Source organism: Motacilla alba, chromosome Z (assembly GCF_015832195.1).
Source record: "Motacilla alba alba isolate MOTALB_02 chromosome Z, Motacilla_alba_V1.0_pri, whole genome shotgun sequence".
Lineage (NCBI taxonomy): Eukaryota > Metazoa > Chordata > Aves > Passeriformes > Motacillidae > Motacilla > Motacilla alba.
Window position 1 is genome coordinate 73,849,402 of NC_052046.1, and position 288,358 is coordinate 74,137,759.

Genomic DNA, 288,358 nt, shown 5'->3' on the forward strand with positions numbered 1-288,358 from the left:
ACACTTGATGGCTTATGTCAATGTTTCTTTTGTGGCAAAACCCTTCTCCACCTATTTTTACTCCATATTTCTTCAGCAGAGGGGAGAGCACTCGGCTATGAAAAACCATGAATAGAGTGTTTCATTTGGTAGCAGAACAAGCCACAATTGATGGTTAGGTATTATTTCTGCATTAAATGTAATGATGCAGACACGGCACTATCTGCACTGAGATAGTCGGTTTCCAGGACAGGATTTATCAGGAGAAGGTCCAGGCTTTCAGCAGCACTGGATGATGATGGCAAAGGCAATGATGTTTTCCTCCTGTGTTCTGATGCTGCCTTCTCTTCTGACTCAGTGTTTCTGCCTTGACTCCAGGGACAAGGGGCCAGACTGGGATGTTTTATGTTTCCACAGCTAATCCCCCCCAAAAGCTGTGTCAGGAAGCTGGTGGTTTTTGGTTCTGGCTGGTGTATGTGTCAGGCTGTGTCTCCAGGTCAGCCTGAAAGAGCAGCCTGCTTCCCACAGCTGGGTCTGGCTCCTCAGAGAACGGCTGCTTTGTGATTTTGGGGAGGAGTGGTCAGTGTGGGCAGGTCACCACCAAGGTCCTTCGCAGGGCTGATCTCTGTGAGGATCAAACGCAGCACAAGGCAAGAAAGGGGGAAAGAAACTAAAAAACTTATCAGTACAGGGTGGCCTGAGCCATAGTCAAGTGTTGTGCTAATCCGTGCTGTCCTGGGCTTCCTCTGATAAACTCCATCCTGGGCATGCATTATTTTTGTTTTGATAACTCCGTGGCTGCATCATAAACTTGAGTGCAGAAGTAATCCTGAATAATCAAATGTGGGTTTGTTCTCTTGCTGTTACCAAAAGAAATGAGTCTTTCATACTCTTTTTTTTTGTTGTTTTTTTTTATTTTTGTTTCTTTATGATACAAAGGTACCACCATTGTGTAAAGAATAAACTCGCTGGGTCTGGTTCCACACTGATAGGGCAAACTCTTGAAATGGATTAAGAGAGATTTTCTTAACTAATCTTCTCTTCCTGGGCCTTCTCATCCTTGGCTAAAGCAATAACAAACATTCACAATGTGATTAATCCAAAACCTACTGAAGTCACTGGAAAGATCCTGCTAACTCCACAAGTGTCAGTCAACAGTTTCTTCTCCTTGCCTGTGTGTGTGAAGGGGAAGCAAAGAAATGAAATAGATCAGGAACATCCTAAAAAGTGGAGGAAAGAGGGAGCTTCGGATTTTTCCTTGCCCCCCCCACCATTCAGGAAAATCTCTGCTTTTCTTTAGGGACTCCTTTTTGTTGATTGAAACAGAAAGGTGGAAACCTTGGCAGCTGTTAGCAGGCAGGGAAGGATGAAAATATCCATGTCTACCGGAAGAGTCATAGCCCACCTTGAGTAAAAAAGGGTAAATTTAGTTTGAAAGATCTGATCCTGTCCTGGCATCTCACAACCTTTGATTGGCTCTCAGACATGTCCAATACCTGTCATAACAGCATTTAAAACAAGCAAACAAACAAAATAATATATAAACAACAACAACAACAACAACAACAACAACAACAAAAGGGCTGGGGATGTCTGCAAATATGTCTTGGCACAGTTTATAAGACTCTTGGGGTAGCTGTAAGCATTTGCCCCCCAAGAAAACTTATCAGTTCCTATGAAGGAAATAGTACAGTTTTTTTGTTCAGTGGGGAAAGAATAGGCATGAAAGCAGAGAGAAAAATTCAGTCCCTCTCTGTTGAAAACTACTGACTTTGTTGAATATTCTCTGGTTTTTAATGACATTTTTTAGTTTTTTTGAAGGCCTCAGCTAAGGAAATGTAACATTCTTGAACCTTGTTTGAGTTCTACACAGAACATGAATTGTGGTGGGTGCAGAGAAAAGTTTGGAAAGAGGAAGTGACTTTACCCTGAAGACCTAAACACCAAATAAAAAAAATCAGAGACAGAAAAGAAAAAAAAAAAAAAAAAAAAAGTGATTTGCCAAATAATCGTACTGTTTGTGAAGAAGAGGTGCCCAGTGTTTTGGGAAGCCCAGTACTGTCAATGAGTGAGAACTGATTTGTGATGTACTCCAAGAGCTTCAAGCTCCCGTGTTCTCCCCACACCGTTCCCAAGTCTCTGCTATAACTCAGTCTTGGCTGCCATCAAGGGTTTCTTACCAAGTTTTGGTGGAGCACATGGATTTTATCCTCCGTCTGCTAAAGGAAGCATAAAAAGGAGTGTTTCCAGTATCCAGACATCCAGTGAAAGGTTTTCTCTGTTGCAAGTGGTGTCTCCCAGGATGAGGGAGAATGAGAACAATGTTAGCATTCATTGCATTGGCTGTAGGAGCTAAAAGATGCCCTTTTTAGTATAAAATCAGACAGAAATACCATAAACTTTGTGAGATTTACTTTTTCCAAACTAATGCAAATGGACCTACTCTTGCTGTGAGTGCAACAGAGGGGTTCTCCCATCACCTGGCTGAGCACAACCCTGCAGCACTACAGTCCCAGAAGCTTTGGACATTTCCATGCCCATGAGTGCTCAGAGAGCAGCCTCTGATATCTCTTTGGGGTGGTGAGTCTGCAAATGGGGCTGGTGATGAGCAGATAAGGGGCTCTCTTCTGGGGGCACGAGGTCTCCTCAAGACTTTTCAAAAGCTTCTCCACATGGAAGTTTTTTCATGGCTGCTGGTCCTTCCCAATGGTCCTATGAGCCAAGAAACCATAAATATGGATAACACAACCTGCCTGGTGTTTGATTTGGAGGAGTGAGAAGGGGTCCAGGTCTGCTCAGACGGAGAGGTGATGTATTTCTTCTTCTTTTCTTGCACAGCATATTACAGGAAGGAGCTGTTTGATCACCTTCTTATCTTTTTTCTTCCCCTGGTTCCCATGCACCAGGGATGGGGGAGGCGGTGGGGTTGAAATGTTTCTACTGGAACCAGTAGTAATGGTGCCCAGTTTCCCCTGTTTCACAGCTTCAGCACCACCAGCACTGCAGGACATCTCTTTTTTTTGGTGCCCAGTGAACAAACAGCTTTCCCATTTTAAGATGGTTATGACTGAGCTTCTACAACAAAGCTCTCTGAAGCACAACAACCTCCATCTTTCCATTCAGCAAGTTTTAGCACTGCAGACCCAGGACAGTCCAAGAAGAGAGAGGATCTCCCTGCCACTCTCCAGGGAAGCAGCTTGGGATGGGAGGGTCTTCCTTCTTCTATGTATGAAAGCAAAACTGGGAATTTGAGGAGCCTTTGGCACAGCAGAGAAAGGGAATGGACCTGGCAGAGGGAGCTGCCCAGGCAGAGGAAAAGGGAGTTGAGGAACAGCAAGATGCCATGAGAACATGGGGAAACCAGGAGACTCTACAGCTGAGGGAGGATGAGTGTCAAAACAAACTCCACAGAGCAACAAAAGGCAGGGGGAAAATAAGTGTTTATTTTTCTCCCTGTTTGCTTTTTAATGAAAGTAGGCAGGCGAGTGTTTGAGGGTTGTTAGCGTTTCTTGCTGACCTGCAGCTGGCGCATTTTTCACCCACTTCTGTCAGAATTTATTTGAGTTTGGTACTGAACGCTGATCAGACTTTGCCCCTTGCTTTACTTAGGCTCGGAATTGCTTATACAGCAAACACTCGCTGCTAGGGTTCTCATTAATCCACTCCTTTGTTGAGGTTTCCTAGAGGAATTCCTATTTGGTAAACCAAACAGAATTAAAAGGAATGCATCTGCACGGGGGATATCCATCTTGGGTCTCCGGGACCCATTGTCCCGGCTAAATTAGACTAGGAGGCCTCTCGTGTTTGCCCGGAGCCGTGATTCCCACTGGCACTTGATGAACCATTCATAGGCTGCGTTAGTCCGAGGTTTTGGCAGATTTGGGGCACCCCTGGCAGCGCGGAATGCGGGATGAGGGCTGTGGGATGCCGGGTGCGGGATGCGGGATGCAGGACGCGGGGTGCGGATGTGGGATGTGGGATGGAGGGTGTGGGATGTGGGATTAGGAATGGGGAGTGCAGGATGTGGGATGAGGGATGCGGGATGTGGGATGCAGGATGCGGGGTGTGGATGTGGGATGTGAGATGCAGGGTGTGGGGTGCGGATGTGGGACACAGGATGCAGGATGTGGGATGAGAGATGCGGAATGCGGGATATACGGGATGCAGGGTGTGGGACGTGGGATGCGAGATTCAGGATGCAGGATACGGAATGGGGGGTGCAGGATGCAGGGTGTGGGATGCGGGATGTGGGATTGGAGGATGTGGGATGTGGGATGCAGGATGCGAGGTTCGGGATGCAGGGTGCGGGATGCAGGGTGCAGGATTCGGGATGCGAGATTTGGGATGCAGGACGTGGGATGCAGGATTCGGAATGCGAGATTTGGGATGCGGAATGCAGGATGGGGGATGCAGGATGCGGGATGTGGGATGCCAGGTGCGGGATGCGGGATGCAGGGTGTGGAATGCGGGATGCGGGATGCGCTCCCGCAGCGGCGCGCTCCTTGCCACTAGGTGGCACTTCCCATCCTACAATTACAGTAATTAACGCACGTCTGCCGCCGCTAATGAACATCGCCCGCTCTGTTTGATCGGCCACAGGGCACGGAACCTGATGCACAATATTGTTTTTTAAAGGCGCGACTGACGGGTGAATATTCTCTGTCTCAGTTTCTTATCTTCTCCTCCCCACTCTTCCTTTTTTTCGTTTTTTTTTTTAAGATGCTCTGAGCCTCACAGTGATTTCTTTGCCTCTGTTAGAATTTGTTAGCCTCCTACACGTGTGTAAAGTTGTGTCCTTCCCTCTAGAGATAGTGCTTGTTACTGAAAACAGATGATATTTGGTCCCATATCATTCCCTCTTTGCTGCCTTGGTATCAAACTCCACCAATGTGATGCAAAAAAAAGACAGGAAAGCCAGTTTGGGTCTTCCAGCTACTCCTCTCACAGCAGCCACAGAGAAAGTCTAAAACTGAGTGAAAACGTCACAGTCCAGGCTAAGAAAATGTACGCTTTCTTTATTAAAAAAAAATAAAAAATAAATAGACCCAGGTTTTACTGTGGATTATGTGACACTTCACCTTGCACTTTAGGTTTCTATAAAGCCCAGTTTAGGTCAAACTGATTTTTTGGCAGAAAACCAGGCATAACTAAGAGCTTCATATAGTTTCCATCTGAAAACATAAATCAAGCAGCGGGCTCAAAGGACAGCCCAGCCAAGGTTTGCTGAACCCCACAGCCCCAGACAGTGAGGCTTTCAGTGGATGTAGTCTGATATGCAGTTTTGGCTATGATATGTAGATATGTAGTTTGTTTGTTTTGCAAAGCATCTGGGCGCGAGGAGGGGAGGAAAGATAAGTGAAATGTGGCTTTTTCCAGGCCCAGGAGCCGCCCCTGGCTCCCCAGTTGCTGGTGAACAGTGGGCTCTTTTACACAGCCCCGAGTGGCTCAGCGGAAGCATGTGGGATGCAAATGGGAAAAGGGCACAAGAGGGGATTTTTACTTTCCCCCCCCCTTTTTTTTTTAATCTAAAGTGTGCACCGCTGTGTTTATACTTTATCATCTGTGATGCAACCAGATAGCCACTCCTACCTGCGCACTCCTTTCACTTTTTATCCATCCATCTTTGCTAGCTTCAATTTTTTTTCTTTTTTTTTTTTTTTTTTTGGTGAAATTGTAGCTTTTGACTTTGCAACACTTGAATTTACCCAGTCTTGCATGCTTTTTTGTGCCCAGCCCTTTTCCTCCGTGTTTAGCTGTGTTAGATATTCTCGTGCTGTCTCATGAGGATTGAGACCTTTGTTTTCAGAGCAGGGTCTGCATGATTTTCTGTTGAGTGCCTCGAGATCCTCGGTTTCACAGAGATGTTTGTGTGTTTTTTTAAGTAAAAAAACGGAACGAGATAACTTCCCACTTGTGGAACCATTTAATAAATTCTCACAGGCTTAAAGCAACACAAAGAGAGGCTTGAAAAATTCCTCTCAGGCTTTGCTCATTTTGCTGCAATTTTGTTTTCCATGCTCTGAAAGTCTGAGTGGTTTCTAGCAAAACCCTCCACGCAGTGTAACCTCTGCTCCCTTGCAATCATTTCACTCCGATTCACAGAAGCTTGGATTGTTCCTGCCCCTGAGTATCCCCCAGGATTAATGCCTGTTAAAACTTCCTAACATATTCCAGCCCATTCTGCTGCTTTCAGCATCTCACTGAGGACTTTCACTGCGCCACTTTGTACTGCAGGTCCTGTGCCTTATTAGCAAACTCTAATTATGTCACAGGAGCCACACTCTGCAGTAATGGCCTTATATGCAACCCAGGTGGGCAAGAAATAAAAATAAAAAAATAAAAAAGAAGAATAAAAGCTTGGTGCAAAATGCTGGGTGGATAAAAGATGAGCGTGTTTTTATTCCCTACAATACTTGAAAGCTGGGGAGAAAAAGCGAGTTCTAGATTGTGAATATGGGGCTGAAACCAGGGCTCTAAGACTGCTGAGGTCCCTGGGAAGGGTTCTGGATCTGAAGACTTGGATTTGTTTGTGGTTGTGGTTGCTCCTGGGCAGGCAGTGGGGTGCTGGATGCCTGAGAGGGCTGTAGGGATGCAGAACTGCATCAGCAGACCCTCTGGAGAGGTGCTCTGGGGCCAGTGAAGGACCTGGAGCCCTGTCAGTCCCTGGAAAACCTGCTGCCCTTATCAGCAGCAGCTGTAGAAATCTCTCCGTGGAGCTTTGCTTCTCCTTGCAGAGTTTGCCCAGTCCCTTCTGTTCATACGCATCTTTCTTGAATGTGCAACACTCCTGCTTCCTGCCAGGGCCTCTCCCTCTCTGGGGCAAACACTCCTCCTATGTCGACTCAAAAGCTGAGAAAACCCTGGCTTTTGGGCAGCGTTTGAGGCCCCACACACACCAACCCCTGTGGTACCTCCAGGTGCTGATGGAGAGCAGGACCTGAGGTCTTGTCAACATCTTTTGGGGAGGTTCCCCAAATTCCCCAGGGGCTGATTGTGTCCAAGGGGCACTCAGCAGCACTGACCCTGCCTCTGGGATCATAATCCCTTCCATCAGCACGAGGGGCACTGACTCATGGGTGCTAACACCCCTGCTGGTGTCTGCTGCACAACCCTTGCTCCCCGTAATTGAATTTAGCAACAAAAATGAGGGGAGGATTGGGCAGGGCAAACAGAGGGAGGAGAGATTTGCAGTTTCGTTGCCTTGTGCTAAAAATGTTTGTTTTGACACAAGAACGGGGTTAATTCTGCCTCGGCAAAGAAAGCTAAGCACAATAAACCTCTTTTCTTAGGTAGAGGGTTGAGGAAGTCTTTAAACTGCTGCACAGATAATAAAGATAAATTTAGGAGATAGCTTAAAAATTCCCCCTAAGATATAAAGTAATAATAAGCTGTTCACTGCAGTTTGGGTCACAATTAAAATGCCTGTGGGATATATAAGTGTCATCCCTTGGAGCTGCTGTCCTGCTGTTGGAATGCATTCATTACCCAATGAATCCTTGCGTGCTGAAAAGCTATAGAGATACTCATTGACTTTTAGGACTGATAAGACAACCTTCATAACAGGGATAGAAATACCTTTCTTGAACACTTGGACAGAATTTTTGCAGAGCAGTTAATGGTTCGTGCAGAAAAGCGACAGCAAAGTTTTGAATCAAGAAAAAAAATTGATTATTTCTTATACTCCTCAGTATTCATTGGTTCATAGGAGGGTGCTCCCTCTACTACTGCCAAGGAGTCATCAAAGTCTTAACTTCAATTTTTCTCATTTCCCAAGAAGCCAAAAGGATTCCTAAGATTTAATTTGCAATTTTTTTGCTTGTGGGATGTGTATATGTAACCACACAGTTAAAACTTAGACTTTTACCACATTTTCATTGTTTTCATTGCTGTCATATTGGTTATTATTAGATTTTAGTATTAGACTTCAGTATTAGAACAGCCTAATTCTTTAAAAGAAGAAAACGTTGGAGGTATTTCTATCTCTTGTTTCTTTTTTAGAACATATATCTAGGTCTTAATCCAAAGCGTTTTGAATTTTCTCAGGAATCTTCCACTGACTTTGAAGAGCTTTATGCTCTGGTGTGTTCAGCAAAAAGGTCAGACAAAAGGAATATGTTGACTCTGCCCGGGCTTCTATAAAAGGAAACCTGAAAGCATTTTAAATAGAAAAATGCTATCTTTCTGCAACGCCTGTTCCCAAGGCCAGACGTTTAAGCCTCCCCAGAAGCCGGCAGTAAGCTCCTCGTTTAATGTCACAATTAATTTAACAGGGCTCAGCTAGGACAGGGGGTTTGTGTGAGTTCATGCACCCGTGCCCACGCAGGCGTTCACCACACACCGTGACATTACCCTCGGAAAAACAAAAAAAACCCAAAAAAACTGCATTAACATCCAGTCCAGGGGCTCAGTTCACAGCTCTGGGTTTGCCAGCTGAAAGCTGAGCCCCGCTCTGACTCGGCTGGCTTTGAAGGAGGCCGAGATAAGGCAGCATTAATCTAAGTGAGTGGTTCTTTTTGCCTGAAGGGAGGGAGCTGGAGCTCCTTTGGGAGGCCAGAGACCACCTGGGCATTCATCCTATCGGGCCACAAATCAGTGTGTTAATAGCTTGTGTACAATAGCCTGTTAGAACGAGCAGGAGGTACCTTTGCTGCTTCTACAAAATCTGATTTTTTTTTTTTTTCTGTCCCTGTGACAGGAAAAAGAGGTACTATTTTAAACACAGAAGAATACAGCCCTACTTAATAATTCCTTGATAATCCCAACAAGTTTTTGTGGTTAGGGTAGGTGTAGGTAGCCCTACAAACACACTTTTGTGCGTGCAGGTGAGATGTTTTTTGAGCGGAGGATTTATGGGGGGAAACTAACAGGAGTGCAGTTTTGTGGGAATTTTGCTGATGACTGACTCAGGAAAATGGTCAGTTTTGGACTGAAATCTTCACACTGGGACATGGGGCTGTGCACTGTCATCTGGAGCGATACCAGGAGTTTCCACAGACTCCAGCAAACGCCTGACACAGGTGGGATCAAAACTGAGAAGCCGTGACCACATCTCCTGCTGGTGTTCAGCATAAAGGAGCTTCAGTTCCACCTCAGATCACGTGGATTCAGGAGGATTTGATATTAGAGACCTTCTGCTCACGTATTGCCCATATATTGACATTTACACTGCTGTGCAGCAAGGCAGACAAGAATGTTTTTCATACTCCTGACTTCCAGAAGTGCTCCCACACACAGAGCACTTCCATTATTGGGTCCCAGATAGCAAATGAAGGCTCTTACAGAGGGGGGCTCACACAATGACCTATTCAGATTAGAACTTCTACATCCAGCCCTTTTTTCAGAGCAACAGACACTCTATCAGCAGCCAGACAAACGAAAAAAAGAGCAGATATTTTAATATTGCAGCTATTTCCTGGCTTGAGGCATCGTCCAATCAATCTTATCATTCATTCCCAAAAGCCTTTCCAGTTACCCACCCCTAACATACACCCACAGTGGCACTGAAAGGGTGACCCATCTCCAGTTACAAAACCTAAGCAGTAAATATTCAGTGTCTTGTGAAAACACCGAGGTGGATGTGGTACAAAACACACCTCACCTCACCATTCCAACACAAAGAAATCAAGACCACAACAACTGTACTTTAATTTCTCTAAACCTCTCAGACTGAGGAGTGAGAATGAAATGCAGAGCCAGTGGGAGCAGGGAGATGGGGAAGAAAACAGGGCTATGGCTCAGGTGTGTAGGGATGTGGCCAGGAGAGCCCAGGCACAGGTGGAACAGGACTTGGCAAGGGATGTGAAGAGTAACAAGGTGAGACTCTGTCAGTGCAGAGGTCAGAAAGAAAGGCCAAGGAGAGAGCAAAGCCCCTGCCACTGCTAGCAGAGAGTTTTGGGTGTCATTTGATGAAACTCAACAGTGACAACATCTCTGTGGCCTGGTGAGATGCGCCCCAGCACCCTGAGGGAGCTGGCTGGTGTTGCCAAGCCACCTTCCATTGATGCCTCATGTTTTAGCTTTTATATTTTTCAGATTCTGTGCTGCTTTAGTGTGTGAGCTTCACATGAGGGGATGGTGAGCTCTCTGCACAGGGCAGGGAGACAAAACAATTCCTTCTCTAGCTGGGGAACAAATGATCCAAATCTCAGTCCAAGAGCGCAAACAATGTGGGCTGAAGAGAGAAAAACAAGCAGGGTGGGACTGCATGGGATAAAGCTGGAATTGGACAATGAACTGCAAGGTGCAAATGGAGCAGAACTGATCAAAGGGAGAGACCCCGGGAGCGCTTGTGCATTTTGGGATCATTTTGGTTCATCTTGGGTGCAGCCCTGGCTGGGCTCTGGTGCTGCCCAAGGTGGATCCATAGAGGAGATGCTTTGAATAAATCCCTGCTTCATTCTTTAGCTCTGTCCAGCCTCTGCTCTAGGCCTGCCCTCACAAGGCATCATCATCAGATCTGAAAAGTCACAGCACTCAGGCAAAGCCTCCAGTGACTGGAAAATGGGAAACATCATCCTGCTTTTGAAAAGGGAGGAAAGGAAGACCTGGGGAGCTCCAGAGCAGTGATCCTCACCTCTGTGCCTGGGAAGGACACGGAAATATCCCCATGGAAGCAATGTTAAGGTACGTGCAAGGGAAGGAGGTGATTTGAGACAGCCAAGGTGGCTTCACCAAAGGTCCTATGTCCAGGGGAGTCCTCAGGGCTCTGCCTTGGCCCTCAACACCTGCAGCAAAGGAGATGAATGGAGCACACGCCCAGCAGTTTGCAGGTGACACCGAGCTGAGGGTGCAGTGACACCCCTGAGGGACAGCGTGGCATCCAGAGGGACTTGGACAAGCTCCACAAGTGACCCATGGGGGTCTCAGGAGGTGGAACCAGACCAGAACCTGGGGCAATCCCACACAGGAGCACAGCCTGGGGGAAGAATTCAATGAGGACAGAGAAACACTTGGGGGTTCCTGTGAGTGAAAAGCTGGATTTGAGCCAACTGTGTGTGCTCACAGCCCAGGAGGCCCAAAACATCCCGGCCCCCACCAAACCAGTGTGGGCAGAAGGCAAGGAGGCCTCTGCCTTCCTGGGATCCTCCTGCAGAGGAGCCCTGGGGGTGCTGTGGGCAGGGATGGGACCCCAAAAACCCTGTGCTGGGCTGAGCCAGAGCTCAGAGCCCTGTGCTGGGCTGAGCCAGAGCCCTGTGCTGGGCTGAGCCCAGCGTGGGCAGCAGGGCAGGGGGGATTCTGCCCCTCTGCCCCTCAGTCAGACCCCACCTGCAGAGCTGCCCCAGCCCTGGGCAGCCCAGGAAGGAGCTGGAGCTGCTGCAGCCGGGCCAGAGGAGGCTCCGGGATGGGCGCAGGCATGGAGCAGCTCTGCTGGCAGCAAAGGCTGGCACAGCTGGCATTGCTCACCTGGGCAGCAGAAGCTTCGGGCTGAGCTCAGCGTGGCCTTGCGGGGCCTGGAGGGGCTGCGGGAAAGATGGACACAGACAATTGCCAAGGGCTGCAGGGACAGCAGCCAGGGAATGGCTGCCAGTGCCAGAGGGCAGGGCTGGATGGCATCTTGGCAATGGGGAATTGTTCCCTGGCAGGGTGGGCAGGCCCTGGCACAGGGTGCCCGGAGCAGCTGGGGCTGCCCCTGGATCCCTGGCAGTGCCCAAGGCCAGGCTGGACACTGGGGCTGGGAGCAGCCTGGGACAGTGGGAGCTGTCCCTGAGATGGCACTGGATGGGCTCTAAGATCCTTTCTATCCCAGACGATTCCACGATTCCACAATTACCACTTTTCAAACAGCAGCATTTGGAGCTTGATGGAGCTCTGTGTCTGGTGAGAACTACATAATAAATGCTAAACCTTGTGGAGACGCCATTCCCACAGCATATCCTGGCAAAGAAGTGAAGAAGGCTGCCATGAGAAACATGAGGGAAATAGTTCAGATCCTGATGACCAAAGTCTCCCCTTAGCAACCCCATTTCTGCAGGCTTTGGGTGCTGAAACATCAGCACGCAGTACCTGCAATTTCTGTTCTCTTCCCTTATATCTCTGCTATTATGATTAGCCTCACACACACCACTTTATGGTCAAGAATTACATTCACGACCCTCATGTAGAATGTCAATGCAACAAAAAAAGACTTTAATGCACAGTGCTCACAGAAATGGTACTGCTGCCTCTTTAATGTGTATCATTTTCCACTGAGTTACTTGAAAATGCAAAGCAAATGGTTTTATTACATAAAACGCTGTAGCACTTTCAGTTGGTGAAGAGTCATTTTAAATTTGAAAATGTCAGACCCGGGCAGGGGGGGAACATTAGAAATGAACTTTTCAGTGTTCTCTTTTCAAACCTGCAGAGGAAAATAAGCTCAGGAACCATAAATTTCCCTTTTCTTTTTTTATCGTAGTTAGAAATTTCTCTGCCTACAGCCCAGTCAACAGCAATTCAGTCGTGATTCATGGGTTTAAAGCCTGAATTATGACAAAAGGAGCCATAAATTGCAGGAATTATTTTACTTTAAAGATGATGGAGTATCTACTCTGACCAGAAGACTTTTAATCCATTATATTTCTTAAATAAATATGCCTGGGCAGCTAATCACTTGCTATTAGCACTCTCCTATGATCACTTCAACTAACATAACAGTGTATCACTTAAATAAACTGGCGATGTGAACAGAGTAGATTTATGGGCTTTAATTTCTCAGCTCACACTTGTCTCTTGCATTTAAAACAAATACCAGAGTGTAGCTGTTGGCCGATGTTTGTAGAATCCATTTGTTCCATGTTTTGAAAGCGACTGTAGTGTTCATCGGCCAGTTTGGGACTGAGTTATTATGAAAAAAAAAAAACAAAACCAAAAAACAAAAAACCACCAAACCAAACCAAACAAACAAAAAAAAAAAAAAAAAAACCAAAACCAGAAAAAAAAAAAAAAAAAAAAAAACCAAAACCAAAACAAAAAACAAAACCCCAAGGAACTCCAAGCAAACCCAGCTAACTAACAAGTAACAAAAATACCTCTGGATTATATGGTAACATTGGAATTCTTTTTTTTTTCTTTTTTTTTAATATTCAGGATGACATATTTTTTCTCCAGTGGAAAAGGTATGGACAGAGGTCAAGTTCCAAAAATCTGATGTTTTGCCACCAAGAAGTGCCCGAGCAGGTCACATTTCACCTGATGCAACAAGCATGGCATATCCATCAGTTGGTGTTAGTCAATGCAAGTTATACTTCAGGATTTTGGGGAAAAAAAACCAAAAAGCAAACCTGTTTCAAATATAAAAGTAAAAGTAATAAAATAAAATTGTACTGTGAAAAAACTTATTAGAGGTGGAGGTGAAAGATCTAACTTTTAAGGCTATTTTTACTCAAGGGTGACCTCACCTCTGCAGCAGTTTTGGTGCTTCGCCTTTCCTAAATACATTCAGAAGTCCCCAAGGGCAGGAGAGTCAGGGAGGCTGGGGAGGATGGGGAAAAATCACCTTCTCCTCACTGCTCCATTTGGGTAAATCCCAGCACCTCCAGTGGCACTTCCCACCTGCCACCAGAGCTGAAGAAAGAGCACATCCTCAGGTTTCAAGTGGTGGTTTGAAACAAATGAAATAGAGAACAAATTAAAAAACAAGCAAAACAAAACAACAAAAACAACAACAAAATCTTCATTTCAGGCTGATCCAAATTCTGGCGTTTGTAGTCAACTCAAAAATTACTTTGGGATTAAGCAATATGTTCTCATTCCTAAAAGATGACTTTGCTTTGGATTCAGACTCTTAACTTAAAGGAAATGTGGAACAAAAATCCTGCCTAAATGGAAATCCCCAAAATAATCTGAAGTAATTCTTGGATTTCCATTTTTTTCCTGCTTCCAGCTTTTCCTGGACTTTCTGAGATTTTTCCATTTTTTAAAATTTTTTTTTTTGGTAAAACAAATGACTTGGCAGAAATTAAATTTGAGTTTCTACAATGCTACGATGTCACCACATCTCTGTGTTTCATAGAAAAAGTTTTTAGCCAGTTCTAACCAACTAATTCATGTCCTGTGGGCAGCAATAGTAAACACAGCTCAAGGGTTATTTTCCATTAATAATGGACCCAGAAGCTGGAATATAAAAAAACAATTTCCCTATTTGATTGTAGGGCAGCATCTTCTCCAATGCCCAAGATATCTGCCATTTATTAGCCTAATAACCCAAAAAAGAAGTTGGTTTGAATCCAGGTATTTGTTGCTGAGAAGGTGTTTGGGAAGGATCAAAATTTTTAAAAAAGCACTATTTTTATTGGCTGGAAAGGTATAGGTCAGCTCTATTTTATCAGTGATTTGAATTTCCACATATTAATTGCAGACATCACTAAATTAACTTCTGGTCTCTACAAGTGAAAAGCAGAATTGACTACAAGGGCAGCCATTTACACGCCCTCCCACACAATTGTCCTAACTATATATCAAAACTGATCTAAATCAAGCTGAAAAACCCCCTAACGCCTCCCAAAAAAAAATCAATAAAATCAGGATTAGTTCCGTGTTCGGTTTTCTTGCATGCATTTTTCAGTATTTCCAGACTACTGCTGTGCCACTAAGACTCTAAATTATTGAAGGCATTGAAATAGGAGCTTCCTACTCTGTGTGGGTCTGGGCTTGCTTCGTGAAGCCAGAGTTAGAATTTGTCTTTAGGAAGTCCTTGAACAGTCAGCAGCAGTCAGGGCATCTGCTCTGGGCTTGTTTGAGGAAGTAAAGTTGTCCACACAATAATGTTGGAGGGTATGGTGACTCACCCTGGAAATCCAGGGATCCCACACACCCCCCCCTTGCACCAACCCCCCAAAACTAAATTAATATTAAAGGATTTTCGCAGAATCTAAATGTTCTGTTTGCCCTGCCAGCATTTTTAGGGAAAGCTGCAAGTTTTCAGGTCAGTGGAATTCTTCCAACAGCTGCCTCCTCCTGCTCATCTCTGTCAGTAAAGTCAACTCTCTTCTGGTGGCTTGGGAGTGGGAGAATTCTGCAGCTCTGTGCCCTGTGAGGCAGGGGTGGGCTGTCCTGAGCCGAATGGACCAGGTGCCCTTTAAGGTCCCTTCCCACCTGGATCATTCTGTGAGTCTGTGGAAATTTAAATTTAATTTTGCTCGTTCCCCCCGGACCGACACAAACAGATCTCGCCGCGGTGAATGTAACAATCCCTTCATTCAGTCTCTCTGTGTCTGGCTTTCCTGCCACTCTCCTGAGCTCTGTTCCACCAGCACACAGAGAAGAATCCCCCTGGAACCATCTCCATCACCTCCTGCCCCCCAGAGCAGGCACACTTGTGTGATTTCACCCCAGCTTAAATTGCTCCTCACTCCTTTGGCGATCAGAGATTTTGTGTTTCACTACCTCCACATCCCTCAGGTCTCTCCCTAAAACCTCTGACTGAAGTGCTGCACCCCACCAAAAACCACAATTGAAGCAGAACACTAATATTCTGTGAGGAAAAGAAGCAGCTTACAGCATTTCCATGCTGCAGTCAGCCTTGCCTTTCCCACTCCATGAGAACAGCATCTCTGAAAGGCTGGATTCCTTCTTTTATTTGGCCATATGCTCTCACTGTAACTATGTTCTTTTCATAACAACCCTGCACTAACCATACATTATTAACCCCAGGAGACCCAAACTTCATTTTAACATTTTCCTGTAAGCACTGTTCAAGCCTAGGGTATAATACTAATGCCTTTTTTTTCACCCCCTCTGCTTACACTTTTAGTATAAGGAGAGGGTAAGTCAGTTAAAAAAAAAAAAAAAGAAGGAAAAAAAATAAATGAAAACTCATCCAGTGTGGAGCATCCAAATCCGAATTATTTTCTGGTAGGAAAGAGCGGGCAGGTGGTAAAACATCTGTTCTCTCTCTGGGCTTTAGGTATCCAGCATTGGCTTGTGCTTTGCAACTCCTCTCCCATATGTGTCTCTTACAGAAGGTTTAACACTTGTTGGAGTCTCTACAGCATTTTTAAAATCAAAACAGCAAAAAAAGCAGTAAATTACAATATCATTTCCCAGAGTTTCTGCAATGAAAACTTCCCTCAGAGTTAGGACTTTGTGTTGCACGAGGTTCTGTGACTTGTCTGGCACAGGAACCAGTGCCCTGCTGAGGTGTAACTCACTCAGGGGCTGACAAACCCAACAGCAATTTTGTTTGTCCTAAAGAACAAACAAAAATCCTCCTGCCCCTTGCTCCTGCACTTTGGGGGAAAAGGCTTCTGTCAAGGGATCTCAGGAAACCCTGTGATGTCTCTGGAGCCTCAAGCTGAGGCCTGTCAGGGTGTAATTAACAGATGCAGACAGACCCTATCTCGGCATGACTAAGCTAGTTTTACACTGGATAAAGCTGGAATTATATTTATTTTCATTTCACAACACGTTCATGATTTTAATGAACTCGTGTGAGATATGAAGAGGAGAGCAAGGAACCGTGACCAATCCTCCTCCCTGAGCCGCCGGGTCTGGAATGTCAGTGGAGCCAGAAAACTGCACTGCAAACTCCTTCCCCACTGATGGGACAACGGGGAGGAGGGGAGTGTCAGGAATGGGGTGGCAGCAGGAGCAGGGCAGAGACTGAACTCTGTGCTGAGGGACCTCCTCAAATCCTGGGGGACAGCTCTGGGCCCCTCACAGGGAATGGAGGGGCTGCAGCGTGGCCAGGGAAGGGAATGGGGCTGGGAAGGGGCTGGGAAAGGGCTCAGCCTGGAGCAAAGGAGGCTCAGGGGGGACCTTGTGGCTCTGCACAGCTCCTGCCAGGAGGGGACAGCCGGGGGGTCGGGCTGTGCTGCCAGGAACAGGGACAGGAGCAGAGGGAACGGCCTCAGGCCAGGCCAGGGCAGGCTCAGGGTGGGCACAGCAGGAATTTCCCCATGGAAAGGGGGCTCAGGAACTGCCCAGGGGGGTTTGGAGTGCCCAGCCCTGCAGGTGTCACCTGGAGGTGGCACTCAGAGCTCTGGGCTGGGGACAAGGTGGGCACTGGGCACGGCTGGGACTCCATGGCCTGGGAGGGATTTTCCAGCCTCTGTGATTCCAGGATTCTGAGAGGGAGCGGGCAGCTACTGAGGCTGATTCCCTGTGACCAGGTTTGTTATTACCCATCTATGATTACATCAACAGCCAAAATAACAAAGTCACAAGATCACTGCACTGCAGTCCAAAAGTATTGTATTTGTGGGGTGTCCCAATGAAGGCAGGAATGATGAATCTGACTCCATGTTCTCAGAAGGCTAATTTATTACTTTATAATAATGTATTATATTAAAGAATGCTATACTAAACTACAGTAAAGAATACAGAAAGGATACTCACAGAAGGCTAAAAGGATAATAATAAAAACTCGTGACTCTTTCCAGAGTCCTGACACAGCTTGGCACGATTGGCCAAAGAGTGAAAACAACTCACACCAGAATCCAATGGAACAATCACCTGTGGGTAAACAATCTCCAAACACATTCCAGACAAGCAAAAAAGAGGAGAAGCAAATGAGATAAGAATTGTTTTCCTTTTTCTCTGAGGTTTCTCAGCTTCCCAGGAGAAAAATCCTGGGTGATGGGATTTTTCAGAGAATGTGAATGCCACACAAAAGCACTTGGCCACACAAACCAAACACAGTTAGTGAAATGTGTCTCTCAGGCTGAAATACAAGAAATGGATTTTGCACCAGACAATGTGATGCTAATGTGTAAAAAGGTAAGCGGAGACCAAGATGTTTTACAAGACACGCTGGTAGACAAGAGGCTGTAACACAAGTTAGACCTTGTCCAGCTGTAGGACTGCAGCTCTTGGAATAAAAACCACATTTTTCCTCTGCTGACCAACAGCAAGAAGCCTAAGGATGCTCTCTGAACCCACACCTGTGGCTAACATCACTCTTCTTTGGGCTGAAACCTGCCCACGCTGCAGCTGCCCTGTTGCTGGCTTGTACAGCAAGGGCTCTTCTGCTGCAGTGGTGGGAAATACACACACACATTATTTGAAAAGGGATGATATGGTCTCCTGAAAATGTCACATTTAAGTATCAGAATACGAAGTTTTGTGGCTCTGTCTGGGGCACAACTCAATTTGTTGTGTCAAATCCCTTGTCAGAGCAGTGCTTTACCCTCTGGGCACTGAAGAGGAGATGATTTGGTGCAGGTCCACCCCCACCTCTGACCTCGATGGAAGGACACAGGAACCACATTCAGTGCTGCTGTTTGGCCCAGGGAGGGCTACAGAGGTGAGAGAAGGGCAGGGAGGAGATAACCACCCATAAATCCATAAACCCACCCAGCAGCATTCCCCAGGACCATCAAACACCAGCATGGGTAGGAATTCTCCACTTCTCCTGCAGCTGCTTTCCTCCCCAGGCAGGGCACACCTCTCAGTGATCTGTACTCACAGGGACAGCCACTGCCAGCTCACACCAGAAAAAAAGACAATAAATACAAATATTAATATAAATACTTCTTCCCCTGTGCTCTCCCAGACACTGCCAGCCACGGGGACCTCCCAGGCCATCACTTGGTGGCCCTTTTCCAGAGCTCTTGGCCCATTCCCTGTGGGAGCTGTGCGGGCTCTCAGCACCCGCTCTGTCCGCTGGCAGCGAGCCCAAGGGCTTGCACCAGGAGCTGCTTCCTGCTGTTTGTTTTGGTTTGTTTGTTTGTTTCTTCCCCTCCAGCTCTGCTTGAAGCATTCCCACTGCCTTTTGCTGCCTTCCAGGCCTGTTCTTTCCACGCCACAGCCCTCTCACACACCCCCCTGTGGATGGCCTGGGGGTACCAAAATGGGTCCAGGCATTTCTGCTGGTCATGATTTTGGAAAGTCACAGAATGATCCATCAAATGTCTTGGAGCAGAGGGAGTTTTTGGTGGGACGATGTGCAGGTCTTCAGCCAACCCCATGTTAAATGGAATTCGATGGAACTGAGAGGTGAGCTCAGCCCAGGCCTGTGTTTGCCACACCTGGGTAAGGTAGAGCATCCCTCAGCAATGAGATCAGGAGGGGAGGTGTTGGAATGCCAGGCTCTTTCTTGCTCCAAGGTCCGGGCAAATAATACTCAGGAGATGTTGTTTTTGAAGTCTCACTCTGAAGTTTATTATCCTTATCTATTACAAACTCATGAGATGTGAGCTCTCCCTAACAAGTTGAGAAAGTGCCCTAAAATGGTGACTGTTCAAGGTTATTTAAGTCCCAATTATCCAATAAACACTTGCCATGTACATTATTTATGCTTGTAACCCCATTATGATCGCCCAAAACCCACAACACAGACATCTTTCCTCCAGACAGAGAAAACCACCCAGGTCTGTAAAGAAGAAGGAAGAAGAAGGTGCAAAAAAGACATCTAACCCACACCCAAAATTCTCAATCTTGGCTCCCCTATATCACCATATTCTAAAACCCCAAATCTAAGTTTTTTCAGCCTGTGAGATCACACAATGCTATCCAAACCACACACACACACCGTTTCTGTGCTATCACTCAATTTTTGGAGCCTTTTCCAAGGTCTCCGCTCAAACGAGGCGTTTACTTGAGGGTTGGCACCCTTACATTCAGGAAGCTCCAAGTTTCCAGCCATCAGAGCTCCAACAGGGAGGGAGGATCTCCTGAACTGAGCCCATCTCAAGGCCTGCTACCACCTGTGGTACCACAGGCTGCAGCCTGGGCTCTTCCCCCCCATAAATAAAAACATCAGCCTCCTGTTTTTCAAGGATTACCCCACTCCTCCAAAGCACAGCCAAGGGAGATCCCTTTTCACACATCATCCTAAACATCAGAGCCCTCCTGTCCCTAAAGTCCCTCTAGGCACCTGCCTTCCTAATACAGCAAGAAAGCAGAACCTTGAGAGCAGTATTGCACGTTTTGATATATTTTTGATGACTATTTAATGTAAGAGCTTCTCTGTCTCCTCATTTCTTTGCTGCACAAAAGCTCTCCCAAGTGTCTTTGGAAAGGTGAACCACCTCACTGCCCTCCAGCCATGACAGCAGTGGCTGCCTGGTCATCACCCAACCACCCGAACCTGCCACTTTGACCAGTTTTGTGCACTTTAAAAGCGCCATTTCTTTTTCTTGAGCGAGCACACAGCTCACATCCTTTCTCCCCTAAAGTCAGCACAGGGTTTGGGGTTGACTGCAGAGTGGCGAGGGCTTGACTCACTCATCCCCCTCGCCAGCAAAACTCTCTCAAGTAATTTTGTGCCACAGTGGAAAGCAATTCATTACAAAAGGGCTACAGCAAAAATCTAGCTAGGCAAATAAGGAAAAAAACCACCCCTGTCAGTAGAATTTATAGAGACATTTTTCGAGGGCCTCAAAGGGATTTGATTTCGTGACAGTTTTCTATTCACATTGTAATTTCAGGGCTGGGTGTGGAGGCACTTGTTTGGCAACTCAGTCCTGGTGAGGGGCAGGGTGAGGGTGCCACACTCACAGGCAACAGGGGAACAAAGGGACTTGGGCCAGGCCTGTGAGGTGTGAACATCAATTTGAGAATTTCCCCCTGACCTAGAAAACAGAAATCAGCACAAAACAGTAAAAAGCTGGCCAGAATGTGCCCACCTCTGTCTCAGCCTGTTGTTTTTAGTATTTCCCTCCAGATCACTTCTGTACAGAGGAGAAACAGAAGGATATGAAGAACCTGTTGTGGTGTGGAACCTACATATATTTTTTGCATGCAAAGACTGCATCTTTAATTTTTTTGTGGTTTTGGTTGTCTGCTTTTTTTTGTTTTTTGATTTTTTTTAATTTTTTTTTTTTTTTTGCCCTGTGCATCCTCTTGTGCTGTTTAAGTTAAATTTTTCATTTTAGGGTCTTGAAATGGAGTAATAAAATCAGACAGGGCTGGCCTCAAACATCTCATTGTTTTCAGACCTTGCCAGTGTTTTTTTGTGCGCCAAACTTTGCTTTGGGCTGTCTCATTTGGGGAGTTTGACTTGAGCAGTTTCCCTCCTGCAGCAGTCCTGAGCAAGTCTGAAGATTCCATGGTGAGGACCCCGTGCTGCTCAGGAGGAGCACAGGTGCATGTATACCTCTGGTTAGGCTGAACTCAGCAAACACACCTCCTGAAAGATGAAAAAACCCTGACCTGAGGGCAGCTGAACCATCCACTGGGGCTGGTGACAGCAACAGGAGAGGCCCTTGCAGGAGCTCCATTTGGAGAAAATCCCCAGCCTGTTCCTCCACACAAAACTGAAAGCAAAATCAAGGTTTGAGAAGAAGAAGAAATAAAACCCCCGCACTGCAAAACAGCAGCTTATTTTGGGCTCACAGTGGCTCATCATGGAGCAGTTGCAATTAATCATCATCCAGCTTGGCCGTGGAGCTCAGCTGAAGTCAAAGTGGAAGACACAACATTCCTGGGAGCTGTCACGGGGAGCCCTGTCCCATCTTTCCAAGGCTTGCGTGAGCAGGAGCGAGACAAGCTGCAAGAGGCCAAGTGCTAGGCAGAAATTATTTCACTTCCTCCATGCCTCTGCAGCAAAAAAATATTTCTCACCCTAAATCAGCTCTGATTAATTTATGGCGGAGTTTTGGGTTAAAACGCCTCAATTGCTCTTTTGTTCCTGGGAGGACGCTCTTGTTTTTTATAGATATTTATTAGTGCAGCTCGTAGACAGCTGATTTCATTTCCCATCTCTCTGGGTTTTGGCTCTGAGGAGGGAAGGATGGAGTCATGGGGCTGAAGCAAGGCAGACACAGGGAGCAGCACTCAGGGTTTTGTCTCCTCCGGCACGAGGAGCTGCTCAGGACCAGACCCTGGGCCGCTCTTTCCCCACAGCCTGTGAAATAAAATAAATTGAAATAAATGTGGCTAGCCAGGCAAGCCTGGAACATCACCAGATGAATCAAAGCTGAGCTAAGACAGGCTGAAAAAAACAGAGTGCAGGGGTGCCTTCAACTCAGGGGCAGAAAGGATCCACAGCAAGGTGGATTTCAGCTTTTACTTCTCCTGGCTTTAGAATCACCCCCCCCCCCTGCAATTCCCTGGGCAGAGGAGCTGGGGATTTCCTGGCCTGAGCCAGGCTGGTGCTGCTGAGCTTTCTCCACTCTCATGTGAATAATTCATGGATAATTAATGGAAATAATTAATTCATTCATCCTCAGGGATATCAGGTGATGGTTTCTGCCTGACCAGGGCCTGCCAGGTACCAGGAAGGGTGAAGATAATTTTCTCCCCTCCCCAGAAACTGAAATTAACCCCAGGCTCACTGTGAGAAAATGCTGTCAGAGAGTGTTGTCAATACCTGCCTTCCCAATACAGCAAGAACGAAAAAGCTTGAGCACAGTATTGCACATTTTGATAAATTCTCAGTCACTATTTACTGTAAGAACTGCTGTGTTCCTCTCATTTATTTGCTGCATAAGAAAACCTCTCCCAGTGTCTTTATAGACTTGAGTTGAGCAGGCTGGTGAGTAGTCCTGTAAATATATTTTATTGCTTTTCTCTGTTTTCACATGGATGTGAGTCTGGAGGACAGACTTTTCTCCAGCCTTTTCTGCCTAGAACTCTGGCTTTTGGTTAAAATTGAGTTTTAACATCATCTTTCAACTACCTTGGAAGCCAAAGAGGACCTGGCAACATCTCAGAGAGAAAGGGCTACAAGAGGATATTGAGATTGGTGATTAAACTGATTAAACCCAGAGCTTAACCCTGGTCTCTCAACCAACAGAAATCAGAACCATGCATGAGAAATGAGATGCAGGGCTTCAAAGTCATGGTTAATTAAGCAGGAAAAGAAGGACAATATGGTATTACATCATTTACTCAGAGCAACATGGGTGCTACATGCTGTACTGATGATAATTAAATGAATTGTACAGTAATAGCTGCCTAAAAACAGATATTTAAACACTTCATGGCTTCATGCCCTTCACAGAGTGGATGTCTACCTCTGGACGTGAATTTTACCAGTAAATACTCCTCTCAGATCCTCTGCAATGAACAGCAGCTCTGTGTGTGAGAGGAAGATATCGAGGACAGCATTTTTCAGTTCAGTACTGAAGTGGTTTCATGTGTTTGTTTCCTGCCCAGGAAGGGTATTCCAGCAAGGAGCCACTGGTTGGATTCCCAAAAAAGCTAGGCTCACAAGAAAGCCTTTACAGAGATGATTTTCACAGTCCCTTTCCAAAGCCACCTGTCCAGTGAGGGTGCAGAATCTTCCTTGGTTAAATATTTCTGCACTAAGAAAATAGAGCCATAAAAAAACCAAAAAACTGAGTTTTGTTTCCTTCCCAAGAAGGAACCTCAAAGTGGAATGGTCATCCTTTTAATCTAGGGCTTGCACAAACACCAGTTTGGATGATATTAGAATTCAGGGAAAAAAAAAAAAAAAAAAAGAAAAAAAAAAGGAAAAAAAAAAGAAAACCAAAAAACCCAACCAAAAAAAAAAAAAAAGGCAAAAAAACCCCAACAACAACAAAAAGTGATTTCTGGTTGCTGTTGTCACATCTGCCCAGTGGGACAGCATGAAATTCAATACCACACAGTGCCAAACTTCCCAGATCCACATCTTCAAAGAGGTTTCACTGCAATTCTTACTTTTTATTCCAATGCCACTGGTGAAACAGCTCAGTGAGACTGACCCCCAAGACTCATCCCTAGGGATCTCCAGAAACAATCTTTGTCCAGCTCAGTGTTTTCCTTTCTAAAAATGTTGATCTTTAAAAATCTGGTTTCATTTTCCTAACAGCAGCAGATTAATCCTGAGGACATGCATGAATTAAATTGATTCTGGAGCATAATTTCAACAGCAGTGAAATTGTTTAATGGTCAGCAGAGGATGAAAATTCAGATTTGACCAACGTTACGAGGAAAAGAAAGAAGACGAGATGGAGGATGACAGATCACCAAAAGGGAGAAAGGTTTTGTGAGCAGGCAGACTTTGTGAAGGGAATTAGAATAAAATTAGACCAGGGAAATATTTAGTAGCACAGTGGTACTAGCCCTTGCTGAGGGGATTGATGGTTGATCCTCTCTCAGTGGGGTAACCAAATCCTGGGCATTTTTCTCAGTTAGGATTGCTCAGAAGAAGTTCAGATGTATCACCTTCTGTCTCTAAGCACCCTGGGCATGCTTTTATTGCCTTGTTTTCCTCCCATTTTGACTTCACCATTCCCATATTTTATTTTTCTCAGAAAAACAGGAAAAAAAGACAAAAAAAGCTTTGCCTGAAACATTTATCAGCACCTGGATCCCCAAGTGTAAAGAGTTTTTCTTCCCTCAAGCACCTCCAGGCTGTTGGATCAAACTGCAGGAGCTGTCAGAGCCAACTGTACCACACTAAATATTTCCAGAGAATCACATTTACCCACACAGTCATTTATACATCACAGGCACAAAGGGAGGGAGAATCTGAGGCACACACAGACACGCACACGAGTGTCTGCTTTGGGGAATAATAGTGAGAAGGGAGTTAAAATAGTGATACAGATTGTCAAAACATTATCTCAAAATCAAACTAGCATTATCATGCCAAAGGCAGTACTTTATGCAGCACTTCCTCAAGAATTGATGGGGTTTTTTTGGGTTTTTTTTTTTTTTTTTTTGGTCCAGAACTTTCCCTTTTTCTCTCTCGAAAATAAATATTTTTGAGCTGTGCTTTTCAAAATTTGTTGGATGAACTCAGACCTCAAATAACAAATTGTTTTGCATGACAATACGCATTCTGTTCAAGCAGTTACATTAAAGGTATAGAACTCTAGATGAGTCTTTAATGAAAACATGGGTTTTCCTTCTGCAAAACAACTGCATGTTATATCCTCCTCCAAAATAACAGTTTAAACTGGTGGGGGGAAATGACTTTGTAAATTGATTTGTATTGATTTGTAGATCAATGCCAAGGATGAATGTTAATAAAGAATCTTTGGAATTTGATTTGTCACTCCTAACTTTGGTTAAGCCTTGAAAAACCCATTTCTGGGCATTTTTCTCTGTTTTGTCTCCTGTAATTTGGGGTAGGGGAGAAGCAGTTGAGTGATGTGACATCCCAGTGGCACACCTGGAAAAAGTGGTCTTATAAACACTGAGTTAGAGAACCCTGTCCACAAAACAAAACAAGGCTAAGTTTGGTAAATCTGCTAAAGAGGAGGGTGAGTGGGGTGAGGATTAAATCCAGAGCTGCTCGTGCAGGGATGGCAAAGAGCTTGGCTTTTCTCAGAGACGACCAAGCAACACCAAGTATTAATTTAGTAAGTCTTAAAAAACCTACATTTCATGAGGCATTTCCACAGGGTTCCCTTCCCAAAGAACACGAGTGAATTTGGAATAGATTTCACCTGTCTAGGGGAATTGGACGTATCTCCATGCACAGCAGGACAAAGCAGAGATTCCCCACTTCTCTCACAGATGAATTCCTGAGGAATTTTCACTGATTTCCTACAGTTTTGGCAGGAAAAAGCTACCTCTGCTCTGACACAATGAACTGATTTGGAGATTGGTGCTTTTTTCCCTGTCGAAGTCGACTGGAAAATGGAAAGTTATGTAAAAAAAAACACAGTAGTTTGTCAAATAAATCTTCAGAAGGGAGGATTTCACCAGCACTTCCCACGAGGCTGAGGACACTGGCAGTGCCAGAAGAGGTGTCTGAGTGTGCAAACAGCCCCAGCTGGGTGGGAAAGGGCTCTGCACTCCCCAGGCAGCACAACTGAGCTCACGCACATCAAGGGGTGCATCTGTGTCCCCCACCACGTAATCCTCTGCTCAGCTCCTGGCCTGACACTGCAAAACTCAAAAAAACAAAACAAAACAAAAAACCAAACCTGAACAAAAAACAAATAAACAAACAAAAACACAAAAAAAACCCCAAAAAACCAAAACAAGACTCAAAAATAATAACAAAAAAGCACAAAAAACCCCCACACAAAAAAAAACCAACCAAAAAACAACCAAAAATAACCCCCAAAAAATGAAAAACAAAAAATCACTAAAAAACCCAAAAATACCCCAAAAAATCCAAACAAAACCAATTTAGAAAACCCCAAAATGGAAACCAAAACCCACAAAAAACAAGAACCAAAAACTAAAGAACCCAAAACCACACATACAAAAAAAGAAAAACTCAAAAAAAACCCCCAAAACCCAACAACAACAACAAAAAACACAACAACAAAAAAAAAAACACAAAAAACAAAAACAACAAAAAAACAAAAAAAAAGGGAGAGAAAAGAATAAACACCTTCATGGACTTTATGACACGTGCCAACGGTGTGTAACATTTCCTATTTGCAACAACAACATTTTACTATTAGAAACCCAACAGCTTCCTGAAAGAGGGGACTTTTGTGGATGTCCAGCTCCGTTTTCTGCTGCAGGCACCATCAAGCCAAGCTCTGGCACTCCGGGTTAAGTCATGGAACATTTTCACTTTAAAACTGAAACCATGTACAAGCTTTTGCTGAAAGCATTGTCAGATCAGCACTGGAAGATTTTAAATCAGGCTGTGCCTATGAACGGGTGCATGAATGGCTCTTTTGTGGCCCTGCCACTTCCCAAGCACAAAGCCTTTTTAGCAAGCAAAATATTTTGGCCATTCTTATTTTTGCCGTGTGATTTATAGCACTGTCCCAAAGCCCTTTGTGAATTTAAAACGCTGTGTCTGTGGTTGTTTTTCAGAGAGGAATGCTTAAATATAATATTCCCAGATCCCCATGTTCTTGTATGAAGCCTGCATGTACTGACAGGGATGCTTTTAATTGTGTACAGGATGGAATTCTGGCAGAATCAGACTCACTTCAGTAATATCAAGTATTTTACCAAAGAGGTTTGCAACCCACAGAGCACAGGAAGATTTCCAGGACTGACTTCAGTGGGATTCCTCCTGCAGAAAGAACTGGATCCTTCTGTCTTAAGCAAGGATGGATTCAGGTCCTGAAAATGCAAAGCAGAATCCTGAGGTCCACATTGAGCTCTTCATTTTGACCACTGAAGGTAAATGCATGTTAACTTTGTCTTTCTGGTGAAGATTTAAATCTAAATGAATGCATCAGTTTGGGGCAAGACAAGCTCAGGCATTAACACTCTTTGGTAACTACTACCTTCACTCACAATGTCTAACAAATAAAGACAAATCCGATTTATTTTTTTCAAACGCATTTTATTTTCTCTATTTTTTATTTTCTTTTAAGAAATTGCCATAAGGAAAAAGCTGAAGTATCAAAAAATCACAATTCTAGACGCTGTGGGTTTCTACAGAAAGTTAAAATAGAGTCAATATCAACTGTAGTGGCACTTTACTCCCAAAAGCTGGAACCCCTTACAATGCACAGTGCCACAGAGAACCCTCCAGTTAAAGGACATTTTGGCCTTGACTCAGAACAGACCATTCCAAAGTCACACCTGCACCTCAAATAAAGCTGATTTATCCTTTCCAAGCCGGGGCTGAGCTGGGAAAGGTTGAGCTCAGGGCAGCTCTGGCATCACCTCATGCCTGGGGGCTGGAAGTGGTTGATCCCAAGGATGCAAAAACACATCCACAGTGCCCTCCCTGCCCTCATGCAGGTGATGAAAGCTCCACACAGAGCCCAAACTCGACCTTCAGACCCCCACAAATGAGGTGCAGCAGGGCCAAGGGTCTGCAAGAAGTGTGGTGCAGGAGGGTTTGGAGCCTCACAGCAAAGGTTTTGGCTTTTCTCTGTAAAAAAAAAAAAACCCTTTTCGTTTAAAAGTTATCCCTGCTGGCAGCACCTGTGTCCCTCTGCCCAGCCCACAGGTGGCTACATGTCCTCGAAGAGGTTCTCTGGCTCGCAGGAGTTTTCCAGGGTGTCCAGATCCCAATCCGGGCAGCGCTGCCCCGAGGCTGCCGGCGAGGCCGGGGGAGCCCTGGGAACAAAGAGCAGAGGGTGTGAGACAAACCCCGAAACAAAAATGAGTAATTCCAACACACCTGGGGGCTCCTCCTAGGGAGGGAAGTGGTTTCTGTGAGACCTAATCACTCCCTGGGGTGGCAGTGGCAAAGCAGGCAGAGGAAATTCAGTTTATAAATGTAATAAATTTATAAACTTATATTTATATATTTATATATTTATATAAAATTCTATATTAAAAGTTTTAAAATATATATATGTAATTTATATGTAATATATATGTAATTTATATTTATATTTATATTTATATTTATATTTATAGTATATTTGTATTTATTACTATAGTTTATTTTTATATTTTATATAAAGATATAAAGAATATATTTTATGCATAACTATATATAAAAATATATTTATAGCATATATTTATATTTACAGTTTTATATTTATATAAAAATTATATTAAAATAGTTTATAAATATATATTTATATAAAGTATATATATTTATATTCATGATTATAGTTTATATTTATATTTTATATAAATATATAAATAATATATAAATATATAAATATATACATAGAATATATTTTTATATATAGTTTTTTATTTATATAAAAATTTATATTTTAAAAGAGTTTATAAATGCACTTTCAGAAGTTTTTCAAACACCCTGAGAATGACCATTTCTCCCACAATTTCCACATGGAGAGCTGGGAAGAGCAGCCCAGATGCACAAATCATGCTAAGACACCATGTTCCCTGTTTCTGCTCTCTCTCCAGGGCATGATTCCAGTAAATTCCTTGTGCCTTGGGAAGGTGAAAAAAAAAAAAAAAAAAACCAAAAAAAACCAAAAAAAAAACAAAAACCAAAAACCAAACCACCACAAAACAACTGAATCCTGCAGAGAAACCTTTTTTCCTGTGACTTAGAGGGGATTTATCAATCACAGGGCTGTGAGTTTCCAGAGACAAGGAATTCCAGGGACCGGCATCAGTCACTGCCGTGATCTCCTAAGCTGGGCTCGGGACCTGGCTGCAGCTTCACAGGGGTTGGTGCCCACGTTCATTGCACTGCTGCAATGCTGACAAAAAAAGGTGAAAAGTGAGAAATTCAGGTATTGCCCGGGATGGGAAGAGCCGGACAGAAGTGGTGGAGAGTTCCACGCTCCAGTGCTGCCCTGTGAGGACTGAGGGCAATGAGGCAGGCAGTGAAATCTCACTTTTCAGACTGGCTCAAGCATCTGCCCTCAGCTGCTCTGTGTGGCACAGCCAGCACTGCTGGTCAAATTCAGCAATCTTCTGAACCAAATTTTTCCCTAACTCCCACCTAGGAATCTCTGGGAAGCAGAAGCCTCTATAAAAAAATGGCAATTCCAAAGGGGAATGAGCTCTCTGAGACACCAGGCACTGCCTGGCTCCCTCTTCAAGCTGCTCAGGCCCTCGGAGGCTCAGAGCTCTGAGAGTTCTGTGTTTCCTGGAGCTCGGGAATGAATTTAATTCCATCCCTGTTGTGCTCCAGGGCAATCAGCAGAAGCCCTGTAAATGCTGAGTCTTGGATGCTGCCACTTCCTGAGAGCTCTCCAGAATCCAGAAGGGTTTCCTCAGCACTCTCCGCCACTCCAGTTCTGCAAACCCCTCTGAATTCAATATATTGCTATATTCAGAGTATGGTAATTACTTTCTCTGAAAGTCTAACGAGCTTTCTCTGAGAACTCTTCCAAAACACTCTTCGTCAGGCCTGAACAAAATTGTGCCAAGCGTCTTTTACATTCCTTTTGGCATGCAGTGACACTGAAATATATATTTGCCTCACCAAAAAGTCACTGGGATTAGCTGTGAAACAGAACTGGACCCTTCACCAATGACCTCAGAGCATCCCACGCTGTTCTGGTGGCTAGAAATCAATTTATTTAAAAATAAAATACAGGCATCAAGCCCCAACAGAGGGATTCCAGGTTCAGTCACTGAAGGTGTGCTGTCCTTTTGCCTCTGTGGGTCCATCTCCAGTGAACCACACCGTGTGGAGCCACCCACTGATCATTTAAATTAATTCTGAAAGGTCTCATTAGCAAATAAATTAGGCTGTGGAGGCCTTTGTGCCACCATGGGATATTTCAGGTATGGTTTGTTGGTTTGTTTTTTTTTTTTTTTTTTTGAGCATATGCTCATATATTATTCAGGCATAAAAGAATTAAAAGACCTCTGAGACCCCACATTTGTTGTCTGGGAGGTTTCAGCTGTTCCAGAGCTTTCTGATTTGGACCGGGAAGCCTGACAGGGCTTAAGCAACGTCAACAACCATTCCATCCTCATTGGCTAAAACAACAGTTTTCAACACCATCCATGAGAGCACATCTTTAAGCCAAGCCACTGCTGAGTTTTCACATTGCACAGTGAGAACTATTGAGCTTCTGTGTCCTTGTAACAACGTGGTCCTCATTTAATCTCCAAAAAGCTGCCTCTGAATAAACCCAACCCCGCTTGCAGGGCGGAGGGATTGGGCTCTTCACACAAAGCTCATCAGCAACCTAATTTTGGTTTTAGGACTTGGTGACTCCCACTTGCATGGCAGCTGCTCGCTGGATGCCAATGGCCTGCTTTGTGCTGTGAAATTATTTTGGATTTCTCAGGGAGGCTGTATTTCCATATCCTGACACACAACTGAGTTAATTTCTGTAAATTGCAGCGAGTTGCACAGCCCTCTCTTGCCAAGAAGCCTGTAAGTAAGGCATTCTTCCTCAAAGTTTATTCTTCTGCTGGATCTCTTTTTGAAGTCTTGCCTTTTGGTAAACTTAAACTCCATTAACACATCTGGAGAACTGCTGACTATAAGAGATCATTTCATATTTCCTGACATTTAGTTCATAAATTAAGACAGAAGGCCAGACCCACAGCTGGTGTGAATCACTGCAGCACTAATAATGTCACTGCAGCTCTGCTGACTTACACCAGCTGAGATGCTGGCCCCAGATGCGGAGGAAAGTGATTACATGAGTTGGTGCTTCTTTCCAGAGCTGAGCAGGAGTCCTGAGGAGCAAAAGACACACACAAGGCTCTCCTCACCCAACAGCCCAGGAGCCACTCAGGGCCATGGCTCTGCAGAAGCTGCACCAAAAACCACTTTATTTTCTGGAAAGAGGAAGTGTCCTTGCACTTTGATTTGCCTCCAGAGCCAGCCCAGCACACTGTGGTTATGATTCTACCCAAGCTTTTGTCCTGCAGAGAGAAAAACCCTCGCAGAACAACGTGGATGGAAAGGTTTCCTAAGAAACTTGAGCAATCCAGGATGGTGCCCCTGAACTACTGCATTATTTCCCTATTTTTTTTAGTAATTAAAATAATTGCTTCCAACCCTGAGCTGGCATTTTACCCAGTGAGGGCATCTCAGCTCTCACCATCTCAGCTCTCACCAGTGTGTTCATCTTTTCCCCAGCTTGGTTTAATGCTTCCCTGCTTCCTCTGGACATGAATCTTAATAAAGGCTTAATACCATGAGCAGATAATAACAGAGGATAAAACCTGATACACACTTCCTTCAGTATCACAAAAATAGGTGTCAGCAGCAGCTCATAGGCAGAGAATTATTACAACATTAATATCTCCAATATCTCGAATACATCAATTTTTTTAATCGATATCTTGAATTTTTGAGGCCCCTACTAAAGCTCGTGGCTGCTGCTGAAATCTTGGCCTTGGATAACCAATGCTCCATGGTGCTCTCAGTGCTCCTGGGAGAAATCCTGTCTGCCTGTGGTTACTGGGAAAAAAAGAGGAAAGTTAAGCATAAAAAGAAAAAAAAATGGTGTCATGGAGAAGGGGGGGGAAAGCCTCTCACATGAAGTGATGCCCTGAGAACACTCCGTGTAGAGAGAGCTCTTTAAAATGGAATATTAAAAATGTGGGTAGGCTAAATGGGAGCTAGATGTGATTAAAAACATGATGGTATTCCCCCTTAGAGATATGCTAGAGTCACTATAAGGTAAACTACAGAGGCATTTTTCTTTTTAATTCAACGTAGAATGGAAAAAGAAAATAAAATGGTTTACGTTTTGGCAGTAGCAAGAGTATTCAGCTTCCAGATATAGTTTTTGCTGGCATTTCTTCCTTGAAATGATATGAAAGCAGGCCCATATACTTCTAAATAATCCTGCAAAATGCAAATCCCGCCAAGTCCTGAAGAACTTGCTGGGTGCATTCAACTTCATGACTTGAAATTAGAGTTGAGGGACTTTTCCCTAAGTTAGTGAAGAAACTGAGGTTTTTTTTGGGTCCATCTGAAGAGAGCAGTGGTGTCAGACACTTTCAGAGCCCAATCTATGCCTGGCCCCAAGACAAATTCGTAGAGAAATTAGAGAAAGTAGAAAAAAGTAGAGAAAGTAGAGAAAAATACTCAGGAAATAGCTGAATAGAACAATCCCATCCTCCTAAGCTCAGTGTGTCGAGCAAGTCCAGTCTCCACTGAGGTCACCAGACAGACAATGATAGCAACACCAATAATAAAATAAAATAAAATAAATAAAATAAAATAAAATAAAATAAAATAAAATAAAATAAAATAAAATAAAATAATAATAATAATAAAATAATATTAGTATCATCTTGTTCAATCTCACAGTTAATGAAGAATATTTTCAATGCAGCAACCACAAAGTTAATGTTTCACCAGGGAATCAAATGTTCCTTCATAAGCTTCCACCTCTGGCTGGAGGCCAACCTGCACCTGCACCCATCACCACCTCTGCACTGTAGAGCAAGCCTGGAATTCCCTCAGTGAAACACAACTTAAAGCCAAACTTTAAAACCCAGGATGATTTTAAGTTTTGTCTTCAGCTCCTGTGAGCGACGCTCTTCCTCCTCTGGGACTAGAAATGGTCAAATGTGGGATGATTTTGTTTGATGCTTGTACAAGTTGTGTGGGTTTCTTTTTTTTTTTTTTTTTAGTCCACATATCCTTGGAATCCTCCAGAGGGAAGAAAGTGAACTTGGAATCCCTCAAATATCCTATAAATTGACACACTGATTGCAGCACGAGCAAACCAATCTTCTATATTGACAAGATGCTCATATTTATCTCTTAATGACATAACTTTTAATATCTGATATAATTTCAAATAATTGGTCTAGATCAGTTCTCAACACTTCTGTTCATCCACTGCATTTATTTAGTCCTACAAAGCAGAAACTTTTTTAGGGACTTCTATCCTGTGAGTTGCAAATTCCCAATTAACTTCAGCTGGCATTGGTGCAGGTCCTTATGTCAAGAGAACATTCTGGTTTAGCAACATAAATACAGCCTTGGATCTTCCCATATGATCAAACACGCTTACAGATGCTCACTAACAAAGATCTACTTAAAAATGTAATAATAGATGTCACTTACAAGGAAAAAAGCCTAAACCATGTTTGTTTTAGACAAGTGGCACACATTTCTGTGGCTCATTTCCACTTAAACTCCTTCCTGCTTAAATAAACTACACCACATGCACTTTGAGGAGCACACCAGCACCACTGCCTTCACTGGGGGAAAAAAACACAAACCTCTTAATCACAGCTACAAAAGCGCAGAGTAAAGGGGAAAATCTTTGGTTTGTTTAGGAATTTTGTCAAGGCCTTTCATAAATCCAGTGCGCTGGAAATCTCCTGGCAAATGCTGGGAGACATTTCTCATCATCATTAAGCACTATTTATCACATATACATCTATATAACACCAAATCTGGCTGAACTGTGCCGTAATCCTGCTCCAGGCTGCCAGATCCACCCTTTCCTACCCCTCAGGGTGACCACAGAGACCTCAGAGGGCAAATAAAAAAAACCTCCTGGTTTGATTTCTTGCATAGGGAATGTGTGTCCTGGTGATCCTCTGCCTGCATCCCTGAGGGGGTGGAGGTGGAGTGTGGAGGGATGGTGTTTTCCACCCCAAAATCTGGTGACTGCACATGGCAGCTACAAGTGAGAGCCACGCTAAAGCAAAGAACAAAAGAGTATTTAACTGGAGAAAAGCAGGAGTTGGTTTAAAGTTAAGTCTGAGCTTGCAGAGCCTCCTGAACCACAGACTCAGCCTGCAGCTCTCTGGGGCCCACCCTCTGCACTGCCTGCTGAAGGAGGAAACCACCCCCTCCACAAATTAACAACGTTTGAAGTATTCTGAGAGAAAAAAAAATGCACCAGTCCAGCATCTGTACGATGAAAATTTCTCCTCTCAGTACCAGACTGGGGTACTCTGATTTAGGAGTGCTGTGGTTTGATGTGGGCGGAATTTGGGGAAGTAATACAAAAGGTTTTTGTATAATTAATAGTTTGTGGAATTATTAAGAAATTGGATATGTTTTTGTGAAAGATATAAGTTAAAGATGGAAAAAAACCCCTTGTTTTTTGGTTTTTTTTGGTTGTTTTTTTTTTTTTTCTGGGGTGTTTCTTGGTTCTTTTACTGATTATTGGGTAAAAGAGGGAGAGTTGTGGGGTTGGTCTTGTTTTGGGAAATTTTAAAATTAAAGAAATCTTAAATTACCAAACCAAAACCACTAGAAGGAGAATCCATGGGCTCTTTTAAAAACTCCTACGACCGAAATGAAGCACATTCCCTCTCCCTGCTGAACAATTTGTGCACGTACACCTGGGCACCATCAGGAGCCCATTTCTGCCCACATCACCCATTATGCACAGATCTGCTCAGCAGGTTTGGGATCGCTCACTTTAATCGGCTTTTTGCAGAAAACCACTTCAGATCAGTGGAGCATGTGGATGTTTCACTCCTGTAGGTGTTTTCCAATGACAAGATGCACTCAGAAACACAGAGCAGCAGCGAGTTCCTAATAAATCTGGGAGCAGGATTCAATTTACAAGCTAAGGTAGAGCAGATGAAGTACAGCAAGGTTTTTACCCCCCCTCTAAGAGGTCTCTATTGAATATAAAATTGGTATTTTGGAACTCAGAACTGCTGCTTTCCTCTCTGCTGCCTCTTAACTCCCATTCAACCTCTCCCTGTGTTCCTGCTGACCCCTCCCCAGCCACGGATCTGAATTCATTCATACTTTTCTGAAATGAGATCAAAGCTTTGATAATTAAGATCAAACAATCGCCTGCAGTGACACCTGTGAGAGCTGAAACCTGTTCAAACACACAGGAAGGGAAAAATTAAAAAAAAACCAAAAAAACCCACCAAAAAACCAAAAAAAACAAAAACAAAAAGAAGGGGACAGAGTGTATTCAGACCAAACACACAAGTTCATTACTTGCTGGGTAAATGCTGCAAAGGAGTCTGGAGAATGAGATTTTTAAGAAAGGTTCCACCATCCCCAAATAAACAACAAAACCCCAGCTAAACAAAAGGATGGGAGTGGCCTTGTGTGTTTCCTTTGTGAAAATTACCATCAAATGAGGGCCTTTCTTCTCCATGAGTCACTCTGCTTTGTAAACAGTCAAAAATCACAGGAAGCAGTGACAGCCCAGCTGGGATGGCAATCACCCCCAAAGATGGAAAGAGGAGCCCAGAAGGGCCACCAGGCTCTGCATCAGCAAGCCACCCGTGCCCTTTTGGGAAAGGAACCAAGACAAGCCATGGAGCTATGAGACACAAACTAAAAAAGTGACATTTTAAACAGAAATTTCTGATTTCCACCTCTCCACAGATCAAGGCACAGCTTCAGGGAGCCCTCCTGTCCCCTCCACCAGATGCTCCTTCTCAGGCTCCAGGTTTTCAGAAGACACTGAAATCAGGACATAAAGAACAGGTCTGGGATAAAATCTAGGCATTTGAGGGTGAACTGTGAGGCTCCTCAGGAGCACTAACCCACACAGGAAGGTGTGACACTGGCCACTGTGCCCTTCCAGCCTGCTCAGCACCTGCATGGACACCTGCAGGTTCCATTTCACACTGGTGTTAGCTGGGAAAAAAAAAAAAAAACACTCAGCGATTTTGGGTCATGGTGGGGTGGAATCAGCACCTTCCTGTGAGGAGGAAAGAGGCTGTGTCAGGGTAAAAAAAAAAGGGATGACCCACCAGCTGTCCACTATGTAGGAACAGCTGTCCTTGGGCCAACTCAACTCTGCCCAGGTTGCTTTTGGTGTGTTCAGCACCTCCCAGGGAATTTCTCTTTCATGGCCCTGTGTCCTCTCAAGGTCAGGGAAACTTCCCAGAGTTTAGGAACTGTATAAGAACAGAATGAAATGTATAGGAACAGAAAAACCACAGCAGAAAGCACAGCATACCATGAAAACATGACAAAACTGATTAGATACCAGTGTACAGTAATTTTCTACACACAGCTGCCCCAACTCCAGCCCAAGCCAGATTTTTACCTTCAGCTCTGACATATTAGTACAAACCTAAAGTATGTCCAGAAAATTTTCTTGTGCTGCTCTGGTTCAAAGCAGCATCCAAACCACAAACATTACACAGTTTTAATCCACAGAGAGCCTTGAAAACGATCCCAGTGCTGCACCACCACTGAAAAATTTAGATAGTTTGCCTTTCTGTTGAGTTTCAGCACAGTGCTGTAAAGGAATTTTTCATCTTACATTAAAAGCATTAAGAGAAAAGGGAGCACCATGCAGCTGGGACTTTATTAGGAGAAGGCAGGTGTCAATCAGAGGAGAATAATCATGGTTCACATACTAAATAGGTGCTTCTGCCTGGGTAAAACAACCCAGAAATAGCACTGAAAATGGAGCTGCAGCTGGATCTTGAGGCAGGGGGAACAGGTCCTCTCAGTGGGAACCCACATGGTTTTTATCCACCCTGTGGTGCTGGGAAAAAGGGGAAGGATAATGCACATTTTTTCAAGTGCACCTCCTCACCTGATGTCTCAATTGTTTTCTTTCCAGAGGAAAAGAAATTAGAATCAATAGTCAGTCCATGGCCCAAAAGCACAGGGAAGACACTGTCTGCTGTTAATTAAGATTGTGACAGATTGAGCATTCTGAATCCTGATTCTGTCTGAAATGGGTGTCTTTAAAAAGGAGAGAGAGGAGAGGAAGGGGAAAGAGCAGGGCACAGGAATTCCCATCTAAAAGAGCAGATCACAAAATAAAATAAAATAAAATGAAAATCTGGGATAAAGTCTCATGTTCAGAATAGGCAGTTAAAATAGTACAGAATTATGCAAAAAATTTAAATACCTAGTTGTTCAAAGAGCCTTTTAAAATTTTATTTTAAAGCATTATTATAAATAAAAATGGTTGCTTGAAAAGTTTCCCAAGCAATCTGCCAGACCGAAGACATTCCTGGTATCATTAGAGGGGGAAAAAAAATTCAGGATTTAGTCTGAAGCACAGGTTTTCAGTTTGAGCTTAGCTTAACTTGTGAAATAACCAACATCACTTCTAAAAATAATTTACCAGACATATTTCCAACCCTTTCTACATTGCCATCCTCAGTATTGCTAATTGCAATAAAATATTCAAGCAAGAGTAACAGAAGCTCATTCTAAACCTGGAGGAACCCAACAAGAGCCATCACAGCCAGGGTTTGGTGCCCTCAAAATGTCGAGTTTCAAGCCTAACATAATTCTTTGGAGCCTCCACTTTCCCTGTCCCAGAAGGAGGAGAATAAGCTGTTTTCTGATGGGAATGCAAGGAAAACAGACCTTTTTAACTGCAGAACACCACAACACTCCATAGACTGCCAATAAAGTTATAAATGTGAAGAATAAGTTTGATATTACTGGTGAAAAAATACTGCAAGGGCCTCGAGGCCCTTGTTGGAGTGAGGGAAGTTTCAGTGGCGTTGTTTCTGAATTTTCTACCTACAGAAAAACTCAAACTGCTCAAACTTAAACTACTCCTGCCCTTCCCTCTCAAGAGTTTGATGATCAGGTGCATTTAAGTGATTCTTGATAACAGCAAGAGCTCAACAGGCAGGAGAAAGAGCTGGAAGACAAGTTAAAAAGAAAAAAAAAACAAAACCCAACTCTTATTTGATTGCTAAAGCTGTACAAAACCAGAGCAGCAAGCAATGCTCATGCTCCCAGGCAGAATGTGTGTAGTAAGGTGCTTCCCTTCCTCTAAGCATCCTAGACCTGATCCCAGCATCACAAAAAATCAGCAGATTCAGAAGGTTTGGAAGCGGACTGGGGGCTTATCAAAACCACACAGTTCTCCCCAGGGCTTTAAACAGCAGAAAATCATGAAAGGAAAATACCTCCTGTAAGGTTTCTCTATTGCTGCTTTCAAAAACGAGAGGGGATAAAACCAGCCGTCCCCCTTTTGCACAGGGGGATGAAAAATGGGATAGCATAAACATCCAGGACAATCCTTTTGAAGTTTGGATCAGAAACAAAAAACAAAAAGAAAAAAAGGAATGAAGCCTCGGGGGCAGGGGCAGGGGAAGGGAAGCTGCTGCTTTATCGCATTGAGTCATTCATCTTGAGCACTTCTGTGTGTCTATTACTTGTCAGAAATTGCAAATTAGGCAACGGGAGGGTGATAAAACCAGACATTCCTAGAAAACCTTCCTAGCAGATGATGCCTAATTCAAAGGAGTGAGTTTTTTCCTTCCAACAGTTGCCTGAAAAGACAAAAACTCCAGTGAAACTGTCTCTGGTGAGCAGTCCGGATCGATACGAGGCGAGCAGCTAGAATTAAATCAATAAAGGGAATAATGAACCTGAAGACACTTCTGCTCAAAGCAGAAAGCCCAGATGATTCAAATTCCCTCACAGACACCATCCTGCCTCACCAGGGCTGACTGTTCTCCACACAGCTCGAAGCTGAGGGGCCACTGTGCTGCTGAAAATGCCTTAATGATGATTAAATACCTGCAGAACGATCAAAAATTGAAGTTTTACAAAGCTGGGTGAGGAAGGCATGGGACTCCTGGGACCATGCAGAGCAACCCAAGTTTGGACAAAAATCCCATTTCTGGAGAGGCTGTTACTGGCAGGGTGAAGGGGGCAGCTGGAGAAGGGTGAGCAGGGGTCACACCACACCTCACAAAGTTGTTCCTTGCCTTGCTCACATTGCCCAGGTGTGCCTGGGCTCCCAAAACAGTGCCAAAAACACCCATCCTCCCACCGTGCCCCTCAGTGCATTTCATTTATTGTCCCACCCTCACTGTCTGACACATCTTGGTGGCAAACCCCAATTTCTGCATTGGCAGGAACAGCACCTCCCTGGCAGGACCCAGTGTGGTTCCAAACTGGGAGAAGCTGGAGCCCTGCCAGGTGTAGCACAGGCAGCTTTTGGGGCAGGAATGGGTTTTTTGAGAGGTTAGGTGCACTACACTGCAGCAGAACCTCCAGTGGGTGATGTATTGCTGCCCTTTCCAGAGGTGAACTCCCTTAATGGAGAAGTGAGCTCCAGAGGCACTGAGGGCTTTGCTGTGCTCACAAGTGCTTCTTTGTGCAACAGGAAACGAAGAGAATCTTCTCTGGGGGAAATAAAAAAAAGGAAAGAAAAAGGAAAAAATTCAACATGGAAATAAGAATGCTGTGGGTTGATCCTGGCTGGGTACCAAGTGCCCAGCAAGGCTGCCCTGCCACCCCAATCCTCAGCTGAGGAGGGCAAGGACATCACAGGAATGTAGCCATGATATTTTATGAAAAATCCTTTTACCATGATTTTCTTCTCCTGAGAAGCTGAGGGGGCCTCAGAAACAAATAAAAACAATGATTATCTGCTAGTGTGGAATGCAACAAGTGCACTGTTGATTGATCCATATCGAGCATTTCTACTTAATGACCAATCAAGGATGCAGCTGGGTCAGACTCTCTGGGAGTCACAGAATTTTGTTATTCATTCCATTCTATTCCTGTCTCACCTTCTGATGGTTCCTTTCTCTCTGTTCTTTTCATATAGTTTTAGTGTGGCACTTTTAATATAATATATATCATCATATAATAAACCAGCCTTCTGAAACATAGAATCAAAATTCCATCTCTCTTCATTTTTCCTGACTGCCCTAAATGCCACACAGGTGGGCTCTGCTCCTTCTTCTTCAGGGGCTGGACTCCTCGCATTCCTTCCCTGCCCCAGTGTGGGTCCCTTCCATGGGCTCAGTCCCTCAGGAATTCCCCCAGCGTGGGTCCCCCTCGAGCTCACAACATTCCCACCAAACCTGCTCCAGCCTGGGCTCCTCTCTCCCCACAGCTCCTGCCAGGACCCTCTTCCAGCCTGGGCTCCCCTTGGGGGTCACAGCCTCCCCCAGGGACCCCCTGGCCCACAGTGGGGTGCTGCAGTGGGATCTGAGCCCCCCAGCCCCCTCCTCCCCTGAGCTGGGGGCTGCAGGGCTGTGCCTCTCACTGTGCCCCTCCCCAGCTGCAGCTGCACAGGTTCTTCCCCCCTCATCTGCCACCCCAGAGGTGCCACCAGCAAGAAAAATCACTCAGAGAGTCCTGGTAAGGCTGCTGTTAATGCAAAAAGCACGAGGAAGTAAAGCATGACGTGTTAATGGCTGTTTTGCAAGGCCAGATTGCAACCCAGCCATCCAAGGGAAAATTAGGCAGCCTTAAAATACAGATTTGGAAACAGATTTTTTTTTTTTCCCCCCAACACGTCTTGAATTCAGTTTGCTAAGTGGCTGCCTGGCCACCCTTGCAGCCTGTGGGCTCAAGCACTCATCACATCCTGGAGTATCCCACCTCCACAAGAAATCCAAGGAAGTAACTGTGGCCCACAGACCCCCTGAACTTGTCCCTTAAATGACAGACATTCAGGGAGTTGTGTAGCACCAAAGGTGCTCCAGAGCCTGGCAATGTGATTTTATCTGAAAGTGGAGGCTACTGAGGAGGAAGAGGAGGAGGAGATGTTCTTGCCAATCCTCCTCGGAATAATGTCTGTGAAGCTCTGTACATAAATATATATATACAATTATGTACAGGCAGCAGGGGATCGCCTGGCTATGCTTTTCAGCCAAATCAAAGGCACACATTAAATATACATCCTCGTTAATTCTAAGAAACATTGGGAAACTGGGGCTTTGGGCACATAAAGCAATGACCTAATTACACTCATCCACATACAGCATTTTTCCTACTCCCAGCAGATAAAATGCTTAGCAACCCCCCCTGCCCTTCCTGAAATTTGTTGCACAATGTTCCTGTCACCAGTGCTGCTCTGGTCTGCCTTAGATGTGACTGTTTCACAGACTAAACCACACACATTGCCAGGGAGTCATCGGGTCTCCCTTGAACTTAAATCACACAGTTTTTGGGAAGAGACGTGAAAAGAAAAAAGGCTTGCAAAATGGAATGGTATGTCCAGCACATGCCTTACATCCAATATGAACGAATATTCATAAACTCATACATTGCAACACACTCCACTCCAAATTCAGATTATACTCCCCTTTGCACCTGAGTTTTTAAAGGTGTCCTCCCCGCCACAGAAAAACATATTTATATTTCCCTTTTAAAACACACCAGTTATACAGCTGGGGTTTGGGATTTGTCTAACACTTGATGGAAAGACAGGCATTTAGTTTGCATGTTTGCCAGGCAAAACAGACAGGTATTAAGCACCAATTTAAATTTGTTTTTGAAGAGCTTTTGTCAGCAAGGGGAACAGAAGAGTCCTGGGACAGGACAGTGTTTATTTCCAGCTTTTCCAGTTTCTGTCCCACAGATGAACTCCTGTTTCTGGGTGAATACACTAAAAACAGTCTAGGGATAAATATTAAACCAGTAACAGTGATGTGAAAAAAGAGCATTTTCTCAGACAATCCTTTTCTTTAAGATATTTGTTTCTGTACATTGATCACTTAGGCCTGAATTTCTGAATTTCTGAACAAAACCCACTAAAAGAATCCCTTAAAACCAAATGAGCAAACATGCCTTTCTCTCTATACCTGGGTGTCAAAGGGGTATTTAATGAATATTGATTCAGGCAAGTCCTCTGATCTGGACAGCCATGGCTTCAAGTTTAATGGAAATTTCCAACAGGTCTACAGTTACCTCCACAAAAGACATGGAAAAATAACTTCACATACATTTATCACAGCAATTCATGCTTACATGCTATTTTTCAACTCAAACAGTTAATTTTAGAACAGAAAGGAGTGTATCTTGCCTTCTGTCAAGATAAACACTTGTGACATACAGCGCACAGAAAATAATCCAAAATGACAGACTTGATTTTGGGAAACGACACTCACTAACACAGCTAATCATGAGTAATTCCAGGTTGGGATTTGCCAGATTTGATCTGAACCATAAGCTATTTCTTTGTCCACAGTTCTGTGGAATAATTCTTTAATGAGACTGTGGCAGATTTCCCCCACCAAAAAACCAAACACCCCCTACTCCCCCTGCCAAAAAAAATCACCCTCAAAACAAAAACAAACAAACAAACAAAACCCAAACAAACAAACAAAACCCCCCAAAAAACCCAACCCCCCCCAAAAAAAACCTAAAAAAAAAAAAAACAAAAACAAAACCAAAAATACCCCAAACCCCAAAAAAGATAAATAAACCCAAAAAACAACCCTTAATCCAACAACATAACTATTTCCTCAGAGCAGCCAGCAGAGTCTCACTGCATTGATGGCATGGTAATCAATGCCTGTTTTTAATTGAAGGAATTATCACTGAAATAAAGACAGATTGCCCTTGTGGCTTGGTTGGATTAGTTCATTTTCCATAAAGGCATCGCGATGGTTTTATTTCTTACAGCTTGATTTGTTGTTTTTTTTTTTTACCCAATTCCTGCCCACAGACAGCCCTGCACTCCTGCCTTCCCCCCCTGTCCTCCCCTTTGATGCTGCTTTCCACATCACAGCCCTGCTCTGTCTGTGCACAAACAGCTGAGCCAGGATTACAAACTCCAGACTCTGCCAAGAGTGTGAGAGCCCAGCATGAAGAAGCAGTTCAGGGATCCAAGTTCCTGTTGCCTAATCAGTCCTTTCACCCTGGCCAGGAGGCAGTCGTGCCTCTGCTGTGGTTTTGCAAAAAAAAAAAAAAAACCAACAAAAAACCAAAAAACCAAAAAAAAAAAACCCCAACAAAACCCATGAATTATATGGCAGCACAATGAACTATCAATTACTGACCCAATCTGCAATGCTGGGAATCAAATCCCAAAGAATCTACATGATCAAAGAGGAGTCGTAGGTTGCAAATTTTATTGCTGTGTTTTTACTGGAACACAGTTTATTCCTCCTAAAATCTTCTGCATTAACACAATACATAGTCTGAAGCTGTTTAAACAAGACCTCATTCCACAGTTCCACATTTCAGGGAAATTAGCCAAGTAATATGACAAAGCATTTTCTTTAGGGTATTACGAAAAAAAATTAGGAAAAGTTTTGAAAATTTAACTCCTGTCCCCAAAGCCTTAAACTCTGGAAGTCAACCATAGAGCATATATTTTCCTAGATAATGAAAAGTATTTGTAATGGATTTAACAATTAAATGAATGAAAGCTGCTGCAGGATCTGTTAGGGATTGTCAAACCGCTGTAAGGAATTCACTGCTACGTCAAACCCACCATTAAATTTCTCGTGCATTTAGCCGCAAGGCATTAGAGAAGAAACAACATTTCACACTGAAAGAACCCCACTCATTGGGAAGATAATGACTTAATTTAACTTCAAGAGTGAAACGTGAGGGCAATAAATCAGCCAAGGGGCTGCATGTGGCACAACGCACACGAGGCTCTGCAAGCAGCACTGGGGTTTCATTGCTGTTTTCCACCCTTCATCCCGTTGTTGATGCATTGTTAAAGGCACTGGAAGCAGAAAAGGCACAAACTTGTGCCTGTCTTGGCAGGAGTGATGCTGGAATGGATGAATTTATGGAATTTTGCTGCTGCCATCAGACACAGCTTTTTTTTTTTTTCCTCTCTTTCATAGAAGGCATTTCAGAAAGGAAGGAATCTTTGGGTGCTTTCCAGCAAAGCTAAGTCTCAGGAGGAACTTAGGCAAGACCAAACCATGGCTGTAAAGCAGCTTCCCCTGATAAGTCTGACAAGGCTGTGCCCTCCAGCATCTCACCAACAGGCTCCTGCCCTGTTGCTGGGGGGACGGATGGAAAAATACCTGTTCTGAGGAAACCAAAACAGAATATGAATCAGCAGCAACCCAGCTAGGTTTTTTTCCTTTGGCTTCTTTGGGTTTTTAAGTGGGGTTTTTTTGTTTTGTTTTGTTGTTTTGTTTGTGTTTTGTTTTTTTTTTTTTTTCTTTTCCTGTACTTTTCTGTCATGGAAAGACAAAATCTTTTCCTCTTTTTCTTCTATTTACTGTATTACTCTTGTGTGTTATCAGTGGGGTCCCCCACACTAACAGGTCTCCAGCTTCTGAGCCTTTTATTACAGCGCTTGCTTCAAGTCAAGACTTTTTCCCAGTAATTCTGCAAAACAGGAACTTGTGTATTAAAGAAAAAAAAATTTAAAAAAATTACTTTGGATGGAATCTCATTCTGCTAGTCCTGACTTGACTATCATAACCCTGCTGAAAGAAACAGTCCTGGTAGCAGGAACCCGTAGGTTCAAAGAGGTAAAAGCAGTGGGTGTAATACCATAAAGAGCTGCAAATCATGGGATATTTGGGGTAGGAAGGGATGTCTGGAGCTCCCCATTCCCCTGCCCAGGGGCACAGGAAGGTGTCCAGCTGGGGCTGGCATGGCTCCAGACAGGGACACTCCAGGCCCTCCCTGGGCAGCTGTTGCAGGGCTCTGCCCCTCCATGGACACAAGCTCTCCCTCCTGCCGGCCTGCCGCTCGCTGCCCTTTATTTGCCGGCCGCCGCTGCTGCCGCTGGCCCCGGCAGCACCGAGCAGAGCCCGGCCCGTGCTCCGGCAGCCCCTGGAGATGTTGGCACGGACGGATGGGATCCCCTCTCGGCGTTCCCTTCTGCAGCCTGCCCGGGCCCAGCTCCCGCAGGCTCTGCCCGGCCCACAGAGGCTGCAGAGCCCAAATGCTCTTATACAACACAGAGGAACTGGAAATCTGACCCCACAGCAGGTCACAGCCTCAGATATTGTTATAAATAAGAAGTTTGACTAGGCCAATATTCAAGCAGCAATCAATTTATTAATTAAGGTGGTAAAGTATGAGCAAAACAGCGCTGGGTACAGTGGGGGAAGTTTTCCCTCCAACTGCACAACGATGGTCGGGCCGTACAGATATTTATAGGGGCACACATAAGCTTTTTTCAGCAGTTTCTATTCCCAATTTTTATGTCACAATTCTATGCACTATTGTGAGTTAGTTTTTCTCAGGATGTACCCCAGAAAGGAGTATCCCCAGATGGTGGGGTCCGACTTCCGAAAGAAGAAAGAGGTCTCCCAGCTGGTGCGGTCCAGGCTCCAGATGTGGGCCCACCTTTTAATTGCAAAGACTATAAATCTCATAACAGTGATGTCCAGCTTCCCTTGGTCAAAGCTATCAATCCTTGGGTTGATGTTCATCTTCCTTTCTCAAGCTGCTTTTTACTGTTTTGCTAAGGTGTTGAGATAAGCATCTTTCCTTTACATATATTCTAAACTTATATTTTCAAAGTTCCTTACTACAAGCAATATTCTAAAATTATACTTCAAAAGGTTATTATTGCAAAGCTGTTTAATCCTTAGCTACGTGCAGAAAGTTCCTGTCCAGCAGCAACATCCTTAAAGCTTTAATTCAGATGTTATAGAAGTCAATTGCAAACAAAGGATAGGTTCAAAGGCCTTCTTCCATGCTTTACTCCTTCAGTTATTTTTTTTTTGGAATTCATCCTTTAATTGTCCCATGATCAGTTTCCACACATATCACAATCACAAGCACACATGCTGCCTGTATGTATCTGACACGAAACACAGCTTTGTATCTCACAATATGGCTAAAGATCTTAATAATTAATTAAACAGAATGCTCAAATTCAAAGAAATAAGCAGCCTTCCATGCAAAATACACTCGGCTGTGCTCTCCTACAGAGACGCTGTGGTTGAAACTGGAAAAGTCCTGTAGCACAAGCCATCCCTGCATGGGAGCTCTGCACTGGGAACACTGCAGAGCTCCTGCTCCACAGCCTAAAGATGAGCTCTCCCATCAGAGCAGGTCCCTCCAGCTGAAACTGCTCCTTAGCGTGGCTGGGGACATCACTCAGCAAAATAAGTATCCCCTGAACTGGTTGCCATGGTACCCTTAATGAAATCCCAACTTCCAGCACGTTCAGCTCATCTCAGAACATTACAGCCTGATTGCAAGAGGCATGGGGAAAATGAGGTGATGCCAGTGGAAAACATGCCTTTTATCCGTATAAATAACTCCTAAGAAAACAAAGTGCTCGACAAGGAGTCAGGATGCCCTGACAACTAAGAGCAATTTGTCATATTTCAGTGCTTGCACATCTATCTGTTCACAGAGCTAGGGCTGCACTGGCATTCCTGCATGCACAAAATAATTAATTTCCCTATTTACACTGGTTTTCCAGAGTACAGAATCAGATGAGGGGTCTTAATTTACCTTACAAAGGACTGTGAAGAGAAAGAAGCTCTGTGAAGTTTTTCAAACTGATCTATTTCCTCCAGAACTCTTCCTCATTATTTCTGCAGCACACTGTTAAATTCAGCCAGAGATGCTGCTTCATTTTTTCCTCTGGAAACACTATTTTTCAAGCCAATAAATATAACTGACAATTTCTTAATATATTGCCCAAAAGCTCCTTCTCATTTCAAGTCATCATCCCTAATCCCATTTCTCATATTACATTCTCTGCTCCGCGCTGATACTCTTCAAGCCTTATCAAATGTTTCCTTTGTTGTCCTGTAGCCAGCCTGTATGTATTTAACCTAAACCCATCCCTCATAAATCTGGGCTCCAAATTCCTTCCCCGTGCACGGAGTTCTTCCCTCCATCCCTCCAGCTGTCAATACCTCCCTGCTAACGAGACCTCAGCATCCCCAGCTAGAGGAGACCTCTGCTCATTGGACTAAAATTGAATTGCTCTTTATTGCTGTCAAATCAGTATTCCAGATTCATGCCTAATTTGCTGTCAGTTACTACTTTTTAAGTCCCTTTTGGCATTGCTGCTTTCCAAGGTTCCCCTCACCCGCAGGAATCCATGGCTCAGATTATTCTTCCCTTGATAGGCCAGTGCTAATTAATGTTTCCAAAATGCTTTTAAAGTGGAAAGCACTGCATAAATATTAAGTATCCTTATCTGTGATGGGGAAACGTGCCCCATTACTGTTGTCACATAAACTTCACATCAACACACTCTGTGCACAGCCCTTGGTCATGGGCACTTGATTTCCGACAAAGCCCTGCTGACTGGGTGCAATAATGGGAAATATTTATGTGTGGGCTGTGTACACACAAGAGCTGGGCACTGCAATGTGAGTGCTGCCCACACAAACCACGGCCCGAGCCACTCTGCTGTTTATGTATTGAATGCAAACAGAAACTCAGAACAGTTTGCAGCTTTGCCTGTGTATTTGACACCGATTTTTTGCTGTATAAACACTGTCTCGCTGAGTTATTGGCTGCCCAGCAAGGCCTGGTGCAGGGGGATTGTTCAATACTGAATGAAATGAAGTTTGGTGAGTTCAGGCAGCTTGGCTATTAATCATTCAGAAAAAACAAAACTAACAAAAAGGCCTTGTGTTTCCACCGCCTAGCATTTCCTACATTTGACTTTAGCGGGTGTCGTTTCCAAAATGCTCCGTTCCACAAAGGAGTGGAATATATTTCTGCACACTTCAACACCTTGACAGCAGGGCAGATGATGGTGTGCATCCTCCACTGCCAGCACAGGGCCCTCAGGGACTCACAGCTCATGGCTGGTGGCTTTATGTCACAGAGCACAAGCCCGAGGGCATGATGAGCACGGGGCACACAAAGGGAGGAAACCAACCCAGATAATTTGCTAAAGCAGGCATTAAATAGGTTGGCAAGGTTTATTCTTCCAAAAGGCTGCATTCTTGGATCTGGTCCAATAAATCACTCACCACAGAACTCTGAGGAGTCATACAGAGATTTGGAAGTTAAATCTGTGTTTACATATTTGTTTTTTTGTTGTGATCAGCACAATCAGCACCTACCAGGATTCACCTACCACTTAACCCAGTTGTTTGGTTTTTTTTTTTCAAATGTACCAATTTTTGACTGAGGAGATTCTGTAATAAATTTTCTGCAAGCATTGCCCCAGAGCAATGGGGATGGCAGATCTTCACTTCCACCTGCACTGTTTTCCAACAAGCCTTGGTTTACTATGAGTCAATCTCAATGATCTTAAAGGTCTCTTCCAACCTAGAAATTCTGTGATTCTGTGAGCCATTTTACCATTTAAAGAGGGAATATGTGAGTCATATTCCCTCTTTATCTGGAGTCCCTCTACAAACTTCAGACCAAAGCAGGAGATTAATCTCCTAAAGACCACAAAAAAAAGCCATCCCATCCAACCAGCTGATGCTTTGGCATGGCAGCTGCATTTGCTGAGCTCTCAGTGGGGATGCTGAGCTCCTGGTGCAAGGTGTGTTTCCAATCTCCCCTTCCACAGGTGGAGGAAGGCACACTCTGTAGCTTTCCCAAACCAAAAAGCCAGCAGGTTGTTGACTTTGGAGATTATTTGGGCAGCACAGCACACAGCCAAAGCACCCGTCATGCTACCACAAGACCAGGGGGAAAAAAAAAAAAAAAAGAAAAAAGTTGTGTTTGCCTCCCTTATAAAACAGAGAACAGAGCCCTTAACCTCGTATAAAATGTCTAGACTCTGGATAAACAGTCACCAGTGCTGGTGCTGCTGCTGGTTACTGAGTTACCACGGGGACAGAGCTGTAGATTGATGCCAGCCATGCTCAGGGATGAGGAACAGGTCTGAGGTAATCTCTGGGATAATCTTTTCCTGGGATCATCCGCATGGCTGCCCCGAGGATGCAGCCACAGGCCCCACTCCACCCTCACACCCAACCTGCAGGTGATCCTCAGCACAGAGTCCTTTGGGCATTTCTCACCCCTGAGGTGCAGCTGGAGCCCCGGGAGGATTTGCAATACCTCTGTCACTATTGCTGTTTTATCTGTGGTTTTTAACACCAGTCTCCTCGGCAGCAGGATACAAAGGCAATAACTCACAGAACACTGCCGGGATTTCAGGACAGAATTCCTGATTTCCTTCACAGAAACAAGGGAAACTCAGGTGAACCCACAAAATGTAAAGGGCGCATTTTCTAGATGCAGGCAGCCTATTTCAGGAGTGCAGTGTACTTTGTTGTAGTTCCACTCGATTGCCTTGATTGCACAAATTCAATTTGCTTCATTTTCTACACACTGATACAATGCTTGTCCTTGACTATTACCCTCCACGTGTTTGCTTCAGGTTTTGTTTCCTGGCGCTATATAGATAAACTAATACAGTGCTGCTTTGGAAAAAAAAATGTTTCCTGTATTCACATGATTACCCAAACAAAATAGCACTTTTTATTCGTATTACTATTCCTAATAAAACAGAACCAGGAAGACAAGAGGTTGGTGTGCAAGGGATTTTTTGTCAAAGACATGTTGGAGGTGACTCCAGCAAACAGGCGGGAAAGCTCACAGACATTTTAGAAAGGTGAAAATGCCACATAAAACAAATGTGCCTATCAGCAGTGATTACCTTCCCAGGTGTTTCAGTACTGGGGGAAATATTTCTTAAAAAAAAAAAAGAAATCCAGCTTTAACATGAAAGAACATCACCTGTTGCTATTTCCACAAGCAGCAGGTTTGAAAGACCTAGAAACTGGGACAGCCTCAAAGGAATTTTCCAGGATTTCATCCAGGAATGCCTCTTCTTTGGCTAAAAACCATCTGGACTCCTTGCTGAGCAATCTTTAATCAAATTGTCTGCGACAGAGAGAAATATTAAGAAGAAAATGAAGGAAAAAAAATATCAGGTTTATTTCCACCAGGGACCTAAGCAGTAGCCTGAACTGAGATTTAAAGAAAGAAAAACTGGACAAATGCACTATTTCAACCTCATATTCCAAGTTACAGAGGCACAAACAGATAAATGTGTCACTAAAATCAGCTTGCTTTTACTGCACAGTAAGCTCTTGTGAATAACCAACTTCTCCCCAACACATTTTTTAAAAGAATAATTTGTTCCTAGTCAAAAAGCCTGTGTGCCAAGTTTCAGCACAGAATAAAATCTTTACAGTGGAGTTATAAATTTTTTTGAAAAGTGGGTTCAGTGTACTCACATACACTTAACCATTACAAGGGCAGCAGGTGTCACTATAACAAATGATGTAAAGTTTAATTTAAACATCAGAGAACACACTGAAATACTTTGGAAATTGCCACAGGTCACTTAACATTTTATATGAAAAAAAAAAATTGAAAAACCCTAACTCCTCTCCCTAACATTTAATTTTTTTTTCCCCTACACAGCCAAGTAAAGAAAACACAGACATGGATTCTTTGTAATTAGCAGGACTGTGGTTTTACAGCCAAAGGTGGGCCAAGAAGTGAAAAGTTAACAAATCATTAGACAACATACATTGCTCTGTATGAGAACCGTGGCAATCTGCAGAATAGCTCAGGATACACGAGCATGAGATCAACTGTTTTCAGTAGATAATTGTTAAATACAAGCATCCTTGCCTCACAGACAAGGCATGCAACAACACACAGGGACTCCTGGCACTTCCAAAACAATTTTACTTGCCCACCACGTTGCCTAAACAAATACAGGAAGCATGGTCACTAATCACAGATATGATTTAAATATTAAGGAAAAAAAAAATTCTGTTTTCTTCCCTCCCCTCTCGCCATTCTTATGTGAATCATCAGTTTCCATGGCAACAACACTGTTTACACCACAATAGCCTCTTCCTCTTCTTGCCCAGGCTCCCTGATGTTACAAACCACTTCAACACCTACTTAACTTTAAAGCCGGGGGACCCCTGCAGCAGTGCTGGGGACCAGTGTGGGTGTTCTGCTCCATTCAGGGACAAAAAGAGAAGAGAACACAGAAGGAAAAGTAAAAAAAAAATGCAACATCTGTTCACTTAGGGACAGCCCTCCTTTCCCAGACTGTCCTTTTATTTCAATAAAAGGTTTGATTTTCAGTGTTTCCTGCAGGAATCCTGCTTCTCCTGAGCCAGACTCTGCTCAGGGCTGCACTCAGCTCCTACAAATATTGGTAGGATCCCTGTTTCACTCTACACCTGTCACCAAGGCCAGGCTGGACAGGGCTTGGAGCAACCTGGGGCACTGGAAAGGTGGCAGGTGGAATGGGATGAGCTTTGAGGTCCTTCCCAACCCAAACCAGCAAGGAATTCCATGAATAATTTACCACCACGGTGCTCTTGCTGCTGCTGGCATCACTAGCTGTCCACAACAACAACAAAAAAAAGCCTGAAAATCAGCAACTTTAACCCACAGGGCCAAACTTAATATGCAAAAAAAAAAATAAAATGTCTGTGAGAAGGTTTAAGTGGAAATTTTAGTTTTTAGTTTTCTCTTAAGAAAAACATGGTCTGTGGGGAGATGGGATGTGGGGATGGAAGAGGTCTGTGCTCCTTCCTCAGGACCCAGAGCCTTTTTTTTTTTTTTTTTTGCCTGAGGACCTCACTGTGGTGCCCAGCAGTAGCTGCTGCTCCTGGCAGCCTGACCTCCAGCAAACACTGCTGGGAGCATCAATCTCACCCCTGCAGCAGCAACCCAGAGCTGCCTGCCTCACCTGTGCCTGCAGATAACTGCAGCTCTTCCTTTTCTGCAAATGAACATTTTAATCCCAGGAATACAAATATTATCTGTTAGGCATTTTAAAAAAATTTTTAATTCTTTTTTTTTGTGGTGTGTGGTTTTGTTTTTTTTTTTTTTTCCTTTTTTCTCTCCCTTGCTTCAGCATAACAACTCTGGCCTCAGTTCAACAATGCACTTAAGCATGTGCTTAGTTTTAAGTAGATGAATAGGCCTGTTGAAAAAAATGCTCCAGTTAAGCATAAAATTAATAATGTGCCTCAGTGTTTTGGATTAGGCTTTAATTGCAGGAGAAGTTTAAAGCCATATTGTATAACACTTAAACATCCACCCATAACCAAGTTATGCTTTTTCTTAAAAAAAAACCAAAAAAACCAAACTGTAACAATGCTCCCTGCAACAACCAAAGTACAAGGCTAAACATCCCTAAGATAAAATCAGTACTATCCTGCAATGTGATAATAAAAACAAATTTGTGATTTTCATGCTAATCTTTGCTGTCACACACCAAGGAGATTTTTTTCATCAGTCTCCATAACCCAGATTATATAGTTTAAAAATACCAGTGCAGTTAGGTGTCTTTTTGGCTAATTTGGTTCTGTTTTCAAACTCCAAACACAGTAATTCAGGTAATCACAATTCCAGACCACACACATGCCAGCATCTCTTCACGCGCCTTACCGGGGATCTTTCTGGGTTGTATGGTGGGGTTTTTTTGGGTTTTTTTGTTTGTTTTTTGTTGTTGTTGTTGGTTGTTTGTTTGTTTGTTTGTTTTGTCTATTTGTTTGTTTTGTTGGTTTGGTTTGGTTTTGTTTTTTTTAAGTGAGAAATTGTAATTCCTGGTATCACTACCTTCTCCATCTACCTGCAACAAGAGAATTCTGTTTCAATTTTATGGTGAAATATCCCAAATAAACATTTTAAATGGCAAAGGAGCCAACATGAACATGGAATACACATGGATTTCTTCCCTCCTTATGAAGGAGGTGTCTATCAGGATGAATTTAGCCAGAAGTGAGATTTTTTTTTTTGGTCAAGGCTATCCCACCCAACCTTAACACCCATCACAGGGAATTTCATCTGTCCTTGTGAAGGGAGAAGTCTCCCATAAATCTGCAGCCAAAACTGGAAATCTGAAGAGTTTCATTTAGTGTATTGGTGATATCTGGTGCATAATATGAGACAGAGAGAGGTGCAGGATGGTCTGGAAAGAGGGGGACAGACAGGAAGGGAACCCATGGTGTGGAGCAGGGATAAATACAAACTGTTGACAACAGAGAATGAACTCTGGCACTACATATGAACTGGTCATGAATCAGTGAGCACTTGGCTGAAACCTGAGCACAGGAGGGACTGTGAAGTCCCTGAATTCAGCAGGAGGATTTGTTATTCAGCCCCAGCCCCCAGCTGCCTCAAAGGCACCAAATTTTGTGCCTCACTCTAATGAGGTCCCGCGCCAGGAGCATCCCCCGTGCCAGTTACAGCAAAATATTTATGGGGCAGTTGATAGGAAAAGCACAGAGCCAGAGGAAGGGATGAAAAGGCCACAAGACATTTCTCTCTGCAGCTGTCCGAAGGAGGCTGCACACTAGGAAAAAAAAAAAAAAAAAAACAAAAACCAAAAAAACCAAAAAAAAACCAAAAAAAAAAGGTCCAAGAAGTTTTTGCAGTGTTTTTCCCCCCCTCAAGAGACATGGATACAATGATACCTATTCAGCAGCCTGAGCCTCAGAAAAACAGAGAATTACACTTCTCTGCCTCCATGTGCAGTTCTCTGTTCACATACATTGTCCAACACCAAAGGAGACAGAGGGAGAATAAAGTTTCTGTAACAAAAAAAGAACCGTGTCCTTTGGGACCCTCGGCGTGTTGGAAACACCAAACTTTCATTCATACCATCCATGTAGCAAGGCTTCTCAAAAGATAAAGAAAAATATTTTATCAAACTGAATCAATACTGGACTTTCTCACCAAACACTGCAGTGCTTTATTCCTACAGGGTTGCCTGAGAGCTGTGGTTTGAAACCACCACCATCACAAAAATCATTTTTTTTTTTATTATTAATTGCGAGAATTTTCCTTGCAGCCGTCCTGGGAACAGTGCTCAGATATTGATCTCTCCTAAGGCAGCTCCAGAAGTAATGCAACCATCTTATTCTGCCATCTTCGCAAAGGAAGTCCCCAGAAGTTATTAAAAACCTCACTTCTACTGGGCTGTGCCTCTGACCCATCTGATTTCTGCCTCCTGTGTCACAAAGGACTTCTCAGAGACACTTCAGCAAGGGAGGCTGGAACTGGGGACAGTTTTCCTTTATTTAAACCAGCCCAGGGGATCCTTCCTGGCCAAACACTGCCCGGGGAAGAGAGCAGCAAACTCTGACAGCCAGTGCTAAAGAATCTTTTAAAAATGCAAAATGTAAAAATGTAAAATGTAAAAATGTATATTGTAAACGTAATTTTTTTTTAAATGTAAAAATGTATTTTTTGAAATCAAATAGAAGATACTGATGGTGAGGTGGTGGAGCAGCCTCATCCACTGACCATTTTAAAACTCGTACTTGTCCCTCCAAAATCAGATTGCACAGGACCAAAGATAACATGCAATCATCATTTGGAAAAAAAATAATCCAAGTAGGACAACTCAATACATTTCTGCTTGATGGTTTTTGTCCCTTTTGAACCCCCCATGGTTGGTACCACAGGTGATTGTGTCAGTGCCTTCCTCAGATGATGTGAAAACAATAAGTTAGTGCAGAAAAGCCATGAGGAAGAAATCCCTTTATTCCCTGCACTCATGAAGCAGTTCAGAAATAGCAAAGGTTTTGAAAAATGACAAATGATGGTTCATGAAATAAATAATAAGTGATAAATGAGATTAATAAATAAAATAAATGGTAAATGACAGTTCATTTGTGGGCTGAGATCTGAACCATGAACAGGTGGGAGAAGGTTGTCTCTGACACTGCTCCAGGCACTGCAGAACAAGAATGAGGATAAAACCAGAGAGTTTGGACAAAGGGAAGCACAATAAATTCCAGTGACACCATTAGTCACAGTCTTGTATCTCATTAATGTTTGGCCTTCATGGCTGAGTAATTTTCATGCAAATAGGAAGCACTAACATCTTAATTTCATCCCAATTGAAGTAATTGATTTATTATTTATTTAAAGTCACTGGTGTCCTTCCACCATGCCCTACAATAAACTGGGTGCACAGTCCTGGGGCAAAAAAAAAAAAAACCAAACAACTTTTATTACTGAAATCATGTGATATAGAACATTATTTTACCTGATTTAGGCCTAGCAGAGTGCACACAGCAAGGTTTGTGCATGCTAACCCTGAAAGCAACACGAGAGCAGCAGGAGTATTCAGCATAAACTGCAAAAAGCTGAGACATTTATATGCAGTTTCCTGCACTGCAAACAAAACACACCACTCTGATTTTAATAATATTATTAAAACTTGCTTCAAATTTCCCTTTTTCCCTCTACAGACAAATTGAAATAATAGATGCAGGAGCATAATAATGTTTGGCAATGGGTGAGAGTCTTGAAAATTGCTGTGCTTGAAGAGCAAATAGATTTCCATGTCTATGTATCAGCTGGATTGTATTAATGCAGTAAAACCTGTGCAAAATCATTTGCTTGTCTTTGGCCTTGACAGTGATTTCAGAATTTCACAGCAAAATGGCTTTTGGTGCACGATGCAACCTGCAAACTTCTCTTCAACAGCTTCTTTTTGTTAGCTAAGCGACAAAAATACAAAAAAAACCAAGCAAAAAAACCCAAGCCAAACTAAACAAACAAACAAAAAAAAAAAACCCAATATTTTTGCCACATAACCATTCTCAGCACACATGCAGGCAGGTCTAATTCAGTTTTTTTCCCTTTGGCAATACCTGAAATGACATGGAACGCATTTGAAAGATGGATGCCTTGAACTGAAAGGGTTTTAATGGAGCTGGAGTTTACTGGGGTGCCACAATAAGCTGAGTTTTCCCCACAGGACTGCAGTGATATAGAGATGTGAAAATGGGACACTGCATGGAATACAGAAAGATTGATGGGGTGTCTGTTTGGGGGTGAATTTCTCTTTTGTTAAAAATACCTTGCCATGGACACGTAAATGCAGCTTTGATTTTTCTCTTGTCTCTGGCTCTCCCACTTGTTTAATTTTCATAGCAAATAAACCAGATTTAGTTGCAACACTTCTGTGGCCAGGAAGGCAAGACTTCACCAAAACTTCCTTTTCCCCCCCACAAATTCATTACAGCACTTTTACTGAACAGCAGCTACACAAAACTGTGAGTTTCCAGCATAAGGGAACAAAGAGTTTTCTTGTATTTTGTCTTCTGATAAGAACAAAACCTGTAGGAACATGTTTTATAATTTGCTCACACCTAGTGGGAAAGTAGCATTAATATTATGGTAACAGATGGTGGATTTTTTATGTCCAGAACATGAATAATTGAGATATCTCCACTGAGTTAGGATGGTATCTTTCTGTAAAGTACTTGGCAGGATAGATCATAAACCATTTCAAATTCCAAAAGGCATAATTTTCTGTATTACACGAAACAAAAAACCCATCAAAATCCAAAACAGCCTTTCCTGCACACAATGAAATTCCTCCCTTATACTACCACCTAACTTTTCAAGATGTGAAGTGACTTAAAATGAAAAAAAACCACAGTTTCAAAAGGGGCAGTGTGACCTCCCTCATCCTTCTCTTTCCTGTGCTGTGGTCTGCACCTCTCTCCAAGCACCTCCTCAGTTCAAGACCCACTTTTGCAAATGCTCACTCCCAGGTGTAGCACTACCCCGAGAAGCTCCAGTGAAGCCTGAGGAGACCAAAAAAAGGAGTATCCCAGGAGACCAGTGCTGGCTCAGGAATGTAGACAGGGTGTTCAGAGGGTGCTGCACAGTGAATACAAAAAGAGTCTGATGTCTGTGTTGGGGTTGCACTGTCCTGACCAGCAGTGGCGGTGGATTTTATCAACCAAGAGAGGCAAAGTCAGTGTTGGTTCAAAATGCACCAGTCCCCCTTCACAAATACCAGTTCTGAAGAGTCAAACATAAATAAATGTTTCTGTTTTCCCACTAATTCCACTGCTGGCACACTCTTTAATACAGCTCTGTTCATTATTCAGCTGCTATTATATTAGTATTTGGAATAAACACTACATTTCTGAAGACGCCTATGGATAAAGGGGGATAATCCCACAGAATTTTAAGGCAGAGGCTTCATGAACAGCCAGCTTTGCAGTGTCCTGCAGCTCAGATTTCAGGTGGCTAGGTGAGAAAATACATGGGATTTATTTTCAAGCATTTAGCATCTGCAATAAACCCAGACTAACCAAAACAGCACCGTGACAGCAAAAAACTCCAGACCACATTTTCAGGTCTCTGTCATTATGGTCTCTAATGAGAATTGCTGCTGTTGACATTTCAGTGGATGACAAACTCCATAAAACAGGGGTTTGTTTACGAGCGCTGATGTTTTTAAGCAGCTGCCTGTGACTCTTCAGCACGGAAATTATTTTAGCAGCACATCTTCCACAACACCCACTACTCACTGTGACAGTCAGGAAACCAATGGCAGGGTGGGAACACATTTTAGGGGACAAAAAGGAAGAATCACCCCAAAGTCCTGCAGGAAGGGGTGGAAGAGGAAGGTTTGGGCATGGTGGGCGCTCAGAGGCAGCCAAGGCTCCCCACACAGACACTGATGCCTTTTTGGGACCACCTAAAAACAGAGGCCAGACAGAATAGAATAATAATAGAATAGAATAATAGAATAATAAGGGAATAGAAAGTGATTGATTATATTTACTGAAGGGCCTTCAGGTACATTTTGGGCAGGCAAAGCCCATCCAGAGGCTACACACAAAATGAACAATCGGTGACGAGTTTTTCATAATTTTATAAATTTGGTCCATTTGCATATTGGGGGTTAATCTAACAATTACAGCTTCAGCTAATGAAGGCATTTACCCCAAGTTTGCTGCCCAAACTCACTTTTATTTCCATTTCTGGGCCCTGGGGCTGTGAGGTGCCCTTGACTGCCAGGCCTGGAGAGGAATTGTTGTGTCTGCCCAAAATGGGACAGCAGCAGCTGACACTGGGGGGGAGTTTGGAGTTATGCACTCAAGAGCTGCAGGATCACAAATACATGAAAATTATAAAAGCTACAATCCCAAGGCATCAACACCTCTTTCTCCCCAAGGCTGTGCCACTGCTGGGGGGGACAGAGGCCCCTCAGGTGTCACACCCACCTGCACTCCCAGGAAAAACAACACAGCAAAGCACAGAAGTTGCAGCATTCTGGTAATGAAACAATTACCCACTTCAGAATAATGAAAAAAAACCCCACCTTCCATAAGGGAGTTTCTTTCCCTTCTTTTTTTTTTTTTTTTTCCCCTCCCCTCCCCCTGGAAATATGTGCAGTCCACACCCCTTTTATCCTTTCCATTGGTTATTTTAAGGGCTACAGATGATTCTGATGTAAAGCAAAATGAAAATAAGAGTATTTCACACAGTGTATCAGAGAACCCAGTTTAAAAATGCATAGCCTCATGCCTTGGGCCTCTAAAAACACTCTTAAAAATCAACCAATTCAATGCTTTTCATGTCAATCACACACAGAGGTCTCCAGTGACTCTGAATTTTATGAGCTGTCACTCATCCCAATCCCAGAGGTGCTCCTACTAAATACAAGCTTAATGACCCTAGAAAGCATGGTTGAATATTTTCATGCTACAAAAACGTAAATTAAAAGCACAATGGTAATTGAAATTAGAGATAAAAAACCCCCAAAAAAACCCCCCAAAACAAAACCCAAAACAAAACCAACAAAAAACAACACCACTGGCAATTTCCCCTTAAACAGCATTTTCATATTGGATATGGGCTTTGTTCACACTGAAATACACATTTTGGTCTCAGAGGGATGAAAATGATGCTCAAAAACATCTGCAGACAGTAAACATCATAACCCTGAGACAATGAAGATTACAAGGTAATAATTTCTTATAAACCATAATGTCACCAGATTATTTGTATTTCCACTCATATAAGAAACCAGAGAAATTTCTGTTGTCAGTCACAGTCACTGACCATACTGCTCACTTGAAATTTAAGTGCCATTTCCCCTTTATATTATCCCCAAAGATGGGGATAATCTACAAAATTTGGTGCACTGCCCCAAAATTCAGTGTGCACCTGAGCTGCCTCACTGATGGACAGCTACCGCTAAGAAGCCAAGTAATATCACAGATAATGAACACATAAATTGGAGAAATACAATTTTATTAATGTTTTGCAGGGTGATGATCACAGAAATAAAACAGTCCAGCAGAAAAAGAGAGGGAATTAATGCCTGTATCTGTTCTGTTGGTGAAAGCAACTGACCTGGCTGCCAGGTGTGTAATATTGTGAATAAGTTATTATAGAATTATGGAATGGTTTGTGTTGGAATGGAGTTTTATTCAGGTTATTCAGTCCAGTGCCCTGCCATGAGGGTCTCCATTTGCCACGTGTTAAAAAATAAAATAAAATGGCCTGGAAGTTGTGTTATCTGCTTCCCTCATTAGTGTATTTAAATTTTAAAAAATCATTTGAGAATTCAGGTTAAGGCATTCAGTTGATACCAATTAACATACTTGTCAGTTCCACTCATTAACATAAGCTGGAGTATCAGATCCAGCGAAATAAAACACTTTTTTTTTAATACATTTTAAGTCAAAATGTCCTGTGTTACCAACATGGCAACTCTGAAAATCCAATTACCTGTGCAGACTGACATGAATATTGTTAACACCTTCATTTCACCTTTTAAGGCACTCCATACTTCTCATCTTTCAGCATAAAAACACAAAATACTGGCATGAACCACCACTGTTACACTAATCCTTAACACTTTACATGTAAAGGCGTTGTTAGGAAAGTGCAAAGAATAGAATTTAAATTACTTTAAATTCTTATACACTCATGAAAAAGTTTTTATTGTGAAACTATGGAGTGACCTACTTTTGCAGACTTTTCAACTAATAAAACTATGATTAAAAAAAAGATATTAATGATGACAAAAGCAGAACTACAAGCTGCTGATAAGGCTCCTAATATTGATGGGAATACATTCCCTGATGTTGATATTACACCTGGCGAGTGGAAGGGCTGCAGCTGTGAAGAGTCCCTTCCCAGGAAGAACAGAAGAGGGAAATTTCTTGCCTTCTGAAAAGTGAAATAAAAAGTGCTAACCAAGAACCAAACTTCCACAAAAACAAGCTGCATTTAGAGGTCGGCCATGCTGACTATACATAAATTACATGTTGTAATTTAAATATTACAGACAGCCTTATTAATTGTTAATTATACAGTGAATGTGCAGAAAGCCCACCCTCTAATAAATCCACCAAGTGTACAAGCGTTATTGGTATTTATTTTTTAAAGTTTTAGATTGGACTAAGTCCTGCTGATTTCCTGATGAGTAAACAAAAAACCAAACCGAACAAAAATTTTTGCTCTTTTTATAGACTAGGAAAGCACGTTCTTCTTAACTTTTGGATGTGGAACTGGGGAACAACCCAGAGAATTGAGAGAAAGGTACTCATATAATAATAATATAATATTAATAGGGAGATTTTATGGTGATTTTATTGATGCCACCACAAAGAACAAGAATACCTCAAGTAAAACCTGTGCTCTCAGTTGCTAAGATAGGTTTTTCTCAGGGTGCTGTATTTATTTCACAAAATTTGGGAACACAACAATAGATGAACCAAGATATAAAGATCCTTATACCCACAAGAATAAAGATCCTTATCTTTACAGTTTGTGTCTTTCCTGGAAAGTATCAAAACACGACAGTAAGAGCAAAACCTAAGCTTGCCTAGATTCAGAAATATGAATTAAGCAGCACCCCCAGGTCCTTATTAACACACACAATCAACTCCTTGCCGACGTTTCGAGTTTTAAAAGTTTGCAATTAATTAATTCTCCAACATTGATCTTTGTGAGTTATTTCATAAATACTCAGTGTTTAAAAAAAACAGTAATTTTCCTCACCAGAACTGCTGCTGGGGTAACACCTTGGGACACTGAAACAAAAGCTATTTATAACATCCAGCAGTAACTCAATATCATCAGGCATTCAAATATATGCCTTCAGCTCCAGCATTTCCCTCAAACATTCAATCCTTTTAAAGACCCAGTTTTTGTGGCAGTGCTTAAAAAAATGTTCCTTCCACTTGATTAAGGGAACCATTTCATTCCCTAAAGGTATCAGATGTTACCTGTCAGGAACAGAGACAAGAATTGAGCCTTGTTTCACAGAAGAAATATTAAAAACACAGGACAAAATCAGTGTCACTGCAATGAGCTGGTGAATTATGGTGTTTGGAAAGCAGGGCTTTGGTTAAAAGCTGCTGGCTAAGGTTTAATCCAGGAAACAGCAAAACCAACACACACATACACATACAAAATAGAAAAAAAAAAGAAGAAAAAAAAAGAAGAAAAAAAAGGGGAAGGAAAAAAAAAGCAAGCTGCTTGGAAAGGCTTCTAGGAGTTGATAAAGGCTATCAGCAAGAGCTTGTGTTCTGTCATAGTGAAAGAAGGAGACAGAGCGGGAGTCACCCCTCCAAACAGAAGGATTCAGTGTTGATTTTTGTTTTAAATCCCTGCCACAAGGTGAGGGCGGCAGCAGCAGGGTTTGCTGTGCTCACTGCGGGAAGAAACAAATCTGTTTATAATTATTACTTTTATGGGACCAGTAATTCTAGGCCCAATAAGTAATGAAGAAATAAAACAAATAACAAAATAAAACAAGAAACAAATGAGGAATTCTGCCTCTCCTGTGCTGTAGGTCTGGGCTGTCTGAGGGGGTGAAGGATGAGTCAGGGTGACTCAAAGCCCCGTCACGCTGGCGCAAGGGGGAATTGAGAGGCACCTTCTGTTTTACCCTCAAAGTGGGTGATCTGGTCCCTGCACTGCTCCAGCATTAGTCATCCCATGGCAATCAACCCGTGGAACATTAAAAACTCTTTGCCATAGAGACAGAAAGCCAAAGAAACAAAAAAAAATTATATATATATATATATATATATATATATATATATGTCAATGAGTAAAGAAGGAGGAACAATGTGGATGTTCTTGCATGACACGAACCTTTTCAAAAGACTGCTTGGCCCCTGCACACAAAAACAGGGACAGGGGACACCTCCAAACCTGAGCACAGGCCTCGAGCCACACCTGGATCACCTGTCAGCCTGGTCTGGCTACACCAGACCTAAAACCCCACACTTTGTGCTAAACTCAGCATCGTCAGCTGGGTCCTGGTACCGATTCCAGACCACTGGGGGAAAAGCCTTGTCACTGCAGCATGGATATTGACTGATTTGAAAAATCAGACTGCTTCTGTGACTTCATGTCTTCGGGCAAGGTGAGAACTGCAGGAGGGTGGTGGGGGAACCATATTCCATCTCTGGAACAGAGCTCACTGGGAGCATGGCCAGAAATTCACACATTCACAGGAAAAAGACAGCGAAAAGGAGCACGGTTATAAAATGCCCCCTTGCAGCCCAAGGGCTGCTCTGCTGTGCATAATTTCAGGATTTTGGCAGGAGCACAGTTTAATTTGCCTCTGAAGAGCCTTGTTTACTTGCATTTCCCTCTCACCAACAACAAGCTGCCACTTCTGACCTTGTTCCAACACCCATACAAATCTGAGAGGGATTTGGCGTATGGCTGCTCCACAGTTCCCTCTTGATAATAATACATAACAAAAAGACTTTATAGATTATAAATATATCCTACATGGCACTACAGATTCAGAGCTATCTGCCTTAAAAAAAAAATTAAAAAGGGTTAGGAAAACAAGGAAACAATGAAATAAATTAAAAGCTTATAACTCTACACCATTACCATGAGAGGAAAATAGCCTTTATACCAGGGCTAAATCACACAAGTCAATTTTAGCCAGATGCAAATGGATTAGAACCTTGTCAGTTCTAGAGTTATTTGAAACATTGAAAAAAAAAAAAATCCCATGCTTCCAAGGAAAAAAAAAGAGTCCTGGAATGGGTATCTCAATGGGACAGGAAGACTGGAAACAAATGCACAGCTGCAGAGTGAAACTTACAAATTTAATTATGCATGATTGCTAACTATCAATTTTGTTGCTAAAGTAGTATCATCACCAGTAATAGGGAGAACAACAATTTATCTAATTTTATGGTGCTTGCAATTATGAAATTCTTTAATGCATGATATTAAGGACAATCTGAACAAAAAAAAAAATTATTCAATTGGAAAGAAAAAACATGTAGTTTCCAGAATGATTCTTGATTCTAGAAATGTATCCATTTGGAATTTTCTCTTTCTTCACCCCCCCCCCCCCCCCCCCCCCACACTTTTTTCTTAATCAACTGAGATTAAGAAAAAACTGAACTTTCTAACAGTCAAAAGAAATAAAAATAAATGCTTAATGGAACAAATGAAATTACGGAATATTCCATCCAGGATATACAAGACATTTCTGCCTAATTGTGTTAGTCAGGGAGGAAAAAACAGTGTGAGAAAACCTTTCATATTTTTTTTGTTTTAGAAAGGTAACCTTTGCATCCCACATGTATAAAAAACAAACAAACAAACAAACACAAAACCACAAGGAGAAAAAACCAACCAAACTAAACAAAATTAATCACCTGGAAAAGATAAAAAACATCAGGACTTCTACTGCCCACAATTTTAGACGAAATTCTATTGAGAGTGCTTAACCAGCAGAAGGAAAGGAAGGGCAATGCAAGAGCCGGAAAAAAGGAAATAGTCTGTTATCAAAGGACTATTAATTGCTCCCAAAGTAAGAGCAAGTGATGATCTTCTTCCTTTATTTACTCGGAGGTTCAGCTGTCTAATCAAAGAAACGTTGTGCTGGTTGGACTGAAAGAAAAGTGCACCTTTTGTTTTGGTGATTGCCCACTAGACCTTAAGGGCTTTCATTGGATCGGTTTTACAGCTCACTGCTGCACTTTAGGGAAGCAAAGGAGCAGCAGGCAGCTCCCAGCCTCCACTTGCACTGCCAGGAAACAGGAACAGGGCTCTGGAGCATCACCCACCTCGATTTTGTGGTTGTTGCTGCTTGGTTGGTCCTCCCTCCAAAGCTGCACTTTCTGGTTATACTCAATTTACTGCATTTGCAAATATGAATTTCTAATTATAAGTAGCTGGTAACATTCAAGCCAATAGATTAAAAAAAAAACCAAAAAAAAAACAAACAAACAAAAAAAAAAAAGGGCTAAAACAAAGCACCTTTCCGCAAAGAAGACAAAGGTTACAGGTTTTGAGTGGTTGCACTCCCTGCTCTCCTAGCAGAGCATTTTGCCACAAGCATTTTGTGAATTTTGAATTTGCCACAATTCCAGTGGCTCTCTTGCAGCTTGTAATAAAGTAAATTAATAATATAAAGAAGATTTTAATTTTCTTTCAGCCTTGCAGACCCTCAGAATGTTAGATTTTTGCCTTCAACTCTTCACATCTGCAAGAAAATATGGAAATGCACCTCTTCCTTTTATCCTCCCTGCATCCCCCACGCACAATCCATTACCAAAGCCATGAAAGTATAGAAGTGTCAGGTCCTCTTTCTCTTCAGAGCAGCAAGTTTTGTAATTTGCCTGCAGGCAGAATAGGAACAAGCAGCTTTTCAAGGTTTTTATGGCCTGAAAGAATTCTTACAATAGCAAAATTATTTTGGAAGACAATTCCTTAACTCCTGCCGGAGAGAGCAAAGATGTTCCAAACGATCTGTAAATGATATGCAATGTATGCTGACTTCCCCCCCCCCATCTAAATTTGCTCTATTCTGCCTTTTTAAGGACTTTTCTGTATTGAGAACAGAATATTTGTAATAATGGATACCATTACAGAATGTGTTTGCAGAGGCTGAAAACGACCACAGGCACATTTCTTGGGGCATGTAAGGCTTTATAGTCATTTCTGTGTGAGATGAGGCCTACAGGAGCGAAGAAAACCTTCACTCCTGATACTTAGCAACACAATTTTTTTTATTCAAGATGTTTACGACTCTGCAGATGTTACAGGTTTATTTCTTTCCTTCTAGGCTGAGTGAGCACAGCAAATCGTCCCCCCGGGAACTCACGAGCCAAGGCACACTCAACTATCCCAGAAAACATCTCCCTGCATCCACAGGAATAAAACACCATTAAAAACCCAGTCTTAAGGGGCTGGTGAACCTCCTGCCTTTACTGGTCCTGACCAGAATTCTGGCACATCTGTGAGACAAACAGAAAATGGGCAATTTATGGAAAAGCTTTCCGTGCAGCAGCCTCGGCTCCAGGTGGGACTCTGTTAATCCATGCCCCACCTGAGGAGAGGGGCAGTGAGATGAAAGAGGGGTAATCAGGCACACTAAAAGCTCTTGGCTGGCAGGGATAGGGCAGGATCAGTCAGGAAGCAACAACAACATGAGCCATTGTATCCCAAACCTGTTCCAACAAAGGCGGCTCTGTCGCTCTGTTTACTTTTCCCAGTTTGTCTTGCTTTATGCCTTTGATAAACTGTCAGGACTAGTTCCTCCAAGGACTATATTCCCCACAAAAACCTCTGTCTGCCAGCCTCACATATGGTACAGCTTCTTGTGCTGCAGCAGCCTGCAGTTCTCATAAGAGCTCTTCATGTTTTCCATAATAATTTCAATACTTTTCGCATTATTTTCCAGCTGTGCTGCGCACAGGCTGAGCAGCACCACAAATCCTGCCCTGTAATGTTGCTCACTTTCAGCTGCTGCTGCAATCCTGTGGGCTAAGCTGCAGAAATATTAAAAAGCACAGAATCAGATAGCTGAATGCCAAACATACTAACAGTTTACGCACAAAACAGATGAATTTGCTGATGTTACCCAGCCCCTGAAATAAAGCAAGGTTGAAATCGGATTGCTTTGGCTCCCAACGAGAAAAAGGATCAAGTTTCTCTGCTCCAGAGGCAATTTTTCTCAAAGCTGACCAGGCTGAACTACCCCCCAGAAATTAACAGTATTGGAAAGTTAATAGAGCAGGACATGTACTGGATAAAATAACATTTTTCTAAGGTCTTGAGACAGTCAGGACTTTTTTATTTTCAAACACACAGGACGAGCAATAGGAGAACAATTCCTCAGATGGAGACTCCTGTGCTAAGAGAGCGTCCACAGGGTCTGGGTTTGCCTCCTCTGGAGCTAGGTAGAGCTGGAGCAGAAAAAGGGATAATTGATGGAGTCAGAGTGTAATTCAGGAACTTGTGCAATACTATTGCCCTTTAAATTCACTGATTAAACAAATAGCTTATTTTGGAAAAAAATGCCTATGTAATCAAGCTTATAGCAAGGTCTAGAATACAAGAACTGTTAATACCAGGGTGACTAAGCCATCCACTTGCAAAAGCCAGACAAAAAGGGGATAAAATGCATGTCTGAGGACGGGAAATGTTTCACACTGAGAGCACAGAGTGGCCTTTTTCTGAAGAATGATTAGTGCTCTGCAGCTGCCCTGACCTCATTACATTCACTCTGCTGAAATTCAAACTTCCTATTCTGACAGTTTGTTCAGAAGGTGAAGGAAGAGGTTTTTTGTTGGGTTTTTTTTGTTTTGTTTTGTTTTGTTTTTTTTTTTAATTTGCCAGTCATGGGTGATTACACATCTTCCTTCCACTGATATCCAAGGGGAGATACAAGCCTGAACAGCACTTTTGCCCTCCAGAACCTCCCTGCTAGGAAGGCAGCTCCTAGCAAGCAGGTTTTGTGCTGAATAATTCCACCTGCCCATTTCTCCTCGCCATCCCTCTGAGCTCCAGCAGCCACAGCTCAGACTGAGAAATCACCTCTGGCAAGCCTGAAACAGATTAGTGAAAAATTGCTTCTCCTCCTATTAAGCAGTTTTCAGCACTTTATTCTGGTCAATTCAGCAGGTGACCATTCTCCCCAAGAGAGCACTGGGACCTGAGGGAGTGAGGATAAAAGCTTTTCCTCCCAAGATAAATGTGGTACATTTTCAATTCATTAAGACCCTCATTTAACTCCTCTAAAAACAATAGGCTGCTCACAATGCTTGTTTAATGGGAATTACAGTGGATTACCAGCGAGCACAAATTCAAAGATAATCCATATTTGAGAACTCAGTACTTCCTCACAGCTGCACCACAAGCATTGTCTGCCTGTCATCAGCATGTTTTGTGCATTTCTTGTATCATTCTGCTTCCACTAACCCAAGGCAACAATGCAAATATTTAAGCCCAATTTAGTTCCAGCTGGTGGGTTCAGCAGGGCATCACAGGGGTGCTGATGTCCTCACCGTGCACCATCTGATCCTCCTGCCCTGGATGTCACCACAACTGCTCCCATCCACACCAAAAACGCAGCCTGTGCTTCAATATTGTGCCATAAAAACCTTTCCCTTGGAAAGGAGACACGTTCCTGCCCAGATCAGCCTTCTGAGAAGGGGAGACAATGCTCAGAGACAAAAGCTGAACCATCCCTAGCTCCTTACAGTCCTACAGGGAGCCACAGAGATTCCCATCTTCCCTTGTTCCCACCCACCTGAAGGGATGCCATAGGCCAAAATCCAGATTAGGATGAATTTATGTTGCTGCCACTGCCACTTGGGTTGGCTTTAAGCTTTTGCAGACTGCCTCTTTACAAAGTTATCTTCTGATGCAAGTCCTGATCATTGCTGTGACCACAGGAAGGGAGATCAGTAATTCCATTTTCCATCATTATTCTTTCATGCTGGAGAAAAAAATGCCTTTTTTATTTCCTGAACAAAAAATTTCATGCTATTTAAAAGAAATACAGATGTAATTTTGCTTAGAATTTGAACAGGGGCAAAGGCAGCTCCAGGATTGTTTGGACAATGCCCTCAAGCACAAGGTGGGATTTCTGGGGGCAGGGGTTGGACTGGATGGTCCTGATGGGTCCCTTCCAGCTCAGGACATTCTGTGATTCCTAACCAAAGAAGATCTTTACAAAAACCCTGCAGGTTATCCAAGAACTGCAAATTTACAGTTTTGGTCGGATGTTTTCTTACACAGCACAGCCACCTGCCAAAAGTAAGCCCTGTGGAATGTACAATAAGAAATTGGAATTTCAACCCACAAAAGTGAAAATACAGCAGCTCCATGTACTTAAGGTGCTGCCCAACACCAGAGCTGCCTTCTGAAATATCAGGGAATTTAGCCTGCCACAATTAGTGTTTTTAGGCTCACCTGCCTTCTGACTGAAATCCTCAGGAAGCCACACACACAATGACACAGGGTGATTAAAAAGCAGGAAATTGGAGGCCCTGTGGAAGGACTCTGGCAGGTGAGACCTCTGCAGTAGCTCCTGACTGATGAGTGTATGAACAAACCATTCAAATGCTAAAAAAGCATCCCGCTTCCAAATGATTCTTGCAATTGATGAGACTAAGTGTGAAGGCTGGGCCCATACATCTGAAAATATTTATATCAGTAGATATCTATACTCATCCATTTAATCACACTATATTGATCATGTGTCCATTAAAAAGAGCTTTTTCCCTAATCCAAGTGATCCCCTTTCTACAGACCCATTCTCTTATGCTAAGAACTCTGTTAAGTATATATTTTATTCAGATAATGAGCTGCATGTGGTTATTTTTGGGTTGTTTTTTTTTTTTAAATACTAAAACATCAAATGGATGCACAAGAAATCTACTGGTTAAAGTTATAAAGACACCTTTAAAACAGCTTTCCATCATTTAATATCATGATTAGCTGTACAGAGTACTTGAATAGATGGTACAATAAAATCTAAGATATCTTCACTACCTTTCAGGGAAAATACCTGTGTTTTTCTGAATGCTTCTTAGTGCAGGCAGTTAACCTTCCATGTTGATTAATAAGTGTAGGGACTACATGTCATGCATGCAATATTTATTAATCTGCTCTTTTTATTTCAGAGGTAAGTGTATAAAATACCTGCAACACCACAGCTATTGTCAGACTGGGCTTCGGAGATTAAGTAGAAGGCAACCCCACTGATAGGAAAGAGACTATAAATAAAAACACACTAAAGATTTCATTGATCAAACGCCCTCTGAATGCATAATTCATCAAGGTGTTTGAGAACATTGAGATGCCTTGTTTGAACAGCAATCCACTTCTGTCAGTAATCTGAAATTTAAATTCTCACATTAGCTTCAGGGGGAAGCAGTGGGCGTACTCAGCAGGCTGGAGGTATGAGGAAGAAGAGATAAGGATTAAAATAGAAAATCAAGAAAAAAGTGTCTATTTCAAAGTGCACACTGTTAATTAATAGTCTATGAGCCAAAAAAGAAAATGCATAAATATTCCAGTGACAGCTTCACAGTTTAAAAAAAAAGTTTCATTCCGAATTAAGAAGTACTCTAGCAGACTTCTTTATTTTCAGTTGGATGGATGGAGGGTTTGGTAAAGGTAAAGACAGAAAAGATGGAGTGGATTATTTCCCTACAGTTCATAGAATCACACACTCCAGAATGGTCTGGGTAGGAAAGAACACTCAAACCCATGCAGTTCCTGCTGGGACGTGTGTTCCACAGGCAGGGACACCTTCCCCTGTCCCAGGCTGCTCCCAGCCCCAGTGTCCAGCCTGGCCTTGGGCACTGCCAGGGATCCAGGGGCAGCCCCAGCTGCTCTGGGCACCCTGTGCACAATTCCTAATTCCCAATATCCCATATCCCAACCAGCCCTGCCCTCTGGCAGTTTGAACCCATTCTCCCTGGTCCTGTCACTCTGGTTCCAGATGAAGAGTCCCCTCTCCATCTTTCCTGCAGCCCCTCCCGGTCCTGGAAGGGGCAGTGAGGGCTCCACACAAATTTGTCTTCTCCAGGCTGAACAGCCCCAACCTTCTCAGCCCAAAGTTGCCACTGACCCCCAAAATCATCCAAGCTGGAGCTGATCTGGCAAGCAGGGAGAAAATCAAGCCACAGCTCAGCTCAATCCTCATTCCTTGGTTTCTTTCACCCAGACAAAGCTCATCATCCTGCCCTCCAAAGAACTCCAGAGGACAGCCTGCAGCTGAGACAGAATAGTTTATACTGCCTGAAACAGCCAGGGAGAAAAAGGAATTCTGCTGGGATAAGGAGGCTGGGTGGATATTCCCACTCTCCTCACCAGAGAGCATGAGGTTGCACAAGGTGGACACCTCTCAAATTTTGTCACTAAAACAAATCACAATAGTTTTGTGACTTTGGAAACCTCCCAGTGAGGTGGAACATTGACAGCCTTGCTTCAGAAGGTGTGCCAGGAACTGGTGGGAACAGAAGGATGGAGAATAGTGGGAATAGAGGGATGGAGACTCCATCCTGAGCTCCAGGAAAGGAGCAGAAAATCATCAGGCTCCAAACCTTTTTCCTCCTGCCATTTTGCTTAATGCCATCTCTCAACAGACCAGGAATTTTTCTGTCCCCTGTCTATATCCATCCACTGCCTGTGTATAATTAAGTTTTCTTCTGAAGTGCTTTTTAATAAAACTGAAGCCGCTGCCTAAGCCCTTCTCACACATCTGCTCTATCCTCATGGTGTCAGTTCATCTATAATTAAACACCAGAAAGCTTTATCACCTATCAGTCATCATTCATCCATGAGCTTGTCTTATTTATCTAATTAAAAAGGTATTTATTGTCAACATATTACATTTTTTTTTCTTCAGTACGTGCCCAGTGGAGAAGCCTTGTACTATTTCATTTAATTTCTGTGCAATAACATCCACAGCAAAATGCTTGTGAAATCAAGGACTGCTAAAATAAAAAACAGTAGCTTCAGAGTTGGTATTATCAAGGAATTCTCCTGTAAGCTTAATATACAGATGGAATATAGAATTGCTACTGTCTACTTTAATATGGATTACTCCTCTGGTTTCCTTTTCAGGTTAATAAATAAATTTTATTATCATTTATCTGACAGCTTGGTTAGTGGAAGGAAAATTCATTTTGCTGAAAGATGGAAAATGAGAAAATATATATAGCACCCCATTGCAAACAAGGCAAAATAAGGAAAGACAAAAACCAGTATACATTAAAGTTTTCCTGCTGCTGAGAAGAAAAAGACAGAAGTCTACGGAGGTGTCTCACTTGTACATTTATAATAGAAGTTTAATTTTTCAATTATATCCCTGTAATATCCTGTCCTGCAGCACTGATTACTTCCTTGGTTCACTGAAAATTAATTTTGCATAGCGCAAAACTGCCTTTGGAAAACAAACCCCATCAAAACAAAACAAAACAAAACCCCACAATCCACCTTCTTATCTAAGACTTGCCAATCGTTCTCCATGAACAAATCCACAAAAACACAAATGAAGAATTGACATGTTAATAATGTCTGTAAGAAATTATTAAAGACTGAGGACCTTGACTTTGTCCTGTCACTCTCTTGTCCTTATTTAGCTTCTACTCTACAGAGTCTTTAAGTGGGAAGAGCACCAGGCTTTCAAGATCTTGTCATAGTTTATAAATAATCCCCACTATTCATTTGGAATTTTGCAGTTCAGTGCTGTTTTGGCACAACCAGCATTGAAGCCAATAACCTATAAATAAATGTCTGAAATTGTTGTGTCCTGCAGCACCCTGAGGTCGGTACCTCTGCCAGACCCAAACCTGGGGTGAGGGAATTACCTGAATTAGACACCACACAAGGATTCCAAAACCCATTCCAGGATCCTACTGCCAAGGCTATGAGCTGCCTCAAGGAAAAAAAAAATCCTACAGCTGTGGATCCTATGTTTCTGTTTCCATCAGCTAAATGCTTAGGTGAAATTGCTCAGAAGAAACAATCTGATTTTTCTTTTCTTCACCTACATTGAGGCAGTCACGTTTTTGCTCCAGGGGACAATGGAGACATTGTTACATGAGAAAACCTACTTTTGTGAGAACACACAATGGAAGAATAATATTTGGAGATGTCAGGTGATGGCAGGTAAACCTCCACACAGGTGCACCTATATGCAGGTAGCACCAGGCACTACCTGGACTCATTTTCTGAATTCCATCTCAAATTGGCTAAGTCTTAACAACTGGAAAGTTTTCAAGATGAAAAGCACTTGTCAACATGACTCAGCCAAGAAATATATGTAAAAGCAGAGAACTCAATTACATTTGGAATGTTGGTGCCCTGCTAAGGAACAGCAATTTCAGGTGTGACAGAAATTTTGAGGTTAATGATTTGGAAGGCCTAACTGAGACACAACTTTATGATGCCAAGGTAATGGCCTTTAAATAAATATCAAGCAAATGCTTAAAAATAAACACCAAATACTACTGAAGACAGGAATGCCTGGTTAAAAAAAAAGCGAAGATGAGAAAGAAAAATATGAATAGCCAGCTTATATTCAGGGTGATTCAAGCAATTTAAAAGGCTTGGAAAGGACATGCATACTCACCTGTGCAACAACATCCAAGCCTGTTTACTATCTGTCATCTCAGTAATGAACTTTACTAATACAGATTTCCCTCAAATTATTTTTTGTCTTTCACTTACATATTTCTCTTTGGAAAAGAAATGCATATTTTGGTTGATGCATCATGAAACTCCAGTGGTGTCTGAAAATTACGTGTCACCATATTCAGTGTGATCTACCCAACTGTGGGCTGTTTTATTTTGGTTTTTTGGTTGGTTTTTTTTTTGTTTGTTTTTCTGTGGCTTTTTGTTCGTTTGTTTGTTTTTGCAAAGGGACCTCAGAAAAGTCAGAAATAATGAATCTGTATTTTTAGCTTGGCGAAATGAGAACACATCAAGAAACAGGAGTTGGTGCAGATCTGGGAGTGGTGTGAACAAAACCATGAAGAAGGGGAGTGTCTGGATAACACTGCCTCAGGGTAGCACGAAAAACATTTTTTCTGTAAATCTAGCTCAAGGAAAGGTTATAACAGCATCAGGAGCATCTCAACCCTGCTAATCATTGCATGAGAGAAGCTGTGAAGGCAGGATTGTGGTCTCTGGCAGCATCCTGCACTCAGTCATGCTGAGCAAACAGCCTGACGAGCCTTCCTCCTCCTGCCCTCAGATGTGATGGCTGATTTGGTGTCAGTTAGAGCAGAAAAGGTGTAAATGCACACCAGGCATGCAGGGGGCCATCAGTTCTGTGCCTCTCAAGTGCTGTGCTGGAGGGCAGAAAGTGGCAAGACAAACAGGAGGCTGAGAGGTCTCACACCAAAGAGTGGATAAAGACTCACTCGGGCAGCACACATCCCTCTCAAACTGAATTTCATGTCACCCCAAACCCTCCAGCCTTTACAATCCCATCCCTGCTCATTCCAGTGCCTTCACATGATTTTCCCAAATCTCCTGCTGTGTTCCTACCTATGTTTAGCTCTCCCATGGGCAGAGCTTGGTGTCCCAAATGACCCCAGATGTTCACAGATTTGGGAAGGACAACACTCACCCCAAAGGGAAGTTGCACAAACCTCATGTGTCTGTAAAAAAATGCTTTGCTCTCCTGCCCTCCTGTTCCTCCCCTTGCTCACTCCCCATCACTGGCTGGGCGATACTGGTTTGGACATTTCATTTGGACATTTTGCTTGCACATTTTGCTCCAGGATGGTTCTCAGTGTCATCAATAAAAATTTGATGGTTTTGCCTCTCTTTAGAGCTTTGGAGCTCACAAAGTATTTTGAATCACTTAAAGAGTCAACAGGCAACTTAACACATCCTGACAATGTTTTATTTTTATTTGGACATCTTCTGGTTTGTGTTTTCAAATCTGTTTTTACTTTAACTGAAACACTTGCTCAGGTTCTGAGCAGTTTTATCAACACAACTGGGTATAATATTTTGGGTTTTTTTTCATTTAACATTTTTAGTCAATGCTGTGGGTACACAGATATACAACTAGAGAGGAGTTTTAATACCAAGATATTCTTTCCTATCCTGGTGTTCCAGAACAGTTTGACACTGACACAGCACTCGAACAGAAACATAATTTTGTATTTGTGATATACAGCAAATCCAGGAGGTTTAGTCCCTGGAGGAGTGAGTTTTAGCCTAAAGGATTTAAGGTGTTCTTTATAAAAGTATATATTTTTTCAGGGTAGCTTAATAAAAGTGGAGTTTTTGTTCAGGTAGTTCAGTAGTTACCCAAGGATCAGCTCCAGAGGGAATAAAGCAGAAACTCTTTGGATGGTTCACATCCCCAGTAGAAACCCAATGATTTATCACCACTTTACTCCAGTTTTACACTTGTGCAACCTCAAGGTTTAGCCAGGTGTGGCAGAACACTGAAGTGATGAGTAATGAACCATTTTCCTCTGTGAACAAAAAATAACCCCTGTGATAATATTTTATAGAGTTGCTCAGGAATCTGGGGAGGGGGGAAGATCACAATATGAACAACAGGCTGATGAAAGTTTATTCCTGTGGCCAAATCATAGTTCAGAACCTGGTGATTTTAGTTGCTATGTTGAGAACTTCTCAATAAGTAAAAAAAGCCAACAAAACCCCCCATTTTTCACACTCCTGCTAAATTCAGTGAACATTCTCTGTGTCCTGTGATGTCTTTAGAAAATCACATCTCTGTGAGCCCCTACAACATAAAACAAATTTCTTTCAACCTTCTTCTACAATTAGCACCTTTTTCAACAACTCTCTCATAAATTATTTTCTCGAGTTAAATACCTTCTTTATCTTTTCTAGATAAACACAAGGCCAGAGGTACCATTTTTTAACTTAACAGACAGGTCTCTTACTTTGATGTCAAATACTCCTTGAGGGATCTATATAAGTGGAATATAAAATATTTATTTCTATGCTCTTGAATAATTAACACCTTCTAAAGAAGCACATGAGAAATCTCATCTCTTTCTGGCATGAGATCTAGGATGAAACTCACCCCCACCAAACAGTGGAGTTTTCTTGCACATTTGTCCCATTTCCTCAGTTTCAGTCATTATTACTCTGCTCATTCTAAATGTACAGGATGAAACACTGATGCCAGTGGCTACACCACTGTTAGATTTTAATTCACCTCAGTACTTTGAATCATCAAAACAATTTTGAAAAGAGCCTTTCATTTTATCTCACTTCTGCTATTTAGGATTCATCACAACATTGACTCTGCTGCTGATCATTTTTGAATATTGACCATTTTCCCTCAGTTTTACACCCAGTCCACTTATAACAGCTGATATGCAGAAAACCATCTGAGGAAAACACAAGCATGTAATTAGCTTCCAAATTGCTGGTTGTATGTTCAAGCTTGAGTGATGCAACAGCTACATGACAATTGTTATGAATGGTTTGACAGATGAATAAAGTAAGGAATTATTTTAAGTGTTATTAAGCAATCAAGGGAGTGTGTCAGCAATATGCTGTGTTAACAAGGCTCATATTAATCTACTTCTGCACCTCCTGCAGCTTTTAATGAGGACATTTTTATTTATGCTCGAGAGTGAAAGGTAGTCACTTTCAAGAGAAGACCTGATTTGTGCATCTCTGTCTCTAATTCTCAAAGTTTTTGGACTGATGCATGAGCATGTGCTCTGTGCCCTGCCACAGATGGCAGAACTCATCAGGAAGGGGTCCTGATTAATGCCACAGGAATTCTGACACAGGCTGGCAGAAACAGATGAGTCCCCTCACCCAGCCATGGAAGTGCATTTGCTCAGGCCGTATGTATTAGTCACAGTGCATAAATTTATGAATATTTATCCCCTCTGGCCAGATCTGGGGATCCTCTAAATATCAGCAGAAATTCATTGCCATGGATGTCAAGGGCTTGATTTACTGCTTCTGGGCAGACACAGGTACTTGGTAAATGGGAAAACAAATGCACCATCAGTGCCTCTCACCACATTTCCTCTCCTCTCTGCTCACAGACGCGTCCAGTGCCACCTCTCACCCTTTTCTGTGCTCCAGACCTTCTCCTGCTCCTTCTCCAAGCCATTCTGAGGCAGGAACTGGATTAAAATAAATTCAGTACAAGCCCTTTCCCCTTTTACTCTGTTTTGCACCAGAATTCAAACATTCTGGAACAGAAAATCCATATCCTTTTCAGTTTCAGCAGCATCCTTATGCATCACACACAAGAGGTCTAGAAGGACACCCAAATCTGATAAAATATTTCTCATTGGCTGGACCTAGGTCTTTACAATCAACAGTAATCAGTAAAATTAGGTAGGTGAAGAAAAACAGACAATCTAGACACAGCCATCACTGCTTGAGGAATGAATTCACCACTGGAAAAATAATTCCCATGCATTTAGTTCTGTGGATTTTAAGCAGAGGATTAAGCACTTATTTTAGCATAAAGAAATTCAAGAAAGTCTTGCTTAATCTAAATGGTAGCTTTTTAGCCCTGCTTTGCTGAGGTGGGACATTTCTGGGAGAAAAAAAAAAAAAGGTAAAAAGTTAAGTAAAGAAAAAAGGATGAAGAGAAATAAAAATAGAAAGATTATTAGCTTAATGCAGTGAATCTGAATTTTGAAAAGTGCCCTGAACTGAGCAATCACCTCAGCAGAGCAAGCAGCATTTGCAAGAGTTTGTGAAATCCCTTCCCAGACCATGAGTTTTGGCGTATTTCTGTGCACCAGGGTTTTTCTCCAGCAGGTTTCCTGGGGTCCATTATGATTTAAGGGATTACTGGCCTTCCCAGACAGTTGTGCTACACAGAATACTCCAATTCAATGCAGTAAAGAAGACTTAACTTCATGTTCAGTCCAAAGAACAACAGAAACAGGTATTTGAGGCAGCTTTATGTCATTAACAGAGCCAAGCTTTCCTCTTATTCTCTGCCCTGCTGTTTTTGACACCAGGGCTGAGGTGCCAAGCAGGCTACTTGGGCTTTCCATCAGCCTAATCTCAATCTCCTGCCAACACATGACCAAAGTCTCAGGCCCCTACACTACCTGCTCCTTCCTATTACAAATAATGGGAAAATAATTCTGCCTGAAAAGCTGCTTTGGGAAATTGAGGTTTAATGGCACCATCAAGGGCCCTTTGCAGAATTGCTCACACAGAAGATGCACGTTTGCTCCTGCACCCTGATCACAAGGATGCACGTGGAATTTCAAATATTGCCTTCTTTGTTGCTTTTAACACAGTCTCCTTTTCATACCTTCCCACCCTTTACCCTCAAAGGCTGAAAATGTTGGAGCATGGTCTACTTCAAAAGCCAACAACTGTTCCAGCACTGCTGGTTACCTCAACCACATGCAATCTTCCCTCCTTCTCAGTGTAATTTACCTCTGAGGAGAAATTCTTTGGCCTCCCACATTAAAACACCCCATTGATGTTCTCAGTATTTAACAAAACTAATGCATAGTGTGATAAATTAAACTATTCCAACCCACAACCTATCTAAGATGGGCTTTAAAAGCTCAGGTAAAACACAACTCCAGTTAAAACTTTTGCTGAAAAGGGAAAAGCAGAAAAAAAAAGTTTACCAGAAAGGTAATGGAGGAAGAAGGTATTTCCATTTTTTTAAGATCTTCTCTTGTAATCTCACAGCCTGAAATATGAAATAAATTTTCTGGAAGCTTTTCAGTGAAATGCATTATAGATGAATCATTGGAGACACATACCTCACCAGATTTGTCACAGCAATAAAACCCTGACCTAAGGAACATGCCCTGAGACAGCAGAGGGTAGAGTCCTGTCAGTCTTACTGAGTAATAACTCCTCCATCAGCAGTCAATTATTGGGCTATTACCAGTGACAAAAACCCGTGAGATGTGCTCCAAACTGGAGAGCTGAGAGACTTTTCCCAGGAGAAATGGCAGCCTCTGAGGTCAGCAGAAAATGCTCATTTTTATCCTGCCCTGGGCCTTCAGCCTTCACATTATCCCACCCTTCCCTGGGGAGCTGGGAGAAATGGTGATGGTGGATCTCAGTTCCTTCCACTTCCCATGGAAATAAATCACCCGTTCCCACGTGGATGGTGGAAGCCTAATTATCTACTGCTCAGTTAAAGAAAGACACTGCACAGGTACCACCACCAGGAGAAAACCAGCTGTGCTTTGTTGCATTTATTCCTGCCTTATTCATTCAAGCTGAATGAAGAATTACTCTAGATTTTCTGCCACCACTCTTTTTTCCCCCAATGATTCATGTCTTACACAGTTTTTGCAATTTTATCATCAAAGGTGTAATATATTTTTTTTTTCCCTTTGGTGTGGCAGCCCCCCATTGTTGCACAGGTCACACAGCACAGCTCTCCTTCCCAGCCCAGCCCCTGGAACAGTGGCAGGTGAGTGTTCAGGTGATGAGGGTCACTTATCAAAGCTCCCCGTGGGCACAGAACATTTCTGATGTTGGCTCAGATGGGGAAAAAGTGTCTGGTGTGAGTGGTGGCACACTGCTGCTGCCAGTGCCATGGCAAAGGAGAGGAGAGAAGAGCAAAAATAGATGGAAAAAGGAGGAAGGGAAATGTCAGGGAAGTTAGGGGAAAGAAAAAAGAAAAGAAAAGAAAAGAAAAGAAAAGAAAAGAAAAGAAAAGAAAAGAAAAGAAAAGAAAAGAAAAGAAAAGAAAAGAAAAGAAAAGAAAAGAAAAGAAAAGAAAAGAAAAGAAAAGAAAAGAAAAGAAAAGAAGAAAAGAAAAGAGAAAGAAAAAGAAAAGAGAAAGAAAAAGAAAAGAGAAAGAAAAAGAAAAGAGAAAGAAAAAGAAAAGAAAGGAGATAATGCTAAGCATGCATGAATCACAAAGATGCCTTAACTCCTTATTTAAATTTTTTTGGTGTAATACTCACATTAAAGGCTCATACAACCCAACCATCCACTTCTAAGAGATTTCTTAACTTGTTTACATTTCAGCCTGAACGAGTAATCATCAAAAACTTTCTAAATATTGCCTTCCATAAATTTATGATGGCAGGAATGAGCTTCTCTCTGCTGTACACATTCACTGCACTGACTGACTGAAAGATCACAGTGATCACAGTGTTTGCCAAACCAGGGAAGTTCTCTCCCATTGTATTAAATAAATGCACTTAGGAGAATACAAAAGTGACAGGTTATCATGAGCTCTTAAGTACATCTTTCACTAAAAAAGGGAAAACTGTGGTGTGAACTTCATACTCCCTCTGGAAGGTTCTGGTGTCCTTTTCAGCAGAAAAATGACAATTTTTGCCTGGTTGAACTTTTAGGAGAAGAAAGAGTTGTGTGAGACAGAAAACCCAAAGTCTGGTTTGTCACCCTCTGAGAATGCCAGATTCCAGGACAGATCTGGGGTTCCTCCTACCTGAGTCACTGGTGGTGGCAGACCACACTTTAAATAAACTTTGCATTAGAGCTCCAAAAATGTGAACCGCAAGCAATGAATTAAAACAAATGCAGAGAGAGGATCCCCAGGGAGCCCTGGGCTCACCACAAGCTCCAAGTGCTTTTAAGGGGGTGGAAGTTTATCAAAAGAAAAGACAAGTCCAGCTTATTACAGTGTTGGGATACAATGCTAAAGGATTTCTTTCCAAATAAATTACATATACCTGCTAAGACTCCAAAAAAAAAAAAACCTTTTGAAGGGAGGAGAGCATGAACACTGGGCAAAAAAAAAAAAAAAATCCACATTTATCATTAACAAGTAAAAACCATGCAGCAGCTCATTCTACCCACAATTACACACATGACTAAGTTTAATCAGGCCCTGAAGTCAGGAACAAACAGCGAGAGTGAGCACCGTAACAATCGTGTTTAAAGTAAAAATTACATTCCCTGCTTGGCCTCTGATGGAGCAAGGCATGGCAAGGCAGGTGGCACAAGCCTCCCCCTGGCAACTCCTGGGACCTTCAAACATACTCTCAGAAACCTGACTACGTTTCTCTGGTTTGCTTGGGTGTTTCTGAGAGCTCGTAAAAATATGTTGAACCCTTTCAGAGCTCTCTGAAGAAGCAGGGTTCATGTGTAAAAAAAGGAAATAATTTAATTACTGGTGGCAAAAGTCCCATCAAATTGACCTACATCTTGAAATTTCAGCAAAGCCAAACGCAGTGAGGTAAGGTATCTCTTTCCTTCAATTTAAATTTAGGCCTGATTCTGACAGTTCCTCCATTTTATCACTCAAGCAAGAGGTACCAAGCCAGCAAAAGTCAAATTTCAATTTAAAGAAAAAAAAATAAAAAATAGGGCATTAATAGTGACATCAAATACACTGAACTAGACTTATGAAACTGAAATTTTTGGCACCCAGAACAACCAATAAGTCAGAGTCACAGTGCTTGGTGTAAATAGGGAATTCCTCATTAAAAAAAAAAAAAAAAAAGACGAGAAAAAATACATGTTATTTCCCAGTCAGCTGGATTAAGAGTATCTCTTAACACTTACTTCTCAGAATTACGAAACACTTCCTCTGTAAGAACTTTTTCAAAAATTATTTTTCTAGTCTTATTCTCAGGAGAATCCAGCATATTTGCATCCATAATAATGTTTTTCTTGTATTTAAGATGCCTTTCCCCAAACCACTTCTGTAATTGTACATCCACTCAACAGCAGGCATGCATTAAATAGCACAGAAATTATGAATACCCTCGAGCAGCAGGAATGGATTATATTTTGAAATCTACAGAATAACTTATAGATATTTTGAGCCTTATCCAGCAAAGCCTTTCTCCTAGGAAACACATGTGTGAATGAGGAGCATAAAAGATCCTTTATTAGCAAAAAATGAAAGAAAGAAATAAAAAGGTTTTCTTTCTCTTAACTCATTAAAAAAACCTCTTGATTTTGATAAATCAAAGTGGAAAGATGTAAGTTGCACTAGAAATGGAAGGGGTTTTTTCTGGTTTATTTTTATTTTAGTTACAGAGATTCCATCTCTGTAACACAGTAGACTCTGAGTGCAGATTTTGTTCAATGCATACGCCTCATTTTTAAAATTATAATAAACATTTTGCCATCCTCAATAGGTACTATCTGCTCTCAAGGAGGTTCCAGCACTTTTTAAGTGAAAATATTATAGAAACATCCAGTTATTTACAGGATTCAGGCTGACAGGCCATATAGCTAAGCCTCTATATTGAGTGCATATTCCACACAGCTAATAGTGCCATTCATATGCAGCCCCCAAAGAGATTTGGGTAATGCCTCAATAAGCATAACTTCTAACTGCGGATTGGGAATGCCCTTATTAATTTTTTTTTTCTCCTCCAATTACGAAATGCAAATTGTGAAAAGCAGAATTTGCATCTTAACTTGACTTATATATTATCTCTGCCTTGCACCTTAGGAAATTGCCAGATATTAAGTTACAGTTAAAGCTGCACCAAGACCATCACGGTGTGCTGGAATCAGAATAATTTTATTTTACTTCCTGGCTCAATTGTGTTTTGAAAAGTAAGATCTACTTTTTGTCTTTACATATTTTTAAAATGTGTGAATTAAGAGCCACAGGTTAGCTGTTATTAACTGAAAGTAACATCTGTCTGCCCAAAGAAGCATTTCCTTCCGCTGGATATCTCTGATTTAAAAACAACCTGCTAGAGAGCTGGATAAACCTCATTCTTGGCAGTTGGCTAACCCACTAATTATTCTAAATTTCTACTTTATCCTAAAGTACATCTTTATTTCAGCAAATAATTAAACAGTTCATTTAGAGACCTTGTTCCACAAATCCTAGCTCAGTTCCTTGCTGCTCTCATGGCTATTTTGACTAAGCTTAATATTATCCAAAGCACATTGCCAAGTTTCATTAAAAATGTTGATTTAGCCCTTGAATAAATTGCCACAGTAATACTAGATGTCTATATGGATAAATACAATTCATCTCCTTTTCCTGCCACTGCACCCACACACAAAGCATGAGAAAGGCAGCGCTCCTTTTGCTCTAATTTCTGTGTCAGATTTTTATTTGCATTCTTCTGCATATTTTTGGTCATATCCAAGAACATATTTTCATTCCAAGGAGCAGAGAATTGCCACACAACTAGCCTCAACTAAATAAATCTTAAAAATCATAAATCTAAAATATTAAATTTAAATCATAAATCTGAAATATCTGCAGAAATAGAATCTTTAGGGTCGGATGACTTAGTCTTTACTGTAGATGTTCTTGAATTTAGGATAAATGCTACTTCCTTAGCTTACTGTGAAGTCTTATGAGAAGTATATGAAAGTTAAGACATAACTTTTCTTAAAGGTTAAGACACAACTTTTATGTGATAACAATGGAAAACACTGTTTTTTTCAAAAACCAATCTGAAAGGCAAAGGGCAAATAAAACCTCGGGTGCTTTCCTTTGCTAAAGAGATATTTTTAAGTCTTTTTTTTTTTGGATCTTGCACCAAGGCACGCAGGATGCAGCAGCTTTAGGGCAGCGTCAGGCTGGAGGGGTTGGGTTTGTGGCAGCCTTTCCCTCTCCTGGAGAGCACTGCTGATGTCACCAGAAATTCCACATGGGAAATAACCTTAAATAAGCTCTATTTGATAAAGCAAGAACTGTGGGAGAAGGGTTTGTGTGACTTGGCCTCGAAGCATTTAGATTTGTGTTTGCATTAAGGAGCCAGCCCTGGCTGCAGGTCTGAGCAGGAGAGCCCAGGAAGGAGGGAGGACTCGGTGCATTTGCAGACGTGATCATGAAATCAGATCAAATCTGGCACTTGATCCCAGAACATGCTCCCCATCTCCCTGTTTGTGATGGAGCACTTCCAGAAGTGAAGGAATTTCCAAGTTGACTTCCCCCACTGCCACTGCTTTGCTTGGATAAATAAATTCTATTTTTTTTTTTTTTTTTTGCTCAGTGACACAATACTGGAAAACATTTTGGGCAGGACCCCAATGTGCTGTCAGCTTAAGATAAAGCCTTTTGCAGCACCAAGGATCTGGCATTCCATCAGCACAAATTACTGGAGTAATTACAAATTACTCCACAAAAAGAACACCTATATTTGTGAAGTGGATCACAGTGCTAATTCTCCATCTCCGCACTTTTGACAGGCTGAGGAGTACTGAAAATTATTAGCCAAGCAAATTGACTGAAAACTTGATTAGCAGCTGGCAAAAGACTTCAGGTGAAGCTCAAAAACTTCAATGACGTTGAGAAAAATAACCAGCAAAAGTGGAAATCATTTCATCTCAGCTTTTGTAATGTTTCAGGTAAATGGGATATTTCCTATCTTCCTATCTAATCCAAGAATTTCCACTGCCACATGAAGGGCAAGAAAGAATAATGGAGACAGAGACTGACAGAATGGATGTCCCATTTGCCCAGTATCAAAGTATAACTAATTATGTGTAGCCAATAAGAAGAGCCACTCTTTAGATTCAGCCCTGACTCAATCTGTAAGCAGAGTAGGAATTCTTTGCACATATGAAAATCCTAACACTGCTCTGTTTCTACTAAAATTTGCCTTATTTCAAAGAATTAAAGCAAAAATTTCATTATCTTCTTAGTTATTACCCTACACACAGGGCTCAGATATTCATAAACAATTACTCAGTCCAATATATTGGACTCTGTATATTTGCAATACTTTGCCTCCATAGGTTTTCCTTCAACAATCAGTATTAAATATAAATTAAAAAAATAAATAAATAAAAATGAACCTGAATTTCAGGCAAACACAGGCAGGTTGTCAAAATCAAACGGACCAAATACAATGGGGAAAGGGCATTTTCTATTGCAATGGACTGGGATGTAAAAAAAACAAAAGAGCAAGGTCTGACATATTTCTACACCATCCTAAAAAAATGCAATTTTTTAACCCAATAAAACAGGACTGTAAATTCAAACATTCCTAGCTGGCGTCAAACCACAATTTTTACGTCAAAATGAGATAGTTCTCCTGCTGATTTAAACAGAAATCTTTGCTAATCATGGGAAATGTCTTTGCAATCTACTTGTGTCCATGGGCTGTTTAAAAAGTTTGCAATCCATGGACTATTACAAATAAAAATTGAAAATATGTATTTTCAAATGTAATTTGCCATACATCCAGAAAAAGTAAATAGGTTTTTGATGCAAATACTACCAATCCCATCAGAGCTCTGAGGCAACCCTATGCATAGCTATAAGCTCCCAGATCATGTGGAAGTATTTCCACAAGTTGAAGTGGACGTAAGAAAAACACTTTTAAGTGTTACAAATCCTGATCCTTTTTGTGTTTTAAGAGTGAACTTTCTTTTCTGCCTGGAGACTCCGTGGTCAGAAAAAAAATCTATTAAAGATGGAATTGAGACCTGATTTCTTTGCACTGGAATCCCAAAGGCAGAATCTCAGGGTGGAACCTCCTCAACCAGAGACTGTCCCTGCCCAGCTGGGTTTGGAGTCCCACGACCCCGATGAGATCTGTGAACATAAAAACATTCCAATACATTTAAAACCTGCTTACTTTTCCTGGGCTGGCTGCTCTGCCTCGTAAGCAGCCACCTTAGCTCCTGTCCCTGCAGGTTTTGCTGTCCTTTGCCTTCGTTTTCTCCTGGGAGCAGGGTCCACGATGTCTGGGCTGCCCAGCAGGGAGGAATCCCTTCGTTCCGGAGCTGTCAAGAGGAAAAAAACAACCAAGGTCAAAAGAAATCCAACATTTGAAGAGTTTCAAGATAACCCTTAAAATATTTCTTGTCTGCGTCTTTCTAATGAAAATCTCTATAGTCCCAAAATGGCCTCAGAACTAGGAGAAGTTAGTGACGTAAAGGCAAGTACAAAAAGACTGAATTTAGACCAGAAAGATAATCTTCCCTCTGTACCTCTTTGTAACCAGTGGACAGAAAGACCAGCAACCTTAAACTGGACAATCTGTCAGGACTTTCACTGCCTCCTTTGCTGAAGCTGAGTGAAGCAGGCCCTGTCCATGTTCATCTACCTATTTAAATGACCATGTAAATTCATAAAGTATGCTTTATCTACGCCTAAACAATAAACCCCTCTCCACTTTGACAATTACCTACTCGAAACTCAAATGTCAAGACAAACAGATCCTTCCTTAAGCTAAAATCCTCCATAAAACAAGAAGCCCACTATTAATGCGTTCAGAAGTTATGCAGACATTTCAATTCCAGCTATCAACATCCTGCAGTGTATTTTCATTTGGTATGCCTGCTTTCAAAATGAAATCGTAAATTACCTATAATTTTCAAGACAACAATATCCAGAACAGCACAAATTTCAGCTGGAATATATTCAATAACAATGTGGTGACTGAGGCTGAAGCTGTTAGGGTAACTTCCCTGTTTATTACGTTTCTGTGCATTTTAGGGTGTTTTAATCCTCACATGGATGAAAGATGCCATAATTTGATATTCAGCACAAACGTTTTTCACAGAAAGTAAATAACGAGTCCTTTTTCCCCACTCCTTTCACAATTGTTATCCTCGTGCACCGAAAATGAAGCAGGAAGGTAACACAAAGCCCACAAGTGGCATTTTCACCATTTCTCAAATAAACATGTTGTTTCTGGCCAAGAACACTGATAAATTAATCAGAGGCTCCCTAGATCCTCTGCCCTCAGTGAGGCACAAGCTTAACATTTAGTAATATTAAATATTCACCAGCATGCACTACACCACATCACAGACTTGCAGATATTTGCAGGGTGACAATAGGTATTAGCTGACGTGTTTCCCAGGTAATTAACAAGCTCCAAAGTCCAGCACAGACAAGATACATTCCTACAATAACTGCTGAGAAGGGTTAAATGACATCCTAAGTCTCCATGTTAAACCTTAACCAGATATGCATACTTTTCCAGTGTTAAATGCTGAAAATATATTTATGACAGTTACTCTTTACCTGTCTGGGGCAGTGTGTCCAACATTAGAACAAACACTGTTTTATACATTTCAACATCAAAGTTGGCCTCTTCATAATGCACACACACAGAACAGTTAGCTGTCAAGAACCCAACAAACTGGAATAAATTTACTATCATATCTCCTATCCTCCCTTTTTGCTGTTCTCCTCCCACACCCTCTCTTTCAGCCAAAAAGTAGATCCAGAGGTGAACCTCATATACAAAATTTAAATTTTCCTAGCATAATAAAGAAACGTCTCTGTGTTTTCACCTGTGCAACGTGCAGTGGTGAACACAGCCCTTGTGCTCAGCAGTTTTTTGCTATTTAGATACAGAATTCTTCTGTGTCTAAAATTAATTTTAGAAGTACTTTATTTTCTTCTGCTTCTAAAAAAAACACTTTATTTTAAATTATTTTATTTTATTATATTTTATTATAGCAATATATAGTATTATATTTATTTTATTTATTTTCTTTTACCAAAAGAAATGCTTAAAGATATTGAATTCAAGCAGGCCAGAATTCAAGCTCACAAACAGCAGCAGACTGGCTCATGGGTGAGGGTTGATCACCACAGGCTTGGGGATTTTTGTTGCGTTTGTTTCTTTCCTCTAAGCTAAAACTCTCAGAATTGCTGAAGAAAAAATGGAATACACTTGACTCTCACAGTACTGTGCATCACCACTGGACTTTAAACACACACCAACTACTGCTACCCAAAAATAATTCCCACTAATGAATTCATTTATAGCACTTGACTAAAAGCCAAAGAAAGCTTCAGCAAAATATTATTCATTGCTCAATGTAAAAATCTTTTGGAAAAATGAGAGACAGTCTTAGGCACAAGCCTATCTTTTCATCCTGAAAATATTTTCTGTCCAAATTTAAGCAACGTTTTAAGGAAGGGAAGTTCCTTGACTCCTTGTGAAATTAAATTTCTTACTTTTATGTTATGTAATTCAATGTGAATGATTGTTATACCTTTGAGAGGAATGGTAGCAATTTAAACACAGACAACAGTACTGCTGGATGTAAAACAGTAATTAAACCTCCTACACCAAACATTGATTATGAAAAGAAAATATTCCCAATAGAAAACATACTTTCTACAGGTGACTAACTGAAAGAAATAAGATTGATAAGAGAGCAAGAAGGGGATCATGGTTCAAGTACTAGAAGAATGTTTGTGTCCAGGAGATAAGAGGCTTTAAATAAAAAACTCCTGCTGGTTGGAGGGGTTTTTTTTGTTCCTTGGGTTTGTTTTTTTTTTTATAATTTTGAAAAGTGGTATTATTTGGTGGGTTGATGGAGTTTTCCAAGAGGGTACTCTAGAAAACAACTGAAAACTAAAAATAGTTGTCATTGTTGGGAAGAGCCAGGATGAAATTAAATCAATGCAGCCCAACAATGCTGGGGACCTGGAAACAGAAGATGTCTTTAATAAAGAAAATTGTCAGGACTCATAAGATATTTGGAAGTACATCATAAGGATCTCTGAAACTACAGAAATTAACTTCTGCAGCCTAGTTGTAGGCAGGCAGTCCTGTCAGATTCTACAATACACTTTTGCATTTCTTTATTTTTATATACAGTTGTTTAAAAAGAAATACCTTCCAATCTGTCATATCCACCTTTCAGTGTGAATAAAACAACATCTCTGTGCATCTTCATTTGTGTACACCATCACCTCTCATGAAAAATCCTACAGCTTTGACTTGCCTAATTATGACAGTGTCACTGAGAAAACAGGATCCAGATCCTCTCAGTACAGCAATAAAGGGCTAAAATCAGCACCAAAACCTTAGTTTTGCCATAAAAAATATAAAGAGGGACCAAAGCAAGCAAAAAGCAGGCAGAAGTTTTCCAAACTTGAGGAATGTGTTTATCTACAATGACCTAACTTCACACAGACAGAATACACAGCTCTGATGCCCAGATAATGAATGATGGACCACAAGCAAGGAAAAAAAGCTGCAATTCATCTGATTTTACCTACAGGAAACTCAGTCACAGACATTACTTCTCACCTGGCCGTTACATAGTCAAGATATAACAAATGATTAAACAGATTCAGAGAACACTCACATTTTCAGCCTGCACCACTAAATGAAATTATTTAGTTTGATCAAAATAATGAACTGGTAGGTATTTAAAAAAAAAAAAAAGAAAAAAAAAGGGGGGGTTTTATAGAACAGGAAATATTTTTAAATGACACAGGAATTTACCCCGAAGAAAAGCCTTCATTCGAAATTATCTCCTGTCCTGGAGATTTCATCAACAGCAGCACAGAATTCTGACAATTTTTATTGATCTTCTGAATGAAAATTCAGCTTTTTCATCAGACTTAGGAGAACTTGTTCAGATTTTCAGATATTAACACTACTGTAGCTCCCCTAAATTCCTCCCAGAGCCCTCCTGTTAGCAGAGCAGGACTCCCTGGCTGAATTCTGCCTAACTCCAGGCAGCATGTGCTGCTCCATGGAATTAATCAATGCACTTCCACGTTCTGCTCCTTAATGAAGCTGCTGATTTAACCTAAAATCAGCACCAGTATTAGACAAAATGGGCTGAGAGGCACCTGGAGAGCACCAGGACTGCCTGTGAGAGCTGTCCTGCAAGCTTCCAAGGAAAGGAAAAAGCAGAGAGGGAGAAGAACTCATCACTTTAATCCCCGACTGTAACTCCAGCAATTCCCCGGTTTCTCAATCCCAGCATAATTCCCCAGGGATCACCGTGGCTGATGATAATTAGCAGCTCTTTGACAGTCTCAGCAGAGCCTTCTAAATGAATGGGTATGGAAATTAACACATCCCAGGGATGCAGAGGCAATATCTGCAAAGCAGGATTAAGTCATTCCTGACAGGCAGTTGAGGAAACACTATTCCTACCTACTCTGAAGTTACCCCGTGTGCACAGATCCTGGCATTCTCCATGAGAAATCGATTTATTTAGATCACTCAGAGATATTAAACACTGGTAATTACAGTCCATGCATCTGCTGCAGTGAAAGCAACAGGAATACGACACTACATTAATTTTAGGAAAACAGTGAAAGGCATTCCCTCTTCCCTTTGTCCTGCCCTGCTGTATATTTAATTCTTTATATAAATTTGAGTTTACTGTACCGTAATCCCCTGGGGCCAAGAGGCAGTTGAGACCAAAGTTCCACAAATTCTCTGTCAGCTGGTTATTAATGTTTATTTTTACAAAGAATATCTCCATGGGAAGTGTTTATGAAGACACATTTTAAAACAACTCCAGCAAGAAGTTTAGTTCTAGCTATAGAAAATTTATAAATTGTATTCAGCTCAGTAAGGAAGTTTACATTTCACCCTTCTAGGCTGTATTACCACTGAGTTTTCTACTTGCAAAGTCTATTCTTTTCCTGACATCACCCTTTTCTAAAATCTTTTTAAATACAACAGTTTTACTAAAAAAATAAAAACAAAAAACAAAAAAGAACAAACCAAACAAAAATCCCACACTAAGTACCCTTATTTCAAACCTGCAAACCTGCAGGGAAACCAATCAAGTTATGGTAAAATCTGCCATAAGGTTTCCTTCTCAGTGCTTATTTATTGGGGATAACTCAGATGCTCATCTGTTGCCATCTCACATTGTCTTGAAACTACATTGGGGAAAAAAAAAATAGGGTAAATTTGACACACAAATAATAAGTTTGGTCATGAAGCATGAAAAAGTCTCTTTCCATCTATCAAAATACATGAGGATAAAAAAAGAATGCATTTTACACACATCCAAGAGGCTCTGAGGGAGCTCATAAATTTTAATCATCAAAACCATGATCTGTATTAGAAATCCCTCTTTTACAAAACACCTTAAGAAGGGGAATTTCAATCAACCACATAATCAGATGAGAGATACTAATTTTCAATAATCCACATTAATGTGTTTTGCCAAAAATAATGCAGTAGTATTATAATTCAAAAAAAAAAAAAGTCCCTGCTTACAAGCATTGCTAAAGGTTCTGATTTTGCTTGAAAATACAACAAATAGTATTATTTGTGTGTCTCTAGTATTATTTAGAGTGTCTCTAGCCCCATGAAAGTCAGCACCTCCCTCAGAGCGCAAAGAGAAAGCTTTGGGATGTGCTCAGATCTTCCCTGGTGTGTATCAGGCGGGCAACTTTTTGCAATTTCAATTTGGACATCTAAAAATCTCCTAACAATCTCAAATTTCCTAAAAAAGTATCTCCTAACAATGTTCTCCCTGCTTTATGTTCCATGGGTGCTTGACAGAGGTGGCACCAAAGCTGGTGGCTCAGCTGCTGTGGTGCTTTTAGGATTGGCCAGGGGCTGTTTGGGGACAAATTTTAGGCTGCTCAGCAACAACTTTTCAACAATCCACTGCAATTCCTGATTTACTGCATGAACCTTTTCTCCCTCTCTGGCCCTCGAACCTCCTCAAACCTCTGAATTAAGGCTGATTTTCTGTGCACCACGGCAGGATGCAGTCATCCAGCACACAAGCACATCCAAACTCAGGCATCAGCACCAAAAAGGTCGTGGTTTGAAGAGGTTTGGATGAGCTCAGTGTGCCGGGTGTGACTGCTTGCTGGAGTCATCCTCTGGGCTCCCGGGATGTCCCGTTTGGATCATCTGTACCACCCAGGGTGGAGGTAGGAGGCTTCTGGACATAACTCCCAGGAGGCATGAAGCACCACGCAGGTCGAGTAAACAAAACAACAAAGCAGGCAGACACAAGAGTTGAAATCATAAGGCCGCTTTGGAAAAGATTTCTGGGCTGTGATGTCTCGATTCAACGTGAGGTAGTGGAGCCCAGAGTGATTTCTCACCAGGCTTGTAAAGCATAAACCTCGTGCCTGGAATTCCATCATTTTTTGCTCGTCTTGGATTTTCTGGTGTCTGAGCTGAGGTGGCTCAGCCCACCCAGCTGATCCAGGCCCTGGCACCAGCAGTGGTGGGGCTTCCAATGACCACCTCTAAAGTTACCCCACATGTCAGAAATCAAAATTATCCCTAACCCCTGGCTGTGTGGATGTGGAGCCCACGGTCATTATTTAACAATTTAACAATAATTCAACATTATTTACCGATTTCAAGCCAGAAAGTGATTATTTTGTTAACCTTTATGTAGTCATAAAACCACAGAATTGTGGAATGGTTTGGGTTGGAAGGGATCTTGAAGGTCATCCAGTCCCACCCCTGCCATGGGCAGGGACACCTTCCACTATCCCAGGGTGCTCCAAGCCCCATCCAACCTGGCCTGGGACACTTTTGGAGACCCTTATGGGGACCCCACAACCTCCGCAGGTAACAGTCACCTGTGCTGTTATTTGGAATGTGAAGATAAGTAACATATTTGTTCATGACCACTATTTAAAAAATAAATAGTGTCATGCTTCTGAATTAATAACAACAGTAAGTCTCAGTGTGACCTGGATGGAGAAATACTCAACAGCAACTACAAATTCTGTACACAATAAAGCCTTTTGACTTTATGTAGCTTTATTTTGACTTTCTGAGCCAGCAGTGTGCCCAAGAGGCCGATGGCCCCTGGGCTGTGCCAGCCGTGGGGTGGCAGCAGGAGCAGGGCAGTGCTGGCCCTGTGCTGGCCCTGCTGAGGCCACAGCTCCAGTGCTGGGTCACCTCTGGGCCCCTCACAGGGAATGGAGGGGCTGCAGCGTGGCCAGGGAAGGGAACGGGGCTGGGAAGGGGCTGGAGCCCCAGGAGAGGCTGAGGGAGCTGGGAAGGGGCTCAGCCTGGAGCAAAGGAGGCTCAGGGGGGACCTTGTGGCTCTGCACAGCTCCTGCCAGGAGGGGACAGCCGGGGGGTCGGGCTGTGCTGCCAGGAACAGGGACAGGAGCAGAGGGAACGGCCTGAGCTGGGCCAGGGCAGGCTCAGGGTGGGCACAGCAGGAATTTCCCCATGGAAAGGGGGCTCAGGAACTGCCCCAGGGGGGTTGAAGTGCCCAGCCCTGCAGGTGTCACCTGGAGGTGGCACTCAGAGCTCTGGGCTGGGGACAAGGTGGGCATTGGACACAGCTGGGACTCCATGGCCTGGGAGGGCTTTTCCAATCTGAATAAATGATTCTGTGATTCCACCACTAGTTAAATTTATTTTCTTATTCCTTTGGATAAAGCACTGGGTCGCCCTGGTGCTTGAGCAGTCTTTGCAATACCTGGTCTCCCTGATTAAAGCTGGTTTGGAGGATCACCATCCTGACACACAGTCCATTCCCTAAGAACCCCATGGGATTCCTAGGGAATGGACTGAGAGATTTCCCCCTGTGTAGCAAAGGCAGCCTTAAAAACCAAGGGTGAGCTGCACTTGGGACATCCCTCCCAGTGCCCTGGAGCTCAGACTCCTCTGCCACAAGAATGATTTCTTTCCCTATTAAACAACCTTTGAGGAAATCAATACAACTCAAGGGAGGCCATAACTCTGGAAAATGTATGTTTTCATAATGATGGCTTTTTGTGGTGAATAAGTTTGTAAGCTTTACCAATAATTTGATCATGTTGTACTTATAAGCCTAAGACTTTTTCATTTGTATTACACATTCCAGTTTTTTGCATTATAGGTATTTCTATTTTAGGTAGAGAAAACATTTGAGGTGGAAAAATCTAAAACAAAAACCTATTTAAACAGAAACTTTGGTTGCCTGTATTTCACTCTATATTTGTAGGGAAGCACAAAAACGTTTAAACAAATACTACATTCAGAACAGAAGGGATTTTGCTATTTAGTTATACAGCAACATAAATACATGGTGCTATTTTAGAGATAAAATAGCAACATAAATATGTGGCACTACATCTTTTAGAGGAAAAAAGACAGATTTAAAGCTTTAAAATAACCCATTTCAAAATCAGTCAGTGACACAAGACCTATGGCCCCTCCATAACAACACACAGGTTTAACCCTGGAACACAAACCAGCCACTTTAAAACTGTCCTTGCATGTGGAACACACAGAATTAATGACAGCACAGAGCCCAGTCACTCAAAATGTCATTGTCAGAGGACAAAATGTGAGATGAGTAAAAGGGGAGTGGTGATTCCTGGGGTGGGCAGGCACGAGGAGAAGGCCAGTGCTGTTGAGCGAAGCTCAGAAACAAGAAAATCTGTGATCTAAAGGCCCACGAGCCACTCTGATGGAAAGCGTGATTTTTCAGCATGCAAAAGATTATAAAGTGTGCCCATAATGCTTCAGTCAATGCTGAGAGTGAAAAGCCTAATTAATGCCCTAAAAAGAGCTTCTGACAGGACCAAAGGTGATCTCGACATTGTGACCTAATTAAGGAAGCAAATTTAGACATTAAATGTGATTTGGCCTTTTCAAAATTTTTATTTGAAGTTTTTTGAAGATTAAACCACTGCCCAAATATTCAATGTCTTGACAAATGAAGTGAAAAAAAATGAGAAGTTCGATATGACAACCTCAGGAAAGCCAAGATTTGCCCCAGCATCCTCCACACTTCAGTGATGATCATCAGAAATTTGGGGTGAAGCCTGTGAGATTTTGTACTGCCTTCTTTTATATCCATTCTCCTTTTCTTTCCCTGCCTTTAGCAAACTTTGAGACAAACTGAGGAGACTGTGGTGACTGGCAAAAGCAGATCATTGCCCAGAAAGTGACAGAATTATTTCAAACCCTTTCCTCCTCAAAGAATGTTCCATGAGAAGCTCGTGCCCTTTCCAAATAACCTTTCCTGCAGAAGTGATTCTTGATATATTTATACCGTGCTTTTTGTATGTATAGACATTCTTTTTTCCCCCCCAAATTTAACAAGCTCTAGATCTTTTATTTCTACTATGTATTTTTTAATTTTGTATTACCAGCTGATACAGTTCCAAACTCTGCCACGCATTTTCCTGTATTTCCTGTGAAATGAGCAAGCTGAACTGAAGTCTCACATGTCATTCACTAGCAACAAAGTTCTATTTACACTATTACCTTTCTGGACCCATTTATTTCTCTTGAAATCAATATAAAACCTCCACTAAATAAAAGACATACAATGAGTATTACCTACAAATTGCTGTCAGCTCTCTGCTTTTTTTTTTTTTTTGCCTTTTTTTTTTTTTTTTTTTTTGTCATACCATATTCCTAAAAGGCTTTTCATGCTGTGAATTTAAAGACAGCATTTAAGATGTCATTATAGCACATTATAGCACGTCTTTATATACAGCTGCCATTAAGGTCTTTGTAATGGATTCAGAAATGATGAACATGGAAGGTGCCTCAGTCAGACATGACATTAATGTTTTTATGGCAGATGCACTGGCACAATCTCAATCAACATCACGGGATAATTCTGCTTTGGAAAATGCTACAGGTAATTCTGGTTGCCCTAAGAGGCTCTGAGGGCATATTAAAGAATTTTAAAGATCTCAGTAAGTACTTTGAGAGCAGCAACACATTAATATTTATTACAACACTTACTGAAAAATGAACGTCAAGCCTGGGCGTTGATACACGACGAACAAAAAATTATCAATCACCAGGTCTCAATCAGAATTGAGAAGTTGCTTTAATCTGCAACAACTTCTATTTAGATGCTCTTAAACACTCACACAGACACATCCACAGCAACCATTTGCTATTCACTGTGAATGGATTGTGACACCTGTGACAGGAGCCCAGAGCTGTGTTTACACCCTGACCTGGCTGTTTTTCTTCACGGCAGGGCTCTCCTGGTCTGGCTGGGCTGTGACCATGAGCAAAGCTCAGCATGGACAGGGCACAGTCAGGAAGGAGCTCAGCTTCAGGAGATGCAACCCACACCACAAACACACCGGTGGTGCACAGGGAATGGACAAGCTGGGACATCCTCAGGGATTTTTCAGAGGGTAGAGGTGGAGATGAATGGCAGGAGACCATGGCAAACAAGTCAGTCAGACAGCAGAGCCAGGATGCAGGGTGAGGTCAGTGTGTGTGATGGCCAGACTCCTTACAGGACTGGCCCTGCTCCCCTGGGAACTACTAACTCTGGGATAGTCTTTCCATATGGCAAAAGCTGCAGCCCTCAGTGAGAAAAAACAGGATCACACCCTGGGCTGTGCTCATGCTCCACAGATCCTCCCCCAACCAACGTCCCAGTGAGCCTCCAGGGCCAGGAGGCACCAGGAAAATTATTTATTAAAATGGGAATGACAGGGGCCTGATCACCCAAACCCCCAAACCCACTTGGAGACACGAACCCCAAATATCCAAGCCCAGGAAACATGGTATTTTCTGCTGATAAAGAGTCTCCCGACTAAGTTTTGCTGATATTTGCAGAGTATGAGCTGCCTGAGGGATTAGTGAAGGGTGAAACACAGCCTGGACTGGCAAAGCTTGATGCAATTCCTCTAACTCTCCATCAATGTGCAGTGATTCTAAAAAAATATATATCTATATATAGGGATAATTTATGGTTGCTTAATATTTCATGCCAGCTCAAAATATCTACACGCAAGAAGAAAATGCTTTTCTATATTTAATGTATTTTTGTAATTTCATTATACTGGGCAATTCTCATGCCTCTTTACCATCAAAAATTCATTTAAATTATTAAGGCCCTGTGGAAATTTTAAACACTTCCTGACATTTCTCCAAAACAACAGTTACTGTAATGGTAAGGTTTGATTACAAAAAGTAATACAGTCTCCCTCTAACTAAATATAGCTTAGAGAAAATGGGATTTAAATACAAAGGGTGTGTAAACACACACTCCTTTTCCCACCACAACAAAACAGACTGGTTTAGACTGAAAAGAGTTTTTCCTCTGGCACCTTGCTTGAGAAAAAATATCAAGGGATGATCACTGTGATATAAACCACATGCTAAACCCTGGTGATGAAATACTATGAAAACACAATGTCGTCAAAGGAAGAATGTCAGCAGGCTGCTTCCAGAGAAATTTGCTGAAGATGTTGGAAAGCATGAATGTCTTTATGAATTTTTCCAGAGGACCAACAGAAAAAGGGTGTTGCAGGCTACAAAGACCGGAAGAATTAAGCTCACAAAGAGTAAAATCAGAATAAAGTCACTAGGTTAGGCAGGTGATGTGTGGGATGACATAAAGGCATAACAAGGTTCTATAAGCAGAAAATATTATATAATTTGATTTTTTTTTCACTCTTTCCAGGAAAAAAAGAGTAAAACAGAGACTCTTGATATCACATTTTCTCAAATTAAAGGTTCCATTTTAGAAGGACTCCAGCTGTCCTGAGTAGTGCTGTGTTTGACAGCCTGATTCTTAGAAAAAAAAAATTGATATTATTCAAAACTAAAATTTTTGCCTTTAATTGACATTGTTTCTAACCATCATAATACTCGTCTAAAAACATGTTTGAGAACATGCAATTTTCTTTTATTGGAATGGATTAATCATTATTATATCGGTATATCTAAATTTAAAAAAAAAAAAAAAGGGAGGGAGAAAAAGAAGAAATCAGAGTACCAAATCAGACATTTAAAAAAATATTTTCCTTGTGTGCTCCAGTTGGAGCTGGGAAGGCTCCACAGTGCTGCCCTCAGTCCCACAGTTGCTGGTACTGGGTGTTATTTTGGCACCCTGCCTCCCAGGAAGGCCAGTCTGGTCTGACTCCTCGTGGAGGAGAACACTGAGCAGAAGAGTGAAAAACGTCAGAACAGAGCTCAAAAGCAGAGAAAGATACATCTAATCTTTGCCCGTGCACACAACACCCTCTTTGTTGACCAACAAAAAACACATTAAAACCTCCAGGACTTGGCACAGAGTGCTGATGTGAATAGCGGCTGCTCAGATGAGTAACACTTTTATTACACGTTCAGAACTGAACACTTTGGGCCAGAATAAGCCAGAGCAGCCTCTCTGGAAGTTAATGGAACCATAATGAATCACAGCAATTGAGAATTCAGAGTATTATTCTGGGATAGAGCTTGCTGGTGAAATGCACAAAACAAAGCAAAAGGCTAATTGCATGCTGGGCATGAACGCAGTCACTTCAAATTGTATTTCCTAAAAAGGCAGCAGAGTAATGTCATTACCCAAAAAACACCTAGAATCCTTCTTGACCATTCCCTCTCGCACAAAACCTGCACATAGCAGTTTTGTTATTTTTTTCTACATTCTATGAAAGAGCTTAAGGTCCATTGCTGCTTTCTTTCCCCTGAAGTAGCAGGAAAAAAGCACTACCACGACTAAACCATCCATTTTTAAACTGCTAGCACACCAAACCTATCCTGGGATATGAAATTCTATTTGATACAAAAAAATCTTTCCCAGCCTTGGAAAAGCTGAAGGGAGCTCCATGGCCAGGGCAGTTTTGGGAGGACATTCCCAAGAGCTGTGATGGGCTCCCAGTCCCTGCAGCTTGCTGGCCCCTGGACTGCTGCTAGCCTGCATGCTCACGCATGAGAGCCTCTTGTTTTGGTGGTTTAAAAAAGGAAAATGCTCTGTGCCTTCATAATTTACCCTCAGGAACCCTCACTACAAAAATACCTGTTATTTCCTCTAACACTGTTTTCACTAATAACAACTATTCCAGCTGATAACAAGAACTGTGTTGATCTAGTTATCCAAGGATATCTAAGGAAAATAAAGCCACCTCCTGTCTGCCAGACAGGGATTTTAAAGTTCCTCGGGCCCATGAGCAACAAGGGGATGATTTGTTCTGAGAAGCAGACATGAATTAAAAATGTCAGTGTTGTTCTGAATGGGGACAGCAGCAGCCTGGGCCCCTGGGAGAAGCTCAGTTCTGAGACACCAGGCTGCTGCAAGGAAGGATTTGGGGGCTGTTTTCCCTTCCAGTTTCCTACCCCAGACAAAGGACATGGATACACAGCAGGGCTAATCCACTGCAGCCAGGATAAGGGTCACCACTGATTGAGCCACTGGCGGCTGTTAATAAATGTTACATCTCTCCTGCAGTAATTTCAGCGAGCCACAGTGAGGAGAATGAAGTGGGAAATAGCTTAATCCCACCAAAAATGCAGCGCCACTTCTTCCTGTCTGATGCCCCACTTCTCAAAAGATAAAGGAAAAAAATTAAATGAAAATGCATCTTGCTCTGTCCTTTACTGCTACTACTCATTGCTGCAGAAGGATGGAGCAGCACAGAGTGAAACAGACATAGTTCCCACCTTAGAGCTGCAAAACCCCTAATCTGTACCATGAATTTAACAGCTTTTCTCCCACCAGAAGACAGGAACTGTGGATTATATCCTCTTGTCCCACTAAGGCTCATCTCCTGTGCCCATTCCACTCCCTCCAGCTCAACAGGGGAAACACACCAGTGATTTATTCTAAGGCAACCTTCCATCATTCATGCAGTAGGCTACTGATACATCCTTAATGGGGCTGGGGCTTTAGGAAACTATTTAATGTCTTTTAACCATAAAATATAAGTATCTCCTGAAAGTGCTGGCTTATCTGGATGCCCAGTGCAGCTCTCCAGTGCCTGTGACACTTCAGGGACACAGCTGGCCTTTACCTGCACATAAAATACCTCTAGTGCACATAAAAGTGCCTACAATGACATGGCTGCATGTCTTCCATCCTTGGTTTATCCAAAATAAACCATGTCCTCTCCTTGGCTCTCCAAAACTCAAAGGTCCAGCATGGGGGTTGATCTCTTCTGCCCCCTGACAAGAGACAGGACAAGAGGAAATGGCCTCAGGTTGCACCAGGGGAGGATTAGTTTGAGAATTAGGAATAATTTATTCACACAAAGGGTTTTCAGGTGCTGGATGGGCTGCGTGGGGCAGTGGTGGAATCATCCTTGAAAGTGTTCAATAAATGTGTGTGCAGGTGGTGTTTGGGGATGTGGCAGTGCTGGCTTCACCATCTGACTCAATGATCTTTGATGTTTCACCCAATCTTAGTGAATCCATGAATCTTCAATTCTATGTTTCTGTGTGGTGGACAAGACTCTCCTTCTCTCAGGGTGCAGTGAGAATGATGCCTGTTTCCAGTGATTTTCTGCCTATTTTTTCCTCAGATTACCAAAATTCAGCTGTGCTAGGAAGCTAACCAGGAGGTTCTCAGACATTGAAAGAGTTTTTTGATGGTGATATGCCTAGAAAGAGAGTAGATTTTTTTCATTTGGCAGCTCCTGAACCAAGTGTTGCAACCAAGTAAAGCATAAAGCATCAGGAAGCAGCTCAGTAGCGTAGAAAGTGACATAATTCACTCAAAAACCAAAGGCTAATCACAGTTTTGACCTTGCTGATGATGCCTGCTGAAAATGACTGGCATCAATCCTATGATTCAAGTATCTTAAGGATAGCTTGAAAGCACTCACAGCCCTTAAAAATCCTCTGTTGGGAATCTTCTAATTCTTGCCCTGCCTCATGGGGGAGGCTCCCAAGATGTCAGGACTCATGGCAGAGATCTGATTTTACTCTTGGTGTGATGTGGTCAGTGTCATCAGCCTGCAATAATTGAGGGCAGCTGCTCATTCTGATGGCTACCTGTGCAACACCTTTCACTCTCTCTCAAAAAAAAAAAAAAAAAATCAGTTTAGGCAGAGGGAAGTGGGAAATTGAAGATCACATTTCCATCATTCACAGCCTGCCTCCGTTTCTGATCACAAGGAAAAGACAGATGCATTCATGTCACAAGTGCCAAAAATCTTCATCAAGTCCTTGGTGGGCAGAAGCACTTTTTTCATTTCCCTAAAAGCTATAAGACTCAATCATTTCTGGGAAGTTTAAACTACAATTTCCAGAAGGAAAATAGTTCTCAGTTCTCCACTTTGATGAAAAGTTAAGCTAAGTGCACAATAGGATCTTATCCCTCCTGGGCATGCAGAGAGGAGGTGTATTTAAATTTCTTTTGTGTCTTGATGGCATTTTGTGTTTGGTTAGCTTGGCTGTGATTTGTTAATGTCCTCAGCAGTTACAGAAACTTGGCAGAACATGTTCCTAAATTTCACTGGTTAATGAAACAGTTTTAGACATGGGAGAGACAGAAAAAACAGCAAGGTGAAGTAAAAATAGAGCACATCACATCAAAAATGAATGGCAGTATAGTGAAATGATTGAAAATCCATTTAACCTAAAAGTCCATCTGCATTTCACATCAATCTCCAAATTTTCTTTTCCTTTAGCAACCAAGGAAGGTGATGATATTGGAATTGACCTGTTTGCTCAGCAGAACTGAAATCAAATCAGGAGCAATTTACAAGCAGCTTCCACCAGAGCATCAACATGTTTTGAACCTGCTGCACAAAGGCTCGTTTTCCAGGCAGCAGCCACACAAACAGGCAGCAGTGTTCTGTGGGGAGGTTTGTTCAGCACACCTAGAGACACGGCTGGGAATTGTGACTCAGATTTGTTGTTGTCAAGGGAGGGAATCAGGGAACTCTGTCTTCAGGCAGGCTGCAAACAGTGCTGGGTAGAGCCAGGGCTGAGCGAGGGACAGACTTTGTGACAGACAGGTAATGAGCCCAGTGCTCCTAGGGCTAATTGAGCCAAGGAGCAGTGCTGGAATACGGATCAGGATTCACCTCTGGACACAGATGGAAGCTGATGGCAAGCAGTGTCTCACGGCAAATGGAGAGGAGCTGATCCTGATCTAAGGAAAGGCTTTGTTCAGCACGAGGACTAAACAAAAAATGAACTGCTTGTTACATGCTATGAAGAAATTCACACCAAAAAAAGCAGCCAAGTGAAAATCATGGGTGCTGTGAGGGTGTGAGGACCTGGCACAGGGTGCCCAGAGCAGCTGGGGCTGCCCCTGGATCCCTGGCAGTGCCCAAGGCCAGGCTGGACACTGGGGCTGGGAGCAGCCTGGGACAGTGACCCTGCCATGGCACTGGGTGATCCTCAAGGCCCCTTCCAGCCCAAACCACACAACCCTGTCTCATGGATTCTGTGGGACTTTTGCAGACTGGCCAAGAAAATTATTTATATATCAAATATCCTTGTCATTTTGTACATCCTATAGATCTTTTCCTTCCCACACCAAGGGGGCGTTCCTGCAAATCCCAACCAAAAAACACTGTGGGTCTTCCACACATGGAAAACAGGGGTCACTGGCAACCAAGGACAAAATGTTTTACCTAACAAGGGAAATTCAGGGGTTCACGACATGCAGCTGCTTTGGAAAAATCAGCATTTCCAGGAGATTTCCGCGAGGTTGCTTATTGCACCCGATGGGGATTTTAGGGGCTCTGTCAGGTAACACCCTGTGTGCTGTTTCCAACACAAACACACTGATTTTAGCACCTGCTTCATCCTCATTCCCCTCACTCACACACTGATCAATGATGCAAGAAGCCACTGCCTCACTTCACTGAGATGTGTCCCAAATCTGATCACATATTCCTTCCCTGGGCCACAGGGCAGCTCCATGGAGTGAAGTGACTGCTTTTTGCTTTCTTCTCCTCACCTCTAGAACAAAACAAAACAAAAACCAAACCCACCAGAAACAACAAAAGAAAATTTCACCTCCATCAAAATTCTCCAAGTCTTGCTAGAATTCAAAGACTGCACCCAAAGTGTTTTGATGCTTCCTGAAGAAGCAACAAGCTACACTAGTGAGCCATTTAGTTAATGATACTGTTCCCAAAGGAGACCAAATTTCATGCCTAACTAGAGAAGTTAATATTTGTTGAGGTGTAATGATGTAAACAATCAAGTAGGGAGTATACAACAGCTTTATTTTATATTTAGAATTTCTCTCTTTTTTTTTCTTTTTTTTTTTTAATATTACTTTGAAGATTTCAGCAGATGAGGTGCATTCACACCATGTGGAGATGGTGGGACAAACTTCAAATAACCCAGAATGCCAGCATCACCCCCTGAAAGAACCCCTGGGGATTACAGACAGGTTAACCAGGAAAGGTCTCAAGGAAATTGCTGGCAATCAGATACTCCTGACCTGACCCTCCTCTCCCAGGAACCCAGGTAATGAATATCCTTGTGAGAATCCAACACCTGGCTATAGATTAAAGAGCTGTTTTTCTCCTGACTGAGACAACAGCTCACAGTATGGCTAATCCCAAATAAACCCTGCTTTTCCTGTATGGAATTGGAGACAGTTGCAGGATCAGCAGAGGGAAATCTGGGGGCTGTGTAAGCTGGGACAGCATTGCAGCCAGGTGAGCACACCTGGAAGACCCAAAACCCTGCTCCAAGCTGTTCTCCTACAAGCTGAGTTTATTTCTCCACCTGAAACAACCAGGTTCATTACAGGGACAAAAATTAAGACTTTTGGCCTTGCCTGAACTGGTTACATCCAATTTCTTTCCAAGGAACTGATGGATTAACCCATTAAATCATGAAAATTACTTTGGTACTCTTGAAAGCTGAGATTTTTAACTATCAGCACAGTTACCAAAGAGTTGCCTATTCACTTTTGTGTTGAGGAAGTTTTAGATCCTTATTAAATACAAAAATCCAGAAATTCTGCTCTCAAACTGAACAAAGGAATGCCCTGGGATACATTTCACATAGGCATAGTAAACTGGTTTTCTGCCATGCGCATCAACACTGAACATTAATTTATGTTGATTGTGGCTTTCAAATGATTGAGGAAGTTACTTGGTTAATACAGGCTAAGAAAAACTATCATGGAATCAATGCCAATTTTTAGTTCTTATTATATTCTCAGTATTTTTAAAAGTACTGGTACATGCAAATGTATGATAATGTAACTTTTTGTTTCATTTTAATTACTCTGAATTTGGACACAACTGATATCTACCCAACAAGGTTTAAATTTTACCCCATATTCTATGAAAAAAAAAATAATTAAAGATGGTCACTCATTTTAATTTACATTTAGATATCCAGATTTCCAGAACAGTATGTTCTGAACTGCTCACAGAGCATCCAAATTTCTGTTTGCATCAAGAGTGATATTGTGCCTTTTTACACACTGACAGAATTGGTAATGAGTTATAAATGAGTTATTACTGACATTTTTGTAAGCTACAAGGGAAGAAGAGGTTTGCAGCTTGAGTACAGGAATACCTTCTCTGGAAAAAAATGAATTACTGGGTTTAAATTTGGGAAGAATTTCAAAGAGGGCCCAATTATTTCAGTGTGACTGGTCCCAGGAGATCACAATCACACCTATTAACCCACAGGAACAGGAGCAAAGGTAGGTGAAGACTTGTGAAATGGAGATGAAAACTGCAGGAAGATGAATCCATCTGTGAGCTTCTTTTTTATTTAAATCTACCTTTTTAAAACAAAAATTAGATATTTAGTTTCTAAGATATGGGTGTTATACTCGAGATGCCCAGAGTGGGTTTTGCACCTGTTTTTCTAAAATTAAATGTAAAGCTGTGAACCTCATGGATTTTACTCTCTCTGTAAGGTTAGCAAATGTCATGTTTTGTGTGTCCTAACAGAGTAAAACTAATCAGATATTAAAAAGAAAAAAAAAAAAGTAAATAAATGATGTATTTGTATGTCTAAGGAAATGCACACTCTCTGTGTTTCATGCATACTGGGTTCTCTCTGCACCTAATTAAAAAAAAACAAAAACTCAGACTTTACAAAAGTTTTGCTTTGGCATTATAGCCTTTATTACTTTTAATTTATATAGTAAGTAAAAAAAAAAACCAAACAACTAAACCAACTAATACGATGTTGCTGACAGCTCCAGATGTGAAAACATCTCCCCTCTATCAGATCCCACATGGGAAAGTTCTCTTTCAGAGTGTGTGATTTGGTGTTTGACCGGCCTGGACACAGGGTGTGTAACTGAGAGCTCCTTCACGAGGTCACCTGGCTGCTGCACACAAAGCAGTGAGTTCAGGTGAAGCTTCAAAACCAAGCAGAATGCAGCAAAACACACGACAAAATCCGGAATAATGACCACTGATGGCATTTGCCTATTGTGCCTGGATTATTTTGAAGCCATTTTTCCCCTTCCAAGTTTCGCCAGTTTCTAATATTCTGCATTAAATCTGTGCATGTGATGTATGCAGCGTCATGGATATTGAGGAAAAGGGTCCTTGAGAAGAGTCTTTCGTCCCAAAGATGAAAAGGAATTTCTCAATCTTTCAATACAATAACTGACCAAAAAAAAACCCAAAAACCAAACCAAACAAAAACAAAAACAAAAAAACCCAAACAAACAAACAAAAAAAAACACCCAAACAAAAAAAACAAAACCAAAAAAACCCAAAAAAACCCCTGCTTTCCAGGAAGTATGGCAACTTGCCAAGTGATTTGTGTGGAATTTGTGTATCAGTTTAGTGCCATCATTTATGGTTTCCATTGAATAAAGCAAATTTTTCTAGTACAATTTTATCACCTCACTCTCAATGTCTTTTAGATTGATCTATGTGCCACCTTAAAAATAAAAGCTTAAGGTAGGAAGGCGACTTTAGGAGAGTACCTTTTACTTGAGATGGACAGAAATAACAAAAATATCCAGTAAAATAAGCAGGACAGTAGAGAAGAGGAGGAGGGAATAAGAAAAAAAAAGTTTACAGGAGTATTACATTCATGATTTTTAGATGAAGCAAGGAGATTTCCTTCTTCTTACTCAGAGGTGTTTTGAAGCATTAAGATAAAACATTTTTTCTATTCCTGTTTTAGATAGTGTGATGACTTTGACATTTCCTGAGGTGTAAAATCTGTTTGCCATCAAGTTTCCACTGGGCTTAAAGACACAATAATGAGCCAAACGGGGAAACCAACTCTCAAATCCAGCCAAGACCCACTAGAGTCACAGGGTGCAGCCTGGCTGAGAAAACTTCCAGTTAAAAACTGGGATGTGTGTTTAACCTGGAAAAGCAATAAATCAAGGGAACAACCACAGGGCTTAGAGCAATCTTGAGCAACCCAGCTTTTAATCAACACAGGCTGTTTGCTGGGATGAGACACTGTAATGCAGCTGGGAAGTCATTAAGATAATTATGGCAGTGAGTGTTGCACAGGTGGCCAGAGCAAATGCCCCCAGAGTCCAACTAAAAAATAAACTGGTGCGTGCACCCAGCACTGGGGAACTGCCCACGGCCTGACTCCCCACCCAAAACACACAGGAAATGTGGAGTCTGAGAAGGCAGCCTGCAAAATACTCAACTCTGCATCACAAGAGCTGTTATAGGACCTGGAACAGCCACAGGTGACAGCAAACTGCTGGAATGTGCTGCTCCCTGGTGTGCCAGCACCTGCAGCATCCAGGCTTTGCTGGCTGGCACTGACAGGCAGCCCATTCCCCAGCTGAAAATAAGGGTTTTTATCCCAGTGTTCAGGATCACCACCCTTTCAGGAACCTTTCTTCCCCAAGAACCAATACTTCTTGTTAAAAGGATCCTTCTCCAAGAGCCAACAGTGCAAAACCAAATGTCATCGCTTCTGAAGTACAGACATGTTTCCAAGAAGGGAATGCAAAAGCACTGTGTGCACATCAATTATCTTGCTTTCAGTATATTATTAAATATTCCTAAATATTTTTGATGCTGTTTCTTCCTGTCTGAACTACAACTAGCAGAGGGCAGGGTCAGATGGGCTACTGGGAAGGAATTGTTCCCTGTGAGGGTGGGGAGGGGCTGGGATGGGATTCCCAGAGCAGCTGTGGCTGCCCCTGGATCCCTGGAAATGTCCAAGGCCAGGCTGGACACTGGGGCCTGGAGCAGCCTGGGGCAGCGGGAGGATAAAGTTGAAAATGAAATTGTGTGACAGAGGTTTCCTGGGCAGTCTTGCATTTCACTGTGCACCAAATTCAGTCATTCCTGTGGTCCATAATACAAGTATTGAAGAATAATTTGGTGTAATAAAAATAATCCCTGCCAGGTCCTTTAATTGCACCAGATCCCAAAAGGACATGACGCTGAGTGCTAAACAAATGCAGGGACTGTGGATTAAAGCAGAAACAGAAGCTGGAATGGGGATTGCCCCTGGCAGGCAGCTGATGGCTGGCAGGAGTTTCCTGCTCACCTGATAAGCAGTGGCTCTTCAGCTGTGGATTGGAGGAGGATGAGGCAGAGCAGGGCACAGCTCCAGCAGCTCTGATGTCGCAGTTTCACAACTGTTAAATTCTCTACCAACAGGTGTCAAAATAGGCTTGGGAAATGATTACACATGAAAGGAGATAAGGCACTGCTTCATTAATGGATTTAATTTTGACTTATTTACTTAAGAACTTTATGTCACTTATTCTCCTTTGCATGACCATATTAACCCCCTCCACCCAAAAATGAAATAATTCCACTCCTGTTCAAAGTGCACATTGCTGAACTGTTGAAGTTAACCTGGTTTTTCAGTTGAGAAGAGAAAAAATAACACTGGACTCATGGGTGTGCATCAAGCTTGCAATCAGCACCTTGGTCTGGAAATGATTCTAAAATAAGGCTCTTACAATTTAACTTAAATATACTAAAGGCAGTTAATTTGATGATTTATGCAGAAATTAAATAGCACTTGAAAACATTTTACAACTCACCAATGAAATAAAAGTTATTTCACGTGTAACCATTTAATAGTATGTGGATAATGCAACAACAAACATTTTTAAAATTTACATTAATCAACGTTGTTGCACCTAACTGTGCAGTGCGATCATTAGCTGCTCTAATTTTTCTGATCAATCACCAAACTTTCAACAGCCTTAACAAAGCATAAATCTGACTCTGTCAATTATAGAATTTCATTGAATAATGACTCATTTTGGGGAAACCACATTCAGCTGCATCACTTTAAATGCTGAAGCAGGAACAGAAAGAAGGTGTGTAGAGAATATGCAGAGATATAAGAATTTTTGATAATTTTCATAGGAAAATGTCATGGTAATATGTTGTAAATCCCTCTTAGTGCAACAGGATTTTTAAGGGGGCATGGAACATCCTGATACTTGTACTGTAGATGTATTTTCACCCTGACACTTGGTGTAACACAGAGGAAAACCAGTTTGGCCACCACAGGTACTTCAGAGGCCATCAGGTTATGGGGGAAAAATCAGTATCAAGTTTCAGGGAGAAGAAAAGAAAAGGTATCTACAGCTTTAAGAGAAAGGGAAATTAGATTATTCCTTAGGATGAACCATTTTCAATTACAGCCTGACAAAAAGAAATAATTTAAACTCGAGGTAAATTAAGATGGCTGAGTACTAAAACTCCTTAAAAACAGACTTTTAAAGAGAAGCCTCCACAGATGGAACTTTAACTGCACAGCACAGCCGGGTGCTGTTACAACAGGCTTTTTTTTATTATTATTAACTTTGATCAAAGCTTATTAACCAGCAGCACCAAGCCATCAGTGGATTGGACTACACAGGAGAGCTAATTAAATTTAAAGTGCCACAAAGTCCTGAGGGCATAACACACAATCCCCAAGGCAGAAGCTTGAATGGAGGGGGCGAGAACATTTGCATGGTGAGGCACTGGGAGGTGGCAAGGTGCTTGCTCTTATTTACAGTGGGCTCTGCAGAGATTTTAATACAACCAATTCTGAACCTGTCCCCATCATCAAACATGCAGAAAAGTGTGGGCACTGAATGTCTGGGGAAATATGGAATATTTCCACACACCTCGGCAAGAAACACAGATCATAAAATTTTATTTGATCCAACAGGGCAGATCATGACATCCCTCCTTACCCTAAGGAGAGGTAACTTCTCCCAATTATAATGTGAAATATAACTAAAGAACTAACTCAGGGACAGGAGAAAATAAAACAGGATGAAAGCTGACTGTAAATTGGTGCACAGCAGCCTTGTTTTGTCCAGAGGCAGACACATATAATAGCATTTATAAATGAAAATCACAACAATAAATTAAAAAACAATTTCTTCCATTGCCTACATCCCACCTGCTATGTTATCTTTCATATCTACAATATATTGCAATAATTAAATATTTCCCTGTAGTTTTGTCATATATCTGGGAGGAGGAATAATAGTCTCTTTTCTGGTCACTTTCCAGACACTGTGAAGAGTAAACAGTTACCCTTCATCTCCCTTTCAAGCTCCCCGGAAGGCAGCAGAGAGGGGGAACATTTAATCCATCCTCGCTCATGTTTTAAAAGCCTCCTGACACGTGGACCACTAAAACATTTTTCAGTTAGTAGAAGGAGTTGATTTGCAGGACAAAGCCATTATTCACAACCATGATATCCAATTATGATTTATCAGTCTGATATTGTCATTTCAGGATCCCTATGAGGAAGGGCTCAGTAAACAAAACCAGTACAATTCTTTCTTTCCCTCAGTGCAGAGGGGAAGAAAGAGGAATCTGTAACAACTGGGCTGTCCTTAACCAGAATAAGTGTTTCTGTATCCTAAAATGACAGAAATATCTTGCATCAGAGTGTGGTGGCATCATGCTGAGTTCACTCACTCACTCCTGTGGGCTAACAGGAACACAGGCTGGTGATTTCTGGGGTTTGTGGTTTGGTTTTTTCTCCTTAAAGAACAATTGTGTCCAGTTGGCACCAGCACACAAAGGGAACCACAGCCTTACTCCACTCCACAACTTCTGAGATATTTCCAGCTCTGCTCCAGATGGGGGAACTTTGTTGAAGCACCAGTAGAGAAAACAACAACTACACCTAGGTTTGGTAACTCTGAGAATCTCACCAACCCTGGAGCAAAACCTCAACCAGCCAAAGCAAAACCAACCCTGTCCTGCTCCCAAGAAATATTCCTGACACTCCATCCATGAAGAACAGCAGCAGGATTTCCTTCATCTCTTCCTTCCTCTATCAAGCAGGATCTCACGGGCATTTCAAGGACCTGACACATCATCTGTAGCTGCTGCTTCAGAATTTATTAAACTGCAGTGAGAGCTGGAGCTCTGTGCCTTTCTTGACCTCACTTGCACAGCCCTAAACAAGATTTCAAATAAGTTCCCCCCGTGCTCATGGCACGGCAGGCAAAGCTTTGTGTAGAATCACACACAGCATTATTTATACATTTATTATTTATAAACATTGTGCTATTTCTAAGGGGTGTAATTCTCATCAGCTGCTTTTCTGAGGGCTTTAAAATACTTACTAATTCAATTTTAATTTCTCCCTTTACAATATAAAGCATTAACTACATAAGTGTGTAGGCAAGACAAAAACTACCATGTTTCAGTCGATCTTTTCTTTAAGCTATGAAGCAGATATTGTTGTGAGAAAGCAAACCATAAATCAAACCTACAAATAGCACTGAAAATGCCAAAAAAGAAGAAATTCTAGGTAAACTTTTAGGTTCCATATTCTGCCCCTTTACAAAGATTGCAATTAATCATTCTTACTAATTTTCTTAATATTTTTCTTCATTGGGTGTTGTTACAATATTTGCATCAGATCAACACCAGACTGATAACTAAATAAGTCACTCAATTTTCTTTTAATAAACATCAGCAGGTTTTTCCTCCATATCCACTGAAATATCCTGGCATTTGAGTGCACCAGAAATGCAGGGAGAATAACTACTGATGACTAAGAAAAACCTTCAGACAGAGTCTTAAACTCTGCAGTTCAACAAATCCTGATATTTTTTTTCTGATTTTGCAAATGATGATGGTTTTGAAAATTATTTTGTCTGGATTTCATGTTCTGTGTAACATCCCCATGAGCTGCTAGAATAGAATTATCTTGTGATGGAACCACCACAAGCTTTTCCCTTCCAACACAAACCCAATCACCTGCTGAGCACTGCTGCCTTTTCAATTAATAGTGAATTATTTAGACATGAACATATACAAATGCACTTTTACTGTGCATCTATATGGGCATACACACACCTGCCTTCACCTTCCTTTTAAGAAGTTTTATAATTATGATCTTCTCTCTTGATTGTGGGTTTCACCAATATCTACTAAATCTACCTCAATAATCTTCTAATTCTCATTGACTCCTGCAATGACATTTCAAGTCCAAAAGGGAAAGAAATACAATGATGGACTAGGATATCAGAAAACTAAGGTAAACAGAAAGGAACCCCAAATATTACCTGTCTTATCTTTTATATCTTACAGTCCTTGATGCTTCATGCAGCTTTGAGCTTCATTATCCACTCATTCCACTCATCCCTGAATCACTATTTTCTCCATAAAAACATGGTCTGCCTCTTTTTGAGTGTGAAAATTCTAGGACAGACTTCAGATATTCAGCACCCAGCTGTGCTTTCCCATTGTTCACTGACAGAGAAAGCTGTGCCCACACGAAGAGCACCATCTGACCTCAGGGATATCCATTGTGAGGCCTCAGCAGTGCCATTGCCTTGAAAAACTCAAGTGTGTTACCCAGAGCATTAACTTTATGTTCTTCATGTTATCTGCAAATTTTGCATCTGAACTCTTCTGGTCAGGACCAAAACCCTGAGGACTGCATCCCTCAAAGACAAAAGAAAGTACATTTTTTGTTTGCAAAAAATAAAAGCGCTGGTGTATTTTCCAGTCCAGTCCCCTGTGATTGCCTGAGCAGGGCAGTGGGTGTTGTTTTCATTATTAAACACATATCTCTGTCTCAGAACTCTCACTGAGCTAGTTAGGCCCTACTGAATTTAGAAGAATGCTCCACGCACCTTCCACTTTTCCTTGCCTTTTCACAAATTTCTCATCATGTTACCTGAACTGACCAATTACCACCTGACAGCAAAGACTTCTGGAGTGCAGCATTAAATTATTTACTTCTGTGATCACAATTTCCTCCACTTGTCTGAAGCTCTGCCTACTTTATATAAAGCCAGAAATTCCTCAGCAAACAGGCCCATGTGAGTGACCAAGCTGCTTGCCACTGGCACCAGGGTCCTGAACACTTCCAGTTCCCAATGTTCACAGAAAATTCCTGTTTTACAGGAAAACATTGTCGTCTGGATTAGCTTTACCTGTGGTAGAAATAAAAAGCTCCAGTGAGAGAACCCATAGCAGCCTTTGCAGACTTGAAGGGAAGTTTAAGTATCTATTTTTTTACACATATGTGTATATATCTATACATATATATAAACCATATTACTGTTTTGAAATGCAGTTTTGAAACTTTGATAGCATTTGCCCAGGGTATTCCCACTAGTTTATCACAAACATGCCAAAATTCTGATTCACAGTTAAATATTTTGTACTGTATAATGGGCCATCACTGCATCCCACACACTTTACAAGGTTCTAGTCCTGGAAAAATTCATCAGATTAAGTTTCATGAGCATCTTCACAAGGCCAAAAATTCTCTGACAAATTAAAGTGGATTCTGCTATAAATACACTTTCATTCCATTTATGCACACAGCTCTTTTTATAGCTGTTAAACCTCCTCTCTTTCCCCTTTTTAAACACTATTGAAACTGTCAGGAGCTACCTTTTACACTTTATCAATCACGGCACACACATCATGATTCCTAGAATTTAAAATGGAATTGTTGATGGTTCAGATACTGTTAGACTGTCATTAGCTCTGCAAAGTGTGTAATTTGTCACTTTGCAAGAAATGACAGTGCCTTCACTCGTGCAACATGCTTTTAAACCTCCCCTCTCTAATTTGAAAATGCCAGTATTGTACTCTGCTCCAGGAGAGGTATTTTTAAGGCTTGCTGGCTGGCTTGTCACAGAGCAATCTGTCAGGTAGTATTTTGCCTTCCTTAAGGTTTATTCACACAAAGCCTGTCTGTGATATAACACAAAGACAATGCTTTCTGTCTTACCTGATGGCAACGAGGCCCGTGCTGGATTTTCACTTTCCTCATCAGTGCTGGCATCATAGTTGTTTTCTCTCTTTACAACCATCTGAGTAGTAGCTATACTATCCCTAAAAACATCAAAAGAAAGGGAAAGAAATTAAGGTATTTTTGTTTCTCAAAGGAATTCAATAATTCAGGGAGAATATGTATGAAATCACCACCTATGGAAAGGGCAGGGACATGATCTTACTGGAAAATCAATTGCAGCCCAGCAGAAAGCAGGACAGATCCATCAAACACTCACTTCTTGGCTACAGCACCCACAGCAATATGCTGCTGCTTGCAGGGATGCCAGAAAGCATCCTCCTCTTCCATGACTTCCAGGATTGGTTTGGATAACCCAGCACTCAGCCAGGAAGAACTGTCACTCACTGTCAGGGCCAACGAAATGGAAACTGAACTAAGCTAAACTCAAATATGCACCACACCAAGAAACCCAGGGAAATTAAATACCTTGCACACTTGGCATCCACTGCGGATTCTTTAGCTTCACTCAACAGCTTCTGCAAGTTTCTTATCTTTGCCTTCTTTTCATTCAGCACCAAAACAAACCTGCTGTAAAGGTCTGCCTCCAGCTCCTCTTTAGCTTCCGCGCATTTTTCCAGCCTGCAGCACAAAATTAACTGTTACACCAATTCCTCTGTTTCCTAGAAGACAACTCTGTCCTGAGGCCAGCCAGGAATCCCCACTCCAAACCACGCACGACTGGTCCAGACCCTTGTGTCTGAAACAGGCCAGAATAAGATTTTTTTTGTTGTTGTTTTTCCACAGGGAAGTGCAATGAACTCTGCCTCCAAAAGGGAAAAGTTTCCAGATGTGAACCTTTCTTTTCATGCCCCCCCGCCTTTTTTTTCTTTTGTATGCTCTTGCACACCTCCACCTGAAACAACTAAAATTTAAACAGGCAAATGTTCTTTATTTTCAATGCTGAATCACAACAGTGGGCATACCTTAGGAGGATACACATCATGAGATTATAAACAGATATGAGTCACCTAGACAGGTTTCAAATCTGGACTACACATTGGTGTGAAATATATTTGAAGAGGAAAAGAAAACTTCAAAATATAAAAATGCCTAGAAACACTTAATATCTTCAGAGGAAAATATACTTCAGGTTTTAAAAAAATTTTAGTATTGATATATGTGGGTAGATGAATATCAATAAAAGGAAGCACAATGGGAGTATTAAATTAAGAATATGGGTGTATGAAGTCTCACAAGCAAAACTGGAATACAAGCAAATCAAGTGATTAGTGGCAAATGTAATTCTGTATTTAATTCTTGTATTTCATAATCTTTCAGTCCTCGGGTTGAACCAAAAACATTTTATTAGCTGTGTACATAAGAAGCAAATAAACATCTTGATAATCTTACTGATCATGGTAAGTATAGTTAAATAGTCATAAGTTAAAAACATATTTTTCACCAGCCTGTGCAAGGCTGTAAAAAAGTTTACAAGGCTTATTACGCTATTAAACCCAGACACATAACAGACTTTAAAAATATTAATTTATAAGGCAAGAGATTTCAACAGACTTCCTACATAAATACTAATTATTTTGTTTTCAGATCAAAACCATATATTATGTAGGAAGCAAGACAATAGCAAAAAAAAAACCAACCCTCACGATTTTTATTTTGTGGTGAAATGTGTGAAATCTCATGAAGTATTAAGCCTACTGTTCAATGCTTTAGGGATATGCTCAATAGTTGATAAATAATTCATCTAATTTAAATGCAAATAGCAGAACATCATTACCATACAGATCAGTTCAATAATTCCTAAATGAAAGATCATAGGTACTAATCAACTACCAGGAGACTTCCCACCTACAAAAGGGAAGTTAACTGTTTAGTGGGGAATAAATAGACAATTCACAAAGAACCATAAACCCTAACACAGGGCCCAGAAGATGCTGGACATGCCTGACACTAATTATTTCTGTATTTGTAAAAATTGAGGCAAAAAGGATTTTGTCTAAAATATGCTCATATTGTCTGTATCAAATCCTGTAGAATAATCCCCTCTCCCACATATAACCCAGGGAAAGTGGTTGCTCTCTGCCTCCACTTTGACAAGGCACTGGTTTATGTTGGAGCAGTTGAGGCTGGTCCAAATGTTGAGAAATGTGGGTGACTTGGCCAAAAAAGTGCCATTTAAGATAACTTCGGTGAGGTCCTTGAGTGCTGCAAAGACATCCCTGGATGAAAACTCACACAAATGGAAACTTCCAGTGAAGTGAAGCTGATGCTGCCTGGACTGTGAGTAGTACAGTGGAGAAACCAACTGCAAGACAAGCCAATTTCTTATGTCTCTGGAGAAAAAAATTAGCATCTTGAATATTAGAATTAGAATATTAACTTTTCCCTCTGGGCAGAACCAATTAGTAGCATGCCATCAGTTAATCTTATATGATTGTTTTCATTTACATGAACACCTTTTTTTTTTATTTTTCCCCATTATTCAAAGCTATCCACACCCAAATAAATTCTCCAGACACAGAATGGCATTAATTTGGCACAACACTGAATATGACAAGATCATCACGTTATTGCAACTTATGAGCTTTTCAAACCCACTACTAGATGGCAAATCTGATAGTTTAGCAGAGACTGGAAAAAGGCAGTGGTCTTGGGGACAGAGATGCATTAATTGTGCAGGTGGGGTGGCTCTGTGGAACCTTCTGGATTCATTGAGGTATTCACCACCTGAGCACAGAGCAGAGCTGGCTGGGTTTCATTCCAATACCTCAGTGGCTGCAAACACAAACTTCAATTGCCATTCCTCACGTGGTGCTGCCTGAGTGTGCCCTGTGCCCCTCAAACACCATCTCCCCAGGCCAAATGGAGGAGCTGCTCATCTCACAGACAGCTCCCAGCACGATCAACCCAAATGGGGGTTAATTGCTGGAGTGGTGCCTCCCAGTTTGTGCATCCTCATGTCTCTCTGCAATGCTCTGCATGTGCCAAAATGCACCCGAGGTGGCAGGCATCAAAAACCCTGCACAGCCCACTGAAACCAGCCACTGTTAGGCACTATGACAAACAATAAACTGAGAAATTAATTATAAAAAACAAGATTTCAGGTGCTGACCCAACACAGAGCAATCACATGTGCTCTACAGAGGTGAACGTGAGCTATGAAACTTAATGGCTTTTCTTTTTAGTGGCAACTTTCACAATCCAACACTATGAAGGAAATAATTCAGCATCTCTGGTATTCATCCCTGTTCCCAGTACTCTAAAATAATTCCTGGATCCCACGGCACTGCTCCCTTGCATTTCAGATTCACCCTTCCCCAAGCACTGGCAATGGTATGGAATGTTGATGAGCTAATGCTGAAGACTCAGTTTCAAGGCCAAAGTACCTAGCTTGCATTTTTATAATCTGCTTGTGGTTTAAGTATACTGTCACTGCAGATGACCACAACAGAAATTGGCAGTTATTTTGAATCTGGCTTGTCCACAAATTTGGGACGTCCAAAAACAAAATACATACCCCGTGTCCAAACCAGAAATTGGATTTTTATGGTTCAATGAATTATTTTGTTACAGGTTATTATAACTTAAAATTTGCCACCTCCATTATCATGGAATCACAGACTGGTTTGGGTTGGAGAGGCCCTAAATCTCAGCCAGTCCCACCCTCTGTCATGGGCAGGGACACCTTCCACTGTCCCAAGGTTGCTCCAAGCCCCAGTGTCCAACTTGGCCTGGAACAAACTGACCTTGAATTTTCTATAAGAAATAAAGAAAACAGCTATTCTGCTCTGATATTTTAACTCATCCATCCCTGAGGTGTGCACACACAAGACACACACACTCCAGCCTAGGCAGCCACTTGCTCACCAAAACCTCCATGATGGTCAACAAAATTCAAACAGGGAGATGGAAATGGGATTATTGAATAATTCCACCCAGTGCCCCAAGACTAAAGGGCACAAGAGCAGCTCCCAGAAGCCTGCCTGCTATGTTTTAATTCTAATCAAGTCCTGAGGAGAGAGGCTGTGAGCAGAGGGAGCTGCAGAGGCTGTGGGGCTGGCGTGCCCTGGCTGCAGTGCTGCACACCACGTGCTCCGTATTTGATGTTCCAGCACTCAGCACGTGAGTGGTGCAGGAGGTAAATCCTGAATTCCTGCCTCCTGAACAAAGACAGGCACAGCTTTGTTCAGCTCGAGGCAATTCGCAGCGTTTGGAACCGAAACAGCAAAGGGTAGAACTGGGCTGTGGCAAAAAGTATTTGAAAAAAAAACAAAAACAAAACAACACCACACCAAACCGAATTAAAAAAAAAAAAACAAAACCAAAAACAACGAAAAAAAACCCAAAAAATAGAACCAAAAAATACAAGAAAAACCTCAAAAACCCCCCAAACAAAACAGAAAAAAAACCCTCCCCAAATCCCCCAAAAAAACCAAACAAAAAAAAAAAAAAACCAAACCAAAAAAGCCCAATACTCCTTGAATGAAAATGATTTTGAATTATTTTTATTCTGCATTTAACAGACATGGCCAAAGACTGGTGACCATAAAACCTTCAGTGCATATTCTGGAAAACCATTTTTCATCTACTCAAGACTATAAACATGCTGAAGAAATCCACCAGCTTGCACTGAGAACAAAGTCACACAACTCTGATTTTTTTTTTTCCTTTTTCCTCCTTTTCTTTGGGGTTACTCTGTAGAAGTGCCACCCCACCATGGAAATTGATACAAGCACTAATGCCTCTAACACATCAGCGTGTAATGCAGTACAGAACACGGGTTATACAATACACTATTGTTCAATTACACTGTTAAGCAGTAAAACACTACTTAGGGAGGCCCTCTGCTTGTCAGGGAGACTGTCAGGAGAAACTGTTACTCATTTTAATGAGAGGGAAACAAAACTAACTCCTCCCAAAAGTTGGCTCTCTTGTTCAAGGTAAATTAACACAAATTAGCTGCATTCTTTCATCAATCTTCCTAGATTGTGTGTTTTTTCAGGTAAAGCTAGAGAAAAGCAATACAAAGCTCTGACTGCTCTGTGCTTAGAGTTCTATGCTTACTGAAACAAGAACAGATTATTTCACTACAGAATGATAGACAACTCAGATTGTAAATGCAATAGCAATTACAAAAATCTCTTGAAAAATAATGGTACTTTTTCCTATAATACTGCACTCATTTTTCAATTCTGCCTTCTTCAACAAAGATAATAGAAAGAAACAGCAATTTATTCCCCACTCAAAAATGTAAATAATTTACACTGCCAGTCCTAAGAATCACAGTAAATAATATTAATGGAAAGGCTTCCTAAAGAAAGTGAAGCTAATTCCACAGATTTTGAGGTATTTGAGGCTTTTTCCTGACTCATAAGCTAACACCACCTTTAATTGGAAACTTTTAGTATCAGTTGCATATTTATCAAAGGGAGGAGATCTACAAGCACATGGGCTGTGGTGAATGAATATGAAATTGATGGATGAATAATGAATTAATTAAATGAAAAATGAATAAAAAATTCTGTCCACTGCTGCTGAGCTTTTCAGGTATCACCTGTGAATCCACCTGGGAGCTCACCTCTTCTCCACGTCGTTCCAGTTGCTGAAAAGCCTTTCATTTTCCCTCTGCAGATGCTCAGTTTTGGCCTGCAGCTTCCCCAGGCTGTCCAGGCAGTAACCAATGAGTTCTCTGATCACTTCTGCTGGGTTTGGGACATCCTGCAGCTTCAGAGATCCAAGTCTGAACTGAGACACAAGGAAAGAACGAGTTATTTCAACTGCACAAAAAAAACTTCACTGAGGCTTTGCCCCAATAAACTTAAATATATCTTTAACAAGCATAATTAATACCTAATAATACTCCTCCAGTTTAAAGGGAGATAATAATTTTGTCATGTGGAGAATGGGGTAATATGTGGAATAATTTACATGATAATTATTTCCAGAGGGCCACAATGATGAGAAGGACTCTGCAGCCTCTGTGGGCCGGGCAGAGCCTGCGGGAGCTGGGCCCGGGCAGGCTGCAGAAGGGAACGCCGAGAGGGGATCCCATCCGTCCGTGCCAACATCTCCAGGGGCTGCCGGAGCACGGGCCGGGCTCTGCTCGGTGCTGCCGGGGCCAGCGGCAGCAGCGGCGGCCGGCAAATAAAGGGCAGCGAGTGGCAGGCCGGCAGGAGGGAGAGCTTGTGTCCATGGAGGGGCAGAGCCCTGCAACAGCTGCCCAGGGAGGGCCTGGAGTGTCCCTGTCTGGAGCCATGCCAGCCCCAGCTGGACACCTTCCTGTGCCCCTGAGCAGGGGAATGGGACTCTCCAGACATCCCTTCCTGCCCCAAACACCCTGGGATGCTATGAATCTGTGATTTATGCAGCTAATATGAAAGATCTAGCCAGTAAGTTGTGACCTCCAGGGGTCAGACAGCAAGCTCTTAGTCTTAAAAGGACTCCTCCAATTAAACAGGCAGCCTCATCAAGCCAGTGAGGTTAAAGGATCTGTAATGAACCACTGTGTTTCTGCAGCAGTGGGGATGCTGTAGAGGACATACAGGAGGTCTGAACACATTTGTTTTGCCTGGTCTGGGATAAACAACAGACAACTGTTATTTTAGTCATGTTAAAGGAGGAATAGCTCAGCCATACAAACAAACCAGTGCCAGCTGAGCTATAACCATGCAAGCCTGGGTGAAGACACAATAATTTCCAACACAATAGTTTGAGGGACTGGAAGAAGAAGAAGGGGTTGTCTCTCTCATCTTGTGATCTTCAAGAAGACTGACATAGATTTTGTGGCATTTCCCTATGGAGAGAAGTATTACCCATCTTTCCAACTTGCATACACATCTATAACATCTTAAAAAAGGCGTGTTAAGTGGTGCACACTAGGGAAGAGTTCACTCTGTGTCATGTTAAAAATCTGTGTCCTATTAAAAACAGAAATGCAGTTTGATTTGGTTTTCCCCCATTTTACTTGGGAGGACATAGAAAATTACATAAAAGACACCTATTAAAAAGATGCCTATTGCTTGTTACCTTTTTAAAATGCAAGTTTCACTAATGCCATGCACATGTTTTGGCTGAAAAAGGCTTGGTAAGAACTGCTCACAAAGCTATCAAAGACATTGTTTGAAACAAGGAACAGTCCTTCCACGTGGACCTTTTATCTGTGGAAGTCTCTGCCCCAACACATGATACCATCCTGACCTCCTTCAGCAAGGTCAGTCTATCAGAAAACGTGGAAAACCCGAAGGTTTAATTTCCAATTAGCCACCAAATTCACATGTGCTGTCTCTAAAGCACTGTTGTCTTTAGCAGGCGGGCATCTGATGGCTACAGATGAAAAGATGCTTTTAATTTATTTTTGGAAATTAGATTACACTATCAGTAGCCCGCAGATTGGCGTGCACCCCCTGAATATCACACTTGCTGTCTGACAGCAGCAACAAAGATGGACGTTTATGTAAAGGAAACTGTTTTTCATCACTTGCAAGCCACCACCATGCTATTTGGATAAAGAATGCACAGAGATAGAGAGGCACAGTAGCACAGATAAATAGCATCACAACCTTTTACCATGAAGGAAATAGCAAGGGGAGCACATCATCTTTGTTTTCTGCCTTAATATATTCAACTGAGATCAGGTATAGGCAAATATATTCAATCGGGACAAACAAATTACAGTTTTCACTGCACAAAAAGAATAAAAAATTCATAATCCTAAAACAGGTTGAAGTGAGTAGCAGTAGAATTATTCTGAAAGCCTGGTACCACTGCGCAACCAAAATCACACCAGACACACAGCAGACACTCCAAATGCAATTGTAATTATAAAAAAGAAAAAAACAAACCAGCACTGCTACAGGGACACAGAATATGGGTCTATCTTTGCAGGTATTGAAGTCAAACACTGACTTTAACTTGACTTTGACTGGCTTTAACTTTTAAATCTTTAATTTAGCCTTTAGCTCAGGCTTTATGTGAAGCAACTGACTATCACCTACTTTCTCACAATAAAATTCACTGTCCTGCTTCTGTATTTTACACACTGAAAACTGTGGACCATTTCTAGGAGGCCCACAAAGGTGAGCAGAGCAAGCCCATCACCAGGAGACCTAAATTTATCATGCAGGAGCTGACAAATCAACTAAAAAAGGAAAAAAACAGTAAGGTTTTCTGCAAAACACGCGTTCTTCTCTATTTACCCTCCTCCGGCAGCCGTCTAATCCTAATTTAGGATAGCTGTGGGGAGTACATTATCCAGCTACCTCCAGGAAAATACAGAATGTTTGGATACAGCCCTAATTAAAACAAAACTAATGTGACAGCCTGGAATTGTGGAAGGCATCCCTGCTCATGGAGAGGAGCGGAATGAGATGGGCTTTAAGGTCCTCTCCATCCCAAAGCACCCAGCGATTCCGTGACCCCGCATTTTGTGGTTGTGCTCAGCCTACCTCACACAGCACAAATTTACACAAAGAGCACCAAATTCCCTTCCCTGAGGCTGTTCCTCCAGGACGGAATTGTTTTACACAACCTATTTAACACAGAGAGACGTCAGCACTAACAATAGCATCGCTGCTATCTCGGCAAATTACAGCTGAGTGGTGTTTGCCCCACCAGGAGCCCGGTGCTGAGAGGCTGATAAGCCAAAAAGGCCCACTGAATTCCCAAAACAGGACTGAAACAAGGCAAAGAAAAAAGAAATCTCAAGGCAGTTCTGCTCTGCAGTCCGGCTGGCATCCCGAAGTGGAAAGTGGAAAGAAGAGAAGATGACAAAATAACACAATTTTACATCCAAGGATTCTGAATTTGGGACAGGCGTGTAAATTGCAGACATAACTCTAATAAAATTAAGTGTTGTGGGGGAAAAAGTGTATCGTTGAAAAGGAGATGTTAGTTTTCCCCACACACTGCTAAGATTTTCCCCTGCAACTAAAGCAAGAAACAGTCCAGTTACTCGTCCTTCATCGCCAAAGCCTCAGTAGGGAAACTGCAAACAGTTCCAGGGAGATGCAGTGGAAGTGGTTAAAGATCAGGATATCACAACAAACAGTTAACCGGGTGGGATATCAAGATAAACAGCTCTTGCTTACTGCAGGAGTGAAAGAAAACATCATTAACACCTCACTAAGCTAATTTGACAAGCAACACGTCTTTGGTTTGGATCACGTTTCCGAGGTGATTTTCTAAATTTGTAATAGTGAATTTTGATTTTTTTTTTTTGTGTTGGCTTTGTAAATTCCTGCACTTTGGCGCTCCCCAGATGAATTTAAATTTCTCACCATCCTTACAGCTGCTGTAGCTCTCTGGCTCTGCATCATCTGCAGATGTAACTAATGTGCTTTCTACTTCCCCTTTCAGATCATCCAAGAAAACATTATGTAAAACACTGAAGCACTAAACACTTCATTTATACAGAGATGGAGCAGACCTGGAAGAGGTCCCAGGGGACAACAGACTGACTGTGACTGATACACTGCTGCCCTTCAGTATCTGTTTTACTGTTTGTTGGGATTTTATTTTTTTAAATTTTTCTTTTTTTAAAGGCGCAGGAAGATGAACACAGGAGCATTTGGAAAACTGTGATCCCTTAAACAGAAATTACAATCATCATGTACCCACCAGGTCTGTATTCTGAGCTTAAGAAATAAAAAAAAGAATTAGAAGCTTATGACAAAAATGTCATTTTCCCCTAACCTCTCACCCTGCCCACTGTTTGTCTTCTAGGGATGAAGAAAGAAGTGATCTTCATCATAAGACACAAAATATTTCAGAAATAACTGGAAAGTTTCTCAGTTTTTCTTCTAGATGCTTCTGGTTATGGGAAGATGTGCTTCACATAAGAAAATAACTAGTATTAAAAAATGATACAACACATTTTTCACACAAGATTCCAAAACTGAAAGTTACTTAATTGTATAGAGACAGCAAATTTTAATTTTGCATTAAGTAACATATATCTGCTATTTAATCTTTGCATTACTTCACCCCACTAAATATGAGAGTTATCATACCTAAGGCAATAATTTTCAGAGGTTATGCACTGAAAGGAGACATTCACAAAGCTATGCCTCTCTTCTGAGTCAGAATCTGAAACTAAACACTAACATTGAGTTTATTTCAAATAACAACAATTTTTCACTGTGTCTATATGAAAAAAGAAATCATGCCAGAAACTCTCATTACATCTCCTTTGCTGGTTGTGATTTCTCTCTGTATTAGTAAAATATTCTAACAACCCTTTCTAACAATATTTTTTACCCGCAATATATTTAAGGAATGTTATACTACCACACAATTAGATAGATAAAAAATAGATACCTGTCCTTACTGTCCTGGCAGGGTATAGCATATATACAGATGTATAGATATATAGATGTATAGGTGTATATATATATATATATATATATAGATAGATAGATAGATAGATAGATAGATGTATCTGTAGATATAAATGTTGTGTGTATTTGTGAGCCTCTCTCCTATTAAATCTTAACCCACAGTATTTCCATTTTTCCTTCTCTGTTTTGAAAACTAATTAACAAATAATCTTTGGAGAGAGCACACTTCACAGACACTTAAGTCTGATTTTGAAAGGAAAATATTCCCAGCGTGTGAACTGAATGACAGAGGTTTAATCACACGGGTCAGCCTTGTACAGCCTGTTACAGGCTCTAACTCAGCTCACTCAGCTTCCACTTCTCCAGCCCCTGAGTGAGATACAGAGAACTTCTCCTACCCTGGGTGAGACACAGAGATCACTGTGCTCTGCCCCTAAAACAGCATTTCAGACTGAGCTAGCACACTCACAAACACCGACATCCTCGCAGACAGATGCAAGGTATTGCCCAAGCAATGTCCTTTCACCAGGGAAATATCAAAGAAGAATTTGTGGGGGAAAAAAATAAATTCCAGAGCAGCCCACCAGCACGGAGCAGCTGTGCAGTCTCTGTCTGGCTTCTTGGAGTCTGTGAAAGCAGCTGTGACCCCTGTGCTGGAGCAGGAAAGCCCTGCAGATCCACACAACAACAAATCCTTTTGTCACTGCCCTGTTCCGAGCACAGAATCACAGAATCAGAGAATGTGACTGGTTGGAAGGGACCCTAAATCTCATCCAGTGCCACCCCTGCCACAGCAGGGTCACCTTCTACTATCCCAGCCTGCTCCAAGACCCATCCAAATTGGCCTTTGACACTGCCAGGGATCCAGGGACGGACACAGCTTCTCTGGGAACCTGTACCAGGGCCTCCCCACCCTCTCAGGGAAGAATTTCTTCCTAGTATCTCACCTAAATTTGCCCTCTTTACATTTCTACCCATTCCCCCTTGCCCTGTCCCTCCAGTTCCCGATGTAGAGTCCTTTCCCCGCAGCCCCTTTCACATCCTGGAACGTGCTCTGAGGTCTCCACACAATCTGCTCCTTCACAGGGTGAAAAAAAAAAAAAAAAACAATTTTCTGAGCCTGTTTTTGTAGCAGAGGTGCCCCAGTCCTTCTTACCAGCTCTGTGGCCACCTAGAAAAGTCCTGCTAGGAGAAGCTGTTAAAAGCTGTACAGGTGAGCTACCTTGAAGTCCCCTACCCATGCCTTTGTCTACTACTGGTGCTGAAAGCAAATTCTTTACTACAGAGTCTGAATGTCTTAACTAAAACTAATTAAACTGGAATTAATTGAATTCCAGAGGAATTGTTAGAAAAGGAAGTTGTGCCTTGCATGTGAGATGCAGCAGCTTTCTTCTTCTCAGTTGAGAACTGGAGCTCTTGCAAGACAGACAGACTGTAAATTCCCTGTTAAATATCAGGTACCTCTCCTACTCCACAGACTCTGAAATAAGGTAGAATCAACACTTGGATAAAAATAAGCTTTCACTGTGAAAATAGCTAAGAATTTAAAAGAGAAAAATGTTAATGAAAATTCATGTACAGGGTTAAAGAATATGACCTACAAATGAATGATGCTGACACTTACACAAAGAAAGTATTGTTACAAGCTTGAATCTGGAAAGCATTATACCATTTTTATTTCTTAAGTCAATCAGTGAGTGGTCTTGATTTTTTAAAGCTGTGCCACTATTATCTCGAGGGAAATCATTCAGCAGTAACTATGACATCCCTGGGTGTGGTAATAAAACGAGTACACTAGACTTGCACAATACAGTGATGACAACGTGAAAGCAGAAGTTGCTTTTGTAACAGCAGACTCTAGGAAGCTAGAAAAAATTACACAGCACCGTGGAAGCCAAGAAATCTGTCAGGTTACATCAGACGGTGTAAAAATATGATCACCAACTCCAAAAAACAAGTTTAACACAAAAACCCTGGCTGCAACAAACGTGCCCCCTGACGAAGGCATTGCATCTACTGTAGAGCAAAACAGCTGACGTGATTGAGATTTCTCTCAGGTTTTTACCACACGCTGCAGCAACCTTCAGAATTGCCATCCTATTAGCTCCATGTCCACCGGAAATTAAATTCCTTCTGGATTCACTATTTTGCATGGGAGCAGCTCCCAAGTATTTTTTGGAGAGTGTTCCACTGTTCCTCACACGCTCAACCCCACACATTCATGGCACTGTGGGCCCTGTAAGGATTGGGGTGCAAGGAGAAAAACCACAGAGAAATTGGGAGCATCACCAGCTGCTAAAACACACTGATCCCCATCCCCAGAAGGACAAGGAAGGCTCTGTTATTCCTTCCACCCCTCATCCAGCCCGGGCAGCAGGCTGGGCAGCAGGCTCTGATCCTGAAAGCTCTTGATGGAGTTACTGACTGGGAAGGAGCTCTGGATGTCTGAACATCATTTTTGTGGGACCTGCACCTCTGTGCAATCACAAGAAACAGTGCCACATAAACCCCCTCATACAGGAATTTAACTTTTCACATGATTTTCTTCATCTCTTTAGTGTAGCTGAGTTATTTTTTCCTAATTTGTCTCCTAAACACACACACACATGCCCAGTTTGTATCCATTTGTTCTAGGACATACTCTATTCCCTGGCTTAGAGTGTTCCTTTCCCTCTGTCATGTTCAGACTCCATACTTTATAGATAAATAAATTTCTCAGCCAGTATTTTTTTCTGTTGGACTAAAGCTCCATGTAGCTTTGGCTACATACACATTACTTTCTCTGTCCCTCACACCACACAACCTTCCTCTCATTTTCAGCTTGCATTTCTTGACTGTGAATGACCAGGACTGTACATTTAATTTCAAATATAAACCATGTTGAAGTAGACAGTGAAAATCCACAGAAAACATACACAGATTTTTAATACTGATATTATTCAAATATCAATTTGCATGTTTAATTTCTTTCCTTTAACCCTGTCACATGTACCCTGTGTAAGAATCACCAGGACACAGGAATTATCTACATTTTAGGATGCCTGGTTCTCCAGATAGTTTTGGAATTAAAAATGGTAAATGAAAATAGTAAGAACACCAGATAATTCTTAAATATTCTCTCTCCAATAAAAAAGAAAGCCATGTACATAGGTTAGAGTACCAAAAACACCTACTGAGCAAGTAACTACTGGATTTCTTTCATAAAAGCCATTATATCTATATGTCTTTCCTTAAAGCCTTTGGAAAACTTCCTTGTTTAATCTCTATACTCCTCAGAAACACCATATTTCACATATCTCTACCATCAGCTACTTCTGTGAAGCTTAATCCCACCCAGGCTGAAAGGGTCTTTAGCTACTGAATTTTGACAGCTGTGGCATGGTCTGGTCAGGATCTACCCAGGCTGTGATTCCACTGCCTCAAAGTGCTCTGTAACCATTTTTTTCAGTCTTACTCTAAAAAATATTGCTCATGAGAGCACTTCCTCCTAACCAACCTTACGCCTATACACACACACACAGATATATATACACATATACACAGATATATACATATATATATAGATATATAGATATAGATATATAGATACATAGATATATAGATACATAGATATATAGATATATAGATATATAGATATATAGATATATAGATATATAGATAGATATATAGATATATGCAAGACCCAAATCATATCTTCGTAAAAAGTGAAATGCATTTCCAAAAAAGGCATGAACTGAACAAAGCTGCAGAGCATTTGCACCACAGAAATGCTCATCTCTCAAGGTGCTAAGCCACAGAAAGCTGCCCCTAATCTCCCCCCACCCCACCCACCCATTTTTTTGACCACTGTGCAACTGAATATCTTAAAATTAGAAATACACTGAATACTGAAATGAACTGTAGTGGTAATACTCAGCACTTGTAACAACAGGTATTTCTTCCACTTTTTTCCTTTTTTTTTCCCCTAATGGTAATCACATAAATTGTTTCACTCCACCAAGGAAAAAAAAAATTGGAGTAAAAAAGCCAAAGGCAAAATCTATAAAAATCAGGTGCAGAAGTTACTTTTTAGAACAATAAATATGGAACGGGCAACTATACCTTACAATTCCACAAACAGTGATAACATGATTATGTGAAGAAACAACAATTCAAGCACTTTGTTGGATTTGGCATGAAATTACTGTTTCACCACGCAAAAACTGTCAGGTTTGCACTTTATGCATGCACCCGAAATGCTTTATTCCTCTTGTATGCTTCCCCTCTCTTTATCATTCCCTTCTGTACTTCAGGCAACATTGTACACTCAGCTCCCTGCTACCCCTCTGCCTCTGAAGGGAGCTAACAAAGAGGAGTGAAGCAGGATACCCTTAAAGGACCTTTATTTTTTATTTTTTTTTCACCTTTTCCCTCATTAATTCCGAGGCTCCAGGCAGGATCAGATGTGTTCCCACCTCGCAGAGCAGGAGCAACGTCTGTGAGCAATGGAACTACTGAAGGCTGGTTTCCTATGGCTATGACTCTTGTGCTGGATCCCCTAATGTCTAAAAAGGTGAGAAATCCAGTCAAAGCTTTTCCCTTATTTAATGCATTCATAACTCCTCTCTCCCATGAGGATTTGCTAGTGTCTAATAATACAGTTGATCTCATTCCACAGCTTTTTCCAAAGCAGGCACATGAATAGGGTCTCTTTTTCTCCATCCAGGCACCTATTTCCATGAAACTAGTAGGAACCTGATATCTCTGAGACCTTTACTCCTGTCAAATCTGTTTGAAATTGTCCAGGAGTTTCAGAAGTTATTGGGGGGAAAGGGAGGAGGTAAGAGGCTGGCAGTCAGCAGAGGCACACAGCATGACCACATAAGCTTTGTTTCCTTAGGAAGCAGGGTAAAACACTTGCACTTTTTATTATTTTTAAAACCTGCCCTAAATGAATTAGGAAATCAGCTTTACTTGGAGATCTAAACTTGTTTTCTTCCTTGTTTTTCATGTAATTTATAGTATGGTAATAATACAATAGACTCTAGACAGAACATCTGGATTCAGGTCTCAGGGCTTAAATGCATGAACAGTTCACAACTGTGTTAATTTAGATTTCAGAGGGAAAGCCCTATGAGATAGCTGAAATCAGAATTTATTTCCTAGAGGCTAAGAACAGAACATAGGCCCATTACCATAAAGCAGCTGCCACACAAACTTATCACACAGCACTTGAGGCTTGAGCCCCCCTGAAAGTATGAAAGGATGCCTGCCAAGATTTTTAATTTATTCTGATGCCTTTTTTGGGGGGTTTTGTTTGTTTGTTTGTTTAATATTCTTCATTTGTGTTCAGGTTTCCATCTCAAAAATTATTCCAGAAAAAAAGCCCACAATTTATTTAAGTAAAATGGTTAAAGGAGCAGAGTGAAGCTCTTTTTCTGAACAGTCACAAAGCATACGTAGCATGAACATGAAACACTGAAAAAAGCACCATGCAAGCCTTTAAAAACCTCCAGAGAAGTTTCTACAAACATTATGAAAGGTAGACCCATATAAATGTGCTTTCAGCCAAAAATCTCCAAAATAAAAGCAAGACTTGCAGGAGTGCTGGTGATATTACTGTCAGTAAAGGTTCCAAGGTAACAAAATATAAATGATTAATACTTCCAAGATTAAAAAAAACACCACCACATTACGTGCTGCATAATAGGAGTATTTTAATTCTACCTGTCAACTGATCCTATTCCTACATGTGAAGCCCAGACTGCAGCTTTCCTTTAAAAAATATAATAAAGCACAACTGAAATGTCTGGAGTAATAACTGTCAGATATGAAGACAACCCGTCTTGGGAGCTGCTTCCCTTCAAACACTTGACCTTTAGGCTTTGGGAAGTAATGGAAACTATAATGTGCTGGGTGAATACACCCTTGGAGCTGACGTGCCAACGTTTTGCAGTAATCTGGGTCTGATTCCCCCCGAATATGCTGGCAGTAAACAGCTCCAGGACTGCACATGACTTTTTTTTCTTTCTCCCCACCTCTTTGGAAAGTAAATGTATAACCACGTGAGTAAGCATGAGATAATGCCTAGACCGAGGCAAAATATAAAAGTGTTCCCAGCTAAGCACTACAAACAATTTTCCAGTGTGAGTAATAACACTGCACTCATTTAGAACAACCATTGACTATTTTCAGGATGGTATTTTACCCTTTGTTTGAAAAAAAAGAAATCCCTTCAGAATGTTGACAGCCACTTGCTGAAGCCTTCAATATCCAAACACCTAACTATTAATAAAATCATCATTGAATGGAATTATTCTATCCCACTTAAAAAAAAAAAAAAGCAACAGATTGAAGACTGTGCACCTAATCTGAGCAATCTGAACATCTGTGTATGCTGTGCCCCACCCACAGATGTGGAAATAACTCAATGCATCATGAGATATATGTACTGAGTATGAAAAAATTCCAGTAAAGCCAAAATTCCAAGCAGTGCTGAGTTCATAGAAGGACATAAACACTTTTATAAATTGTCAAGACGTGAATAGAACATTTCTTTCCATCCAAGAGCCTAAAGAAACCAACAAAAAACAAACAAACAAACAAGGCCAAAATCTTATTTTTATACAAAAATCAAATCTTATTTTCATTAATTTCTTATTTTCATAGAAAGAAGTCAGTGAAAGTTCAGGTTCAGGAATGCAATGCAGGTGAAAATAAGTTTACTGATTTCTCTCTCCCTATAGTCACATCCCAATTCTTATTGTTCAATTTCATCAGCAGAAAAAGATCTCCCCCACCCCTTAGGGTACTCTTTAAGTAAGCTTTAAGAAAAATAAGAATGAAAGGAGTATTTTTAAAAATCAAGGAGTACTTCACTTTGTTTCACTGTCAGAGGGGTAGAAATTTGACAACCAACATTTGTTCCAGTCTACACACTCTGGTAATAGCAGTATGGGTACTTTTGCTGCTAACAGAGATTCTCACTTGGTTTGAGGTGGGTTGAGGGGTGCATTTTCCCCCTTCTTGTGTCACAAGAATAACCTCTTCAACAACAGTGAAGTGTTTGTGACCACAGTGGTCCCAACACGGAGCCACGAGGGGAACCCAGCTCCCACATGGAATTGATGACACAGGGGGGCAGCTCAAACTTGAACCATTCCCAGGTTCAGCAGGAGCAGAAGCACATCTTGAAGTCCAAACCGACGGTCCATGGGGCCATTTTACCCAAAAATGTCTGGAGGAACCATTGTGTGACTCCAGTCAGAACTACACGTTCTATCATGTAAGAATAATTAAAATACAACATTTTTATTCCATAGGTAAAGGCTGTTTCAGAGCATTAACTCATCATAGGTCATTCCTGAGTGATCAAATGTCACTTCATACTGAATATGATTATTAAGTTCTATGTCAGATCCATTCATGGACACTACAAATTCAACTCCAGCAACTAACTCTTCTATATGGATTATTATAGTGATAAAAGGCATCAAAATCTTTGCATTCAAGAAACCCGTATTAAGTTCTGATAATAGTTCCAATAAAAATAGATTTTCTGAAAATTCAAATCACCTGAATCTGTCTGAAGACAAAAAAATTTCCCTATCTTAAATCTCTTAAATCTCTTACCTAATGCTTAAAATTAACACAATTATAATACGTCTTCTCACAATGGAAGTTTCTACTCAGATGAAAAGTTGGAATGGATTCAATTAGAAAATATTTTTCCCTGAAATGTTATAAATTCTCATCTGCAAAAGAAATATAGTTCATAGATAAAAAAGTTAGACTAAACTGGTTGCTAGCAACACAAACAAAACATTTACTTTCTTTTCTGCATAATACCGTTTTCAAAAGTTTTCCTGACGAAGTATTTAGAGAATTAATGTTTTCCTAAGCCAAGCCAGCCTTGGATGAGGGAAAGCATTTTTTCCCCTCACCATTAGGATCCTATAGAGCACAACTGGAGACTTCATGGGATCATGTTTTAGAACATGAGGTGCTCAGACAAGGCACCATAAAGTCACATCAGGGCATTTTATTTGCAGAAGAAAACAGAGGCAAAAAATTCCAAGGAATCAAATGAAACAAGTTAAGTCTCCTTAATTTTGCAGTCTCCCGGCACAGAGGCAGGGACAGGCTTCCTCTGGATGGCCCCAGGAGTTTGTCAGAGGCCAAGAGCAGAACAATTACTGCAGAGATGGCTCAATGTGGCAAAGAACCTTGGAATTTAATTTCATCTTTGCAGTAATTTCAGTGGAGGGAGAACATAATTGTTCAGGTCTGCTGTGTTTTATTTTCTTAATTTTTATTTGCCAGCAAACCAGCCCAAAAGGGAGAATCTGTGGATTTTCTGAAACCTATAGCAGTAGAACTAAAGGTTTCTTACTAACTAGAAAATGCTGGGATATTGTGGTTTTGTTTGGCTTTGGTTTTTCTTTGCGCTTGTTTGATTTTTAAACACTCATATTATCTTATTAGAATAATAAGATAATAATAAGATACTAATATTGCTATCTTATTTACTACAGAATAATAAAATACCAGCAGTGTGATCACCTTAAAGAACATCTGGTTGAGCTAGTGCTGTTTAACACAATTGATAAGGAAAAAAAAAACCACAAACCAACCAAAAAAACCAACCCAAAAACCAAACAAACAACCCAACAAACAAACAAACAAAAACCACCAAAGAACCAACAACCAGAGAACAATGCATACACTGAAGTGATAAAAAGGGCAAAACTCAATAAACATGTATTTCAGTCAGCAACAAGCTGGAAAAGAAGATACACAGCAGCAAATGCAAGCTGAAGATAGAGAAGTAACTTTTCCTTTAAAGCACAAAATGTCTCAGTGCCACATGTCAACCATCAATTATCAGCATTAAAAAAAAAATCACTACTCTAAAATTATGGGCAAAATAAGATCTAAAGGGATGTGTCTGTCAGGAACCCATTTTGAAGGGCAGGTTCTGGTTCTGGTGACTTGGGCAAGCCCTGCTGAGGAAGCTCTGATGCAACATCTGACTGCAAGACCACCCTACACAGAGCCCTGCACACAGAGAGAGTGGTAAGAAGTTTAATTTTACCATTTTTGTGATTTTTATATCAATATTTCACTGTCAAAAGGACAGTGCTTGGTGAGACAACGGCATGTCCAGAGCTAAACAGGCCTAACATGTTTGTGTAGGTTCTTTTTTGACGAGGATATAACAAGTACTTGCATGGTCTGAGCTGTCCTCAGGCAAGCAGTTATCTGCACTTTGCTAAATATAACTTCACTGAGGTTCTCAGCAGCCTCCTGCACGGCATGCTCAGCCACAGACCTGCGAAAACCTGGCCCCAGATAACATCTAAAACTGTCCCTGCCTGAGGAAACAGGAGAGACCCACCACCATTTCTGAAACTACAGAACTGATCACCAAACTTGCTTCCCACCAGAGCAACACGAGGGTTTCCTTAGGGACGTACCAGGAAAATGCTCCTGTGAGCAAATCCCACCTTGTGCACGCAAAGCACACGGAAACACACGAGGAGGCTTTTGAAAAGAAGCCATTCCACGCTCCAGGACAGCTGGTTTAAACACATGAGATGTGATTATTTATCCTGGGTTGAAAGCTGGGGGAAAGTGGTGCTTTCAAGCCCCACGCAGCTGAATGCAATGACGCTGGCAGTGTGAAACAGCCCAGGCTGGGAAGCAGAACTGTGCTAGTGACCACACCAGCCCACACAAACAGGGGCCAGAGATGAACCAGAGCAGCAGCACAGCACCCTGGAATAGGCTCTTTGCTGCCAAATCCCCAAAGTATAGAAACTCATTGAAAAAAATCAACAGGAGATATCCCTATGCTGCGCCTGACTTGGAGAATTGAGAATATTATTTCATGTTTTGCAAGACCAGAGTCCTGCAGCCAGTAGCCAACACCACTCAGACCAACCTCAGAGCTCACTGGAAATTTTTTTTTTGGCTTTGTTAACATTTAAACAATCACTAAAATAAATGAAAGTTAAGTAAGGATGCTCAACGTTGCTAAATAATTTCTTTCCCCTTACTCTGAGCCATTGGGAAGTGGTGATGGTAATCACAGCAAATGTTGGTTGAAAATAGTACCAAGGAACAAAAGAAAATAGGTAACTGCTATGCAAATTTCTGTTAACATTATGTCAGAGCACACTGAAACTTGCAAAAGCAGCATGTTTATTGTCTCTACATTTTGCTTTTATCTACTGGAGTGCAGCAATTCAAATATGCTGGAAATTAAAACAAAAATGAGGCCACACTAACTGAATGTGGGGATGAAATTTCCAAGAAGCAAAAGAGATGTGACAATTATTTCATCACCATTATGTGTTGAAATCTATCTGAAACACAGCCTTCCATAGCAGATGCAGGCAGCTCCATTGTTAAGCCTTTAAAAATACATCGGAAATACTTGGGTCTTCAAAATCCAGAAGTTTAACTTTAAAAACAAGTGTAATTTGTCCACTATCTGCCCAACCCAACTTCCAGCAAACTGGGGTTGCTCAGAGATATTGAGTGGACTAACCCAAAACACAAAATTTCTGCACCAAGAACTACAGATCAGCTACCTCCAAAACACATGGAATGGAGAAGGGTGTTAAAAACTTACTAGAAACTGAATAAAAATGCAAAATGGACGTTGCCTCTGCAAGTTTTCACACTCTTACCAGAAAGGCTGTATCTCACACATCTGAGCACTTACATTTGGAAGATCATAAGGGAAAACAAGACAAAGAACAGCAAATGAATCTATTTCACCTCTCTCTAAATAAATTTGAGCAGAATCTTATGAGACAGAAGGTATACCAGGTACCTCAAGAACCAACATTTGTGTGCATAGAATCATCTACTGTGTGCGGAATTAAGTAGATACAACTCACAGCAATCGTGATTTCTCTTTCTTAAACCTAAAGTCAGAGGAAGTTTACCACAAAATATCACAGTCATGACCACCTGTGTGCTGTCTGAATGAGATTCAGAGAGCCCCTTCCAGAAAAGAAGATGCACAACCAAGTGAATAAATCCTCTGTGGGTCTAGAGATTACAGAATATAAGAAACATGTCCAGGAAATCAGGCTTCTGTTTTCATCTTAATAAAGTGTAAGGAATTGACTGTTATCTTACCTTCATACAAATTTCATAGAGTAATAATTTAGGGCAGTATTCTACAACAATAAGTAACTGATATCTTACTTCCATATAAGTTTCACAGATTAGTAATTTAGGGTAGCATTCTATACAAATAATAGGACTGCAGCTAAAAAACTGTGTAATTGCAAAACTGTTTTTAGGGACATTATTCTCTTCCCCCCACACACAGTGAAGTAGATCTCATCAATGGAGAACAAAACACTTTTGTCATACCACTCCCAAGAGGAAGGACAGCTCTCTGCAGAGCTGCAAGATAATTCACGTCAAAATGAGGAGGAATCCTAACTACTATGAAAACAAATACTGTATTTCAAAACCCACTGGGAGGAGCCCATTGTGCAAGAGGCCGGGATACTTAGTGCTCCTCTACTTCAGCTCATTAATTGTAGCTAAGGATGGATTTATTTATAAATAGAAGTTGTCTTATCATGCCATGATTATTGCCTCTCTTCTCTAAACCAGTAATTTAAGTCTTATATACAAGCTCCCTTCTCCTTTCCACTGGTTCTCAAGTTAAAAAATAGCAACTGAAAAGCAAAATCCAAACAGGATGACTCCTCTCACTTTTCTCCTTGATAAATTTGGAGCAACATTTAAATATAACATTATATTTAAATAAGCTGTAAGTAAAACAAACAATAACACAAATCAGCTGTGATGGCTGACTTGTCCAGAAAGCAGCCACTTCCTGGCAGAAAAGTTGGGAAGTTGCAGTGTTGGAGGAGTCCATGAAACAATCTCTCCTAGCATGATAACTTCTGCCTAGTGAAGAATAAAACACCTCTGAGTTCAGGGGAAGATTTTCTACCTCTGCAGTTCTAAACTGGGTTCATACTATTTCACACAAAGGACACTTGGACGGGGTGGTGCCTGGAGAGCTGAAAGGTGGAATCTCACTGGGTAATCAGCAACAGCTAAACCTGTTCTGAACAGAGAGGGAACCTTCCACGCACCCTTCAGGGTGAAATCAGACGTTGGACGGATTGTGGAGGTCTGGAGAACTCAGCACAAGAAAAACAAGGAGCTGCTGGAGCAGATCCAGGGCTGGAGCTCCTCTGCTCTGGAGCCAGGCTGGGAGAGCTGTGGGGGCTCACCTGGGGAAGGGAAGGCTCCAGGGAGAGCTCAGAGTCCCTTGCAGGGCCTAAAGGGACTCCAGGAGAGCTGGAGAGGGACTGGGGACAAGGCATGGAGGGACAGCAGCCAGGGAATGGCTGCCAGTGCCAGAGGGCAGGGCTGGATGGCATCTTGGCAATGGGGAATTGTTCCCTGGCAGGGTGGGCAGGCCCTGGCACAGGGTGCCCAGAGCAGCTGGGGCTGCCCCTGGATCCCTGGCAGTGCCCAAGGCCAGGCTGGACACTGGGGCTGGGAGCAGCCTGGGACAGTGGGAGCTGTCCCTGCCATGGCAGGGGATGGCACTTTAGGGTGAGGTTTAGGGTCCCTTCCAGCCAAAACCATTCCACAATTTCATGACTTTGAAGTGATTCAATCAAGCAGTAAAAACTGTACAAAACCAATGATACAAACATCTCAGAGCAATTTAATCCCCCAGAGTGATGAAACTAACATGTTCTGGCCCTACTCAATTTGTAAGAATGGAAGGGGATTACAGTTTTTTAGCATTAATATTTTCAGCCATGGCAACACCGTGATTTCAGGAAAGGTAACTTACAACTCTTATGGCATTATGTGATAATTATTCCATTATCACACCAAGGTTCTCTGTCACTCTCTCATCTTGGAGAATGCTGAGGCAACAAACCCTTCCATCCCAAAACCAGCAAAAATAACTCAAACCAAACTAAACAAAAAAAAAGCACCCCAAATTCCCCCCCACAGCAAAAAACCCACCAAAACAAACAAAAAACCCCCAAAAACCTACAAACAAACAAATAAAAACCAGCCCAACAAACAAAGAAAACTCAAATAAACAATTAATGCAAGTTTGTTTACCATTAATCATCTTCCAGAGCATAATGGGTTTAGAGTTCCATTTTCCACAGCATGAATGAGTTTGTAGTTTTGATAGAATCAGCCCTCTTTCAGAACAAATGCGTGTTTACAAAGACTTACAATAATATGCCAGCCATGGAGGAGTTTTTGATGTCAAGGACTCCATTATATGTTTGGGTGGAAGTTCAACAACAGCTGCTCCAGATTTAATGAAGGTAGTACTCAAGGGACCGACATTTCCTGGATTTATTTATGGGAGCTTACAGAAAATGTTCAATATGTACCAAAATATACATTGTTCAGAGACTTTCATGCTTGAGAGTGAAACTCTCAATGTTTGATTCATAATGGCTATTTCACAAGGGCTTACAGGAAATAAAACTGTTTATTTTAATTGCATACAGCAAAAATGTTAGAAAAGAAAGATTTATGTTCTCTAGTGACAGTGAATGTTTTGGGTTAATTTGTCATGGTTACCATGGACAGAAAATAAAGGAATACTATTCAAGCACTACTCCAGTTCAAGCACTACTCCAATTCATAGACAACTTAAAGTATCAGCAAATACTCAAGTCCTGTGGGCTCTCTTTTTAATCATTCATGTAAGCTTGCAGCACCTTTTAAATACAGCATAGCTACCTGTGCAAACCCAGCATTTTACCTTTGTTTTTCTTTCCCATTAACAGAGCTGTTTTTTTCATATTTCCTGTTAATGGAAAATAAAAAATAAACTTTGAATTTAAAAAAAAAAATTAACAGCAATTACACAACACTCAGAAGACTACATAGTACTGATCTCCAATTATGTCAAGGTGGTTTTCCACTCCAGGTCAGGGTTTCCATTCTTGTTTGACAGTAACGTGACAATTTCTTTAAAACAAACAAAAAAAGTGTTTTCCCTTTCTACTTGCACATTGTCCGACAGAAAAGACTATGAAGAAACAGATGAAAAACTATGCATCTGCCTATGTTTATTGAAAGGTCAGGGAAACTAGTAGTATGAGGAGAATTTTGATAAAGATGAACACTGGAAATTTGATTACAATGTGTCCTCAGAAAATAAAAATAAAGCACAAATAAAAAGAAAAAATCTGCATTTTACCTTTTCTTTTCTTTGAATAGTTCAATATCTGTATTGGCCAATGCTTTGAAGAGCAGAACCACTGCCCACAGGTTCACACCTAGTCTGTCAAAATTTTAGCTTTTCACTGTTTTGTCATTGTTTTCCTGAATTTGTGACCAGACAATGGTCTGGTCACACACTGCCAGTTGTTACTGTGTTTTCTTACACTGCTTCAGCTATTAGGGTGTTAACTGGTAAGATGACAGAGCAGAAATTAATGTCAGAGCATTACAAATGCATTTTGCCTGCCTGTTGAAATATTTCATTTCCAGCATCATTGCACCTTTCCCAAAACCTTCTCCTCCAGTATTCTGAGCTGCCAACTCTGTCTTCAGCAAAAAGAAAACAGAAAACAGCAAATGAAAAATTCAAGCACAATTTCAATGGGTTTAATTATCTTGTAATACATAAAACTCTCATCCTTCAGAAATTTCTTAGGCCTCACAAAGCATTAGAAAACTCAAATACCCTTCTCCAAGTGTGAGCTTCTTTGTGCCTTTTTGCTACAAATCACTTTTACTGTGAACTGAGACAAGAATGAGGAGTTTGCCTTCTGTTTTTCTTTCCACTGTTCCACTGTTTTTCTCCTTTCCTTCAAAACTCGACTCATTTTGCCACAGACTATTTCCCTTCCATCCATTTTTCATCAATTTTTTTTTTGTTTAACAGTACAGATGAATGTCCAATGTTGAGAGTAGTTGTTTTAACTCAGATTACTTGTTTGAACCTGAAGCCACTTCACTGTTTTTAAAGAAAAATTAACGGAGAAACAGAATTTAATAAAAAGCCAAGTGCAATTCTCAGCTTCTGTTTGTTCTTTTCTAACACCTGCATTAAAAAAGTGACAATACACAAGAACAAATCTATTTCAGCCTGAAGCTAAACAGTTTTTTGCAGTATACAGTTGAGTGACAAATCAGTTATTTACACCACTTCCTTTCCAGAGCTACAGAAATCATCATTATTTAACCTAAAAGTTAAATCTCCTGAGTACAGATGGCCCACGATTCACCCGCCTTCAAATTTTCCTCCAATAACACAAAATTGGATTAGACAATCTCAGCCACTGCTGAAAAGGGATATTAACAAAGCACAGCACCCACTTCTCCTTGCCTTTAGCTAATGAGCACTTCTCCATCTTTTACTCACATTCTCCACAGGTTGGACTCCAAAGTCCTCAACCTCTTTTCCTAAGGATTTGTCGTTAAGATTTGTCCTTTCCAATTTAAACATTTCAAATTGTTGTCATTCAGAAAGAAATGTAAAGGAAGGGGTCAGTAATGGCACAAGGAGAAGAAATACTTGTTTGCTTTTGTCAAGTTAAACTCCAACTCTAATGACCCATCCAAAAAGAAATCATTAGATTTTTCACTGTCCCAAAATCATAATACAGGGTTAAAATATATTAACTCTTATCTTTTGTTCCATAGGGTTTTTGATATTTACAAGCTTTTAAACCATGCATTTTTAAGCTTCTCCCCTAATATTCACAATGGGGACTGCCAAAACTTGAGTGAAAGCTAAAATTCTTATTCAGCTAGGCTACTGTGGCAGGCAGACTGCAAATAAATAATAATTTTTTAAAACTCAGTGAAATGTATCCATTTAGCCTTCAAATCTTCTATATTACTGTTTAGTTTGGATGTTTCCCATACCAGTACTTTTTCTTTAAGACATGACCTAAAGGGGTCTAGATGCAACTGATATATACAGAAACTCTATGCAAAAAATGTGAAATTTAATTAAAATTATATTTGATGAACAAATACAGGAAGTAGCCTATAACCTTAAGGAAGCGCAGAACCTACAATTAGCATTATTTTTCACAGTTTTCTCCTTCTCTGTAGCATTTAATTCCAGAACAATTTTTCTCACCAAAAAGCATATGCTAGCCCAGTAAAGCAGACATCATCCCCTCAGTCCTTAGAACAGCCTGAAACCTATTTTTCATGTATAATAATCCAGTTACCAACATCAGAAAGCTCGTCCTAAGTCCATTAATTGCCTTTCCATCACAATATGGTGGCAGTGAGAAGCTTTAATCCAATTTGTAAATAACATCGGCAAAAAGAAAATTAATTAATTTTTCCTCAACATTGCTCCTCAGCCTGCATTATTCTCTGCATTTAGTAGGGCTGAATGAAAAGTAAGAGCTATTAACAGCTTTCTTTTGAGTAGCAATTAGCTAATTAATGGCCTTTTATGGGGCTGGCTCCTGTCATCACCTGCTCTAGCTCTGACTCAGGTCACCAGGCAGCGCCAGTGAATCACTGGATTTATAAAAGTGGAACTTTTATGATGCAGCTGAGACCTTCCCCTCAGCTTTTTCTGCCCCTCCCAGTGGGTCAGCTCCTCCCTGACAGGCAGAATCACTCTTCTCAGAAATTATCTCCTGCTCAGCAGGGTTGTGGAAAAAGCCTCACCAAGTCCAGACTTGTAATTATTCAGAAGGTATCTCTTATTTTTACCTCACCTTTCCCATTGCCTACAGATATTGAGATTGCTCTCCTTCAAAGGCTGAGCTGGAAAACAATTGTTAACCTAAAATTTGAGGCACTTGTAAAAAACCCATCAACTTTTCAGTCTCAACCAGCACACCTGAAGTGAGCTTGGGGGATGTGCATTTCTGCAAGCAAGCCATATACAGCCATCACTTTGATGTTTCTCCTTACCAAAATGGTGCTCCTGTGTGTGGAGTTTCTTTGGTCGCTGTTTCAAAATTGATGTAAATACACAATACTTCCATTGTTCACTCAGAACTAGCAATTGCTTTATACTGGACTTGTTATTTACAGCAGTCGGGTTTCAGGAGTTACACCCCATTTCAGCCCCACTGAGGCTCAGAGCACAGTCCTGTCTCTGTGGTTCTCCAGTCGAGCCAAGAAAGAAATAAAATGTAAGTTTATATGAGCCTTAGTACCAGAGTCAAAAGAAACTTCTTTCAAGGGAAGACTGGAAGTTTTATTCACTCAGACTGCCAACCTGAAACTGAAACAGCTGGAGGGCAAGGCCTTAAAGCAATTCCAATCTGGACCAACTACATAAAGATTTTTACTATTTAAAACAGTTGCCTTCCCACAGGTCATAAGATTGTGCACTTGTCATACAATTCAAGAGAGAGAAAACAGTCTGGGTATGGAGCTGAGACTAATTTTTAATTAATTCAGTGACCCAATACTCCTAAATAACTGCATGCTTACAGCAAGGGGCTCGAGAGGGTTACCACATCTGGGACTTTATAGGATCATGGAATACCCTGAGATTGATGATCCTGATGGATCCCTTCCAAGTCCAGGTTCTGGCCCTGCACAGAACAGCCCCAACAATCCAACCCTGTGCCTGGGAGTGCTGAGGAAACACCACATCTGACACCTACTGCACAGGGCTGTCACAGGTGTTGCTGTGTTTTTATTCATAAATAAATAAAGCTGGTGCAGATACGACCCAAGGAGTGCTCAACGTTTTTCTTTTCATTACCCAGATCAGCAGCAACAGACCCACGAAGGTTAATGAAAATGGCAAGGATATCACCAATCTGTAACCAATTATAAAAAGTTATATTTAACCTCTTAATCAACTTATGTGGCCTTTTTTGAAGGAACAAAAAAAGAAATGAAGTGACTACACACATTCACTTCTCTTTTTGAGAAGCGAATGTAATTTTTACTTTATATAAAACAAGGTGCCAACAAAAAAATTATCATGAAATTATATTGATCTAATAGTCTTGATTCCATGATAAAATTCAACAAGTTACAAACTTAAGTGTGCTCATCTTTGTAATATCTTCCTTAGTAACTAATGGACTGTCTTTGTGATACAAATATTTTTGCTTTTCAGATTCAGAGGAGGAAATGGAACAGTCTCAGCTGTCTAAAGATTTGCTAGAAGACTTAAAAACACCAAGGAAATTATTTTAAAGATTGGCACAGAGTATTTCCAAAGCAGTCTGCATTAGACCACTGCAGTAACTGCAACCCACCAATGCGAGATCGGAAAGACGCTTCCAAAAACAAATGAGATACAATAAAAGCGATGGCCTGCAACCAGGGCTGAGCAGAAGCCCTTCATAACTCAGGAACTTGGTGAAAAGAGCAGTGCTGCAAGCTTTTCCAGCATATTGTCCAGTGGGTGAGTAACCAGCAGGAACCACCCTGTCCTGGACCGGCGCTGCCTCCTCGCCTGCCAGCTCAGGCTCCACAGCAGCTCCAAAATCCACTGCTAAGGTACCTCGGCAGGGACTAAAGACTGAGCCTAACTCCTTTTGTTTGCTTGTTTGTGAACCTGGAGTGATGTCTGGAGGGGAAAAACAAATGAACAAAAATGAAACAAGACACCATTCTCTGTTCAGTTTCTAAGACCATCAGAGCCAACCTTGTGCTGCGTTCTTCTTTAATTATGCAATCATCCTAAATATTCACACAGTATTTCTTAGCTTTATTGAAATATAAACTTGTAGGGATAAAAAGCAGGCTGAGAAACATCAGACAAGTTATACAGATACTCAGTGTCGCTACAATGTGGTAATCACACGCTACAGAAGAGAATCTTGTTAAATGAACTAAGTGCTCGCACACTGTGAATTTAAGGGAGATTGTCTCTTTTTTCACTTGTTTATTGTCTGGTTGCCACAGCAATACACTGCCTGTTTGTTTTGAACATGACATGGAGAGCACATTTGTTGAAGGCATTTTTCTTTTCTCAGCTTTATACTGTACGTGCACTGATGGTCTCGGGCCAAAGGAGACGCAGGACTCCGAATGCACAAAACCCGAAAGGATCCAAAATGAACTTAAGCCAATCCCAGTTTTAGAGCACCAAAATGTCAAGCTACAGCTGTTCTGCCTTAATGAAGACGTGTATTGCCCAGCTTAACCCGGTCCTTCTCCCCATCTCCCCCTGAGGGAGGCTAATGACCCCGTGTCACTTGATCTCACCAAATGTATGTATCTCACCCAGAGGTTTCCTGCTTTGCGTGTCCTTCTTTTCTCACCCCCATCTCCATCCTCCATCCAGGCACAAACCACTTCACAAAAAAACAATGCTTCACACGATTTTACAACCCCACAACTACTCTTAGTCATTCAGAGAACTGCCACCACCAAGAGTCTACAGGGAGAAAACGGTAATTTGCTTTTCCCAGTATCAAAAAGCACTAAATTCAAGACATTAAATATACCCATTTCACTTCTAGTGTCTAAGTTTTGACCTTTGCTCAAGTCTCTCCAATATGGAAAATTGCTGGCAAAAGCTACAAGCCTAAACTCCCCTCAAACCCTTTCAAGAGGGCTCCTCTGAACAAAGTTTAAAAAATTTCTCCAATTTCCAACAAATCTTTCTGCTAAATTCCAGGTTCTAAGGTTGCGCGCATGATTTGGTTTGAAGAGATCACATCTTTCAACTCACTGTTATTATAAAAATCAAGAAACTGCCTAGTTTCCTCATGATAACCATTTCCACCACTTGGAAAATGCACTCAGACACTTATTTTTTGCTCTCCATCTCAAAGTGACACCTCCTTTCTTCACTCTGCAGATGATAAGCCCAAAAACAGATATACGAGTCAGGAGCCACACCACTGCCCTGGCACTTCTGAAAATCTTTGGTTTCTGACACAACTTTCATTCCTGGATTTTATTCTGCCTTACATAATTCACCAAAACTGGGGAATGAAATGCAGAACTTGCATGGCAGATTCTCATTTCAAAGCAATGCAAGGATCAAGACAAAGAGTAACACAAGTCATGTAAAACTAATGTGGGAATTCATTGACATTTTATTCTTGGAACACATGAAAACAAATGTGTTGAAACACCTCAAGGACACAACCTGCAGGGATGAAATCCTCAGATTTCATGGAGACTTTCTATCTACAGTAGATGTGAAACATGTAGCACATATATTTTAGGCTTGAACAACAGTACAGATGTAAGAACCACAGCCATTACTTATTTCACTGAGTCTCAAATCCTCAGGCATTTCAATAGAAATAATTAAATCCAGCTTTTGTGTAGAATATGGAAACCTCTGCAGCACTACCTCAAAAAAATCTGTGATATTCTTCATCCACAGATTTCCTTAGCAATCTTTTTTTTTTTTTTCCCACTTTTAGGTCAATCTAAGTGATCTTGTCATTCTCTTCTTTGGACATGAGTAACTATAGGGATGTAAACCTTGATCCTGTCCTGCAGAGGGATTTTTTTTGTAAAGGAAATTTACCAGCCAGAATTACATTTTGATTCTGTAATCCCTTTAGTATTTTAGCAGACTTGCCTATTACTTTAATTCCAGACTGACTACAGCACAGGCAGCTTCAGATTTCAACACCAACAAGTGGGATAGGATACCCACAGCACGCTGACAGAACAGTAGCACATTTTCAAGTCTTCCATAACTTCCCATGGATTTAGCATTAAAACCAGACTTGAGCAAGCCAGAAATCAGTTCAGCCAATTCTTTTTGCTCTCTTGGACATCATTTATTTGAGGAGAATGGTAATTTAAATGTTTTCATCTATGTAATATCTTCCCTAGTAACTAATGGATTGTCTTTGTGACACACAAATATTTTTGCTTCTCAGATTCAGAGGAGAAATACTAATGGAACATCTTGGTCTGCTCTAAAGTGATGGCAACTTCTTACAGCATTATTCAGAAACCCAATAAGCCTAACAAGAATATAAGCCTAGCACAATTCACAGAATATTTTTCAAAAAGAAAGCATTTCTTCTCTTAATTCTATCAGTTGCAGGTTTTTTCATTATATTATTCTGATTATCTTCTGTAAACTCACTTTTTTCTATCTAGTCTTTTGTACTTTGACACTCCCACTTAAGCAGGAAAAGCATAATCTAAATGTGCTTTCTTAAGCAAGAAACAGTGAGACTTTTGATCCTTTAAATGTTTTAGACCTTGTTGATATAGATCTATGTACTTGATTCAACCATCTGTATGGTCTTTATTACTTTTTCTAAAGGCAAGGCAGCATAAAGCAAATTAATCAAACAAGAATCAATCACCCTTTATATCTGTGTATAGGAAATCCACCATAATCTGCACATAGAGAATACACAGTTAAAGAAATGAAATCAAATATATTGGCTTTGTTATTAAAAAAAACCCCCAAAAATCAAACAAACCCCAAACCTGCATTCCCATTATTAACTCACAGCATTATTAATTCCATCTCATGTTTCTGTAATATTTTAATACCTCACTTCAGGGCAGCCATGAAGAATTTTCATAACTTCCAGAGTGATGGGAAGAGAGATATGAGGTTAGCTCTGAACTCCAAAAACTCCCATGCAGCAGCCCAGGCTGCTGCCAAAAGACCACAGATGGATGCCATATGAGCAGCTGAGACCAGGATGCTGAAGGGGAGCCATGGAAATTCTTTGCTTGTAATGTACTCGTGCAGTTCCAAGGTGTAACATGCACCAAACTCAGTGTTTTAGCAGTTTTAATCTTCATCTTGATAATTTTATAGCTGTGCTTAGCAATAAGCTTCAGGGAAGAAGCAAGGTGACAGAAAATTAAAGTGAAAACATGGATGAAAAAAAGATGAGTGTTACAAACAGACCACGAGAGACAGAATCAGTTTTGAGATTTTTTTAAGCTAATTTTTCATGCTAACAGAATTTAGTGCAAAAATGTAATTATGTTTTCCTTTACATATCCAGACACTGATTTTATCACAGTGACTTTTTTTTTTTTTTAAGGAAAGGAACAGGCTTTCACTTCTGTTCAGAATGAAGTCTCCAAGTTACAAGCTATCTGTGAATTAAGTCCTTTTGTCATTTGATAATCAAGAACTGTCTGCAGAGAGAGCCCAGAAACAGCTTCTCTAATACTCCTAAATTGCATATGACTAATCCAGGGGAGTGGGGTGGAAAAGGGGGATGGAAATCTGCCTGGGCTGAGTCACTGTGAAGGCACAGTAAAGAATGACTGCTGTACAAGTCCAAAGCTATTGAGACATAAATTGGCTGACCTAGTAGCCAGTTTTTAAGGCTTAGCACAAATATGAGAGCTGAGCCCTCCCTTGACATCTCACACTTCCCTTTTCAACAAATGAAATTTCTGAGTTGCACTGAGAAATAATTTTCAACTTGCGAGGACGCCACATAGCTGAAATGATCAAAATCTAGAAGCTTCAAACTGAAAAGCTGCTGCTTCAGCTGTGTTTGATTGTTTGCTCCAACAGGATCCAGCTAATGGACTGAACAATAAATAGTATTTCTGAAACCCAAACTCACTTGTAATTGTGTTTGACAAATAAGTTAAAAGTTCCAGGTTCTTTTTCTTGGCTATCTGTTGTACTGCTGACTTAAGTGCTGCACATCACTCTCTCTCAGCCCTGAGAACTTCCTCGTGTAACACTTGGAAAAGGTAAAACAACAGAAAAGACAGGCTGAAATTCTTCATGGAATACGTACACAAAACCTGCCCAAGTATGAGAAGGCCAACAGGCAGATAGATCAGCTTTTAAAGTCACCACAGAGAGGGGACTATGAAAAACTGATTTCAGGAAAAAAACAGCATTTTCATGGAGTTAATCCCAGTGGAACCTTCAGCAAAAAGGTTTTTTTTTTTTGGACAGAAGTGTCCAAACTGAAATACCTACAACACCACTACTATAAAACTACCTAAGTGTCCATGCCATTGCCTGTAACTGCTGCCACTCCCACCAATTACAGCAGGGCACACAGTAAAATAAAAAGAATCCTATGACCTAAAATGCTCTGAAACAACAATTTGAAGGCTTTATCTACAGAATGTTTTAAAATTAGCTTCCATGCCCATGGGAAAGACCTGATGGAAACTCAAGATCTTGCCTATCTTCCATAGGTGTCAAGTTGATAATGAATGGAAAATTTAGGACCTGCTAAACAGCTGGGCATCTACTGCAACCAAAAGATAATCCTTGGAAAACAAACAGTGAAGGAAACCAGATCCTATCTCTCAAACAACCCTCCTTAGCCCATGGCTATGAATACTCACTCTTCTTCACTGAGGAGAGCAGCTGGGACCTGTAAGAGGATGAGCTCCCAGTTAAACGCCCAACTTCAGGGCAAACCAAGAGTCCATTCAGACATCACTTGGGAAATCCTTAATTACTGAAAAAAGAAAAAAGCTCTACGGGGCTCAACTACATCTCAGCTACAACTTGAGGTATGATTGGCATCTTCTTTTTCTAAAGTAAAAATGCATGTTCACTTCTCAAAAGGCACGTTCCTTCAAGAAAGGCCACGTAAGTCAATTACCAGGTTAAATGTACTTTTTCAAAACTTGCTGTAAGTTTCCAGTGGGGTTTCTGTAGAAATACCAGAACATTTCAGCTCATAAGGTCATTGTGCAATCCAAGCTGTGTTAATGTAAGAGACAGGGTTAGTTCCTAAACTACCAAAGTTCTGTAGCTTGGGTGTTAGCAGCAGCCAATCTATGCTATTTGTCAGCAATAAGCTGGTTTTGAGCACTACCCAAAAACTCTAAGAACAAATACAGTCTCCATCTTGTCACACAGTACTCGGAAAATAGTAATTACACAACACTCATGATGGATTCAAGTGAATATCACAGACTGACACCACATAAATGTTACCTCTGCACTATAAATTTACTTTTCGAATTCTTAGAAATAATAAAAAATGCTTTCCTACCTTTTCCCCTGCATTTCCCACAGCACATCCCAATGTTCAAAAACCAATTTCAGAATATTTTTTCCTTAGTTGTTGCTTTAGCCTTAGAGCAATATGCAGATTTCCTTCTCAAATCAATGCACACCCCCCTCATCTAAGGCTACAGAGAGCTCAATATAGCCTGGAGAACCTGAGGTTGCCATCATACACCAACAAGTTGTAACATTGCATCTCTGGTTTTAAAAAGAGTGCCTATGATAAAGACCACTCTCCCCTGATTGCCATTTTCTCTTCAAAGGCACTAAAACAATAAGCACAGAGGGTTTTTGTCACCCACCAGACTACTGAGGTATTAACAGCTTTCTGGAGAAACCCACTCGAATTCTTCAACAAAAATTACTACATTTCTTTTACCACATGGAAATATATTTCTTTCCAATGTCATGGTCTGGATCAGGTTTAAAGTTGCAGCTGAAAGGAAAACACTCCTGTGTCATGGAATTGATGTTATTTTCCTAAACCATGTGACCTGACATGCAGGGACTTTAATTTCTTTTTTAATTAAAGTAGCTGCCATTTGTTGCATGACATCATTTTCCATGCTCAAGTACATAAAATACCCAGTTTTGTAACTGTCACTGAGAAAAACCTTCAGAGTCACTCACACACCATGAAATACAAGAGTTTCTTCAGGTAAAAGCAACAGAGAACTAAAAATTAATTGCCTAAAATCCAACACGGGCAGATAATTGAGAAATGTTTCAGTGCACCCAGTTTTGATGAATCAAAACCAAGTATATCAGATGTGGTACATTAAACAAAAAGCAGTTGCAGAATTTTGTTGACCTCTGAATTAGGTGTGCAATCACACAGAGAGCCTCCACTACAAAATGATGGTGTCATGAAATTTTAACCTATGAAAGACAGACAGACGCGTCACTGACTCAGTAGTTTTAAGCTTCTCTTTTTCAGTAAGGAAACTCTGAAGAAGCAGTATGATAAACTCTGAGTCTAGACAGATTTTGTCCAAATCTAGTTAAAGCCTTAAAATTGCAATTAAGAAAAATTTACAGATAAAATTTTAACTACAAAAATCTTTTATAAGAAAAAAATAGGTTTGAGAAGGGAAAAAAGGTCCAGCATGGTTGTCTTACCAGCTCTAGGGATACTGGGATTAACTAGCTCAGCTTTATCAAGCTCTGCAGCACTGTCAGAAAAGAGACATTTCCTCCTACCGCACTACTGACTTTCATAGGAAAAAGAAACCACAAGCAAACCCACAACAAAACATTAAGCTGTCAAGAGAAGACAAGTTATTGTTAAAGCAAAACACCTTTAATAATTGCCATTAAAAATTTACAAGAAGCTTTAAGGTCTTTAAGGTCTACACCAGCCCTAATTATTCTATTATTTATTTTCCAAGAAATGGAAAAGACAAAATTGAGTGTATATTTATGAATATATATCATTATACACACATGATTTATAAGTAAATCATTTAAATATCATGACCATCATCTCTGAACACACACACACATTCTCAGAACACTGCCAGGCACACTTCACCTCCTGGCTCTTACCAGGGGAATTATCACCATCTCAAACACATTTGCGTTCTCTGAGAGTTCTTTCAGGACCCAGCAAAAAGTACTAGCAAGAAGTTATGGGAGCTTTAACACAATGAAGAAATTGTTCAGAAAAATATGTGGAACAAAAAGCTCACGCTTTTGTAATATGAAGAAAGGAGCACAACAGATGTGAAATGGTTTAGTGGATGTTTCTGTTTGGACAGACCTGGAAAATGGAGTCTCCTAACAAATAAAAGATAGCAGGCAATTCCTACAGGCTTAACAATTCTCCACGATGACTCTTGATTTGTTATTATTACCACGAAGCTCTTTAAACAACTTGGACTCTGAATAATATACACAGAAGTATGAGAGATTATGGATAAAGGTACTAATTCCAGAGAAGTGGCACCCTCTGGAAGCTTGTTAGCCCGAGCTGACGTGGTAGGGTTAGGCAGAACGCACGTGTAACTCTAATTTTGGCATCCTGCTGATTATGTATACTGCTCCTGCTAGCCTCTCCACAATAGTGGTCTTGATTAAAGAGCATTGTTCAGGAAGGGGAGCACATGCTTTTGCAGATGGCATAAACATGCTGCAGTGACTAAACAATGTTTGATGAGCACATGCAGCCCTGGCAGAGCCCCAGCTTGTGTTCTGCAAGCCCTGCCTGACAAACTTGAGATAAAACACACAGCTCGGCCACGAGGGGCAAAGGCAGCAGCTCCCCACTCCCAGGGCTAAAAACAGTTGGTAAAAAAGGTGTGTAAATAGATGTCATGCTCCTCTGTTTTAGGTATTAGCCTGTCCCACAGAAGTTAAACCCAAAATTAAGTATCTGGGGTCTTTCATCTCGTGTTTGGGTTTTTCATTGTGGGAGTGCTGAGTTTTTACCAAAAAAATACTACTCTTATTCTCTCCACATTTCATCTGCCCTGATTATTTCCCACAAATGAAGACCCTCAGTGATAGTGGATAAGGTCAGTCTTATCCTGTGTAAGTCTACATCTTGGTATTCAACAAAGAAAATAGTTGTTTTAGAAAAACTGATTAAAAAAAGCTCTTGAGGACCACATTCAAAAAGGAAAAATTAAAGGATTGGTACTTGCACTTTCTTTTCCAGAGAAAGAATGTTCTTTCTGCAGTCATGCTGGTTTTATCCCCAGATTACATCACTGAAAAAAGAACTGCTAGAGTCTAATAATGTCAGGTAACTAATAGAGATAACATCCCCCCTTCCACTGGTTAGCACAGCACTTCTGTTACCACATGCCCACATAAGGGCCCTATTAAAATCCCTTTCCCAAACATCTTCAGTGATTTACCCATGGCCTGCAAGGATTTTTGGGAACAAAACATCTTAGTTATGTAGTTTACAGGCTTTTCAAGCTGGCACACCCACATAAGAGCAGGCTGGTTATTTCTCTGATCTCCTGAAAAAGAGACAACTCATATTTAGTTATTTACAGTCAAGGAAAACATGGGGGTTTGCTCCTCATCACAGCTGACAAAACCTTCAGGTGGTCTCAGACATGTAACAGTTTTCTTGCATACAAATCAGTGCATATAAAACCAAAATAAATACTCTCTCTATATAAATGCAATTCTTATTTTAATTCCTCAGACCCATGTCCTAGGCAATGTCTCACTAGTTCTTAATGAGATGAAAACTACATTGCTCAATATGTTTCAGTCCACCAAATCAGTAACACTGGCAATATCAAAATTGCAGTGGTGAATAGCTGATTTAGAAAATCCCAGCAGGTCACAGAACTACAATCTTAACTCCTTTGTGAGCCCAGGGAAGTAAAAGATGACAGTGAATTCTTCTGTTTTCAATTATTAGCCAAAAAAACCTCACCAAAATTGGAAATAAAACAGTGCTTGTAAAGGCTAGACAAGAACACATTTTTTCATAACTATGTATCTTGCCCACATCACCTCAGGCTTAGACCTCTCACCTAAATCAGAACTTGCTAGTCTCTAAAACCTACATTAGATAAATCCTTTTCTTTTCTTTTTTTTTTTTTTTTTTTTTCCTTTCCTGAGAATGACTCAGCTGAGAGAAGAAAAAGACTGACTCAGGATAGACTGAAAGAGTACAGTCAGGTTTATTCCAACTAAATAGCAAAATTCATCCCTGATGTTCCTGGGAGAGGTTAGCTATATAGAACAACAAATTCTCGTTCCAGATGGAATTGAACGGGTAGGAAACACAACTGCAAGGCAACAAGTTCAGTGTAAATTAAAGGAAATAAATCTCCCATTGTTTAGCAAGATGTACAGCCATCAATTAAATGAGCAAAAGAACTAGTATAAAAAAACCTGACTGCTTCCAAATCCCAGTTTTTGGCACCTCTGCAGCCCCTAGGAGTATTGACAATGTTCTGTTACAAATCTGTGTTAAGCTAATAACCTACAGGTATTATTCACACACTGAAAAGACAATGTGCTTTTATGAACAGAACAAAAAACAGTACCTCAAACTCTTAAAAAACTCCAAAGCTTAGGACTTATCTGAGAAAAACACATGCAGAAAGCCTAGGATTTGGGTTCCAAAAATAAGAAAAAAGCCAGTTACACTTTGTACCCAACAAAGCAGTTGACATCTAATTTTTAATGAAATGTCAAGCATTATTTGCAGAGGTACCTGAGAGGAACAAGAAGAAAAGAGGATGAAACATAAAATCTTCTATGGAAGAGCTTTTTCCTGGAATGATACTACCCAGAAACCTACTCTTGAAATTGTGTGATGTACCTGCCTTTCTAGGAAATACATTTTTGCAAGAGAACCACATTTTCCAGTGAGACTAAAATATTTCAGAACAATTCTAAATTGAATCTTTTACTCACCAGCTCCAAATCCATGTACAATCTGGCTTCAAATTTTAAAACTCAAAGACACTTAGGCTTTGTCCTCGTGATAAAAAACACTAAAAAACACTCATTCCACACACTGACATGTAACAGGCAGTAATTAGAATTTTGTCAGATCCTATGGGCAGGCACAACACCTCACAGGGTTTTTAGGGAACCAGCAAACTTATGGTAGTGCTATTCCACCAGAAAAAGAGCTTGCTCTCCTCACTGGACACAGAAATGAGGGACTTGTCTTCATTGTTCAAAGAAAATTTTGGTTTCATGTGTGGACTACTAATACAGACTGACTTCACAGTGGAAAACCAAAGATACATTAAAATATTTTAAATCACTGCATCTAAAGGAAAGAAATCAACAGGAAGTGTAATACTTTTCCTCCTTGTACATTCTGCAGCTCCCCTATTTCTTCATCCCATCACCCCATAACATTTCCATATTTGTCACTTTTTTAAAAATGCAGGTCATCCTGAATTTGCCCTTTTCTTACATTTCAAGACATCTTCTGTAACTGCAGCAGAAGTAATAGAGGTGTTGCAGTTGCTCTGAGAGTTCAGACATATCCATTCAATATTCTATACTGGAAAAGGTGCTATTTTAGTGAACCTAAGAGTGAACATGAGGTTGAGAGCTCTCCTGTCCCTTTGCAGGTAGAAAGATGAATGCTTCCTCTGGAGCTGTGAGAGGTGAGAGAGTTTCTGAAGAGAAACCACTGGTGAGATTCTCATTGGTTTCCAGGCCCTGGCTGCTGCTCATCCTCACAGAAAATACAGGACTGGGGTCTTGCAGGGAAGGTTTAGAGCCCACACACAGTAATCTCTTTTCCAGAGCACCTACTGTCCCCTGTAATTTGTGTTTGGGAAACTAAAGCTTGCCAATATGCCATGATTTAAAGATTTCTTCCTCCTAAAAGGAAAGCATTTGTACTCTGTTCTGCAAATGAAAGCAAGCCTTGATGTCCACACAGGGATTTGAAATGCTCAGCAGGTATTCCAAAAAGGAAAAATCTGAAAAAATCGAGAGAAGAAGAAAGGAGGGGAAGGGAGACAACACAATAACACTAAGAGAGAGTAAAATAACTGACAATTTTCCTTGCACAAATCCAAATCTGTTATTTTTTGAACGGGTTACGTATACTTGAAATATGTTTAGACTCTCATTGTACTCAAGAAATACCAAGATGCCCTTTATAGTGTAATTTACAGTAGGCCTTAAAGCAACTAAACTACCATTTTTGTCCAAATGGATATGTCTAGTGAAATACACAGATCCTAACAGGATGAGAAAAAATGAGAATTTATTCATCATAGTGTCTGATTCCTCCTTTTTCAACCATAGCAGTTTTAAAGGCATAAATTACCAGTATTTTAAATTACTTTCTCTGAACTACTGCTTATCAGAAGCAGCAATCAAATACATAATCTAGTAGCTAAGCAAGGAAAATTGCAGAGCTTAATTAATTCACCAGGACTTCTGTCACACCTTGTACAGATACACCTTGTAGATGAATTGTACACCTACTAATATGGTAGGGAACCACTTCTAGAAATGTTTTTTCTTACCTCAGGGCTACAGAAGTGATGCACTGCATTTCCACTGTACCTGAAACACCTGAAGGTACACCCGAGGTGAGATGGGGAAAATCATGTGGCACTCAGAACCCTGAGATTACTCACAAGATAACACTTAATGGTCCTATTACTTAAGGCACATTAGAAGCCAGCTATTTCTAAAATGGGCTTCCAAGAAATCCATTCAAGTGTCCACTCACAGGTCCTGAAGTACACAGACATTAAATGATATAAGTGATAGGAGAGTCATTACTTTCACACTGACCTCAGGATTAATCATTTCATCTTCCTCTCTCCTCAGCTGGTGGAATTGCCTGGGAAACAACCTGAACTCTCAGTGACCTTTGCTAACCAAACAACACATCCTCAGTGGTTTGGAGCAAAGTAACTACTCAGACCTTGAACCAAGATAGTTTGGACAGCACAAAGAGCTCTACCAACTGCATTTCTCTCAGTTAGCATGCTGTGAAAAGTTTCGGTTAGCACAAGCTTCTCCAGCTTTTTTTTCAACTTTTAGTAAACTTATAATGAACTCACAGGCCCGACCAGGGAAAAGCAGCCACAGGAAATGGGGGAGACAAATAACAGCATCTCCTCCATCATCCTAATTAGCAACAGTGCTGCATCTAAGGTGGGATTTGTTAAGCTCTTACCCTCCCTGTTTACAAACTTAAGCAAAAGGCAAGGGGAAAAAAAAAACAAAATAGAGCCTGTCACATTACTGTAAAAAAAGAGACTGCTAGCACTCAAATAATTGTTTATCAAAGGCTATTTAGTCTATTTAATTGCCAGCCCCAAAGAAAAGAAAAAAAAGAAAGAGCTTGCCGGATTTCCATTATTTATTATATGTGGAGTGACTCGCTGAAGCACTTGGAAAGATTTACTTCCCAGTGGTCACCTACTTAGATCAAGCACTAAATCACTGCCTCTGTGGCTGGTGTTTGTTTAGGTGGCAGCAGTTGAGCTGGACCAGCCTCCCTGGCCCCTCGCCGAGGTCTCCGTGTGTGTGGCCCGTCCAGGGCTGCAGCTGGATCCGCACACAATTCCCACTGTGCTCCACAGACATTGTTATTCCACGGTCCTTCCCGACACCCCAGGCACCCCAGACACGGCTCCCAAAGGCAGAGCCACCTGTCCTGGGGGAGGTAAATCACAAACAAGCCGGGATTTTCACCAAATGCGTCGGAATTTGCACAAAAACACACCGGGATTTTCACTGAACCCATCGGGATTTTCACCAAGGGCCGTGGGGATTTTTAAAGGCACAGCTTCTTAGGCTCAGCTGCACATCCTGAGGCACAGCCAGAACCAGTGTTTCTAAAGCTCAGGCATCACTACCTCTCCCCACCAACATTTCAAGATAAATAAGTAGTAAAACCCTTATGAACATTCCTTAAGTTGGATTTTTTTTCCTTATTCTGTCACTTCTAAGAATTACAGGCAGCCAGGGCACTACGAAACAAATATGTTACACTGTGCTCCCTCTAAACCAGACAGCAATTCTTCCTGACTTAGGGAAGTTTTCCATCCATTCAAATCCCAAAGCGTGAGCACTCACCTATTACATAAACCTTACACACATATCATTATTATATAGTGACGATTATAAACACTTTTTAAGTTATATGAAGGTACAGGTTTGGTTTCATTCCATCAAAGCAGTGCAGGAGAAGGTGTAAGGTGCAGGAGAAGGTGTAACATCCTTTTACAGTTCATGGAAGGAACCTATTTGCTCATTAACTGAACAACAGGTGAATCAAACACCTTGTTAAGTCATCAAATGTACTACACTGGCAATGCAGATAATTACAATGCATTTTTCATTCCAGTCCCTTTCAAAGCAAGGGGCACAATGGGGCTGCCACCACTTCCTCCAGAAAACACCTGGGCAGTAAAATTTCCATATCAGAAAGCATTTCCCAGTAATATGCCTGTGTTTTCCTTTGCTTAACATCACCCCACTATTTTTATTTGCACTCCCACAGACCACCCAACACAGTTTTGGCACATAATTAGGCTTTATGGAAGCGAGCTTTAGCAAGATGCTGCAAAGAAGGTAAAACTTATTTCAAATACCACGGCTTGGTACAGCCATGAAAACAATAAATCAGGATCTAGCTCAGAGATTTCCCAGTCATTAGTCCCGTGTGGGATGGAGAACTACAACAGAGCTCAGCTCTGGAAATTACTGGGCAGAGGTGACTGCTGGTGATCAGCATCATGTTCTAGGCAGGTCCCATTAAAAATAATTAAAATAATCGGATTTGTTTATATAAGCATGCACTTATTTCTAAAAAATAAGGCAAGGCACATTATTGATTTTTTAAGACTACAAAATTTACTCTCAGGCACCCATACACCAATTTCATGAAAAGATTTTGCAAACTTTTACTTGCATGGATTAATGACCATTTTATAGCTCAAAGTGTAACAATGCATTTCAGAAGTTTTTGCTTTTTTTTTTTTTTTACTAAAAACTGTTAATTATTAAACTAAATTATAATAGATATGCACGGAGTTTAAGTCATGTTTAAGCTGCAGAGTCGTTTCTCTAGGCTTCCTCTGCACTAAATTTGCATTTAGCTGAATATCAGCCCCCTGGATGTACAGAGCCCAGGAAGACTAATTTCCTAATGTGGTGCTGAAAGAGAGAGATCACAAATACTTCCACAGAGAGTGTGAAAAACGTTTGGAACACATTCTATTACACGCCTGAAAGCTATTTCTAATACCTATTATTTAATTCTACATAATTGCTTTCACAATTTTATTTGTAGGCATTACTTTAGCACAGAAGAAGAAAAAAAAAGGTACATTTTCACTACAGAAATACTATCTTTTCTAAAAATATTCTTTCAACACACAAAGTTTAAACCATACAGAGGAATCAAGGTTCTCTGTATTTTCAATTTCTTTGGCGAGATTATTATTCTCCCAAATTGACATAAAGTTGTTTTCATACAAGTTAAATTTCAAATTTCTCATAAGCCTTAATTGACGGAAACATGTATTAGGTGACCCCACAAACACCAGGATGTTTTCACTTAATAAAAATACAGAATGCATTTAATCCGGCCTGCATTTAGAACATGTGTGACACAGAGCAGAAACAAAAAAAATAAAAGGATTCTTAACCTTACTGCTCTCAATTTCTGAGTACAGTTTGGTCCTAAACTTTCAACATCTTTGTGAACAATCAAACAGCTCACAAGGTTTAGGCTCAGTATGGCCTTGGGTAAGTTCACAGAAACACTTATAATGCAGACTGGTAGACTTACATGCCCTAACTTTTGGCTCCTCAAGAGCCAAACTCGGCTGGAATTACCTATACTGCACAAGGAAAAGGGAATGTAAAAGAATAAAAAAAAGAAAAAAAAAAAAAAACAGAAGTACAAACTGGGATATTCACCTAATTCAAAGTTAGCTTCTTCTTCAGAAAAGGTTTAACACAGCAAAGCACAACCTGAAATATCCAGAAGTGTCTACAGATACAGATAATACTGGTTTCTTTCCTGTTTTAAGAGGGTCCTTTCCTTTGCAGCCAAGCAAGCAGCATGGAACCACTTTCCTATTTGCAATTCAATGCAACAATTTCAGCCTTAGCTTCCAAAATATCTAAAGTAGTTGAAAAGTTAATTTTACAACTGTGTTTTAGCATTTGAAAATAATCTTGCCTGAATTTTATTTTTTTTTTCTAATTAAGGTGAGTAGTACAGAGAGAGGATAAAGAAGCAAGAAAAACAAAAGTGCACAGGAGGCTACAATTTCAAAGGGGCAGCATCCATCCCAAAACACCCACTTTCTTTCTAGCTTGGCCCACGCAAGAGCTCAAAACACTCACTCAATCTGGAGTGGGTATCACACATCTGATTTTAAAGACCATAATAAAATACAGAAATGTATTTCATTCTCATGGTTTAAGTTGAATTTAAACATTTATCTACTTACAGAGCCGTCTTTCAGGTTCCTTTCATAGGAGAAGTGGCAGGCCTTATTCTGCTCATCTCTTGAAATCACGAAGTTGTATTTGCCAGCTGACTCCTCTCCAGCTATCAGTGCTCTCCTCAGCTCTTCCACATATTTTTCTCTATCCATTTCTATGTCAGCAGCCTCCCTAGAAATGTCTGATTCAGACACTACCAGAAAAAGACATGTGAGGAATAAATATTCATAGGTGTGGGAACAAGTATGTGCATTATACATTACATACAAAGCATCTATTAATTTACATTTATATATATAAAATACTGTGTTTATATATTTGCTATATATATAAATAGTGCATATTATATATATATATATATATATATAATTTTAAAATATATTTTTATATATATATATATATATGCACACACACAGACAAACACTGACTAGATGACCTTTAAGGCCCCTTCCAACCCAAGGCATTCTCTAATTCTGTGATTCAATGGAATATATGGAGATTATTCTTCCCTTGAACACACACTGGTGTGTTGTTTCCACTTGTGGAAATGTAGCAGGAATACAGGGGTTTTCAGAAGTTCTGTCTCCTTTTTTTGCCTGTCTGAAAATGGCTTATTTCCTTGCTACTACTGATCCCTAATTCTAGTTGCCTAAAGTCACCCAAAACAGTCCAGAGTGAAATGTGGAATCCCTTGCAGCGTGAGGCAAAGAGGAGTAGAAAAAGGTAAGTTTGAAATACTTGCAAAGGAAGTGCTTGTGTGGAACAGTGATTTCAATACTGAGAAGATAAACTTTTAATAACAGTGAGAAAGTCATGAAAAGAAAGACACTAAAATACTGCAATAGAGCATTGTGGGTTTGCTGTGTTTTGGTTTTTTCTCCCCTGTATATGCTGCATGTTCCTTTATGATTTAAAACCAGTAGAACTGGTCAATCATTAGGGAAATATGATATGCATAAATCCTCATAGATGTAGTTCTTAAACCCAATACCAAGGTTACACACACTGATTACATCGCACATTTGTGTGCTTCTCCTCCCCTTCAACATTCACTGTTTTCCCTCTCTCCCTAAACAGGACTCCGACTCCTAACACATTTCATCATCACATTAAACATACAAAACCCATAAAAGACAACTCCATCAGCAACTCTCACTCTCTCCCTGGTAGGTCTTGCCAAGGAAAATAACCCACAGCATGAGAAACCCAAAAGGGATTTCCCACAGCAAGAATATTCTGACCGTTGCTTTCCCTCCCTCCAGGTTTTGAATTTAAAATGGAAGCAGTATCAAAAATGATGTAACAACTTTAGAAAGTGACCAAAATACTTCGTTGAATGAAAACACAGATCAATGCAGTAGGAAAGCCTCATGCACAACAACATCAGCCCCCCATGAAATTATTCAAGGGACTAGAAATTCAGTGAGAATTTCTTAGAAAGGGATCAGATTCTTCCAGAACAGAAAAAAGCTTTCCTTTGGATGAGTACCCAATGGTCTCAGCAGAACTATTGCGGGTTTCTTTCTTTCCTTGTTAATGGAGTGAGGTCATCCTGCTTTCACTGCCTCTCTGTTTTGGGAAATCATTATCCTCCATTCTACCAGATGCAGGAACTCAGCAAAATGAGAACTGTGTCTACCTACTTTTCCTATACACTACCAGCTAAAGTGGCACAGCCTTCACTTGCAAAAATGAGAATCATCTTTTTGTGAATTCTAAACTGGGGATTTTGAAGTCACCTAAGAATGAGAAGAATCTTCAAACAGAAAAAACAGTATTTGTCAGTGTTAACACTCTTTTTGGTTTTTTTTTGTTTTAAAAGTACCTTGACTTTACTCTTGTCAAGCCAAGAAAGAAGAACCTTTCATTACCAGGAGTCAGGACTGGAATACATGTATTTGCTTTGTGCAGGGAGCCTGATCAATGCAACGTTTGAAATGTTAAAAGGAATATGGAAGAGCAGATTTAAGTTATGTGTTGATGTAATTTACATTTATCTAATCTCAGACCTATATGAAAGCTTGGTTTGTGTAGGAACTGAGGAGGAACAACATCCACTGGGCAGGGAGAAGGAAGAAAGGAATTACAAAGATACTTCTTAGCATTCTGGCAGAGTCCAGAAAATGGTTTTGTCTACAATTTGCTGAAAATACATAATTCTCTCCTCCCTTTGAAATATTTTTGTTACTGAGAGAAGGGCTTTTGATCAAGTATTTGACACTTCTCAAGGAACACACAAATCTAACCTTTTTTCACTGGGCATGAATGAGAGAATCATGCACATATGCAAAGACCCATCCTCTTACTGAGTTTTCAGAGGGGGAAAAAAATCCCACAGGATAAGTTTTTCCTACTGATAATTTATTGTTTCTTTTCCTTCCCAAAAATTCACTTTACTACAAAATACAGCTAACTTTGGCTATTTAAATGTCACAGAAAACATTTAAAAAGCATCTGCAATTAAAGGCTTTATGGACTCCAATTTGCAAATAGAAGTTGCGTACACATTTGTTTGAGAATCTGAAGACACAGAAGTGTTTCTTCAGCATCACTCCAAGAAATTATACATTCTTGAGAAAGAACAAAACATTGCATATCCATGTGCTCAATGAATTAGTTTTAGCTTTGACACACTCTCTCCAGATTTCAAAGTTCTCTGGCCACATCCCAGAAGATGATGAACCCCAGCTCCTCCATCACGGGGGACAAAATGCCCATGGAATTTCCATGCAAGCTGCGGGACACAGCTCAAAAAGCGTTTTAAAAGGAGCAATTAAGAGCAGCAATAATTTAAATTAATGCATTTTTCTTTCCATTACCTGTCCCAGTCCAAGCACACTGACAATCACTAAGAAGTAAACCAAAGCCAATGCCTAAATCCTTTTCCCATGACACCTGTAGAAAATAGGTTGCTTCTGGATCAGAAACTGGATGAATTCTGTTCAAAGTCTTCTCCATCTTCTTCTCCTACCTGTTTAAAAAGCAAGATAATCTTGTTATAACCACCGGGGTGATTAACAGCTTTCCATAACTAGCTTGGGGGTTGTATGTGTGGGGAATATACAAATACAAGCATGCTTGTAATTTTATTCTACCTCTCTCCCCAAATTCACTTTGTCAGAGAATGGTGATACTTGCAAAGAGGAAACTGGATTATAATAAGTGAGGTTTCAGTGCCAACAATTAAACATATTTGAATAGTCTCAAATTAAGAAGCTGTCAGGAAGCTGGGGGACAGGAAATTACTCCAGTCAAGCTCTTCCCCATGGCTCTGCTTTTAACTCACTGTCTGCTATCACCCAAAGTACAGAATATTTAACATAATTCAAAATAATCAATATTCATCTGGAAGACTGCCACGTGAAAGCTGCTACCAAGCTTCACAGCAAAGCAGAGGGTGTAGCAAATGCCAGCAACCCAAAGGAAATACCTTAAGCACTGGATTCTGCAGAGAACAAAATATACAATGTTACAGGGAATATTTTTGCTCTATGGCAAAGCAACTTGGCAACCTGTGCTTGACCCAAGATCTTCTTAAGAATCCCACGTATTTATACACAACCTAGGTGAAGTGACTGAGAAAAGGCTACATGTTCACTCACAGGCTAAAAATAGTGTGTAAAAGGAGGAAAAACCCAGATGAGGCATTTAAATTTAATCAACATTCACTGACTACAGTGGTGCTTGGGCAGGGATCAAATGCTCTGTGGAGGTTTCAATCTAAAGTGCAGCAGTAAATAATGATGACCAGGATCAGTTCAGGCCCTGAAGGGACTCTGCTCTCCAAGCAGGAGCAGAAGGAAGCTTTTTCTTTGCTCCTCAGCATTGAGAAATAAATTTAGGTACAGATTTAACTACCTTGGCTTCCCCAGAAACTGGCATTTTCAGGTTAGGAGGAGCAGCTTTAACTGCAGTTGACTGAACTGTTCCTAATCCTTGCTCAACTCTGCACCCAATAACATTTCAAAATGCCTCTCCCTTGCCCAGACAAGTGGACAGCATCCAAAAGCAGCAAAATATATGAATTTAAGCATTGGTTTTCAAACATAAAGCTTTAGTATTTACATCTCTAAACCACAACAGCATTTACTATTCCAGATATCATACTCCACCTTTCTATTCCCTGAAAATGCAACAGAAACTAAAACGTTACCAAAACATAAATTGAAAAATTAATCTCAGTTAAAAAAGAAAAGGGAAAAAAAATGTTTCTAGTTCCATCACTAACCAGCTGACCATTTCAGAAAATCTACAGTGTGTCTGTGCACCTGTAAGCAAGAACAAAAAAATTAAATAATTGGGGGTGGACAGCTAGAACAATGCCTTTGCAATCAGTGACTCCAGAAATTAAGGCATTTTAAATATTTGTGGGGCACTAACTGCCTGGCCATGGGTCAGTAACGAGCACGGGGTAGGAAACACAAGCATCCTCAAGCACACATGCATCCACTCTCTTTTGCCTGCCAGATTCCCTTTTGCTTCTTGTAAATTATGGCAAAATATACTCTCTCGTGGAATATTTTCATAGAAATCCTCCTCTGAAAGACAATGTTTTAAAAAATATTTCAATTAAAGACTGTAAAGCAGTTGCAGAAAACCCAGGCAGACAGCACATAGGGTACTGATGCATATATGTGTAGTTCAACAGGAAAGTTTTGCTTATTTTATGTGATTTTTATCACAAAGTACACCAGCATTCAGTGACAAATACCTGCACTAGAGGCTTTCTTATCAACCCAGACTTTTTATAACAAAAAAACAAAGCAAAAGAATTACATTTTCTATTTATATAACGATAAATTGAATGAAGTGTCAGTCAGAAAAAGTGAGGTCAAGGGTAGCAGAGGAAAGAAGCCTGTTTATTTATTTAAAGATGCACTAACAAGGTCTCTGAGGCCTGAGACTAAATCCATTTGATACAGTGATACTGGTTTCCCATGCACACATCAGCATTTCATTACAGTGATGTAGCACAGCTAAAAATGAAAGCTCTGTTTAGACAACACTATTGGTACCCCTGTGGTGAAACACAACCTCAACAGAATGAAGAGATCCAATCAAGAATAATACCATGAACTTCAAAACAAATGGAAAACACAGTTATCCTGCTTTTCCTCATTTTATTGTGCAGCTCTGAAAAAAAGCATTTTCGAAGAAAGCATAAAATGAAGATACTTTTTCTCCCAGCTTTCATCTCCTCCACAGTGCTCACTGGCCTTTTGAAAGGAGTATATTACTTATTAGTCCACGTTTAGGATCTGCCTCTGTAAGCAGAGCTCAGCCAGACCCCATCTCCAAAGCACTCAACCCTTCCAACCCATCAGCAAAAGCTCAAGGACTCCTGACTGTATACAATGCCCATTATATACTTCTCTTCAAGAGGAGGGGAAAACCACCTTCATGAAAATTAGTCTGACCTACACAGCACAAAAAAACATCACTGCAAACAGTAATATTGTACCTTACTGCTTTTTTGAAAGCAAAACAATTACAACAACAACAAACTAAAAATCCAAATCCCTTTTCCCTTTATTCCTGTTTATGTCCTGAGAATAAAGAGTTGACTGCAGTGTTCAGTAAATGGATAAACCACACACAGTTCAAGCTTGAATACAGCAAAAAGACCAAAGGAGTTACCTACTTATTTAACAACTACCAGTTACCACTAAAGAAATTAAAAATACAGACAATAAATGAAGGCATATTCCTTATTAATTCCCTATAGGGTGACTGCACGCACTTCATTCGTTCTAAATCTTAATAACAAATCTTAATAACAGATGTACAGCACTGTAGTTCCAAAAAATGATGTATTGCTCTGTATTTCAAGAGATGAAATAAAACAATCTCCTCAAGCTAACCTGCCCCAATGCAACCACCTACTCACTAAACTCATCACCCCATCAGCTACCTAAGTGTCAAGCTTAGGTGACCCCTCACAGATCAAATACTTTCTCCAGGTAAAAATTTCATTATGAGAGAAAGACAAAACTATAAAGGAGACATGAAACCTTGAGACTTATTTTCTCCTTCACATCTTTGGGGTGAAATGGTAGGAACTATGGTAATGCTCAGAAAGGTTAAAACAGCCCCCAGGATTTTTGCAGTGTCCCTATTTAACAGTCCAGCTGCTGCTGAAGCTTGTTAAAAACAAAGTAAAATACAATCATTCTGTTAAAGTAGACTGTATTTTTATTGCTACCCAAATTACTGGAACGAGCCTCTCATTATGGCAGCCTAAAAAGCCCCTCTGAGTCCATCAGAGCAGAGGAGCACCCTCAAGTGCCATTCAGCATCCAGCCCCCGTGGGCTCTTCCCATTCACCACCTCCACAAAATGAGAGCAGTCGGCTCTTTCTTCCTTCCCTGGTTATGACAAAGCAAAGCTGCAGAGAAGTTTTGGGCCTGGGGCCACAGAAAGGCAGTGTTCCATCCCTGGGGGCCACAGCACCAGCCCCTCCCCACACCAGGGCCCCAGGGCCAGCCTGCAGGTGGGGACAGCAGGGTCCCACCCCAAATGTGTAAATCAGAGGCTTTATTGAGGCCTTTGAACAGTCGAGGATTGAGCTGTTTATCTTTAGCACTTTGTCCCCGTGGTCTTTGGCTCCTGTGATCACCATTAGGCAATGTTTCCCTCTGAGGAGGAATCAGCTGTTGGCTGGTGCCTCTGCCCTCGGAACAAACAGCGCACACAGGCCCTTGTGAATGAACAAGACACTCTTAAAATGGGCCCACAAAGAATTTTATATGATGTTTTGGATAGCACCAGGCATAGACCAAAAGCCAAATCTTTCAGGCTGCTCCAACACAGCATCATTGATAATATTCTGAACTTCAGCACTTCATTTTTTTTCTTTTTTTTCCCCCATGCAGACTAATGGCTTTTTTCTTTTTCCCCCCAAACTGGTTGGGCTGCAGGTGTTCCAAACCTCAGCAGCTATGCTTGGAAGGCTACTTAGAAACCAGAAAGAGCTGCTATGTCTTTGAAATGGAGCAATTACCCTAAGTGCTTTCTTGCTGAGGAAAAATGGGAGCTATCCACAGGGAGCTCAGAAAAGAAGACCACACACTGCTATTAAAGTCTGCAGTTTGGTTCCTTCTGACACTGCCCAAACTACAGACCATAACCTAATAATCAGAAGAAAGTTAATAGTAAATTCATAATCAGAGAAGAGGTACTATTCAGGAGATGCTACATGCACTCGTAAGTGGGTAATTGGAGATTTAAACCAGTCAAGAAAAGCTCAAAATTGCTTTTAAAGATTAAAACTAGCTATTACCACATTTTCTAACAGAAGGAAATAAGATAATGCCTATATTTAGGCATATTTCCAGTGATATATTTCGTACAAATTGATATTCTCTCGTGTTAATTTAAAATTCCATTAACTCCAATACTTCAGGAGTAAGAACATTAAAATACCTGACAAAAACCTCAACTGTCACTCCATTTATCTTAGAACTAATACTGATCCAAGAGAGACTTCCTCTTTTCTCGTTTCTTTTTGCAGGAACATGACTGGGCCAACAAACATGCAGACAAATAACACAGCATCTTTCCTGTCCCATCTCACAATAATCCTCCCACTCCTCTGGCCACAATACTTGTTTGACATTGAAGAATGATTCAATAATAACCTTCACGAGGAACTTACAGATAAATCTGACAGCCAAAGAAGAGAAAAAAATTACAAAGAGCTTTGTTCCCTAATGCAATTTAGGGGGCTAAGACATATTTGTATTACATGCGCCCTGAGTAATACTTAGTTGCTCTTTTGTTTAACTTTACTCTGTATTAAAAGCACACGGGTTACAATTTCACCAATAATGCAACTTTGTCTTGGAGATAAATGAACCAAAAATTAGCACTTGGATATGAAAAAGAGACTGAATGATTTCCTAACATCCTAGAGAGGGGTAAGTGGGCCATTTAAGAAATTCAGTGCCCCATGGCAACATTCAATCAGGAGATCATGGGCCCAACTGCAGAGGACAGGCTCACATGGCTCCCATTTGCACTGCTGCCTTCCCACTGCTTCATGGCAGCCACAGAACGATTGGAAACATGCACATGCTTCTTGTGCAATTGTGTGTGTCCCCCCCCCCCCCAAAAAAAAAAAAAAAAAAAAGAGAAACCCCCAAACCAAAAAAAACCAAAAACAAATTAGTTCTGAGCTCGTCAGGCTCCATGGGACAATAGGGTATGGAAGATTTGCCACAGAAGATCTGGAATCCACGATAAGGAACAACCCTTGTCAGGCTTATTTACTACAGTCACCAGCTGAAAAATGAGGAGAAACAGAAGGAAGCAGACAGTCAACAATCTTTATAGTAGGAATCTTACTAACAAGCCTTGATCTTAATTGTAGCCTGGAGGCAAAGCCCACCCTGGTGTCTTTCATCCCCTTGAAGTCTCAGGCCTAACCCACTACCCACTGCAGGCATCCAGCTTTGCCAAGCTCACTTACAACCATCTACATTAAGCTATAATAAGGTTAAAAAAAAAGGCCTTGAGTGTATTAAAACAAACACCAAAGTGGGCAATTATACCAGTATATACTAGCAAGTAAAGGAGTATGCAAACAGATCTATAAAAGGGGCAGACCCTTCTTTCTCACCCTTTTTGTAACAATTCTTCCCAAAACTAACAGCAAATCCTCACTTTCCAAGATGCATGTATGAAAAGACAGCTTACACCAACTGAACGTCACAAACCTGCAAAAAAATAAAATAAAAAAAAATTAACTCATGCAACCATCATGTTTCCTGTTGAAAAAGTGAATTTTAGTAGTGAAGTTTTACTAAAAAGTGCATGTGGAAGGCAGCAAAGATCAAAGGCAACAACCAGCCCAGCCTGCAGAGTATGGATCTGGGATGAAAAGTCAGCAAGGCGTGTCTCAGAGACCCAGACTCCCTTCCTCTGCTGCTTCTGGAAGATGCAAGCCCCAACAAATACTTTATAACTCTAACTTGGCAGCAGGCCACCCTGGCTTTCCAAGGTCCTACCAAAGCCGGTGGTGGCACAGTGCCTTCACTTGAAAACCACAGGACACTTTTTAAGAAAAAATAAATTCACTTCCTCCTCAAAAAAAAATTTATAAAAAAGCACACATTACAAATATATATAATTTTCCACATAATTTCTCTGAAAAGACAGCACTAAAATTGCTGTATGTTTTGCAGATAAAAAACAGAAAAAGGAAGTTGTGCCAGACACAACCTTTGAGCCCAATGTATACAGTCAGTAAGAACAAAGATTTGGAAATTCCAAGTCTCTTAGTCATATTTTCAAAAGCATCTCTGGAGTTTTCAGTATCTTAATAGCATTCATTTGAGGATAGTAAAGTTGAGGAAATTTTTGGGTGGAGGAAAAACAAAAAAAAACCAGCATGTTTTAATTACCCTTCGTCCATCCAAAAATACCCCAATACATATGTGTTTTTGATGTATATTTGGATAACAACGTAGTCTGGCTGAGGTATCATCTGTTTTCCAAAACACTGCCTTCTTTAGGATTAAATATTATCAGGATATTCAATACAAATCTGTCGCACAGATTTCCTTTGTTTTCTATTTTTCAGTCCCCATACAGACCTATACAATTCCACTCAGTCTGATGTGTTTCTATAAAAGTCTGACTTAACATCACTGAGCATCAGATTCCACTAAAATAATTTTTTTTGCTCTTTTTTCCCTTTTTTCTTCTTTTTAAAGTCAAATAAATTTAGTACTGTCAAATCCACAAGAGATCCACAAGGCAAGTGCACCCAGCCTGAAGCAAAGATAAATGAAACAAAGAAATCAGTGCCAGGTAGATACAGATGGATGTAATTCTGTATGTAGGATTTTCTGAGGAGTTTTGAAAAATTGAGCCCAGAAAGCTGGAAAAACAAGTTTCACCAAATGTTGCCACTTCAGTGGGACAAGGTATAAATAAGAAGGTTTACATATCTTTCTCTCCTCCCACCTCTACATCCAAGACTTTTCAAAGAGATGGATTATTTTAATTTCCCGTCCCTGTCAAATTAATAATAAAAAATAGGCCTAGGCTCCAAATTGCTTTATCTTACTAAACAGTTTCCTCGGGCATTTTCTTTGAAGAAAATTCCTGCATTACCCAGTCTTCACTTAACCAAAGTTTTATTATGTTTTTTCTTTCCATCTGCTATTTATCTATTAGAAAATGCAACACTAAACTCCCCGAAAACAAAGAGCTCACATGGCTTAAATTTATTAATTTGAAAATTGTAATGAATTTTGCTTTGCCTGCCCTTCACAGAAAAATAATTCACAAGACAACAACAATTCATAAGGAACTGAGACATTCACTTTCAATGCAGCTAAATTTCAATTCTGCTGCTCTTTATCCAGCTATGTTTACTCACTTGGCATTGAACATTAATTACTCTGCGGAAGGATTAGGCTGAGTTTGAAGATAAAGCAAAAAGACATATATTGAGCACCAATTTCAGCTGTTTCCACACATGGGCACAGGTTCAGCATGGGTTTAGCTCAGGCTTTGTGATAATCCACATTTGACAAACCAGAGCAGGGCAGAAGCACCAGTCCTTATCACATGTGGCAAGATTTTAACAAGGAGGGGACATGGGACACAAATTCCACAACCTCAATAGCTCTGAGCAAACAAGTAGATTTGTTAAAAAAAAAAGAAAAAAAAAAAAGAGATAAAATAAATAACACAGTTCCACCCAAAATTCAGAAGCCACTCACTCTACACCCTCAGCCAGCACTTACAAATCTACTGGTTTGTGCAACAAACCACATTTGCAAAGGGAAAAGGGCACAAAGAGCTTCACAGGAGTCACTCTTACTTTCAGCACCACAAGTTTTGTACATTAAAAAAAAAACAATAATAAAGCCTCTCAAGACTCATCAGCTCACTGCTTTTCTAAGCAATTTTCATTACTCTTTCACTCTTTCATTTATTTGGGGTTTTTTGGGCTTTTTTTTTTTTTTGATTCTTACTGTGGACTGGGGAAAAAAAAAACAAAACAAAACCCAAAACAACAAAACTCTACTCAAAACTTTAACCCTTAGCCAAGACACTTGATGCCAAGCAGGGGGTCTACTCGAGGAAAGCAGCTTTTCAATATTGGTGTTCCCTTACAGCTCCTGAGGAATGCTTGCACAGGCGTGAAAAGAAACCTGCAGGCTGAGATGAGGGCACAGCAGGGGCACACCAGTGCAAAAATGCCACTGGGACTTGAGCTGAGAGGGCAATTAAGTACTCATTAGTAAAACACAGCACAAAACTGCTTTGGCACTGAACCAGTCCGACACAAGTTGTAGATCTTAACACTCAAATTACAACAAAGCAGAGACGTGAAGCACCACAGAGGTCTCGGGGTGCCGTGTTAAGGATGTAAGTTGTTGCCTTCCCAGGTAAATTAATGACAACATAAAACATGGGGAGTGGGGCACACAAACAGCACAGAATATTTTAAATATTATTAAAACAGGTCTCAGTTTCTGTTGGGGGGCACTTCACCTTCGTGTTTCTGGCTCCCAACTGCAGCTGCATATCAGTACCTGAAACACAACAGTGGGCAAACACAGTGGCCCTGAAGTAATGCAGGTACATGAGCATAAAAAAAACAGCCTTTGAACACAGGAGTCCACCTCCACACCTCCAACAACCTGTTCCAGTGCAGTTTTAGATAAAGAACCTGCCACTGCATCTTCCTCTCTTTCAGTGCTACAAATGCCCTTATTTGTTTTGCGCCCTCAAAGTATCAAACTGAAAACATTAATCTCAACTTAAGACTACATACTACAAAATTCCTCCTCTACCTCTTTACCTAAAGAAAAGGAAAAAAAAAATGGTTTTAGGACAGTCAGGGCTGATAAAACAAATCCCTGCAACAGACAAGAGTAAAAAATTTTTAAAATATAAAGCACACTTTTCATCTATAGACCAAGGCACAGGGAAAAAAGCTCTTCTCTCTAATACTGCTTTCAGATCACAAAACATTACTCAAGTACTGTATTTCCAAGACACACAAGAATGCTAGTTCCCTGCCTCTTGCTTCCTAAAAAACACTTATCCTCCATGTCAGCTTTCAGAGAAATTAACATTCCTGCCCCATCTCCTGATCTGTGCCTGCTGCGTGCTGGACTCTGAAAATTAAGGTTAATTTTCTCAGCTGGAGTAATTTAATATAAGTCTGCACACCAGAGTCTGATGCTTCCCTGCTTGGCTCAGCCAGCACAAATCTCTCTCCAGGATTTTGTGAGGTTTCACCCCAAGCCCAACACAGCTGACAGCGTTTGGAAAGCCCCAGGCTCTCTCTATCCTGTCCAGCTTCTATACTGAAAAGGGTGGCCTCTAAGACCCCTTTGTAGACCTGTAAACAAACAATCCCTTTCATAATTATTTGAATCATTTATTAAAAAAAAAAAATCAAAAACACACACAAAAAAACCCACCAACAAATGCAGCCTGTGATAGGATATACAGCCTCACTCTTCCTCTAGTTCCATTAATTTTTCTGTCCCCAGATAGCAAGCACTTTGGCTGATGTCTAGATCAAGGGCACAAAAGTTCTCAGTCTCTGCACTCTTAAAAGTCACATCTGATCAGTCTCCCTTTTTTTCTGCTTATTTTACAATCTGTGCTCTAGCTGCCTGCTCTGCTGGAGGACATCCCTTCCCAGAAAAGCCACCTAACAGTCTGCAGAGCAGATGCAGAAATATTCCAATGCTTTTTCAAGCTTTGTAAATTTGGACAATTTAATCAAAATATGTTTTGTGCCCTCACCAGTACACCTTAGAAAGCAGTAGCAAAAGAGGCCCTTGCTCAAGGCACAGATTTAATGGTTTTGGGTTTTTTTTTTTCCCAATTGGAACCTTTCCTGTAAGACATGCTCTTTGGTGTTGATCAGATTCGACTGTGTTAGATTAGCAAACAACAGTAATTTGTTTAGTAATTATCTCCTAAATTTCACATTAGCTTATGTCAACATGGCACCATACATAATTCAGTGAGTCTTCTGTACCTTGACATATCTTGGACAGCAGTCCTTACCATGGACACTATCTGATACTATGATCCATGAATAATATTCAAATTCAGGAGGTTTTTGCCACCTTTCCCTTTTTTCCATCTCATATACAGAGAAAAAGGACGTGGGGAAGACTGAAATCCACAAGACATTGATTACAAAGAACAGGAGATGAAGACCATTGTTTCCTAACCCGGGAAAGGGACAAAGCTCAAGTCGGGGATACAACTAGAGAAAATATTCATTTTGGTAGAAAAATAAGTGATTTCAAGAACCATTTAATGTTATTTTGCAACAGCTGTCTAAATTGGAATCTTAGTGGTGTTGGTTCAGAATTTATGCACGATTTTATGCATTCCCCACAACATCAGCAAGCACTGCATTACATTTCTGCCAAATGTAACAGTGAAGAAATCACAGCTGCATCCTACTAACCTTGAAGAATCAGATAATGGTTTTGAGTCCTTGAAAATCTGACCCTCAGCTCTGGGTGGTTCCACTCACTCAAGGACGTGTGCTGCTTTTTCATCTGGGGCTCCCAACTAACTAACATAACCCCTGAAGAACATTCTCCACCTCCTGCTAAGCCCTAGGTGACAAGAGTTAGGGATTAAAATTTCTCATCCTCAAGTGGCACTGCAAGATAACGAGGACATCAGAAACAGGCATTGAGACAAAACAGCAAGTGACCCTGCAAGGCCCACGGCACACACACGAGCACATAGCACAAATATTTGCTATAGTGCTTAAATGAAGCCAACACGCAGCACAGAAAACCACCTGAATTATGTCATCTGTACAGAAATGGATGGGTTTTGGTCAAAACAGAGCACTGCCAGACATCTACTGTTGCTGCACACCAGCAGCAGGGACTGTCTGTGTCAGAAAGGCACTGAGGTCACCCGGGTCAGGCACAGCATCACTGTTTCTGCAGCAAGGCCACCTCGAGTGTTTTTACACTCTGGAGTACCTTGCTAAGCGATGGCATACCCTGTGCATCAGCCCATCGGCTGTATACGCATGAAATCTGCCTCAAAAAGCAGAAATTTTAAGGCGCAAGAATCCCCAGCGCAGTAGGAACACTCCCCACCACACATCACCCTGCGCAGTAACTTTGTGTTAAATGTATGGTTAAAATACCAGGCGAAAGCACCCCTGACATGAGAAAATGAGATTTATTCCTGCTCAGAACAGCTGCAAACTCCAAGCCTTTCACAGCTATTGTGATCCATCCTACCACAGCGAATATCATGTGCACTCCTGGTAGGTGACAGGCAGAGGCAGAGAGATGAAGAGAAAGAAGAGCCAAACCTAAACGTAGATGGGGATTGTTTTTTGGTTGCTGGGTTGTTTTTTTGGGTTTGTTTTTTTTTTTTTTTCATTCAAAATTGTGTTAGCAAACAAAATACCACGCTCTAATTACTACTGCCAGCACACAGAACACCACCTGCCCACGACAGGTTTGCCTGCAAAATGCACACCCCTCGTGTTACACCGCCTCTTTGCTCCAGACTGAGAGCAGAGAAAATCTGTAGCAGAAGCAAAAATGCAAATAAGTTTATAAGCATTCATGCCCTGTGTTTGAAGACCCTGGGAATAACAGATGTGGGCACCACGTAGAAGCCAAAGAAAAGAAAAGAAAAGCAGTATCAGCTTTTTGCCAGTCACTCAAACCAGCATTTCTCAAAAAAAACCAAAAAACAACCCAGCTGACTGCATTTATAGCTTATTTTCAGATGGTTTTTCCACCTCATATACACACATGGATGTGTTAAGGACAGAAACTTGTTTCTGTGGATGTACCTGTCATGTCAGTGACCCACCTGTGGTATTTTTAAAACCATTTCCTCCAGTCCTCCTCCTGATGAAAGGTAAAACACACGGAAGATAAAAACCAAAGCTTCCACATGCAACTGTCATTGTTTTGTGGAAATTCTTCCTGCATCTGAGAACAGCCTGGAAGTTAAACCTTTTTTACCTTTCATTATAGACACAAATTCCTTGGTGTGCTCTACTACTCAACTGAACATTATGTAAGCCTTTCACCACTAAAATATTTCTCAACACCAGGAAACACAGCCACGACCATGAACACTGCTCTTAAGAGACCAAACAACAACAAAAAACCCCCAGAATTCATCCTAAGTTTTTATTTAAATATCTGAATACTGCTATATAGGTCAATCTGGTTGTTTAAAATTATGATTTATTTTTTGATTTTCCAGAAAAGTGTGCCCGCCCAGCCCCTTCCTGCAGACAACACCAACCAAGCTGTTCCAGCTCCTTGGAGCTGCTTTTCCATGACAAGATATTAATTAGGAGGGGGAAAAAAGTACAAGGGAAACTGGAACAACATCATCTGAAAGCTGATATTCCAGTCAATATCCCATACCTATCAAAGCTGTATCCCAGTAGGAGCACCAATATTTTAAATTATGCCACCAAGGGTGCCACAAAATCTTTAAATGGCATTTTCCCCACCACAGCAAATTGCCCACCTGAAATCACTGTAATACAGCACGTGACCAGTAAAAGTTCCCCTTTGAGCAGCTGAGACTGTTGGAAACCTCACTTGGAAATTAGATGTCTAGGGTAAACAAAGAGCATTTTTTTTGCAAAAATCTCCAATGGGTTTCATGTGGGAGCCCGCCAGAAACTATCAAAGTAGAAAAAAATTTAATAAATCTATCATAAAAGGGCATGTTTGCAAAAAAAACCTGTACTTGAGGAAGCTAGATGACCACCTGAAAGCAGGCTTGGCTATGGTGTGAGCAAGAACTGACAGCTGGAGTCTCCCTGGACCTGACAGAGTATCTTCAATTTGAGTTTCTAATTCACGCTGAGCATCCAGAAGTGACTCCAAGCAGGCAAAACAACCCCGTGTTTGCTTTATATCTCTGGCATGCATAAAAGAAAGTTCAAAAGTATTACTGCCTTCAAAGTCTTCAGTCATGCTGACCATCAGAGGCTCTACTGGTCAGTGATTACACTAACAACTTATTTCTTTTCACATACTTCACTGTGGCATCGTTCAAGCACTTCAAAGTGAAGCTATCCTAGGTAATAAGGCTATTTTTAGAATTGTCTTTATGCTCTTAATGATTTTTTTTTTTAATCCAAAACATTAACATGTGACAGAAAGAAACCAGTCCAGTGAATTCAACTCAGTAACAGGAATAAGATGTATGGACATGTTGTGAGAAAATGAGCACACAGCAAGATGCTGACTACCTGTCAGACAGATGGATAAATCCGCAATTGAACGAACCTTTGCAGCCACTAAACAATCTAAAGAAAAATCAGAACAAATCCAGAGTCAACACAGTGCCCAAAGTCCACAGGACAGAAAAAAGTCACACGAGAGAACCCACCTCAAACTCTACACCTGCTCGTGCTGGTAACATCTCAGGTAAATTCTGGTGATTACTAATCTGAAACCACGATTTCACAGAGATGTGTCAATTTACAGTGACCAAATCTACTACTGCTAAGGAAGCTGCTCTGTAGAAGACATAAACAGAATTTTAAGTGGGCTCACTCAGCTTAAAATCCTCTGCTTCAGTAAATCACTGCCTCAATTCCATGAGATAAATGCATTTCATACACGTACATCAACCCCCAACTTCCCACAGCAGCTGCACAAGGCATGTCAAATTTTACCTCAAAGCATCATTTTAGAGAGAGAAAAAAAAAAATCTGTTTACCCTCACCAAAGGAAAAAGCAAAAACTGTCACACACTCAGCAGACCAGCAAGAATTTGGTGCCAAAACACAGAGAATGACACAGACCCCAAAACCAAGCCACCACCTTGGGAAGGGGGTGATGCTTTATAAACCACATTTATAAGGAAGACCAGGTTCCTCGTAACCCTTCAGGTGTTTGTTGTAACAGCAACACTCGGGCACCTAAACACAAAGTTATCACTGTGAAGTTCTTCTACAGTGACGACTTCTTCATTTTACTGAGCTCTCACAGCATCAAAGGTTGTTCCATAAAAAAAGAAATGCACAAACAAAACAAAACAAAACAAAACCTCCTTGGGGAAAAAAAAAAAATTGGAAATTCTTGGGCAGGTGCAGCTACAGAAAAGATAATTAAAAGCTTCAAGAGAAATAAAAGTCAACACCAAACAGCCAAAATAAAATAGACCAGGGAAAGATAATCTGGATTCTCCCCAGACAAGACTACAGTAAGAAGGCCCTAATTAAGAAATAGCCTCATTAAGGCATTCTTTATATTATTAAGGCTTCAACAGCCAGTGGCTCATGTCTGCAGGGAAGCACAAAACAACGAACAACCAAAAACAAACCAAAAAACACACCAAAAGGACCAATTGTAGCGGGAGTTTCCGTATGGTTTTGTTTGTTTGTCGGGTCTTTTCTCGGTTTTCGGTTTTTTGGGTTTTCTTGTTGTTGTTGTTTTGGTTTTTGGGTTCTGGAGGGTTTTGTGGAGTCTCACTAAAGACACGCGGCCCCCACGGCTCGGTGCAGGGTCAGTGAAGGGCTGACTCCGGTAATCCCGGCTGTCCCCACACCGGGACACGATCAGGGCTCCCCTCGCTCCCCTCAGTCCCGCTGCGGGGCCCGTGCAGGGCTGATCCCGCCTATCCCGGCTATCCCGGTGATCCCGGCTGTCCCCACACGGGACCCGGCCCCTCCCCCCCCCCCGGCGCTCCCCTCAGTCCCGCCCGCGCCAGCGCGCGCGCGGGGCGGGCCGCCCGACCTACCTCCCGCGCCGCCACTTCCGCCTGCGCCGCTCCAGCCAATCAGCGCCGCGTCCGCCCCTCCGTCCCGCCCCGCGCCGGCAGCGGCGACCAATCGCGGCGCCCCGCGGCGCCGCCAGCCAATGGCGGCCGTGCCCGCGCCCCCGCGCGCTGAGGGCGCGCGGTGCGCGCTTCCGCCCGTGGCGGCGGCCGGAAGGTGATGTGGCGGAGCGCGGCGCGATGGTAAGCGCGGCCCGGCGCCGGGCCCTCCCCGCTCCCCTGCCTCTCCGCGGCCCTGCACGGTGCCCAGCCGCGCCTCCCGGCCTGGGCGGCGCTCACAGAGGTTGCTAACCGTGTAAGCCGGCGGCCCGCGGGAGCGGAGCCGCCTCAAGGCTTTGCTGGGAGTAGCGCGGGGCGGGTTTGCATTTGGCTTTGGTGACAGAAAAAAAAAAACCGGTTTGTGTCTGTGCAGGGCATCAGCGGCCGCTGCGAGGTCGGTCAGGTGCTGTGCGTGTCTCTCACGGCTTCCTGACGTCATTTTTGTGTTAATGACGTCATTTTTATGCTGAGTGACGTCATGATGCGTTGTGTGGCGTGATGATCATGGTGCAGTGCGCTGAGCCGCGTCATTGGCTGCTTTTCTTGGGTGTCATCAGAGGCCCGGGTCCATGTACTCGTGAAAACTCAGGATTATATCTAAAACTATATATATAATATATATATATATATATATTATATATGTACAAATACATATATACACATATGGGTATGTATATGTATGTATACATATATGTATATATAAACTTATATGTGTGTGTATGTCTATAATTCTATATATATATGTACATATATAAAATTATATATCTGTGTACATGTATTTCCTTTTTTTTCTGTATTTTTAGAAAGTCATACGTTCACAAGATGCGTAATTTTTAAGAATATGGAAGTTTATGTCATATAACTTACATTATAAACACGTGTTTTTAAGTTTATTTATAGTTTTGTAAACGCCTAGAAGACAGGTTAATACGTTTGTAATAGAATATCTGTGCCTATATATGAGTTTATTATGTGTTTATAATTCCATATATATTTACATATATATGCATTACATATATAATTGCATATATAAATACATATATTACTAATATGTGTAGATATAAAGGTACTTATACATATATTTATGGGTGTATGCAAATGTGTAATTGAATATTTTAATAATTATGTATTATATATTGAAAATATAGCTTTTTGTATAAATCACACACATAAAGAGAGTGGTTTTATATAAAGATATAGATATATATATATGTGTGTGTATGTATAAATATATATATAATATATAAGTACATACATTCTTTATGTAGACTTAGAGGCAAATTGGTTGGTGGTTTGTTTTTTTTTCCTTTCTCCCCATTTTTCCAGTCTCTGTGCAGGTAACATAAAGAAAGATTTTGCTTTTCTGTCGCAGTTAAAGCTGAGCAGTGAAATACTTTTCCTTAGTCGCAGTTTGTACATTAAATATTTATACATTAACAGCGTTTATATGAGCAGGGCAGACACATGAACTTATATTTAAAAGGAAAACCAGAGGAATAACGGAATTAACATGAGTTTTTCCTGTGCAAAGAACGTGTTTGTCCATAAGTTCAGCACGGAGTTTGTTTTAAGAAGGGATTTTTTAGCTTTTCCCAATAATCCAAACGTGGTTTGGGCTGAAAGGGACGTTTAAGTATCACCTGGCTCCCCTTCCATGAGCATGGGTAGTTCATCCATCATTGCAGGGTTGCCGTGCAGTTTAATGGAATATTGCTGTGTTTCCTGTGTGTTCACAGAAAATATCAATATCACCTGAAGCTCCTTACGGCTCAGTTCAGAAAAGGCCACAGATCTTGTCACCAGCAGGAAATCGCTGGGAGTTGCTCACCTGAGCATTCCTTGGCAGATCTTTCCGATGAACCTGCTCCAGTCTGGGGCTCCAAGCAGAAAAAAAAAGGAGATTTTTTTATGATGAGAAGCATAAATTATCTCAGGAGATCTAAAGCACACGTGCAGAAAGCAAGAGACCTCTAATCAGTGCCGTGGAAAGGTGAATATGGAGAATTACAGCAGCACCTCACTGCTCTTTATTGCACTTAAAAGGGTTTGAGGTGATAGAAAAAGGTGAGGGAACTTGGTGGGACATTGGTGTTGCTCAGTGTAATGGTTAGATACCACAAATTATTTAATATTATATTACTATGTAATTATATTTTATGTATTTTCCTAGTGATATGTAAGAAATACATAACAGTAACTTAAAAACAAATCTAAGAAGATGATGGCAAATGTATGAGATTCTGGTAGGAATATCTTCTCCACTTGCCCCTGGTCCTTACTCTGGGACCCTGAAGCAAGAAACTCTTGTAAGGATGGTTTGCTTGTGATTTAATGTTGAAAATGAGGTGAAAATAAGTTTCTTTCAGCCTTACTGTGATGTTTGAGTTTCTTCAAGAGAGCAGCAGCCCCCCAGGACTTTGGGTCCTCCATGATGCCACCTCTGGTGTCAGGGCACTTTAGAGGAAAAAAAAAAAGGATAATTTTTGAGCTCACATTTCAGTGTGAGAGAGGAAAGAGCTGCTGTCTGTGTGTCATGGAATGGAAGAGATTAGAGCTACATCTCCAATTTATTCTCCTTGTCCAAAGAGTAAGAGCTGCAGTTCTGGCTAGCTAGCAGCACTCTGAATATTCTGCATTCTGTACTGTTCTGAAGCATGATTTCCAAAGAACTTTATCCCTTAGAAACTTCTCATCCCGTTGTTTTCCAGGCTTCCTTACCTGGCTAAACAGATGAGAACAGAAAAAAAAATAATTTCTTATTTATTTATTTATTTATTTATTTATTTATTTTTATTTATTTATATGTAAGCTGACTTTTACCTGTCTTTTTTTTTATGTGAAAGCAGAAATTGTGGGATATTTTTTTTTCCTCTTCCCTGCCAGTGAGAACTCACCATTGTGACTTAGAGCAAAACCCTCACTATTTTCGCTTCAAGCAGCCATGGAAGCCAGTAGAAGCTTCTCAGTGGATTCCAGACTTGCTGGGAATGGAAAGGATGCAACAGGGATGCACGGCTCCCTCGTTTATTTAGGAGCAGAATGTATATTGTTTGCTGATTTCCACAAGTCAGTTTGTCCTGCCAGCTTTCAGGATTTTACATCTGAAAGCTCAGTGGAAGTTTTCCTGGTGGGCTTGAAAAGTTTGCCACGTGCATGAATGGAAGGAGGGAAGAAGCCAAAGGTAACATTAAAGTTAATGAGGAGCTCCTCACCTCCTGAGGGTGGTCTTCACTTTCCTTCATAGCAGAAATGTGAAGTTTCACTCAGACAGAATTTGGTGATGGAGAAAATTTAAAAGAAGTGCAGAAAACTTGACAAAAATGGCTTCTTCCCTGTCACCCTCTGTTTGGGGCTGATCCCGGCCCCACATTACTGCACAAAAATTGATTTGGGAACTTTCCACGAGGACAAACATTTCTGTCACAGTCTTTGTTGCTCTCTTAGTGTGGTGTTTATAGAAGGAAGGGGAGTTGCTCATAGAGCCAATTGTAAAAACATTCATTAGTAAATATTATTTCAAACCAAGCTGTCGGATATAAACACAGCAGAACCCAAGACACTGCTCTGAGAAAAGAGCTTTCAGGAGTCTTCAAGTACAAAGACTTTTGGTTTGTCTTATTCCGAATTACAAGAATGAATCAATCCTCATTCAGATTTGCTCGCAGCTTTGTTTTTTATCATGACCTAAAGGTAGATAGGTTTGAAAATGTCTTGTAGGTCATATTGTAGTCTTAAAGTGTCTTTGTATTGTGAATTTATTGCACCTGAAGCATTTAGTGTAGATACTCTGTCATCTTAGAGGGCAGTGTGAAAATACATTGTCAGTGTTTTATTTCTGTGATTATTCAACTGAGGAAATTACTCTGTCAAGGTAAGATTGTCTCTTTTTGGAAGAGTAGTATGCAGTGAGACTACTTCAACAGATTTACGCAGAATGACACTGGTTGTGAGAAACCATTTCTTTGCTGAGTGGCATAAAAAAGTGAACGTCACAATTACATTTTTTGGTTGCCTGTGGCGTTAGACACCACACACATTCATTGTAGCAGCTGTAGCACTGAATATGTTTTCCTGCTAATGCACAGAGCCAGGCGTTCAAACTCAACAAAAGATTGTGATTTTCAGCCTGGTGACTGTGGAAACAAGGTGGGAACAGCTGTGAAAAATATTACCTGTCTTCCAGATGCTAAATACTCAAACCATGCACCTGAACCTGTGCCAAATAAGAGACCTGCAGAGGTGCTGTGGACCTGGGCCAAGGGACGTGACAGGCTTAGCAGAACTTGTCACTGTTTCTTAACTAAGTATATTTTTGCCTGGTATTTGTTCTTCGTGTTTGAAAGAGATGGTTTGACTATGAATGAACAGGAAAAAAATTGGTAAATAGTATACATAAAATATTTACAGTTCTCTTTTCTACTGTTAGGTAAATTACAATATATCTTCCTTTTTGAGAAGTTAGACTTGTTCCCATGGCCGTGTTCACATTCCTGTAGCATTTCTGTTCCAAACTCTTTATTTTTGCATGCTGCTTTTATTACAGTAAGGATGTCACCTGATTCAAAGTGTACTTTAGTATGGCTCTTACCTCTTCCATTCACACACAAAGGTTTTACTCTTTTTTTCCATTTCAGTACTAAATTTGTGGTGAACTAAACAGTGTGATATGCAACTTCAGATGGGAGAGGTACTTTAAAAAAAAAGGGGTTATTTCAAATATTGCTTTTATTTATTGGGGTAAGACAGCAGAGGAAAAATATCTCTGTAAAATTTAAGACTGTATAATGTACTGAGAAGACCTGGGGGAAAAGGAATTGTAAGATTTTACTGACATATCCACCATTATTCTTTGATTGTTTAGTAAATACGTGGGCATACACTCCTTTGTGCTACAGTGACCCCAGTAAAAGAATTTAATAGTCACTTTGTTTTTCATAGTAAGATACTTTGGTGAAATGCTGCATCTGCTGGCTGCTTGCAGCAAAAGTTCAGTTTTCAAACTAGATATTGGGGCAAAGGGGGAGGAATTCAAGCAAGTGTGAAATTTCAGCATCGTTGTCTTGAGGTGTCTTTTCACTGCTGGCCTGTGGATTTAAATTACAGTAAAAATCCTAAATGTGCTAAAGTCAAATGAGCTTTTTATAGGGGAGGGCAGCTGTGTCCATATGTTTAATTAAGTGTTTAATTGTTTGAGGAGATGGGTTATGTTTTAATTAGATGTATTAGTCTTCAGTTGACTGGGAAGCAAACCTGTTAGTTGCACTTGCCATTTAAACTTGACAATGTGCTTCTCCAGGAAATTACTGGGAAAAAAATTCCCTATTTCTCTAATCAAGCCTTAGCTAACGTTCCATGAGTGCAAAAAATACATCTTTCAAATAGAAATCTGAATGAACATTAAATATAGTACTTAAATTCTTTATAAACAAAATACTGAGGAGAACATGCTGTAAATCCAAAGTAAAAAGCCATATTTATGCTGGAGCAACTGCATCTGGCTGGTATTTGGATACTTACTAACACCCCTTGCTTAGTTTTGTTGCGTACTTTTGCCAACAATTGCTTCAAACTTGACTAATTTGCACTTTTTGTAATTTTTTTATGATGCTAATTAGCATGCCTCTTTTACAAATGCTTGTTTTCCATTTGTTTGGATCAGATTGCGTTTGGCAGCAGTGGGAAAAATAATTATTTTTTAAATATATTGTAAAATAATACAATTAGATGCATTTTAAATTAGTTTTTAGCAGTTGCTTTGGCTTTCAGGTTGGGAGTAGTAGGACATGATTTATATCCTATTATTTTTCTCATTATTATATTTTGAAAGATTTTATTTTACTGACAAAATAAGAATTGTAGGGCCTAATGGAACCCCTAGATAATAAGCATTTTCTCTTTCAGTTTTGTAAGGACCTCTTCGTTAAAATTTCATGGCTTGATTTAACTTTTCTGTGATGAAATTTTTATCAGCTCTTCCTTAACTAAAGTTTAACTGCAGTATGTATGCTCTTGCTCATATCCCAGTATGAGAAAGGAAGATGGATGATTTGGTATCCGTATTTGACTACAGAAAATATAATTATTCATCAATTTTATTATACTGGGGAGGAAAAAAAATAAAACCATTCTAGAAAGACTGAATATTCTGAAGCGTATTACACAGAGATTATACTGTAAAATATTCCAGTTATTTATCTGTGTTTGCCCACATAAATTGGTTGTTATAATTGTAACCACGGGGCAAAGTTTTGCAACTTGCTGGCACTACAATGGCCTCTGCTTTTATAGCACAGATGGATGAAATCATCATGGTCACGCTGCAATCAGAGATAAAATAATCATTTTGTAAATACTTTAGGTCTAGGGAAGGTTAAGCTTTGGTTTCAGTGCTAAGTCTGCTGAGATAAACTCAGAGAGCTTTTGTGTTAGGCTTTCTACCAACCCAAAAGGGCAACAGCACAGGGTTTGTGTTCTTCTCCTGCATGTTTCATTTCCCCTGGAACCATGAGACTGGGTGGTTTATTTTAAACAAAAGTCTGTGAGACAAGGGGAAAATCAGCAGGTCCTTCATGACCTGTTCCACAGACAGTTTCATCAAAACCTAGGGTGTGATTTATTACTGTGCTACCCAGGGCTTGCATCAGTGGGTAGTTTTTGAGTGTGGTGCTGCCTGCAGGACAGGGAGCAAAAACCATGTCTGAAGCAGAGAATATTGAGGCTGATGGAGTGAGTGAAGACTGCAGAGATGGATAAATTACAATGTCTTGTCTGTGGGTGTTGTCAGTGCAAGAAAGTGCTTAGAATTAGTGCATTCCTTATGGTTATTTCTGCATATTGAATTGAATTCTCCTGCAAAGTGCAAGAACTGTTGGTAACCACAACTCTGAGCTGCTGCTTTTTATCCTCTTCTTCTGCCCAAATGTAGTAAATCTAATGCTGAGGGACAGCTTTGTCTGTGATGAGGTTGGCAGGAGCTGTGCAATTGTCATGATTCCCTGTCAGATCCACACAGGTAACTTCTAACTTTCAATCAACACTTACTAAAGTACATTAAACCTCAGTTTGTACTCAGATGAGAGTACATTCAGACAACTCTAGCTGTACCACTTGATTTCCAACTACTGTATATTCCCATGAGTATTTATTTTAATACAAGCCACTGCTGTTAATCCCAACACAATAAAACTTTCAGGAGTACTAATTCTTTATGGTTTATTATATGGAGTTTTTACTGAGATATGTTATGATCAGGAAATAATATTGAGGCTTTTTTTAAAGGCCTGGTTTTGGAAAGGATTTAAAACAGCCTTTGGGCATGTAGCTCTCAAAGCTGAAGTCCATAGTCTTGAATTTCCAAAGACATTGGAAAAAATTTGTCTCGTGCAAGTTCAGGTGAATACAGTAACTCATTGGTGCTGCAGGTGATGTGGTGCTCCACACAGGAGGGGGCACAGGGGGAATGAGACAGAATGGAGCAACTGAGATTTTCCCACTGTGTCAGAAATGCACCAAATGCAGATGTAGAAAATTTCAGCCTGTGGAATTAAAGCTTGCACTGTCTAAAAGCAGAATAAAATGCCAGTGCTGGTTCTTTCTGGCATTGCAGCATGAGTCTTAGGAAGTTAGTTGTCATTTCACCCTCATGGGGACACAGTCTAAGAGAGAGCGCCAGTTTCTCCATGTGCTGAGATCTCTTTGTAGTGGGAGTGAGGCTCACAGGATTTACCATAAGCCAGTCAACACAGGTCAAAAATTGCAATTAATACATTTTCATCAGAGCAACCCAGTCTAAACAAATGAACAGCAACACATCTGCGTTGTCCAAGTAGCTTGGTATGTAAATGCAATTTTTTAAAAGGTTTCTCAGCAATGTATAACTCTTGCAGCAGCTTTTAATTACAACAGTTGGAGCAGCCAGATGTAGGTTGGTGCTCTCTGTGAATTCAGCTGGGCCATGAGAATTACTTCAGATGTGAAGAGTGAAGCCGTCTAATTCAGGAATAAATTCTCATTTCCAGAAATCATAAGCAAATTTTGGAACACTCACATCTGCCCTTTCAAAGCGGCTGTGCAGATAAACGTGTCATTCAGGGCACGTTTCTGTGGAAGGGCAGATGGGATTACAGCCACGCATATCTGAGGAAACACGTGAAGACCCCAACAAAGAACAATTATATGCGATTATATACTGCCCCAGTTGGCTGATGATAGCACATTTCATGAGTATACATTTACAGCCCCTGCTTAAGAGGAAGCAAGTGTGCCCTTCTGCCATTTTGCAGTGCCGGAGCGCCCGGTGCCGCCTCGGGAAGCAGCTGCAGGAATTCATGGGAACGCAGGGCTGTGAGCTGTCGGGGCAGCTGTCTGTCTGTCCCGCAGGACTGATCGAGTTAATCAGTTGATAGGCAGTATCTGGCTGTGCTGAGAGCAGCCGCTCCTGGATCCGGCCCCGCCGCGTTCCTAGACCCGCAGGAGCCAGGGGGAATTGAGACTTCCCTGGTTTCTGGAGCTGGCAGAAACTTCTGCTGAGCACAAAGGCTCCAGAGGCTGGGGATGGCAGCGTGTGTTGTCCTTTGTGAAGTGCCTGTCCATTATTTATGACACGATGGGGCAGAAGAGGTGCCTGGTTGGGCTGAAATGCTGAATTAAATATGATTTAGGAAAGGCTGTGATACGAGAGGATACCAAGCAGCCTCATGGTTGGGACAGGAGGGCAGGCTTTGGGTGTGGGATCTCTGCCCCCTCATCACAGAAAGGGTGGGTTTCAGGGATGCTGAAATCTCTCCTATACAGGGTGCAGAGTCAGAGCATCTCTGATGATGCTTCTTAACAGAGTGGCCTGTTGAACCCCATTAAGTTAAAATGCTGAAACTGCTTTAGATGGCTAACCCTGCCTAAAGCATGTATTCAGCCTGGAGTTCATATGATCCATGGAGACTTCTGAATAAGATGAAGTTTTTTGTTCTGTTTCGCTGTTGTTGGTTTTGGTGGGTTTTGATCACCAGGTTTTTGATCTCAGTATTGGAACACTTGTGTGTGTTCCAATGGCTGTCCCTCTACTAGAACTTCTAATTTTTCTCTCCTAATTTCCTGCCAGTGCCATACTGAACTAGAATAGCATGGTTTTCCTTTATAATTCTCATTAGCTAGATAGATTTGACATCAGAGATTCAAAACATTATGATTTTGTGACATAGGAAGAAAGCATGTGCTCATCAGCAGTGATGTGCCTCAGGCTGTGTGGAAATGAAGGCTCTGATGTGCCCTAAAATATGCTTGGAGAAGGAAATGCCAATGTATTATCCTTTCCTAAGTGCTAAATGTTTACCTTTAATTAAATACCACTACTCGGCCAGCTGGGTTGAGCAGTATGAACACAGGAGACAGAAGTTCATCAGAATTCCAGAACAAAGAGTGAATTTATTGCATTTGCCTTGACTTTTTTTTTTTTTAGCTCACACTAAATCAGATTTGCAAACGAGCGTAGCAGAGTGAAGGTAAAATAAAGCTTTTTGAAATAAGCAGTTGCCTCTTACACCACCTGGTGCTGTTACATTGACCACAATGTCAGTTGAGACACTTAAGAGAAACCCCAAAACCTTAAAAGTAAAAAAGAAAGAAAGGTTAAAAAGAAAGGTTTATGGGTTGCACTTTCTGCGTTTTCCTGGTACTTCACGCTTCAGCAAATTGCCAGATATTGCAGCAGGTTCTCAAGAATTGTCTCTTCTTACTGCCACTAGGCTGATCAGTGTTTGCTGTCAACAACAGAACTTTACTTCTCAATCCTAAGAGATTAATCAGTTAAATAATTTCATCAATTTCTTCAGGATTTACCACGTAACTAGCACTTCTGAGAGTGTATTTATAATAATGATGTTTTTAATTTGCAATCAGAACGTTATTTGAAAATAAAAGAAATCAGTTATCATAGTTCAGGTGGGCTTAACTGTATATTTTCTACAAATCTGTTAAATTTGACCTGCAGCCTTTAAAAAGTGGTATTTTAACAAACCTGCTGTACATTCTGAGTTCTTTTTTGTCTTGGCTACTGCTGGTTTCCTTGCCAGTCAGTCATCACCTCTACTTTCACTACCACCACTATATTCCATGGATGGAAAGGTTTTCTGGCTCATTGTAGGTTTCATTTTTGGTGTTGTTTAAGGGGTCACCCATTTTTTCCAGAACTTTCACTTCGAGAGGAGTTCTGCACTGCAGAGATGTAATTCTTTTGTTTTCCTGATTCTCTTCCATAGTCTGCCATCTTCAACTTCCAGAGTCTGCTGACTGTGATCCTGCTGCTCATATGTACCTGTGCCTACATCAGATCCTTGGCTCCCAGCTTACTGGACAAAAATAAATCCGGGTATGTGGCCTGATCATTTCAAACATCCACAAGCTGTGTGGGTTCAACTGCAGCCTTTCAGCATCTCCTGATGAGGTCTGTGATAATGCAGATCCTGCTTTGAACATTTTCTCTCTTTAAAGATAAAAATCTTAATTTTCTACCTCACAATAGAGTGCAATAAGGTATTGGCAAGCACTTAGTTGCAATTTTATTGAAAGAATTTATTAGCTCGCTAACCTTGCTAATACTGCATTATTAATCTTCTAGATTTGTAGTTTTGTTGTTAGATGCTTATTAGAGATACAGAGATGAGAGACAGAAATAAAACATTCTTCTACATGTGGCTGTTGTTGCAGTGATTTATTTTTGATTCCTAGGGTGGGTAAGAAAACAGCAGAAACTGGCTTTTTGCTTGTTTTCAAGATAGGTGTTTTGCAGATAGAAGTTTGAAACACAACTTTAGCAATAATCTGTAACCAAAAGACAACTAAAAATATTTTATAAAATAAGCAATGCGACCCTCTTGTGTGGTCTATTCAAATCATGGTTTTGTATCCTCTAAGGTGAGGGAGTTTTTGAAAACTTCTACAAACCTAACTTTTTGGGTTTTAATCATATGGATGCTAGCTGTGATCAGCAGAACTGTGATTTACGTGTGGTGGGTTTCAAGTAACCATTGGGCAGTTGTGACACAGAAACGTCTGGGGCTGTCCACAGAACTTCAGCAATGCTGCCACCTCAGGTTAGTGCAAAGGAGATGATATTTGTAGAAGCAGGAGGTAATTCTGGGTGGAAAAACAGACAGGCTTTTGGATGCTGAGTGTTTGACTTCTCCACTTTTGCCATTACATCATTTCCTGTTAAATAAAATTTTCTTCTTCCCTAAGTGTCCTCCATCGCTTTGGCATTTAAGTTCAGAAGTGTCCAGTTTTAAATAAGTGTTGTGACCAAGAACCTCGAGTGTTTGTCTTCCAAAAACCTTCGTTGTAATTAACCTCTGGGGTTGCTGGTTTATTATCCAGGTTTTTTTTTTTTTAATTTTAGCAGTGTAAGATATCCAAATTACGCCAGCTTTTTTTTTTCTTTATTTGGAATTCTAATATGAAAACAGTTGTTTCCTTTTATATGAGGCCATGAAATTGTCACTGACATGAGAGGTTTCTTTGGATGGAAGTAAAGATGGAAGAAAGGATGACTTCATGAAGGACAGGGAGTGGGGGGATGAGGGGAGTTTGGGTGTCTGCTGGTGGAAGATAACACAATAGTCAATGAGGTACACACAGTAAGAAGTAAGAATGTTTATTTTACTGATTAAAATTTTAGTGCTGTTCTTGGCAAGGAGTATTTCCTTTAATCTGGAGCTACTCTGTTTATTCTTGAGGCAAATCTGTCTGGAGTACAATAGAACTCTCTTCATAAAACATTTCCAAGGGGTGCTGACACTGTGGAGGAGTTGGGCGTTTGATGTGTAGGTTTGTATTTATGTAGATGTAGGACATACCCATTTTGTTTTATAATATATATTTGTAGACTACTTTGTACTGGAGAATAAAACCTTGGCCTGGAAGCAATGAAAGTTGTTTCCTGTATGGTAGATGTTTACATGGAGCTCATATGGTGCTAAACCCCTTTCCCTCTCTTCTAACGTACTCCATGCTCCAGTGGAAATGTCTGGACATGTGGGATAAAACAAATTCTAGTGATACTTCAGTTTGCCACAGAGATGCTCTTAACTCATCATTCCTGCTCCAAATAAAAGCCATAAAAAGGTAGCAATAAAATACGATGGAGAGGAGGAATGTTGATAGTTATGCACTGTATTTCTGAGTGAGTGGTAACTTTGCTGAGGATTTAGGTCTGTAGATAATAAGTGAAGAAACATATTTCTGTTGGTTGAGAGACACAGTTGCACAGTGATGTCATCCATCCTTATAACCCTGTTTTTCCTCCCCCTCATTTCTGCCAAAGTGTGTCTTTTCCTACCAAGCCAACCAGAACCTTAAACCTTCATTTTCCCTGAATGTTTCCATGTGCTGGATCCTGAGCAATAGTGTTAAAGGCTGGGAAAGCAAGTGGAGATTTACTGTTTCATGCTAACTAGAGGAGAATGTACACCACAATGTAATTCTCTCCTCCCTGCTAACCAGAAAGATGTGTTAGCTCATGTGCAGCAGAGATCCCCTTTGATTTTCCATCAGCATTGCAGTGGGGATGTCTCACACTCCCTCCTGCAGTGGCACTGGGCTTCTCCTGGTGAACACATGGCTCTTTGCAGCACACCCAGCCATAGCAGTTGTTGTCTAAGGCTTCACCAACTCCTCCTCAGCTTAAGAGGTTTCATTTATTTGGGTTTTCTGTCCTCCAGGTAACCACATCCACTTTTCACAATGAGTGCTTTTAGCATTTAGCACTGAGAGCCAGGAATCTGCAGCAGTTTGTGCACTTTTGGGCTATGGCTGCAAGAAAGAGCAGGGATCCCAGCCAGATCCACACCTTCACCTGCATCCAAACAAGGATGGAGCAGAACACAAAGGGTGGAGGAGGAATAGTGCAGTTACACCAAGGAGTTGCTGCAGGAGGAATTGTTGTGGAGCAGAGTTATTCAAGGCTGCATCACTTCTGTAATAAGCAGGTTTTGACTTCAAGAGGTTCTTGTGTACCTGGGATGAGCACTAATGGAAAAACCAGGGGAGCAGGAGGTTTGCACAGGCTTTTCCTGCAGTGGGAGCTCCCCAGTTCTTCCAGAGGATACATTATCAGAAGGTCCAGAATTCAGTCTGCTTCTGCTCAGCATCAGGTTGTGTGGACAGAGGTAATGAGCTGTTCCAGTAGCACAAAAGCCTCTTAAGATGTTCTGGTGTCATCGTGGGAAGGCTGATCAGTCCTCGTGTCAGTGGCTTCAGGTTCATAAACTGTTAATTACAGTTGTTAAGGGCAGCTGGTGAAACCCATCCTCTGTTTTATACCTGGCAGGTATAAAAGTAGGTAGGGAAAGTCAGGTAGGGAAATTTCTGTTTTCACCAGGGGGGCTTTGTAGGGCGGTGTGCAGTAGTGGCTTCACGTTAGTCAAGAAATCCCCGAGAAGACAAAAAAATACCCTTGCTGAGATGGTGAGGCAAATTCAGTAGACTTCCAGGCTGCCTGAAGGGGTTAATATTCTTTTTCCCATGCAAGATTCTTCAAAAGTATATAAACAGAATGGTAGTGTTTTATTTCTTTGAGCTCCTGGGCAAGCTTTTGAGAGATGGCAATATGAGAAGCAGGGCTGTGGAAGTTTTCCTGTTGGTTTTGCAGCATGCAATCTGTAAATTGTAATTTTACAGAGAGTGAACAACAGTTTTGAGAACCTGAGGTGCTATCAGTGGAGCACTTCAGATTTACACATGAATGCCTTTCTACCTGCACGCATCTTCAAAAAGTGCTTAAATGTCTCCAGGTTACTTTATTGTATGACCTCTTAGCCTGGAAAAGTGTGGTGGTCTATATGCAGGGATCATTACTTCTGCTTGTGGAGCTGCACAAAAGCAGGAAAAAAAAGAGCTTCGGTTGTACAGAAATACAGTCAACCCCAAATATGTATGTGTGTATATATATTTTGCTTGAGGTAAAGCTAAAATCTAAAGCACAGATGAAAATGCCTGTTTTTGAAAATGGAAATAAATGCTCTTCATGATGAACTGGTCAGCAAGGGGCACGTAAGTCAATTTCACTTTGAATTTGAACACCTCAGTCACTTGCTGCCGCCCTTGGTCTTCACCTGCCCAGCACTGAATCTTTGTCTCAGAAATAGAGGAGGCTGCTAAATGGACAGAGAGATGCTGAAGTAAACCACGACCATAAAGGAGGACATAAAATGGAAGTAGCAGAGAAGTAAAAGCTATGTTGGCTGCTCGAGCATGTAGGAGCAAGTGGCCCAAGCCTGCCTGTCTGCATTTAAACATGTTAGAAGTCAGAAACTCTCAGAGCCCAAAAAAGGGCAGAGACAAACAATCAAACCTTTGTGGGTGTGAGTTCAGAACATTATTTGTGGGGTTGTATTTATTTGATGGCAGTTCTCCAGAGTGCTTCCCCACAATGTTCTGTGCCATACTGTGAAGGAAACCTTCCTGCAGACAAGCTTTGAAGGGCTGAAATGTGTCTGCTTACACAGGACACCTCAGTATTGTTCCCCTTATCTTCCTCAGATCCTAAAGCAGTCCCCTCTCCTCTGGAGCTGTCAGTATGAGATTATTTTAGTTACACAGAGAAACTGTAGGTTTGTGACATCCCTTTGGGTGTTCCCTGCATTGAAATCTGCTTTTCTCTGTTGGTGTTTCACTTGTGAGAGGTAAAGTCCTGGGCACGCAGCACAGGAGAGACATGAGCAACGTAAATGTTGTTAAAGGAGTAAGAAAAAAACAGAAGAATTGGGAAGATGTTTTTCTTCACAAAATTTTCTCTCTGGGGTACTGTAGATAAATATGGGGTTCTGATGAAATCTTTAGATCTGGAACACAGAATGAGTTAAATGTATCTTTGCATGCAAAAAGACCCCTGCTAGACTTAGCGCGTTGTCACTTCTGTAATTCATATTCTGTACCCTTATGTGCAGGTATCTGCTGTTTTCTGGTGTTCAGAAGGGAATCCAGTTGACAAATTACTGTCCGTTCAGATTACTTTAACATACAGAAAATCATTTGACTTGGATGTATTAAACCAAGAGCCTGATGATTTTTTTTTTCTTTACAGACTGTTGGGGATATTCTGGAAATGCGCCAGGATTGGTAATTGGTTTTTTATTTTTTTCCTTCAAAATCTTTAAGATCAGTCCTATTTCTACCATAATTTATTAGGATTATGTTGCCATGTAGCAATGAAAACCATACACATCCTTTGTCTTCAAAAATGCAGGTTTTAACCTCCATGAAATAAGGGGGCAGGATATTGCTTTCTTAGATTAGCATCATGGAAATCCTGCATCTTCTCATGTCAGTTCATGTATTTAGTGTTACAATTTCAAAAGTCTTTTGCATTTCTTGCCACGTGAAACAACCAAGTTTGCATTTCTAACAGGCAAAGAAATCAGTGGTTTCTTATAAACTGCAGTCTGTTTGAAATTGCAATGGACTGTTGAAAAAAAGCCAGATATTTACCTTATAGCAATAAAACAACACGGAGTTCATAATGCATTAAGGTTCCGTTAAAGCATAAATGTGGTTTTTTTCCTTTCCCTTCTTTGCTCAGCTTCTGTGCACTTTTGAATTACACAAAGCTGTTCGTGTCAAGTGACATCTGCACACAGGCTGATCAGCTCTATCTGATTCTTGACATTTTCCCATAACATTGGTTTTATATTTATTTTAATCCTTATCCTGAATTTATTTTGAGAAGGAAATTGGAATATGCAACAGAAGTTTAGTCTTAACATTAAGGTATAGCCACAGTTTAAGGAAAAAAAAAACAACTACTAACCCATCATCAGTGTTCAAATTGCATTGTTAATTCAGAGCAGAAACTTTGAACTTGTAATTCTAGATCTTCCTACTTGTCACTGAACCTAAAGAAAGCCTTTATGATTCCCTTTCTGCATTCCCAGGCAGAACATTTTACGGGATGTCAAAAAAGCATTGACACAAAAAGCAGGGTTTTGGTGAAGACCGGTTGTTAAAATGATTGCAGATATTGTCCTATTTAGATAATAGACATAGCAGAACCAATTTTAGTGCTGTAATTGAAAGATGCTGGGAAGGTGGCAGCTGTCAGAAATGAATTTCAGGCTATACCAGTGAAAACAAATGTAAAATGTAAAAATTCAGCATAAGGGTTTGTTCAAAGCTGAAGAGAGCACCTCACCTTACCTTGCCATCTTCTTTGTAGTTAATTAAGTGCAAGGATATTTTTTTTCAATTAGCTGTTTCTTTTGCAACTTGCATCTAGAGTGGACCACTTTGACTTCCTTTTAGATTAAGAAGTGGAAATGAGCTTTGGAGAAGATTCCTATCCTTTTATGTGTGTTAATCACAAAGCCAAGTAGAAAGTGTAGGTTTTAAAAATGAAAATGTCTATGGGCTTCCTTTACATTTCACATCCCTGGTATGTTTAAACAACCTTTTCACATGTACATAAGATCTTAATCACCAGCAAGTGGTTACATATTTACAAAGTTGTGCAAAATAATGTTTAATCCTGCCACATGGTGATTTCTCTTTTAAGAAAATTAAGAGCAGAAAAGCATAACCCATATGAAAATTGTAATACCCTGAACCGTAGGAGTTGGACTTCCTCAAAATTTATTTTAAACAGATGTGAAACTGCAGACATTAATTCGTTCAGTTATTTGAAGTTTAATTAAATATATGCCAGATCATGACAGAATCTTGTAATGTCACTGGGACGTCAATCCTGTGTATGGGAGGTGTCACTGCAAGTATTTTATTTTTCTTTTACTGTGGAAAGTTTGTTCTCTCTGTGTTTAAGGGTTCTGCTGGTAAAAGAGAAGACTTTTTTTCATAAAAAGTGCACCATGCTAGACTTGGGAGCCTTGGTGGTTTTTTCCTTTAATGTTTCTCTGAAAACTGTGTTTCTGATAAGGTGGTTTGTAAAGACAGAAGACCTCCCACAGCAAAGGGAAATTGAACTTTGCTTAAAGCAAACAGCCCCCAGCTCTGTCTTTATACTCCTGGGTGTGTAAAAACAGGGATCTTCTCACTTGAAAGACACACTTCAGTATTAACGCTCCCTGGCAGTTCTGTAGGCTGGAGGTCTCTCCAGGCAGAATTCAGTGGAACCATGAAGCATAAAGTTTAAGTGTAAAAACATCTTGGTAATTAATGGACAAAATGCTCTGTGTAAGTAGGTACCAGTCTGATAACATTACTGATGTTCCCCTAGTTGTGTTACAGTTTCCCACCTGAGAATCTTTTTTTTCTTGGTGAAAAACAGACTTCTGTAACATTCTGTCCTGGACCAAATGGCTGGGAAAAGATCTCTCAGGATTGCTTTGGCCACCAGATAAAAGTCTATTAATGGAGTAAACTTAACTCTCTTCCACAGTTTGCCCTGGGAAACTATGACACCAGTTTGAAAGAGTCAGAAAATAGAGTTGTCTGTGCAGCTTCTGTGATCTGCTGACCATTTTTATCATGGAAATCTGTGGACCAGACCCTCTCCACATGCATACAGTGCTGTGTCTTTTTAGCAAAGCGAAAAAAGGCATCTGGCTCTGTCTGGGCAGCTGTGAGCTCACAGCTCTGGCTGCTGCATGACACCCTGCACAGAAGATTCACACTGCAGGTGGCAGGTACCAGGACCAGACAGCACCAGCTGCACCTCAGCTGACACAGAACAGCTCCTGAGCAGCCATAGAGGGGCAGAACCAGCAAAAATGGGGTGTCCTGGGCAACTTTATACTGCCTGCCCCCTGACTTTGGCACTTGGAGGTAGCAGCAGCATAAAACTGCACCTCAGAAAAGGTGGTTTGAGATGGAAGCCCTTACATGGGCCTTTCACAGATACCCAGAATCAGCCAGTGTCACCCCTGCCATGGCAGGGACACCTTCCACTGTCCCAGGCTGCTCCCAGCCCCCGTGTCCAGCCTGGCCTTGGGCACTGCCAGGGATCCAGGGGCAGCCCCAGCTGCTCTCAGGGCCTGCCCACCCTGCCAGGGAACAATTCCCCATTGCCAAGATCCCATCCAGCCCTGCCCTCCTTCAGCCTGAGGCCATTCCCTCTAGTCCTGTCACTCCCTGCCATGTTTACAAGTCCCTCTCTTAAGGCAAAGAGTCCCAACTCTGTTTTTATGTATCAAAACAATGTGTCCTACATCCAAGTTTACCCACTGCCTGTGCATGTTCTTTGTGAATACACAGCTGTACTTCTGCCTGCCTTTCTCCAGCTAGAAATGTTGAATACCAGCTCGCACGTGCCGTGGCAGAGTTACACTAGGCTAGGAGCTGGTGGGTCTGTTTAACCCTGCCTGAACTTCTGTTTGTTCTGGGCTCTCTCCCCTCCTGCCAGGTGAGCGGAAGAGCCCCTATGTGGCCGTGTGCTGTGTGGTGATGGCCTTCAGCATCCTGTTCATGCAGTAGCAGCTGGAGAGTGTCCCTGAGTACCCAACAGCAGATCCTGTGTCAAGAAAGGATGGGAAGCCTCAGCAAGTCTCCTCTCACGCGATGGATAACCTGTCTCCCGGTGGACACCCCTGCAGATGTACCAGCATTAGTGATCATAACCCAGATGAGATGTGCTTGTTAATGCCAGCTCAGCACTGACACTCCTGCTGTAACTCGTGGAAGGGTGTCAGGTGTGTGTCTGAGCTTCAGGGGAGCTCTTTTTGTTTGTTTTTTTTTAAACACCATGCAGTTGAAAAGGCTTGCTGTTTCTAATTCTTTAAAATTTCTTGTCCAGTAGACCTGTTGAATGAAACGGTAAAATGGTAAATCAGCCACAGCAATAAGACCACCCTTTGAAGAATAAAGAGTGTTTTGACTCTAGGGGATATTTATCAAAGTATTTTTAGTTCTTGCTGCCTAAACAATTCCTTATGATTTGTAAGTGATGGCTCCACTCTCATCCTAAAAATATGACCTCTTACCTAAGTTACACTCAGCTGTTTTGTTTCTAAACTTGTAATTTCTCAATCTCTCAATATTTCTGTTGTTAAGAAAAGGTGTGAAATAAAGGCAGGGACCATAATTGTGATGTAGTGATGTCTGATTAGCTGCTGAGAAGGCAGAGATGGGGGATCTGAGACACCTGGATTGTTCTCTGTAAAAAAACACACGTATTCATTTTTAGAGGTTCCAAAATGTTGAGAAAAGGATTAAAAAGGCTCTGCTGCTGCTGTTGCATGCATGGAAAGATTTCTAAGTTATCAGAATGAACAGTTAGCTGCAGATAAGGAAGTTGCATGTCATAGTATAAAGGTTGAAGCAACTAAATTACACTCACCAGTAGTAAAGATTAGATTACTTTTAATGATACCTCCCGTTATTTCTTAATTTTGCACACTTCCAGTAACATAGTGACTTCTTCAATAATGCCTGATAGGTGTGTTATATCAGACACCTGTGTGACTTCATACTGGCTGCATTTGGGAGAGTTGTCTGTTTGCAGTATTTGTTGTTCTGGAAAGGCTTGTGATCAGAAGGAACAAAGCTAAAAAGTAAAACACACTTTAAGGTATGTTAACAGTTGTCATTCTTGTTTGAAAACCTTATTTTCATCAATCCAAATTATCTTGCAACTAGAAAAAAAAAAGCAACTTTGAGTTATGACCTTTGTGTTGTCTCATGTGTACCTGCGAATCTAAAGCATCAGAAGCAGCAATCCAGACTTTTGTATCCTGGTCTTAGGGAAAAAAAAAAGATTTCTCCAATTTGGGCCAAATAAATACTCCTGGCAGTGCAGAGCTGTAGGACTGGAACCATGCTGTGCACACACAGAAGCCTGGGACTGGGCAGGGGATGTGGGGAGTGCAAAATCTGCTCTGTAACTTTAAACCTGGATGCTGCTCCGAACAGGGCATCAAAGGAACTCAGGTTTGGATTTCAAAGGAGCTGTTCCTCCACAAGGGGAAGGGAGATTCCTAAAAAGTCTTGGGTTCTGACTGTCAGGTGTATACATGTTCAAAATATGCAGAGAATCATCTGGTTCCTTTTTATGTTGAGCACATATATTCTGGTTATTATTTATTTTAATGAACAATGGCATTTTTATGATATTCACACAGTTCCTAGTCATACAAGATGTTCTAATTACCAGATGAATTCTTAATAATCCCTGGGGTTTAGCTGCAAGTAGGAATACCAGTGAAAGAACCCAATGAATTTTTTTGCTCTGAGTGTCTGAAAACTACTGATATGGAGGAACTGTGTTGCAAAAACCTTCTCTGTTAAGGTTGTATCACCCAAGAAGCTCAGACAGGCCTCTTCCTGGCTGTTATTTGTTCTTCAGACTTTATTTGTTATATAGCAGCTCATCCTTTTGGCCTAAATGCAGGTGATGGATGCTTCTTAGTTGGGATTTTTTTTTTTATTTTCCCCCTAAATGACATTTTCAGCCTGTTCATTAGGTGCTAGCTGCATGGCTGCGCAACAAAACGTCTGGAAACAAGATCTTTAAACTGGCAAACTGCAGTTGTGCTGGAATTGCTGCTTCAGGCAGGTGTTTGCCTCAGGAGTAAGTCTTTGGTTTTCAAGTTTTTTAGCTTTGAAGAGATTGATACCTCATGTATTTTAGTAAGATACAGAGTAAATACTGGTTTCCAAGGTTAGAATCTTAAAGCCATTTTGCTTTCTTGGGTGTTTTTTTTTGTCATTCAAAAGAGTTTGCACCCACAGCATGTCTGTACTCCTTTCCCTGTGCAAAAGGAACAGTGATTAAATGTGACTGAAGCTGTAGTTGTGCCTGCTACTGTGGAAAAGTATTTCCACACTGAGACTTTCATCCTTTTTTCCTAAACAGCATCATGGATGTTGTTGATGCCCAAACATCTGAAACACAACGTGTTGCTCTTGGAACACACAAAGTATTTAATACCCTTGCATGTACTTGGTATGGATTAATACTACATTAATTTCCATCCACATCTGCACTTTAAATGGCCTCAAGTTCAAAGCAGGGCTTTAGGAAGGCTGAATGGAACAGCAGTAATTGCCATGTTGGGAAATGAGTAAAGCATGAGTAAGAGATGGGATCACGGTGAAGGTCTGATGTTCTGGAGGGACTGATAAGCAGCTGGGCAGACGTGGCTGGTGGAGGAGGAAAGACAAAGTGGAGTCCAAGGATGACAGGAAGATTTCCTGTTCTTGGAACAATGTCCCTGTTCTGCGAATGCCTTTTCTACCTCCGTAACCGCAGCAGTGAGCAGTGGAAATACAGTGTCACCAAGAGGTGAAGCTGCACTGTGATGGACGAATAAATGCTCTGTTAGTGCTCTGCGGCTTTTACTATTCCAGTTTGTCTCCAGTTCTGTCCCACTGGCATCTGGGGCAGAGCCCACTCTCTAATGCCTAGAAAGGCTCATCATGATTGATTCCTTCCCCCCTTCTCCCTTTGATTATCATCTTCTAGAGAAAAGAAAACAAAACCACCACCTTCCTAATGATTTAAAATGCTGAACGTGGTGAAACCCACCAGAAGCCAGGAAAGTGTGATGTAAACCTGCCTCTCAGGCAGCAACTTTACATTATCTAGTCCAAACATTCCCAGCAAAGAAAAGTTTTCCAGCCAGGTTTCTTTTCCCTCCCTTTTCTCTTGTTTTACCTATGCATTATTACTCATTCCAGACACATTGGGGAATGCTCCCAGCATCCATCACAAAGCTTCACATGTGTTTGTTGGCACTTGGCTGCCTGCAGAAGCAGTTTTCCCTTAGCTCCTGTACTGCAGTGTAATCAGCATGCCAGGCATGGCAGATCCACACTGAAAAATAGGTTTTGAGCATGATGCCTGAATTGTTGACCTGGCTGTTTTATAAATAGCACCTCTTTTCATGACACCTCTGGGCCATAAGGAAAAGGTGTGGAGGAATAGGAAAATGCTCCCTGGCTGCAGCATGACCCGTGTCCCACAGCTAACCTGTACTCCGTGGTAAATTTTTTGACTCCATTTCCAGCCTGAGGGGCTCGCATGGCCAAAGGCACACATGTATTTTTCAGTCAATCAGGATATCATCCATGTCCAGGGGTTTTGCCTAAATTCCATGAGCTGTTCCCTGTCTCATGTAGCACAGGGACTCAAGCATGACCTGTCTCCTCACAGGGCACCCTTCCCTTTGGCTCCTCTGATGGAGCATCAGCCAAGCTCAAGCTTCAGAGACCTCAGAAGTAAAACCACCTTTGGCACTGTAGCTGCCTTATCTCTTCCTGCTTCACCAGCAGCTGCAGGAGGGCTGTCCAACACTTCCTTAATCTGAATGAAAAAGACCTTGAGGAGAGTGATACTAACTCGTGTAATCCTCACTGGTGTGGGAGGGAATGCCAACATTTCCTCAAGGACCTGGGTATAAACATTTCCAGGGAAACAGCTGCTGCTTCCAGCTCCTGGGATATCAGTAGGGGAGATAATTAATTAATTAAGGAGTGAGGATGTTCCTTGCTGGTCTGTCATGTTCAGAACTCTCTATGAGAGCATCTCATCATCATTTATGTTGTTTGAAAGGGGTTCTTTGGAAGCTGTGCCACGAGACAAGAGGTTTTCCCTCCAGCCCAGCTCTCAGTGAGTGAGAAGCAGGCAATGCCCATCACAGCTGCCACAACATTTCAATGAATGGCCGTGTTTGTGCAGACTGGTTCAGCTGAGGACCAACCCTCCAGTTTGTGCAGGCCCAATTAGCCTCTATCATTTCTTTTTCAAAATAGCACAAACACAACATCTAAACACACTGGGCTCCCTGATACCCTCTGCTATCACCCATTTAGATCGTCAGAGAAGCCTATCACATCATTCCCACCACATACCAACACTTACCTTTGACAAACTCAATGGTTAAAGTACTGTATTTTCCCCCAAAGGAAGACTAGGAGGTTTTAAAAGAGTAAAATTATATATGGCTTCATTTATTCCAGGGAAGAAAAAAAAAAAGAAAAGAAAAAGAGGAGACTTGCTTTAAAACACAAAAGATTTGTTCTAAAGAGAAGTCAAGTCAGGTCAAAGTATAGAAATACCCTTTTCAATTCTAAAATCTCCACAGCTGGCCATTCCCACATGCAAAAACTTAAATAACCTTTCAGATCTGTAGTAGGGCTAACAAAAACTCCAACCAAATGATAGATGTATTTGGACATTTGGATGTATAAATGTCACACCCAGTGGAATTAAGAGGAAATAAATAGTAATTTGACAGCATTGGCAAGCTGTGTTTTTGACTGTGTAGCACCACCAGCATATTTTACAAGTGTATCACAGTCATGAATAAGCCAGTCCAGACACACATTCACAGACCAGTTTTGATTTCCTATTAAGCTACATGCTCATTTTCTTTCCCCCACCCTTTCCAGCTAATAAAGAGCCAAGGGAACGCACTGATCCTTGTCTCTTTGGAACAAATTACCTCCAAATTCTCACAATTGATTCAGACAACTTGGATCATTGGATTGGTAAAATTCCAGGAGACAAGGAAAAAAAAAAAAAAAAAACAACCTTCCCAGTGATAAGGCATTCTTGACATTTGAATTGCTTGTCATTTACTAAGGACATAAAACCCTGATACCAAAGATGGCACTTGAAATTATCGTCATCACTGGAGACCTGCCTGGGGCTGGGGCTCCCTGCTCTAGAGGGGTTTTTGAGCACACTCAAAGACTCGGTGAGTTCTCCCCCCACCTCCGCCCTGCAGAAAACATGCTTCTGCCTGCCCAGGGACATTCTGGCATCAGTCTGATCACTTAATGATACCCCTCCTGCACAGACCGGAGGCATGGAAAAGATTTTAATCTCTGAGTTCACCATGGCTTCTGGAAGCAATAAAAACTGTTTCCTCCTCTTCTTCTCACAAGGAAGAGCAAATCCTTTGAAATTCAGTTGCTTTCAGGTCATAGCTTGGTTGGTTGGTTTGACCACCTTCACATTCATATAATCACAGGCTGGTTTGGGCTGGAAGGGACCTTAAAGCCCACCCAGTGTCAGCAGGGACACCCTCCAACTGTCCCAGGCTGCTCCCACTGTCCCAGTGTCCAGCCTGGCCTTGGGCACTGCCAGGGATCCAGGGGCAGCCCCAGCTGTGCCAGGGCCTGCCCACCCTGCCAGGGAACAATTCCCCATTGCCAAGATGCCATCCAGCCCTGCCCTCTGGCACTGGCAGCCATTCCCTGGCTGCTGTCCCTGCAGCCCTTGGCAATTGTCTGTGTCCATCTTTCCCGCAGCCCCTCCAGGCCCTGGAAGTAAAGTATTGATTATACACCTCCCAGTCTCCTCAGGGAAAGCAGCAGGCTGCCATCCCTTTTCCACCCAAATTCTCTCTGGGATAGTTTCACCCCGAACACTGGATGAGGCACAGGACACGTGAGGAAATTCCTGTTTTAGCACCGTGCCTGTGCCAGGCAGCAGCACAGGCCATCACCCGCCAGGGCTGGAGAAGCTGCCCTGGCCACGGGGAGAGTGAAATCCAGCACAGACACACAGCAGCAAGCTCCAGAGCTTAGCAGCAGTTGTACCTGGACTTTCCTTTTATCCCTCCAAATCCAGCTCCAGAAGCTGCATTAGAGCATCTGATCCTTGCAAGTGTCTGAGCAATTTCTATTGCACTCCCTCCTGTGTTTAAACAGATTACAGGTTTTTACTTCTCAAAAAGGAAGATATATTCTAATTTACCTAAAAATAGAAAAGAGATCTGTAAATATTGTATGTATACTATTTACGAATTTTTTTTTTGTTCATTCATAGTCAAACCATCTATTTCAAACACGAAGAACAAATACAAGGAAAAAATATACTTAGTCAAGATGTAATGGTAAGTTCTGCTAAGTCTGTCACGTCCCTTTTTTAGATTAGTTCTCAGAGCCAGTAAGTCTAATTTATGCCCTCACCAATGGATATACAGAAACACAGAGCATTTTGAGGATAGAATTATTCAGTTTAAAAACACTCCTGGTTAGAGCATACCATGCTGTTGATGGGGAAATCGACAGAGAGAAAGTTAGAGACCTCATCAAAGCAAGTGGAGATTTCAACAGATGGGTTTGCTGTTGAGCAATTCCACAGCCCCATTAGGAATCCTGAGGCATCTTTACTTGAAGCTTTTAGGACTCAGAGAAAAACCTTCACCGAGTTATGTGTGATCTCTACTTCATTTTAGGAGGTTGCCTGAGTTCTTTTGCAGCACTGAATTCATGCAGGATTCAAGCAGACCGTGTCTGTTTTCCAGGGAACCTGCTGTGCTTCCAGCCAGAGCATCCCCCTCACCTGTGCCCTGGTGCCTGCAGGAGTTTGGGCAGTTCAGCTGCTCATTAATGGAGCTGTGGACATGGCCTAGATGAGGACACAGACCTTTTCTCATTCCACCACATCAGAACACCCAGCAGCTTTACAGGGAGCAGCACTCAGCACATGAAAAAGAGCTCAGGGCAGGAAAAGAAAACCTTACCCTGTTTGTGCTCTGAGAGAACCAAGACTATTGATGAACTATTAATTATCACTAAATAAGGTGAAGGATGTTCCCCAAATTGTGTGTAGAGGCAGAAAGAGTGAGACCTACTCAGACTTTAAATCAGCCAAGTGAATTAAACTGTAATCCAGATCTCAGTCATGCAAACAACTATGACTTCAACATCTCTAAGAAGACGTTTCATCAATTTATCACAAATTATAACTGAAATTCTCAGGCCTCTGCTATTCTGCTGTGATGCTGATACAGATTTTGGCCATTTCCACCTTCCAAACTCTTATTTCTCTATTGCATGCCCACCTGGAACACAGTCACTTGGGATGACTAAATAAGCTTTACTTCCAAAAACCCCTGTTCCAACAGACTGCTGTTTTATTCTCTTGAAAGCTTTATTCTTAGAAATGAGACCCTTATCAAAACTTTCTATCTCAGAAAAGACATTATTAGCCCCCATTTCAACATTAAATGTTCTTGTTTTAGAGGGAAAATAAAGATTTCTATGTAAATGTAAAGAATAAGGCCTCAAAATGTCTACAAAATTTATAGCTCACTAATGTGTATGATGCTACCAGATGATACTCATAGGGAATGACAATAGATGTGTGTCCAACTGGGTATTATCCCTGTTCCAAAAGTGCAGACTAATCTCAGCTGTCTTTGTGATTTACAGCATCACTAATGGAAGCAGTTTAGCAACATTTTCTGGCAAGCAAGAGCATGTGCACCAGGAAGAGGGAGAAATATCCCACACTGGAGGGAGAGGATGTGTTTGCTGAAGGGGAGAAGGATCCTGTCAATGTAAAACACACAAACAGAATTAAAACATTCTGGGTTTTCCTCCGTGTTTCTTTATATCCATTGGTGAGTGCATAAATTAAACTTACTGGCACTGACAACTAATCTAAAAAATGTCAATAATATCAAAACCCAAACAGGGCAAAAATTATTTAAACTCATATCTTGGTTGTTTCCAACTGATCCAAAATTGTCCCAATGTCATTCATGTGAGGCAAAGATGCCTCCAGAACCCATTTAGCCCCATTTCTGCTATTTTGTGACAACAGTGCCCTATTTTGTGATAGTAATTCTCCGTTGTGTTTATGCTTGGAAGCCTCTCTTCCCTCACAATTTATTTTTCACTTACAATTCCCTTTTCCTCAGGCACTGGATTATCACCCCTTTGCTCCTGCAGGATAGCTCACATGACACTATTTCTGCTAAGTCTAACAGAAATAACACCACACCTGGAATTGTCACACCTGCCAGGTGATTTGCCCAGTATTTTCCTCCCTTTCTGAGAAAAAAAACCCAAAAAACAGTCAGCTGTTGAAATGTACAAAGTAGATAGATACTGACCCTCTTGGGTTCTCTGGAGAAAGAACAATGGTTCTGTTTTCTCAAGGATTAGTTTTTCTTGTCCATTGTTTCTTGTTCTTCTGGCTCCTGCTTGGTGGCTCCTTCCCACAGGCAGCCTGGGAGAAAGAGTCCAGGGAAGCTGTGGGGCCACCAGGGAAATCAAATGGCATCATTGCAAGCGACACAAAGCAGTAAATGAAAGTCTCCCCTTCCTCAGGCTGTTTACATTTCTAAAGGCTTGGGTGATTGAAGTGCTAGGATTAATTAAATCTAGCACCAGTCAATTCTGCAGAAGTTAAGTAGATCTGTTTCGTAGTGGTAAGAAAAGTGAAGAGACTAGGAACAGGAGGATATTTCTATTTTCTACCACATCTGGTTGAAAAAGAGTATGTTTTTCTAGGCAAGCATGAAAATGGAGATGAAAGAGGAGTTCTCCACTCAAAAAAAACCAAAAAAAAAAAAAAAACCAAACAAAACCAGCTGGTTGATTATGATTATGGAAGTGGTAGGGAATGAATCAAACCAGGAAAAGCTGCTGCCAACCTGCACAAATGTTATGGCTGATTGTCAAAATTCAATCACGCAGCAGAAGAAACACCAGGCTGTTTGTCTCTAATCAGAGTCTGACAGGGCCACACTCATCTGGCTGGAGTGAGCAGCTCCCCCTTCACTGTGGGGGGACCTGTGATCCACAGAACCATGGAATCATCAGGGTGGGAAAAGATTTCCAGGGTCATCAAGCTCGAACATGAGCACAGCACTGCCAAGTCTAGCACTAAACTGTGTCCCCAAGTGCCACCTCTGCACATCTTCCTTGCCCATGCACAGGACAAAAAACATCAGATTTTTGTCAGTTAAGGCAGCAAAATTTAAGAGGCACAGCCATTTTCCTGGGAAAAATATTTCATTTCTGCTGCTCTCTCTGCTTTAATGCCACTTAGAGAGAGGGAATGTGGCTCGCCCTGGTTCTCCAGCCCCGGGCTCTTTTCAAAGAGCAAACTGGCTGCCACATTGTGCACAACCAGGACAGAAATGTTAGATTTGCTCTCCATACAAAAGCCACCTTGCTTTTGTTTGCCATGCGTCCTTTTGTTGCCAGAAGCTTTCATCACCTGCACCTGGAATAAGGAAGGACGTGGAAATGGTGGTGTAGCCTCACCAGTCTATTCCCATGGAAAGCTCAAAAGGCAAGCCCGCAGGGAAAGACACAAATTATCATTTTAGAGATGCCTCAATCCTCACATTTTTTAAGTTAAAACGTTCCTTGACATTTTCCAGTCCAGGTAGGATGGGGCTTGGAGCACCCCGGGGCAGTGGAAAGTGTCCCTGCCCATGGCAAGGGGTGGCACTGGATGATCTTCAAGGTCCTTTCCAACCCAAACCATTGGGTTCTATGACTGATATCACATTTACTTGTAATAGGCATTTTTGTGGATGTCTGGGCATGAGGACAAACAATTTCAGAGATGAGAATTCATACAGATTTCCAAACTACACAGTTCTTAAACCATTAGGTCTTCATTGGGTATAATTATACCCAAACTTTGGATTAAGTGTCTTTGCAGACTGTAAACCAAAAAACCCAGCATTTTCACCAAACTACCACAGCTAAAGCAGGACTCTGCCCTCCTTTAGGGTTTCTCACCCTGCAAAACTGGCATAAGCCTGCCATAAATTTTGTAGCTAGGAAATATTTTAAACGTAAAACTTTTCCAGCAGAATTGCTAATGCTGGATTCTACAGAGAAACATTCCCGTCCCTGGAAGTGCCCAAGGCCAGGTTGCAGCTGCCCAGGATAGTGGAAATGCTAAAGAATCTTTAGAAAATGCTAGTTAGACCAGCCAGGAAATACAGATCAATATAAACTGCAAAAGATATAAAGTCTTCAGCAGAAGAGGTTTCCATGGAAGGGCAGCAATTAATCCCACTGCCACTTAATAAACCTGGGGCAATACATGGAATTTGGGTAACACAAGCCACACAAGGTGTCTCAAACCAGGGCAGGTGCTGATAAATCACTATTTATGGTTAAGGTGACAAGAGCTACATTTCTTCCTTTTCCTGTCGAAAAAGTTGCATTCTAAAGTGTATTTTGTTCTGAAGCAGAACAACAGTTTGGGGGAAAGATAGAAATAATGAAAGTTCAAAAATACCTTTTTATGATAGAATTTTTGGTTTATTGGAATAATCTGAAAAAAAAAAAAAAACCAAAAATCTGAGCAGCTGAAGAGACAGACAAAGCCAGAGACCTAGAAATCTTGGGTGGAGAATGGATAATCATGGGGAAGTGTCACAGACTCAATGTTTCATGGGGGGAAACAGAATTTTAGTGGAAAAGCCACCTATGTTTCAGTGAGGTAGCAGTCACCAAAAATAATCCCACTGAAATTAAACCTTAGTTTCACCTTGATTACCCAAGGCAGAGTGCCTGGAAGAGGAAAGTGGTGAGGAATGAGGTGCAAGTCCTCAGCAGAAGAGGAGGAACAGCAGGAAGACACACCTGTGCTTTGTCTTGGTGCATAATGAAGCCTGAAAGAACTTCCAGAAAATTCATGAGGGACCCTCAGACACCTTTCACACTTTTGAGAGCAATTTTTCATAAATGCCATTGCCCAAAGTCTGGGTGACCGCAGGAAAATCAAAGCCAGACTTTTTGCCCCAGCTGCAAAGTACAGACCTGTGCCTGGGGAAGGAAAACAACAGGAAGGACAGTGACAGGTAAAATTCCAGGTTTTCTTGGGACAGCAGATCCATACAGGAGCACAAACAAAGCTGCTCTGACTTGTGCTGCTGACATAAAAGACTCCCCACCTAAGAGTGCCTAACAGCCCCTTTCCTCCCTGCAGCACAGAGCTGGCAGGAAATTCCAGATATCCATGGAGCTGAGCTCCTGAAATGAAAGCTGCCATTCAGAACCAGCCTGAGCAAGGCAGCAGCACTGAAATTTAGCATCTGAGCCATACCTGCATTGTAAAAACTTTCCAGATTTTTTTTTTTTTGAGTTTTATCATGGTGGGATTTTGCCACAGGACAGCCAAAGTTCAGCCCTGAGCTGCTGACGTATTAAATCTAAACATACCAATAATTGTGGTGTGAAACCACAGTTTTGATTCCAATTTCAATTCTGTTGTGTCTAGGAGAAGCATTTCTCATGCAAGGAATAAAGGTAGGATTGGGATCACGCTGCAGTTGAAGAAAAAAGAAAATTCCAGAATACTTTGTGCTTTTTTTCTTTCCTTTTTTTTTTTTTAAAGCCAGACTTCCCATGATAAGACACCTGTTGTAAAGATTTATGGACATCCACACAGCAGGACTGGGAAAAAAACCCTTGTGTAACAAACCCTCAGATAATCCCAAAGAGTAGAATTTAAGATTGTTCTATTGCCAGCACTTTCATGGCCATTTTTATAGCAGTGGGTTGTTTTCTCAATTATTTTCCTACAGTGAATCCCATTCCAAACAATAGGCAGGGAAAAGCATTCTGGAGTGTAAATCACTACAGCAAGCTTCAGGATATGGAGCTTTAGAGTCAACCCACCACAGAACTGCTGGCTGGGGAAAAGTCTGAAGAGACGTTTTCTTATGAGTTAAAGTGAAAAATTGTGTGAAGCCACCGTTAGGACACATTACCAGAGGTTTATGTGTCCAAAATATTTCTTTTTTCCTTTTTTTAAGCTTTCCCAAAATAATGTACGTTCGTGCCAATGGTAATGTCAGATGACAAAGGTGTCAGTCTCATATACCAGCACTGAAAGTCCATTTACAGTGCAGATGAACCTTTATTCACACACTCAACTTCACTATTTAGTTGTTCCTATCAGAAAAACCACATGTACCTACTCTTTTTTACCCTTGTCAAGCTCATCAGCCCCCTTAAAACCACAAAAAAAGGCTTCTGTTCTTTTTCATTCTTACTCCAGGCTCTCATTAAAACTGCAACCTACCTCTACTTTCTTGCTGCCTCTATCTGCCTTGTTAAAGCGTTTGACCTAAAAAATAAAGTGGGAGAAATGTACAAAGCAATGAATCAGATGTAAACAAAGGTATCCGCAGACTGAACCTGCTTTATGATGTTCTTGGGCTGTCTGTTATGAAGCATATTTCCTGGTGAAGAAAACAGATAACCCCTCTATCTAAAAGACAATTTGGGAGCAGGGACAGGGAGTTTAATCATGATTTCTGCAGCCTGCATTCAATGGAACCTCTTAGCATGTGCACAGTGATCCTCTGAGTCAGTGAATAAACTGATTTTTAATATATTTTTAGCTGGCATGAGATGGAAAAAAATACTTTGGAGAATTTAATGTATAAATTATTTAAATTTTCTGGCCTAAACTACTACGGTCTGCAGTCAAATGTTTATGGCAGGAGTTAAGGCTTTGGCTCGTGAGATAATTCTTGGCTCTCTCAGCAGTGACACAGCTTTCTCAGTCATGTATTGAACATTTATTAATTAATGACAAGGTGTTAGTGGAAACAATTAGCTCCAAACTCCTCACTGTTTTCCAAGCAATAGACAGATTTTTTTTTTAGCATCCCATCAGAGAAGGGTGTCTCACAACTTGCATTATTGTTGTGTCAACTGGACTGGTCTCATGAGAGGGTTTGAGAAAAGACCATACCAGGCCTAAGTCAGAGTCTAATCCAGGTCCAGGTCTTACCTTTTTCTAGGCAAGACCTAAAACATTCCCTTAAATCAAACTGTTAAAGGGAAAAAAAAGGATATTTTATGAAGATTTGTTCTCTTAACTCAGACACCCACGGTGTCACACTGGCACTCACAATTGCATGTCTTCCCTCACTTAAAAAACGTGACCCAGCCTTAGACTTTAAAAAATGTCTGAAATTAAGTAATGCTGTGCCAGGATTTGCCTTAAACAGCAAATTGAAACAGCCCTTAAAACATGCCAATATTCCAAACATAACATAACAGCGAGGAAAAAAAACTCTGTCTTTAAAGGCGAAACTCGTTTTTTTGTGTACAGGAAAAGTCCTAAAGGAGTTTTAAATGGGATTTTTTTTTTTTTGACTGTCAGAAGCTCTTTCACAGGATCCCTCATAAGAGGCTGCTGATAAGACCCCCGTGGGCACGAGGGGAAGGGCACAGCAGGGCCACGGGTCAGGGGTGGAGACGCGCGAGCATCCGCAGGCACCAGCGATAAAGACTGACAGGGTCAGTTCCCCCGGTGCTACCAGAGTCAGCCAGGAGATAAAATACACAGATTTACCACACTTAGAACCACTGGTGTGCCTGCAGGAGAGTTCAGGAGGACCAAGTGCACGAGCAGTAAAAGGTGTGCAGGGAGGCGTGACCTGAGCTGCTCGCCAGAAAGCTCAGAGATAGAGGAGGTTTAGCCCCTCCAGAGCTTCCTTTGCCACAGGAAATACATCCACATCATCCATCCTTCCCTCACTCCTGAGCTCCTAAAAGGTACCAAACCCTACAGGTGAACTTTGGCATGCACGTGGCAAAAGAAGTTAAATTTTGGCTGTCAATTTGTGGTACACTTGGAGAATCCCAGGCAGCTCTGACTTGATTCTCACCCAGCAGTAAAAGGTATTTATATCTTCCTTTTCTCAGCCTAAATAACTTGCTTGTTTGGGCCAGTTATTTTTCCTGTTCTTGGCTCCAGCCTTCCCATTAGTGAGTATTATAATGTTCAGGAAAAGAAATCCAGCTGGTGGAGTGAAGGCTCCACACAAATTAACTGGGAAGCTTGCAGCATGCCTGTTTTTCATCTAAACACTACGTGCATTTAAGTCAGGGTTACAAAAGCTGCTGTGCCTTCAAAATTTCATTTATAGGTACATCTCAGAAAAGACAGTGAAAAAATCTTAATGAATCCTCATCTATTTTATCTCAATGTAGCCTAAAGAAATATAAGTTTAAAACTATCACCTTCTCTTCATCATCAGCGATACTTTACAGTAGAGGCCAAGCCTCCTGCACTTAGGAAATTTCTTTCCCCAAAACAAGTCCCACAAGTCCACTTTGGATCTTCAAGCAGTTTATGGCCATGAAAGAATCACAGAATCCCAGACTGGTTTGGATTGGAAGGGACCTTAAATCCCACCCGGTGCCACCCCTTTGGGCAGGGACACCTTCCACTGCCCCAGGCTGCTCCCAGCCCCAGTGTCCAGCCTGGCCTCGGGCACTGCCAGGGATCCAGGGGCAGCCCCAGCTGTGCCAGGGCCTGCCCACCCTGCCAGGGAACAATTTCCCATTGCCAAGATCCAGCCCTGCCCTCTGGCAGTTTAAACTTGTCCTAACCCCAAAAAAAGATGACCATTTTGCCCATTTTCACCACCTTTGCTCAAGAAAGTTCCTCCTCACGGGCCAGACATGCAAGAAATATTTCACCTGTGAGCTTCTTAATATTTTGTGCAATATGTAATACCCAAGTAGTAATTTCTAAAAATTATTCCCTGAACAGAAACTTCATTTCATCTTTTATCAAGGTTTTATATTACATATAAAAGCAATTTCTTGAGTTGTTTTTTTTTTCTTCTTCTTTCTTTGTCTTCTTTTTGTTCCTTAGCATTATAATGCTTGACAAGAAATCTAGAGACAAAACTAAAATTACATTATAACTTCTTTATCTCCATTTTGTATTGTACTGGAATAGTGCAGAGCACTACAAAGTGTCTTCAAATCAGGTTTCAGAAAGTTAAAAATAAATGATCGTGATGGAATTGGAAGACTCCCACAGAAATTTCACAGGAAATAGTGCCAGTCACACAGACATTGTGTGCTCGGAAAATCCCTGCCTCCTCATCAAGTTGTACTGAACAACTTCTTGTCATTAAAATACAGTATAAAAATGAAGAGGTATGATGTGCAGGAGACCAGCTTCGATCCCAGCTGCTTCTGAAGATTAACTGCTTTTTGTAAAACTCCCTTGATTTTGGAGTTGCACTCATGGATTTTGGAGATTCTTTCCGGTGCCACAATCCAAAACCCAAATTCTGCTCAGTGCCACTCCTGGTGGGTGAAGCCCTTATTGGTAGATGGTCACCATGAGTCAAGATAAACAAATTAAATTTCTTTCTCATCCATGGTTATTCCCCACAACACCCCTTTTATTCACCATTTTACCTGATCCTGAGCAGAAATTCACTTGAACACTCAAAAATGAAGTCATCATTATTCCTAAAGTGTAAAATCCTGGACTGGGAGAAGGAGAGGCATTTTCATGGAAAGAACCAGGGTTTCACCCAAAGTTTGTGATACTTTTCAGAAGGTATGAACTGTTTGGAATTTTTTATGACATTCCTTCCTCCCTTCCAGCTGCCCACAGGGATTCCCATCATCTCACAGCCCTTGGTGGTAGATGGGCCTGCTGTGAGTTAATTGTGATCAGTGAGTTTGCACATGAGGAATTTTGTTCTGATTCAGTCAGCATGAAAACGCTCTGTGGCACAGGTTTTACTGACAGTGAGAGTGGGAATTTTATGTTCTGTTAATCCTCTGTTGGTGAATTTTGGACTGGGCAATGCAAGGATAAATGGGATAGTAGCACGATTGGAACAAAGCAACTAAAACTGAGCAAAAATGAGTCAGCTTTCATCTGACCTTTCTCTTACAAGGGTTGAGGTTTTCATATTGTATATATTGTATTGTTTTATTCACGTTTGTTAATATGAATAGGCTCAGCTTGGCCACAAAGCATTTCATTGTTTCCATTAAACCTTCATGGCTTGACAGGCATTACTTCCACAGGTATCAGCCACACACTGGTGTCCTCCCCAGGCTTCTAGACAAACCCCAGCTAATTTAATCCAGGGACAATTCTTAATTTCTCACAGGTCCAGATGGTCACTGAAAGGGGAGACACCTCATTTCGGGTCTCAGTGCTACTCCTGAGCTCCTCAGCACCAATGCATTTCCCAGTTCTGGGAACATCTAACACGTGTTATGTGACAAGAAGTTACCTTGGCAACTCACTCCCGTTTCCCAACACCATCCATCCCTGAGCCCTGGGGTTCTGGGAAGACTTGGGAGTGGGAAAGGCTGGCTGGGCAAGGGAGGCTGTCAAGAGAGGAGGTGGAAAAACTGGGAAAGCTTGAGGTAGATGAGCTAATCACCAGGCAGAGGAAGAAAATATTCCAGGATAAATATCAGGTCCTTTGTGCCAAAGAAAACTTCTTGCTCAGAGTCAGACAGTCTTTCCCAACATCAGATAAGATCTTGGCGGGAGGAAGCTCCAAGCACCTAAAGGACATCAATTCTGAACAGTTTAGAAATTCAGTCTGTGTGCAGAGCAAGGCTGATAATGTCTGCAAAAAAGCCAAAAATATTTTTTTAAAAAATCTCATATACGAGAAATCTCCCTGACTTAAAAAAAAAAAAAAAAAAAAAAAAAGAAAAAAGAAAAGAAAAAAAAAGTGCAAATCCATTTAGGAAGAGCACATTAGTATTACGTAGATTTTCTATTTACCCTATTTATTTGAGAAGTAGCAGAGAGAGGAGGAATCAGTGCTTTCCTTCTTACAGGGAGCATTGATACTCGTTAGAGTGATTGTTCTCATTAGAGACTCACTCATTAAGCAGAATAGAGGAAAGCTGTGTGTGTCATCTTTCCCATTCCCAGCTGTTGGTGGTAAAGAGACCCAGCTCTGGAAGGAGGGAGAGCTGCAAATGTTAACTGCTACACTGACATTCATAGCCGTGTAATTTCTGCAGGATATAGGAAATCCTAACTTATTTTTATTCCAGGCTTATCACAGAAAATTGATTCTTTCCTCAGTTTATCCAGAATGGGATACGGACAAAGGCGCGCATTCGCTAAGAAAATAAAGAAATAAATTAACGTGCTTTTTGTTTCGTTTTTGGAGGAACTAAAACAAGGATTTCCCTGTTGCAGGCAGCGATGTCATGTGCAATAATCTGGCCATTGTAAACCCATATCTGGTCCTAATTCCCAGCCCAGCACCAGATGTTCCCAAGGCGTGTTCCCTTGCAAGGCTGGAGAACAATAACGCCAGGATTTCGGCTCCCGTGTTTCAGCACCTCATCACGGCTGTTAGGGGATGGGCAGAGGCATTTCAGGGCTGTCACCCTGCCAGGGAGGCTCTGCTGACCCAGAGGGGGATTTATGGGGGGGGCTGGGGTGGTGGCTGCAAGCTCAGCCTGACCCAGGGTCAGCATCCCAGGAAGGGCTGGCACCCCTCCAGCCAGCGGCCGGCCACTCTCACATGGATCAGGTTTTGGGACACTCGTGCCTGCGGCCAAGCCCTGCTAATTTGGAGGGGCTGGATGCTCCATGGGACTGAGGGTGTGAGGGTTACAAGGGATGCTCTGTGCTGGGGATCAGCCCCTGCCTCCTGGGGCTCCAACAGGTGCCAGCAGCCGCTGGGACACAGCCCCCATCATGCCTCAGGCTTTCAGCTTTTAGATTTTTCAAATCCTGTGCTGCTTTAGGGCATAACTATAAACTACACATGAAGTGTTATTGACTGTCTTCACAGACAAAACAATCCCTCTGGGCCTGTGGTCCAAGGACACCCCACAGCCTCAGGCCCCGAAAGGATAAACAAAAGTGAATTTTGGGGAGCAAACTGGGGGTAAATGACTTCATTACCCGAAGCTGGAATTGGAGAATTAACCCCTGAAATGCAAATGGACCAAACTTATAATTGTCTGAAAAACTTGTGACCATTGTGCATTTTTGAGTGTAAGCCTGTGGAAGTCTTGTCTGCCCTTAGTGTACCTGAAGGCCCTTCGTTAAATATATCCATTTTTATTCTCTTAATTCTGTCTGGCATCTGTTTTTAGGTAAGCCCAAAAAAGGCCTCACCTAGGAGAACTCCAGGCTGACTGCAGGCCTGAGGTTCTCCAGACCTTGCTTCTGGCTGGGTCAGTGTGTCCCGTGTCACACCAGGGGCGCCACTCTCCTCCCCTGTCACAACTCTTCTCCTTTATTTTATTCCCAGCTTTGCTGATCACCCCATCTTCCAGCACCCACTCAGCATTTGGGGCTCTACTGCCCCAAAAGTGACCCCCCAACCCCCTCCACAGAAATGAGAGTGAGGGGATGTTTCCCCAAAAAAAGGAAAAATTCACAAATCCGCAGGTTTTTGCCACAAAACCTTTGGGCATTGGGATGGTCATGTCAAGCCCCTGAAGAGGGGTGCAGATAAGATATCTTCTGTTGTCTTTGCTTCCCATACACCTGTGGGGTGCATTAGGTGTGAATTAGGATGGATCCTCCTGAGCATATTTTCCTCTATAAGGACAGTAATTCCCACCAAATAAGTGACATCTCCCCCTGCAACGACTGGGGTGTATAGTTTGATTTGGTGACCTTAAATGTCTTTTCCAACCTTAATTCTGTGATGGTAGAATACTGTTCTTTAGCCTATATGTTATATTTAAGTTCCTGTACTGCTTCAGCTAAACAAATTACTTTCAAAACTCATGTAAAATGGTGATGTGAGTAAAGGAAGACTCTGGCATAAAAGTAAATTGTTTCTTATCACATTTTACACAGGAAGGAACCCAACTGCTGATGAGTTATTTGCATTATGAAGTCTCCAGAATAGAAAGATAGCAATGCTGAAATGCATATGGCTTTTTTTAACAGACAGAAGAAATTTATACATATCCCTGGAGATATGAATTTCAGGGCTGTAAAGTAGATGAAGGAAGTTGCAAAAATGGGCAATTACACTTGTGATGGTACACGCCATGAAGATGTGTGTCCTGTGCACAAAAACTTTTCATTTTCAAAGGTCTTGGTTGTGACATAAAGTCTCAGGCATGAAAAGTGGGGGATTCACCTGAGATTTAGCAGTTCTACAAGAAATAAGGTTTGCTCTGCCTCGTTTCCAGAATGAAATGAGCTTGTTTGCTCAGGAGAATTTCTGGGTGAAATAGAGGTATTGCCCCACTTGCAGTCACAAGGGTTTTTTATTGCAACAGGATGGATGTGGCCAATCCCTGCCTTGAGGGAAGAGGCATTTCCACAGTGATGTTGCTGTTCAAAACCAAGAACACAGGGAAAGCATGGACAATTTACTTAAAATTTGTTAGCTTCTGAACAAAATCTTTATAGGTACAAGAAAGAGAGTAAGTGAACTTATTGTCCAATTGTCATCTGTCATTAAAGCTAAATGCTAAAACTTGTCTCTCTTTGTTTTGGTTTTCATTGGGGATTTTTTTTTTGTGGGTTTTTAGTTTTTTTTATTGTTTGGTTGGTTTTGATTGTTTTTGTATTTGGTTGGTTAGTTTGTTTGGGTTTGGTTTTTCGGGGATTTTTGGGGGGGGTTGTTGGTTTTCAAGTTTTGTTTGGTTTTTTTTAATTGTTTGGGGTTTTTTGTGGGTTGTTTGGTTTTTTTTGGTTTTTTGGTTTTTGTTTGTTTTGGCTTGGTTAGGTTTTTTCTAAAAAACCTTTGAGTCCCACCTGGGTCAGGCTGGATTTTACTAAGCATAGTAAAAGCAGTAGGACACCACCCTACTGAGCTGTTACAGAAAACATTGTCAAGGAGCAGGAAATAACACCTGGAGGAGCTAACAATGACAATCTAAAGGAATTGAAGAATCATGGAAAGGTTTGGGCTGGAAGAGACCTTAAAGCCCAGCTCTATCAAACCTTCCTACCATGGCAGGGACAGCTCCCACTGCCCCAGTGTCCAGCCTGGCCTTGGGCAGTGCCCGGGATCCAGGGGCAGCCCCAGCTGCTCTGGGCACCCTGTGCCAGGGCCTGCCCACCCTGCCAGGGAACAATTCCCCCTTGCCAAGATGCCATCCAGCCCTGCCCTCTGGCACTGGCAGCCATTCCCTGGCTGCTGTCCCTGCAGCCCTTGGCAATTGTCTGTGTCCATCTTTCCCGCAGCCCCTCCAGGCCCCGCAAGGCCACGCTGAGCTCAGCCCAAAGCTCCTGCTGCCCAGGTGAGCAATGCCAGCTGTGCCAGCCTTTGCTGCCAGCAGAGCTGCTCCATCCCTGCGCCCATCCCAGAGCCTCCTCTGGCCCGGCTGCAGCAGCTCCAGCTCCTTCCTGGGCTGCCCAGGGCTGGGGCAGCTCTGCAGCTGGGGTCTGACTGAGGGGCAGAGGGGCAGAATCCCCCCTGCCCTGCTGCCCATGCTGGGCTCAGCCCAGCACAGGGCTCTGGGCTCTGGCTCAGCCCAGCACAGGGTTTGGGGTCCCAGCACACAATGCCAGCTTATTCTGAGGGGTTTTTTTCAGCATAAAGATTTGCAAACCCTCCTGTCTGACTCTAGGTCTGTCCCCTCATTAGGCTGACATTTGAGAGGTTCCCCTTTAGACCACTCAGAACTTCACCTCAGGTTCTGACCTTGCTCACACAGATACAATAATTTGTCAGTAACTGCGAGATTCGAGCAACAGAAACCTTCTGCAAAAGCTGAAATTCACATAAAATGGTCTGACAGATGAGATTTTTCATATAAATAATTTCTCATAAAGTTTAAACTGTTTTTCTGTGCTGCTGGTCACTAATGGATTCAGTTCTTGTTTTTCCTTTAGGATCAGTTACTGGGGAGGAGGTTAGAAGGAAAAAAAACTTCAAGCAAAAAAAAAGCAGGTGAATTGTCAAAAGAAATAAAGGGAATCACAGTGGGCCAGTGAAAGATACATAGTTCTGCCTGCAGGAATCACAGCCTCTAATCCAGGACCTAAACTGATCCTGGTACCTTCTCAGCATCCAAAATCCCTGATGACGGGCTGGGCACACACAGGCACAAGCCTTGGGGGACTTCTGTTGCTACAAACTTCTTTGAGAATGTGGCTCTGTTTTCCTTGTCTTCTGCTACTCCATCCCCCTTTTTCCCTCCCTTTTGCACCCTTTTCCATGGATGATCTGCCTTGAGTTGCTCCTATCCCATTCAGGATGCCACACGGGTGTGCCAAAGGCCTCCCCCTTGGGTGTGGGATGAAATTTGTAACACAAACCTCTTCATTTGGTGGGCAAGCAAAGCTGTTTCCTAGCCTTGCTGTGCCCTTGCAGCCCAGCCTCTGCAGCTCCTTCAGCTTTTATGGCAGTTGCCTGCTCTGCCCTGGTTGTTTTCCTGCCCCTCTAATCAACGCTGTGGAGTGAACAACTCCTGCCCTTCGAGCTCCTGGGCTCTGTCATGGCACTCAGGCAGCTCCTTGTCAGCAGAGAGCCCTGAAGGCATTAACTCATTAATCCTCACACCCCCCTGATGATATGGGCAGCTATTATTATCCCCCTTTTTCGGGGCTAGGAGGGAGAGAGGAAACTCTCTGAGATTAAACATCTCAACCCAAGGTCACCGGAGAAGCAGGGCCAGGCTGGTCTCTTCTTCTCCTGCCTCCAGGTCCTCCTGGAGGAGCTGCAAAGCCTCTTCACAGCTGGGAAAAGCTTTGATAGTCAGGGCTTACACCCACACAGAAGGAAGCAGGAGCATTGAAATTATTTGAGAAAAATTGGGGCATTCATGGAGGGCACCCAACAGCGCGCAGGAACGCCTTTGGGTCAAAAGGCAAAATCACGAGGTCTCAGCAGGCTAAAGCTGGGCAAATGGTTTATTTTGGCTCATTGCTTGCATTGCCAGTGGCGTTCACCATCAGTGGAAAAGCCAGAGTGTGTTGGGATGGCTGGGATGAGTCCTTGGAATGTCCTTGGAAGGGAAGGGAGCAGCCCAGGATGTACCTTGGGTATCCCACAGCCCTCCCCTTCTCCTGCTCAACCACTTGCTACCCCAAATCACTCCAAATTAAACCACCCCAGGAGAAACCATACCTGTAACCACATCACAGAGCAGAAATGTGAGAAAGTGCAATTCTGAGGGCAGCAGGATAATGATCAGACCCTCTTCATTCACAGAAATCAAACTGCTCAATGTCTTTCTGCCCCTGTTTTTGCCATCACAATGGTGACACGAGTTTTTTGCAGACCTGCTTTTCTACAAGACGATATTCAAGATTAGAATTCATTCCTCCTCAAAGTGAAAATGAAATATTGAAACCTCTTCTTTATGTTGTTGCCAAACCAAATCTGTGTTTTATAGCCGTGTCCAAAAATGGGTAACCTAAGTTTTCAGACTAATTGGAAACATGAAATTAAGGCACCTTTGAACAACTGTATTTGAAAAATACAGGCAGAGATTTAATCTTACATGAAAGACTTCAGCAGAGGCTTTTGCCCCCTCCACCCAGATAGTTTGATGCTGTCCAGATGTTTTGCTGTGTGATGGGTGTGTAGCTTGTGTCTCTGATGAAGAAACCAGTCCAGACATCCCTGGGCTCCTTTCTTTTTACAGCTTAAGAGGATTTAAACCTGTTTTGTCCTAGATTGTCTACTCACATTATCATTAGGGATGGCAAATCACAATGGGAAGGAAAGGCTGGCTTAGGTCAGGACTGAAAGTTTTGTTGCCTAGGCAAACTCAGCCAAAATACTCATAAATTCAAAGGGGTTTAGCCTGCAAGGATATAGCAAATCCATAGCTTTTAATTTCTGGGTTTGCAAAAAAAAAAAAAAAAATCAGAGATCAACTTTTCTTACATGATTAGTCTATTTTTATTCTGGATAAGAAGGCTAGAGGTAATGTGACAGCAATGACAAAGAAATTATTCTGTGGATTTATTACAATTCCATCATTATGTTAAATCCACTGCATGGCTGCATAAATCAAGAATTTGTATTTGAATGAAGAGGAACAATATTTATGTCACCAAACCCACCCTGCATATTGAAAATGGTAGAATGATAAGAAAAAAACCCAAACTTTCCAATTCAGCTACAAATTGGCATTGGTAATTGCAGTTTCTCTTTCAGACCGATGGTGGCTTCTGGGTTTGATCAAAACAGAGGAAATAACAAAAATAAAGAAGAAAATCTCTGAGTTTAAATTAGATTTTTCCTACATTCTGGGCTAGTTATGCAGTACAAAGCTTACTGGTGTGTAGTGGCAAATCCAGAAGGATGCATAATGTTAAAGCTACCAAAATCATTAGTAATAATCTTATTGTCACTGCTAATACCATCAGCTGTGGGGGTAAGAACCTGCAGAAATTAGTGCAAAACCAGACAAGCCTTCAAGTCTCATTTTTATAACTAAGAAACCATTCACGTGGGAAAGGAGGAAGAGCAAAAACAATGAATAAATTACTTGCTTGAGCCTGTAGAATTCCAGAGTGACTGGATTATCACACATATGAGCAAGATAAGGAAATAAACCAGAGCGGGGTAGACAAATTTATTCCTGGTGCCACTCAACACTCTTGAAATACAGAGTTTAATGATGGATAAGTGCAGGCGCTTTGGCTGTATTGTGGAACATAAAGACCAACCCCTCCCTGTATTAATTCCTGTGTTATCCCTTCACTGGTGAAGGGGGGAGCTGGAGAAGGGATGGGTAACAGCACATTCGTGCCAGCCAGTGCCCTCATAAGGCTGCTCTCTGTCACGTTTGAGAGCTCCTGGAAACTCAGAGAGACCCCTCTTGAGTGGAGAAATATTGCACCCATCTCCAGAAGAGACCAGAAGGACTTTCTGGGAAGTTACAGGATCAGAATTATTGAGGCTGGAAAATCCCTCCCAGGCCATGGAGTCCCAGCCGTGCCCAATGCCCACCTTGTCCCCAGCCCAGAGCTCTGAGTGCCACCTCCAGGTGACACCTGCAGGGCTGGGCACTCCAAACCCCCCTGGGCAGTTCCTGAGCCCCCTTTCCATGGGGAAATTCCTGCTGTGCCCACCCTGAGCCTGCCCTGGCCCAGCCTGAGGCCGTTCCCTCTGCTCCTGTCCCTGTTCCTGGCAGCACAGCCCGACCCCCCGGCTGTCCCCTCCTGGCAGGAGCTGAGCAGAGCCACAGGGTCCCCCCTGAGCCTCCTTTGCTCCAGGCTGAGCCCCTTCCCAGCTCCCTCAGCCTCTCCTGGGGCTCCAAGTCCCTTCCCTGTGGATGCAGCCCCCCACTGGAATGGGCCCTCTGGAGCATCCATGTTACCTCCAGCTGTGGAACCTGTCTGCCAAAATCCTGGGGAAAGCTAGTACAGCCTCAGGGCTGGCCCGGAGGTCACTTCCTACCTGAAAATTTTGATTCTCTGAATTTTCCAGCCCTCTCCAGAGGATTGGCTTCCCCACAGAGCCACAGGTCCTGCAGCAGCAAGGTTTTCTGTGGAGAAGCAGGTGTAGCAGAATCTCACCTTAAGTGTATTTAAAGACCTCAGTCAGCGAGGAATAGCTCAGAAGAGATCACTGAGAGGATCCCAGCTCAACTTTTTTAAAATTAACAGCCATTGCACAAAGGAAATGGAACAGCTGCACCACTCTTCCGTCCCTAATTTCTGTCTGAAAGGTTTCGAGCACAGGTGAAGTATGTGTTGTCCTGGCTGAACTGCATTATGAATAAACAACTTGAAATAGGAAGATTATCCCCTTATATCTATCATCATAATAATATTGGCCATTGAAGAGAACATGGGAAATTAATTTTAAAAGGGAAAATGCTCAATTTCACTGCGCAACTGAGTGGAACAGGTAATAGAAAATAATGATAGAATTACTGAGACCTCCAAGACCAACTTTCAACCAAAAATGAAGGGGGAAAATTTAGAGTCATATCTTCTGCCGGGCCCAGATATTGGCTAAAACGTGGAAGACATTAAATATATGGAGCTTCATCCCAAGCTCCCTGTTTTTTGGGGCTCTGTGGATGCTGAAAGGTTCATTTCCAGAGTGTTCTGGCCAAATTCCTGCTGAAATCCCCTCCTGTTGGCTCCATCCTGACCATCCCCACAGCTCTGGGCAGGTGTGTGGGGTCTGCGTGTGTGAGAAGGGGGGGACACAAAAACCCCTGAGCAGCAGCTGGGCTCTGTTCACTGCAGGGGAATCCCCATCCAGCTGCTTCCATCCTCTTCCCATTGGCAATGGCCAGAAAAAACAGAGCAGGGGCCAGGATATATTAAAGTGTTAACTGCAGGCTGTTATCTGTGCTCTGTAATTATGAGTGTGATAGAAACTTGGTGCTTTTCCCCCGTTGCACTGCTGCTCTCCCATGCCAACATGAACACAGCAGATTTCTGTATTTTAATCTTGAGCATGTCATTGCTTACTTGCTGTCTTGAAAGTCAGCTGCCAGGGTGGGAAACTAAGACAACCAGATGTTTTGCTTTTTCATGCTGAGGAAGTGAAATTAGAGATCATCTTCCTCAAGATTTTTATGGAAGAAAGTTCAGAAATATAAGAGAAGCTATACTTTAATCCTGTGCAGTTTAAGCGTCAAACCCAGTTGGTCTGATCACTGGTTTTAAAAAAGTAATTAAAAAAAAAGAAAAAGAAAAAAAGTTAGAGTAACATGGAGGGAGGGGTAGAAAACAGGAATAAGAAAATGGAGTAAATATGACCCTTTGTTCTTAGTTATGGCTTGAAAGCTAATTATCTCCTTAATGAGGGGCAGGTAAATCTCTACCACTTAAAAACTACCAGTTTAAAAGTCCAACAATGTTTATATTTAGAAAAAATATTTTTATTTCTGCCCTTCACAATCTGATACTTCAAGGCACCCACTGCTGAAAGAGATGCAGAACCCTCAATGCAAATTGCCCACATGTTGTGGCTGGCATCCTAAATACACGGAAATGCAAAAAGCCCAGAATTTTTTCTTGGAGGCCCTTTTTTCCAAGGCGTATCTGACAGTTTTCAAGAGGGCTGTTGCCATGTCAAGGCAGAGGGGTAGGAGGTTTTTAGGGAAGGAGGCTGCAGTGGGAAGGTTTCATGCACTGCCAGCTCCTGGCAATCAGTGCTGTGTGAAGGAACATTCATGGCACAGCCCTGTTCAGCTCCTCGGTGTTATCACAAATGGGAAATTAAACATTTTGTCTCACGACAGAATACACTGGCTGGCTTGCACCCACATCCCTTTAATTTCATTTGTGCTAGCTGCAGATCTGTTTCTCATTCAGCTGCAGCTTCTTTCTCACTTTTGTGTGTGTGTGTTTTGTATTGAAAGTGAATTTGTATTTAGAGGTGAACCCTGCCTCCAACCACAACTCCAAATTCCAGCCCCATTCAACTCTGTGACTGTTTAGATTTAAACTTTAGCCCAGATCTAATGTTTTTCAGTTGACTTCTTGCCTTTGATACAGCCCAAATGGAATCCCTGGAGCTGAAGACCTTTGGAATATCGCAGGGCTGAAATATGAATCCATATCAAATCCACAGCTTGAGCTCATTTCTTGGGGGCACTGGCGAGGTCCACACATGAAACCTTGCTCATGCTTCCTGTCACCCTTTGCTTATGTCTTCGGCATTAATTCACCCATCACCTTTCCAGGTGGGATTTTGCATATTCAGGCCTCCCAGTCCAAGTCCTGCCCAAAGATGCTCCAAAAAGAAAAAAAAAAAGAAAAGAAAAGAATCCAAACCCTACATTAAAACCTACATTTAAAAAAAAAAAAAAAAAATCAGTGTCATTTGAACCTCCCACTGAAATGCAAGGCTCAGATATTGAACAATGCAGCCACTCTGGGCCTGCTCTTAAATCTTCACAGGAGAGGTCCTGAGCTCTTGGAGGGGAACATTTTTATGCACAGCAGGAATGGGAGCATCTTTGACCAAACTGGAACCAAAATCAGGGCAAGCAGAGGGCAGATTTCCCCATCTCCCAATTCACTGCTCATGGGAGAAAACTTAAATTTTTCTTCTCCAAAACAGCACAACAATAAGTGTTACAACCCCCATGTATCAGGAAGATAATAACATATGGATTCTTCTGTGTGTTTTACTTTTTAAACACTTCCTGCCTCTTTTTCTAAAAAACACAGTGTATTTTCAACCTTAATAGCAGTAACATACTGCTATTAAAAAAAACAAAAAACAAAAAAAACAAACACCAACAAAGACATAAAAACAAACAAATTTTAAAAAGCTTGTGAGGCTGTTTTTCCCCCCAGTGATGTAGTTATGCAACATCAGCCCAAGGAAAAATTGTCAAAGGGAATGACAGAAAAGAAATAATCTTTGGACCCCAGGGAAATGCAGGAAATTTTAACACCAAATGAAGGCATCTCTCATTTTCTTCATTAAAGAAAACTTCCACTTACATTATTGCAAAAGCCAACCTTTACCCAGGAATATCTATTCACTGAGTATCACTCAAAACCCAAAAATTGTTTCGTCTGAGCACTTTTTAAAAAAGACAAGCAAGCATGGGTTTCTTGAAGTTTGCATGAGAATTTATTTATTTAAGATTGCAGGGAAAATACTGGAATATTTTAAATTTATTTTTCTAGAAACATGGGGGAAAAAAGGAATCTCTACTCTCCTTCTGTAGTGGGCAGGGAGCAAGCAAAGAACTGGAATATTTCCAGGTACCAACTCTTGCTAAACATGAATTGCAGTTGTTTTTCAGGCAGCTCTCTTGTGGAAAAAGTGCCCATAAGTTTGAACATAAGATGTCACTACAGAAAATTCCCATTTTCTCTGCCCAAATCATGATTTGCTTTACCTAAGCACAGGCTGTTGTACGAGTAAGGGGTCTCTGGAGCTAAAAACCATCACAGACAGGAAAACTGGCTGGAACCTTGATTTCTTTGCATCTCCTCATGTTCTGATTCTTTTTTGTTTGACAAGAAATGCAATCTCAGTTATAGCCATTAGCCCAGTTTCATTTCTTTTTAGAAAAGCAGTGTGTCCAAAGTATTGCAAAGTGAAATTCACCAAAAAAAAAAAAGTGATTTCCTTTCCCATTTCACTGAATTATTTGGGAATGACAACGATGGACATACAACATTTTAATACTGACTTTGTAATGGGAGAGCTTGGCATGTCTCATTGTTTTTAATAAAGTCCCAATGGAAGGAAAAGCTGGAAAGCAAGATTAAATGTTTATAAGCTACAGAATGAATTCTGGGATAGCTCAAAACTGATTCTTTCAAAGTGGATTGTTACGTCCTCAAAATGTTACTTAAACTGACAACTACATGGAGGGCTCCTTGCAGAAACAATTACCATGCAAAAAGCTTTATTAAAACCTAGAAATCATCTGTATGAGCTGCTAATCTAGCAGTTAATGCTAATTTTGCTGCTAATCTAGCAATTAATGCTAATTGCATAATATTGTTTATATATATATATATACAATTTTAGTTTACTATAATATTTTTAATGTTAATGTATTAAATATATAGCATTAATATTAATATATCAAATAATATTATTATATTATTATTATTTAAGATATTATTTAATATTATAGCTGTTAAGATGGGAAAATACCTCTAAGATCTTTGAGTGCACAATTGTGAACCCAGCACTGCTGTGTTCACCAGCAAACTGTGACATTTAAGGATGAGCATCTAAAGATGTGCTGTAATTTTTTACCTTTAAAATCCCTGGGAAAGAAGTGTTTGCTGAGGGACATGTCACACATGTAAGTCGTAAGAGAGGTCACCTAGGGAATCTATCAGGGAAAAAAATGTAAAACTTCTCAGAAGAGCTAAAAAAAAAACCAAAAAAACAAACACAATGACAAGATTTTTTTGTCTGCTCTGGTTTTGTCACACAGCGTTATATTTGTGGTACTGACTGCCACAGGCTGTCACAGAGACCAAGAGCAGGAGCAGTTTTAGGAAGGATTAGAGGGGATTGGTGGGGCTGAGCCCATCAGTGGTAATTAGGGTATCTGCTCAAAATAACATTCGCACCGCAAATCCGTGCCTTGTCTGCAGCAGCCTTTCTATAGAGATATTCCCTGGTGTGGGAATGGGAATGGAGTGACCTCCAGGCAGCTCCAGCAGAGCAGGGATCCAGGGCTGGACCCTGAGCTGCTCTCAGCTGGGCAGGTGACTTGGTGTGCAAAGCCAGGTGTCTGCTAAGGAAGGCAGGAGCCTCCCCTGAAATGGAAAATGGAAACAGCCTCCCTGTGAATTATTGCAATTTTGAAATTAAGGGGCTCTCAGGCAAAGAAATGGGAATAGGAATAACAGTTCTTCAGTGGGAAAATTAAAAATACAAATGCAATAGTACAAACAAACCCTGCCAGAGTCAGAGCAGGAGCTGGCCCCCCATGGGTGAGGGTGGTGGCAGCAGTGCCATTCCATGGTGGCTCAGCCCTCCTGCAGTGCCAGCTGTGCTTCTGCTGGAGCAGGGATCCTGGACAAGGCTGGAGTTTTCCTCTGAAACTCCAGGGCTGCTGGAGATGGGCCTGCTCTCCCTCTGGGAATGCAGGGGAGAAGAAAGCTGCTCCTCAGGGAATGCAGGGCAGGAGAAAGCTGCTCCTCTGGGAATGCAGGGGGCAGAGGCTGCTGTGCTGTTCCCAAAGCTCAGATTGTATCCAGGTAGGAATGCTTGGCTCCTGCCCTGGGCAGAGCATCTCCCATGGGATGATGGAATTTGATCAGCCATGCAGGGACACTCCCTGGCCATGGACAGAAGATAATTAATAATTAATGGCCCATTAACAGCAGAGATCTCCTGGAGGGAGGATTGGCTGTGGGAGAGATGAAGAAAAAACTGCCCAATGCACAGCAGAGAACTGCCCCAGCTCTGAGAGGTGGGAATGGAACACACACTCCAGCTAAATCTTTGACCCCAACACAGCAGGTTCACAAAGACATGTCTGTAAAGCGCCACCAGCATGTTCCTATCCTAAAACTTAGTAAACTGCTTTTTTTATTTTTGTTTTATTTTTGACAGAGATCAGACCCTGTCTCTGGTGTCCCAGCTGACATCCACACACAGCAAAGGCAGCACGTGGAGCTCTCACCCACCTCCCCCCTGACCTTTCCAGCATCAGTGTCCACGTGAGACTTGACTCTCCTTGGGAAAACGTCCTGCTCTGCTGCTCTGTGAGTTGGCTCCAGGTGAGCCAACATGCTCTGCCTGCACTAAACCCCTCCAGAATAATTTTGGATGAGCTTTAGTACCATTTCTTACAATAATTGCACTCTAGTATACATTTTGGGAAAAAAAAAAAACAAACAAACAACCAAACTCTAACAACAAAACAACAACCATCAAAAAAAAAATAAAAAAAACCAAAACAAGCCAAACTAAAACAAACTAAACAAACCAAGAAAACCCTCACTGTTTTTCCTGTGGTTTTTTTTTTTCAAATATGTGAGTACACATTCTGTCCTTTTCACAGATTTTAAAATGAAAATGTGTTGCAGGAGGGAAACTGCTGGGCCCTGAACACCCCATCTGTGATGTATTCCCCTTGGCAAACCCAAAATAAGTTTAAACCCATAGGAGAGGAATTCTGCAAGTCAGAGTGACCAAAATGGTGCAGTCCCACGAGACATTGGGTAATTTTACTGATATTTGTGGAATGGGAGGTCCCTTCACCCATCACTGGCTTTTGTCTCTCTGAAAATAACTATCCTGAAGTTCTTCATTCAAAGGAAACAGTTTGGTACTAAAAGTTTTGATTATTATGCTACCAATAGGACAAAAAAAAATCAATTTTACTGTGAAATTTATCCCTTATGCCATTCCATCCACCACAAGCATAAACTTACTTGCAAGGCTGTGCTGAGCTAATCAAAGGGTTTATAAAACCATTGAATAAATTACTGATTTACTGCGTATCTTCATTATTGATTGAGGCAGGGAATAGTCATGAGTGTATCAAAATACACATATTAAAAATACATAAATGTGTAAAAAATAAATTCTTCCTCTTAAATGTGTGTCTCTAAAATCACAAATGCAAATTCCTCTTGCAAAATTGGTGTCATGAGGGGCACCAGGTTCAGTCCTGATGACTTCAAGGAAGATATTCACACGCAGATCAGGGGGAAGAGTTGGATGTGGATTTGAGAGTGTTTTACCTCTCCCTGCACACTGGTTATAACAATAACCACAGAACAATTCGGTGTAAAAATTTCCTGCCAGAGGTTACAAAACAATGAAGATTAAACCCCACAAACAGCTGTAAGATCTCCAGAAGAATCAGTTAGATAGAGTGAATTTATAATAAACACAACCCTGTGAAAATCTTTATGGCTGGACCTACGAAATGGCTTTTTTTAGGATGGCTTTTTGATCCAAACTGGATCCTCTGATGCCACGACTATCCCATGGATCCCATGGATCCTCCAGCCCTGCAGACAACCATTCCTTTTTGTTACCTCCTTTTATTACTTTACTTTATTTACTTATGTTATTACTTTACTTTCTTTATTACTTCCTTTCATTACTCCCAACCATCCAAAGTCGTGGTCTGCAGCAGGAGCACCCCAAGCCTTTCAGGGCTCAGGAATTCCCCTGTATCCAACCCCAGCGAGCCCCCTCAGACAGGGACTTCTCTGGGCTCACCTACCTCCACCATAAATCAGCTTTTCCCAAAGTCCACGCTACTTCCAGCTGAGCATTCTCCCACGTTACCACTGCTCTGGGAATGAAATTCCTGCATTTGAGGAGGGCTGTGCCAGCTGAGGGTGAAAACAGGAATACTGCACAGCGCCTCCTCATCAGTCTTTGCAACCAGATGAAAAACACCTTAAACATAAACTCAGAATTGTGCAAACAGCACGGATGTCACAGAACTGTGCCTTTTTAACCCAAATACAGCAGAGCAGAGGGCATCATTCCATAGAGGAGGGACAGAATAGAGCCCTCTTCCTTTCCAGGTTCAACATCAAATTCTGTTTGGACATAAAATGCTAGGAAACCTTCTCAGGATCTTTTCAGTTCCAGCACAGCTTGTGCCAAGCTACCAGACCAAATTAAAGCCGGGCAGATGCTGGGTGCCACTCAGCTGAGATAAATGAGGCTTGGACAAATAGGGACCACAAACATTAGCAATATAAAGTGCTTATACAATTCCTCATTAATCTCAGAGTGACCAAAAATTTCACTGTCAGGCTCCTGAGGCCCAGGGAATACCTTGAAATTAAAGACATGCAATAGGACCCGAGATGTGGCATTTAAGAGCCTCCAGACAAAGCTCTAACCAGATAAATATTACCCAGCACTAAGCCCAAACAGCTCAGAGTATCAGAACAGGAAGCTCTTAAAGTTTATTGGGACTAACGTGGGAGGGAGTGAAAGTAACTCCTCTCTGCATGTGATTCAAGGGAAAATAAAACAAAATATTTCCAGAGTTGCAGTTATTCCAGTGGGCTCTGTCACTCGTTTCACCACAGCCCATAAGAATTTAAAACATATAAAAATCATCGTTAATGCTAGACTTTGAGTGCTGTTCTGTGTGAAAAGTGAATTAATTTCAAATTCTCTCGGTAGGCAGCACTGGTTTTTATTGAATAATGTAGCAAATAAAAATTGTTGGTTTATTTCTCTTTTTTAAAATTTATTTCCTTTTTTTGGTAAAGACAAAATTCAAAATTAAAGCATTTGAAATATTTTAATTTACTTATTAATACTTTGCTTGCAGTGCTTTTCTCCAGAAAGTTGCCTGAAGGCCAAGTTTTTCCTCCTTATGCTTTTCAGGTAATGCACATTAAGACCAATGTTGAGCACCCAAGACACCCTGAAAAAGGCCTCCTTTATAATGCATTGTTTGGATCTATTATTGTGTATAAATAATATTGAGAGGATATAATATTTATAGGATAAAATATAAGATAAAGATATTATAATATAGGATATAACATTATATTATTATTATAGGATATAATTGTGTCATATATAATATTATTATATATAATATTACATTATATTGTAATGTATATAGTCTGTTATAATCTATGGGATAAAATATAATGATGATGATGATAATGATAATGATAATGATAATGATAATGATAATGATAATGATAATAATAATAATAATAATAATAATAATAATAATAATGTATAGGATAAAATATAGGATAAATAATAGGGTTTTGATGGTGTAAAATTGCTTTAGGGACACTAATGTTACTCCTAGCATTTTGTATATTATTGTAGAGCCTCCAAAACTCAACTTAATGGTTTTATGATTAAGGAATGTGTGAAACCAAAATCTTGCTGCAGGTAATCAGAGTTGTGGGATTTCCAAACAAGCCACTTATCTGATGGAAATATGTAGCAACGAGAGAGGCCTGGTTTTATAAGGAAAAAAAAAATTGTTCACATTTATGCATTAGGACACTGCAGTAAAGGCTTACATGTCGTGGAGAGGTTGTTACCACTCCGTGATTTAAATGCTGAAATAATTAACTCGTCTGACCAAAAAAAAAAAATATTTAAAAAAAATACAAAGGAATTCAAAAGAAACTAGCCAGAGGCAATTATTGCATTAGCAGTAACATCCTCCTTTGAAAAATGGAAACCCTGCTTTGAGATGTCCTGAGGGCTGTGGATTTTCTCCTGATGTCAGCAGAGGGACCTTTCCTGCCGGCTCCTTGAGGAGGTGCAGCTCATCACCGGCTGCTCCGACCCCGAGCCACGCTCTGCCTTTTCCCGGAGCCAGCTCCTGCCGGGAGACAGCAGCACCTTTCCCGCGCAGGTGGAGACGGGAATCTGCCGTTCCCTGGGGACACCTGGCCCTGGGGATTACCTGGGCGAGCCGAACCCAGCCTGCCTGAGCGGCAAATGCCCGCAGCCTCCCCTGCTCAGCCAGCGCCTGCCACCCACCAGGCTGACTCTGCTTCCACCAGCGCTCGCCCCTGGGCAGGCTCCACAGCCCCGCGGGAAGGTTTCCAGCTGGAATGCCAAAGGAGAACAGCGCTGCTGCTCAGTCACTCAACAAAACTCATCCCAGGTTAATCCTGGCTGTGATTTTTTTTTTTTTTTTTTTTTTTTCCCTTCTTAAATAGGAAGAGGTTCCCCCTGTGGGCTGCTGAGATAAAAATTAAATAGATAATATTGATAAAGCAAAAATAAAGTAGAAATAAAAAATTAAAAATAAAAAATAAAGTAAAATGAAATTACATTAAATTACATTAAATTAAAATTTTAAAATAATTTTTTAAAATAAATAAATAAATAAATAATAAAATACAATACAATAAAATAATAAAATAATAAAATAAAATAAAAATAAAGTAAAATAATAAATTAAAAATAAAAAATAAAGTAAAATTAAATTACAGTAAATTACAGTAAATTACATTAAAATAAATTTTTAATGAATTTTTTAAATAAATAAATAAATAAATAATAAAATAAAATAAAATAAAATAACAAAATAATAAAATAAAATATAAATAAAGTAAAATAATAAATTAAAAATAAAAAATAAAGTAAAATTAAATTACATTAAATTACAGTAAATTACATTAAAATAAATTTTTAAAATAAATAAATAAATAAATAAATAAATAAAATAATTAAATAATTAAATAAAATAAAAATAAAAATAAAAATAAATTAAAATAAAAGAAAAATAAAATAAAATAAAGAAAAATAAAATAAAATAAAACCAAAATAAAATAAAAGCAAAACAAAACAAAATAAAATAAAATAAACAGATAGAACTGCACGTTCACAAGCAGAAAATGCCACCTATTGCCATGGAGATGGGTCTCATCTGGCCACTTCACCTGCTCCTCCCGCTGCATATTTCTTATGCTGGTGATAGGTATCTGTTCCTCTGGGAATTTTTCATCACCCATGTAGCCAAAGCCATCCATACCTGAAAATCTGACCTGAAAAATCACTATTACTTGTGCCCTTGGTCTGCTGCTCAGCAGAATAAAAGACATTAAAGGAGGCCCTGCACCCATTCCTTCCACATCCAAAACACGGGGGAAAGGAAGGGAGAGAGGGGGCAGAAAAGATTCCTGTGCCCAAAGATAAAACACAGGAAAAAATGGGCAATATTTTGGGATATTTTGTCCGCAATATCCCAACTTGTTTGTGCTTCCTCTTACCTTGCTCCCAGTCCTCTCATTCCTCCCCAGCTGTTGCCACTGCTCAGCACTCAAAGCACAGGCAAGAATTTGGGATAGACTGTCAGATGACAGGATTACTAGTCTAGACATTAGGGATTCAATCAAGCTGTTAAATGTTCTTGATGGGCGAGGAGGAGGGTAACAAACTTCTCAAAATTAAAGGGAAAAGCAAAAACAAAAAACCCTCCAAACTCAACCAGAACAGTTTGATATCACATCAAATTAATGTTGTGATGGGCCACAAATGGAATAAGCAAATTTAATTTGTGGGAAAGAATCGAAATGACAAAATTTCACTTTCTGATGCCTCCCACGGCCCCTGCCTGTCTTTTCCCCCATGGAACCATTCTGTTTTTCCAGGGACCACCAGAACAGACCACTGGTTTCCTCATCAAGTCTGTGCTGTGAATCTGACTCCCTGAGTGGCTCCTGAGAGTCACTAGCAGTTGTCTGCCTCAATAAATCTCTGGAAAAGGAAAACAAAGATGCATTGTTTGAACGTGCACTGTCACCCTAGGAGTAAATAAGCACGATTAATGCTTTACTTTAGAAAACGTCTGGTTTCTGTACCCAGAAAAGAAAAAAAAAAACCAAACCCTGGAGTGTATCTGTTGTTCAGCTGAAATGTAATAATACAAATTGGTTATGAAGAAAGTTGTTTATACAAGCCCCTCTCCGCCATTATTCCTGTCCTCCTTTCTCTGCTGTTATTTATTTTAAATTCTAGTTTAAGTGGATTACATTTCATCCGTAACCAGTATGTGACTACGTGTTGCCTCAGTGCCAGCTCCTGCTAGGACCTCACTGAAACCAGCAGCTGCCCAGCCTCCTTCTTGATATGCAAGAGACTTTCCAGTGTTTTCCTTTCTAAAATGATTAAGAGGGCATTCTGGTTTTATTACACTGAATTTCTAAAGGGGTGTTTCACGACCAGAGCCCGGGCAGTGTCAAATCACCTGTGCATTGCACGAACACAAAGCTGCTGTAAAATCGCATCAGCCGGGTTGTGTGCTCTCAAAGGTGGGCAAAGGTAGGGTTTAAAGCAGTCTGAGCCTCTGGTTAAAGGCAGCAGCATAATTAATAACAGCACTCCATCCCCACTCTCCAAGAAGAACTTCTGATGAGGCTCAGACTTGGGGGTCAAATCAGCTTTGAAACATGACATTCCACCTCAGTGTAGTGTGAGTCACCATGCTGGGGCATTTTGAACCCCTGAGCAGCCTGCCTTGCCCTGCAGCTCACCCTCTCCCTTCCCACCCTCTCTGCCATCACAGCTTTCCACCTCTGCCCAGTGCCCACCTTCCCTTTCCGCATGCAGCTGCTCCCTGCTTCCATTTGGTCTGTCAGGTCTGGGTTCAGCACAGTCCCCTTTCCTCTCTGCTCTTCCTGACCTGCCCTCAGTGCAGGTGTTTCTCATTTACCTTCTTCTGTCACATCTCTATGCCCAGTGCTCTGATATATTTTTTTTTTCTTTCATCTACCTTTGACCCTCATCATCCACATTTCTCCTCCTCCACGTCATGGCAGGTTCAGCCTTTTTTGTTGTCCAGTCTGGAGCTGAGTCACCTTTCCCACTCTTTTCCTAATCCCTTCTTACTACCCATTGACTTCCAGCTCCTACTTCCCTTTCTCTATTTCACTTTTCCACCTCCATCCCCTCCTTCCTGGGCTCCTTTTCCACATTTTTTTTTTTTGCACTTTGACATCAACATCCACGTCCAGCAGTCCCTGCCACGGTGCTGGAGCACATCAAGGAAGCACAGGGGAGAGTCTCCCCTTCATTTTATCTCCTGTTTAACCAAAATCCAGCTGTACAGGAGATTACAGGTGAAATTCCAATGAAAGTCCTGCCCAGTTCTTGGCTTTGGCAAGTCCAGCATGGAAAAGCATCTTCATCACTTCCAGAGTTATACTAATAATGTCTTCAAAATGCTTATAATTTATAAAGGCTTTTCAAAAAACGTGCACCATGAAAGGAGCTTTTGCTGCCAGCACTCAAGTTGCTGTAACTTCTCAGAGAAATATCTGCCAGGATTCCTTCCAGCAAGAACAAAATAATATGGTTTTATTAATTCTTGGTTTTGGAAAAAGACAACCCAAACAGGTATTTTCCTCATTACTGCAGTCAGCCCGAGGCACACATCTCACCTGGAAAGCTGAAGTTCAAGTGATTAATGTTGAGCAGGGTTTAAAGCAGCAGGGAACTGCAAGCAGTGGAAATAAAGACACCCTTAAACTGTGCTGCAGCCAGTCTCTCCTTCAATGCTAATTGTGTATTTGGCTTTTTGCTTTTAGGTCAAGGTTCTGGGTGTTGCAAATAAAACACAGGAATTACCAAGAACTGGGTCTGTTGTAAAAGCCACTCAGAAATGTCATCTGCTCCCTCCCGAGTGTGCTGCAGCTCGGGTTTCCAGAACACATTTTGCTCTGTCTGAAAATAGTGTTTTACCCAGAGAGCATCTAGGGCTGGTGAACTGTGTGTCTTCAATTCTGCATCCTCCCTTGATCAGCTGAGTGCAAGTATTTAGTGAGCTCTCAAGGCCAAGTGGTTTTTAGGTTAAATTTACTGAGGCCCTGTCGTGCTCGTACAAAAACCAAACAAAGGGAGCAGCATCTTCTTATAAAAACAGTACAGGGATAAAAAATAAATTAATTAAAAAAAAATTCCTCACATCCAGAGCCTTGTCCCCTCTTATTTCTGACAGCAAAGCAAGAGGATGCACCACAACAGTGGAGGTGCAGGGTGGGATTATTGCATTAAGGCTCTATTTATACCAGGGAGTTCAGAAAGAGCTGTCAGGGCAGAGATGTTGTAACATGTCCTTTGCATTAGCAGGGTTTGGAAGCTCAGCCTGAAACCTCTGCCATCACATTTGCCTCTTGGCAAGCCTAACACACCATGGCTCTTTGCTGTGAGAAAGGCTTGTCAAGCAAAAGGTTCTTGTTACTGCACTTCTATATTCCTGTTCCTAAATGTACCACGATCTCAAAGTGCCTCTGGAGCAAAGAATTGTAGCAGGGTTGTGAGAAGTGAAAAAACAAAAAATAAAAAATAAGCCATTCTCATCTCATCTCTCTCTCTCTCTCTCTCTCCCTCCCTCTCTCTCTCTTTTTTTTTTTTTTTTTTTGGTTTTTTTTGCATCCAGCCTCTTGACTTTATAAGGATTTGATCTAAGACTGTAAAACTTCTTAGATCAAAAATTTACATCAGTAACTTCCCTGTTTGTTCCCAAAGAGGGGAATCCCTTTCCTGCTAACTCCAAATGTGAACAAATGTTCCAAATCCACGTAAAATCAGAAATCTCAGTTTATAGGCCAAAATCAAAATCCAAATAAGAGTTTCCCCTTGAGATTATAAGTAATTTATTGTGTATAATACGACAGCCTGATGCCCAGAAAAGACCAAACAGGAGTTCACAGGCAACTCCAGTCTCCTTTGGTGATGTGGAAAATCAGAGCAAGCACAAGAAATCAAGGCCAGACAATTAGACAAGGTAAAAGCTACACATAAGGAATAAAAGAGAAGCCATCTCTACCCCAAAACCAGCTTCTAGATCAGTAAAATTTTATGGTTGTCCAGAGTACTCTGGAAAAATAAGTTTATTTGCAATACAAATGCATTTATATGCAATAGTTTCAAGAAGTTTCCCATCTAAAACTTACTTCAATCAGTTTCCCAAACAGAACTTATTTCTGGGTTGCCGATTCAGATCCTGTCTTTCTGTGGAGTCTCAGTGAGAACCCCTCAGAGCAGCTCTCTGAACAGAAACAGATTTTTTGTAGCACGGAAAAACACAGGGGACTATTTTGTTGCATCTCAATTTACTCTGATTGGAAGCAATATCATTATTAAACATGCAAAACTCCCATGGACTTAAATGTCTTGAATTTTTGAACGCCATAAATCTCCGGGAAGGAAAGCTCTGTCTCCCTCCAGGCAATGTGGCAATTGCAGACAATTTAGAAGTCAGGATCCTTTTTTCTCGGCCAACTTAAATTATGAGCACTTCTATATCAATTTGAAATCTGGTCTCTATTGACTACCAATGCACAAAGCCACTGAAATTAGAAACATTCTTTTGAATTTATGTTCAACTGCAGGATTGTTTTGCTTGTTGAACTTCCCCTACACTTCAGAAATAATAAGTGGAGGTTGATCAAAACAGCTTGATGCTCAGGAATCAAGCTGAGTTTCCAAGTTGCACAAATCCGAATTTTTCACCTTCCCCCCCCCCCCCCCCATTCACGTGCAAATTCAGCTACACAATTTACAAACAACATTGAAATATGATAAAGAACAAAACCCACAATTTAATTTTCATTTCCAGCTTCGCAGAGCAGAATTCCAAGAATTTATGAAGCTGGCAACTCTTCTACGCAGATTTCTCTCTATTTGCTTTGCATTCTGAAATAAAATTACCAGAATGAAGCTTTTCCCTTTGCTGTTTGTACCATTGTAAGACTCTTCATGAGGAGGACTCTGGCATGTGTTGGATGCTCAGAAACCTCTCTCTCCAAACACAGATTTATCCAAATTACTGCAGCCCTGGAGAGGGATCAAAGCACATGGAATCGAGTAGCAAAGAAGAACTTCTTGGCATTTAAAATCACTGGTTCAATAGGAGCAGCTAATTCAAAACTGCAGAAGGCACCTCCCACCAGCTAAATCCTGGGGTTTCATTCCATTGCAACCAGATTAAAAACTTATTTTAAACATATTCGAAGAAATTAACTGCAATCACATCGCAGCAGAGTATCCTGTTGGGTCACCCTGGTTCAGCATGTCTTGATTTCAGCATCAAATTCCTTGGGTTAGTGTAATCAACTACAACCATCCTTCCTCCTACCTTTAAAAAAAAATCACTTAAAAGCAATCTTCATGTGAAAACATCTTTGGGGCGGAATCCTGGTAAAGCTTTTAAGTTGACTTTTCACCCTGATTCACTCTGAAATATTTTCCCAGATTGCAAGCTGACTCCCTGCTCCTATTGAATTCAGCATTTCAATTTCAGGGTTTCAGGGGTGGAACGAATCACAGTCCAAACAAACTCACAGAGAAGTTTTAAAAGCCTAATTGTAAAAAATATTATCTTTTAAACCTTTTTTTTTCATTTACTCTTTTTAAGTGACTCAGAGAAAATTCCACTCTTCTTTATGTAATCTGTGACTCCCATTCAAGTCATGAGCACGAGTACCCAAGAGAACATTAACCAGAACTTTGATGAAAGACATTGTTTGCAGAATTTGTCACAATATTGCATGTTATCTTTCAGCAAAGCCCAAAATAACCTTCAGAATCCTTTGCCATTTTCTCTAAATCACTTTTCCTGGCAATACCACATGCATACTACAGGGAATAAAACACCCCAAACAGTCACAGGTGGGAAATACAGCCAGGTTTCTTTTGCATTTTAACGCACATATTAACTTAAATCCTAATTGGGAAGTAAAGCATGGGAACATGAAATAGAAACCTATTTCTTCTTTCCTGCAGCCTGGCCCTGACTGTGGCCACATTTTCTGATCTCTCACTCTTGTTTTTCCCCAGCAAGAGGGTACAACACCTCTGCAGGCAGCTGAGTCTGGTTTACACCTGTAAAAAACCCCAAATCTGGAGACTTTGAAGGGACATGATGATTACCCAGACATTCAGGACCTTTATAACATATATGCACTTTCATTTATTTTACAAAGCAAAGCAGAAACTACCATCTGAGCACTACACAAGAGCCAGGCTGGGGTTCTACACCTTCTCTGAAACGAATGAAATTTAATTGTTCATTCCCCAGCTTCTACAAAAGGGCTTTTAATCACTGAGTTACAGCAAACGCAGAGGAAGGAGCAGGGATTAGAACCAGGAATGTGTTTCCGGGAGTGTGTCAGCCATGCAAAGTGGTGGATCCAGAGCATCAGGGGAAATTCTGGCCTTGAATTCTGCAGATGAGGGAACAGCAGCAAGGTGTGGAAATGATGGAACCCCACCCTGGCTGAGGAAAACCTGGTCTGACAGCTCAGCTTCTTGGAGGGATCAAAGGTTTCTCATCTACTTCCAGGAAAGATAAAGCAAACCTGAATGCCATATTTCATTAAAAGGACCAAAGGCATCACACAGACCCTGTTCACAGCCCCCGTGCTGCCTTTGTGGGTTCTGAGGTGGCATATAGTACAGCTATATTAGATATATTACAGCTATTATTATTATAGGTCACAGAAAATAAGCAAAATCCAGATATTCTTGCTGTGTATTGCTGCCTAAAAGAGGTCACAACCAAATACAACAAATGCAACTATTAAATACATCATGTCCTGGGAGAAATATGTCTATGGAGTACCTCACCAGCACCTTAAAGGAAAAGTGAGTTCTGCTGTGTACACACAGGCAGCCAGAGACCTTGATGAATCTGTTCAATTGCTCATATCCCAGTTGTTTCTGTAGTAACCATCTGCAGCTACCACAGAGAAAACAAAGAAAAATTAAGAAAAATAGTGAATGTCTGAGAGCCAGCTTGGAAATGCATTGAAAGCAGAAATATGCCCTAATAAGACACCTGTCAAAAGTTCAGCAAATTAAAGGACACAGAAGCCAGCACAGTTTTAATGGGATCAAACATTTCTTTGACTACTTGGTGACACCTCTGTGTGTCACCAGCTGGTGCCTGTGCCTGCTGTCCAAAGGGAATGTGAAAAGAAGCTCTCACTGACCCCGTGCAGTCCCACTGACCTCATGTGCTGGTCACTGCATGGGTGTAGCTCAGACCAGGATATGATCCATTTTTCCTTGGGCTCAGGGATGGAATTCAGCCTCCAGAGAGGCCAGAATCCACCTGGGGATTATGGAAACAAGCAAACCTGAATCAGAATCAAGGCGCCTTTTTTTTTTTTTTTTTCCTTTTTTTAAACATTTTTTTCCTTTGCCAAGTCTACAAAACAACTTCTGAAGATTCCCCCCTTGTTTCCGTCTTTCATAGCAGCCTTGTTCATACCTAGCACATTTGTAGTGCTGAAACTGAGAAGTGGGAACATCAGAAGTCAAAGGAAGAAAAAGGAATTTGAAAAATAATTCTGTATTTACTGACAATGTCACACTAATATGTTTCGTGATGCAACTGGCTACCTACCAACTAGAATTTTTCACTGCTGTGCCTGATGCACTCCCATTCAGTGACCCTGGGGCAGCTGCATGCTGAGGCAGGGCAGGAAAATTGTGTCCACAGAAGTTTGAAAGGACAAATTTTATGCTTTAATGTGGCTTAATTTTCATGTAAAGCAACAGCAGAAGCCACTGTTGAAACAATTTGATGCTACAATTTCCAGTTAGAGCAGTCAACTGACAACCCCTTACACTTTTGTTTTGTTTTGGTTTTGTTTTCTGGGTTTTTTGGGTGGTTTGGGTTTTTTTTTGTTTTGGTTTTTGTTTTTTGGGGTTTTTTTGTTTGTTTGTTTGTTTTTGTTGGTTTTTTTTTTGTTGTTGTTCTTAAAATTGCTGAAAGAGTCTGTGGGACAGGAGGAGGAGCTGCAAAGGCTGAACCAGTCCTCACGTCAACGTCCTGAACACCCATGCGCCAGGAAAAAAACCCAAACAAAACCCCCAAGACCCCTGAGATGCTGAGATTTCCTTGGAGAAAACTCTGAATTTTGGGACTTTGGGACTGCCCATGACAATGTGGTGCCTCCACAGCTGATGTGAAGCAGAGGGAGCAGCCCCAAAAACTGGCCCAGGGACCTGGTGATGCCAGGATGATTTTTTTGCCTTTTGTCTTTATATACCTCTATGTATCCTCAGTATTCTTACCATACACACTTGTAATTCTTTAAACCTGATATCTTAACCCAGTCCTGATATCCTGCTAAACCAGAGGACCAAACATCCTAAAAACCCTCACAGTTAAAAACCAAAAAACCTTGAGCTATTTTAAGAAACCAAGACCCTCTCTAGGAAATACTCTGTAAACTGAGATTAAAACCATCTAGAATAGAATAGTTTAAAGGAATGTCACACCATTCATTTAAGCCTCTCATTAGAGAGTCTTTGTCAGATATGCTAATTTGCAAAGTCCATAAATTTATATAAATTATTTACCATGGGTGTGTATTTTGGCATATTCCACGCTGAAAAATTATTGCACTGTAAAAATCCTTATTAAATACTGAATTATCTGAATTTTATCCCTTAACCCTATCTAACTCCTAATTGTAAACCAACAAAACCTCATCAATGTCTTTGCTGTGACACTGGCATGCCAAGGATAAAGCACTTCCTCGGGAACCCCCTTTTCTAACTAATAATAAATAATATTAAAAGTGCTGCTCCACCATGCCAGGGAGCTCCTGAGAGGATACCCCAGACAGGCAGGGTGTACCTGGCTTCCCTCAGCAGCTCAAGGTGGGTTCTCCAGCCTGGGGGTAGAAGGCAAGAGTTACAACACAAAAAACTAAATCTTACCAATTAAAAGGTACATTGACATTAGGGGAAAAAAAAATAGGAGATGGTAGAAAACAGGAATTCCAGAATCAAGCCAAAACTTATTTTGAAGTTTTAACTGGTGTGTTGGAGACCAGCTACATCTTGGAATGCTGGACCTTACCATCACAGAATCTCAGGATGAAACATTTGAAGATATCACAGATTAAAGGCTGGAAAAGACATCCAAGATCCTCAAGTCCAATCTTCTCCCATTCACCCTCTTGCCCAATAATCCTTATCATGAGTGCCACATCTTCTTAATTCGGGTTTTGAACAGGGATGGTGACTCCAGCACTTCCCCCAGCAGCCCCTTCCAAAGCTTCACCAGCATTTCAGTGGAGAGAGAAATTGTTCCTAATTTCCCACTGGAACCCACCCTGCTGCAACCTGGGGCCATTTCCTCTTGTCCTGAAGCGACCAAAGGGAAGTTTGACTCTGCTCAAAGACTGGGCATTTAGTTAAGCTGTTTTTTTCTTCAGATCTCCCACGAAGAAATGAGAATTCAGGAAAATTAAATGTTATCTGTCCGTGGTCCGAAGCTACAAGTGCAGTCCTCTGTCTGTGCTGCATGATGGCAAATGGAGAGTGTCAGGTGCTGAAAGGATCCTTCCTCTAAAATACGAATATTATGGAATACCAAGGATGCAGAGCTGAACCTGCTCCTCCTGGCAGCTTTTCTGTAATCACTCCTGGGGGAAAAGGCTTGACCAACAGAGAAAAGATTTCCCCACAAGCATTTCTTCTTCCTCGTGGTGGCACAGGGACCATGGAGGGGTGGCTTTGATAAGCATTTACAACAACTGTTTATTGATAAAGAGAGTAATTTATGCAGGTTTTATTTCAACAACCAAAAGCATGTTCCAGGCACATGGATTTAAACTCACTGAATGCTTGAATACTCACAGGTTTTTCCATCACCCTGAAATCCACAGAATTAATCTCAGATGGAGGAGTGTGCAAACAGAGTAGTTCAGAAGTGATGTGTTTAATTTCTGTTTAGGTGGTTAAAAAGAGATTAAACCCTTTTGCTACATAAAGGTGCCAGATGCCAGATTTCATCTTAGCATTAAAACAATGGAAATGTTTCCTCTGCCTTAACCATAGCATGAAAAACATCCCATGAAAACAACCCAAGAATAACCAGATGCTACAGCTGATTCTGAAATTTTTCCTCTGGACAAATGATCTCAGAACCTTAATTAGATATGCAACATTAAACTCCAGGTTTGCCTCTGTGAAACTCATTTTAATCTAGATAATTTTTGCTTCAGTGCAGGTCAGAGACATGCTTTCCCTGACTGGGTAAGTTGTGACCATTAGAAAAGCAAATCTTAAAACTAACAATACCCAATCTGTAGGGAAAAAAATGCTGTGACAGAGGTACCTGCAAGTTTTTTTACAGAGTAAAAATAGAGGGAAGGAATCCTGGAGAAGTCAAACCCTTTTTCTGACACTGTATAAATCCATGTTAATTTCCAGCTTGAAGCTCCAAGTACTTTTAGTCCTCTGTCTTCAATAATAGCAGAAAAGGAAAAATTGTAGGGAGCAGCAATGAGATCAATCAGATGTTGGCAAGACAAGTAACTAAACACTGCAATTCTTGAAACTGGAAGAAAGCAGCATAAGGCAACAGGAAGCTGACAGGACGGACATGCATTTTACCATGCCTGATGTGGAATAATCATCCTTTTGAGAACATGAGAGGGCATCAAACAAACCTAGCTGCCTCTCAGGTTCAAGAAATTCTTATCAAACATGCAGACAAGCTGTGGAACCACAAGATGCATCATAAGCTGGAAGTGTTTATGGACACGGGGAAACAATGTGTTCCTGGAATTAAAAAAAAAAAAAAAAATTCAAATATATAGAAAACTGGCACCACACTTGCTTCAGGAACTCTCTGAAGTGCAGGTGGCTGGAAGAGTGTTCTGGAGCAGGACACCGTGCATTTTTCAGTGTTCTTTCTCTAAAATCCTGTGGTGTGAGATTACCAAATGTCCCTGGCCTGTGCCCAGCACTAATCCAGGTGGATTGTATTAACTCGACCTCTTTGGGTGAAATGCTGGTTAACTCCAGTGGATTTGTGCTCCATTCTTCCTTGTTAGGAAAAGAAACCCTGTAAAAACTTCCTCGATGCCAGGATTTGTCTCATGCACATTATTCTGTTTTTACTGAGCAAATGAAGACATCAGACCTCCTCTTTTGGATATCCTCTGAAGTTCTTTTAGGAGCTAGGGCAGAATTAGCCACTTTTCTGTTCCTCTGGCTCTACCAACAACACAATCCCTGAACCTACTAGAACAATTTCAACTCCTGCAAACACAATTTTACCTCTTCGTGCTGCACCAGTTCTACCAGCATTCCATATTTGAGGCAGGTCTTTCAATTAATTTTCTATAAAGTGGGGTTTGGTGCCAAAATCCCTTCTCTGTTTTTGCATCTGAGCACAGCTTTTGAACTTCTACTGGCTCTATAAACTTTCCATCCCACAAACTCCCTAGCAGTCTGACCCTGATGTATTCAAAGAAGGAACCTTTTCCACATTAGTTGTTTATTTGAAATTGTTTAAACTCTTGGTGATGTTTAGCTCCTTCACAGATTTGTTTCCCAACTTCCTCTCCCCAGACCCGTGTCTAAATTCGTCCTTTTCAGCAAAGTTATGTTGATCCAGGAACCTGCAGTCTCTTCAATTTACACAAGTCTATTAAAAGGCACAGAAAGAAAAATAATTCCAGATGCAGATGGTCCCTGATAACTCCTTAATGAAGAATGTGACTATTTGAAGATCTAAGCTTTGTACCATTCCATAGGAGACCACCTACACTTTTTAAAGTGCATTTCAGGGGAGAGTAGAACAAATGTGAGTCACTAACAGAGATCAGCACACCTGCACGACCTTGGGCCAGAGAAACAGACCGGCCCAAGGACTTTCATTTAATACCTGCTGATATCTCCTCTTTAAATCCCTGACTTGAGCATTCAGAAAAAGCATTTTTCCCCACCCACTTAATTTGCTGCTACCTGCACTTTCCAAAAGTTAACATTTTACTTCTGCTGACCCTGAATTTTGTTAGAGAAAAAAGAAACAAAGCTAAGGCCTTAAAAAAAAATCCCAGATAAACAGCTGGACAGATTTGAAGGCATACAGTTTACTGTTTTGTGGACAACGTCTGTGTTCTTACAGACTGAATTAAAAATAAAAACACCTGCAGTCAACACCTCTAGCCTTCCTTCCCAATCTCAGCAGGGAAAAGGAGCTTGCCATGACAGAGCAAGAGCAGAACCATCCAAATATTGCAGCCAAGCAATGAAGACCCTGCCAGGGCTGCACAGTTCATGTTTTGCCATATAAAGGATGCCAGGACAGTGCCAGACAGTGCCAAAGGATGCCAAGGGATGTTCAGGGCCAAGCTGGATGGGATTTTGAGCAGCCTGGCCTAGAGGGTGACATCCCTGCCCTGGCAGGGAGCTGGAGCAAGGTGGTCCTTAAGGTCCCTTCCAACCCAAACCATTCTGTTATTCTGTACCTCTGCAAGGGGTGGCAGCCTTGATAGTAAAAAGTTTTAAAATCATAGACAATCTGGGGAGTTAGAAAGAAAGTTAGGCTTGGTAAACCCCGGGAAATGTTAGGCCTCGTGTTTGCTAGATCATGTGAAACTGCACCTGTGTAATCAGTATATGATAAATTAAATGATTGTTAGATGCCATGATTATTTAGTAATTAGAGGTAATAATTGTTTAGTCATAAGAAGAATCATGAGAAACTATGTTAGGGGTTTGAGGGGGATCACAAGAAACCCATGCTGGGATGAAATCAATGTATACAATAGAACAAAGTTTAATAATTAATATGTAAGTTATAGAACGATAGTATATAAAAACATGCTCATCCTGAACCCATGTCGGAGTCAGATTTGGGTTTGCACCCCTGACACCCGTGGCTCTTCAATAAAAGCACCTGCATATAATCATTCCGTGATTATGTGCTCCTGAACACTAACAGCCTGACCAAAAGCACCCTGCACATCTTGGGGACAAAGGCGTGAGCAGGACACCTGGGAGAAGGGCAGGGAAAATCATGGAAGACCTAAAGCACACGGGGCCAGGGTGTCTCCCACCTCCCTCCACTAATCAGCTCACTGCCAGAACCCCTCGGGAGGAAGGACACCTCCTGACACCCCCAAAAATCTGCTTTTCTCACAGCCTCAGGAATCCCCAGCAGATCATCCCCACAGCCCCTTTCTGCTTGTTTCACCTCCAAAGGAAGGCTGCAGGCTGTGCAGTGAATATAATGACACACAGCTCCACAGGAAACCCACTCCCTGTTGCGGCAGCTGCCCCGAGGCAATCTCTGCCATCTTCTAAAGGGGCATCTTAAAATGTTAGCAGTTATTTTATCCAGCCTCTCTCCACACATTTATGGACTCTACTGCCACTTTCAAAGGCAGGCCCTGCAGCAGGGCCTACAAATGAGCCCACAGACCCTGAGGTCTGCTTAAATATGAGTTATCATTCCTATTTTAATTTAAATGCATCTCTCCACTTCCCGTTTCTGACACTTTCCCTGCTGCAGGTAGTGCTGCCAGTATCCTCTGAAGAAGAGCTGAGTGGAGGAAGGCACATGTCAGTGTTTCTAGGCTGACAGACCATTTTGTCTCAGTTGTCACCACTCAATTGTTATCCCCTCCATCACAGTGACTTCTTGGCTAATTCCTTGGACCTGCCTCATGTGCTGTGTCACCTGCCCCACAGGAGGAATTCAAAGCCCAAATTATAAGGGTAATAAGCCAAGACTTCTGGGATTGCTTCCCTGTATAGCAGACAATAGGGGACAGAATAATTTTTTTGCCCTATTCACTGAATGCACACATATGTCTCTTATTTGTCATAATTTTTTTTTTCACTTGAAGTTTTTTTTATAGTTTGGTGTTGTAGCACGTCCAGGCTCACAAGAAGAAGGATTCACACCTGGAGTAAGGTGTGAAGAATGATTCCTTAATAATTCCTCATTGCTGCTGCATTTTTTAAAATAAACTGCAAAGCACTATCACGCTGCAAACACAACAGATAAAATTTGTGTGTGCACCATGACATGTCAGAGCACATTTCACCCTCAGCTCTTTCACACTTCTCCATTAGCTCATTAAGCATCATCTGTAGTGGTAATAAAGCATTTTCTGGAGATTAGAAATTGTGTCCCATCATCATAACACTTTTCTTGGGATTTCAGTGCTCTCAAGCCATGCTGTGTCAAATAAATTTAGTAGCTGCCAGATTAAAACTAGACTTCAGCATGTTTAACCACATTATTACCATAGGACCTAGAATTTGAATCTAGTGTTCTTGCAGTCATGACAGATTTACTGTAGTTCTCATGTAATAAACTAGGTGGGTATGATAACATCTGTATAGCTGCTAGAGCTATACTGCATTAAATGTGCCTTTACCATGGCTTTAGAATCCTAAAAAATATGGGTTTGGGCCAGTGTTTTATTGAGTGGCCTTGCTCAAACGTGCTCTTCATGGCAAAAGAGTATATTTTTTTTTCCTGTTCCAGCTCCTGGAACTGCAACATGAACAGGAAATACAACGTTCATGTACGACCACACAGGGAAACATGCCAGGGGTTTATGCTCCCTCTCCAGAGCCCAGCCCAGGGAAAGGTGAATCTGCTGATCCTACACGTGGTGAGGGAAATCCAGTGATGCTGAAAGAGTGAGCTCTGCTTCCAAGGCTGGGAGCCTTGACTTGGATGGTTTTCAGGTCTCTCTCTGGGTGTTGCATCATCTTGAAACCCTGCAGCAGAGCTGGGATTGGAGAGCTCCCATCTGCCAAAACGATACCAGAAATGCACAAACACGGGGAGAACATTTCACCCTATTGAAAACAGATGTTCCCATTCACCCTTCAGGCCTGTGCCTTGTGCCACCTGTATCTCAGCGTGAGGGAGATGATCCTGGATCCATGGATTTCCATGGATCCGTAAATAATACATGCAAATGTAACCATGTATTTACAAGGATATTTTCATTTACATCTCTATCTGCTTTCCAACCTGAAGAACTTACCCAGGCCTCCCTCCAATGCTCTGTGTGAAGACATGAACTCATATGTAATATGAGTTATACTCTGAATATTATACTCTGAATTACATATTAATTATATTTGGATGAATATATTATATATTTATTTATTTATTTATTTATTTATCATGAATACATGACTGGTGCTCCAGCCATGCTGCATTGCACAGGCAAGCAGGAAGTGAATTGCCCTGTGATGAGGAAGAGAAAACTGGAAATGCCTGTAGCTAAAATCAGCTTTAATCTTGTGCACCCAATGGCTTGGCTGTTGCAGCACAGAGTGGGATTGCCAGTCCCACTAAGGATTCCTTTGTGAATTTTGGGCATAAAATGTCATGGAAAACTCTTTCCTGCCCATCAGCAAGAGGTGGTTGCAAAGATGAGACAAAGGAAATTTTAGCCAACCAGAGAAAAGTTTGTGTCTTCAATGTTGGGACAGAACTGAAATTGGGGAGAGGAAAAGGATCTGGTAATGAAACTTCCTCCAAAGACTCTGAAAATCAAGGCTCAGGTTCCTGCTGTGTCCCAGAGCACATCCCTTGGTCCAGATCAACAGGCAACATTTGGATCCATTTCTCTGAACTTCAGTGCCCATATTTATGCATTTGTTTTATAACCAGTGAAAAAAATGGGAGTGAAAGGAGGAGGTTGAAAACCAGAATTGAATTCTGCAGCAAGTCTGGCCCTAAAATTTGTGTTCATGAACAACAAATGCAGAATTGACTGCTTCAAAGAAGTCACCCAAGTGGTGGGAAAGATGCTCTGCTCATCATCCAAACCAGCCCTGGGAGTACTGGGGACTCAGGGACAACTAAGACAGTGATATATGTATAGAAATACTCTTTATTCTATCTGACTCTCAGCACATATTTAAGTAAAAATATAATTAGACACAGAGAAAGGGAAAGAGAAAAAAGAAGGAGAAGGAGAAGGAGAAGGAGAAGGAGAAGGAGAAGGAGAAGGAGAAGGAGAAGGAGAAGGAGAAAGAAAAGAGAAAGAGAAAGAGAAAGAGAAAGAGAAAGAGAAAGAGAAAGAGAAAGAGAAAGAGAAAGAAAGAAAGATAAAGAAAAAGATAAAGATAAAGATGAAGAAGGTAAAGTTAATATAAAGAAAAAGATAAGATGGTAAACGTAAAGGTAAAGATAATATTACTTGTCTAATATGTGTTACCTTTAAATAAGTGTCATTTTGTAGGATTCCAAAAATGGTGTTTTACTCAATGCACTTCTGATTGACACCTGTGGTGGTACCATGGGGGGTGTGTGAATGATGTACACTGGCTTTTCCTTCCTTATGTCTGCCACTCAGAATTTCCCTTCCAAAACCTTCCTAAGAGATGGGACACAACTAATTTGGCCACTGCTGCCTTAGTACTGCCTGAAAAGAACCCTTTCTCATTCAAGGGCCTTGATTTATTAGACAATTTGTTAGATAATTTATTATGAGTGATGTGTCTTCTTCGTCAGGATTCTCTTGGAGAATGTGATGTGAGCTGCAATTAAACACATCCCCAGTCCTGGGCAGTTCCAGAGCTCACAGTTTAAACAGGGCAGAACCAAAGCTTGACATGCGCCTTTCTGTGTGTATCTCATGTGTTTCTTCACTGAGATAACCTCTGTGCATTGCTGGATGGTCTGGACAGATGCTTGAAGGGATATTTTGTGTGCGCACCAAAAGGTAACCCAACCCCTGCTGATCCTGAAGTTCCTACAAGGGGAGAGCTGTGGGTGATTTCTTTGGAATTGGTGGACATCAGGAAATTTCCTCCAGAAACATGTTGAGAAGGAGCTAGAGGCAGGGAGAAGGAGGTGGGATGAGGCATAAAGCTGTGGTTACACCAGTCCCCTGATGGCACCCTACTGATGGGCTCCCCCACCCCTCCAGCCTGGCCCTCAGTCTTCTGCTCCCCCAGGGCTCTAGAAAACCTCAAAATCTAGGAAATCTGGTCAAGCTTGGCTAGCAATGGATGCCTAGCCTAAAGGAACTCTTTGAGACCATTTCAGGAGCTATTCATTGCCAGTTAAGCATTGGGTGATACTTTGCACCATTTAGGGTCTGTAGGAACTAAAATTCTGAAATGGGATCTCCTCTCCCTCCCCGTTTTAGTGAACTAACAATTTGCACTTCAACAAACAGGAATTCCATCATTTGATGTGTTTGATGTGATAATGCTGCTGAGAAAAATTCCCCCCTTTGAGGGAAGACTTTGGTGATTACTTTCTAGTGGGTTTCGATATCACCTTGTGGACTTTGTCTAAGCAATCAAAGCAGAACATAAAAATGTACCAAAATAAAGCACTGAAAAGGAGAGGAGTCTATTTCAGAATCTGAGAGGGGAGCTCAGACTTGAGAAAGAAAAAAAAACCCCAAACAAACAGGTTGAAACACTGGCCTCTGTGAAATTGGTGACAAATCTCCCTCTGCTACACTGCCCGCACTTGTGTTCTAATATTTCAAAGGAAAATTGATTTTCCTAGCTTTGCTATTGGCATGATGCTGATAGGTTAATAAGGAACTATTCACATCCAGCATGCATACTCACACTGTGACAGCCCCACTCAGCCCTTCACAACCAGAGGGAGGGAGAAAGTGGCAATTGTTAATAAATTTCCTGCTCAGATTTATTTTACCTGCTGACATTTTGAGAGGCAACTCAATCCTCATACTCTGAAATCCAACTGTGCCTGTGGGACACGACCAGCTCGCATTAAATCACGGAGCCCTATTCTGGCTCAAAGAGGATAATCACAATTTGTGTTTAGGAAAGTGGGTGAAGTCATCTGAGTTATTAGGAACAAATGTTTAACAATTCAAGCTTTTCAAAGACCCCTCTGTATTCTCTCCAGGAGGGTTTCAGTTTGTGCTGCCACTGTGCCCCCAGGAAAAGCTGTGCGTATGACATGCAGCACACACTGTTCTGACCTGTGTCCCCTTTGAAAACTTGAGTTCTTTCTCCTTCTCTGAGTCCTGCACTCAAACTCTCTCCTTTCCAGGTGGAGCTCATCACATTTGTGAGTTTAAATCGGCTCAGGGTAAAGGCAGCATGTTCTGCTGAAGAAGGGATCACTAATGAAGCGTGGTCTCCATGATGAATCCAACATTTCCACACAGAAACGCTGCCTGTACAGGGGTCATCTCCTCCATCACACACGAGGGGCAATGTGCTGTCTCAAGCCACGCTGTGAAATACAAATCATTGTTTTTAATTTCTTAATGTCGGTGATGGTGTGTACTGAACATGGTGTGTATTGAGCAACAGCGCCATGTCAGCGTTTCGTGGGATATTTTACCAACTTTGTGAAAGCTCTGTTATCAACAAAAACAAGCCAGGGGGGTGGAATGAAAAAACTGCCTTGCCCCCAGTTCTGAAAATACGCCATGTCAGGTAGCACTGTGAGGGTGTGACCTGCAGAACTCACACCCTGATCCAAGGGACCAAGAGCAGCGGTGGAAGGGCTGGTGTGTGCCTTGTCTGGGAGTGAAAAGCCAGGTGTCTGCTAAGCAAGGCAGGAGCCTCCCCTGAAATGGAAAATGCAAACCCCTTCCCTCCCAATTATTATAGTTTTGAAATCAAGGGGCTCTCAGGCAAAGATATGGGAATAGGAATAGCTGTTCTTTACTAGGAAAACTCAAAATACAAGTGGGCATGTTCTCCCTCATATAGCCCCAAAACAGGAGCACAGTGGACCTTTTTGATAGATTTCACATCCTGGGTTAGTTTTCTTCTTCAACCCAACCGAAAACAAAAAACTTGGGTTTGATTTTCTGGTTTTGTTTCACCCATCTGGCCAATCCCCAGTTAGTAAACCTCTCATCAATGAAGCTATTAATGATAGTTTGCATTTCACTGTTGAATCTTTCTGCTGCCTGTAACAAGAGAGTGGCAGTAGATGCAGGCAGCTGCTCTTTAGGAGTGGAAGTGCACCAGGAGATCTGAGAGGCCAGTAAACATTTTCTTTGAAGTTATTTTCAATGTTTTTACAACCTATTTTGGGAAAGGAGCAGGGAGGAAAAAAAAATCTTTATATATTTGAGTAACAAAAAGAATTGACAGCATCTTTTCATGTGCTACTTCTACCCCAGACTGATGTGGGGCAGGGAGAAACATTCTGGCACCTTGTTCTAATAAATCTTCCTCAGTTTTTCTCATGGACACAGCACATTGTAATTTAGAAACTTGGCAGGGAGGAAGTCCAAGTGCAACATCTTCAAAAGGCTGTGGCTTTAGTGAAAATATAAGTGAATGAACTTGGCTCAAGTACAAATAAGAAATGTATTCCTGGACTGTAAGAGCTGCAGCATTAGCTTAACCTTAGGACCAGCTCTGCCTGCCCAGAAGCCAAGAGAATTTTGTTTTATTTTAATGTATAAGATCAAAAAACACAAATAGATTGCACTGCCTGCCAGTGGGTGGAAGTAATATCTCAAGCAGCTTTGCTTCCAGTGTGTAAAAGAACTGCAGCACTACTGTGCATTTCTAGGCGAGGTGAATTAAAATTCAGGTGCTGTGGTGGGTCTTTTATCCACACATCTGCAGCACGATGCTGTAGCTTTATTTCCTTGTTCTTCCACATTTCTGGGGGGGAGGAGGGGTTTGGTTGTTACTCCTGTGATATGTGTTATTTTTCACAACTTTGGCAGTGGATGGACACTTGGGGCCAAATTATCACAAAGATTTCTGGTTACAAAGGGCACTGCCTTTATGCAGAAGACATGAGAAAAACACACTCCATAAAGTGCTTTTTCCACAGGGTTTTCCTTCCCTCCTCCACCCCCTCACACCGGAGAGGGACAGTGAATGGTGTGACTGAGGAGTGCCCAGCTTTCAAAGCAGGATGGTGGAGTCAGATTTACTTTCTCTTTCTCTTCCAGTGGTATTTTCTTTGTCCAAAAATTCAAACTCAGCGTTGGGATGGATGTTGCTGTGAAGGAGCAGTAACTGATCTGTCGGGTGTTTCTGTGCCACCCAATTTATTATGCCACAAAACAGAGAATGCTTTATTCCAAAATCCACAACATAAATGTTTTTGGTGGGAATTTGGATCCATGCACACGAGCACTGTGAATTAGCTCATTGTGTCCCCCTCTCCCTGCCCCTGCCACCACGTCAGGATTTGCTCTTCATGCCCTTTTTCAGTGTCTAATGATTTTAGTGGATTTTGCTGTACCAAAGGACTAGTCTGAGACAAACACACTGATGCCAGTTTTGACCTAGGTCTGAGGGAAATCCATAACTCAGTAGCCACAAGGTCAATTTCTCAATAATATGCTAGACTTAATTATTAAAGGGTCTTTGGAAGACTCCTGATATCTGATATCCTGATATCCCTCCACAACTTGTCAAATCTGGGAGTGGAAAACCTTGTGTGAAGCTGCAAACACATTCAGAATCTGATTTCACCACACATCTTACCTGTGCCAAGTCAGGTTACAGATTTTAGTGTTTGCATCCTGCCTCATGCTGGGTAGGTTTCATTTGAAGGCCAGTGGAGGTACTTACATGAAATAGCTTAACAAGTATTTAAATGTTATTTCATACCAAAAGACCCACATGTCACTTTTAGTTCTCACGCTTAAAAGTATAAAAGCTGTCTTAAAATTCTTTAGGGCACCTCTTCCACGAAGGAATAAGTGTGGTTGGGTTTCTCTATCACCTAGAGGAAACTCCCAGAAGCTTTGTGCTTGATGTGGTCAAGAAAAAACACAGTTCTTCTACTATCAGAAGTGAAAGTATGAACTTGGCCATCTTGTGTCTGGAAGAAAGAGGCAGTGTTTTAATACTGAGGTTTTTTAAAAAATGTAATTCTTTATTCCCTCCCTGCAGGAGGACCTGGTAACACTCTGTGCTCTGCCAACAACAAATTTCTGGACATGATGATGTGGGGTAAGATTCCCACGTAGTTTGGTGGAGTTAAGATTTTGCAATTAGATGGAGTTTGGAGGGTTTTGTTCAGTTTTTTGGGGGTTTTTTTTGGGGGTTTTTTTTTGGTTTTTTGTCTTTGTTTTTGTTTTGTTGCTGTTGTTTTTTGTGTTTTTTGGGTGGTGGTAGTGGTGGGTTTTGGGTTTTTGGTTTTTTTTTTTTTTGTTTGGTTTGGTTTGTTTCGGTTTGGTTTTGGGGGTTTTTTTGTTGTTGTTGTTTTCTTTCATTTTTGTTTTGGTTTGGTTTGGTTTTGGGTTTTTTTTTTCCTGTGCTCTCCAAGACTGGACTCCCTGATGGCGCCAAACACGAAAAGATTGTTTCCCACCCAACAGAGCAAAAATCAGCCACACTGATGGAGTCGTCTCAGGAAACCATGTGCTGGTCTCAGCAGCAGAGGTCACAACCATGCTGCATTTCTTGGTTCTATTTCTTTTGACTAATTTATTTATATGGAATGCTGGTCAATGGCCCTCAAGTTCCTGCTCCAGCAGCAACCACTGAGCTCAAACCTGGGCTTTTTGGGGTGTGTGGAGTCTTGTCTTAACAGCAGGCACCTCTCGCAGTAATTTTGGGACACCATTCTCACAGTAAAGTGCATCACTTACTTTCACTGCAGCCTTGATTGTGCCAGAAATCTGCGGACAGTTGCCTCTGTGTGTGTTTGGCTTCCCACTGCTGTGGTTTTTCTCTTTCTTTTTCTTTTTAGAGCCTTATCTCAGGAAGACCCAAACAGAAATAAAACACAAGGCCCTGCAGGATCAGGCCGAGTAACTACCTATTAGCTTGATGAGTTAGATTGCTTGGAGGGGGTTGTTTTCACCAGGGCTCAAATTGACATCTGCCAGGTCTCTCCTCCCCCTCCTTGGATCAGCTTCAAACAGCAGTTCTTCCTGTGTCTAAGAAATCAAGCATTTTAAGATTAAAAAGCTTTAAGATTGCCTCCAGCACAGGCTTACCTTGCTAAATCAGCACAGGCTGAAATGGACAGACCAGCAGTTGAACTCTGTGCAGGGCTGCTGAGCACTGCTGGCTGCTGGCTGGCACCTTGAGGATTGGGTCCAAAATGATAGAGAGATAAAGCAAAGGTGTTGGTTGTAAAGAAACTCTTAGGAGTTTCTGAGTAAATGAAATAAAATAAAACACCATGCTGATTTACTCTTAGTCTGAGTGAATAAGATAAAATACCGTTCTCACCACACACTGAAAATCAGACAAACTCCTCTTGCTTTTTGCCATGTCACCTTATTTTCGTGTTCTTTGATGGTTTTGCAGCTACCATCCTCTTGTTCAGTCCTGGAAAGAGTGGCTGGGGATACATTGCCCAGGGTGAGGATTTCCAGTGTGGATGACAGTGAGAGAGCCTGGGCTTGATCCTCTTCACAGGGTCTCACTGTCCTGTCCAGGAACAGGACAAGAATCATCTTCTGCTTTTTTCCTGCAGAGCAAAGAGTGTGCAGCTCCTTCTGCTTCACTTTCTTGATGTGGCAGTGATGCAAGAGAGCTCAAGCTCTTCCTTATCCACCCTAAAACCATGAGGGTGTTGAAACCTCCACACTCACAGCATGTCCAGTCACCCGACTCCTTTCCTTGAAAAATGCTCTGTACCAGAACTGTAATTCCTGAGCTGCTGGTAAAACAGAGGAATTGTGCAAGAATTGTGACAGGAAAAATGTGTGGTGAAGCTCATGAGGCAATGTAAGCTCTGCATTGAAAAGGAAATTGAAAAGCTGGTGTTCTCACACTGTAATTCACTTGGTCTGCTTCAGTCTCATGCAATTTTACTCTGACTTTATTGCATTGGAAATAGATAATCAATCTCCTAATGCTTTTAAAATTATTAGTAGTAGCCAGCTGAAATCAAGTAATGAAGTTCTGTAATGTAGGAAGAGTCAGTAAAGAGATTGTGCTCTCAGCCGTGGAATCCATATTTAACCTAAATCCTGGCTAATAAACAGAATTTTTATCATAATATCACACAATGGTTTTTAAATGTGATCAGGTTAACATTGCTTTTGAAATCTTCATGTTGTTCTTAAATATTTCTTACATTAAATTTCCTAGTAGTTGTTAAGTACAAAGCCCTCAAAATCTGTTTCTTATTAGACTTGCAAAGTTTATACATTCTCCCTAACCAGGTTCAGGTTTCAGCTGTGTTGCACTGTAATTTGGGAGGGTTTGGGGGCTGTAAGTGTGCTTCGAGCTTCTCTTCTTTTTTTGTTGTTTTTTTCCCTCCTCCTTTTTTCCTTTTATCCATGTTAATGGATGGATGAAAGAGAGAGAAAAGGGAGAAAGAACAAGAGAAGGAGGAGAGAGAAAAGGTGAGACAGGGATAGGCTGAGAGATGAATGGGAAGGGAAGCAAAAAGACAAGGGGAAAATGGAAATAAAAAGAGGAGAAGGAGAAGGAGAAGGAGAAGGAGAAGGAGAAGGAGAAGGAGAAGGAGAAGGAGAAGGAGAAGGAGAAGGAGAAAGGAAAGAAAAAGAAAAAGAAAAAGAAAAAGAAAAAGAAAAAGAAAAAGAAAAAGAAAAAGAAAAAGAAAAAAAAAAAAGAAAAAGAAAAAGAAAAAAGAAAAAGAAAAAGGAAAAAGAAAAAGAAAAAAGAAAAAGAAAAAGAAAAAGAAAAAGAAAAAGAAAAAGAAAAAGAAAAAGAAAAAGAAAAAGAAAAAGAAAAAGAAAAAGAAAAAGAAAAAAAGAAAAAGAAAAAGAAAAAAAGAAGGAAGGAAGGAAGGAAGGAAGGAAGGAAGGAAGGAAGGAAGGAAGGAAGGAAGGAAGGAAGGAAGGAAGGAAGGAAGGAAGGAAGGAAGGAAGGAAGGAAGGAAGGAAGGAAGGAAGGAAGGAAGGAAGGAAGGAAGGAAGGAAGGAAGGAAGGAAGGAAGGAAGGAAGGAAGGAAGGAAGGAAGGAAGGAAGGAAGGAAGGAAGGAGAGTGAGCAATGAAACATGTATTTTTTCTGTCATGGGCTGGAAATATCAGAATAAAAGGGTGAACCCTAAATACATGCACATACTACGCCCTACAAATAGCAGAGCTACAAAGAAGACAGCTCTTTTAATGCCCTGGAATCCTGCTTTCTTTGCAGACCACAATATCTTCCCAGAGGGAAAAGAGTAATAATTCAGAAATGGCTTCTGTTGAGTGAGAAGATTCAAAAGATATGTTCTAAAAAGATCTTTCAGCTAAGCTGTTTTTCAGGGTGAATGGTTGAAGTAAATTTTAGAAGCAGGATGCTGCCTGAAGAGCTATGATTAAAGGGAAATCTGTGTCAATAAGATCTAACAGAAGGAAACTAAACACCCTAAGGGATTAAAAAAAACCTGAATTTAAAAAAAAAATCATATTTCTTATCTCAGTCTCACTTTTCAATCTTAAGATAGTTTTGATCCCCTTCTCCCACACAACATTAACATGTGTTAATTTAACAAATGCATCTGCAATTCCAAAAAGGGCAAGGAAAATGTGTTGGAAAGAGATCCATCTTTGGTAAAAGTGGAATTTGAGGTCAGCATTAGTAAAAATGCAGGCATACCAAAAAAATTCAAGTCTCCCAAACTTCCTAAACAGCAAAATTTCCTTGAGCTCATTTTTCTGCCAAATGGGATTGTTATATTAACAGACTTTGAGCTTCTGTTTCAGCAACACTAGGGTAACTCCATGCCTGTGGTCACATGCAAAATGAATTAAAAAGTATAAGAAAATTATAAAGAAAATTATAAAGAAAAATATAAAAAATTATAAAGAAAATTATAAAAATTCCAGCTCATTCAAATTAACCCTTATGCAATGTTTGGATTAGGAAGGAAATGATGGCAGAGAAGAAAGAGACTTTGGGACATCATTCTGTAGCTCTTTTAGGAAACTGAAGCTGAGGAGAAGCATCTTGCAGATATCAATACAAAAACCAAAATGAGCAATTCAGTGTTTTTTAGCCCAGATCTGAAGTTAACTACCTAAGTGACCTGTCATGCATTGCCAAACATAAGCAGAGCTCCAGATCTCCAGCCTTCTGCTGCATTATACAGCAATTTGAATTAGGTCTCAGCTATAAGTCTCAGCTATAATCCACTTCCATGGCTATTTAAACCAGCAAGAGCATATAACTTGGGGAAAAAAAGTAAACAAGTAGTATGGGAAATCCACTGAAACAGATTGTCTGTCATTTCACTTTTGTTCTATTTATTCTGTCTGTAGTTCAAACCTCATTTTTCTACAGCTTGCCTAAACAAGTTTTGGGTTGTAGTTGCGACTTCCTCAGCACAGGAGAAAAATTTCAGCTCATTATTCTTAGGGGGGGGATAAAAAAAAACCAAAAACCAGTGTGTTGTTTCTGAAGAGTATTGGAGCCATCTATAAGGACAGAATGTGTCACTGCACATTAAGGAGCTCAAGGATCAGGCCCTGGATATTCCTACAGAGGCATTTGGTTCCTTTGGTAGTTATTATGTTGTGACATTGCTGAATGTGATATTTCAGCTGAACAGAAGCACAGGAATGAAATAAATTTTAAAAATCTTTCTCAAAAGGTTAATGGAGTGAATTGTGGCAGCGCCTCAGCCGTACCTGTCACATTGCTGGAACAGAGCTGTTTCTCTTGTTTTCAGTGAAGGCATAATATGTTTTAGTGTGCTTCAGGCTCAGGCAATACACCCAAGGAGACAACCTACCAAAAAAATCCAACCAGATAAAAAAAACCTCACAACTGGAAATCATACTTCAGCATGGATAAATACGAGTAGGTGATGTAAGCAGCCATTAATTATTTCCATGACTGATGAGATTACCCTCATGGTCAGATCTGAGCAGCCTGGGGTAGTGGAAGGTGTCCCTGCCCATGGGGCAAGGGGGTTGGAATGAGTAGAACTTTAATTTCCCTTCCAATCCAAACCGTTCCAGGATTCTGTGATTCCATTCTGTGATTTTTCCAACACTCACAACCTTGCACAGTGCACGTGCAGCAGCTGAGCTGACGTTAGCAGGAGTTCTCTGAGGAACCAGCATCAAAAAAAGGTCCTAATTTGCCTAAATGTGAAACATTTAAGTATTTCCAATTCAAATTTCCTTTATTTAGAGTGTGCCTGTGCTTGCCCGGCTCTGCTCCAGGACAGCCTCACACAAACTGGAGATTTGGTGCCCTGGGGCTCCTCATGGAAAGTCTTTGGTTGCAGGAGTGTTGGGGTTCTGTGCTGCCCTGTGCCACATCCAGCAGCTCCAAAACTGTGGCAGCACCATGGAGTCAGGCAGGGAATAATTTACATTTAGACAGCCACAACCCTGAGGCCTCCTGCCCTGTGATTTCCAGGGTCATACGCTTGAAGCAGAGGATATGTAATTTTCCTGATGGTTTAAAATGGAAAGTTATTTGATACGTCCTTCTTCTAAAAGGGAGGAAAAAAAAAGAAAACAAAACAAAACAAAACAAAACAAAACATGGGAGTGGTGAAGTTGTTGAGCACAGCCTCTTCCAGTCCACAATTGGGAACAGATTCCCAGACTCCTTTGATGGTGGGAAGGCTCATTGAAGGAGCAGCTGTCGTTGCTCCTGGGTTCACCAAAGATAGCAGCAGCAGCAGCAGCAGCCACAACTTCCAGGAGAGATTAATGGCAAGGCAGAGAGGAGGAAATATCTCCTCCTGCAACAACAGCAGCTGCCATCTGCAGGCAAGGCAGGAGGGGCTGGGGAGCCTTCTCCAGGCTCCAAGCACGGAGTCTGGATGAGACCTGCAAAGAAAAGGCACAGTGTCTGCCTTGCCAGGTTGTCTGCCTTGCCTGGCCAAATTGTTTTTGTGGTTTGGGACGTGGCAATCCTTACTGGGAATGGGATGGAGCTCTGGCTGCACCCTTCACGGGTGGGATGGGAGAATGGGGTACACAGGTTTGCTCCTGAACATTTGGGGATGCCTTACATCGGCAAGAATAGGGTAGAAATTTTGTGAAATGTGATGTGAAGAATGAAGAGAAAAGGAGAAAAGTTAAGGAAAACTGATATTGGGGAAAATCAGCATTTTCTGAGCTGGATCAGCTATAGGAAGTGAGAGACAGAGTGGGAAGAAGAGGTGCTAGGGGATGAGGCAAGAGATAACTTCCGGATCTTTTTAAAGCAAACTCTCAGAAGGAGCTTGCTGTGTAAGGAAAGGGATGTTCTAAGGTTTGTTAGCTCTTATTTGTTCTAAGGTTTACAGCTCCCTGTTTACAGCTCCCTCACCTGAGGGTGATGGTGCACACAGCTGTGGAGCAGGACCGTGGCAGGACAATTGCCTCAAGGGCAGGCACTGCTTCAGGGAACTGGAAAAGTTGCAGCTCAGCTCCCTGTCTACACAAGAGTTCTGGAAGTGGCATCTTTCAGCTTCCACCTCCCTCACCCTTCCCATACAACCTGGGGTTGGGTTGCTCCACAGTCCCAAGAGCCCCAGCTGCAATGTCCCACTCTGTTGTAGGAAAACTTGTGATAATTAGTCATTGTGCATTTTTTAAATGTTTGTTTTTGTGGTCAGAACCCTTGCTTGCAGTTTAAATATTTGCCCCAGAGCACCTACTGGATTTAAACAGCATTCATGAGGGGTCAGCTTTACCCCAGTGTGCATGACCCCGAGGGATGTCTGAGGAAATCCTCAGCCTCCAGATGCTCCCGTCCTCAGCAGCTTCAGTGGTTCACAAAGGGGGACTCAGCAGCAGTGACATATTTCTTCACTCCTGTGTCAGACTTATGGAGCCTTGCTGCTTGCACAAGTCCTTGCCTTAGCAGCCCTCAGAGCTTCTTGGACCCAGAGGCTTGCAGCCCTGGCAAGAAAAGTGCACAAGTTATGAGCTGTAACAGCCTTTCTTATGGCTGTTTAACTGTCTTTCCTGAGCTAAATCAGCCACCCCACAACGTGATTGTAAGGCCCCCTTCCAAGAATCTGCTCAATGAATTCCTCCTCAGCACCTAATGATTTACCTTGCGCGGCTTTTGCTGAAATTTAAAAATGCTGTTTTAAAGGAAGGGCCACCGAGGAACCAGAACCAAGTCATGCTCTAAAGCCCTCAGAGATCGGAGTCAGATGGAGAATGCAGGAATTCCTGGCTCCTGTCACTGAATTCATCCCTGTCTGTCCTTCTCAGCCATTCCTTCTTGTTTCTGTGAAAACATAAAAACCTTCCCTTTGTGTTTGGAAGCTCCACTGAAAGAAAGGGCTTGAAATGACCACCTTATTTCCTTATAAGGCAGAAATAAATTGAAAGGTGCCATTTGCCTTGTGTCCCTGAAATGAGCTGTTCAGAAACATGAAGACCACAACAAGGCCTTGGAAGCCCAGGGAAAAAAAGCTCAGCACCAGCAGCAATTCACAGGATGGTGTTCACTAAACCTTTCCCTGAACCATGTAAGACTTTCTTTGGTGAGTATTATTTAGAGAAAAATGTTAGGAAAATAAAGGAGAAGACAGTGATGAAAGGATGCAGGAAGTGGGACAAAGATTTTTCTTCTCTTTCAGCTGCTCAGGTGGAACCTTTTGCCCTGAATTTTTGAAATGCCAGTGAAGTTTGAGGATGGAAGGAGAAATAATGCTCCTGCTATACTCTGTTTATCCACCCTACAATGCATCTGATTGGTGGTGGGTTTTTTGGGTTCTTAAGGAGCAAAGTGTTTGTTCAAATTTGTAAGTCCCTTCTATCAGAATTTTCATCCTTTCTGTCAGTTTAAAACCATGGAGGATTCCTCTGAGCTTGCAGCAGCTTTCATTCACTCCACATCTGTGATGAGCCCTGTGCCCTGCAGCTTCTGGAGAACCTCCACGGTGGGGACCGGGAGGCAGAGCCAGGTTCCACACAGCAGTTTTTTGGGATTTCTGCAGGGCACCAGCGTGGCCAGGATCATGTTTGGACTGTGGGCTGCAGGCCTCTGTGCTCTTCAAAAGGCTTGTTTCACGCAATAAATTGTTTTGTCTGTCTGCAAGCACCGCACCGTGCAGGGGAGGAGGACTGGTCCCACAGCCAGATGTCCAGTGAGGAGCCACCTTCTAGGAAGTTCTGCAAGGAATTAAGGATGCTAATGCAAAATCCACATTTCTCTTAGCAGCGAGTCCCGGGTCCTTTGTGAGCTCCACACGTGGTTTTCCAAGCTCCTCTTTCCACACACCGGTAGCGTGCTGGAAGAGGGGGTGAGGCCTCTTTTTTGTAATGTCTGTGTGTGCACGCAGGGTCCCTCACTTTGTTCCCACAGCCCCGTGCACAAAAGTGGCCCAGGGGCTCATGCCAGCCCCAGTGACAAGCCAGGCCTGCACAAAGAAACAGTTAAATAATGAAATCTGGCAGTAAAGTCTGGCAGGGGACCAGGCCTGTAATTCCACTTGGCAAGATTATCCAAGCCAGCAAGGAAGGCTGACTTTGTAGTATAAACAATTAACTGTGGTGCTAAAGGATCTACCACATACGACATCGCTGGCCAAGGAGGATGGGGAAAGGCAGAAATGGTTGGTGCCTTTCAATTAATTTGTCCTCTGCAGATTATTCAGCTTTGGGGTTTGATGGATTTGTTTTGCCTTTTTAATACATGGGAGAACACACAGGAAAGGGGAAATGCAGTGCATCCTGTGTCTCAGCAACCGGGGGTTCTTCTTTGCATGCTAGCTCTTCTCAGTCTCAAAGGAATATTTCATTTGTTATGAGCAAACTTTATCTTCAAAGAAAAATCCAAGCAACTTAATTAATAGCTGATATTCAGAAACAATGGCAGGCACTTTTCCACTGACATCTTGGCAAGGAAATGTGTAAACATAGGAACTGATGGAGATTGCATATTGAATTATCCATTGACTAAGAGAAAGACCCTTCTTGATACTGCAGTAATATCCTCCAGAGTTTTTTAATGAAGAGGAGGGCTAATTCATTTACGAAAAAGAAAATTTAATCCATATTTTGTTGTTATGATCTCAGTAATGATTTCTGACAAAGATTTAGTATCTGAGCTTCAGGATAGCTTTTTGTTTTATAAAACTTCCTTATTTTTGCTGGATTTTTGCTTGTCTCTTTTCCAGTGCATGCTAACTACTGCTATGCACTAGTCTAAGTACTTCATACTTTTCTAGTCTTTAAGTTACAGAATGAATTTCAAGTCTTTTCTAGCTAATTTGAGCAAAGAATTCCAGTTTTTTCCCCTACAGAAATTTGTTTAAAAATCAAAGGTGAGCTGGAAACACCTTTCTTCAGAGGAGTTCTTCAGAGGAGTTTCTTCTGGGAGAAACTTAGGATGGGAATATTGAAGGCCAAAGAACCATATAATCCTGAGTTTATGCAAAGCAGGACAGGGCACAGCACCTGTGACACCAGGACATCAGATTGAGCAACAAGATTTGTCACTGCTCAGGGATCTGTAGTAGCTGTGTTCCATGCCCACAACAGCTAATTTGGGACTCGTTTAATTAACAGGACTATCTTGGACCCTTGTGCTTGTGAAACTGCCTTTGGCTCTGGAAGAAAGACCCACGAGGTTGCTCTGTTTTTAAAGAACACAGCACAGAGACCATTCCAGGTCTGCTCTCCCTGGCACCCTCTGTGTGTTTCTGCCCACCTTGGCTGGTGCTGAGGGTGTGCCTCGATGAGCTCAGCTCCACAGGAGATCAAATCCCACCTTCCCTGCTCCCATTTCACTTCAGTTTTGGTGGAAATGTAGGGCGTGTGAGTTAATAAGCCAATGCTTTGTCCATCAGGTCATCAGTGGAGAGACAAAGACACCAAAAGAAAGGATGCCTTGGAGCCGGCCAAGTGCCCAATCACACGGAATTCTGCTGCAGATCACCAAGCCATTAACCAGCCTTAAAATATTTCCTGCAGAGGGTCTTTTCTTCACTTTTCCTATCCCAAATGCTCCCTGATCATCTCCTCCACATCTCCTTTTCCTCTTAGGGGTCTCAGGCATCCCAAGCCATGTGAGTCCCATTGTGGGGGTGGCACCCAGGGTAGGATCCATCAACACCTCACCTTGCCGAGGCGGTGACGGGCCAGCAGAACATGCTGACACCTTTCAGGCATCCCAGCCAGGGAAACAGGGGCACAAAAATAGCCACCACCCCACCAGCAGAGCTAACAAATCCTGATTGTAACAGGGCCAGCTGTTGGAGGCCACCAGCCAAAATGCCTTTGTGTGAATTCTGCAGTCAGATGACAATAGCTTTTAACCCAGCTGTGTCTGGCGGTTTTTCCCCTTGTGCTGATGCAGCCACTTCCCACAGCAGCCAGCACAGGAATAATGTGATAATGAATGGAAAGAAATGGAAAGATTACACCTATCGAGGTACAAGCACAAGTTTGTTCAAAACCTCTGCAATTCCTGCAGCTCCTTTAATTGGAGACATTAATTATTCCACCTCACTCTGATGCACAGTGGAGGATATAATGTCTGACTCCAAGGCGTGGTGCCTTTAGATGCGTAAGAGGGGACAGAGATATCTGCTTTGCTTTGAAGTAAATCACGTAAGAACCACCATTATCTCATGGAAAGTTTTGAAAACTCCATTTAAAAGCACTTGTGTCCAGATTACCCCTGTGCCAGAGCAAACCAGAGAAACCTCTTGATTCATTCCTGTCATTAGACTATCTCACAACACATTTGCCAGGCTGCTGAAAGAAGGTAGCGTTTCCTCTAGACACCACATGTTGTGAAGTATTATAAATACATTGCAGAGCCCAGAATCAGGATCAGATTAGTGGAGCTTGTGAAACAGTAGTGTTTTACTTTCTTGTCTCATGTATTTGAGAGGCACCAAAGCCGGCGTTGGAACCTGGGTGGTTTTTTTTTTCGTGTATAAACATTCTGAAGCAGCACATGGAGCTCATCTTCAAAGGTATGTGTTCCTCCAGCACATGTGTACAGACAAGGTGCCAGAATGTGGCCCTGCCTCTGCCAGTCCAGCCACAATTTCCTGTTCTCAGTCTGTGCCTCCGAACACGGGAGCGCTCCCAATTGAAGTGATCCCAGAAAAACAAGGGATGAGAGCGAGCCTGCCCCCCCTTCTCCAGCTTTTCCCACAGACAGGATCCAAAGGAGAGCGCCCAGAAACTGCCTCCCCAGGAGGCTGGTGTCAACCTGTGACTAATCAGCCCTAACAAACCCAATCCACCTTATGCCTTATCAGCTGCTTCTCCCCAAAATTGGAGTGTGACGGCCCGGGAGACGGCTGTGGTGAGGAACACGGCTCTGAGGGCATCACAGGGGTTCTCTGGGTTTTTTGATTCCTGTGTTTTTGTGGCAATCTGAGGTGATCTTTGCCAAGATGTGCCTTGCTTGCAGCAGTGACACTGTTAGCTGCAGTGCTGTGACAGCCTAGAGCGCTGCAGGTGTGGGTGGTGGCCCCTGGGAACCTCATTTTTTAACCATTTTGTACCTTTTTTGTACCCAAACATTCAGCACCAATGTGCTCCAACTGCTCCGAGCTCCAGCCTTCAATGAGTACCCTCATCTACAAGACTCAATAATGGAATTTCTGCAGTGAGAGGAGAGTCAGTGGATTGTTAGCAGGAGAAGCATCACTCAGCTCTACCTGTTTCTTAGGTCACCTGCAAATCTAAATTTCATTTTTGTGGTTTGCAAAGTTACTGTGCTCTGCTGGAACAGAGACTTCATGTTCTCTTTGTTTTCCTTCTATCCAGCAATCTGGAAACCTATTCTCTTGGAGGGCAATGCTGGATAAATCACTGAGTCCTTATTAAGCACCAATAAATATCAGTATTTTTCACCAAAAAAAAGGAAGAGCACGCTGCAGGGGAAAAAATATTTACTGAAAATATTGCCTTTTCTGAAAACATAAATTCTTTTGGTCACTAATCAGCTATTAATCCATGACTAACAGAAACACTTTGATAAGAGCTGTATTTTCTGGAGCTATTTTAAACAGTAAGAGTTTCTTTTTATTTGTTTTGCTTTCTTTTGTTTTTAGAGAGGAGTATTTAACCTTGGTGAAATATATATATATATTTCAAATGCTCATAACTCTATATATATATATATGTATATATGTGTGTGTGTATATATATATATATATGTATATATATATATGTATATATTTCAAACGCCCATAACTCTCTGCTGCTGAAGGATTTAGCAAACAAGTGCAGCCAAGTGGAAAAGTAGAGGAAAAGTAGAGGAAACATAGGAAATTTTGAGGAGATATTGGTTGGTTTATTTGGTTTATACTTTTAAACCCTCCGCTGTGGGGACAGGGAAATTTTAACACTGGCAACAGATTAGTTAATCTGCAAAACAGATAATTCGGTAGAAGGCTGCTAATTATTCACTTCGTCATCTAAACTCAGTGAATTAACACTTCAAGTTTTCTGGGTGCTGCTTTCTCCTGGAAATGTTTTCTTTGGGAGCCTGCGGTGTGTGCCTGTGCTGCTATTTCCAGGTCCAACATTCCAATGATAAAAAACACAGTCAGGAATCTGACTGGTAATTATTAATAGTTACACAGTGTGTTATGCCTTCCAAACGAAGAAATGACATGAGTTACATTTCTGACATCCACAAGAATTCTCTTCCCAGAATCGGGCATGGTGGAAATCTGTAGAATGCACAAAACCTGGAAATTTTGCTTCCTCAGAAAAATCCAAAGCTTCTGGAGCAACATGGCAAGTGAATTATTGGCATCTCACCCTCTTTTAGTTCAGGTAGGCTCTGAAATCAGCTCATTAGCATGGTCTTTAGGTGTTCTGATTTTTAAATCAGGAAGATAAAATCAGAAAGGAAAGCCTTCATTTCTAAGTCGTACGAAGTTAGCTTCCAAAAATATAATAAAAGTGTTGGCAAAACTCTGAGGAAAAAGGGATTTAACTTGTTAAATGCTATTAAGTGTGCATAAGAGACTTGAAAAAAAGTAAGACAAAAAATAACTGGCTTAGAGCTAGCTGCCACCTTCTTTAGAGAAAAATAACAATGTGTAATTTTCAAAAATATTTAAATATAATGTGTAATCTCCTTGTGTACTTCAAATCTTTGCCACTTAAGTGAAGATAGAGGACTGCACATCATTTTCTTGGTACACTGAGGGCAGTGAGTAAACTTTGCTCTTCCAAACAACTGGTTTAGGTGGGCAAATCCAGATTTTCATCATTGTTTTGTTCATCCCTTTTCCCTGGAGCCTCAGGGCTGATAAAGGTCTTGCAGCTGTGCCAGAGACTGAAGCAGAGACCCCTGGCACCAGAGCCCCGTGATGGAAACCCAGATTTATCTGCCATAAAGTGAAAACATGTTGTGGCCAGTGAGGAAAAAATTATGAAAACAAACAATCAAACAGACTTTGAGAGGTCCTTGCTGGAAACTCACGATGAAGTGGGGCGGCAAAGAGGTGGCCAGAGGAGCCTCCTGGAGCTCAGGAAATTCAGGTTTATCAGTGCTTGTCCAAGCTGATGCAAAGCTCTGGGGGTTTTGTCTGCTGTCCATCGCCAATAGTGTGAATCACCCCATTTTTTTGCATTTCCACGGCAGGGATTGGAAGCACTACCCAGGAAAACTGGGATGTATCCCACAGAAAACAAACCAAACTGCTTTCTGGGGAACATCTGAGCAGGTTTGGGGTTTCTTTTCCCTGAAAACCAGTCTGGAAGAAGCAGTGTTATCTTGTTGTGTTGGAGTGCGGTTTAAACGCTACTCATTCCTTTCGCAGAACATAACAACCACACCCAAATATTGTGAATAAAGGAAACACACAGCACTACTGGGCAGCATGGCCGTGCTCGGGCTGCCTGCTCTGGTGGAGGAACCTCTCTCCTGAACAACCTTCAGCTAATTATTGTCATCTTCCAGAGCTGCCATTCCCTGTGCACAAGTTTGTGGACAAAAGACTGCAGCAACCCCCGTTTTTCCAGCCTATATGACTCAGAATGTTGAAAAAACCCAAGCAGGGCCTTATGATTTATTTGCAAAACAGTGATGGTCTTGATGGACTAAATCTTATCTTCCTGGTGTGCCTTGCCCATTTCTGAGTCTTTTTCCATATCCTACATTTTCCTGCTTTGGAATTTCCCCTATTACAATAGACACGGCAGCATTGAAACAAACCAAGGGTTAATTAAACATTATATTGTTAATTTTTAAAATAATTTTCATTTTATTTTTACAATTATTATAATAAAATATAATAATAATGATAATTATAATGATAGTGATAATTATAATTATAATAATAATGATAATGATAATAATAATAACAACAACAGAGAAAATGCATCAGACTGTTCTTTCCTTGCTTTGTGGAAGGGATGTGCTGCCACTGCTTACTTTAACCCACAGCAATGTTTAAAAATAACAACGTTCACATTTCCACTTTGAAGAGCAGAAGGCATTCTGGAGGATGAGTGGATTGATTATTTCCTCTCCTCCACTCCTTTCCCTCACCAGCTCCAGGCATAGATAATAAAAGCTGATTTTAGAAGATGAGGAGATGAAGCCTCTTGCAGCACACGCCAGGTTTTATTGATCCTTCAAAATTAAACTGGGGGCTTCCAAGGGCTGCCTGCAGCCAGGCTCTCAGTTAAAAATTCACAGGCACAATTCCCTCTCTAAGATACAGCTTCCTTGTGTTCTTGGAAAGAGGATTTCAGGAGCCATTCTGGTGTGTCAGGTACCAGAGACACTGATATATTGTGTATTTATAAAAATAGCTGATCCACAAAACAAAAAAAACCCAAAAAATCATTGTAAAATTCCTATGAAAACACCATTTTCTAGCTGCCATGCCAGTATTCCTCAAAATGGTACATAACACTTGGATAAAGCATCATTGCATATAAAGCAGTAATGCATGTAAATTAAAAAAACCCCTACAGATTACACACATTTTCCAGGAAAAAATGTTTTGAGATGTTGTGAGAAAAACATTCTCAAAGCCTTCTGGCATTTCTTATGGAGAATTCAAAAAATTTCCCTCCACGCTTCTCCTTTAGATTTATGTTAATTATTTATAAAGCAAAATGGTAAATGATTAATGTTCATTAATACATCCACATTACATGAAACGGATGGAAATATTTAACGAATTTTTTACCAGTATTCAACACGAATGGGGAGAACAGGAAAGTGTTGAATACAGCAATTATCAGCTCACAGCAAAGGAGTCAAACTGATCAAAAACTGGCCCCAAAGGAGCCACGAGTGAGCCTTTAGACTCTGAGAAACAAGGTGATAATTTTAAAAAATCATATTCCTAATTTGAAGTGGGGGGAAAACATCCTCCACTTCCAAAATTTCCCTTTTTAATGAGTGGAACTTGCTTCAGCAGAATAACAAATCCTCCACCCCACCCACCTCAGTCACCTGTAACAAAGATGTGATGCAGTTGCATGTGGGTTCCTGTTTCCAAACTGGATTTTAGGATCAGAAAATTGATCAGGGCTGATAAATGTGCCACGAGTCCCTAAGCAAATACCAACACTAGCTAATGTGCATCAGTCTGTGGCTCACATTTTTTTTTCATTTGTTTGGCCTGAAGTTTTATGTGCTGTTTATTCATTATTTATTGAAATAAAAATTAAAAATAGATATATACACGAAGACCATAACAACCAGGGCGGGAAGATTTTCCTGGATTTATTTCTTTTGATGCATGGTGAGTTACCAGGGGGTTTCTGGCCTTCCCCTAAAGTCATTTGCTTTTCATGAATCCGTTTAACACAGTATTTCATTCACTGCTCCTGCGTGTGCATTGCATTTTAAATAGATGGCATTTGGGCCAGGGAGGGCAGTGTTGTGACCACCTGAAATTCAATGCCAGGCTGAAACCCCTTTCCCACCAACCCCTCACTTTGCCTCTCTTTTTTTTTGTTAGTGGTAATTCAGGAGAAAAAGTTTACGGGAGTGACAATATAGTGTTTCAATAATCTAGAATTTTTCATCAAAACGGGAAGAAAATTCATAAACACATGGAATAGACAAAATAACTCAAAAGAAAATGAAATATTGGATATTTCTAGGTAACATTGCTGTTTGTATTAACTAGCTGTTCAGGTTAATTCAGAAACTTACTGCAAGAAGCCCTAATTTAGTATTAGCATTTATTTAGCATTCAGTAAGTTGATCAACACGCATTTCATCATCCTTATTTAATGTTTAAATTACTTATTTCTTTTCCTGTTACTAGGCAGTTTGGACAGGTATACTGTGGTTTCTGCAGCACACTATTCCAAATCCAAATCCATCCCTTCCTGCTGCCACTACTGGGGCCACCTGGAGCAACCTTGGCTGTGTCTTTAACAGCAGGAGCAACACCCAATATTCCTTGTTCTCTCCCCAAAACGAGGTGTGTGCAGTGCTGGGAAACGGAAAGTCAAAGTTTTTTTTAGGGCTGTGACAGCCAGAAAAGAGAGTGTTGGGTCTTTCTTGATTCATTCCACACTCACAGTCCCTGAGAAAGCGCTGCTGCCTCCTGCATTTTGCCTTTGCCAGCTGTCAGTCTGGACACACACCCTGAATAAATGAGGATGCAAATACAGCACTGCAGTCTTACAAGCATTTTGGTTTATTTATTTATTTATTTATTTATTTATTTATTTATTTATTTATTTATTTATGCAAGACCTATATGCCTTCTCTCATGAAAAGGAAAAAATTATTAAAAAAAAAGGAAAAGGTCCTTTATGAACCATTGCAGGAAATTCATAGCTAAGGAAACATTAGTGTTCTCTGTATGTCATATCCAGGGTAGAAAAGTACATTATTCTGTGCCCATTTAACAGGCTATACAACAGCTTAAGACATCAACAAGTCTGGGTTTCAAAATCTAGTTTTAAAAACAGCTCAGTCGGCTCAGCTTTGCAGCAAAGCAGAGAGTGATTTTTGTTTCTTTTTTGGACAAGGCAGTGCAGCAAGGGTTACTCTTCTGCAGCATAATGAAGGAGCCATGCGTCCCAGAAAAAAGGAAAGATGCCTAAATTCCTTGCAGACTGTAGATGTGCCACGATACCTGTGCCACTGCTGTGCCAGGAGTGACCCTGGGGTGGCACAGGGCAGGGCAGGAGGTACCTGCACCCCTGAGATCACAGGCAGGTGAGAAGCAAATCTAATGCTTCTTGTGGCTTTTGCATTTCCTCTACGAGCCCAGCTGCGGGTTCTTAGCATTCAATGCTGAAAAGTCAACCATCAGGAGATAAAGCAAGAGTGGAAAAGAAAGAAGCAGCTGCTATTTCAGACCATTTCAGGTTTTTCCAGGGGGTAGCATAAAGAGCAGACAGCAGATAGATTCAAGCAGTATCCAACAGAAACTTGAGAGGGATTACTGACTTCCTCCATGCCATGACACATTTCAATTTAGGACATATGGAATAAATCAGGGCAGACAGCGTGGAGCTGGAACACACAGGAAAATCAGCAATAAACCTGGAGGGTAGTCAGAGGTGCTTGGAAGCCTGGGGACTGTTAGCAGCCAGCTCTGCTGCTTTTCAGCTGAGCTGGGATCAAGTGGGCACTGGGCAGAGGGAGAGCTGGCAGAGGCACAAGCAGTGTTAATTTGCAGCCACGTAGTTGTTGAGGTTGTGGTCACCATTCTTTCCCATCCCTCTGCCTCCTCCTTGGAGCTGCACTTGGTGTAGGATAAGGGTGTTGGCCCCAGCAACCAGCACATCAAACATCTGATCCATGGTCTGGGTGTTTGTGGCACCCTTTGCAGCCCGGGCCTGACACCCTCTGCCTGTGACTGCTGGAAGCATGTAATGTCTTAAATTCATCAAAACCAGGGAATGGTTTGGGTTGGAAGGGATCATACAGATCATCCATCCCACCCCTGCCATGGGCAGGGGCACCTTCCACTATCCCAGGGTGCTCCAAACCCAATCCAGCCTGGACACTGCCAGGGATGGCCATAAATTAGAATTGATACGTAGGATATAAATATATATATAATCTAATTATAATCATCATGTTGAGCTTGTAATTGAGCCAGCCCAATGTAAAAATGCAGGCAATTCTCCACTATTGCTGCAAGCAGGCCAGGAGAATTTCAGGAATGGGAGAGAAAAAAAAGGAATTGGAAAAAAATATTTAAATAAAACAGCCCTGTTGTCTTTCTCTTCTGGCAGATTAATTTATTTAGGTAAAAAATATTGAATTTTCTGTCATAATCCTCATCCTGGAACTATTGCATGGATCTGGGGAAAGCACACCTCTCAGCTTCACCTCTCTCATGGAGAAGAGGAAGCAAGGAATGCAAAATTGAAGTCTGAAAGGGAATTACCCCCACAAATATAACCAGTATTTTTTTTCTCTGAGAACACAACAGCAGGTTCACGTGTTCATGTGTCAGCGTGGGCTCAGTGTTCATGTGTCTGAGGTCATGGATTCCTCATATTCCTGACGCTGCCATTCCTGTGGCCATCAGCAGCTGGCTGCAAACCGGGTGCCAGACATCATGTAACTGCCTAACCCAAATTAAAGCTTTAAACAAATTCTGGAGAGCTCTGGATTCACAGCCATTCCCTTCTTTTCTATGCATGGATTGATTTGGTTCAGACAAAACCTCTTCTTCAGCCTCTGCTGGGGCAGATTCCCATCTGAACCCAACCTGGGATGAGTTCATTCTGATTTCTGCCTGACAGAAACCCTTTCTTTGAGGAAACACTGGAATTGAGTCAATAATCCATGAGCACAGATCTTCTCATCCTCCAAAGAAACTGTCTGAGGAGCAGAGAAGTATTTCCAGCTATCCATCAGACAAATAAATGGCTCCAGAATTGCTATAAGATGACACTGGCACTGGATCCAGGACTGGCACACAAGCCAGAGCAGAGAGGGAGCTGCACCACAGGTCTCTTAGTCTTTAATTAATTAATTGGCAGTATGATGAGGTGAGGGTTCCCCTGACAGACAGCAAGAGAAACCCAGCATCCACGTACAAGTGATGCACTTGCCCTCAGCTTTAATTAGATCCACAGATGCAAGCACCACTTTGATGAGGAAATGACAGAATAATAACTTTTTCCTACATATATTCTCCTATTTGCTCCATATATTCTCATTTCCAAGGGACATCTGAGCCCACCAGTGCATACCCCAGCTGATCATCTCCCTGTGCAACCCTCTCAAGTTCCAGCACCAGACCCTATTCTATTCCTCCCATGTATTCCTGTTCTTCCCTATCACTGCTACGTAGACTACAGCTTCCAGAAATCATTTTCTGCTACAAATGTTTGCTTTCCTTAGCTCACATCCTATTGTTGTGTTGTTTTGGTTTTCTTTTTTACTTTCTCAACTGTATTTTTGTGCCATCAAGCCTCCCAAAATTAGAAGAGGGTGCACATCAAAACAGCGGATATTTTTATTTTATTTTACTTTATCTTATTTGCAGCATAACCGGTAATTTCATTTTCCTTTGTATTATTGCCATGTTGCTATAATACAATTGAAACAGAAAGGGAATATTTAAGTATCAATAAAATAAATACCATGATATGAGTCAGCAAGAGGTTGGGTTGTGGTTTTTTTTCCTGGTATGAAGTTACAAATTCTAGAACAAAGAATTAATTACTAATAGCCAGACTCTGAAGATATGTGACAGCAAAACCAGGGTGTTTCTTCTGGCTGTCAGGTCAAATGGCAGCTAAATATTTTTTATTAAGAGCAGTAATTCTTTCTAGGCCATGACTTTCTGACCATTATGGTTTTCAATGTTCCTTCTTTTTTTTTTTTTTTCCCCTGGTTAAGGAACAGCAATATTTTAATAACAATTGATTTCCAGGCTGGGATGCTTCAGCAGCTCATTAGACTATCTGTGAGCTGATCAGTGTTTCAAAGAGGGGGTTCCAGTTAGCTTCTTGAGCTCTGGTTAGGGGACTGTGGTTGCCTGGAGGGAAAGAATCACTAAGACACATCACCCCCCTCCTTCAGCCCTCATTGTCTCTATTTTCAACTTTTTTGGTACAGAATCCAGTGCCCACTCAATTTAATCCATGCTGTGCCCTGGCTGAACCCCTGATTTTGGAAACTGAGACAGAGCAGAAACAAAAACCCCACCACCTCACCACCTTATTTTTCTCTTTCAAAAGATTTGGGCCAAACTGTCAGATGACCCGGAAAATGAGAGTTACATCAGTTTCTGCCACGGGCAAAATTCTGCTGCTCAGAACGTGAACTGTACCTCATGTGAGTGTTGATGTCTCCAAATGAGACACCTCACTGGAACCAGCACTGCAAATCCAGGAGAAGGCGGACGGACCTCACTGTCACTCCCAGTTCTCAAAATAGTGTGGAAATTTAAATCTCAAAACGTTTTTCAAGATTTCTTCCACAGTGTGCAGCTTCTAATGTGCCAAGCCCTCCAAATGGCAAATAAGAGTGTGCCCAACCGAGTAGTTAAATATTCTCTGCTTTTTTTTTTTTTCATTATGACTTCCACAAATTGGTTGATGGACCTTTTAAATCAAATTGTTTTTTTGCTTTTAATACAATCTAGATTTGTAGAGATGTCAGTGAGAGTTTACAGACCCCAGCAAGAACAGTTTTGCAATAATCATCTGCCAGACCCTAAATAATTTCTATGCTAAAACCAAACCAAACCTAACCAAAATAAAAAACAAAAACAGAAATACCAAAAAACCCAAAAACTCAAAAAAAACCAAAAAACCCCAGCAAAAAAAAACCCAAAAGAAAACCAATTTAAAAACAAAAACCAAAAAAAACCAAACAAAACAAACAAACAAACAAACAAAACCCCACACACAAAAAAAGAAACTAAAAATTATAGAAACAGAGATTTAGAAAAACCTCTTTACCTTCTACAAATGCACCAGCCAACAGGAAGGTGCTTTTTCACTGCCATCTAGCCTGTTCATTTTTAAGTTCTAGATCATTGTCCCTCAGCACAAAGTTCTGCTTTAAGCAAGGCCAAGGCTCAAGGCTTTAGGAATTGTTCTTCAGTAGCAGCCACATTTTCCCCTCCTCACCAAAACCCCTAAAACTCAGATCTCCATGGTAAACACACCTGATTGTGGTCCTTGAAGTAAGTCTTTGAGGTAAATTAAACAAGTCCTGACCTTCATCTTCTTTTGATACATCAATTTTATGAAATGCCACAATTGTAATTTTAATTTTTCCCTGTTTTTCCTGCTGTTTTGCTTGATTTATATAATTATATATATACTGCAAACAGGATATTCTAGGAACCCCAGCTACAGTGTCAGGTTCCCACTCCAGGATATTTCGGGGTGGTCCCTGCTGTGTCATGGGAGCCAAGGGACCCGTGGGTACAAACCTCTCTGGTCTGATAATGAGATAAAAAGAAACTGCTGCTACTTCCACATAAAACACGTTGTGTAAAAATGTCCTGCAAGCACAAAAAGTGATGGTATTTGAGATTATTCTCATTTCCCCGACTGCCCATGACAGAAGAAGGAGTTGCTTGTATTTTAAGCTGCCTTTATCTTTGAGGACATCTGTCCAGTGCTCGGATATGTTGTGTTACTCCAAACACCTCCTCCCTCCATCACATCTGTTAACACTTTGTGGCCCAGAAAAGAAGAATGTCAGCAAGAAAGGGGACAAACACCATTGTTTCTAAGAGGTTTTGTTTGCAAACAAACAGCCCAGCAAAGGCACTTGGGAGTTATATTCCATTTAATTCAGAATACACACATCTGCCCCTGCCAGTCAGGTCATCCTGAGCACAAATAAAAGTGTTATTAAAGCTCCATCACTCCTGCAGCTATAGTGCCTGTGAGACTCCCAGAGAGCAGGATGCAACAGATAGAGCTGAGCATCCAGCCTGGCTCCTCACAATCAGGATTATAAATGAGCCACGAGGGTAAGACTTGGGTCAACTGAAAGATTTCATTAAAAAGCGACTATTTGTATTAATAATGTCAAGCCTGCAGATACAGTTCTTAAATAATGGCCACATCGTGAAGAGGAATCAATTACACACAAAACCAGAGGGCAGTTTTTTTTATTTTCTCATTGCATATCTTCTTTTTTATTGTGATGAATGTGGCAGGGGGTTTTCATAGGAAATTTGGGAAGCAGATTTTAATATTCTGAATGCCTCAGGCCTGATGCTTGTGGAGGCGTAACATCCTAATTGAAATTCAAGGTCTTGTGGTCAAAATCTGCTGAACCAGAGATCCTCACTCCACACCAAGTATTAACACATTATTCCACGTGGATTATAAAACAAGTGAGAAATACGTGATTGTATCCTTTGTATTGCACAACTTTGATATTTCCTCTGGTTTTGAAGATGGCTTTTTCAGAAGGCTATTTAACCATGTGACGTAAAAATACTGAACAGTAAAACATATTGAATGTGGTCATGACAAAACAAATGGACAGCAGCCACAGGTGTCTCCACAGTGCATCAAGAACCTCTACAAGGGAACACACAGATCCCAGTTCCACAAGCTGACATCTACAAAATAATAAATGGAGAAGGATCCTGCAAGCTGGCAAAGACATGAAACTCCTGCACCAGACACCAAAGCAACAAAAAATTTAAATTCCTGATGAGAAAGATCAAGAGCTCTGAGATCATAGTCAAGACCTGCTCAGACAAAAGAATTTATTATTAGGAGCAAAGTTCTAGAACTGCTAATATGCCACTGCCTGAAGATGAAGGATAAAAAAAATTAGCTTCCATTGCACCATTCCTTTTAGCTTATAAATTCACTTTTCATATGAGAGTTTGTGCCACGTTGGGATTTATCATACTTCTTCACTTCTTCATGCAAAACCTCTGTTCTGTTTCCCTGGACTAAAAGACACACTTTGTAAAGAGGGGACAATCCCAGAGATCACTCTCAGACAGGTGGATTTGCAAGGAAAAAAAGGCCTCTCTTGCAAACAGAAACATGACTTCTGCCAGCTTTACTTAAAGAAGCAGATGGCAGGTCAGCACAAAAAAGAAAAAAAAAAGATTAATTTGAAAAAAAAACATTTAATGCTTTCAGACGGATTTCCAGATAGTGATGCATATGCTCATCTATTTACAAAGAATGAGTGGATTTTTCAACAAAAATGACAATAGCATGAATTGGACATGCCAGGAAAGGGGTAGGTTTGGGGATTTTTTTTTTTCCCTGTTTGCCTTGTATACATTTTATCACCTCTGTTCTTAGAGATCATGTTCTCTGTTGATCTGCAACCCCAGGAAGGAGAAACCAAAATATGTCTGTGGGGCCTAGTGGTATTCCTTTGCCACTCCTGAAACACCATATGAAGAGCAAACCTCCTGTGAAAAGGTGTTGGGACCAGGTTTCACTCACAGCAGGTGTAAAACAGTCTGACCTTAATGCTCCAATCCAGGCAGACACATCCACTCACAAGTCGGCAGGAAGACGGGGTGTTTGGGCCTAAAGTCATCTATGAAAGAGGGAAAAGCAAAATTATTATTATACATAAATTATGTATATGTGATAATAATGGGCATACATGGAAATAGAATCATAGAATCTGTAAGTTGGGGGTAAAAAAACCTGAGGTCACAGAGCTGCCTCTGCTCTCCTCCCTGGCTCCTTGCTGGCATTAAAATCCAGGATGAAAATAAAAGTAGACTGCTTTAGGAAAATGAAGTCAAAACTGCTGCCAGTTTGGGACAAACAAGGGGAATTGTCTAGAAGAAGAACAGATTACAAAACAACAACAAAAAAAACCCCAAAAAACCACCAAAAAACCCACTAAACAACTGAACCAAACTACTCAAAGCCAAAACCAAAACAAAACTAACAAACAAACAAAACACACATAAAAGAAAAAAAAATAAAGAAAAACTATTGTGACTGGTAAATTAGAACAAAATAACCAAAGGGACATTTTCTTTTTGTTGTGGCAACCCCTGAGGATGCTGTTGGCCCAAAGAGAGGGGCTATATGAGCTGCAGGAGCACGGTCACCTCGTGCCACAAGGATGTCACCAGCTCACTGACACTGTCCAGGGTGTGCCCAGCACTGAAAGCCCCCAGGGGGATGCCGAGGCTCCCGGGTGGGGTCTGTCCCACCCAGACCACATCTGCAGGCAGGAACGGTGCTCTCTGCTCCCTGTGCAGGAGGCAGTGACTCTGACTCACCCGGGGAGCCTCCTCTAGCAACGCCAGCAACAGGGCTCCAGAGCTGGCTGTTGCCATGGCTTTCACTATTTCAGTACAACATTTGCTCATGAAAGATGTATGTCATCTGAACTGGGGTTAAAAAAAAAAAAAAAAAAGGGCCTTGCATTGTTTCCTGAGACTTACCTTTCTCTTGGACAAAACTCATGGCTATTATTTTTGGATGACAGCAGGAAACTCCTGTCTAATTCAAAACAGTGTCACGTATTGGCATACGTCTCCCCTCACCTCTGCCTCTGCCAAAATGTCAGTTTTGCTTAGGATGCTTGTCCTCCTGTCACTACAATGAAAACTGTGTCCTCCCTGGTACAATTTATCATAGAGAGTTCAATGATGCAGTGTGCCAAGCAAGGAAGAAGAACGTGAAACCTTATCACCATGGTGTTTATTGACCAGTCATCCTGCTTTGTACTCATTTCCTCCCCTTAATTCCCTGCAAGTATACATTGGCTCAGAATCAAAAGGAATGCAATAGTTAAAAAAAAGCATATGCCCTGGGATGAATGTATTATTCCATAGATGCTGATGGTGCAATTATTTCTCTCCTGTGATAACTGAAAACGTTTGTTAATAAAATCTGTTCCAGAAAAGCAGAGCATTAATCCATTATGCTGTTTGAATCCTGACAAATTAGCCTTTTTTTTCCCCCTTGGAAAAATCAAGTTTTGCATCTGAGACATCATCCTGAGAACGACTATTTACACACATTAAAGGAGAGGGGATGTTACACAAACAAAATAATAAAAATACTTGTTTTTGCCAGTCCTACTTGGCCAAGAAAGAAGAAAAAAAGGATCACAGCCAGAACATGTTGTACCCAGCTCTTGCTGGCTCGTGATTTCCTACCATAAAATTAACCCATCTGACCTAATGGTCTCCCTCAGCCCTACAGCATCAGCCTGCAAAGTGAATCCCCTGAAATGCTGCCAATTAACTCCATCACTCATTTCCATCCAGAGATGCCCAGCAGAGAGACATCACCCCTCTGCGCATCACAGTGTGTGATTCCTGCAGAAACAGCATGGGAAGGGAGAACCACAACCCCCTTCTCAGTCCTGGTGTCCCTTTCACCCTTTTCCTTTACCTTTAGTGCTCCCAGCCCTGCCCCTTCTGCCTCTGGGTGCTCAGCAGGGCAGGTGCTCTCTGTGGTGAGGGTGGCAGAGAAAAGGCAGCAGCTCCTCACCCTGGTCCTCTTCTGTCCCTTGGGAGCTTGGATGTGGCACAGGGGGACACGTAGGGCACCACCAGCACCACACTGGGGTGGGGTGACTTTGCATCTTCACTGCACTCAAAGAGACAAAACCCCAATCTGTGGGGTTTCGTGCCCCGGATTGGGGTGACCCCGAAAGATGGAAAAGTCTCTCCTCCAACCCGTGCCTTCAAAGAAAGTCTCAGTAGTCCTCTGTTGTCTGTTCTCAAGGTTGTTTATTGTTGGTTATCGAAAAGATTCTTCTCCTGAGCTGCTGTGGCCCGTTCAGCAGCTCAGACAAAGGCACACTGCCCTCCCAGGGGGCTGCTGCCATCTTTTATATCACACATTACTGTTACATGTTTATACCTTTTCCCCAATACCTACTGTCTATATTGAATGGTGACTTTCTACTCTAGACCAATCTGTGAGTGCCAACATCACCAAAGACATGGAGGCTAGGAAGGAGAAAGAAAGAGGACAGGGCACGCCCAATTAGAACTCCTGACCCCCATGTACAAAACTTGGACCCCTGCGTACAAGGCTTAAACCCCCCTGTACAGCACTCAGAAATCCTTCCTTTCACTTCGTGACTACTTCTACTACAATACCTAAACTTGTGTGTGTGGCTTGTAATTCTTCATACAGAGTTGGTAATTTGCTCCATGGGCTAAGATCAAAACCCCACGTGTGTCTTTGGCTGCATGCCAGGGTCTCAGAGCTCCCTGCCAGCGGCTCTGACCATCCAGGGCACCCAGAGGGATGTCCTGGGCTCCCACACCAAGCCAGCATTGCATAAGAATGGGCAGAAGAAAACGGAGAGGGAAAACAATGAGCAAAGGTAAAATGAAGCCTTTTTCTTCATCTTCCATGGAACTTGCTCATTTAGAACACAGTCCAGCCCCACAGTCATGTCAACCTTACCCCAGAGGAAGTCTGACAAGTTCTGTATTCTCAATTTATGTCTTTTTTTCGCCCTCAGTGCATCCCTGAAGGAGAAGCACAGACTGCTCCTTTTGTTATGTACCTTTTCCCAAGATAGAGCGCAGGACCTCCAATAAGTGCAATAACATCAGGAAATAAACATTTTGCTGATCTGCCTGTGCTTGAAAATATTCTCACAGCTACGCTACACAGAGGAAGAAGGAGGTGGTGATGATTCAGGGACAGGCCAAAGAGTAAGAGAATAAACTCTCTCGGGGAAGAAAGCAGCTAATGAACAAAAGTTGGGAACAGAAAGAAGACTGTTATGCCACAAATATAAAATGTATAGTCACATAAGCTCATAGGAAAGAAAATGAGAGCTGACATCCTACAATGCTAGATTGATTAGGGAGGACTTGGAAGAGGACCAAGGTCTGGGAATGGCATGGGAAATCATTTCAAAGGAGAAAGAACTTCGCACTCTGCTACGGGGGATGGCAGCAGTACAATAACACATGAAGAGGATGTTGGAGAGCTGCCACAGACCCTGGGCTGAGGGGAAGGAAAAACATATGACAATGTGTGCAGTTTTACTGGATACCTGCGTGGCTTGCAATGGTGATGTGAGGGATGTGGGCCTTTAACTGCCTGAAATGTGACAGGTTTGAGAGACCAAGGGTTGCCTTTCTCTTTGTCTGTCTGCCCCCTCCATTTCCAGGCACCTCCTAGAGGTACATCCTATTGTGCCCACAATATGGCAGCCTAAAGTGAAGCAGATATTGCCACATTTCTGAATATATTCACCTCTGAATTTCTTAATTTGTCAATTTTCTCCTTCTGTCCAAGGGCTGGGATTATCAATGACTGTTTCTTTGGTGTTACAGAGACAAAAATGATAAATATCCTTTAATAACAGAACTTCATTCATTTCTCTGCACACACAGAGAGCTTTTATGCAATCCAGGTATCTTTAGAGGCACATATTCACAGCTTTTCTATGTGGATAAGGCCAGGCTACCTTTGAAAGGAATTTTATCTCATGAAAATCAAGGTTAGTGTCGTCTTTGAGGTTTCATAGGACCATGGAATGGTTTGGGTGGGAAGGGGCCTTAAAGCCCATCCAGTGCCACCCCTGCCATGGCAGGGACACCTTCCCCTGCCCCAGGCTGCTCCAAGCCCCAGTGTCCAGCCTGGCCTTGGGCACTGCCAGGGATCCAGGGGCAGCCCCAGCTGCTCTGGGCACCCTGTGCCAGGGCCTGCCCACCCTCCCACGGAATACTTCCTTCCCAATATCCCATCCAGCCCAGTGGGAAGCCATTCCCCGCTTGTCCTGACACTTCAGACCCTTGCAAATCATTTCCCTCCATCCTCCTTGTCATCTCCCTATTCCCATGTGAATCTTAAATAAGCTCCAGCTTCCATGGTGTCCAATTTAAACAAGAGCTTAGCGCTCTTCATTTCGAGACAAGGAAAAGATTGAGTTGTGAGTGGAAATATCCCCATCACTCACAGTCATTTAGGGAGGAGTTACACCTCTACAAATTGGGCAGTGTTCAGGGGGCCAGGCTGTTCGTGCAACACCAGCCATATTTTGGCATCCTCCAGCAGTCTACTGTTTGTTTGATAAAAATGTGTCGTCAGACCTTCCCTCTGAGTGCCCTAACGAGGCACACATGGAGCAGATGTGCCGGCCCCCACTCCAAGGGCAAATGTCGATTATTTGGAAACACCTTCAGACCATGGCTTGGGTTTTAGCTCCTTCAGAAGCCAAGAATAATTGGCAAATAAATGGAGTAAGGACAAAATATTACTAGAGGAAAAGCCATCTTTACATCTGGATTGTTGCTTATTTTTAACAAGTGAGAGCATTCAGGGATGTGCTCAGAAGCCAACATGAGTGTCTTCAAGGTTTAGTTCAGAAATCATAAAAATTTGAACATAAATAAAATGTAAACAGGAGTTGTCCTTCTAGTACTGAAGGAAGAAGCCACTAGTTGCAAAAATGACTTGTCATGACACCCTCACCCTTAACTCATCCCCAAACCCAGAGTCTTACAAACACTACCCACTAATTATGTTTACAACGATTGAAAGGTGTTCAAATACGTAAATAATCTGGAAGAGGGATGGACAGCATGCCAAATTGACTTGGAGACCAAGACCCAGAAAATTTTGTTTAAGTTATTTGGAACCAGAAAACTTTTGGAAACAATGGTTATGTGAAAAAAAAAAAAAAAAAAAGATTCCTCCTAAAACCCCTACATCTGTCAGTGATATAGAATATGAAATTTTATTCAGGTTTATTTTCCTAGGGGAAAAATATATCTGGGGAAACACTGATAAATCTCTTCTCCAACTATTAATTACAAATTCAAAATTAACCTGGTTTGGCCTCTCAAAAACCTTTTTGTATTTGCTTTCCACTCTACGTCTGTTTTTTATTTATTTTAATGTGATTAAAATGCTGCCATTCAAAACACAGAGTTTCTGCAAAGATTGTCACCCTTCATCAGTCTGGGGGTATATTCACTAAAGACATAATATTTGTCATGTATATTTTCTCTTTCCATCAAGTACTGTTTGGCACTGGTGAAAGAAATATCATATATTTGATATGTTCTGCACTAAAATCTTCACTTTCTGAACAGCTCTGAGGTGGCAGACACGAGGCTGGCCCAAGGGGAGACGGAGTTTTCTGTAGAGATTTCACAAAGGAGAGAGGCTGAGGTGCCTCCTGTTAAAATTAATTGCTAGGATCAGCAAAAAACTCTGGGCTAAACTAGTTTTTTATCTTTGATTAACAGCTTATTTTGCATCAGTCTCCTTATCCTGGCCTAAAAAGGTCCCTGCACTGTAAGTGTACAGTCCAGCACTTTGGGGTGAGCATGGCTGTGGCCAAGGGGATGTCAGGGCAGGCTGAATCATGGCCTTTCAATCCTCTTCTTATTTTTTTTCCCCCCTAAAAAAACAGGCTCTGAGTTCAGCACAGTGTCCTGGGTCCTTTTTGGTACTGCTGCACTTTGGAAAATGCCGTTCATGGAGCACTTAAGAAACAAACTGTGCTCCTTTATTTTTCACCAGGGGAAGGGAAACGACCCAAAGCGTGGCGTGTGTTACGAGGTCCGTGTGAGCACAGCCAGCCACACAGGACAATGAGCAAACGGCCTCAGCTTTATGGCTTCCAGGAATCAGCTGGGCTACCTCCCCTCCCAGGGGCTTCCTTAACCTGGAGAAACCCATGGCAAACAAGAGACAGACAGTCAGGAGCAAATCACAGCCCTTGGCCTCCTCCTCCATTCAGACAAATTTTAAATGTTAAATAAATACTGAAGGAATCACTTGTCACCACAAATTATTCCTTTGAATGTTTACTGTTCATGCCAGCTTCCCTGGGGTCCTTCCCATTTAGAAACAGCTTTAACAAGCAATCCCATAAAACATTGACCATTATTCCCCAAGAAGTTTTGCCTAGTGACTTGTTACACAGAAATATGTTTCCAATTTCGCTTTAAAACGTATTAGAAAGGAGTCCTCAGTACTTCTTACATTACCATTTAGCGCCATGTGGAAATGGCAATTATAAATTGCCACGAGCTGTACTTGCAGCCCTCAGTTTAACTGTTTGTGTGGTGCTGTGCAGCCCATTTCCCCTCAGGGCCCGGGGAGATGGGTTGGTTTGCTGCTTGCCTTGCCAGGGACAGGACGAGGACAGCAGCTGGGGGCAAAGTTGTGTCGTTGTTCCATCCCTCCTCCTCCCAGGCAGATGTGGAATGAGCAAGGGGCTGCAGGAACACATGGGCTCAAGGGACAGCTGAAGGACCAGTGGCTCAGCAAAGCCTCCACCAGCTCCAGAAGAATTTGGGAGGGGGTAAACCCTGACATGGGGACCACCAGCTGGGGCCAACACCACCAGCAGACACAGCTGAGGGTGTTTTCCTCCTCAAAACTACCTTTTGATGAAGCCCCAGCTCTCATGAAGAGCAGTCCCAGATTGGTGTTTGTGGCTGGGACAAAACAGCTTGAGTTTTATCTGAAGTAATACTGCATTTATGTTATGAGACACCCAGATGTAGGTGCCCATCCTCTCTAGAAAAAAGCAAGCCTGCAAGCTCTAAAGGCTGAGCTGAGGTTGCCTTATTTTGTCTCCAATTCCCAATGGCTCTCAGCCCATTTTATCGTGGAGTTTGCTGAAAACTGCAGGAAGAAGGTGAAGACCAACTGCAATGGAGAGGAAGATGGTGATGGCAGATGCACCTGAGGATTGACAGAAAGGCACAAGCAACAGCTCCAGGAGGATCCACACTAAGCTTTTCCATTCCATTTCCTAATTCCATTCTGCGGAATTAGGGGCCAACAACTCTTGTTTATTATTTTGTAAATATTTTGATATTATCTGTAAAGAAACTCTTGCAATATTATTTTGCCCAAAGGAACAGGGTCAGCTACTCTCAATTTTCCTAGTAATAAGTACTCCATGCAATAAAATATTCTAAAAGGAATAAATTGTTTTGTCACATCACAGTAAAAATTTCAGGTAAAATGATTAACTTTAGGAAACATCAAGGCCCCTGAAGTAATATTAAAGTAAAATATTTTAATTAAAAATTAGAGGTGGGACAAGGTGGGAAAAGAACAGCAGAAGATTCTGAGGCAACCTGACAGAACTGAAGTGAGTTTGAGAAAAATATGTCAAGCTGCACTGGGACCTCCAAGAATGAGGCAAGCTGTGAGGTCTCAGGTAGTTAATAAGATTTCTAAGTGCTGCAATACAAGAGTTCCTGTGAAAGGGATGATGTGTCAAAATAACCCAAATGATGGGATTCTGATGTCTGTGCCATGCTCACATCACTGTGTCTTGAGGACCAGTGGAGGTGCATCTGAGCAGGTGCTGCTCAGCTCCACCATCTCCACTCTACACATTTCTGGGGTTTTAAATTTCCATTCTTTCAGAAAATATCCAGTGTGCTCTTGCAAACTGGTTGCCAGCCACTTGTGTGAGACTCAGGTGCTGCAAAGATGCACCTGGATCCCTTCCATCCATTCAGTTTCATCCAAATTTACCTCATTCACCCTGATGCATGAGCATCCTTCCTGGAGCAAAACAAATGGGGTAGGGAGGTGGTTGTGAATTTCCCTTCAAAAGATCTCTCCCTGTGTGAGCAGTCCAAGAGATGTGTGATGCTGCTGCTGGTCCAAGGAGTCCTTGCCAGACCTGAGCTGTTCAGTGCTCACCTGACACTAAAGAGAAGATGCAGGAGCCCTCCAGCTAATTTATTAAATCCCTGCTTGCTCAAATAGACTTTTCATCTTCAGTGATTGATGTGAATTAAATATTAATCCATGAACACGGGATTAATATGGTGGCTGGTTCCACCCTATGCAGTTACTCTGTCTGGTTGTTTCTAAAGAAATTTGGTTTTGAGGGACACAAGATAGCTAGAGACTTCAGACTGCTTTGGGATCAGAACTGAGTTTACCTGTAGGAATTACAGGCCTGTCCCTTTGACTTCTTACTATTAAGCTTAGGAGGTTAATTTTCTAACACAGTGGTTGCTCTGGCCTTTCTCCAGCAAAGCATTTAGGCTGTGGGGTGACTTTTAATCCTAGGAATGGTTTTCCTGTGCTCACCAAACTCCTTGGGCTGGCACTGGGCACATGGCTGAAGTGGGGAACCACTGAGTGTTTGCAGGATCAGTCACAATTTATCTGAGGGCAAAGTTGTTTGAGAGTTCAGAAAGCACCGGAAAAAGGTTTTTCCACCGTGACGTTTCTCAAGTATTGTAAAAATCCTGTGACCCACTCGCTGGTGTGCTATATTTGCGTTATCTCGGAGCGGATACATTTCTCACTTACTGGAGCTTTCACAGCTCATAAAAATAGAACTTCTGAACTTTCAAGGGCCCTCTGGATGGTGTGGGCGTGTGACATGTCTGCACTGCAGCAGAGGTGAAAGGGTGCGAGGGGGTCGGAGCGACATGGAGGCCGCGGCCTGGTGCAGGCCGCAGCCAGGATCAGCCACCACATCTCTGAACAAAACCAAGCAAACAATTGCTGGAAATGCAGGCAGCGAAAATCCACGCTTGGACTCGCTTTGACACATGCTGTCTTCAGATAAAGCCGATGCTAAACAATACAGTACTTTTTTTCCCCCTCCCCTGGGAATTTGGTGGCAAAATTCTGCCTGACTTCATCGCAGTTGTGATTTTATCCAACCTCCCAGACGAGTTTTGGGCTTCTGTGGGATCCTTTACATCAGTGATGCCTCTAAGAGACTCAGAAGTCATTCTGAACCAAGATAAATAAATAAAACATGGTTTCAGGAAGACGAGGGGATGCAGAGACTCCCCCGTTCCAAGGGATGTGCATCAAGCTTTGAAGAGCCCTGTGCTCCAGTGGGAAATCACACTGGGATAGGGAATAACTGCAAACAAGTCAGAGTTAGGCTAAGAAGCAGCATTTTACTGGGATGGGAGGAATAATAGGATATTTATGCGGTGGCTTGGTAGAATTTCGGGGGCTTTTGTGCCCTCTAAGCTGCAAACCGTGCAGCGGGGCCAGGCCGGTGTTGGGCTGGTTTGCAGTCTCACAGTGTCCCTGGGAGGATGAGAGCAGAGCCAAATCCCTTCTCACCGTGTTTATAAATGGCTGGCAAGGCCTCATTGCCAGAATTAATTACATCTATCTCCTGACACAGTCTCAGCTCGATTAACTACATCTGTAATTATTACTCCAGGAGAAGAAAAAAAAACCCACCAAGAACCTGCAACTGCGTGAAAGGAGAACTTTGTGATTTATGTTCTTGGCATGTGCAGTCCAAACAATTTCAAAAGGTTTCAGCTGTCTCAGCCCAAATAAAATGATGCTGCAGGGCCTGACTATAACAATGCTGCTCCAGTGAGCAATACACACTTACACAGCCAATTTTTTTCTGTATCAGGAATATATCCATGATCACAAGAGCTTCCTCCTCAAAGGAACTTAAATAGGAAGGACGGAGCTCTTATTTTGCTATAGTTGTGTTAGCCCTGCTTTCAGTGGATTGAAAAAAAAAAAAAAAAGAGATTTTTTTTTTTTTAATGCTCTGGAAATCTGAACCTGAGTGTGGAAATGAGTTCTTGCCTGCTAAGGGCATTTTGATTTTTCTGAGGTTGTTTTTGAAGTTCAAAGCAGATAAGGGCCCTATCTGGGGATACAAGCCGCTGTAACATAACACTTATCCAATTTGCAAGGATGTTAATAGCTTCAAAGTTCCCTCCAAAGGCAAACTGAGCTTCCCAGACTCAGCTAACCAGGCATAAGCTGGTAAGAGACTCAGCTTCCTTTCTTGGCTGCTGTTACATCTTTCCTCTAAATTAAACTAAAACAAGCTGTAGGGTTAGGAACTAAATACTAAAACTAAAAAAAAAAAAAAAAAAAAAAAAAAAAAAAAAAAAGAGAAAATAAATAGAAGACAGGAAAAAAGAAAAAAAGGAAACTTGTCTTAATAAATAACAAAGGAGAACCATTGTACCAAAAGTGAAACCCTACCATAGAGCATCTGAGTTGGTTTTGGGGTTAGTTTATTGATTTTATTGATTTTGCCTTTCTTTGTGCCACATCTGACTGCAGAGATCAGGAAGAGGAATTTAGCACCTTGAATAAAGACCTTCTTGTCTCTTTTCCTCAGAAAAACTATGCCTAGGTACAGATACATCTTGCAGATTATTTATGCAGGTGGAAGCAGCAAGCAGGGAATTTACCAAGTGTTGCTCACAAAAAGATTAATTTTTCACACCTCTTTGTATTTTTTTTTTTGCGTTTTTTTGTTTGGTTTTATGGGGCGGGTTTTTTTGGTTGGTTGGTTGGGTTTTTGATTCATGTTTTTCTGGGGTAGTTTTGATTTTTGGGCATTCTTTTTTGGGGGAGGTTGTTTTGCTTTTAGTTTTGTTTTGGTTTTTTAATTAAAAAATATGATGCCTGAAAAATCAGAAGTTTCTGGGTTGGTTTTTGAATTATGGAATGGAGTCCAGTGCAAAGGAAATGATGCCTTAGTAATCCGGTGTGATCATTTATAGCTCTTTTTAAGACTAGAATCAAAATAGCCCAGTGATCTGCCTGGATGCTCTTTTTGGATCACAGCACCTTGACTTTTAATTCTGCTAACCAAAAGACTGCCACATAAATTTAATAGATAAACTAGTACAAAGGGAAGAAATCAGTCAGTGACCAACAAATCATGAAATGTCATTTATACATATTTTTGCTCATGATGTAAATTATTGATGTACATTGCAGCCACCTGAAAAAACAGTGTGCTTGCCAGTCATGGGACATTTTTTCTTTTTTTAATTCATATCAGAGTAAAATGGGGAATTCTCAGAAATCTTTGCAGGCTAATAATGTCTACAATTTTTATTCTTTTTTCCACTGAGCAATGTAAAGCAGTGTCCCTGGCAGTTATTAACTGAGGAAGTGATCTCATTCCTACGCCACTAAGAGTATTTAAATTTAAATTTAAGTTTGAAAGATCCACTTTAGTCTCCCTACTTAGAAAGGGGCAGCCAGCCAACCTGGCTGCTGACCAAGAAATCAGCGTTTCTCTGTACAGACAGCTCCAGAAAGGACCATTTCAGATTTCAGCAGAGAGTTTTCAGAAACCAAGCAGTGAAACAAAGGACACTGAGAAGATAACACGCTTCTGATATGATGCACATATCAAGATTGCTCAATGACAGAGTGGTTTTATGAGTGGAAGAGTACTGGTTGAGAAAAAATCTAAACAGATTGAAAAAAAATAAACAGGAGGAAGGTGGTTTGGCAGTGGAAAAGTCTGGATGACAAAAGATCAACTTGGTCACATACCCCAATTTTTTTACATAATTGGTTCTAAATATTCCAATGGAAAGCAAAACTGGCTGTAGATATTTATATTAAATTGATATGACCAGGGATAACTTGGCTTTTGACTCTTAAAGTCAGGTTTGGTTTTGCCTTATAATTTCTGCATCGTCCTCCTTAATAAGACAATAAGTACCTATATGTATATTTTGTATAACATTGTTTTACAGTTTAGATGGCATGTAAAGATATTAAAGATATTGTGTGGACTACAGTCCAATATTTTAAAGATATTGTGTGGACTACAGCCACCAGCTGCCAGGAAATATGAGCAATAAAGGTCCACATCCCTAAAAAAAACCCTTTTTTTTTTTTTTTTTTTGCCTGAACATGCTAAATCTCCCCACCCAACCGGTCTTGGTGAAATATTGCCTTAAATATTGCCTTATCTATGCAGGGCACAGCTGAGAATCCTGCCCAGCTGTAGCATCAGGTTCAGATGAAGGTTTCAGGCTTTGAATTGCAGAAGCTGCTCTCACTCAAACAAAGTGGCCAGCTACTCCTAGAGGAAGAGACTGATAAGCAGATAATAAACCCATTCTTCTTTTTTTTTTTCTTTCTTCTTTTTCTTTCTTTTTTTCTTTTTTTTTTCTCCCTGAGCCTAGCAGCAAGAAGCCAAGAGCTTCATTGGCTCATGTTGCACACACAGCTGTAAAAAAGGAGGTTGTAGCTTTGCTGCTTTCACGACATGGTTAGATGAATAACATCACACTTTTGAGTTAGTCAGGGACTATTCATGGCTGGTTTTCTTTACAATAAGTCACACTTGAAGTCAAAGTTAACAGTTATTTCATGTCCTTTTTAATTAATGCACGGAATTAAGAAAAAAAGAAACAAAACAGCAAAACACAAACACAAACCAACAAACAAACAAAACAAAATTGAAAAAAAAAACCCTGGGAAAAAAAAAAAACCAAAAAAACAAAAAAAGCCAAAAAACAAAAGAACACACAGACAACCAAAAAACCCACAACAGAAGATGTTCCTTCTGTTTCTTCTCTACCAAGAGTCCAAGAGACTTTAAGAAGTCCGAGATAAAAGACTCTGCTTCTTGTGGCCTTCAGCATCAAGCTTGAATTCCGTTCCGGGTCTAAAGCTGATGCACTAGGACAGACAGCAATGTGGTGGATCTTAGGTTGGTATTTGTACTTTGACTTTTGCTTGAACTAATATTGAATCAAGTTTGTTGCCTCATGTGCATCTTCAGCATTGAAGGGAGATTTATTTTAGCAAGGTTTTGGAGAGTGATAAATTCGTTACAAAGAATCTGCAGATAAGACAGAAGAGCTGTTCTGCAGCCGTGATAAGGAAGGCTGCTTTGAAAAATCAGAGACCATATGAAGTCCATTAAGGACTGCTGAACTGCACAAAAACAACGGCAACATCCTTTCCTGCGACTCCTCGGAATATAAGAGCTTGCACAGTGCTTCAAAGGAACTTCAAGAATAACATAATTGGGGCTCGCGGTCAGGCACTTAAACCCATGTAGGGCGGTGGGAAGAGTGAAATGTGTTCTCTCTTTGTTAAACCTCCCCTGCGCCTTATCTTATTTTCCCTCTCGCAGTGTTTACTCAGCGTTCATCCTCGGCGAGGCTGGGTTGCAGCACATGAATGAATGAAGACGTCTTTGAAGTCGCTGCGCTGAGCAAAACAGTCGAAGCTTTTCTTTGATAAGTTCACATGAATAGAGCCATTTGCCATTAACACGTCTTTTACTGACGCAGCTATTATGCCTGGGGAGAATTAAGAGTCCTTTTCGGGTGCGTGGTTGCAGCTCCCATTAGGGCGAACGATTCTGCAAACACGTATTTGGGGCGAGGATGTGCATAATGGTAATTGCCGCGCATTTGCATGAGCATTTAATCCAGAGAGAGCTCGACATGCTTTACAAACTCCACCAACACAATTACACATGTTGTAAATGTAGAATCACTTTGTCAACAGCTGCTGTGCAGCCATCTCGAGGTGAGACCCAACAGCTGTGCAGCAACACAAAGCAGCACCACAGAATGTGGCAGCAGCCGGGAGAAACTTAAATTGCCTTATCTGGCTGAAAACACCAGGAGAATTCTAGGTAAGCTACATGTAAATTACTCGAATTAAAAGCTGGCTGGAGCTCTGGAGGTAACACTCCTACTGTTGCAGGGAAAGTGGAGTTTTTAATGATGGCAATTTGCCCAAACCTCTGTTTTATGTCTCTGCAGAAGGGCTGCACCTCCAGCTGCAGGGTGATGGCAAACAGAGGCCAGGGCAGGGTCCCGGCTGAGCCAGACCAGAGTGCCACCTACAGCACAGGCATCTGCGGGGCTTGGTGATGCCCTGGCCTGGACATCCCCAGATGCCCCATCCCCATCCCCCCATGCCCCATTCCCATGCCCAATCCCTGAACCTCCCCAGAAGAGCAGGTGGAACCACACGGCACGTATTTCACTGAGAGAAGAACACAGAATTCTAAAAGGGGAGGCAAAGAGCTCAAAAAGGTGATGTCAACATGATGTAAGAAATGGAAAGCCCGATGATGGTTTCATCATCACTAGGGGATGCATTACCTTGCATGTGAAATAATAAATGAGCAAGTGCCCATTAATTATTTCATTGCCCACAGCCAGGGCTTTCATGTTCTTGGCTGTAGTGGTGGGGAAATGCCTCTCCTGGCTGTGGCTGTGGAAGCTTTGTCTCTCCGTGGTTCAAAGGTACCCTCTGAAGCAAATGTGGGAGCTTTCCACAGCTGGAGAAGACACTGGTTGAAACCGACAGAAAATTCTTGCTTCCTGAATCATGGAAATGCAATAACTCTTTGCTCAGGCTCTGAGACTCTGGAAAATTTTGGCGTGTTTCCCGTCAGTATGATCTCCCTGAAGGAAAATTAGGAAAGAGTGGGTTTTCATGCCATCTGTTGTCCTTCCTGCCCACCATGAGCCTGATCCCGTGTTAGTGACTGCCTCATCCCCAGCCCATGGCCCCTACTCAGACCTCAAATTATCCTCACACACTGCCCTGGGCTCTTCCCTCTTCCTGCTGCAGGAGAACAGCTCTTCCTCTGGCACTGGGGCCCACAGTAGATGGCAGCTGGTGTTTCGGTCACACAGCCCCATGTGGCTTTTCTGGGCATGGCTTTTCTGTAAATGCCACTCCTGGATATGTTGGCTGGGGAGGCAGCCAGAGAGGACAGCAAGCAGGAGCCTGAAAACGTTGTGAGCATCACATTTTGAAGCCTGGTTTCCACCACAAACCCCCTCTCCTGCCCTGACAGGAATTCCCTCCTGTGCAGAATCCCAAATCAAACTCCATTTTGCAAAGGAAAGAATCCTTCCTTTCCCTTCAGGCGTGACCCTCCCTTCCGTTCTGAGGAGGGGGAAGATGCCTGAAGGGAGGATGGGCACCCACAGGAGGGGCTCAGGGTTGGGCTGGGGGCAGCTGGAGCAGCCCATGGAGGGTTTGTGTCACTGCTTTGGGCCCAAGAGTCACGTCAGCACAAACAAAATGGGAAAGAGCTGGCCAGCATGTGTTGTCAAGCTCTCCTCTTCCGACAGCTCCAGATGGGGACCACATGGAGCCCAAAGTAAAAGTGCAGCAAATGAACCTAATCCTCTAATTCTCTGCCTGCAGTGAAATGGGCTCTCACTGCTGCTCTCCTAATGAAAAAACGAGTGAGCAGTCATCTGTCTAGGTCGCTCTCATTGCTTCTTATTGGCATAACTGAGTTTTACCATGACTGGCTAAAGTAGCAGAGAGAAACAAATTATAGTCTATTTTCTGAGCCTGTTTTGAAACAGAAATCAGAAACATATTTCTCGTTTGGGAGGACAGCAATGCGCGGCTTTATTTTTTATTCCTTTTTTTTTTTTTTTGTACAATTTTGTTTTATAAGAAGCAGTTTCCCCCACGTTTCTAATTACCCACCATAGCCCTTTGATCTCTCTCTAACCTTGCTATTAATTACTTCTCCAAATACAGCAGTAGCAGCAGCTTTTCATAAGACTTTTATTCTTCTTAGGACCTGATACAACTGCCATCAAAGTGAGTAAAAGCCTTTCAATCCACTTTAGACAAAGGGCCTTGTAACAGGCCCTTTGTGAAAATGCATAATCCACCATTAAAAGGAGGGCAGTCACTCCTCCATCCTTCTCCTTCTGTTGGTTTTAGTGGAAGTGAATCAGCACAAACACAGAAATCCTAAATACTGATAGAAAATAATAGCGTTCCCAATTCGAAATAAAGTACTGCCTGTTTCTCATGCTAAACATCATGTACAGTGTTGCTTTACTCACCAGAGTGACTGACAAACTCTTTGGGTTTTTAATGGCATGTCCTGGAAAATAATGAAAGGCCGGATTTCCACATGCTGTTGTTCATTGCTGTCTAGACTATACTGTGAAATGTACATGACAGCTCCTTGGAGGTGAGATCTTTTTGTTTGCTGACCATACAGCTGGAAATCATGTTCTGAATGTCCTGGACATTCAGGGATAAGTTCAGAATTAATGGCTATAATGTATTTTTAAGTGTCTGATGAAATTACAGCTCAATCTTACTCCGCTCAAATTGTAGCTGCCATTATAACTATGTACTTGATGCAAGGAGGGTTGAGACCAGACTTCCATCAACCTTCTTTCATAAAGATTTCAGTCTCTGTAGCTCAGTCTTTAATACAAATTACACAGTCATGGGAAAATTTTTATTCTGGGAGGTGTGGAGATAATGATCTCTTACTCGTTTATTGAACTCTTAAAATTCCAGTTAATCATAGTGCTGTCAAGGGCCTGTCTCCATCTCCCTAGTGGCTTTCCCCAGGCTCTGAGGCTGCTGACACTACCCTCAATCCAGCTTGGATCAGCCCCAGTCCCACAGCCTCTCATCACAAATCCACGGAATCACAGAATTGTTAAGGCTGGAAGCCAGCACTGAGGTCACCCTGCGACCACCAACCCGGCACCGCTGTCACCTTCACCACTGGACCATGTCCTCAAAAGCCACAGCCACATGTGCTCTGAGCAGCTCCAGGGACAGTGACTCCACCACTGTCCTTGAAAGCCTGTTCCAATGCCTGAACACTCTTTCAATGAAGATTTTTTTTTTTTAATATCCCATCTAAGCCTTCCCAGCACCATTTCCTCTTGTCTTATCAATTATTATTTGTGAGCAGATCCCGACCCCTACCTGTCTGCACCCTCCTGTCAGGAGCTGTGCAGAGCCACCAGGTCCCCCCTGAGCTTCCTTTTCTCCAGGCTGAGCCCCTTCCCAGCTCCCTCAGCCTCTCCTGGGGCTCCAACCCCTGGCCAGCCCCATTCCCTTCCCTGGCCACACTCCAGCCCCACAGTGTCTCTCTTGTGAGGGGCCCCGAGCAGCCCCCAGCACTCAAGGTGCAAAGGGCAGACACTTCCAATCAGTGTGGGGACATCCCCAACCTCTGGTTCATCCAGGTCTTTCCCAAGCTGGACATCCCAAAATGGAGCATTGATCCCCTTGATCTCCTTGAACAGGGCAGGGCTTTGCATTTTTACCTTTTGACTTTGGTGTGACTCCTGCAGTCCCATTCCCCCAGACTGGACGTGATGCCTCAGGTTTTAGCTTTTATATTTTTCAGATTCTGTGCTGCTTTAGTGTGTGAGCTTCACATGAGGGGATGGTGAGCTCTCTGCACAGAGCAGGGAGACAAAACAATTCCTTCTCTAGCTGGGGAACAAATGATCCAAATCTCAGGCCCAAGAGCACAAACAGCGTGGGCTGGAGAGAGAAAAACAAGCAGGATGGGACTGCATGGGCTGGAGCTGGAATGGGACAATGAACTGCAAGATGCAAATGGAGCAGAACTGATCCAAGGGAGAGATCCTGGGAGCGCTCGTGCATTTTGGGACCATTTTGGTTCATCTTGGGTGCAGCCCTGGCTGGGCTCTTGTGCTGCCCAAGGTGGATCCATTGAGGAGATCCCTTTAATAAATCCCTGCTTCATTCTTTAGTTCCGTCTGGTCTCTGTTCTAGGTCAGCCTTCACAAGGCATCAGCCTCTTTTAGTGTCAGAGCCTTGTTCTTGAGGGTATACTTTCTTTGCCCCGGCTTGGTGTCATCTCCAGACTCAGTGGAGAGCACTCCATCATTTCCAGCAGGTTGCTGACAATGGTTCTTCATCTGGAGCTTAAACACCATTCAGATGCACACTCACAGTTCTGCAAGGCAGACTGGCAGAGGAGATCACATTTCCCATTCCCAGAGGGGAATTAACTCTTAGGTTTTGGAGGCAAATAGCAATTTCTCCTCAGCTGATCTCAGGCAAGGCAAGTCCTCTACTGCTGCTTTGCCTCAGGTCTCCTCTTTATCACCCTCATGGCTTTCCCAGCAATGCTCATCAATTGGCTCCCAGTGTCTTCAACAGGGGAAGCTTCTCTTCCCAGAAAATCACCAGATGGTGTTGATTGGAAGGGACCTCAAAGCCCACCCAGTGCCACCCCTGCCATGGCAGGGACACCTTCCACTGTCCCTGGTTGCTCCGAGCCCCAGTGTCCAACCTGGCACTGGACACTGCCAGGGATGGAACAGCTACTCTGGGATCCCCTTGTCTTTTTCCATTACCTTTTGCCCCATGACGTTTTTGCATCATCTCTGCTTCTCTCCTTTTTCTTCTTACCGGCACCTTCAGTTTCCTTCCATTTCTTTACCTTCCTTCCCTTACCTTTTGCTGTTACCTTTCTTTTCTGCAAGTCTCATTTTTT

General features: G+C 41.6%; 2 protein-coding genes across 7 annotated transcripts; one reads left to right on the forward strand and one right to left on the reverse strand.

The window, feature by feature from the left end:
• Positions 1 to 26,092: 26,092 nt before the first annotated feature.
• XRCC4 (X-ray repair cross complementing 4) lies at positions 26,093 to 172,636 on the reverse strand. Of its 6 annotated transcripts, none has more exons than XM_038123671.1 (9): positions 163,394 to 163,490; positions 157,596 to 157,747; positions 154,782 to 154,969; positions 116,195 to 116,361; positions 111,085 to 111,237; positions 110,596 to 110,699; positions 83,656 to 83,803; positions 27,646 to 27,780; positions 26,093 to 26,829 (listed from the first exon to the last, which is right to left on the reverse strand). In XM_038123671.1, exons 2-8 carry the CDS (start codon positions 157,732 to 157,734, stop codon positions 27,675 to 27,677), a joined length of 1,005 nt encoding a protein of 334 aa, XP_037979599.1. In that variant the 5' UTR covers positions 157,735 to 157,747; positions 163,394 to 163,490; the 3' UTR covers positions 26,093 to 26,829; positions 27,646 to 27,674. The 6 variants fall into 6 exon arrangements, with proteins under 6 accessions (XP_037979599.1, XP_037979602.1, XP_037979603.1 ...); XM_038123672.1 differs by lacking the exon at positions 26,093 to 26,829 and adding an exon at positions 172,525 to 172,636 and having other exon boundaries at positions 27,031 to 27,780; XM_038123673.1 differs by lacking the exon at positions 26,093 to 26,829 and adding an exon at positions 172,120 to 172,451 and having other exon boundaries at positions 27,031 to 27,780.
• A 29-nt stretch (positions 172,637 to 172,665) lies between these two features.
• On the forward strand, positions 172,666 to 192,104 carry TMEM167A (transmembrane protein 167A). Its single transcript, XM_038123678.1, has 4 exons — positions 172,666 to 172,743; positions 182,853 to 182,962; positions 187,673 to 187,707; positions 190,940 to 192,104. The coding sequence occupies exons 1-4, from the start codon at positions 172,741 to 172,743 to the stop codon at positions 191,008 to 191,010; spliced, it is 219 nt and encodes a 72-aa protein (XP_037979606.1). The 5' UTR covers positions 172,666 to 172,740; the 3' UTR covers positions 191,011 to 192,104.
• Positions 192,105 to 288,358: the final 96,254 nt, after the last annotated feature.

Coding starts and splice junctions, on each gene's coding strand:
- XRCC4 (XM_038123671.1), bottom strand. CDS start 157,734: ATGGAGAAGACTTTGAACAGAATTCATCCAGTTTCTGATCCAGAAGCA. Junction 116,362..154,781: donor GGAACCTGAAAGACGGCTCT/GTAAGTAGATAA, acceptor CTTGTGTCTCAG/TTCAGACTTGGATCTCTGAA. Junction 110,700..111,084: donor GTGGATGCCAAGTGTGCAAG/GTATTTAATTTC, acceptor TGATGTTTTTAG/GGATAGTATAGCTACTACTC.
- TMEM167A (XM_038123678.1), top strand. Junction 182,963..187,672: donor CTGGACAAAAATAAATCCGG/GTATGTGGCCTG, acceptor TTTTCTTTACAG/ACTGTTGGGGATATTCTGGA. Junction 187,708..190,939: donor CTGGAAATGCGCCAGGATTG/GTAATTGGTTTT, acceptor CCCTCCTGCCAG/GTGAGCGGAAGAGCCCCTAT.